This window comes from Sturnira hondurensis, unplaced genomic scaffold, assembly GCF_014824575.4.
Source record: "Sturnira hondurensis isolate 20B ecotype Veracruz unplaced genomic scaffold, ASM1482457v3 Scaffold0022566, whole genome shotgun sequence".
Lineage (NCBI taxonomy): Eukaryota > Metazoa > Chordata > Mammalia > Chiroptera > Phyllostomidae > Sturnira > Sturnira hondurensis.
Window position 1 is genome coordinate 8,576,041 of NW_028095197.1, and position 210,907 is coordinate 8,786,947.

The 210,907-nt window shown below is 47.4% G+C and overlaps 4 protein-coding genes and 1 non-coding gene across 11 annotated transcripts; 2 read left to right on the forward strand and 3 right to left on the reverse strand.

The window, feature by feature from the left end:
- Nucleotides 1–5,974: 5,974 nt before the first annotated feature.
- POLR1E (RNA polymerase I subunit E) lies at nt 5,975–21,841 on the forward strand. Its single transcript, XM_037035943.1, has 12 exons — nt 5,975–6,158; nt 6,771–6,874; nt 8,122–8,198; nt 9,940–10,025; nt 11,582–11,640; nt 12,454–12,598; nt 14,218–14,325; nt 15,421–15,517; nt 17,470–17,603; nt 18,509–18,590; nt 19,298–19,429; nt 21,338–21,841. Exons 1-12 carry the CDS (start codon nt 6,083–6,085, stop codon nt 21,492–21,494), a joined length of 1,257 nt encoding a protein of 418 aa, XP_036891838.1. The 5' UTR covers nt 5,975–6,082; the 3' UTR covers nt 21,495–21,841.
- Nucleotides 21,842–25,186: 3,345 nt separating this feature from the next.
- FBXO10 (F-box protein 10) lies at nt 25,187–63,475 on the reverse strand. Of its 3 annotated transcripts, none has more exons than XM_037035860.1 (11): nt 63,409–63,475; nt 50,134–50,724; nt 45,518–46,351; nt 43,847–43,996; nt 41,699–41,835; nt 37,350–37,420; nt 35,547–35,699; nt 34,263–34,532; nt 31,474–31,787; nt 30,149–30,330; nt 25,187–27,541 (listed from the first exon to the last, which is right to left on the reverse strand). In XM_037035860.1, the coding sequence occupies exons 2-11, from the start codon at nt 50,716–50,718 to the stop codon at nt 27,367–27,369; spliced, it is 2,871 nt and encodes a 956-aa protein (XP_036891755.1). In that variant the 5' UTR covers nt 50,719–50,724; nt 63,409–63,475; the 3' UTR covers nt 25,187–27,366. The 3 variants fall into 3 exon arrangements, with proteins under 3 accessions (XP_036891755.1, XP_036891753.1, XP_036891756.1); XM_037035858.1 differs by lacking the exon at nt 63,409–63,475 and adding an exon at nt 50,893–51,130; XM_037035861.1 differs by lacking the exons at nt 31,474–31,787; nt 63,409–63,475 and adding an exon at nt 50,893–51,131 and having other exon boundaries at nt 27,454–27,541.
- Nucleotides 63,476–69,314: 5,839 nt separating this feature from the next.
- Nucleotides 69,315–73,329, reverse strand: TOMM5 (translocase of outer mitochondrial membrane 5). The gene is made up of 2 exons (XM_037035971.1): nt 73,129–73,329; nt 69,315–69,828 (listed from the first exon to the last, which is right to left on the reverse strand). Exons 1-2 carry the CDS (start codon nt 73,247–73,249, stop codon nt 69,794–69,796), a joined length of 156 nt encoding a protein of 51 aa, XP_036891866.1. The 5' UTR covers nt 73,250–73,329; the 3' UTR covers nt 69,315–69,793.
- Nucleotides 73,330–85,137: 11,808 nt separating this feature from the next.
- FRMPD1 (FERM and PDZ domain containing 1) lies at nt 85,138–207,372 on the forward strand. Of its 5 annotated transcripts, XM_037035759.1 has the most exons (17): nt 153,758–153,768; nt 157,063–157,064; nt 166,687–166,791; nt 175,789–175,946; nt 176,848–176,950; nt 179,731–179,776; nt 185,430–185,537; nt 187,455–187,550; nt 191,767–191,892; nt 193,040–193,159; nt 194,023–194,159; nt 195,290–195,416; nt 195,550–195,645; nt 197,358–197,540; nt 198,313–198,460; nt 200,645–201,418; nt 204,876–207,372. In XM_037035759.1, the coding sequence occupies exons 3-17, from the start codon at nt 166,691–166,693 to the stop codon at nt 207,254–207,256; spliced, it is 4,704 nt and encodes a 1,567-aa protein (XP_036891654.1). In that variant the 5' UTR covers nt 153,758–153,768; nt 157,063–157,064; nt 166,687–166,690; the 3' UTR covers nt 207,257–207,372. The 5 variants fall into 5 exon arrangements, with proteins under 5 accessions (XP_036891653.1, XP_036891652.1, XP_036891650.1 ...); XM_037035758.1 differs by lacking the exons at nt 153,758–153,768; nt 157,063–157,064 and adding an exon at nt 85,138–85,380; XM_037035757.1 differs by lacking the exons at nt 153,758–153,768; nt 157,063–157,064 and adding an exon at nt 130,797–130,905.
- LOC118979910 (U6 spliceosomal RNA) lies at nt 105,790–105,896 on the reverse strand. Its single transcript, XR_005065006.1, has one exon. It is a non-coding gene; the product is annotated as a U6 spliceosomal RNA (small nuclear RNA).
- Nucleotides 207,373–210,907: the final 3,535 nt, after the last annotated feature.

The window sequence follows — 210,907 nt, forward strand, 5'->3', positions numbered from 1 at the left end:
GAGTTCCCATAAGACTGCCAGCTGATTTGTCAAAAGAAACTTTGCAGGCTAGAAGGGACTGGCAAGAAATATTCAAAGTGATAAAAATCAAGGACCTACGACCTAGATTATTCTATGTAGCAAAGCTATCATTAAGAATTGAAGGGCAGATAAAGGATTTCCCAGACAAGGTAAAGGTAAAGGTAAAGGAATTCATCATCACCAAGCCCTCATTATACAAATTGTTAAAAGGACTTATTTAAGAAAAAAATCAAAACTATGAACATTAAAATGGAAACAAATTCACAACTATCAACAACCGAATCTAAAAAAGCAAACCAATCAAACAACCAGACCAGGAACAGAATCACAGAAATGGAGATCACATGGAAGGTTATCAGCTGGGAGGAGGAAGTCAGAGAATGGGGGGAAAGGTGCAGGGATTAAGAAGCATAAATCGCTAAGTACAAAATAGTCAGGGGGATGTTCAGAATAGAATAGGAAATGTGAAGCCAAAGGGTCATACTTATATCTATGACCCATGGACATGAACTAAGGGAGGAGGGATTGCTGGAGGAAATAGGGGTACCGCGTGGAGGGTGGCAAAGGGGGAAGCATTGGGACAACTGTAATAGCATCATCAATAAAATATATTGAAAAAGAAAAAGTTGGCATTTCAAATCAACAGAAGATATATAGAGATTAATTTTTGAGATTGTGAAACTGGGAAGTCTTTTTTAAAATATATTGGGTACCTTATCAAATTTGGTCATTTCTTACCAAAAATTCATTATCAAGTGAATCAAATATTAAAATATTTAAAAATCCAAATGATAAAAGAAGAAAATATGGAATATGCTGTCCATAGAAACCCATTTTAAATATGAAGACTCAAATAGGGTAAAAGTAAGAGACAGAAAAAGATATATCATGCAAATGGCAATGATCCGAAAGCCGGAGTGGCTGTATTAAGAGCAGGCGAGTGGACTTCAGGACAAGATATATTGTGAGAGACCAGGAACAATTCTAGTGATAAAAGGGTTCATTTTTCAAGAAGAGGCAATAAGCTTGAATGACTATGATCCTAGTAACAACAATTCAAAACAAAGATCCGAATCAAGACAATGACATTGACAGCACCGAGAAGTCCTGAAGACTTAAATAACAGTATTCACCCTGAGTGTACTCTTTTCCATTTTTGTGTTCCTCCTCGGAAGTTAATTTTGTAGGCAAGGATCATATATTTTCATTTTTACGTCATTCTTATATTCAAGTGCCTTGGACAGTGTTAGAAGACAAAATGAGAATTTTAATAGATCTAAAAACATTTCATGAAATTTGACAGTATGTAGTAAGTGTTTAAAAATGTTCATGTTCTTTGACTCATTAATTCATATCCTAGGCCTCCAGCCAAAGAAATCCATTTTTTTTAAAAAAAGCCAAGTTTTATGCTTAAAAAGTTGACTGCAATGTTGCTTATAACGGTGAACAAATTGGACACAGGCTGGATGATCAACGACAGGGGTGGACGCGTGAACTCCATGACAGAGCCAATGGGCTAGCATGTGAGATTAAAGAAAACGCTTCCAAGGTGATGTTAACTTTTTTAACAGGAGGATCCAAAGTTCAACACAATACCAATTATCTATCCGTAGGTATGCTCAGAGACACATCTGTCCATCCCTTGCCTTTCGATGGAGAAGGGATCATGGGTTACTATAATTGCATTCTTTATATTTTCTTAATATTGGATATCAAAATTGTATTGGCTTGATAATTTTTTTAAAAAATCGAATAAATGTTGAAAAAATTAAAATATCTGAATAAGCTAAAGGTAACAAAATTAAATTTAACAGGTCTTTGTATAGAGCTCTGAATGTTTTTTTTTAATGCAGAGATGATGTGACTTAGAATCAAAGTCAAAAATTTCTATTAATTAGCTCAACTCAGTTAACTGAATGGTACAGATGCTTAGAAGAAANAAAACGCTTCCAAGGTGATGTTAACTTTTTTAACAGGAGGATCCAAAGTTCAACACAATACCAATTATCTATCCGTAGGTATGCTCAGAGACACATCTGTCCATCCCTTGCCTTTCGATGGAGAAGGGATCATGGGTTACTATAATTGCATTCTTTATATTTTCTTAATATTGGATATCAAAATTGTATTGGCTTGGTAATTTTTTTTAAAAATCGAATAAATGTTGAAAAAATTAAAATATCTGAATAAGCTAAAGGTAACAAAATTAAATTTAACAGGTCTTTGTATAGAGCTCTGAATGTTTTTTTTAAATACAGAGATGATGTGACTTAGAATCAAAGTCAAAAATTTCTATTACTTAGCTCAACTCAGTTAACTGAATGGTGCAGATGCTTAGAAGAAATGCACATGTTGGTTTAATTATGAGAGGCATGGCAGGTAGCACAAGGGAGGTGACAGGTCTTCTGGAGTAGATTCATGTGGGCCCCACCGTTTGAAAACGCTCCTGATATATTGGTGTGTATCCAGCTGTGGTAACCAGGATGTTCCCAGGATGGGAACAGACCTAGAGACTTTGGTGCATGAAAAGGCTGAGTAGCTGGAAAGAGTTGCTAAGGAGAAGAGCAGATAAATGAAAGCATGACCAGAGTAGCCGGGCACTTGAAGGGCTCAGGGCGTAGGAGTTGGCCGTGTTCTGTGTGGCCCTGGAGAGCAGAACTGGAACCACAGGGGGACGCTATAGCAGGCAAATTTAGCTCTATGTAAGGAAAAACCCGACCAAGGTAAAAAACCTGCTTTTTAAGAAATGAGTCGTTCGTGTCTATAGGTATGCAAGTAGAATCCGCGTCAGAAATATAAAAGTAGAGAAAGGGAAAGATAAAAGGGAGAACAAAAAAAAAGAGGGAAAGGAATAGAAGAGTCAGAGGCAGAAGCAAGGAGGAGGAAAGGTGAAACAGACAAAGAAACATTTTTGAGAGTACGCAGTAAGTGGTGGCAAACACTCCACTGTGGGGGTTCTGACCTGCCTTTTCAGGTCTTCATTAGCGGTATCTTGAAATGCCAGCAGATGGAGATATTACCCCAGGAAAGGAGGACTCTGCTCCCAGCCTCCCCGCACCCATTTTTTATTTTCAAAATGTGTCAGGTTTTTCTCTTCTTGAAAAATGATGCTAAGAGACAACTCCAGAAGTCTCTGAATTTCCCAGCTGAATTTATAAACATTTATGGAAAATTCTGCCTGTGACTACCTTGATTCTAATTCAGAAGAGGTCACTATAGCTTTTTGCATTTTGCTCACTGATTGAGTAGGGCTCCATCTTGCCCCGTCCCACTTAAATCTGCATGTACTTATATGTGTATGGTGTATATGTGTTTTGAGTTAAGTAACTAAACAACATAGGGGTACACTACAGTCCCCTTCTGCCATTAACCCTTTCCTTCCCCAGATAGAATCTGTCACTTTGAATTCTTGTCTGTGGTCATTCTGGGAGTCTTTGCTCTTATCCTATATGTGGTGCTCCTCACTCTTCCACCCAGCTATAAAACAACCAATTCTGAGGACTTCACAGACTTCGTCTGACGGGTAAAGTTGTATCGTTAAAAGGAAGCAGTCTTAGACAGGAGTGCTTCCCAATTTTGAAGTGTACACAGATCACCGAAGGATCTTGTTAAAGTGCAGATTCGGGCTGAGAAGGTCTGACAGGGCTGGAGATTCTGTACTGCTTACCAGTTCCCAAGGCATGCTGATGCTCCTGGCCTGAGGACCACACTTACTTCGGGGAACAGGGTCATACAGTGTATCCCTCTATCAGGAGGTGCCAGGACACTTCTCTCAAGAACTACAATTGACTCCGTGCAGGCACTGCTATTCTCTTTGTCACCCCTTAACTTTGATTTAACTGTTCATATTCTCATTGAACCAATCAACATACACAGAGAGTCCACTATGTGTAAACCCAGCGCCAGTTCATTTTGGCCAACATTATTAAGCATCTTTGTGTCCCAGTCCCTCTGCTAGGTGCCTAAGATTAATGGTGATTCAGAAACCAGCTTGATGGGGTTCCCATTGGCCTAATCTGGGAAAATTTAAACATAAAAGTAAGTAATAATACTAACATATTCTAATCTATTGAAAAAAGTAGGAATCTGCAAGTCTACACTGAAATAAATAAATGAATGAACTAGAAATGTGGTGAACAGGATATTTACTTAGCCTCTAAATACCTGCCCACGAAATGCTCGTTAATGACAAACGGAAAAGAATAACATTTCTTTTGGTTGATACCACTTTACTTGAACCTGGTTGAAAACACTTTAATTAAGTGACCAGAAATGAGACAAACTGAAATTGTCCCTGATATGACACAGGGAGAACAGCCTCATATCTGTGATATTCCTACCAAAGATACATAACCTGAAACTAAGCACTTGGAAACATCAGGCAGACCCAGATTAAGGGACAGCCTACAAAAATAACTGGCCTGTAATCTTTTAAATTGTCAAAGTTATGAAAGTCAATATAAGATTGAGGAACTATTCCAAGTTGAAGGAGATGAATGAGCTGTGGCAGCCCAGTGCAACGTGTGATTCCGGACAGGATCTTTTTTTCTATAAAAATATTATTAGGCCCTGGCTGGTGTGGCTCAGTTGGTTGGAACATTGTCCCATAGACCTTTGGTCATGGGTTCAATCCCTGGTCAGGGCACATACCCAAGTTGCAGATCAATCCTTGATAAGAGTGCACATGAGAAGGCAACCAACCGATGTCTCTCTTTCTCTGTCTCTCTCTCCCCCTTTCCTCACTATCTAAAAGCAATAAAAAATGTCCTTGGGTAAGGATAAAAAGTAATTATTAGGACAGTTGGTGAACTTGAAGTATGATGATTATATGGTAATATATCAATATTAATTTTCTGATTTTGATGGCTGAGTGCAGTTATTTAGGGAACATCCCTGTCTGTAGGAAATACTATAGTCTTCGGGGGTGATGAGGCACTGACAACTTACTTTAAAAGGTTCAGGGCAAAGGGGTTATTTGCCCTGATTTGCCATGTTCTGTTTGAGACTGGGAAAAGCAAGACAAGTACTCAAAAGGAGCTCTGGTATAGGGGTTATTTGAAGTATCCGGGGTATTCGCGGGAACGGGATGAGTCTTAAAGGAGATTTGGAATACAGAGTCAACCCGCGTTCTTGTCGTCCAACAGTACCACCTCTTTGACAGGGCACTGCGTCCCTCCATAAAGATTCTGCTTTGGGCCCTTCCCCAGCTTTGATAACTCCTTGTGGAGGTAGGTTTGAATCTGCAAGGACAATGGGACACGCCAATCAGATTGGCTCCCCCACTTCTAGTCCCCCGGAGAATCCCCTCTGCCCAAACATACTTGAGCCTCGAGCCTGTGCCCCCTCCCTCTGCCCCCGTCCATCCTCCCAGGGTTGATGGGGCCACCGATAAACGTCTAGGTCCGAGGAATGACCGTGGCTGAGAGCTATGTACAGCTTTGTGGACGAAGCTTGGACTTAAGGACTGGATGTCCACGTGTATGCACTGAGGCTCTATGGAGTGCAACTGCTATCTGCCAGCTTCCACATTCAGCTGGGCCTCAATTTTCTGTGCCTGCCAGAAAATTCGAAATTTAAACCTGGCCTTCCAGGTCTCGGTAAGATATACTTGTCACCGTAGGAGATATAGATCATACTGTATCTAGACCGCGCTGAGCACGAAGAAACTCCAATGACTGTTTGGCAGAAACCGCAAAACTTGTAGAAGCTTCGGACCCTTGTCCCACAAAACCGTTATCGACGCCGGCGAAGCGCTGGGCCAATCAGCGCCTCGGAGAGGCAGGCCAAGGATGGGGCGTTGCAATGCGTAGAGACCACGCCTGTTAGCAGGGGGCGGGGCGGATGGTGGGCGGGGCAGGGGCAGGGTTGTCGCCGCCTCAGAGTTCTAGGCAAGAGCGCGGAGGGGGCGGTGTCTTGCGGGAGCGGAACCACGCCTACTTGCGCAGGGCGGTGCCCGGCGAGGTCACGCCTCTTCCGGGTCGCTGCGGTGTCTCCACATGTGGATCAACGTACTGGCGGCTGAGACTATCTTAACACTGGGCTTGGCTACTACGGAGGCGAAATGGCGGTGGAGGTGTTGCCGGGTGCGAAGTGGCTGTACTGCGGGGAGCCCGACGAGAGCCAGAGAGCTGTACTAGGTAATGACTGCGGAGCTGGAGCAGAGTTCCCCACCCATAACTACCCCTTCCGTCTCGGTAGCTTTACAGCCGTCCCGCCCCGAGCCGGGCCCCTTTCCTAGCTGGGCCAAGACTACTCGCCCCCCTCACCACCGCCCCCCCGCCCTGCCCAATTTAGTGTCCAGTGTCCACCACCACTAGGGCCTCCGCTAGAGACTCCTCCCTCTGTCGTTCCACCATCTTTTTTTGCTACCTCCCACCTGGATGAGGACATCCCAGTCACCCCCCTCCCCAAAGGATTCACCCAGGATTTTCTCATACCCTCACTCACCAGGTCTTAGACCTGTGCCATTCCCTCTCCTTCTTTAGATCTGAACGATGTCTCCGCAGTTGGACCCATTCCCTTAGTTATTCCCTCCTGTCGTGGCCCCTTCCCAGGACTCCCCTTACCTCCCCATCCCCTTTTCCCAAGTGGGCCAGGATCTCCTTCAGTCCACCTCCCGGTCGGGGACTTGAGCTTCCTTGCCATCCTCATTCCTTCAGTCACTCCTTCCCGTTGACAGTCCAATTCCACTTCACCATACATTGTGATTCTTTCTGATCTCTTCTCATTCCTGGGCTGTGATCTTACAGTTCAGTTCTCCAATGGGAAGCTGCAGAATCCAGGTAACCTGCGCTTTACCTTGTACAAGAGCAACGACTCCACAAATCCCAGAAAGAGGAGTCACCGGATCCTGGTAAGTGCTGTGGTGGCCAATTGCCTGCAGTCTGCAAGCCTCAGTAGACCCCTTGGGTGTGGTGGATGTGGGAGGGAGTGAGAGGAGAAAGGGGAATAGCAAATGAGTCTTTGAAGAACAGTTCTGAGCCCCAGCTGGTCGGAATGTGGGGACAAGGCTCCATTCAGTTTCATACTTTTGATGAAGTGATGGCCTTTCATTCATTAGTTCATTTGACAAGCACTTATTGAGCACCTACTGTGGCCCGGTGGTGTGCGCTGCTGGAGAAAGAGCTAAATCAGACTCGGCCCCACTCTGTGGGAACTTGTACTCTAGAGTGAGGTTTCTCAATCTTGACACTATTGACATTTTGACCTAGATAAATCTTTGTTGTGGGCAGCCCTGTGCGTGCATCACAGGACGGTTAGCAGCTTCCCTGGCCTCTATCTACTATTTACCAGTAGCACCTCCTAGTTGTGACAACCAGGATTTCAGATATTCTCAGTTGCCCCTGGAGGGGGGGTTTCCCTGGGTGAGAACCACTGCTCTCGAGAGTTCTTTGAGATTTTACCCAGTCTCAAACTTACAGAAACATATCATGTATGGTGCAAAGAACTCTACAGAGAGGAAAGAACTAGATGTGAGGGACACTCACACAAATAGACAAAGCTCAGGGCCTGAGGGAGGGAGAGTACCAGGCAGAGTCCAAGTCTCTGCTTGCAAGAATGTCTTCCTGGGGAGGGCATGGAGCTGAATTTTGAAGGATGGAGGAGGGTTTGATAGCTGAGGTGTCATGTTCCAAGTGAGGAGGATAGCAAGGACACATGTAGGGAAGCAGGAAAGTTGGGCCGTAGTTGAGGCAGCTATTTCTGTGGTCCTAAGAGCATATTAGGAGCAGTCATAGGAGAGGTCGGCAAAGAAGTTGAAAAAGGGCTTGGACTTCGGACCCAGGATGTTGCCTGCAGGATCGTTCTGTTGCATATCTGTCAGTGTGGGGAGCCCAGGGCCTCTCTCCCAAGCCCGGTGGTGCAGCTTCTCCAAGAACTTTTTCAGACAAACTATAAGCCAGCAGCTATCCAGGGTTTCCCTTTCTAAAGTCCTCTTGATTTTCCCCCATGAGCACCCCAGATTTACTTAATGGGGCCAGATGGTCTCCGAGAGGCTCTAGAATTCTGGATTCTAAAGATTTTTGCAGATGTGAAAAAAGGAGACAAGATGCTTAATACCTTTAAACATTTGTTGTAATGGAGCTTTTCTCCACATTTTAGGCAGCTGAAACAGACAGACTTTCCTACGTGGGAAACAATTTTGGGACTGGAGCCCTCAAATGCAACACTGTATGCAGGTAGGGACAGGGGAAGGGACAGCTGGAAGGGGAGGGGAGTGGTGGTGGCCCTGGCCCTGCTGTTAGTCTGCAGAGGCAGTGGGGAAACCTAGAGAGGTTTATTACCGAGTCCCTGTGTTCCCAGACCCAGGGGCCTTCACACCAGCATGTGGACATTCTTGAAGAGAAAGTTGACTTACATTTGTTGAATGTCCTAAAAGCCTCATTTATTTGTAGTATTCCTTAAGTTTCTAAAAAATTAAAATATAGCCCTTGGCTGGTGTGGCTGAGTGGATTGAGGGCTGGCCTGAGGATTGAAAGGTTGCTGGATTTCACTCCCAGTCAGGTCACATGCCTGGGTTGTGGGCCAGGTCCCCAGCTGGGGACATGCGAGAGGCAACTGATCAATGTTTCACGTATCAGTGTTTCTCTCCTCTTACTCCTTTCCCCTCTCTCTAAAAATAAATACATAAAACTTAAAAAATAATAAACATATTAAGATATAATCGATATATAACATTATATTAGTTTCAGGAATACAACACAATGATCAGGTACATGTATAATGAAATGGTCACCAGAATAAATGTGGTTAACATCCGTCACCACTCATAGTTACACATTTTTTTCTTGTGAGAACTTTTATGGTTTACTCTCTCAGCAACCTTGAAGCATATATTACAGTATTGTTAACCATAATCATCATATTGTACATTACTTCCCCATGACTTATTTATAATCTTGTTTCCAAAAGGCAGCTGTCTTAATTAATCTGGAATGTATGATTAGCATTCCAAAGCTTGCCAGAAGTTTACTTTAGGACTAACCGTAAGAAAAGGATTTGGCCATGGCTGGTGTAGCTCAGTGGATTGAGCACGGGCCTGTGAACCAAAGAATCACAGTTGGATTCCCAGTCAGGGCACATGCCTGGGTTACAGGCCAGTTCCCAGCAGGGGACGCACGAGAGGCAACCATATGTTGATATATCTCTCCCTCTCTCCTTTCCTTCCCCTCTAAAGATAAATAAATAAAATCTTTTTTTAAAAAAAAAAGAAAGAAAGAAAAGGATTTGGTTGAGTCAGAGGCTCTGGGGATTTCATCCGGCTCCGCTGTCTGTTGGCTGATTTTGGGCAACCTTGCCCTTTACTAATCCCGGGTGTGTCCTGCTGTGTCCCTGCAACCCCCTACCCTCCAATGAAGATTGCCTAGGCTAAACAGTCTGTAACTCTTGGGGGCTGGCATAATGCGCACAGTGTTCCCATGATGGTATCCAACAACAGGGAATCACTAGGCTTTTTTCAGAGCCCCACAGGACCACCCGGATACAAGTCAGATTAATGAGCGTATGCTTAAAACTATTAACGCTGCATCAAAGATCTAGTTCACACTGGTCTTCTCATATTTACCAAGGCTTCCTTGTCCTTGCCTCCATAAAATCTACGTGTGCAGTAAATTCCAGTATAATTCTTCATTTGTACATCCCCAAAGGGTTTTTCCACTGTAGCAGTGAGCCCACATGTGATCAGCTGCCAGAGTCACCTGCAGCTTTATTTTTCAGAACCACGTCACGCACCCTCCCCTCTCTCCATTCCCACCTTTTCCTCCTCCTGCTCAGAATTGCTGCTTCGGGATGATGGTTCCTCCCCAGCAGGTGGTGCATTCCTCGGGTGTAGTGGGGCAGAAAGAACTTCCGAGAGGAAGTTGTATAAACAATACCATTTGAGTAATCCATTGTCACTGGTATTATTTCTTCTTTGTTCAGGCACTTTGTGGGAATTTTGAACAAGACCTCTGGCCAAATGGAAGTGTACGATGCCGAGTTGTTCAACATGCAGCCACTGTTTTCAGGTAGGTCCCACCCAGTCAAGGCTCGCGGAGACGCCCATGCTTTAGGTTTGCTGGGTGAGTTGGTTTGCGTTTCTGATTTGTAAACACATTTTGTAGTTATTTTTAAAAGAGGGCCTTTCTGTCAGTATTTTTTCTTTTTCTTTTTCTTTTTTAAAGGCTTTATTTATTTATTTTTAGAGAGAGGGGAAGGAAGGGAGAAAGAGAGGGAGAGAAAGAAACATCGATTGGTTGCCTCTCACATGCACCCTGACTGGGGACTGACCCCACAACCCACGCATGTGCCCCGACCGGGAATCAAACTGGCAACCCTTTGTTTTGTGGGCACAAGTTAAGAGTCGTGGGTGCAGCAGAACATGGATAGATGCTGTCACCACAGTGTTTACAGACTTGAGATGAGAAACTTGGTTAAAGTGTATTGAGCAGTGATCTGAGCAGAATATTGGAGGGCATATTTGATAACCATTTTGATTGGAGGCCTTCCCTAATTCTTAACTGTTCTACTGGGATAGACGCTTTAGAATCTCTGGTAGGTGCTGGAAGTTGCTTATATGTTAGACACTAATTTTCATGTTGAAAAGCTCCTATATTTTCTAATTTGGGAAAAGATCCATTTTTCCCTAGTCCAGTGGGAGAAGTCGCATCGCTTCTCTGCTTTGACATTTCAGAATGCTCAGGGCCAGAGTGGGAGCTTCCAAAATGATAGATAAGAGGGTCAGGCTTCAGGGGGTCCTGTTCCCTAAATCTTAAATACTGAGACCACGGTGGGGAAGGGTGTTAGGTAAGGAAGTGGTCGTAGGATCATGGCGTATCTGCCTGGTATCTTCTGAGGCATTAGTTCTGACTTGATTCTCTCAGGGTCGTGGTCCCACCTTTTTGAGAATATGATAAGGACTTGGACCTACTTTCTGGAAACAACATAATATACAAAAACATATATAAGATTTAGCATATAATTTTAAAGGGCTCCTGAGTCCCAAAGCCCATCATTGAATTTCCTAGGGGACCACAGTCTCTAGGTTAAGAATTCTTCGCTTTGCAAACAAATGTAAATTTGTTTAGTTTTATTTAAATTAAAATAAATAAAATAAATAAAATTTATTTTATTTATTTGTAAATTTATTTAATTTACAGTTAAATCATCCTCCAAATTCTCTTCCAACTTTCAAGGAAGCAAAGAAAATTATTCATTAATTTGTTGACTAAACACATTTTTTATAAGTAGGAAGTTTGGAAGTATTGCTTTACTATATCCATCACATTGACCTGGGGCGTGTCATTTCACCTGGAGGCGTCATTCGTCCATACTGGTAAAATGAAGAGGTTGGATCAGATGGCACCTCCATTTGACTCCTTAGTTCTCCAAATTCTCTACGTGTGTATTAAAGCTGCATACTAAATGTTCAGTATATACCCGCGTTAAACTCTGGGAAGTCCTGCAGTAAAGAAATCTGTTTTTCTTAGATTAACTCTTAAAGAAATAAATACCAAACACTATTACTGTCTGTAGGAGTTACAACAGTTTGCTTTTCTCCCCCCTGTTTTTGTTGTTTTGATAGATGAATCAATTGAGAGCGAATTGACATTAGAGAGTCAGAGCAAAACTTTCAGAGATAAGGTGAGTGTAATGGAACCAAGATGTGGGACCTTAGGCAAGTTCCTTCTAGGCCTTGGGTAAGGGCCTCGCCATCAGTAAAATAACTGGTTGAACATGTGGTTTCCTGGCTGCTCCCAGCTGGCTTGTTCCGGGGTTGTCTAGACAGTTTCCTCCCTGCGGAAGCCTCATCCGCCTCACAGAGAGCGGTTCACCCATCTGGGGCAGCTCTACACAGCTCCACCCATGTTTCCAGCTGGTTCTCTGGGCTGAGGGAGGTGCAGCGTACACTTGCTTTTAAGGTTTAAGTTTCAGAGAATATGGGTTGTAGCCTAGAAACTTTTATATTAAAACAAAGCAAACTTGAGGATTTTTCAAAGTGGAATGTTCTTACAAAGTTTATCTCACCCCACAATGGCCAATTGATTGCTTCAGTGCGGCCTGGGGCGGTGTGTTGAGGAGGAGTGAGAGGCTGTCTTCCAACCCAGAGGGAAAGAGGGAGTACATTATCAGCAATATCTGTTATGGGTGTAGGGTTGGAAAATGTTAAACTGTGTGCCAAAGATTTACCAACCCTTGGTTATAGTCAAGTCTTTACGTTTTGCAGATGGAGGCACTGCTGATTTGTAAATGGTCCATTACTATTTACAAGGCAGGTTCTTCAGATCTGTTTATATCATTTGATTCTTACAAGCCTGTGAGGGAGATAGGTATAATTCAACCCAGTTGATAGGTGAGGTAATGATGGCTGAGAGAGGTGGCAGTTTTCCCATAGCGGCCCAGCCAGGAGTAGCAGTGCCCAGCCTGACCCCGCAACCAAATTTGTCCCTTGCACAGATGGACTCCTGCATTGAAGCCTTTGGTACGACCAAACAGAAGCGGGCTCTGAACTCCAGGAGAATGAACAGAGTGGGCAATGAGTCTTTGAGTCATGCGGTAGCTAAAGCTGCAGAGAGCATTATTGATACAAAGGGTGTGACCGGTAAGCAGCTGGAAGTTGGAGTAGGAGTCTGCTCACAGAGACAGCTTTCTCTTCTCTTGAGATCTTTTACCGGCCCCATAGATGGTAATGATTGAAGTTCGGGCTGGATTCCTTCCTGCCTCTTGCTGAGGGTCTTTGCGGGAACAGACTCTGGAAGCAGTAGGAAACTTCTGACACAGCCTGCCCTCAGTGAGCTCACAGCCAAGTAGAGGAGGCAGGCAGGGGAATGGGTGTGTGCGCACTGCGTCCTTGGCACCGAGGTTGCAGCCTGCAGGACCCGAGGGGAGAGAAGGCCCCCGGTGTCTGCCTCACGGGGAGGTTTTGGTGCACGGGGCTGGTGTGATGAGGAGGCGCTGAGCCTCTGGAGGCGGTGTGTCGCTTCCGGGGACAGTAGTTCTTTTCTGCTCCTAAACCGGGAAGCTTGAGTACTGAATTTAATACGAATTTTTAAATGTATTTATTGTTAAGACGCATTATAAGAACATAAGAGAAAGTTTATATGAGCAGTTTTTCCCCATTAAAATGGAATTTTTGTAATTTTTAGAAAATCTTTCCATGCTCTATGATATTATAGATATTTTCCTGTATTTTCATTCAGTACTTTTACAATTTTATTTTTACATCTAAATCTTAATGAAGAATTTTTTGGGCATATGCTACAGACCTGATTTTATATTTTTCAAAACTCCATCTTTTCCTTTGTAAAAGGTAATTTAAAAAGTCAGGTTTATCATTTTCCCCCCATTCTTAGCTGTGTTTTGTCCCGTTTTCCCAGCAGGCCTTTGATTATGGTGGCCTCGTCGCCCAGTTTGTTGCCTGATGGGGCAACTTCATCCTCCTCCCGCCTCCTTATTTTTCACAAGGTCTTGGTTACTGTAACATGCTTTTCTTCTGGGCGACCTTAAAAATAATTTTGTCAAGTTCCCTCAAAATACAGTTGGGATTACTGTGGGAAGAATCAACATCTTTATAATGTCGTATTTTCTCATCCAGGAATATAGAAGTATGTCTCTGTTCATTCAGAAACATACATTACCAAGTAAATTTTTGAATTTTTTTTGCTCAGTTAATTCTCAGCTATTAAAGGACATTTCAAAAGAAAAATAATTCATCCATTTTCTCATCATTCTGCCAAACCACTATAATTTTCCTGTTTTCCCCTCTTTGTCTACATGCATATTTAATTCTTACATGGTTATTCCTGTGTGGCAGTTACAGTTTTATAGTTTGTTTTTTTTTCACTTATAGTATGTGGAGAAATTTTCTGGAAGTTAAGACATTAAAGGCTATTTTGAATACCCCTCACTTTTAGTTTCGCTTGTATTGCATTGTAAATATTTATTAGCCAACCTCGCTCCCAACTATACTGCAAGGTACTTGGGGGGAGCCCACGCTGGAGGCACCTTCTCTTGAGCCCGGTTAGGTTTGTGTCCTGAGTGGACACCCGAGTGCTGGAGCCATCCATCAGCCTGATGGGGACTTTGGGCCTCACTGGTGGGAGCATTCAGATTAGGGGTTTCTGGGCTGGTTACGAGATTGGGTGACAGGTTGCAAAGAGTGTAGGGGAACCTGGAGCCAAATGGGGTGATACCCACACTGACTCTGTCTTCCTTGTGAAGCCCTGGTCGATGACGCCATGCTCAGTAATTTGCAAGATGACTCCCTCTACCTCCCTCCCTGCCACGCTGATGCAGCCAAGCCTGAAGACGTGTATAAATTCGAAGACCGTATCCTTCTTGCAGTAGAAATGCTACCTTACTCACAAGTTGGGGTGTGTGCATACAAGTGACACAGCCAGGCTCTCTGGGAGTCGGTGGTCCCGGGACACTCACAGAAGCTACGTCCTGACCATTGCAGTTGCCCAGCGCTGTTGCTGGGAAGACAGCTGGGCTCCCTCACTAGTCAAGGGACCTGCTCCAGCACCAGTGTCTTAGCGTCTGGAATTCAAACCCATTGCTCAGCAAAATGCCACATGTCCACAGCTCCTCCCCGTGGGGGTCACTCTCCGTAAAGAGTCCAAATGTGACCAATGCCTAATGTCTAGGACAGACTGCTTTTGTAAAAGGAAGGGTTGGAATGTAAAATGTCCCTACTTGCGGGTCTGATGAGATGGAAAATGCCTGCAGTGGCTTTGTAATAAAGAGACTGCAGAAAAATCCCAGGTAGGGAACAGGGTCCGGGGTGGGAGTCAGGAGAACCGAATCGCTGAGCGCTGTGTGACCTTCCCGTCAGCCTCAGAGATCCCGTCTCTGAAATGAGGCCACTAGGACGCGATCTGTCTCAGCAGTTTTCCGTCTTTTTCATCTCATGGCACATGTAAGCTAATTACTAAAATTCTGCAGCATACCAAGTGTATATGTTTTGCTGACCTGACAAAAAATAGGTATAATTTTGATTGATAAATAACAATAATTACCTACCCTTTTTGCTCCAAAGTGACTTAAAAAAATCAGATGCCTACTCTTGTGTATAGGAGTTCTGGTACTAAAAATTAACCAATCATAAATGGTAATGGGAAAAATACAATAAAGATTAAAGAAAAAGAACCAGTCAGACTCAGCCTTATGCCATGTGACCTATAAGATGCGGCTCTGTTATATGACCTGTATATTTGTGGTTCCAGACAGACCGTTTACACCAGACAGCTATTGTATTGGCTGATATTTTTACATTTGACATGTAAAGGAAAGCAGTCATTGTCCCTGACTAAATAGTTAGGTGTTGCATGCTTTAAAAATTTCTGTGGCACACTGGTTGAAAATTGCTGATCTAGCTGATTAGATGTTTCCTTTAGTCTGATTGTGTTCTTAACCAGTAACTAGTTCTTTCCCCTGCGGAGTATGAGGCTCTTCAGAGCCCATCTGAAGCCTTCAGGAATGTCACGTCAGAAGAAATACTGAAGATGGTTGAGGAGAACAGGTACCCACTTGGGTGGATGGCGTGTCTGAGGGAGTAACGCTGGGGTGCAGCAGTCATCAGACGTGAAGGTCATCAGACCTTTCCGCCCCCCCTTTGGGGGTCAGTCATTGAGGATTACTGTCCAGCACTTGAACATGAATTAGCCAGTGTTTTCATAAATGCCTGGGCCTCTAGACCTGACATCCCAAAGCTGTGGGTGGCATTCAAGGGGCAGAGTTGGCCTCCGAGCGCATGGCACCTGCGGCTGGGCAGATTGTGGCGAGGCCTTGTGGTGGGCTGGAACTGCAGGTGGGCTGTGCCCCCCAGTGTCATGCCTGATGCTGACCTGCTGTGGGGCCCAGGTGCCGGCCTGAAAGTAGGTGCCAGCTGAACATTTATCTGTGAGGATTTGCTGAGGGGCTTTTCTTTTTAAACATTGAACATTACATATTTTAAATAACTCATACATTATTCCCCTCCTTTTAAAATATTATTATTAATCCTCACTCAAGGATATGTTTATTGATTTTAGAGAGAGAGAAAGAAACTGATGTGGGAGAAAAACATTGATCATTGGCTCATATACGTGCCCTAACCAGGGTTTGAACCTGCAACCTTTTTGTATGTGGGACAGTGTTCCAACCAACTGAGCCACCTGGGCGGGGGAGCCCTGTCTTTTTGGATATTTATTGATTTTAGAGAGAGGAAGTGGTGGGAGAGAGAGAGAAACATTGATGTGAGAGAGAAAGGTTGATGTGTTTCTCACATGCACCCCGACTGGGGATTGAACCCGCAACAACCTAGGTGTGTGCCCTAATTGGGAGTCGAACCCGTAACCCAGGTATGTGCCCTGGGAATCGAAACCCCAACCTTCTGGTGGACAGGAGGACATTCCAACCAAGTGAGCCACAACTGGCCATGGTCCTCCTGCTGCTTTTATTGGCCACTAAAATAGCTTTTCTTTTACAGTGATAGCGGTATTTAAAAAATAATTTTATATTGAAAAAGTAAAAAAATGTCAACCACAGGTTAGTTTCCTGACTTTTATTTGGAAATTTCACTGGTCAGTGAAATCCAAGGCCTTGGAAAATACTTTTTTTTCCTCCAAAGATCCATTTCCCCAAAACAAGCTCAGTACTATTTCTTAGTTGTCTTAATGCGACTGTGGCCCAGAGTGCAGGGACGAGCTCTGGACTGGGAGCCTGGAGAACTGAGTCTTGGAACTCTGCAAATATACCGTGTGATCTTCCCTGATCTGAGACTCAGTTTTTCTGTCTGCGAAATGAGGCAGCTGCAGATGATCTCAGAGAGCCTTTTTATCTCCTCAAGTCCAGGTTCCTGACAGTGGTAGAAAGTGCCTTAGAAACAATAGCTAACGTTGATCGAGCTCTTAGGTGCCAAGCACTGTTCTGAGCACTTGACTTGTATTATCTTTTTTAACTAAAAAAAAAAAAAAACTAAGAGGAGGAGAGTATTATTATTGGCCTCACTTTATGAGTTAAGATGATATACAGGCTGTTCAGAAGTTGCCCAAGCCACCAACTGGCAGAGCGGGAGTTCAGTCCAGGCAGCCTGACTTGAGAGCCTGTGCGTCAGACCACTGCATCTGGGTTGGACAGAACCCGTGGCCCTCCTGCTCCATCTGGCCTGGTGCCCGTGGATGAAGTTTTATTGGAACATGGCCACGGTCATTCATTTTTGTATTGATGGCTACTTTTGCACCACAAAGGCAGATTCGAGCAGTTGCAGCGGAGACCATGTGGCCCATGAAGCCTAAAATACTTACTGTGCTAGCCCCTCACGGCCCCTGCACCAAACCGTGCTCCTTCTGTTAGCAGCGTTGGTGGGTGCCCTCCGCAGCCATCAAGTTCGTGTGAGGCGGGAGGGTTCTCCTGTTCTGACTGTGCCGGGGTGAGTGGCTTCTGGTGAAGTGGTCTTACCGACCCAGTCTTCCCTTTCCCACGCTTGTTTAGCCACTGCTCCTTCGTCATAGAAGCGTTGAAGTCTTTGCCATCAAATGAGGAGAGCCGAGACCACCAGGCCCGATGCATATGGTTTCTGGACACACTCATCAAATTTCGAGCACAGAAAGTGATTAAGCGGAAAAGTAAGTTCATGATAGACATTTGATTCTAGTTATTTCCAGACCATTATTTGCCCATAATTCTTAGCTGTAATGAGAGAAGAAAATGAGTATGTGCAGTCAGGTTTTTATTTTAAACCTTGTAACAGTGAGATTCTCATTGGTACTGCCGACATGCTGAGAGGACTCGCCAGGCTCTTTCCTCATTTGCAGCTGGGGACAGGCAGGATCATGTGATTGTTCAGAGTTAACATTCACCTCTATTCTGCATTGGGCAATGTGCAGTATCCAAGCGAGATGAAAATTGTAAGGGACAAATGTCAGTCATAGAGGAAGAAAAGTTGGCCTTGCTCATGAAGGCTTGTGACTGGTGTGTGTCCAGTCAGCTGGTTTCTGACTGGGAGGGGAGACAGCCAGTTTCTTCTGGTCACCCCAGGGTCGCCTACTGCCAGGCATGGCTGCTAAGTCCATCCACTCAGAGTCAGAAAGCCACTGGGAGAGCCCTGGGGTTTCAGCTGCAAGGTGTGCGCAGTTTTGTACCGTGATTGGGCACCCCCAAGTCTGTGTGCTTTTCAGTACTTGCTTAATTCTTATTTTCATATCCTGATCGCCCCTGCTTTCCCTCTCCCTGGGCTTTCTCCACATTCTGTTTTGCTTTTCTAACATCTTATGAATTCTGTGTCTTTAGTCCTCATTGGAGTCTATTTTTCTTTCTTGTCGCCTCATCATAAATGTCTCAGGCAGTTTCATTTGCAATGAGCATACGTTCATTTAAAGGAGGCCATCTTGTTCCATGGGCCCCTGCTTCTCCTACCACTTGGTTTTGTTTGTAACACCAGCCCAAACGTTGGCCTCTTCTTCCAACTCATGGGTGACACACGGCCTGAGGGCTTTGACGGAAGGTGACCAAACCGAACTTTGTGTTGTAGGTGCCCTGGGGCCTGGAGTCCCACATATCATCAACACCAAACTGCTGAAGCACTTCACCTGCTTGACCTACAACAATGGCAGGTCAGGGCCACGGTTTCTCTGGCTTCTGCTTGTAAAGGAGAAAGCAGGTTGGGAGCGTGGGGAGCGTGGGGAGTGGGAGTGTGGATTGAATGCTGTGCCCAGAGCTGCTGTGCTGAAGGGAGCACTTCCCTTGGGAGTGGTCCAGGGTCAAGTTCAGGAAATGTGACACAGTCCGCACTCTCTTCCCCTTGGGATGTGCAGCAGCAAAGACCCCTCACTTGACTGACTCCTTTTGGGGAACCCTTCCTGATGTGCCCCCACAGAACTGGTGTTCTGTGAAAAGGCAGGTTGTAGGAAAGGGCAGGCACGTGTGGTGATTTGGGGGCAACACCTGGGTTTACTTCTTGCCGTTTGCTTGGAATGTGTTTCCTGCTCTGAGTGTGTTTGGAAGAATGGGCAGCCGCTGAGTGTGGGGTGACTGCTGTCCCGGCATCGCTGCTGAGCAGGCAGGGACAGACTGGAGGGTCCTCACCAGTGCGGGCTTCACCCTCCCATGTAGAGGGAGCCCTGGGATTGGCTCACTTCCTCTGTGTGATGGCGCCGGTGCCCAGAAGGACAGGGAGTCACTTGAATTCCTTTTCCCCTCCCCAAGATGGGAACATGTTGAGTCCCTCTGGGAACAGGTTTGGATGGTTTTTTTTTTTTGCTTTGGAAGAAATCATTTAGAATTTAGTTTTGTGTCTTCTTTATTGCCACTGATTTTGCAGCTTACGCAACTTAATTTCCGGTTCTATGAAGGCGAAGATCATCGCCTATGTGATCATACTCGCCTTGCACATAAATGACTTCCAGATCGACCTGACGGTGTTACAGAGGGACTTGAAGCTCAGTGAGAAAAGGTGAGCACAACAGAATAAAAGCCCCCTTGCTGTATTTCTAGTCCTGCTGGAAAGCAAGAGGCTCCATCAAGAGAACTGGGGACATGTCACAGGGGAAAGGCCTGGGGCCAGCAGACAGCCATCAGTGAGTGAGTGGAGGGATGAGCAGCTGGACATGACGGGCTGCCGGTTCCCTGTGCCAGGCACGGTTTTAACACTGTTGTACTGTTGGGTTGGCCAGAAAGTCCATCTGGTTTTTCCGTAAAGTAATAGACACAGTTTTCATTTTCACCAATAACTTTACTGATTTGGATATTTTGAGCTTGTCAGCTATTTCCCGTATGGTATAACATTGATTGTTCTCAATGAATATCCCAATTTGATCACAATAAAATTTAGCTGGTCTGCTGATGGGCGCAGCGTCCAGTGAGAGATCTCTGGCACGAAACTTCGCAGACCCATTTTTTGACACGTTCAATCAGTCCCAGCACCTGCTCCACACACTGCACAAACCTTTTTTTGTGTTTCAGTTGTGTTTTTACCTTTTTTAAAATTATTTATTTCTTTTTAGAGAGAGGGGAAGGGAGGGAGAAAGAGGGGGAGAGAAACATCAATGTGTGGTTGCCTCCATGCAGTCCCAACCGGGGACCCATCCTACAACCCAGGCATGTGCCCTGACTAGGAATCGAACTGGCAACCCCTTGGTTCACAGGCTGGCATTCAATCCACTGAGCCACACCAGCCAGGGCTTTATCTTTCTTGAAATGATAAAGCATAATATGCTGAAAATGGTGCGTATTATCTTCCATTCTCAGTATTAAAATGGCCGCACAAAAATTCACCAATTTTGATGTTTTTTTAAATGCACACTGATATGACAGTGTCACAATACAGTCTAGCACAGTTGTTTCAAATGAGGTTAAAGACAGCTAAGCAGTACTGGAGCCAGTGCTGCTGGCTACTAAGCTCTAAGTGCTACTGGGAAGAAAACCAAATGAACTTGTTGGCCAACCCAACATCTCAATGATTTCCCTGAAAAACAATGAAAGAATCTACAGTTCAGTGGAGTCACTCACTTTCCCAAGGTCTCACAACCAAGAAGAGGTATAGTTGGGCTTCAGACCCGAGCCTTCCCATAGCAACCTGTCCCTGTGTGACCAGGCAGGCCCCAGTCTCCATGTACCTCCCTCCGGGGAGATTCTCTGGTTCTCAGGGGTGGAACCCAGGGGTAGAGGTCCTAAGAACCCAGTTTCAGCTTAGCGAAAAGACCTTTCCCAGAGTCTGAGGGGAAGGGCTGTCAGATGGTGGGGCTGCTGTTTGGCAGGAATGTCACTTGGGGGCCTCTGACCGGACTGGGAGAGTTGGCAGAGCTGGCCCTTCTGGCCCTTTCCAGCCTCGCCAGAAAGGATTCAGACCGAGTGGGGGCAGAACTTCCCCGCATCCTCAACATTGGTTCCTTTGGCCTTCGTCAGTGATGTAGGGACATCTGGCACCCAAGGACCCTGATGCTCCAGAGAGCCCGTGAAACAGCTGTGTCTGGACTCGCCCACAGGGGTTTCTCCGAGGGCGGGCCCCACATGGCACTCTCGCAGGCAGGGACGCTGTGAGTCAGAGAAGATACTTGGAGCCTGTACTAGCAAACGTCTAGCAAGCGTTCATCCTGGTTATAGGGAGTAAACAGTGTATTAATAGGATCCAGATAGATAACCTGGTTTGTAATAACCTATAAGGGTATTTTTCAGTGGTGGCTCATTAAAATGAAATTGTCCGATGGCTCTATGGGGAATCTTTCCTGCCTTTCTCCTGGTGGCCACTTTGGGGACTCTGTCTTCATGGCCGGGAGCATGACGTGTGCCGCTCCCTCCTGCCAACCCACCCTGAGTGGTGACATTGAGGAGACTCCATTTGTTCCATGTGTTTGTTCCTCAGGATGATGGAGATAGCCAGGGCCATGAGGCTGAAGATCTCCAAAAGAAAGGTGTCCGTGGCAGCCGGCGGGGAGGAGCAGCACAGACTGGGCACCCTGTGCGTCCCGCTGCCTCCAGCCCAGCCGGACCACCAGTCCAAGCGGAGGAGAATGACGTAGAGGTGTGCTTTCCAGACCGAGCAGCTTGGCCACATCGTAGCCACCGCTTCTGTTCATTTCCACTTTCATTTTAAAAAGAGAGGAAAAGCAGCCCTCCTTTGACGCGGGTGTGAAGCCACAGCCAGTATCTCAGTGGTGCTTAAGCAAGAACATCAAATGACTGCCACATTGGACTACGTCTCCGTCCTTCTGTGTTGGGACTATAAATGGCAGCCGCTTCTCGTGTTGGTTCACGTGTGGTGATGGGGGAGGTGGGGCCTGGGAAGCTGGAGCCAAAAGATCTCACAGGCTGAACCCTGGGCCACATCTAACAGATACTGGTTAATAAAGAGAAATGTGAAGTACCATGCTTAGGTCTTGGAGCGCCAGTGGAGTACGTGGTGAGGAGGAGATAGCCCAGTGGGGCTGGAAGAGGAGGCCTCGGGTCACCAGGGTTGTGGAGGTGCCCAAACAGGCGGATTGGGTGGAGGCTGCTGTAACAGGGTGGGGGCCTTGCCTTAGTGGGGGGAAGCAGTTAGCCCAGTTGCTCTGGCTCAGGCCATGTAGGGGTAGGGGTTGGTTCTGAAGCCACAGTTGTGAGGGGGTGAATCAGAATTCATCACAGAAAGCAAGCTGTACTAGATATCCTAAGAAGAAAGGAGTTGAATTCTTGGATAAAATGGAAAGTTGTTGAAGGGCCACAGGGAGGGAAGCGGAAAGTTGCCCCCAAAGTGCCCAGTCCAAGAACACACCGCTGGGGTTGCCATCCAGGCGTCGAGGCCACTTCTGCCCCACAGCTGCTTGAATTCATAAGCTGGTGACAACACTGAGTTCAGCCACCAACGCTTTTAATACCCACATTTACACCCCCTCACCTGTCAGCACAAACCACTGAAAAATCGGGAAGCTGGCTTCCGTCTTGCTACTTTCTTCTGTGAGTAGATGTGCAGGATCTGAATTTGCACCTAGAACCCTAGCAGCAAGGGAGTCTGGGAAAAAGGTTTCAGCTCTTCAATAGGTTTCAGCTCTCCAGCATCTAGTTAGAGGAAGGCATACCTGCAGGAGATGAAATTGGGTACTGACTGCCAATAAACCTAACCTGCCGTGGGGAGATGGAGAAGTCAGGGGTACCGTGAGGAATGGGGATGGGACGCGGAGAAGACGAAGGTGTGTGGCTAACACTCGGATTTTCAGGGCCGCTCTGGGAGCAGCTGAGGTTTTGGGGCTCAGTGCTGGGGAGTGAGGAGCAGTGAAGGGAGATAGAATTCATCTCTGAAAATGGAGGACAGCGTTTGTGCAGCAGCTGGACCATCCATCAGGGAAGATGTGGAAATACATCTCAGATGGCTCACTTGGGTGGCACTTGTGTTTCCTTCTTCGAGAGCGAGGCCATGCCTAAAGTCTATTGTCCATGCGCTCCTCTGGTGTGTCTCATTCGTCTCTCATCCTGGGTAATGGGTGTTTGTAGCCTCTTTTGTCTCCTTCCAGCAGAGGTGTGAGCAGGAAATCTAAACACCTCATTCTTTTTATCTAAGCTGTTGTGAAAATTAAGTATGTGACTCTGCATCAGAAAAAATAATATCCTGATCTGTCTGAGAAGAGAACTAGTGTGCTTATAGGGTAGAATGTGATTTCACGAATGCTTTTTAGGTTCTGATGGGTTTGACTTTGAATTTCCAGGAACAACTGGGTCACGGCAGGGGAGCAGGCCTCTGAACAAACGCAGGCCTGGAGGGGAAGCGGCGAGCGGTATTGATAGGGGAGAGTGGAGGCTGGCCAGTGCTTGTCCTGGGTGATGACCGGTGTACCCCACTAAATGCAGGTGGTGTGCTCCCAGAGGCTGACCGAAAAGCACACTTCTCTGCATCAAGGGGTTTGTGGTTCACGAGGTTCACGAGGGTCCTCGTTCCACTCAAACCAGACTTGTGAAAGCAGCTTGCGCAGCGCCTGACGTGCAAGCAGGCGGTGGATGTCGGATGAGTACGTAGCACGTGCGTGACCTGCACCTTCTTTCCTTGGCAGGGCTGTCAGGAGGTGAACACTGCAGAAAACTGGAACTGTATTTTCTTTATAGCTCCAAAAAGCATTTGTTCACTAATGCATTCGCAGTGAATACCTTGATCTCACCAAGTTCTTTTGCCTTAAGGCCCCCTGCTGTCCTCTCTGAGGAAAGGGGGACCATGGGCTAGAAACTGGCACCCTTGACGAGATTTGCAGTTTGTGGAGGAATCTTAACTCACAGAAGTTGGTTAACTGAAGTCTGTTCCCTGGGGGAGACCTCTGCCTGTGGCCCTCACCTATGGCATCTCGCTAACAGTGATGAGGTCCAGGCCCCCAGCATGGAAACTGCTGATTAGGTAAGATTTGTCAGTGTCTTTTCTACTTGTCAGAGCATCCTGTCCTTTTATTTACAAGCCCTTCAGTGTGTATGCCTTAAGAATAAGGACTTTCTCTTCCGTAACCACAGTACACTTATCAAAAGCAGGAGGGCACAACCCTGTCATCTCGCCCACAGCCAACGCCTGAAGTTTGCCAGTCACACCTCTTCGGTCTCCTTTAATCTGAAACAGTTCCTCAGGCTTTGACTTTCTTTACCTTGATGTTTGGGAGAGTAAAGCTGGTTATTTTGTAGCTCGTCCCTCAGTTTGGGTTTGTCTGGTGTTTCATGATGATTAGATTCAGGCTCTATGTTCTTTGGCAGAAACGTCGCAGACAGGCTGTGTCCGGGTGCATCACAGCAGAGGCACGTGACGCTGGCTTGTCCTACTGTCACCGATGTTAACCTTTATTACTCGGTAAAGGCTGTGTTCGTCCCGCTGTGAAGCTGCTGTTTTTCTTTTCATAATGACCGTTATTTGTGGAGGGGTTACTTGGGGACTCTAAATATCCCGTTCCTCGTGAAACATCCCCCGTGAGTTTTAGTGTCGATTGAGGATTCTGTTGGATCAATTACCCAGATGGGTGCAGAATGGTGATTTTTTAAACTCCATTTGTAAAATACACTTACTGGCATTCTATTATAAGGGGATGCCTCTTCCTTCCCACTAAATGTTTTTGTTCATTTAGTTAGCGGCATGGGCTTGTAGATTATTATTCTGTGAACATTGTTACTGTCGTTTATTTTGATGCCCAGGTGGAATCGCATTTGGACAGTCCGAGTTCACTGAAACTAGCTCCCGTACCCCCATCATTGTGAGGGTGCTGCCTTATTCTCTGGCGCAAGGTATTCCAGCCATCTTGTACCTTTCCTGCTCTGGCCCTGGAATCAACTTTATATCGAAGGAACCCAGACAGATGACGGGAATGATGGGCCGAGACCAAGACATGAAATACCATCCTGAGCATCAGACGGGGTCCCAGCCGCACTCAGACGGAAGTGGGTTCCGAGCAGAGGTGACAGCTGTGTTGTGAGTAGCTCGGACTGCACTGGGGGCTCTCGTGATATTTTAAAGGTTTGTTTTCGTGCATATGAGAAAACGGTAGCTTTTCATTTACAGTAGGGATATCAACATTTCTTTTTAGTTCAGCAAAGTTAAGTTTCCTGGATAGGATCCTGGGATGGAAAAAGGACATTAACTCGCAGGGGGGAACAGCTAAGGGAATCTGAATAAACCATGGCCTTTTAATAATGCATCAGTATTGGTTCATTCAATGTTCCACACTAGTGTAAGGTGTTAGGGAAACCTGGGGGAGGGTAATGTGGGAACTCTGTTCTACCTATCTGCTTGCTTGTTCTGTAAATTTAAAACTCCTGAAAAAAGTCTATTTTAAAAAAGGATTTAAAGAAAGATATTAAGTACTAACTTTCTCCTCTGGTGACACGTGGATACAGCAGAAACTAAGATGCTGACTGATGGAAGTTTGGGGAAATGTGTTCATGGATCTGAGAACCCTCTGTAGACTGTTGGTCATCCACACCAGGGCCTGTCGCTGCTCTTCACAAAGCCCACGGGGCAGGTAGGACTGCAAGTCTGTCCCTGACCAACGCACCAGGAGACAGACCTTGGAACCTGGAACTGGGGCAGGAACAAGATGAACCGACAAGCTGGTCCGGGGACTCCATGTCCTCCAGAGGACGCCATGGGGCCCCCGGAAGGCGGGGGGTGCAGGGCCTGCATGCAGCCACCCGGGAACTCCAGCACACACCCAACGAAGGAAAGTGCCCTCAAAGAGCCTCTTTTAAAATATAGAACTTTATTTTAGTTGCTGAGATTTTCATAAGCACTTGGTTCACAAAAAAAGTCATTTCTTGTAATAAAGGCAGCATTTTTGTACAGCGACTCACATTGGGGCCACCAGAGAAGTGCAAAGGACAGTGGGGACAGGAGAGGCCAGCGTTCTTGTGCCCAAAGTCCTCAAGAAGCCAGTGCTCCCAGCCCCCTGCAGCCCCCTCCCACCCAGCCTGGGAGAGCAGCACCCAGAGCCCAGCAGAAGCATCCTGGGAAGCCATCGCTGAGGTGCAGGACGGCGACCCCAACAGGCTGCTGAAGGCCCTGCATTAAAGGCCGAGTAGGAGGGGGACTGTTCAGGCAGAGGGGTCCTGCATCCAGGCCCCTCCCCGAGCAGCCAGGGCAGGGTGTGAGCCTGCCTGGAACCTTGGACATACACTCACTCTACGGTTCAGTAAAGCCCTTTGGGAACTGGGGGCGCCGCCAGTGAGACGGGGCCCCATGTGGGTGAATGTGACAGGTGAGTGGGACAGGAACGGACCTGGGTGGCTCCAGGGCAGAAAGTGCTCAGTACCTGAGGGGGCAGAAGCAGGGCAGGGGTGGCTCAGAGTGGGAAGAGCATTGTCATCTGCAGGGAGGGAGGGCCCCGTAGGGGTGGCAGTGTCTGAGCTGCATTTGAACGGGCAGAACCTGGACATGGGCAGGTGCAGAGAAGGGCATGCCAGGAAGACGGAGAGTGTGAGCCAAGGCACAGAGTGGACACCACAAGGGTCAGTAAGGGCAGGTGGCTGCCCATGACAGAGCATGGACACAGACAGGGGCCTGGCACCTGCATCTCCACCAGCCTGCTGCCTAGGAGCGGCAGCTGGTGTGGGTGTGCTTGTGGGATGTGAACCCTCCTTGTGTGACAGGCACAGAGCGAACATCCTCCTGAGTCCGGGAGCTCCGTGAAGGTAGAATGCAGTTGTGTGCGTCCCTGCACTGCCCAGCCTGGCTCCTGAGCCACGCAAAGAAGCCTTCTCCACATGCCCCTCCGGTTTTCGACACGTCCCTTGTCATCTCTTGGTCAGCCTTTTAAGAGGGGCTCCCCGTGCCAAGCCCCTTCCTCCCACACAGACCCATATCTAGAACAACTACATCCTTAGGGAAACCAAACTCAACTCCTCCAGCCTCTCCAGGCAGCTGTGGGGGCGGGGTCCCCGAGAAGGGGGCCTAGGAAAGCAGTAAATTCTGGGACAGCTCTTTCCACCTCACTAGAATTACTTCCCTCTCAGAAGTAAATCCCTTCCCTGAGAAGAGCCTGGATTTGGTGTGTAAAACGCAGTTCCCTGTAATGTGAATGGGAAACCCTGACTGAAGCTTCAGTACTGAGTTTCCTCAGTTTTTCACAATCTCTACAAGAGCTTGAGTGACTGGAAACCCACCAATTTCTGTTCCTCTTTCTCCCTAGAAAGCACTTCCATGTGCCTTCCTATGGAGGGTTGTGCAGTTGACGGGTTTTGGAGGTACCCTGTTCTTAGTCCCCAGGAGGCCCAGGGGCCTGTTTGGTGGGGGTGTGGTAAGGAGGACGTGGAGCCTCTCAGGCACTGCTTCTTCCACCCCGAAGGCCTCCCCTCTCAGCTCGGCTGAGCACCGTCAGGGCCTGAGCGTGAGAGCGGGCGTGTGGTTGCCGCTCCCAGTCTTTGGACGGCGCTCCGGTCGCCCTGCCCTGTGGCTTTCCTTCCTTAGAGAATGGTGCAGAAGATGCTGCGGTTGCTGTGGTACCCACCTTCCACACGGGCTGTGATCCTGGTCGCCATGGCTGTCACCTTCTGCCCACTGTGGGCTGCAGAGGAGCCCCGGAGGGAGTTTTCAAGGTGAGGGCGAGCTGGTGGGTTCACCAGCCGCCACGTGTCAGACCTGGAGATGCAAAATGATGATCAGTGGACTGTAAGAGTGTACAACAGTCACTGAACACCCTGTACAATTTGACCTTTGGTTCAAGCTCATTGGATCCAGGTGTTTAAATCTCAGTGGAGCCCCGACTGGTGTGGCTCAGTGGGTTTGCCTCATCCCGCAAAGTGAAGGGTTGCGGGCCAAGCCCCAGGTTGGGGATATGCAAGGGGCAGCCGATGCATGTTTCTTTCACATACTGACATTTCTCTCTCTCTCTTTCTCCCTCCCTTTCCCTTTATCTAAAAATAAATCAATAAAAATCTTAAAAAAAAATCTGGGTGTAGGTTTTGTCTCCCAAGTTACTGATGACCTGAGGAGGAAGGATACATAAAGCTAAGGGGCAGAAGTCCTGCACTGTGGTCCCCGCCACACCTTCAATTCTGCACGTTACCTTGGACAAGTCCACTACAGGAGCCTCAATCCCCTGCCTTATAAGGATCTGGATAAGCTCAGTGGCTTTTTTTTTTCTCTTTCATTTTTCCCTTCTCTCCACCCCAGCTATATGACCATGAAAATGTAGAAAATCTTTATGCACAATCACCCCAAACTAGAAACTGCAGCTGAAGAGTGGGTCCATGGTGTGTGGTGCGCCCACACAACGGACGCCACCCAGCGACAAAAGGAGCAACAGATGTGACACCACGGGCGAGCCTCAGGGGCATTCCGCTGAGTCAAAGAAGCCAGACTCAGATGACTACATTCTGTATGATTCTTTTATATGACACTCTGGAAAGTGCAAATCTATAGGGGAGAGAAGTTGGTGGGTTTCTACTAACTGAAGAACTAGTGGAGATTAGGAAGAACTGGGGGAATCAAATAGCAGCGAAACTCCGCTCAGGGCTTTCCGTCGTCAGAGTTACGAGGAGCCACCTCTCATACACAACAAACCCTAAACTGCCAGATCAGCAACGGAGTCTCCTGCACATTTTCGTGTGGACAGCCCTGCGGTGAGTAGGGCTGCAAAGGTGTGGACAGTGTCAGAGGCTGGCGACCACGGCGTGGGTAAAAAGCCTGGGAGATATGTTCGGAGAACTGCATGCCCTGGAGTCTGGCAGCAGAGAGAGCTCCCGAAGAGGAGTGATGAAAGGGGGCTGGGAAGGAAGATGGGGACCCGCAGGTGCACAGCAGACAGCACCAGGCCGAGCAGCCTGGGCTGGGGTCTGCGAGGGGAAAGAAAGAGCAGATCCCAGGGAGTCCACAGTATGATCTGCTAGGACATTCGAGAAAATATTAGAATTTCTGTTTATTTTTTATTTTATATGTTATGAATATATAAACATACATCTATGAGGAAGTTTTCTCCAAAAATAGTTTTACTGAGAGTGTGTATAATGAAAATAGAGATCATTACTATAGGAACAGGAGATCCAGCAAAGGTTTCTGACCGTAGATATGACATGACCATGGACATGACATGACCACAGCTGACTGAGCAAGACCCCTCTGGCAGGCTGCACAGGGCAGCCCGAAGGGGAACAGCCTGTAGGAGGGTAGGCTGCAGTGGGGAAGCCTAAGGGCAGGGAGACCAGGCAGGAGGCTGCTACCACAGGACAGGGCTATTAACAGTGCAGAAGCGATACCAGCAGTAATAACAGTAATAATCATTTTTTAACATAATCTTTTTTTAAATTTTATTTCTTTTTAGAGAGAGGGGAAGGGAAGGGGAAACAGTGGGAGAGAAACATCAATGTGTGGTTGCCTCTCATGTGCCTCCTACTGGGGACCTGGCCTGCAACCCAGGCATGTACCCTGACTGGGAATCGAACTGGCAACCCTTTGCCTCAGGCCCGCGCTCAATCCACTGAGCTACACCAGCCAGGGCAATAATCATTTTTATAACCAGTAGAGCAAAGCACCAACCAATCAGAACAGAGTCCATCTGTTAACAATGGGAACAGCTGTACTGGTAATAGGGGCCACGGGTCAGGGTGAGAGGTGCCGAGACCTGAACAAGGATGGTGGCGGTTGGGAAGAGGAGGTGCCAGGGACAAGGACATTTTAGAATCGAGAGGATCTGGTAACTGGATGATGTTTGGTGTTAGTGAAAAGGAGGCGGCAAAGGCTTTGCTGTCAGAACAGGGTGGATGGTGATGTCCCTGAGATGGGGAACAGGGAAGGACGGAGAGGTTTGGGGCAGATGAGTGTGGCACACCAAGGCAGAGGTTCTAAAGTGACAACACGGCGGCAGCGATGAACATTTTCTGTAATACCTCAGATATCCTGCTAGGTCACCTGATCTTATTTTACCTTAAATTGGTGCTACAAAGCAGCTATTATTAACTGGATCTTACTAAGGTTCAGAAGTGCTGAGTAACTTGCCATAGGTCACATAGCCAGTAACTGGCAGAGCTGAGATGTGAAACCACATACCCCTTGCTCTCAAAGCTTGTTTCCTCCCAGGGTGTCAGGCACAGGTCTGCAGCCCAGGCCTGACACAAAGCCCATGCATAGACCTTTCTTGACCCAAGCCAAAGCTGGCAGGACTGCAGGGAGCAAGGGCAGCTGCGGCCATGGGGCCTGGCTCCCTTGGTGACCTCACTGTGGTCCTAGAATATTGGTTGAGGCACTTACTTTTTCTTGAAGACCAAGAACTTGTTGTTCTGCATGACACATTCTCGGTTGTTTGAGACCTGCTGAAAGATGGTCTTGTTGGTCTTGCCCTGGAAAATGATGTTCTCCTGTACCAGAGCCTTGGTGCGGCCCCGGACTGCGATGCCATAGGCCCGAAATGAATGGATCCGGTTTTTTATTACCTGGAAGAGGCAGCCAGGGTTTATCATACTTCAGGGACTCCCAGACTGGTGGGGAGCCAGGTAAGCGAATCACGGGTTATAAAACTGAGGGGTAAGAGCATGCTAGGTTGTTGAGCAGTGAGCCATGGGAGCTCAGGGAAGGGATATCGAGACTAGTTGGGGGGAGTGGGAAACCAGAGAGGGCTTCCAGGAGGAGGTGATGGGTAAGCTGTAGAAGTTTATAAGGTGCAGAGCAAGGGAGGGATGGTCCAGGGAGGAGAAAGAATGTGCAAAGGTCTGGCAGAGAGGGAGGTGGTGCCCCATGCCAGGACCACTGCGACCCAACTGAGGAAGAACACGCACTCTGCCTTTCCTTGCCCCCACGGTGCTCAGATGCAAAGCCAAGGAGTTATTTACTCCTTGCCTAAGTCATTAATCATGAAGCCACAGAGCTGAAAAGAGGCTGTGGGATCACAATTTTACAGGGCAGGAGACTGGGTCAGTTTGGTTCAACATTGAAAGCCTAGCACCAAAAGCACTTTGCACAAAAAGGGAGCTCAGAGCTCACTGTCCCATTAGGGAGACAAAAAAGGTAAAGGAACGTTTACAATCCATGGTGGGCAGCATTCTGTGAGGCATAAGCACCTGAGAATACAGGAAAGGGGTGCCTCGACAGCCTGGGGGTGCAGGGAGGGCTTCCTGAAGAAAGTGACAGCCAAACCATAGGATAAGTGACAGCCACTGAGATAGGAAAAGAGGAAGAAGGGTGTCCTGGGTATACAGGGACTAGTGTGTGCAAAGGCCCTGAGGCAAGACTTCGGCCTTCATTAAGCACCTATTGCATAATCTCTTCTGCATGAGATTATTGTTAGCAGAAGGGAGCTGGAATAGCCCTGACCTTGACCTGGAGACCACAAAGATTCCCCAGATGCAGCCCCACCCTGGTCATCTACTGATAACTTTGTTCATCCCTCAGAGCCCAGTCTGTATGTCCCGTTCTGTTTGAAGTCCCATCTTTGCCCTCCAGGCTGGTTTTGGGGCAGGAGGGGTGATGTCCCTCCCAGTGATAGTTGCTTCTCAGCAGAGAAGGCATTCGAGCCCTCCCAGGGCTGTGCCCTGCCTTGGCACCCACTACAAGACACACACACGCGCACACATACGCACCTTAGTGTCAGACCTGGGCAGCAGCTGCAGCCCACTGCCCCGGTTGCCAATGATATCATTTTCAATGACGATGGTGCTGTCACCCTTGGTGATGATGCCATGGCCTCTGTTGTCATAGATACCGTTGCCCCGGAGCTCCACCTTGCACTGGGCCTCGACCTTGACCCCACTCTGGCGGTTGCAGGAGATGCTGTTGTTAGCCACACGGGTGAGCTGGCTGCTCTGGGCCACAGTGATGCCTCTGTCCCCGTTAGCGTGGATCACGTTGGTGACGACATGCAGCGCCTCATTGCTCTGCACGTAGAGTCCGGAGGCTGCAGGTCGGGGGAGGTGGGGGCAGAGAAAGCACAGGGCTGTCCCAGGGTCAGCCATGACACTAGCAGGCCAGAAACGCCTCCCTGGAACTGTGCCCCGGGACAGAGCTGGGGAAGAAGAGGCAGCAACACACAGAACCAGCCCTTGGGAGCCGCAGCTTCCAGGCCAGATGACACGCACTGGGAACATCAGGACGATCCTGTTATTTCCGAACAAAGTCCTCGTTAAACACAGCCAGGGGAACGTGATGCAAGAGGCCTGAGGCTCAGCGGTCCCCGGGCCCAGGCTCTCCCCTGAGCTGAGCCGCCTACCACATCACGGCCCTCCTGCCACATGTGCCTCCTGTGACAGGCGGGTGCTCGTCACCAGCTGCCCTTTCCATCACCAGACAGACCAGCTGGGAAGTCGTTTTGTTTCGTTTTCCTTCCCATACTGACCTGGAATCTGCCTCCGTACCGTTTGGAGAAATTTTATTAAAAGGGAGATTCTGTAATTTTTGAGTAGAAAAATTGACCAAGCTAAGTAATGTGTGTCTGAAATGTGTGACACATTTTGGGAAGGAAGTGCTGTTTAGGGTTGTGTATGCTTAGAGACCCTGTGTGAGGGGAAAAAAGCACAAAGACGGGAGGCTCAGAGCTGCTGATGTGGTCGGGAGAGACAGCATGGCAGGGGGCCCGGGGTGAGGAGGAGGACTCCCCCGTGGTGACATCCACCCAACTCACCACTAGGGCAAGAGGCACTGGGGCCGCGCGGGGAGGAGAGTGTGGGGAGGACGACCAGGGGGTCACGTGGGAGCAGAATGAGCTGGGAGCCTGTGAGTTCAAATGTCTTGATGGTACCTGCCTGTTGCTTAATATAAATGAAGTGTTTATGAATCGATGCAGCTTTGCCTGTCCTACTGGACAGATGGCCACAAAGAGGAAACCCTGAATTGGGAGGGGACAGAATTCATTTTCCAGGTGAGTGGGCTGGGGCTGCTGGCTACAGCTCTGCCTGCCCTCTGGCACTGCCAGAGGAATGAGCTTCCCAGGCCTGGTAACCTCTTCGTAACAAGCCGTCCTCCATTAGCCCCCAGCAGCGATTCCAACAATCGGCCCGGTGTGGCGGTCCCAGAGCTGCATGAACTCCACGGTAAGTGCCCCTCCCCTCCGCCTGCCCCGGCCAATTCAATGAACATCAAATACCACTACCCCTTTTTGGTCAAAGGTAAGAAAATGCAGATTTAAAGCACTGCCTTATTTTCCGTATATCTAAGAAAAAACACTGCCAATTAAACCACGCTATGCCATCAATTGCGAGAAGCATCTCATCAAAGGTGTTAAACCGTGAAAAACGTGTCTCAGAATTGGTTAGAACTGCGTCTGCCAGGTGCGGACTTGGCACTGCCGGGGCAGGGGCACAGCCACGAGTGGGACTCAGGTCTTCGCCCAAGTTCAGAGCNAAGGGGGTCACGTGGGAGCAGAATGAGCTGCGAGCCTGTGAGTTCAAATCTCTTGATGGTACCTGCCTGTTGCTTAATATAAATGAAGTGTTTATGAATCGATGCAGCTTTGCCTGTCCTACTGGACAGATGGCCACAAAGAGGAAACCCTGAACTGGGAGGGGACAGAATTCATTTTCCAGGTGAGTGGGCTGGGGCTGCTGGCTACAGCTCTGCCCGCCCTCTGGCACTGCCAGAGGAATGAGCTTCCCAGGCCTGGTAACCTCTTCGTAACAAGCCGTCCTCCATTAGCCCCCAGCAGCGATTCGGACAATCGGCCCGGTGTGGCGGTCCCAGAGCTGCATGAACTCCACGGTAAGTGCCCCTCCTCCCCGCCTGCCCCGGCCAATTCAATGAACATCAAATACCACTATCCCTTTTTGGTTAAAGGTAAGAAAATGCAGATTTAAAGCACTGCCTTATTTTCCGTATATCTAAGAAAAAACACTGCCAATTAAACCACGCTATGCCATCAGTTGCGAGATGCATCTCATCAAAGGTGTTAAACCGTGAAAAACGTGTCTCAGAATTGGTTAGAACTGCGTCTGCCAGGTGCGGACTTGGCGCTGCCGGGGCAGGGGCACAGCCACGAGTGGGACTCAGGTCTTCGCCCAAGTTCAGAGCTTATCAGCTGATGAAACAGCTACAGAAACAAACACGGTCCCAGGCCCTCTAACAAGTGTCACGGGGGGGAGGGGCAGGGCGGAAAGGATGCGGGGTGCATTCACAGTGGGCTCTGAGGGTCAAGTTGTTCGGGCTGTGTGGATGGGACAAAGGGGGAATGTCAAGCAAAAGAAACAGCATGAGCAAGTGGGGGGCTGGGGGATGAGAAAGAATGGATTCAAGTTCAGGGAACATGAAGTCCAGCGGCCTGGGGTATCGGGTAAGTGGCCCGCAAAGCTAGAGGGCTGGGGGGCCCGTCCGTGAAGGGCCGTTTCGGCAATATGAGCATGGAGGGTTCTGGAGCAGGGCCTGAGGGCGAGGGGACGCTCACCTCCATTGTGGTTGATGCTGTTGGACTCCACGAGAGCTATGGAGACGGGCTGGCGCAGCGGGTCGTCGTCCTTCTCCAGCTCTGTCTCCCAGAGGATGGCGTCCCCATCCTCGCTGAAGTTCTCCTGGGCCCCGTGGCCTCCAGGCAGCTCCCCAGAGCCATCCTTCTGGCTGAACACTGCCACCCCATACAGGCCATTGTAGCTGACGTGGTTGCTGGTGACGTGGGGCAGGCTGGACGACATCATCCACACGCCGCAGCCCTTATTAGCTGGGACAGTGGAAGGAGCTGATCACTGACACTGAGCAAAGGGTGAGGCAGCCCCAGTGTCTCCCCAAGAGGGGAGGCAAAAGAGGCACTGGCCCGGGAGGCAGAGTCCCTGGTTCGCTACGGGCTTGGACAAGTCACTTCATGGCTCTGGCTGCAGGCGCCTCCTTCATACGAGAGGGAAAACAACCCGGACAATCCTTCAACTAGGATCTTTCCCTAGGGAGTGAAAGGCTCTGAGAAAGGTCAAGGCCACACTTCCAGATCAGAAGCACACAAGCCCGTCGTGACAGTGCCAAAGGGGCCTCCAAGGGCATCCAGCCCAGCCCTCCACCAAGATACAGGCAGCCTGGATCGGAATCCCAGTCCTACCCCTTCTGGGCTGTGTGACCTTGAGGAGTTAATGGAACCTCTCTGTGCCTCAGTTTCCTCATCTTTAAAATAGGGTTAATGTCTATATTTACCTCCAAGGGCAGTCACGAGGGTTAAATGCAGTAATGCACATACAGGGCCCGGCAGAGCTGGGCTTGAATACACATCAGCCGCCACCATCACCATCATCAAATACACACTCCAGAAAGGTTAGGGCTTTACCAAAGGCACAGAGCGAGTGAGACACAGTTTTCTTTCTCTGATTATCCTATTTCTCTTGTATTATTTTCAGTTCTCTGGGTCAAAAGAAAGGACACGAGAAGTGAGATGCCTGTGTGTCGGAGCCTAGGGGGCCCTGTCCTTGCCCAACACCTCAGTCCTGCCTTTCGCTGTTTTAAACGGGGATACAGCCCTGCTACGCCGACCCCACAGAGTCCATCTGACCACATGGTGATTACCAGAGGCTCTTGAATTCTGACAGGGCTGTGTGACTGTCACCTGAGATCAGTGCCGTTATGCAGATGAGGCCTCCGAGGCCCAGGGAAAGGCTACGACTTTCTTAGGACACACAAAGGTGGGACCTAGGCTTCCCGCCTCCTAGGCCGGGGCGGACCCCAAACCCCTTCCCTGGGACTCGCTCCTAACCATAGATGGTGTTTCCTTCTATCAGTCCTTTGCCTTCATCTCCCACGACCACACCATCTGAATAGCCAAAGCAGATGAGGTTGCTCCTGAGGACGGGGACCCCTCCGCGGCGGATGTCCACACCTCCCCACTGATTCTCACGAATGACGTTTTCTATGGAGAGAGGCAAGTAAAAAGGGTCAGGACCCAAGGGCTGGCAACGAGGGCCTGGGCAGCTGAGAGGAGGGACAGTCTGGACTGGGATGCCTAGGCCTCTTCCTGTCGGCAGGCAGCGCCCCGAACCTCGTTTGGTCTTTCAGGGCCTTGTTTGCTCTCTCTTTCCCCAAGGGCAAGGTTTGTGACTATCCCGTGATCTCCGATATCCCAGTACCCACTGTACCCAGTGGCCTTGGGGACTGGTGACTAAGAATAAATGGGCATTAGAGCCCCTGGGCCAGGCCAGAGAGTCGGTGTCTTTTCCTGGGGTAGAGGGGCTGTTTCCAGAAGGGTGAGGTTGAACCCAGCCATTCCCCCACAAGCCTGGGAAGGCGCTAGCCGGTCCTTCTCAGCCGCAGCTCTGGACGACCACAGCTTTCCTCTCTGCCTCTCCAGAAATGGCCTGCCAGTCAGAAGGGTGGTCCTGGGACCATCTGCCCCCAGCATTGTGGCAGGGCAGACTCTCAGCCTCCTGGAACTGGAGGGCAATGGCTCACGAGACCCTGTGTGACTGGCCCCTTCCTGCCTCTGTGACCCCTTCTCAAACCCCACCCCTCACTCACCGTACTCTGGTGATCACCCTGCTGCTCAGGCCCACCTGGTCTGTCCCTGCCGGTGGCCCTGCATGCAGTCCCAGTTCTTTTCCTGGGCCCCTCCTCAGTATTCACATTCTGGCTGACACGCCACCTTCTCAGAAAGGCCTGCCCTGACCACCCAAGCTTCCATACCCACCAAGTCCCTCTGCCCCCTCATTCTAACTATCCGTGGAACACTTCTCATGCTCAGATATGACTTTTCTGGATTGCATGTGTAAGCTTTTATTTATTTGCTTCCCCTTCCTGAAACCTCAGCTCCTGAAACGGGGATGGTGTCTGCTTTGTTCACTGCTGTGTCCCCAGCTCCTGCTTTACAGCGTGTGCTCAGTAAATATCTGATGGATGAAGGAGGGCTGGGCTCAGTGAGTGGGATTCACTGGACCAATGCTCTCTGAGTCTCTTTTCTGACCCAGGGAGGGCTGCGCTCTGTGCTGAGGCTACACCGATGTCACAGGCAGACTTGATCCCTACCTTACAGAATTTACCACCTTATAGCCAAGGAGACTGACATCAAACAGATCACTAAGAAATGAAGCAAATCTCTTGGAAAGCAGGCCTCCCAGGTACTCCTGGGTACAGTGAGTATCTATGTGTATAAAGAGAAGTCAGGGGAGGCTTCCCTGAGGAGGTGACGCTCAGCCTGAGACCTGAAGGATAAACAGGAGCTGGCCAAGGACAGGAGACATGGGCATGGGCTTTGAGGGCAGGCAGAAGCCTGTACAAAAGCCAAGAGGAGGAATTCAGACGTTCTGTGTGGCACAGATGTTCCTGACAGTATCACATAGCTACCCAGTGGGACCCCCTGAGCGGTGGGCGCAGTGAAGACCAAACAGTTCTTCCCTGCCAGGCCAGTGATCTTCAGGGCCAGTGCATGGGGTCAGCATCCTGAGTGCTGGCCACTATTCAGCCAGAAGTTAGTCTGCCCAGGTGAAGAACTGCTGGGGCGGGGTGGGTAGGCAGTGAGGGCAAGGCCTGCTACGTGACTGGTGAGGCACCAGCGTCCCGACCCTACCTGTGATGAGGCCTTTGCCATTCTCGTTCACGGCTATGCCGGCTGCACGGCCCTTGAAAATGTGATTTCCGCTAAAATGGAAGGAGAACAAGACAGGTGAGGCCAGACCAATGTCAAGAGTCAAAGACAATGCCCACTCAAGGTGACTGCCTTCTTTTATGGGCTTCCCCGTATGGCTCCAGCCCATGGTGGGATAAAGCCATTCCTGAAGCCCTACAGGCCAGCCAGCCGCACAGCAATCTTCAGTTATCACCAACCAGAGACAGAACCTGCAGCTACATCACAAAAGCACAAGGACATCTGGGCCTCTCTGGCCTCCCTTGACCGTCACCCACACACGAACTGCATTTTAAACGGATGCCACTGTAGTGTGCAGCTCCCAGGCAAAGTCTTGGTCATATGAGAGTTCCAAGGACGCAGTGCTGAGCTTGTTTGGGAGTAAGCGCGTCCAACACCTGATTCAGACTCACTGCCTGAACTGAGCCCACAACCTTCTGCTCACGTCCAACAGCTGCTCTTCATTTTCTGTGAACGTAATCACATGCCCACTGAACACCAACATAAAATAACAACATGCTTTAAGAGAAGAAAACCAGAAGTTGTAAAGGGGACTTTCCAGAATATCAGACCAGGTGGATGTGAAGCCCCAAGAGCTGTGTGAGCCACAAAAACGGGGCAGAGGGAAGCACACACGTGTGTCTCTGAGACAGGCCGGCCCATCAAGGCCTCACGAACAAGTTCCTCAGACAAGGCACTGGCAGACCTGCGTTCCTGCGGGAGGCTCTACAAGGAATCTGTTTGTGTCTTCCCAGCATCTAGAGGCCGCCCATATTTGCTGGCCCGTGACCTCACCACTCCGACCTCTGCATCTGTTGTCACATTTCCTGCTCTCCGACTGTGACCCTCCTGCCTTCCTCTTCCAAGGAGCCTTGTGATCGCACTGGGCCCACCTGGGTAACCAGGATAATCTCCCCATTCCAATTTAAAGATGAAGTCTTTCACTTGATCATATGTGCAAAGTCTCTTTTGCCATGTAAGGTTCAAAGGCTCAGGTCACGGAGGGCCATTAGTCTATGGGGTTGGCCAAAAAGTTTGTTCAGTTTTAAAGTAAAAATATAAGACACATTTTTTCATTTTTACCAATAACTTTATTGAACATCGTATTCACCATTTTATTCCACTACCTTCTGCCATCTTTCAGGCAACTTCGTAATTTCATTTTCCCATAACTTTTTATCTTTTTGAACAAAGAACTGTTCCAGGTGTCTTTTGCAGTCTTCCAGGGAATTGAAATTTTTTCCATTAAGAGAATTTTATAAAGACCAAAATGAATAGAAATACAAACGTGCAGCGTCTGGTGAATACAGCGGATGAATCAGAACTTCCCAGCCAAGTGTAACAGTTTTTGTCTGGTCATGTGGTCTTACGTTGTCCTGAGGGAAGGTTGTGTGTTTTCTGTTGACTAATTCCAGACGCTTTTCAATGGACAGCTGCTTTCAGTTGGTCTAACTGGGAGCAGGACTTGTTGGAATTAATCGTATGGCATTCCGGAAGGAGCTCATAACAGAGGACTCCTATCCAGCAACAACATCACTTTCTTTGGAGGAAGACCAGCCTTTGATGTGTTTGGTGGTGGCTCACTTTGCTTGCCCCACGATCTTTTCAGTGCCCATCACAATTTGCTTTAAAACTGGAATGTTTGCATTATGTTTAGGTAGAGAATTGCATGTGGAAATATGGTCAAGAAGGGTTTTTTGCTTAACTTACGTGGAACCCAAACATTAAAGTGATTAACATAATCAGGCTGGTGCAGATGATTTTCAACGCTTGATTTGGATCTTTTGAGTACGTCAGCTATCTCCCACATGGTAAAACATTGATTGTTCTCAATTAATGTCTTGGTTTGATTGTTACCAACTTCAACTTGTCTCCCCAACCATGGAGCATTGCCCCGTGACAAGTCTCCAGCACGAAACTTTGCAAAACACTTTTGACGTGTTCAATCAGTCACAGCACCTTCTCTGTCACTGCACCAACCTTTTTTTGCATTTCAGTTGAATTTTACCTTTCTTGAAATAATAAAGCATAATATAATGAAAATGTTGCATTTTCTTCCATCTTCAATATTAATTTGGCTACACAAAAATTCACCAAAGTTATTCACCTTTGAGAACTTTTTTAAAATGCATGCTGATGTGACAGCTGTCACACGCAAGCTAACAAAATTGTTTCAAATGAATTTAAAGACAACTAAGCTCTCCTAGAGTCATCGTACGAAAAAAACCAAACAAACTTTTTGGCAATACCCACCACACGGGGCATTCAAGGTCCTCCGTGCACTCGAGCATCAGCCCCCCATGGCAGGCGGATCTACGCAGTCCCCCAAGGCATCTCGTGCTGGGACATACCACTTTCTCTTTTTCACCATTTTCCCAAGACAACCTCACTGCCTCTGGGCCCACAGTGCTTTTCCATGGCCAGGAAGTCCTCTGTATCCTTCCGGCACAACTCAAATGTCAGCTCCCTGTGTCCCTCTCCCTGATTCGTGAAGCTGAAGCCAGGGCTGGGCTCCTCTGGCACCTGCACGAAGACCTACTAAAGCGCTTGTTTTGGTCAGTCTTCCCTCCTGGTTCTGAGTGTGTGTGTCTGTCGCTGGTATGAGGTGGTAAACTGCACGGAACAGACTGCTCTCACATAGTTTTTTATATCACCGACCCGTTACATAGAGTAAATACTTAAGTATGCATTATGTAAACAACATGCATATATACAAACACATGCTCTTAAGGCAACCATGCGCAAGATGGAAAAGAGGTCTATGACTGCTGATTTCAGAACGTGGCCTGTAACAGTAAAAAATAAAGGCCTCATGGGACTGGTTCAAAAATTATGGGATACCAAAACAATGGAGTGTTCCGAAACTTTCCAGAGTGATTAAACATAAAGGCCATGCAACAACATGGAAAAGCATGTGCGGAATAATGCACAGGAAAACCCCTCAGCATGTACCTGCTGCACGTTAATGCCAGTTACCTTCCTAAAGCGCAGACATAACTAGGTGATCCCTGCTCAGACCCTTCAGTGAGTCTCCGTTGTGCGGAGAGAAAACTGCCCTCCCCAGCGGGGTCTGCAGAGAGAAGGCCTTCCTCACCTGACCCAGGGCTTGTGTCCCATCATCTGTTCCCACCATGCTGCAGGCAGAGACGGACTGCCACAGGGATTCAAAAGATCAGGCCGCAGTGCCGATAGCAACCAAGATTTTCTGGGACAATCCCAATTTAAAATATTTTTAAAACTCTGTAAAGAATTTATTTACTTATTTATTTATAGAGAGAAGGGAAGGGAGGGAGAAAGACAAGGAGAGAAACATCAATCAGTTGCCTCTTGTGACCTGGCCACAACCCAAGCACGTGCCCGGACCAGGAATCGAACTGGCGACCTTCCAGTTTGTAGTCCAGTGCTCAACCCACTGAGCCACACCAGCCAGGGCCAGATTTAAAATATTTTATACCAGGGCCACACCTGCTGTGAGACCTCCTCTCAAGCCACAGTGGGCTGTTTGCTCACCCCTGAAACCGCTGTGCCCTGCTCCGCTGCCTTTGCCCAGGTTGTTCCTTTACTAGGAATGTCCACCCCCATCTCCATGACAGTTCAAGTTCCACCCATATTCAAAGTCCAACTCCAACGCCACCTTTTACAGACCTCCCCACACCGCCCCTTTGAGAGCTGTGCCATATGTATACCAGCCACTCACTTGCTGCTACAGCACAAATAGCCAGGTGGTTGTAGCCCGGCCTCTCTCGATACCGCTCGAATGGTGTGTATCACAGTCTGCCCCACACGACTGCGGGGACGGCAGAGCACTGGTCCCAGCAGTGCCACTGCCCCTTCCACCTACAGCTCCCAGCACTGACGGACCTCAGCCTGCTTTCCTGCGGAGGCCAGATGCAGCCCCTGGATCCTACCGCAGCATCTCAGGGGGCCACTAGCAACTGACCGGAGTAGAACTCTCTTCTGGGCACGTATGTCTTCCAGACCAGAGCACGCCCCAAGGAAGCAGAGTCTGCCCCTATCTTTTGTTTTACCTTTGTCATCATAATCAGAAGTGCTCAATAATACTTGCCAACTAGCATACCACGTGGTTGACTGGAAGGGAACACAGAAACGCAACAGTGGTTGTGTGACTGTGGGATTATGGGCGCAGTCTCTTCTCTGCTTATGTCTGTACGGCTGTTTTAGCAAACACAACTGTTTTCAAATGGAGGAAAGACAAGGGGCAGGGACACAGAGATGAGAGAGGAAAGATGGAACCAAGGGCGAGAGGATGGTTTGGGTAGAGTGACACATACCTCACGATGGGGTTTCCGTGGTACAAGATGTATATGCCGGCCTCCTTGTTTGAAAAGATTTGATTGTTCCGGATGATGCCTTTCCCATTGCCAAGGACAACAATGCCAGAGCGAAGGCCGTGGTGGATCTGGTTACACTGTAAGTGAACATGAGACACCACACAAGGCAGATCAGACATGCCAGCAAGCAGCAGGGTGCAAACCGCTGCCCCACAGCAGGGCCAGAGGGATCCAGTGGAGAAGACCATGTCACCAGGACCCCCTAGCACACAACCAAGTGCACGGACCCTGCCCTGCTGCTGCCCTGCACACGTGCGCCTCTCCAAACCTATCAAGGAGAACGTGAAGGTCGGAGTCTTCACTGCCCCGCCCTGAGGGTGCAGTGATGCTGGTCCTCACTGCAGAGGGCACTGGCTCCTCACTGGCGAGGCAGGCTACTAGAAATTTCTGAGCCTGTAGGGAGTCCCCCAAACACACAATCACCTGGCCACGCCATACTGCCCAGGGTCAGGGGAGCCTACATTATGGGGAAGGCAGCACCCCAGTACATGAGGTGTACACCCCGCACATGGCCATGTGCGGTCCCAAGGGGGCCACACCCAGGGAAGAGTGAGCCATTTGGCTTCTAGTCAAGTCTTATTCAGGGGAGGGCTGTGGAAAGGTATGGCTCTGGGGAACTCGGCTGTCCCATGGGGAATGAGGTCACAGGTGTTCGAGCTACAAAGAACTACAGACATATTCATTCTCATACCTCTGTAGAAAAGGGAAACAAGCTCAAGGTCATGTTCATGGCAGAGCCAGATTTGAAAGCTAGTTTTTTTTTGTTCCTAGTCAGTCAGGTGCTTTTGCACAGTGAGAAAATTTTTAGATCATAATCAATATAATAATATCATTTCACAGTGGTTGTTTAGAGCCTCCAATACAACCCAGTATGTTAACCACAAAGTGAGCTACTTCTCTTCCAAACAGATTTCACAGAAAGTTCTAGTTTGCCTTACAGTATTTTATGCTGCAAACTCCTCTTCTGACTCACTTTCCAGATTCTCTCCTGACGGATATGGCTGACCCACCAGGGCCACCACAGCCTAACAGAAGTCCCTCACAGGGCCGAAGAGCTTTGAGAGAGAGGCGCATGCAGCGACGTTTCCACCCACACCCACTCTCGAAGCCAGGACTGATATGCAGCACCCCCTCCCACCTCCACCTGCCAACTGGCCTGCCTCCTCTAAGCCTGGAAAGGCAAACTCTTCTCTCTGGCAACAGTGGTAATAATTTCCTCAGCCACGGCCATGTGTCAAACATCAGCTGCACAGCAGAAAACACAGGGAGAGGGAGAGGAGGAAAGGGGACCTCGGGTAGGCATGTCTAAGTATAGGTAGGACTTTCCTTTCTCTGCATTTTCAAGGGCAATCAGATGTCATGGGTTAAGAGCGTCAACCCTGAGTTGACTGCCCAGAATCAAATCCCTGCTCTGTCCCTAGTTGTGTGATTTGGGCAAAATCCTTACTTGGTCTCTCTGTGTCTCATCTATACAATGGGGATGATAATTCTACCCCAGAGTTGTGTAGGGATTAAACCATAATTAAATATATATGCACACAGTTCCTAGAACAACCTGGCATAGAATAAGCACCACACAGTGTGGATATCATTTTTCCAGGTCCATAAAAAGTCCATCCCATTTCCCAGTTTCTCGGAATCTGTCTCTCGGGGAAGGCCAGGGTGGAAGAGGGGCTGGCCCCGCATGTCACGGGTCTCATAGGCTAGCACTTTAAGTGGCTTCCACACTGGTGTGAAATCCAGCTCACACTCGCCACAGATAATAATCCTCAGAACTAAATATCCTTTTCATAGTAATGAACCAGTGGGTGTTTCATTTCTGATCCATGTGTCTTTTAGGGCAGACATCGTTATCTTTAGTTCTCACCAAGGTCAAAGCCGACCAGAACATACCAGGGCCCTGTGAAATTTCCCTGCGACTGGTCCTCTTCCCTACTGATGGGGACACTGCAGGAAAAGGGGCAGGAACCCCTCGCCAACAGAAGGCAATATAAACCTAAGATGGCGACACTGATTTAAATATCCTCAGAAAGGGTTTCTGAGAAGCAAAAGCCACCCTGAAAAGGGCGCGAAGACGGCGAGAAGTACCAGGATGAGCGGGTTGGACTTTTTCCGGATGTCCACGCCGGCCTCCGCGTTGTGGTAGATGTTGTTGCCCGCGATCAAGCCTCCACCCTCCAAGCGCAGAAAGATGCCCGACGCCCTGCAGCGGTGAATGTCGTTCCTGAGCATGACAATCTAGGCAGAGGAGAGAGAGAGACGCTTGTTTTCTTGTCACAGAGGTTTAAAAAAATCACTTGGGGAACAGCTGAGTCTTTTCCTCAGGGTCTGGTCTGTGCTGCCCAACCCCTTGGCCGAGAGGAGTGCTCAGTGTCCGCACGGCCACCCTCCAAGAGCAGAGCCACCTCCATGCCCCTCCTGGCTTTGCCTTCCTCCCCAGCCTCACACCAGGTCCTTAATGAAGCCTGGAGCCAGTGTGAGGGCAGGAACTGGGAGTAGCTTGCTATTTACCTCTCCGCAGACTGCACTACGAGCTGATGGAGAAAGACTGGAGATGGGACGAGAGATGGGGACAGCCGCCCCCACGGTGGAGGCTTGTGGGGAAGGACAGCAGCCACTGTGGGAAAAACATTAAGCTCCTTCTGGATTTTTCTCTAACTTTCTCATAGAATAAACCTGTCACTCTCCAGAAAGGGAACAGAAAAAAACCCCCAAACAAACCCCAAACCCTTTATCCCTGCGGGTGGTGAGAGGAAACCTTGAGCCCAGATCACTAGAGCCCCTAGTGTCGGGGTGGGGGCAGTACCAACGAGAAGGGCCTACCCTGAGCTTCTTGACCGAAGAACTAGACAGCTAATGATGCACCCACAGCTAATGAGAGAAGCCCCACCCCTAGGCTGGCTGTCGCAGAGCCGCCCACGACAGCAGTGCACCGCTGAGGGCCAACTGTGTGGACAGAGGTCCTCACTGCAGAGAAGGAGCAAAGGGAAGACCTAAGGAGGAGGAAAGCCCACTAGCAAGCCAGCCCAAGGTCATGCTCGAGGAACATGAGGCACACTGAGGGTTATCACAGCCATGACAAAATCTGAAACCAGCCCCAGTCCTGATGAGATCAATCCGAACCGGGGCCCCTGATGGCCTCGATTTACCTGTCTCTACTGTGCTATACGAGCTACTTGACTTTCAACTAAAAATTACAAAATACACAAAGAAGAAGAAAAAAATTAGCCAGTGATACTCCTGGGGATGTCCTAGAGGGCAGACAGGGCGGCTGCCCTTGGCCACTGGATAGAGGCCTTGCTCTTGGGCACAGGGGCCAGCTGAGTAAGCTGTGCGCTCTTGCCCATGCTCCCTGCTTGTACTCAGGCCACTTAGCACATAACTGGACTCATGAGACATCGTGGATGTTTTTCTTTTAGTCAAAAACCTTGAATATCAGTGTTTCAGGTTCCTTTCTAGAGACTCACTGGTGGCACGATTCCTGCCCAAAGTCACCAGAGCCATCGTTCAAGAGGGTAACAACTAGGGCTGTATAAGGTGTCAAATGGGGAAAATAGTCTCTGCCCTCCCCAAATCAGATGACAGACACAAGGCAAGTGTATATTACAAAGTTATGAAAAACGTAATTAAAAAATGCAAAATAATGCCATCAAAGCCTTCCTGTATATAGCCACAGGAGGCTTCTTATCAATCAAAAATCATGTTCCCGGCAACTCGGTGCTGCCGCACGGTTCTGTGGAGCAAGCCTTGTGACAGCACCTTGCTGTTATGTATACACCGCACTGCGTAAGTCAGGTTCCGGAAGACGTTTCCTTCCATCTTGGCTCGGCCATAGGAGCAGACAAAGACACCTCCCTTCCCGTCCCGGAAGAGGCACTTGCGGATGAGGCAGCCCTGCACGGAGCTGGCCAGTGCCATGGCCTCCTTGTCCTTCTGCAGCTCCTGCTGCAGTGAGTTCAGCACTAGGCAGCTGGGCAGCTGAATGGACGCTCCTGGCAGAGGGGGACCCAGAAAGGAGCCCCCCAGCACAGGGCGCGGGCCTTGCACTTGGTAGGAGAGTCTGTATGTGAGCTGGTCCTCATCCTCTTCCTCACCACTGGGGCTCAGACCTCCATCGCTGCTGTCTGGGGTCTGGGCCACCCTTTCCCCATCGCTGCCCACCTCTGCGTCCTGTGAGCCAGCCTTGGAGCCTGGCTTTGGGGAGCTAGAGGCAGGGCTGGTGGGGCTCTGGCTGCCCTCAATGACAATGTCACACGTCCTTGGGCTCCAGGCCTGGTCCCTGCTCTCTAGGTCCAGGAACATTAAAGAGTCAGAGCTCTCTGCAGGGAGCACGCTGGGAGAGGACTTAATGAGCCCTAGTAGATACTTGTAGGCCCAGTTCTTGTCTGCTGACGGGTGGCCCTCAACAGTCACGGAGTTGTTTTCGCTGCCCACAAACTCACAGTTTTCCAGAACACACAGGGGCACGTTGTGCAGGAAGACGTGGGTGTTTTTGAAGGTGCAAAACTTCACTTGGCAGGTGCCTGGGCCATGGACCTGGATGTGCCCATTTTCAAAGTTGCAGTTGTCAAACTGGACATGACCTGATGTTGTCTGGGGAACGAAAAAGAGAAAGTGAAGACAGCAGGGGTCAGATCTGTTTCGCTAGTCAGTACTCCACATGCTCTTCCAGGAGGGCGGGGCATGGAGAGCCGTTTGTCCTGCTGACCGTGTCCCCTGCCCCACTGGGGCAAGTGTCGCTGGCCCCAGGAGGAACCTGGGAGCTGCTCCGCATCAGAGGGAAGATAATTTGGAGTTGCTAGCCCTTACCTCCTTCCACTCCCAAAGAAATGGGGATAAGAGTAGAAATGGATAATGGTGGAAAAGTTCACATTCTGTAGCAGGGCCCTTCCCCAAACCTCAGATCTCAAGTAAACTCTCCTAACACTCAAGAAGTGCCTAGTGAGAACTAAACTTTGTGGGGAGAGAATGGGGAAGGGGAAGATGCTGAAGGATCAGGGAGGATGCTGTGTCCCACAGAATCAGGACATTTTAACATGGGAAGTGAACCAGGAGAGAGTCTCTCCAGGGATGATGGGAAATGGCTGGGGGAGCTCTGAATTTTTACACACCTAGGAAGCAGCTGGGACATGAGCCCAACTTTACCAAGACCTGTGAGGGTGAGGGAGTCCAGACCTAAATCTGGGTTCTATGAAGACTGCATCAAATCACATGGCGTTTCTCTAGGTCTCACCTTTTTAAGCACTTTCATTTGCACCTGTGCTCACCCTGCGGGCTTGTGCCCTCCCACAGCGCACACACCACAGGGCACCAGCTGGTGTCCCAGTTCTGGGCCCAGCCCTGCAGGAGCCTGAGGGCTGACAGAGGCCAGGCCAGGCCAGGAGGGGCTGAACCTGCCTGGGTTCAGGCAGGCAGTGGGGAGGCCCAGCCGCAGGTGCTGGGAAAGAGTCCAGTCTGTGTGGCAACTGGTGCACATTGGACCCAGCAGGAGACAGCCAGCCCTGGAGGGCAGAACGAGCCTGTAGCCATGGGGGCAACGTTGGGCAGCAGTCAAGGGCATAGCTCTAAGCCTGACTGCTTGGGACAGGTCTCAGCTCTGCTTCTTTCGAGGGTGTTACCTTGGACAAATGACGTCACCTCTCTAAGCCTCTGCTTCTTTATCTGCAACATGGGGCTTACTAGTTAACAAAGCACTGTTGGGGACTGCTCTGCCTGGTTTCAGGAATTGTGACCAACCCCTATGGCTAGGGAGGAGTGAGCAACCTCCAGAATGTGAGCCACAGGAGACAAAAGCTTGTCTCTGGTAGTGAATGCTGCCTCAGTTTCCTCCCTGCCCCCAAAGCATGGTTGGAAATTAGAGACGGGTAAGACTCCTCACAGAGAGGGGCAACCTAAGCCAGATTCGATCACTTGGGAGGCCATCATGGAAGGACTTGGGGGGTCTGTAACAAAGAGCGAGCAATAGACCCTTGCCCCTCGGCTATGTGATATAGCCCGAGTCCCCATGTCGTCTGGGAGAAGCTTCCTGGCTCTAACCCACTTAAGCCTGAAAAGCTGATGGGGAGGGGGTGCAGCTCCTTGCCTTGCTAGAGTGGATCCAGGGGAAAAATCTGTCATCACAAAGAATTCCTCAAAATCCTGTGAAACACAGAATTTGCTAAGAGTGCTTTCATTCATATATTAAGGGTCTGAGCAAGAAACCCTGAAGTTTCTGCAAAACCCCCTTCCTGTCAGACTCTGACTCAGACTAAGCCCTCAGATTTCTTGGAAATGTTATCTACTGTTTGATCCTTGCCGCCCTGTATTCCTGCGTATTGCAACCCAATAAAAGCCCCCGGAGGAAGGGGCTCAAGGCCTCTTCTTCCTCGGAGAAACTGGCCACCTCTCCTCCCCAAGCAGATCATGTCTTGGTAGTGTTTACTTTCATCCGTGGTGGACGGGGGGCTTGTGGGAAAAGTTGCCCCCACAAAGCACAAGGCACAGAGTCAGGCACAAAGTTAGCTCACATCATCTGTGGGTGATGGGAAGAGCAGAGGGCCCTTTGGGGAGGGGCAGGGAAGTGCTGAAACGCCACAGCACAGCCCACCTGGGCCCCTTAGCTCTCTGGGCCTGCCTGAGAAGGCCAGCTGCTCTAATTTCTGCAAAAGAACTTTCTGGATTGTGTGCCAAATTCCACCAGATGGCTATGAAGCATAAAGTGAGGGAGTATTTCATGACCTCACGGAGTAATCCAGGCACATCGACCCCTTGAACAATTCTTACATTCTCTAGCAGTCTCCTTCCTTGAGAGCTTGTCCCGGAATTTAATTCGCTATTTCACCTCTCAGTTCTTCCTTATGCCTAACCTAATATTTTTCTTGCTGTAATTTGTTGATTTTGCCTTCCTTTGTCTTCTCTGCAGATACACACCAGCTCAATGGAGACGCAGAGCCACTGCTAAGGTTCTCACCAGAAGTCACTGAATTCACCCTGCAGTGAATTCACCCTGCAGTGAATTCACCCTGGCCTTTACATTTTTTAGGGAAGGTCATCCTAGCTAGCCCCTAGCTCCATTTTCAGTGAAAAAAGACGATGGTGGACTGAGCACTAATACGTGCCAAGCACCAAGCCAGATGGTGGGCGGGGCTACAGAGAAGTCTAAGGCCAGGCCTGCTCCCTTGAGGATCCACAGCCACACTTCTGAGCGGGGAGCAGAGGCTAAAAAGAACATATTACTCTTAGAGTAAGTGTGCGAAATGTCTGCAGACCAGCACGGGAGGAACTCATCAGTCCTTCTGAAACATTCTAGGACTAAAAAGCTGGGAATTCAGCACATTATAAGTTCAAAAGTGCTTAGAATCAGAAGGCCTACAGTTGAGGTCTAACCTCACTATCCACCTGAGAAACTGACTCAGCAGCTCTGAGCTTCGTTGCCCCTTGTCTGCACATGGGGACCCCGCATCTGCTCTGGGGACCACATGAGGCCACAGGTGGGAAGTCACCTGGATTATGAATACAGATGCTGGACCTGAGCTCTGTCCCTTACTAAGTCTGAGACCTGGGCATGTTGCTTAATCCTGCTGAGCCTCTGTCTGCTCATCTACGAAGCAGATGACACAACGCATCTTAGTACTGGCTGCGAAACGGATTTACAATGCACAGTAAGTGCATCGTAAATGAGTGTTGGTATAATCATTGTACACCTGAGAGACAATTTGGTTGCTATTGGTAGTAAAGTGGCAATATAATTTTCATTGACTAGGTGCATAATCCAGGCATTGCAATTAGTTTTTAGGCAATGAAACAGCTGCAGACTGCTCTTGCCGGAGCTACCAACACCTCAGTACACACTTTGCTTTGAACACAACGTCTGTTTCATGTTCCTAGAAGAAATGTGTTGGGCCTGGTAATTCCTGGCCCCTCTCTCCAGTCACCCCACTAAAAATCTGACGTTCCCTGACCTTCCACAAGGTGGGGCTGCTGCACCGATGCCACTGGCCACCCCCCCACCCTCTGGCTCCCTCTCAGGGAACACAGCCACAAGGGTTCTCTACTTTCTGTCACCACGTGGCACCCTCCAGGATCCTGGATTTCCTTACTAGTTGCTCCACCTGTGGCTCCAGTTGACCCAGTTTGGAAGGGAAGAAGTACAAAGAAGTTTTGGTCTCAAGTCTAAGGCTCATTTTTTAATACAGCTTTGCCAGGAATAAAGTAGAATGTTAATCTCTACTGATCCCTGTGCTGGTTTCTCAACTAGTGCAGAACTCAGAGGACTGTGTTACAGCAATGATGATTAAACTCTCAATTCCAACAAAAAAGAGGGTTACAAGCCCACTGTGAAGAGGCCACGCCAGGGTTGGGGCTGGAGTGGCTATCCATCCGATGCGGGTACCCACCTTAAACATGAAGGGCGAGAACCAGGCCGGCATAAAGACGAGGTTGCACAGGCGCGTGGTTGAGCAGTGCTGGTCAATGCTGGCTAGCAGGGCCACTTCGCCCAGCTTCCCGTGGCCCACAATCTCCACAGGCACCTTCAGGATGATTTCACCTTGCTCTTCGTACACGCCGGGGAACAGCACAATTCGGTCATACAGGCTGGCCATGGCCAAGGCGCTGCCCAGGCTGTCAAACTCACGGCCCGGCCCGACACTCAGGGTGCGGCGTTCCCTCCTCCGGCGAAAAAGGGAAAAGCAGACGGAGGACTCCAAGTCCAAGGCATTCTTGGTCCATGTCTTGGAGGCAAGGTAATGCTGCTTGAAGGCCTCCCTCCAGGACTCAGGCTCTACGTCAGGCTGGTTGGGCCAGTTGGGGTGGCGGCACTCGGTACAGCCCAGACACAGCTGCCGCCAGCGCGTGCTGTCCAGGCTGAGGATCAGTTCGTACCAGGCCCTGCACACCAGGCTGCAGCGGCCCAGGTCGGGAAGGTGCAGGTAGGCTAAGATCATGCGCCAGAGCTCCAGGGGGAGCCCACCAGCCTCCATGGTCCCCTGGGAGATGAACACAGAACACAAGAGGCCTTCATTGACCTTGCTTATGTTGCCCTTCTAAGAATACCCCCTGCTTTCTCCTGACCCTGGGGGTGAGCAAGTGGACAAGGCCCAGCCAACCATTGGACTCCATCCCCTCCATCAGAATGCCTCTCTGGGACCTTCTACCTGGAATCAGCAGGGAAGACCCCCTTTTCCCTTAGGTCAGACACTGTACGGGGATGACCCTGGAACTGCTGGCAGCCACATTCCTCACCTTGCAGAGAAGACCTTGCGGAGCAACACAGATAAAAGGAGAGATGGAGGATGAAAATTGAAAAAGGTAAAGAAAAGAAGCGAGCACATGCGTACGTGTTTTGGTGGGATTCCAGATTCCTGCAGATGCCCTGGAATCTTCCACTCCTCTTTCAGTTTTTCGAGGCCCCTCACTGGCCTTCTAATAAAGGCCCTTTGTGCTTAAGCTGGTTTGATCTGGGTTTCTGTGACTGGTAACTAAGAGGCTGGACTAATACTGAGGGAACCCGCTTTTGGGTGTTATAGCCCCAGAGCTCTGGATTCCCTGGACTCCCAGGGAAGGGACCTCTATTTCTCCACACCAGTAGGAATGGGAACTGAGGCAGTGAGTACCCATTTGTCTGTCTCTCCTTGTAACCCGATCAGATAATTACCACTGTTTCCCCTTGTGAGGCAGCCTTAGGATAGACTGCTGCTGGGTCAGGGGCGTTGGGTCTTGGTCGTGGCTCTGCCACTGGTAGTGTACTGATGCTACCCCAGTGTCCCAAACACCCACAGGGCTGGCTGCCCAACCACCGGCCCCCTCGCATTTTTCTGGAAAGCATCTCCCCTTCCCCCAGCAATTCACACCCACAGTTACAGCGTGTGTGTGCAACGACGCCACCCCAGCCCCTTGGCTGCAACTGACTGGACTCTGGATGGCTCCACCAGGGCCCCTGAGACCTCCAGGTGAATATGGGCCATGACTCTCAAACCAGGTTGACTCCCTTGCTGACTAGAGGGTAATGAATCACTTCCTTCCTGAATGGAGGAGAATGAATTGCTTCTTTCCTAACTGCACTCAAGAATAGTTGCCGGCAGACATTTTCTTGATGGAGGCTGCACAAGAAGCTGCTTTAAACAAGAAGGAGGAATCCGACACATAAAAGAGCAGAGAAAGGGCAGAAACAGGGGCATCCCGGCTTCTTTGTAGCACGTCAGGTCCTGGCTGAAGGCTCCTCTCAAAGCTCAGTTTTCTTCCTGCCTTTCGAATTCCATCAGCTATCTCTGCACTCTTATAATAAATCCCCCTTTTTGCTTCAGCTGGCTCCGTCGGGTTTGTTATACATACTTACTCAAAGCCCCCTCATTTACGGGCGTCAGTGCCTCCACCTGAACACAAGGGGACTGTGTCAGAACAAATTCCTAGCGTGAAACCCTGTACAGTGTGTAGACACCTAGAAACGGAGACTCCCAGGAACAGTGCAGACTCCACCACTGACTTGAATCAGGTCATTAACTTCTTCAGGGCCCTGGTTTTCCTCTCAACTCCATGAAAATGATGATCATACTTGTTGGCTCTCTAAGCCCCAAGAAGGCTAGAAGTACAAAAGTATGACTACCTCTGGAAGGCATTCTGAGCATTCTCAGAATTAGTATGGGAGCATGTGTATATGGGCTTTTCTCTAATTGCCCAGTGAAGCTTTACAATGTCCTCAGGGGCACCAGAGGAAAGTGGGTCTCTGGACTGGTGAGCATCATGATACGAGAAAATGGGCTCCCCACAGCTGTCACCGCCCCAGGTGCATGGCAGTCCTCATGGTGGTTTCTGTGACAGTGATGTCTCCTGTTCCTGACTTCATTCCCTTGGCCTCAACACCACTGAACACGTGACTACAAAACCTGAATCTCCAGCCCCGATGCTCTCTCTCAGGCTCCACCCATGAACACCCAATGGCCTGCTGGGAAATTTGACCCAGATATTCCACAGATGCTAAAAGCACAGCACTGTTCCCAAAGCCGAACCTCAACTTCCACTTCAGGCCACAGTGGATTAACTGGAACTGGATTCATAGTCATCCTTCTGCCATAAACAACTACAAAGCTGGACGAACTACACGAGGGCAACTAAATCTATGCTTTCAGGCACTGAAGGGCCAGCTGCACACGCCTGTGATCTTGGAGAGAAGGGAAACAGGCGGTGAACGCACGACTGGCCCAGCTTGCGTCCTGAGGCACCTTCTTACTGTGGTGAGGGAAACGGAGCCCGAGCAGAGTGGGAGGCTCACCGCAGAGGCAGCTCTAAGGCCTGCGCTGCCGGAGCGCTGGGATCTCCGAGGCAAGGGGCCAGAACGGAGCGAGCAGCGCAGATGGGTGGGCAGTTTCCTGGCTGAAAGCTGGGCTGCACTTGCACAGGGCAGGGCTCCATCAGGCCCAGCAGAGATCGTCTGCTGTGCGGTAAACAGCGACCCTGGCGATCACGCAGAGGTGGGAGATGATGGAATTCCAGCCCAGAGCACGGACTGTTCATGCTGAGACACAGAAGGGACATGCCATAGGGATAAATTCAAATCGGAAGAAGAAAAGCAAGCCTGATGGGGTCAAAGGGTTCCACCAGTATCTAACTGCCTTGCTGCAATAAAAACTTAATGCTCCTTTTTTTAAAAAGGCAATATAATTTAGACTCCCTCAACATGTAAGCCACAAAGCTGTGTTGTGTTGGCATAAGAAGAGAGTCCAGACCCTCTCTGAGCTCAGTTGAGGATTTCCTTTCACTGAAACACCACACTCCCTGTTGTTCCATTTGGCTTTATTTACTGTATCTTTACACTAATCCATGGGGATCCATGCAGCAACAGGGATTTCTATAACCAAGTAACACTTAAAAAAAATATCCAAGCCTTGTCCTTGCTTTTGGCAACCGGGGCCTCTGAGCTATGGAAGTAGGAGTAACGAGCGTCCCCGGGGCCTGCACCCCTGGGGTGGGAGGCCCACTAAGGCCTGGACAAGCCAGGGTGGGAACCAGCTTGGGATGGGAGTCTGAGGAATGGCCTTACACTGCCCCTTTAGTTACGTGTTCCTGAGAGTGTGAGAACTCAGGCTTTCTGTATGGCGCCTCCTAACAGCCCACTGGAGGTATCTACATGCCTCCAGGTATCTAACCACCTGGTGTCCCCAGCTGCAGTGGGTGAAGCAGAGGCCACCCTCTCGGGAGGTGAGTCCCATCAGACTTGGCACTCGACAAGCAGGCTCCACTACGTCCCAGCCCAGTGACTCCAGGCAAACCCTTCCACCCCTCTGAGCCGACGTCCTTGCCTGTTGGTGCGCTGAGGAGGGCCGTCCAGCTGCAGCTTGTGAAGATTGTGAGAATTTCCAAAGAAAAAAATCATGTAATCTACAAATATTTGTTAACTGTCCACTATTACACTAGGCACTGTTCCAGGTACTGACAAGCAGTAAATGTGACCAAGTCCCTACCCTCAGAGACAGACAGTAAGTCTTAAACGGAACCTAAATGCTCAGAAGGGAAGTAACGTGAGCTGAGGCCTGTGCGCCCTGGTGCCCGCGTGCACACGCACAGGGGCTGTTTTAGATACGGTTGTTAAGGAAGGTCTCTAAGGAAGTGACATTTAAACAGAGACCTGAATGACATTTAAAGCCATGGGATGGAATGAGATCACTGGAGACAGCAGAGACCAAAGACAGGTAAGTCTGCTGACGAAGTCCTCTCCAGCCTCACGTCTAAAGGGCGTAGACTGAACACGACTTGCTAAGGAGACACTGGGAGTGAATATCCTTAGGACACTGTATGGAGTCTAACCAACATAAGGCCCGGGAAGTAAAGCTCTGCTTTGTTTTGCTATCTAGAGTCCCAATGCTTCTGACGAGGTGGGTTCTAGGGGCCATTTAGTTTGCTGGGCACGATGGGTAGGCAAATCAGGAGTAAAATCTCTAGTGACATCCATCTGGCTCACTTATGCTTTTGTTGGAGGGGATCTGTGGGGTGAGTGAAGGGGGCACGAGGAAGTACCATGTGACAGCACAGGGATGACCCACGCGAAAGGTGAGACAGCACATACGGATGCGGAGTGGCCGGGTGACACTGCCTGAACACCTACTATGAGGAAACCTGCTATGACAATTAGACACATTCTCTGCCCTCTAGGAGCTTATTGTTTTATATATATATATATATACATACCCACAGTGGAAGCTCCTTAATGGCAGAAACTCTGTATCACTGCTTTGGATTATGCCTAGAACTATGCTTGTCCCATAGTAGGTGCTCGGTAGACATTTACTGAATGAATAAATCATCCTCATCGTTATCTGGGGTATTAGTAGAGTTGAGACTATTCAGACCATTAGCTTTAGAATCCCTACAGTCACACAGATCCCCAAGGAATGAAAAAAGAAGTAAATAAAACCCAAGCACGCAGTCAACACTTGCTGTGTGCAAGGCCGTGGTAGGCACTGTTAGGTAGCGAGGAATCAGATAAAGACCCCGCCCCCAAGTCTGGTTGGAGGCAAAGACACCTTTATCAACACTCCCCAAAGACAGAAAACAAAACAACACCCCCCCAAATCCAAAACCACAGTCTAAGGGAATAGTGCTTAGGACCATGAAAGAGGGAAAGCCCTTGTTTAAAGAATAAAGCTGTGACCCCCAGTTAGGGAAATGAGCCAATAACGACAGAAGGCAACAAAGACCGCAGCAGCTACCATTTGCTAAGCAAGGCTATTTGAAGCGCACAAACCATTACGTACGTTTCCTGCCTTATTGCACTTTATCTCTCAACACCTTTCCAAAGCCTTACAACTCAGAACGAGGTTCCCAGGACCTAAGAGCCGGTTAGAAATGCCGACTCCCGGGCACCATCCTCACCTACTGGATCAGAACCGGCATTTCAACGAGATGACCAGGGAATGCACGTGTGCTGCATGTTTGAGAAGCACCGATTTAAAGCGGCCACGTTTTTAGACCATAAGTTGCACCTAGGTTTTAGAGGAAAATAGGAAAAAACATTTGAAGCAAAAAATGTGATAAATATTTAATACCATAAATAACATAGTATTTCACCAATGTAAATGGAAAGCCACATTCAGACTATAAGACGCACCCCCTTTCCTCCCAAATTTGGGGGGAGTACATCTTATAGTGCACACAGTGCATCCCATAAAACACGGGATTATTGTCTTCACGTTACAGATGAAGGAACTAAGCCTGGGGGAACTTAGGTGACAAATGACTTACCCCAAATCACTCTGCTGGAGAGCAGCAGAGCCCTTTCTTGAAGTCAGGCCTGACCCTAGAATCTTGGTTGGTAACCACTGGTGTGTTCAGCCAACCCTCATGGAAGAGCTGGCGCCTGAGTCGGACTCCGAGGCACGAGTAAGAATGGGGCCAGCAAAGGGACGAAAGGGAAGTGGAAGCAGAGGGAAGTGTCAGTAAAAGCCCAGGGTAGGAAACAACTAGCTGAGTTCCAGACAAAGTAAGAGGCTCAGTCTGGCTGTAGCCCCGGAGTCTGAAGGTGTCAGGGAGAAAGGCCAGCTGGATCGGTTTGCACAGTTTTCATTAGTCTGGGGGCGGGGCAAGGGCAGTGGGGAGCAGCACAAAAGGCCCTACTACGTTCGTGCTGACATGACTCAGACAATAGGGGCCCAACAGGCTTCCAGTCGGGGGTCTGCCTGTCCCTCACTGGGCAGTCGGGAGGACAGGGGACATAGCCAGTCTGCTTCATGTCTGTGTGATGAAGAAAATGAGGTAGCTTCCTGCTGAGGGGAGGCCATGTCAGTATCAAAGTGGAAGGAGCTCTGCCTCTAATAAAAAGTCAGTGAGGGGCATTGAGTATCTAGGACAACTCAGCACTCTATTTAGCGCTGACAAAAAGACAAAAAGATATTTTCTCCCCACATTACGAGGCATACAAAGCTCCAGTGGAAATAACTACAAACGGTACTAATTAAGCAACTGTAATGGGTGAATGATTTTATAACTTTCTTCAAATCAAAGTCAATCTCCCTAAAGTTCTGTGGATTTTCATATAAAAATCCACAGAGTAAAAATAGTGTGACGCATGGGAGAGCCCTGTACACACCTGCACCTACACACACACACACACACACGGTGGGAAAGAGACAAAACCCAAAGCTTCGAAGACGATGAAAATCTCAGCTGGGCTTTTCAGCATTTCTTCAAAACTCAGCTCTCTTTGGCCTGAGAAATCATCAGCCGTTTCTTACTTCCAGCTTTGAAATTTGCTGACACGGACCAGAACGCTGTGTTCTGATGTGCACACAGTGCTTTCTGAGCGTGGGCGGGAGCCACGAGGGCCCCTCCTCTCCCCTCCAATGCCCGCTCACTGCGGCTCACCTAGGAGAGTGCACTGGAGTGGGAATCCTGAGACTTGGGTTTTTGTCCTGATTTAACACTAACTGGCTGCGTCAGCTTGAGGAGGCAGGGGAAGGTGTGATGAGGACTTACTAAGTACCAGGCGCTCTGTATTTGTCATCTCAAGGAGCACTTGACAACCCAAGAGGCAGCAGTCTTCACCCCAATTCTAGGACTAAACAGTTACTCCCATTTTTTATTTAGTCAGTCAGCAGCACAGCTGAGGTTCCTAACCTGGACTGAGTTCACAGCCCCTGCACAGGCCCCTGGCGAGCCTAGGAACTGACTGTTCTTGGGTCTGATGTCCATCTCTGGTCCATAAGTTTTGACTTCTACGGGGTAGGGATAGAGTAAGATTTCACAGTGGAGACCATGACTGTCCAGGGCTTTCCCGGCATGAGTTGTGGATGTGGAGGTTTCTCTTTAAAAGGACTGTGGGACTAGCAAGCTCCATGGCTGAGTGTGGAATGTCCTCCACAAGCTAGAGAGCCCTACACTCGCTCTCTCGCCTCTGCTGCTGTGAACCACCATGTCCTCAGCCAACAGAGCCAAGGTGCCCAGCAGTTGGTGAGCAAAGGACCTGTTGGACCAGACTCTTCCCTCCCTTTCAGTGGGCTCGTAAACATATGATGTCCTCCTTTCCTTTTCTAGCACAGGTTTTCCTGACTTCATTCCAGTTGCAACCTCTCCAACCCTGTTCTTTCTTTGTGTCACTCTTCCGGTCGTCACTCCCCAGTGTGGTGGTGGACTGCAGTAGGTATAACTTTTGTCTGCCCGGCACACCTTCCCTCTTCTGGTTCCTTAGAGGAACCCTGCCCCCATTCCACTTGGTCCTGGTGGGGCTGAAACTCAGAGAGCCTCAGGCCTCCAGCATACGGGGTGGATACTTGACCCAAAATAGATAATCAGACATGCCATCCCCCGAGGCCAGGATGGGGACAGCTCAGAAGAGCTCATTTGAAGAAAGAAGCCAACTTAAGAAAAAGCAAGGCTGAGCAACTGGGACAGATGGAAACAGACACACACTCGGAGAGCCCTAAAATAGTTTTTGAGCCCCTGGATCCAGCTATGCAGTTTCATAAGCCAAGAGATTTTCTTCTTAAAGTTAAGAGGGGCTAAGCTCATCACTTGCAGCCAAAACTATGCACATTCTTAGCAAATGTACATAGTTTTCTCAAGCAAGTTCTTTGCATTCTTTTTCCTCCATCACATTTGTTCCATCTGTGGGTCCTTAAATGACCGTAACCAAAGCTGATGCAGAGGATGACACCCGGTCCACCACTAGGCGGGAAGGGGGTGAAAAGAGTTCAGGCGGGCGGATATACATCACCTCTAAGTTTAATTTATCAACTTTGGTTAAATCATAATTTCAGGGGTAACCATTAAAAAAGAGAAAGTGCACATATGCAAACTCGTAGAGGAAACAAAAACCTGAATGATTAAAAATAACCCAAAAGAGCCCTGACTTGTATGGCTTAGTGGGTTGGGCATCATTCCACAAAGTGAAAAGTCACTGCTTTGATTCCTAGTCAGGGCACGTGGCTGGGCTGCAGGTTCAGTCCCCGGTCAAAGTGAGAACAGGAGGCAACTGATCAATGGTTCTCTCTCACAGTGATGTTTCTCTCCCTCTCTTTCTCCCTCCAACCCCGCTCTCTAAAAATAAATAAATGAAATCTTTTAAAAATCACCCCAAAGCAGGAAAGAGTCAAAATGAAATGAAGAGCTGGCAGGGCGAATATGTCAAAAGCATAAAATATGAAGACATTTAAATCTAAATACATCAGTAGTTATAGTAACTAAATAGGGATTAAACATTCATTAAGAGATAAAGACAGGCTATTAAACAATCCTGTAATAGCCCTGGTTGGTGTGGCTCAGCAGATTGAGCCTGGCCTGCAAACGGAAGGGTTGCCAGTGTGATTCTCAGTCAGGGCACAGGCCTGGGTCTCTGGCCAGGTCCCCAGTAGGGGGCACTCAAGAGGCAACCACACAATGATATTTCCCTTTCTCTCTCCCTTCCTTCCTCTCTCTAAAAATGAATAAATAAAATATTTAAAAAAAGAACTCCAACAAATCAATAAGAAAAATAGGTAAAAGCTTGTAGTTCACAAAAAGGGACCATGCAATTGACCAATTAAAAAACTGCTCAACATCAGTAAACAAGGAAGAGAATTAAAACCACAAGAGATATCATAGACTAAGAACAGTTAAAAAATTTTAAACCGACAATACCAGACATTTGCAAGTATGTGAAGCAACTGGAACTCTCATATACCACTGGCCAGAAAGTAAACTGGTACAATCACTTAGAAAACTGGTATTATACAGCAAAGCAACTCCACTCTCACGCAACCTAAAGACACTTGTTCGCATACGTAGTCAAAAATGTCTATGATGTTCTTGGTAGTCGGAAACTATAAGCAACATAGGTGTCCATCAGCTACAGGGCAAATAAACATACTGTGACATATTTGTATCATGAAACACTGTTGGCAGTAAAAATAAGTGTGGTCATCACACGGAGGCAACCCACCAACAAGCTGAGCAAAAAACAGCAAACACACAATGTGCACAATATGATTCTACATGTATAAAGTTTAAAAACTAGTGAAAATAAACCGCGCTGTTTAGGAATATAACTACAGGTGACAAAACTACAAGGAAAAGCAAAGAAGCGATTACCACAGAAGTCAAGACAGTTGTTTCTTCTGGGGAGGAGGTCATGCTTCGGAAGGGGGTGCTATAAGCACTCTAAGTACCGGCGATGCTCTGCTTCTTGACATGGGCGGTGGTTATACGTGTATTTCTTTAGAAATGTTAACCTATATGTTTTGTGATTTTTTTCCTGTAGGCATTCTTACTGGATCTCACACTTTGTAAGGTTTAAAGCAAAGACAGTGAAATAAACATCCTGATGATTGTATGATTCTTAGAAAAGTAGAGGGAACTGAAAATCTTTCACTTTTAAATTAAAATCTTGTCCCCCAAACATCTAAGAGGGGACCTGCCAAGTAAATTTTCAATCATGCCTACTTCTCTTAGGACGATAGGTGAAGACAGAGTCTCCTGGGAACGGATCTTTGCTTCGCCAAGAGTCATCAGAGGACCCCTCTTACACATGAAAAGTAAGGTGAGTAGGCGCCCAAAGCCCTGGGGGAGCTACCTTGTTGAAGGCCGCCATTCGTGAAAATCCTCCACAGGAAGAATCCAAGAGAAGAAAACCAATTTGCCAAAAAACGTCTTGGATTAGGATTAGAAACAAAAAGGGTGGAGCCTCCAAACCCCGATGAAAGGGTTAAAAATGGGGTGATCCTGACGAAGATTGCTAGCGAGAAAGGGCCTCCCGTGTCTCCAAAGAGAACTCATCAGGACACTGGAGAACCAGCCGGTGACAGGCTCCAGACGCAGCCCAGAACTCAGTGCTTCGGGGAGGACGGCTAAGCCCACGGGCACACACTGCAAAAGCGCTAACCTCGGGACCCAAGCCTGGGGCCCCGCGGGCAGGAACCTGCTCCAACAGGGGTGTGAGCAGCAGCGACCACACAGCCTTGCACGGTGCAGGACAGATCTCCAAGCTGATGCCCCGCCACTGTTTCAGAGACAACACTGTGGGTCGGCTGCTCAGACTCTGCAGTTCTCTCCTCGGTGAAGGGAAGAAAGACTGACTTCTTTGGGCCGGTTAAGTCCCCAGGGGGTTTGGAAGTGGGAGACACTGAAATTGCAAACGGGATTGGGAGATTACTTGGAAAAAATAAAGAAATGTGACTGGATTAGAACATAATTGGTGAAATGGGACACACAGGCTCAACATCTGAAATGAGATTTAAAAAATCTAAATTGGATGCCTGCCAGTGTATCTACCTTTATGTACACAGCACCACGCGTACAAGTAGAAAACGAAAAGTGTTACCTTATAACACCAAGATAATAGAAAGAGTAATGAGGGAAATTAGCAGGCATTTCAAACAAAGCCTGTAATAGATGACTCAAGAGAAGGTTCACTCATTAAGACCAGTGGAAGGACAAAATACTTCTTGTGGTACCATCTATTATTACTATGTGACTGAGACAAGTAAAAGGAACTTGTTTCTTTTACATCTTCCCTGAAAAGCATCTCAGTATGTGGTGTCTTCTTTCTTGCCCAGGACACTCTCTCCCCAACCTCTGAGAGCCCCGGCTGACCCCCAACCCACACCTGTCAGAGCCCCACTGCTCTGCCCCTCGCACCTCCCCCAGGACTCCAAGGTCCCTAAGCCGGGGGGGGGGGGGGGGGGTTGTGTGTGTGTGTGTGTGTGTGTGTGTGTGTGTGTGTGTGTGTATCTTTCTACCTATTCCCATTCCTCTTGGCTCTGTCACATACGCATGTTTATTAAAGGAAAGAAAGAAGGAGGGAGGGAGGCAGGGAGGGCTAGTTTGACTGCTCTGTAACTGAAAAAAAACAAACAAACCCAGAGGTCCACCATCAGAAAACAGAAACCCACAGAGAAATCGGGACTGCCTGACGAGGTTATTACTTAACAGCTACTTGTGCTACCATAAAAATACAATTCATCTAATAACCATGGAAACCAAAATGAAGGCAGTATGGGTAAGGGTGGCTTTTTCCAGAAATCTAAAAACAATTAGAGGCTTGAAACCAGAAAGACAAAGAAATCCAACTGCTCCAAGCCAGGAGGAAATCCTCTCCTAAAAGCCCTGACAAAGCAGCATTTTCTCCAGTGTCTGAAATCTAACCAGGCTCCAAGGAGGTCTCTGGGACGGCTGTGATTGATCATGAAACAATTTAAGTCTCTGTGTGTTTCTGTCCCATGGGACCAGCTGCTATGAGGCAAGTTCACTGGGAGCTGAAACTTACTGTTATTATAAAATGTTCTGAGAACCAGCAGAGGGAGGGAGACATATATATATATACACATATGTATTACATATCTATTTCTTCTCCAGCTTCTAGTAAGTGTACAAGCACACAGTAGGTGCTCCAAAAATACTTGTTGGATAAATGAAACATTAGGTCAGACCTGAGGGAGAGCACAGTGTCTGGTAAATAGTGTATGTTCTTTCCATCACACAGTGCCAATATTGTCAGGTCTTGAGAAAATCAAAATCCTGGTCTCTTTCTGGGTCCAGCCTCCCCATGTGCAAAAGGAGAGAGCTGTTTTAGACAGCTTCCCAGGCATCCTCCAGCTCTGACAGTCAATCACCATACTGTGCTTTTTTTGGTGGCAGCATAGGCCTGGCTTTTTTTTTTTTTCCCCCTTTCTCAGAGGGAATCTGATACCCATCTGCTCAAGTACATTTATGTTCCCATCCTGCCTGACTCTCTGAATAGGAACAACAGGTTCACTGGCCAATTGTAAATGAGAACCAAAGGGATCCAGAAAGGGGAAAGAGTCCCACATAGATGCTTTCTTAGGAAACCAAAACAGTACTCTTTTAAGGACTAACTATATAGCAACTTGAAGTGTGATTATTCTAAGCATCCCTTACGTGAAGCTTACTAATGTAATAATTATATGAATAGCACTACCTTTGAGCACTTCTGTGCTTGACACTGGGCTAAACCCTTTAAACTTAATGCTCACAGCAACCTAATGAAGTTAACTAATATTATTACCTGCTTTTAACAAACGAGGATTCTATATGGTTCAAGGTCACACAGCTAGTAAGTGGCAAAACTAGAACTTGAACCCAGAGAGTTCTGGCTCTTCAAATAAATGGCTTTTCATTCTTCACCGTAGTCCCGTGAGGGAGGCCGAGCAGGGGTCATCACCTTTACTTTAAAGATGGAGAAACCGAGTCTCAAAGAGGCTTGCGATTTGCATAACACAGAAGACTTGGAATAAGGTGCCCGGTCCAGACACTCACTCCTGAGTTCTTGGTGAGGGCTCTTCCCATCCCAAAAGCCTGCTTCTTCGACTTCACTTACAACTTGCAAAATCTCAGGGCTGAAGGTAACCGCGGAGGTCCACCTTCCCGGCGCGTGGTTTTACAGGAGTGGAACCCAAGGCTGAGCGTGCAGATGCTTGCAGGGTGCAGAGGCGCGAGGCAGCGAGCGGCCTGCGGGTATCCCTGGCTGGTCCCGCCAGGGCCAGATGCTCAGCCTCTGCAGGGACCCAGCGGCAGGCACCTCCGGGGCCGGTGGCCTCCAGAAGCTCCCCCGGTTTCCCAGGAGTAGACGCCCCCGCCACCCAGAGCCCGAGCCCCTCCCCTGGTCCGCCCCGAGCTCCAGGCCTGGGGCGTCACTGGGATGCAAATGGAATAAGTTCGCCCGCAGCCACCGCAGGCTGACCACCTCTTACCTGGCCGGAGCTCCCTGGGGCGCAGTCCTGGCCGAGGGCACCGGAGCCGCAAAGGAGCCTGGCAGAGTCTGGCTGGAGGACGCGCGGCGAGCCCCGCCCGGGGGGCGGACAGTTGCTGGGCTGGTGCGGGGCGGGCACCATCACGTGACCCTCGAGGCGGGGGATGCTGGGAGCGCGGACCTGCAGCAGGGGCCGGTTCCCAGACCACCAGAGGGGAAAGGAACCGAACCTGGAGGAGTCTCTGCGGAAAGGGACTGAGAGGGACGAGGGAGACACGAGGGGAGACGCGTCGGGCTTCAGGTCCTGCGAAGTCAAGCTTGTGGGAGGACGATTAAGGCTTGTACTGCGTGGCCCCAGGAGGGGCAGAAATAGAATCGGTGGGTGGAAATTGCAGGGGGCCACGCTGGGGTCAGTATAAGGATGATTCTTCCAAGCACCACGGTGGTGTGTGGCTGGGCTGTTTCAGATGGTGGTAAGGTGTGCGCCTAGAGGCTGGGTTCATTCATTCCACAGACCGACCCCTGGCTACTGGGCAGACAGTGCACTGGGAGTGTGTACACCCAGCGCTTAGCCGAGTGCCTGCCACACCGTAAAGGGTAGTTGTTGCTGCCGCTGTTGTTGTTATGGGCATAATATACGGGAGCAAAGCCCTATCTTCTTGAAGTTAATTTTCAAGTGGAGAAGGTGGTCATTAATCAGGTGTCATTTAAATACGTATTTTAAATTATGGTTAAGTGCACTGAAGGAGCTCTGGTTTAAAATTAGGGGGAAGGGAAGGTGGTCAGGGACTTCTCTGAGAAAGGTAAGGGGTTAACCAGATGGCAGAGAGGAGGGAAAGCAAGGGCGAACCCTCGGGTGGGGCGGGGCGGGGCGAAGACTGCTCTTTGGGTAAATGGGAGATGTCCAGTTTGTTAGAAGCTTATTAGGTTACGGAGAGAACAGTCAAGTGAGGCTGGAGAAGTTAGTTGGGAGCTAGATCCTGCAGCGCTTAGTAGGCCATGACCAGGATTTCTACATTGTATGTGAAAGGAAGCCACGGAAGGGATGTATGTGATTTGATACCTTTCTTTTTTTTTTAATGCTGTGCCTGCTACTATGTGGAGAATAGACAGAGTGGAAGCAGGGGACTTGGTTAAGACTTGGACTGGAGTGGCGATAATGAAGCTGGAGAGAGATGGATTAGAGGTCCATTTCTGAGGTAGAGTCAAAGGTGGCTTCCCTTCAAAGGGAAGTTAGGGGGCGGCTCTCAGACTATTAGCTTAACCTACTGACTGGGCCATGGAAGTGCTATTTATTGAAATGGTAACTATTGGAGGGAACATGATTGGAGGGGGAGGGAGATCAAGAACTCAACTCTGCATTTGCTCCATTTAAGATGCCTAGGTCTCATCCAAATGAGGCAATCAAAAAGGCAAGTTGGATGTAGACCTCTAGATTTTAGGAGAGAATGTCAGCTACAGAAATCTAACTTAAGATTGCTGTGGAAAAGAAATTACCGCACCAGGCTGGGCTTTGTGGTGGCTGACCCTTGCCTGTGGTGCCTCTGACCTGCCAGTCCCTGGTTCTACAAACTGTATTCTATAAAAATGCATTCCGTCTATTATTATTCTGAGTGAGGCCAATTACTGTGCAGCTGCTCTTTTATGAATGGGGGAAAACCACCCTAAGCCTAAAGCCAACAGTTTATTTTAAGCAAAGACACAAAGCTGTACACACAGTAGCCAGATACAGCGGGAAGACCTCTCTGACTTAGGTCAGAACAGTTCATGGTGTTACACTGTAGTGGGTTTGATGATTTATCTTTTTATTTGATGATTAAAAAGGTAAATCATCAAAGGTGATTTGATGATTTTATTTGACAGGCAAAGCTATGATGTTCAATCCTTTGAAAAGTACCCTGTTGTGTGAAACCGGCAGTCTAGATGTCTGTCAATAATCAATCAAAAGCCTGAATTTCTGGATCTGTGCCAGCCAACATTATCGTATTGGCGTTGCTATGAAACAGCTAAGCCTTTTAAAGCGGTGCAAGCGCAGGTTTCTACAAGAGCACGCTGCCCCCCTTATTAGCAGGGCATCGCTTGCTGAATGGAAAATGTGATGTTTATATATAAGTACTTGGATAGAAAAACGTCATTGGCGAACTGCAGCTGAGCCCTCTCTTCTTGCTGCCCTCCTCTCCCCTGGGCACGTCTCTACCTCACCACTTGCTGTGGGTTTCCTTCTCCACGAGACAAGGGCCGACCTGCTCATCGTGGCGCCCGGCACTCGGTTGCTATTTGTCGTGAAACAAATGAGGAAACATACATAATTGTCCACTGCCACGGGAACTTGATTTACTTTGCTCAGTGATTTGTCCAGGGTCAACATAATAGACTTTTGTCACCCTTTTTGTCTGCCAGCATCTGAACTTCCTTCCTACATTTGGGAATTCCCCATTTTATAAGCTGGTTGGGAATGAAAGCGAGCCCTTCACCACAGAAGCTGAAATCCAGATACTGTCTCTGCTTCTCCGTGTGACGCTACAAATTAAACATTCCCTGGACACTGAACAGGTAGCCAGAGACACAGTGAAGGACCCACAGAATAATTCTTTGGTGACCACGGCAAAGGCAGCAACATGAAGGTCTTAGAGCAATGCCGGCTGCCATGATAGCCCAGGCTTCTGTGCCTGTGGTTTTAGCAATAAATGGTGGCATCTGAGCCTCAGCAGAGATGATGTCCTCACTGTAGCAGGTTGTGTGGAGTGGCCATGTGACAAAGGGTGACATTCCAGCTGTTTAGTGTCCAAGCCTGATTCTCGAGGCCTCCTGGTGATGCAAAACTACCTATAATTATTTTAAGAAACTCATTTTCTCCTTGAATCTACCTAAGCTAGATTTTGGCGTAAGTAAAAAACTGACTCATATAATCACGTAATAGCAGAGCTGAAGCTCTAACCCAGGACTTTGGACTACTAACTCCAGCGTTCCTTGTCAACATACAGTTCTCTCCTCTCCACAACCCACATTTTCACATTACACGTATCTCTAAATCACCCTTTGTTCGCCAAAGTATGCTTTTAACATTCAGTTGATTAATATTTCGGGCATCCCAGTGGGACATTATTTCAAATGCAGCAATATCGTCTGTGTAGCCGTTTATGTAATATTAACTTTACTTTTGCATATGAAAATACTAAAGTGACTGAGAAAGGAAAATGATCAGACCTGCTGAAGGTGGATCTTGAGCACCAGTAGAATGCTCATTGGACTAAAGCCAGCTGCTTCGCACAAGGGCATTTCATAACTGCAAACATTTTATCAGATATTATTTAAAACACAAAGTGATTCTGTAATGTTTCCACATCTCAATAACAAGTCTGTTCAATTTTTGTAGATCTGATTTCTATATAAACCTTTATGAACGTGTACAAAAATAGGCACAAGGCACCAAGATACGTGTCTGTGATACTGAGTGTGTGCAAAGAGCAGGTAAGTAACAACTGTTCACGTGTCTCTGTGATGGACGTACAGAGTGAGGGAAAGCCCTGATGCTTTATTTCCAATGTATCATTGTAGCCTTTAAAAAGAATAGGTTAAGGTGGTTCTAGTGTAATGAAATCTGGAAATGCAGTTCACACGATAACCAGCAGATGTCAGAAAGGGATCCGTCTCTTCAGACTGAAGTTAGAAGATGGGGCAGGAGTGTCTGCAGGGACTGAAGGTTCTCTTGTGCTCAACTCACTTGAGTCACAATGGCCTTCTCTATTCCTAAAACACTTCTGCTTTTACACTTTTTCAAAGGCTCCTCGCTCTTTTATCAGGCAAATTCCTAGTCACTCAAATCCTACTCTAACGTTACTTCCACAGGGAGCCCTGCCTGCTCCCCTTCAACCCAATAGGTTAGGGCTTCCCTGTGCCATGCTCTTGGTTGCCTGTATTTCACTCTCCTAGCAGATTATGTAATATAATAAAGAAATTACCCATGACATTGTCCTGTCTGACTCCCCTGCTGGACTGTAAGTCTCTTAAAAGTACGTACCATGACTGAATTCTCTGCCGTACCCCCCGTACCTGGCCCTCTGCAGTCCCTGAATGTTTCTGAAAGTGAACACCTCTACCAAACAGATTGCGAATATTTTTCTGAGGTCTGGACAACAGGTAGTATCTGAAGTCAGTATATTTTTCACCTTCAACTCAGCATTCTTTGTACTCAGTCCCTTCTTTGTAAAGACACTACATGGGACCGTAATGTGTAAGATAGTACTTATGTTCGAGTAGTTTTCAGTAACGGGAAAAAGAAATGACAAAACTTCCCCCCAGAGTGGCGATCTCCACTTCAGAGCATCCACGTGCAGATTCTGTAACAGACCCCCTCTACTGGAGGGGAGCGGCTTCCACGGCCCGGTCCACCTTGGTCACGGCAGCTGTGAGCTCAAGGAGGAACCCTCCTTCGCCTTCCGGTCACCCTATCTGCCTTCTGTGACAATTATTCTTTGACACAACAACCCTCTTACTTGTTAAAAACAGCCTTCGGACTCTGACGATAGGCATTCTCAAGACTAAGCACCTTGTATTTTTAAATGACTCCCTAGTGGCATGGTTCCGACTCCTGCAGTACTCTCAGCACCACACTCCACTCTGGCAAGTTGGCTACTGAGGCATCTGTCAGACCGGGAGGCCTTAATATTGTCATTGTATTACTGCAATCTAAAATCGCTTTCACTTGTTAGTTTTATTTGACTCTTATTCTGAAGCTAGTCCAGAAATTCAGAATTGGAAGGGACCTTATAGTTTACTGGTTAACCAAAGCAGATCCTGGGCCAATTAAATTACTTGGACACTTAGAGAAAAAAAAATTCCTGGACTCCATCCAGCACCATTCTGATCTGGTAGGTCTTTTGTTTAATTTTTCCCACATGATTTGGTGTGCAGCTTGTTTTGGAAAGTAGCTCTGAACAAGATGCCTGACACGGCCTTATGCAATAAACGACTGGCGTTCTTTTCCCCATTATACTCGAACCTCACCTGTGGCAGGTAGCCCACTACAGAAAAAACTCAGTGCACAAGAAGCCTTCCAACCATCCCTAGTATGCATGTAATCCCCACATGTGTCCAGCATGGGAGAAGAGGAAAAAGAATTCCCAGGATGATGGTGAAGAGAGATCCCAGAACACAGCCATACATAAAGCATAAAAGACTGTGCGTCTAGACTGGAGCAGGTCAGAAAGCCGCAGGAAAAACGTACTCAGTAAGATGAAACAGCGTATCTAATGGAACTGAATACTGTGAGCAATTTAGACAAATGGCAAAAAAGTTTAATTGACTTAGTGGTAAATTAATAGAAAACTAGGCCTAGGAAAAACAAAAAGATGTATAAGAAATGAAAACAAACAGCACCCAGAGTTCTAATGAAATTAAACTAATAAAAACCACGTAAATAAATACATTGGAAGAAAGAAGAGATGTGGGAATAATGGAAGAAAAGAGACCTAAGTCCTTACAGACGTGGAGAAGCCAATAGGCAATGTCTTAAAACAGAAAAACCATAAAGGAACAATACAGTCATGCTATTCAGAGGCATGAGGTAAACACCAATACGGTTAGCAAAAGAGGCGAATGTATTTGCACTGCCTCTGGGAAGAAGATTAAAGACTGACCCCTTCCCCAACAAACCTGGAGAACTATCTGACATATAAAATGCACTGGTTTTGCCTTTGGTGATATCACATATTTCAGCATCAAACAGAAACGGTGCCTTTCATGGAGGCTGCTTAAGAATAAAACAATGTCACTTCACCAGGATCAGCAAATTCTAAAACAAGATGAACCCAATTTCATGCACTTGTAATAATCACAGGACTATAGTAGTCTCACCAGTGATTGTTGATTTGCAGCAAAAAGCAGGTGAAGGAAAAAAAAACCCAATTTTTCTTAATTGGTACATTTATTAAAAATATAGACGAATGGTCCTGTGCTTAAATGTCATTGCTGCTGTGTGCTGGCTTCCGTAAACATAACTAGTCATGAGGTGTTCTTCAGTGAATGCATTCCAGACAGAGGTAAAAAAGTCAACAGAAATGACTGACAACACAGGGCTACTGCAGACGAAATTCTCTTATATAATTAATACTTGCTAGAAAATGGAATTTGACATTATTTACAATTACAGCAACATTCATGGAAGCTGGATATCACGGGCGTAAGAAATGTCTTTTCATACTTTCCAAATAGTTTTCTATTTTAGCTACGAAGGTCAGTTACCACAACCAAACTTGTTCTTAAGAAGCGGAAGTTTTATGTCCAGGCAGTCAAGAGTCTCTTACATCTTTCTGGGTCTATTCATTTGCAGAGCAGAAATTGTAACCAGTTCTTCGTATCATGCACTCACATGTGATGTCCAATCTTTATATGCTGTCCAATTTCTTTAAGATAAAAGGAGCTGAAAAGAGAATTTGTTTTGATTAGCTCACAAGTGACATTATGAAACTCTAAGATTGGGGATAAAACTTCCAGGTTTAGATCAATACATTTTTTGAAAACAACTCCAAGTGGTGGCCAAGCCTCTGCCTGCACAACCCAGCAAAAGGGACGCAGAGTTCCAGGCGGCCCCCTCCAGTGTCACGCAGCTGTAACCATCAGATTTCACTCATACGTTACACGAAATCTTTTCTCAAAGTAGTTCTCCCTTAGGGTCGCAAAGAGTAAATCCAAACCTCTCCTGAATGATAATCCTTTAGTCTTGTGATTTAACTGTCAAAGGCACAAAACAGGAGAAGACACAAATCATCATTTTTTACCTCTTTTTACCTAAAGAATGCATTTAAAAGGAAGAGGGTAAGTGGGACACAACAATGAACTGGGGAACCAGAAGAGCCAGCACACGTTGCGACCCCCCACAGATTAGCTACATATCACCCGTGCCCTCCAGCTCACACACGGTACAGCTCTACTTCGATTACAGGGGCCTGTTAGGATGGGATAGATAAAGATGGTTAGATAACTAGAAAGTGTTGTCCTAAGTATGGAAAGAAATGATATTATTGTCCTATGTAAAAGTGCTATGGCCAAAATAAGCCCTTGAAATGATGCTCAAGGTCACTTAACATCAGCACAATGCAAATTAAAACTATAAGGAGATATCTACTGGGATGGCTGCTACCAAAAAACCTGGGGGCAAGGACGTGGAAAAATGGGAACCTTTGTGGTCACTGTCTGTGGGAATGTAAAATGGTACAGATGCTATGGAACACAGAATGGTGGTTCCTCAAAAAATGAGAGAGAGAGATGTCTGTACATCGATGTTCACAGCAGCATTACTCACAGAAGTTAAATCTCAGAAGCAACCCAAGTGTCCAAAGATGGCTGAATGGATAAACAAAATATGGTATACAGTGGAATATCATTCAGCCTTAAAAAGAAAATGCTGACACATGCTACAACATGGATGAACCTTAGGACATCATGCTAAGTGAAATAAGCCTGTTACATAAAAGACAAAATTCCAGCCCTGGCTGGTGTAGCTCAGTGGATAGAGCGTGGGCCTGCGAACCACAGGAGCACGGTTCGATTCCCAGTCAGGGCTCATGCCTGGGTTGCAGGCTGGTTCCCTGCAGGCCAACTCCCAGCAGGGAACGCACTAAAGGCAACCATACATTGATGTTTCTCTCCCTCTCTCCTTCCCCTCTAAAGATAAATAAATAAATTTAAAAAAAAGACAAAATTCCACACATATGGGTGCTTAAAGTTCTGAAGATGGATGATGCTAATAGTTGCACAATATTGTAAATATACTTAATAAAAAGTTAAGATAAAAAATTTCATGTGCATTTTACTGTAACTTTAAAAACTGGGGGAAAAAAAGCCAGGACAAAAAAGCTGCCAAAATCTTTTTGTCAACACTTGTACTAAATTAATAAAACATTTTGTTAATACCAAACTGAAGATATTGAGATCTGCCAGAAAATGACAGTTAGCAGCATGTCCAGCCTTTTCTACTATGTCTTTCTTTCTTTTTTTAAAAGATTTTATTTATTTATTTTTAGAGAGGGGATGGGAGGGAGAAACATCCAAGTGTGGCTGCCTCTCAAGCGCCCCCTTCTGGGGACCTGGCCAGCAACCAGGCATGTGCACTGACTGGGAATTGAACCAGTGACCACCTGGTTCACAGGCTGGTGCTCAATCCACTGAGCCACACCAACCAGGGCTCCACTTATTCTTATCATAAAAAAATCAAATAAATGCATAAACAAAATGTGGTATAACCATACAGTGGACTATTATCCAGTAATGACTAGGAAGGAAATAAATACATGCTACAGTATGTATGAACCTTGAAAATATTATGTAAAGTGAAATAAGCTGGACACAAAAGGTTACATATTGCAGATTAGTAGTTGTCAAGGGCTGGGGTGGGGAGAAATGGGGTTTGACAGCTAAGGGCATGAGTTCCTTTTAAAGGGAGAAAATGTTCTAAAATAGATTGTGCTGATGGCTGCACAAAATGACTACTAAGAAACCACTGAATTGTACATTGTAAAATGGGTTAGTGGCACAATGTGTAAATTGTATCTGAAAAAATGAAAATACAAAACAGTATTCTCTATCTTTATTTTTTTAAACCAATTTATATCAAATACAAAGCTCACTGAGAGGCAAATATTTTACTGGCAGCTAAGTCAACAAAACATGGTAAGTGGAGGAAATAGGTTGGGAATTGCTAAAGGCAGTTGAAGAAACAGGATGATTTGGGAGTTTCTGTTTACCAGGGCTCCCTCTTGCAGGAAAACAGTATAATACCACGGGCAGTGAAAGGGGCACCGAATAAGGGAGACCTGCCCTGAGCTCTGGCCTAGGTCCAACATGAGTTTCTACAGGATGAACTTGCTATGGCCTTCATTTACTTAACCATCCCTGCCTCTACATTCAGACCTACCAGCAATACACAACGAGGAGTAATGAAGAGTACTGAACTGAGAAAGAGATGAGGGGCAAGTCACTTCTGTGATTCATATCTAAAACTAGCTCTAATATTCAGTGTGCCTGCAACTCATATCTTACATAAATCCCCTTTGAAGGTCAAGTTCAAATTAACAAATGGGATATACAGAATCTCAGGCCCAGCCCCCATCAAAGGACTATAGTCAAGATCTGGTAATGAAAATAAGTTTCTGCCGAACGTAAAACCAAATAAACCCTCGGGTATCATCATTATACTCCATAGCCGCATACCCTTTTCTCACTTTTCCCCCAAAAGCAATTTTTAGTTTACCCACCGTACAGACATAATTTTTTGGATTACAAAGGTCAGCACTGAAGTAAGGAAACGTGGTATTACGTTAAGAGGCCTGGATTCCAGGTCAAGATCGTGCACTGCACTGCTCAATGACCTTGAGCCAGCCATTCTGGCTGTAGATCTCAGTTTCTGTAGATCTCAGTTTCTGCCTGCAAAACAGGGGAACTGCTCTGGGTCATAACCCTTATGGGTCTGCTTCAAGTGCCCTTAAAGGCAAGGCCAGGCCGGACAGTTAATCACGCAGTCCCCCGCCACCACGTGCAGCCCAGTCTCCCCACTGATCCGCACGCTCGTAGGCGCGCCTGCCCCCCGGTTCCCTGCTATCGCTCAGCTCAGCTCGGCTCAGCTCCACTCAACGGCCCCCAAAGCCCATAGCTCCAGAACTGGGTGGTCGGTGTAGGCAGGCTCCCTGCTGGTCTCCCGGTTACAGCCTGGAAGGACACTCACTGACTCGCAGCAGGGCCACATAGATAAGGAAGTTCCGTATGGAGGAAATCACATCCTCGCGCATCTTTCGTTTCATCTCCTCGGGGTCCAGCTTCGGCGCGAGGCCCTCAATGCGAAACATCGCGGCGCACCCACACCAGCCTCCAACTGCCGCGCTCTGCTTTTCTCAGCCGTACCCTTGCGCCCGGAAGTAGGCTCAACCCCATTTCCGGTTTCCGCCTCCCAATTTTGAGCGCCGCAACAGGAGCTTGCGAGGGACAATCCTCACCCTAACCTAGAGGTTTTCAGGAGAGCTGCCTGAAGGGGGCGGCCACGATCTTAGCAGCGCAGGACAAGGTTCCTCCGGGCTGTGTATTTAACAACCTCCGTGTTGAGCTGGGAGCGCTACGCTGTGAAGTACTTTTATTCCCCGGAGGGGGCGGTGCACTTAGGTGCCACCATAAATAGTGATGATGGCTAACGTTTATTGAGTACTCAGTACAACCCTACCCTATGAATTAGATGTTATAATCTTCATTTCCTAGATGAGTAAATGGAAGCACAGAAATCTTGAAAACGGCAATTTGCTCAAATGTGCTTTAAAATACCTCGGGGAAAAAAAAGTTTGAGGAGGAGAGATGAAATGATATTAGCAAAATATTAAAAACTGCTTAAGCCGCTGCTTAGTACATTATTAAAATTATTTTTCCTTTCTATTTCGAGTGTTCAAAATTTTTCATGAAAAGTTAAATCAAAAAAGTGAAGATAATGAAATTTGCTCAAGATTACACAACTAGTAATTGCAGAGCAGCGTTTTGTATCTTAGTTAAGCCTGTGGGACCCCAAAGGCAAGAGTTTTGTGTGCTTTTTAAAAATTATCCATATAGTTGCTGTAGCTTCATTTATGAAGTTAACTGATCCAGAAGGGGGCGACCACGATCTTAGCAGCGCAGGACTAGGTTCCTCCAGGCTGTGTATTTAACAACCTCCGTGTTGACCTGGGAACGCTATGCTGTGAAGTACTTTTATTCCCCGGAGGGGGCGGTGCAAATATACAAATTATATTTGTCTAGTAATATATATATAAAGCAAGCTCAAATCTGTTCAACTTTTTACGGATGATAAGAGGGGAGGTTCAGAAACCAAGTGCACTGCTTAACGTCATTCTGCTAGTGAGGGGCAGAGGTGGGGTTCTGATGCAGATAATCATAATGTCAAGCTGAAATCTCTTTCCCCTGCACCCTACTGCTCCTCTGTTAGTCTTTACCAGTTAGAACCTGCCAGGAGGGGTACCCCTGGAGTCAGAAGGTGGGAGTTTAATGCAACCAGACTTCCTGTCACAGAATCATCAAAACAGCACTGCCCCAAATTATGCTTGCCAACTAACCATATATAATTCTTAGGCAGGAACCAGGTGATTGAATTGCTCACATAATTCAAAACCAGAATAAGATGTTCCTTTCTTTACTGCATATTGCATAGCAACAATGGATTTGAGAAAAATTAGAATAGTAATTTACCATGGAAGCAACTGATAACTGTAAGAGTTGCCACCCACCTTCCTCATTGACAGAATGTAAGACATGGGGGTAAGAAAGGGAACACGTCTGCGTATTCAAGCTTTAGAAACCTACTGCATCTATAATTCATACGGTGGAATTGCAGAGGCAGCTCTGGAATGGGAGGGGCTGACTGCCAAGAAACGGCCTCCATCCAACCCTTGGAGAGTGTTTAGAAAGCCTGCACCGAGGCTGGAAAGCAGCAGGTGCCTTGGAAAGAACCGGGGCAGGAAGATTGGAGACATGGCCTCTGGATCTGGCACTGCCACTATCTAGCCACGTGACAAGGGACTGCAACTTCGTTTCTTAAGTTGTAAAGGAGGAAGATATGATTAAATGCTCGTAGAGTCCCTTTCCGTTCTAACCAGGAATGCAATTTGAATTCTAGGACATTCTGGTCTGGAGTGTGCAGATAATCAAAATATTATCAAGTGTGGTGAGGTATCAAAACAACCAGTGTGTGTGTTTTCCATGGTAGGAAGAATGTAACAATAAGGCATATCTCATCCATCTGAATAGTGAGGCAAAATGGATTGGCAAGGAATGAGTTGTGGGATTCCAGGAACCTCAATCTCATCTGCTGGCCAAGTTTAGATAAACATTTCTCATGTAGAACTATCAGCTGCCTTTTTTTTTAAAGATTTCATTTATTTATTTTTAGAGAAGGGAAGAGAGGGAGCAAGAGAGAGAAGCATTGATGTGTGGTTGCTTCTCACACACCTCCTATTGGGGGCCTGGCCCACAACCCAGGCACATGCCCTGACTGGGAATTGAACCATTGACCCTTTGGTTTACAGGCCAGCGCTCAATCCGCTGAGCCACATCAGCCAGGGCTCAGTTCTTTTTTTAATTATACTTTATTGATTATGCCATTAGACTTGTCCTGATTTTTCCCCCTTTGCCCTTTTCCACTCAGCACTGCCCCCTCTCTCAGGCAATCTTCCCACCATTATTCATGTCCATGACTCATGTGCATAAATTCTTTGGCTACTCCATTTCCTGTGCTGTACTTTACATCCCCATGGCTGTTCTTTAACTTCCTATTTGTACTTCTTAATCCCCTCACCTCTTCCCACATTCCCCACACCACCTTCCCATCTGGCAACCGTCAAAATGCTCTCTGTATGCATGATTCTGTCTCCATTTTCTTGTCTGCTTAGTTTGTTTTTGAGATTTAATTGTTGATAGATACATAGTTTTGCTATTTTATTGTTCATAATTTTTATCATCTTTTTCTTAAATAAGTCCCTTTAATATTTCATATAGTACTGGTTTGGTAATAATGAACTCCTTTCGTGTTTTCTTGTATGGGGAGCTCTTTCTCTGCCTTTTGATTCTAAATGACAGCTTTGCTGGGTAGAGCAATCTTGGCTGTAGTTCCCTGCTTTTTATGGCTTTGAATATTTCCTGCCATTCCTTTCTAGCCTGCAAAGTTTCATTTGAGAAATCAGCTGATAGTCTTATGAGAACTCCCCTGTAGGTAGCTAACTTCTGTTTTCTTGCTGCTTTCAAGATTCTCTGTTTATCTTTAACCTTTGGCATTTTAATTATGATGTGTCTTGGAGTGAGTCTCTTTCCATTCATCTTGTTTGGGACTCCCTGTGCTTCCTGGACTTGGATGTCTATTTCCATGACCAAATTAGGGAAGTCTTCTTTCATCATTTTTTCAAATAGATTTCCAACTTCTTGCTCTTTCTCTTCTCCTTCTGGCACCCCTATGATGTGAATGTTGGACCTCTTGAAGCTGTCCTAGAGGCTGCTTTTAATATCCTCATTTTTTTTAATCCTTTTTTTTCTTGTTGTTTCTTTTTTGGTTCCTTGTGTTCCAAATCATTGATTTGATTCTCAGCTTCATCCACTCTACTGTTGTTTTCCTATATATTGTTCTTTATTTCAATTAGTGAATCCTTCATTTCTGACTCTCTTTTTAATGCTGTTGAGGTCCTCTATATTCCTTGAGCATCCTTATCATTAGTGTTTTGGACTCTGCATGTGATGGATTGGTTATCTACATTTCATTTGGCTCTTTTTCTGGAGTTTTGATCTGTTCTTTCATTCGGACCATGTTTCTTTGTCTCCTTGTTTTGGCAGCCTCCCTGTGTTTGTTTCTATGTATTAGGTAGAGCTGCTTTGACTCTGTGTCTTGGTAGTGAGGCCTAATGTAGTGGGTGTCCTATAGGGTCCAGTGGCACAACCTCCCCTATCACCTAAGCTGGGTACTCGAAGCGACCCTTTGTGTGAGCTGAGTACATCCTCCTCTTATAGTTGAGTCTTGGTTGCTGTTGGCAGATCAATGGGAGGAATTACCCAGGCCAGTCTGCTGCAAGGATCAGCTATGACCACTAACCACTAACCTTCACTCTCTGTGGAGTATCAGTTGAGTAAGGCAGGGTGGTGGTCCTCTGATGCAGTCTGTAGCTGCCCACTGGGTACACTGGCCCTTGGGTTTCCTGGGTGGTGCAGGGCAAGTTCAGCCCCCACCTGTGTTTTGCCCTGGTCCACCCTGCCTGAACTACAAAGCAATCTGAGATGGCTGCTACTTGTGCTGGGTTTGAAGATTCCCAGGCAAAGCCAAGCTGTGAATTTAGGTTGGTTGCTGCTACTACCAGGCCTGGGGCTCACTGAGGCCAGCTGTTGCTTTTTTGAGAAAATTTAGGAAGTTGTGTGGTATGAGCCAAGACCAGCCATTCATATGGAAAAGCAGCTAGGGTGGGCCTATAGGTTGGGTGGGGCGGAGTCTCTGGGGAATCTCCAAGGTGGGTCAGACAGTGTTAGCTAGGTTGATGGAATCTCAGCCTGCTGGCTCTCTGGCTCTGTGTTGGGAGGGCTCAGAAAAAGAACAATAGCCTCTGTTTGCACAGTGCCAGACACTTCAGTCTCTCCCAGTATGCCACTGGTGTCCTTCAAGCTGCCACCCCAGTGCTAGAGTTCAGAGGAAATGATCCGAATAAGTGAGTCCATGCATGCATTCTCTATGGGGAATTGCTTGTGGCTCAAGCAATTTCTTTCGCTGACTCAATCCCTGCTGGTTTTTGCAGCCAGAAGTTGTGTGGACTTATCTTCCTGGCACTGGAACCCTGGGCTGGAGGGCCTGGTGTGGGGCTGAGACTCCTCACTCCCAAGATATCCCTCTGAATTTATATCTACTGCAGGTGGGTGTGGGGCCTGCCAGGTCCATGTCTGTGCCCCTCTTACCAGTCTGGATGAATGGTGTTTCTTTAGTTCCATAGTTGTCAGACTTCCATTCAAGTCGATTTCTGACAGTTCTGAGTGATGGTGGTTCTATATTTCAGTTACTTTCATTGTGTTTGTTCGAAGAGGTGAGCCATGTCTGCCTGTGCTGCCATTTTGACTGGAAGTCTAGCCATTTTTTTTTCCCTATTAAGATGCTTTTGAGCGACTTACTTGGATTAACAAGAACCAAAGAGGGAGAAATTAGTAAAAAATCATGTTTCTTGGTGAAAAGAATAGATTTTTATCATTTGAATTTTATTCATTCAAGGCTAAGCAGCACCTGTTTAATTGATAGGTGATGTGGTGTCAAATGGCTAGCCTATTAAATGGCAATAGTATTCTCATAGAAAGTTCTGGTGTTTGCCTGACTACCTGTAGAGAGACAGGAAGAAAGTGGGTGGCAATATAGAGCAGCTGTGTCTTGAGAGGAATTGGTTCTGGATACAGTCTAGGAAGGTGAACTCTTCCTGTCTCCGAAATGTTCATCCTTCTTGCATAGCTTCAACAATTAGAGGAAACTCATTAGAAAGAGGTTAGGCTCCTTTCTTTCTCTCTCTCTCTCTCTCTCTCTCTCCCCGCATGTTGGTGGTGGTGTTGTCCAATTATGGTTGATTTAAGTGAGACAAATCGAGAGAAAGTACTTTAGGAAGTTAGCACTGGAATGAGCTATTTCATACTTTGGATCCCTCATTTTTTTTTCTCATTGGAATTAAGAGGAGTTGGGCCTAATCTTTACAATCTCTTATAGCTCTAAAATACTGAACTTATGTATTCCTCTTTCCAGTTCTCTGTAACTTTGCACTAAAGGCTAAAAGCAAAGGATTCCCTGTGATTTCCCATGAAAGGCAAAAATAAAAAGTATGCATAATTTAATATTGATATTTGTATTATTTAGTCTGATCACAAGAAATGGGAGCTGAAGCCATAGCCTGTTTTGTTTTCCACATCAATCCCAAGGGAGATTCAGGAGCCATTTCTTCTGCCTGGACTTCCCAGACAGTACTGCACACTAACATTCAGTGTGCATGACCTGCCCGTTGGAGAATTAAGTGTTTTCATTTTCATCACTGGGGAGGAATTTGTATTTACAATGTCACAGATTGGCAGATAAGTCACAACTGGGAAGTAATTTCAACATACAATCACAGGGACCTGCAGGTTCTAATTTATAGGGAGCTACAAGCTTTGGGGATTGAATATTTCAACCCCTTCATTTCACAGATGAGGACACGGAGGCCCAGAGGAAAGCTAATTAGAGGTAGAGCGAGTGGCACTAGAGCTCCTCCTTCAGTCCTTTTTCCAATCACAACTTGCAGCTTTCAATACTTAACGAATATTTTCATTGATGACCCTCCCCTCAGAGGTGAGGATCAGAAGAATGGGGTGTTCTTCCGCCCCACTGTGGGAGGGACAGGATGAAGGGCGGCTGCTACTTGCCGACAGTCAGCAGGCAGCCCTTCTTTCTGTGTTTCCACACCCACCACTAATAGTTCACCCAGGCTGGGTTGTTTTCTAGCTCCTCCTTCTCTCCTTCCTCATTCCTTCAGGAGATGAACATGGTCAGGAGTTCCCAAGATAAACTTGGCTTTGAAGGCCACTCAGAACTGAAGATGAATGGAACAAAAGTCAGGACAAGAAAAGGACACTTGGGACCTCAGTAAAGATCGTTGTGTGCTAGATGTTCGTTGGAGTCCTCACCTGGCAGACGGGATAACTTGCTTCTAGAAACTGTGGCCCAGGAAAAGGCATTTTCAAGAAGAGGGACTTTTTGAGCCTTTAAGGATGAGTAGTATTTTGATAGCCTTCACCTCACTGGCATTTGCTTGCTATGTTACCTTGTTCTCTGCTCTAATTTTTAGGGCCCTGTTTTCTGGATGATTCGTGAATGTTGGATTTCTTTCCAAGTAGACTGTAAGCACCTTGAGTTCAAGGAACATACATTTTAACCCTCCAAACAACTGAGCATGGGTATTTAAAATGGTAAAACCTCAGAAAGTACTGTCTGAGTGGGTGAATGAATGTCACGTCTGCTAACCTTTAGAATTAAAAAATTGGTAGCTTCCTATATTAGGTTGAACAGAAATTGTCCCCCAAAGAAATTTATTCAAAATTCTGCATAATATTTTTAGGTAGATACTTATTTGTCACTGTTTTTGTACAAGTTGTTTTGTTTGCCTAAATAAAAACTTAATTAATTGATTGATTAAACTTAGTTAATTAATTAATTAAGATTTTATTTATTTCTAGAGAGAAGGGAAGGGAGGGAGAAAGGGGGAGAGAAACATCAAAGTGTGGTTGCCTCTCATGTGGCCCCCGACTGGGGACCTGGCCTGCAACCCAGGCATGTGCCCTGACTGGAAACCAAACTGGCGACCCTTTGCTTTGCAGACCCACATTCAATCCACTGAGCTACACCAGCCAGGGCTAAATAAAAATCATTTCAATAATTTTAATGTATCTTAGGCAAAGTTAAATGATGAACTTTAAAATTTACTTGCTTTATTTAAAGCAATATAATGAAATGATACCCATATTATACTTTTTAAAAGTTTTTTTAAAGTTTTTTTATTTTAGAGAGAAGGTAAGGGAAAGACAAAGAGGGCGAGAAACACTGATGTGAGAGAGAAGCATCGATCGGCTGCCCAACTCGGGAAGGGACCTGTAATCCAGGCATGTGCCCTGACCGGGAATCAAGCCAGTGACTCTTGAGTCTGAGGGACGACGCCCAACCAACTGAGCCACACTGGCTGGGGCACCCATATTACACTTTTAATAACTCTTTTTCCATCAAAATGTAGAATCAAGGGGAAAAAAGGAAATAATTCCTCATAATCCCACAACCAGTATTGACACATTAGTGATATTTCTTTCACCCTTTATTCTTTTGCCATATACATGTATAGTGCCCACATAGGTGTGTATATATGTATATGTCTACATGTATATTATATATGTATATTTTACAAAATGGATCAAATAGTACATGCTATTTGAACTTGTATTTTTTATTTATGTCACATTGACTATCTTCCTATATCTTTAAATATTTTTTAAAATTAATGATAGCTATATAGTATTCCAATATATGAATGTACCATAATTTATCTAACTAAGCCCCTCTACCTTTGGGCACTTAGTTTTCTTCCATATTTTTCCTATAAATAATATTTCAGGGAACATCCTTGTAATACTATCTTCATGCCTATGTGAAAATTTTCCCAATAATAATAATTACATCAAACTCAGAGTTTTCCATTTTCCCAATTACTCTTTTTTTTTTTTAATTTGAGGAAAAAGCGACTGTCTGGCCAGGAGTGTGGGTGTCAGATCTTTAGACCTTTGGGAACTACAAAGGATGGGAAATTTTTCTTTTAGAAGAGGTTTACTCCCTTGTGCTATAAATTATTATTATTTTACAGCACAAAAGGCTTGATTTGCATTGGCATAAGTTAGAGCACATACTAATCCCCAGGCACCTCCCTGCAGGTGTTAGAAAACTGATTTTGCCACTACTGCCATTGCATCCCCATTACACAGAAACATGGGTACGTGCTATGGAAATGCATTTGTCTAGCTGGGTGTAGTTTCTTGCTTTTCAATAAAAATGCAGTGTCTGTAGGTGCTCAATTTATATTTATCAAGTGAAAGAAAGAGAAAGAAATACTTTTTTATTGGTTCAATAACTGCAAGTCCACCTCTATCCTGTTAAACGTGTCCTCTCACCCCTTGTCAGGAGCCCCTCGGAGAAAGCAGGGAGCGAGCATCCTATTTCCTACCTCTACAAGAAATAAAGGGGAGACTACTAGGACCCATTGTCTATACCCGGCCCCCAACATTTTCAGGATGACAGACCTGCCTGATTAATACCCATGAGCATATTTTTGCATCTTAAAAAAAAGTTTCCTAAAGGTAGGCATACACTTTGTTCTTGCATATCAGAGTTGAATTGCTATGCATTGTATAAATCGTGAATGAAGGAACATGCCAATCTTCCCATTACACAATGTTTAAGAATTCATTTAAGCCTTAATGTGTGAAACCTTATCCTAACCATGTTCTCAGTAGGTCTCTCAAAATGTCAGGTCTAATAAAATGGCCTGAAAGGCCACTCAAGCCTTCCCAATGCTTGGCCTCCACCACAAATGTCCCCGGTTCTTTGTGAACATCTCCAGTGACAGGGAGCTGACCCCTTTCCTGAGCAGCTCTGTCTGTCTTTGGAGAGGCGGCTCTTATTGTTAGAGCCACAAGCTGCCCCTCTGCACCATATTCCATGGGTCCCAGTTACATCCTCCAAGATGTCAAAAGCAAGTCTGACCCTTCTTCCCCATGGATGTGTACAAGCAGCTTGGGTCTTCCCTGATGCTTGTTTTCTCCAAGCTAAACATAATTTTTAACAAAACTCTCTTAAAATTTTTGTTTCCCTTACCCCAAACCTAACTTTTCCAGTTAGCCTTGGTGGGCCGATTTATTCTGAGCTGTCTGACCCTACGTCTCCTGCACCTCCCCAGCTCACACCGAAGGGGACATACTGGGTTCCTGGCAGGGACCTCTGGGAATCGAGGCCAGAGTCTCTTTGTTCCTCACTCAGAGACTTCCCTTGAACAAGAATTGTGTGCCTGGGTCATCTCTCTCTTCCCCCGGGTCTCTCGCAGTGCTGGAGGGACTTCCCTGACCACTCAGTTTAGTTCCTGGCTTTTGCCCTGGGAAGTAAGGGCCAACTCTAGGAAGTGTTTGGGAAAGCGGTGTGCTCGCTGCAGAGAGAGCATGGGCTCTGGAGTGAAGGAAGGTGAAGTTTAAATTCCAGCTCCTCCACGAAGTTGTTCTGAGCCCTTGTGCAAGATGTTTAACCTTTCTGGGTTTTTGTTTCTTTGTCTCTGCTGGATCGAACTGATATCCACTTTAAAGTTTTGTTTTATGGGCTGAATAGGATAATATACTTAACGTGCTTGGCTTATGGTGGACTTTCTAGAAATGGTAGCTCCTACTAATCAGAAGAAACAATTTTTTACTAGAAAAATTATAGCTTAGTCATAGTCTAAATGGAAAAATAAAATTTTAACTACCACAGTATCGATACACTTGTTAGTCTCATTTAAGGAATCTCTGGCCTCTTATTAACAGTAAATCTTTTTAAAAGAATGACCCATATCCACAGTCCTCTTGTTCTTATCTCCTATTTATTCTGCAGCCCAAGGACAGATTGACCTGCTGACCCCACATAGTCTCTGAAATGCCTCTTTTAAGGGAAGTCTCTGTTGCCAAATCCAAGGGACCTCCAAGGGCCTCCATCCCGCTGCAGCAATTGACACTGTTGGTCACAGGACCCTTTCAGGAGAGCGCTCCCCTCCCTGAGATGCCACATTCCTCTCCGGATGCTCCAAAGCCTCCTTCTGTCCTCTTCCTAAGGCCCACTCCTCAATGGCAGCATTCTTTAAGACTCTTTCCTGGACCCTCTTCTCCTCTACACTCATGGGCAATCTAATCGGACTTCAACTGCCAGCCTTAGGCTCATGATTTACCACACACAGGGTGGGGGAAAGTAGGTTCACAGCTGTTTGTATGGAAAAGATATAATAATTAATAAATAGTAATATGAGAATAAACTGTTTTGCATACTCACAACTGTAAACCTACTTTTCCTCCCCCCTGTATGTCTCCAGCTCCTATTTCTCCCCAGAAACACAGACCTGTGTTTCCAACCCACCTCCTGACTTCATTGTCTTCTGGCATGTCCCTTGGGTACTTCGCACTCCAGTTGCTCAATGTGGAACCAATTGTCTTCCTCTCCTAATCAATCTTAACTTCCGGGCACTGTTGTCTAGTGACTAACCCGCCATCCAGTTCCTCCAGTTGCAAGAGCCAGAAATCTGGGAGTTGGCCTTGATTCTTTCCTCTCTTTTTGGCGTTCTGATCTAATGAGCCACCAAGTTCTATCAATTCGGGCCCCTTAGTGTCTCTACAATTTACTGTACTCTTTCTGTCTCCTCTGCCACTATTTCTGCTCAGGCCAGCCAACCCTGGTCTTTTTTCTTTTGTCTTATCACTGCTAGTGAATTTTCTACCCTGTGGTCCAAGTGAACGTCCTCAATATAGTTTTTATAATGTTAGTCTGTAGATTAAGAAATGAAAATGCGTTAATTTATTTCCTGTTGCCCCCAGGAAAAAGTACAAATGCCTGTTGAGAAGGTGTTTTATTGATCTGGTTCCTATTTTCCTCACTAACCTCAGCCCGTTCCCCTCCGCTTCCCCTGTCTGGTGCCTCCTGTTCATTCTTCCTCTACCTTCTCCTTCCCCTCCCACACTCCCACCTCCATCCCCGCACACTGCAGCTGGCTGTTTGCCAACTCACCAAACCCTCAGCCCTGGGCCTTTGCATGTGCTTGGCTATCTTTTTCTGATTAAAATTCTCTTTCCTACCTCTTTGTCAGGCTAACCCCTACTGTTATTCGGAAATCACCTTGGCTTTCACCTCCTCCTTTAACTAGTTTAGTTAAAAGGGATATGCCACTGTCGGGCCTTTTGTCGTCACAAGCACGCCACAGTGATACAAGATGTCAACACTGTGGGGACCCGGGGTGAGGGACCCAGGGGAACTCCCTGCACTATTTTTGCAACTTTGCTTAAACTATTCCAAAACAATAAGGTAATCAAAAAAAGAGTCTCCACTAACTCTTCTGTGCCTGCTCAGCTGCTGCTTCTGTGTATCTACAAGACTGACCTGTGCTTCCTACAGTGTGAATGTCAAAGCACTTCGCACGGTGTCTTGCCTTTGCCCAGGTGCCCGTCTCTTCCACTGGAAAACGATAGAATAATTTCTTATGTATTTTTGCACAGTGCCTAGCAAATGGGAACTGTTGAACGAGCATCTCCTAAGTAAATGTTTGTCGTTAGATAAGTTGATTTTGGGCGATAGCACCGGCGCTTTTGCTGTTGAGTGATATGACATTACAGGCCTGGAGGAAAAGAACTTCAAAGTCTCAGGCATCGTGGGTGACTGGTAGCCTCTGCTTGCTTCACAGCAGGATGGATTTGGTGGACATGAAATGATGGATACACCTGAATGTCGCATGTGTCCCTACACGCCGTGTGTGTTTTCAGGAGAGTCACATGACTCCTTCCCCTGCAGGTAAAGAGCTGGGTTAGTTCACCCGGTGAGCCTCCCAGGCTGCCAGCCCGTCCCAGGAGGGTGTGGCCGCGTGGGAGAGCACAGAAGCCAGCCAGGACGGAGCACGCGAACCGGTTGGAAGAAGAGTGATGCCGTGGGGCCATGAGTCCCCGGGTCAGCCGTTCTCATCCCAGCCCTTTCATGAAAGAACCATGTGACCTTGGACAAGTGTCTTCCTCTGAGTAAGGTCCAGTGTCCATATGTGTAAAATGAGGGCGTGGATTGGCTGGTCTCTCAAATCCCGTCTAGGATCGACACTCTGGGATTCTGTGATCAGTGTGAATGAAGACTGTGAACACCAGCAGGAGGAAGAAGGTGAGTGTGTGTGCGAAAAATGTGGCAGCTGGCCACCAGTTCCAGGTCAGCAGCAGCCGAGAGCAGAAAGGAGCCAAGCTGGGACGGAGGCTTGTTTGAGTCACCCTGGGGGACAGGGCCCGTGGGGGCCCAGTAGCTCACCAAGTTCAGGTCTGTCAGAAGAAGCGTTTCCAGGGATTGGAGTTGGGGTCAGTGCGGTGGCAGAGCAGTGGTCACTTTTACCTAACAAAGGGACCACCTTTGGCAAAGATTTTGACGTTTTCTTTGCACTGAAATTATCCAAAATTTGAGCACCGGAAACGATGTAAAGAGTACCCCCTGGTACTCTTGGCTGTGGAAGGAACGCCAGCAAGACAGGGATTTCAAATGGAACTGTTAATTGGGTGAGTTATCTGGAGTTTGAGGCTATGAACTATCAAGTCATGCAAATTCAGAATTGCTCTAGCCAAGTGGAGGAAAGTCCAGTGGACATGGGAGTTCACCTGTCTTGAGTGGGCAGCAGTGGCTGTGATGATTATATGAAGGACAACCTGGGAAGCATGAAGAAAATGATGTTTGTGCCTAATTGAATAAATACATTAAAACTAACTGCTACTAGTTAGAGAATTTAGGGTGAGTAGAGAAGAAAATAACATTATGATTTTTTAAAGCCTGGGAACATTCCTTTTGCTCAGTGCTTACTCATGCCAGAATTTCTGAAAGGTGTGTGGGAACTCCTGCCTTTGTCCCTGAAAGAATGGGAAGGGTGCGGGCGCGAGGTGTGCTTAGGAATTGGGCTTCTGGCTCAGGACGACTCCTTTCATATCTGGTCCTTTCCCTGTATTTTGACCAAGAGTTTCCTCACCTTCTTAGAAAAATACTTACCTGATAATTCACTTGGGTTCAGAGAAGGAAGGTGATGGCTTCACCTCTCGAAGGTATTGGGTTTGAATCCTCGTGAACAAAACACCAGCCAAATGTTAGTGCGGAGAAGTGTCACTTTTGGCCATTAGCGTGGAGGTGGGCCGGGAGAAAAGAAGAGCTACCCACCCAGGCCCCTGAGAGATGAGGGAACCAGCCAGATGCAGAGAGAGTTAAGAGAAATGGGCCAAGCTTCAGGCCCTCAGGAAGAGAAGCCAAAGCACAAAAATAGTAATAGTTGGATTTATGGAGTGTTTCCTCTGTGCCGAGCAGGGTTCTAAATAATAATCATCGCAACCAGAATCATATTAATGATTCTCACACCAGCTCTCGAAGGCATGCTCTCATTTCCTAAATGGGAATATTTTGTAAATGGAAAACTCAGGTACAGAGATGTTAAAGATTCACCCAAGTTGCAGAGCCAGGATACAAGCCCAGGCAATTGGGCTGCAGAGTCATTGCTGTTAACCGCCCAGGCCCTGGTGCATACACAGCCTTTCAGGGCTGCATGTGACTCTTGTTCTCTATCTCCAGCATCCAGCCCGGGGCTGGGAAGATAATGGGCTTTGCTGAGTGTCCCAGAACTGAACAGAAACAAACAGACTCGGCCTGTGCCCAGTGCTGGTACCTGGAGTGTGTGGGAGGCTCTGTTTGGCTCAGTACAGTCCTTCAGCCGTGAGATGCTAGGGAGTCTCTGGGGCTTGGCAGCCGAAGCCCAGTCCAGGGAGCCGACGTGGGATCGCGGGGAGGATTTCCCCTCACTGTACAGAAAGGGGGAGGAAGACCTCAGGAACTCAGGAGTGCAGAGCTGAGGGGTGTGAGGAAGCAGCCTGCTCACTCTTTAGCACACACTGAGAGCTCAGCCCTGTGTTGGGTGCTGGCCATTGCCGATATAGGGTTGCACTGTGCACATTCCTTGCCCCGAAGGAGCCCCCTGGGAGTAGTGGGAAGAGCCGCCTATCTGATAGAACCCTGGAAATTGCCTTAGGACTCCCGTCCTTTTGTTGTAAAGGCAGACAAGGTTAATTATAAACCGTTTCGTCCGTCTTGGTGGAGTTTTAAATATTCAGCTCCACGCCCACTAAGTGGATTCAGGAGACAGGTTGGATAACTTTCAGACCCCTGGATGAACTCTCTGGATCAGTGAGGTGGGGGCTAAGATGATGGCAAGGCTGAGAAGACAGAACTTTCAAAAAGACCCTGCAGTGAATATAGCTGGAGAGAATGCTGGAGAAGAGAAAGGAGAAGGAATGAAAGATAACTGTTCTTACATTCATGGAACACTAGGACCTGTTTATCCCTGCAGAGAGAAGAGGGCATTTATTCTCTCTGTTAGCCATGAAAGCTTCTTTGAGGTCAGGTCTCTTGAGTGACAAGGACACTGCAGTAGGCCAGGGACTCGTTGGGTGTGATGGTGATGTCTAATCTGTCTGTGCCGTCCCCGTTTACGCACAGTGTGCTCATGTCAGCGCTTACATCGCCTTGTTCCTCTCCACAAGGCATCCTGGTCTGGATGACACACATTACCGTCATGCTACCAATGGACAAAACACACCTGCGTTTTGCTGGCGGGCCTGAGTTATGGATTTTAAGGCCAAAGGGATGTTGGGATGTAAACACCACGGACTGGATAGCTTTCTCCTGTTGCGCCTGTGTCTGGTTATGGACAAAAATGCTTTCCTTTCTCCCCTTAGCTTGGCTAGAAAAATAGAAGACTAAAATTTACTTTCAAAATTAATAGAAAACAAAAAAGATCTCTTTTAAAGTAGAAAAACAGACACAGGGTAGAAATCTGTTGAGTTCTTGTCACAGGTCCACTTGGCTGGCTCCGTTTAGAGCTGTCAATTCTTGGGTCTTTCAGCTTGTATCCACCGAGAGTTTTGGGGCACACAGCCAGGAGAGGCTGGGGTGGGGGGCTGGTGAGAACCACAGATGTATGGTGGGGGGGCTCAGCCCCTTCCATGTCCTGCCAGACTAGGGGACCCCGAGTTGTTAGTCCTGGAGGGATCCCCTCCTGGCTCCTGGGGAAGGGAAGGAGAAGAGTTATTTTCTCACGTAGAGCGGCCATTGGAGATCCGCTTGCAGCATAGTCACCGGGAAGGTAGCAGTTATCAGGAACTTGCAAAAGAATCCAGGAGAAGGAAAGAAACGGGTGTTTGATGAAGTTTAATTGGGTATCGCCCTGCGCTTCAGCAGCAATCAGCTCAGTTATGTGACCTCACTCACAAAGGGGAGGAACAAAAAGGATGAGAGGGACAGGGCTTTTCTTTTGTGTCCTCTCCCCTCTCCCCTGTTGCTGGTGCCTCTGCGGGTGTCTGTGTGGCTGCGCTTCTGTCGCCATGCTTCTCAAACAAGGTCTGGGACTGTGTGGGACCCTAACAACCTGTCACAGATGCATTTTGGACTGTTCGAACTGATTCATCGCCTCGTCCCTTTGGGTGCAGATGGGGATGAGGAGGATTATTAATAGGCAATTATTGAGCATCGGACCTGTCATAGATGGTGAAGGGAATTACAGGGTCAAGGATTTATAGTCCAAATCCAAAGAGATGTAAAAGAAATGAGAAACCTCAAATACTGTTTGGGTTTTGATGTTGGAAACTCATTGCTTCAAAGCTCTAGTAGGCTGCATTATAACCACACCAGCTCTTTGTTTCCAGTGTCCCAACATAAAACAGCTAAAAATCACTGAATAAATTAACTACAGAGAGCAAGAGTGTGCTTCTTCATGGAAGTTTACTCTGAGAAGCTTGCTGTGTCAGAGAGACATGGATCATGGCTTTTGTGAATCAGTTGCAAAAGGAGCCAGGTAGGCCTGTGGTCGGCCACGGCGCCTGGAGCTGCCCAAGTGGAGGGCCGTCGGTTCTCCTGCTTCCTTCCACGCACACCTCCCGTGTCACACCGGCAACAGAATGGTCTGGGAAGGTCTTCCCTGCAGCGTGCTCGCTGGTCTTCAGTTTCTTCTGATAAACTGCCTCGTTCTCCTTGTCAAACCCTCTCTGAAACTTGAAATAAATTCTGGGTCAATGAAATAACATACCGATGATTTCAGAAACATGACGTGACCTGCCTATGGAGACTGTTGAACTTGTGCAAAAGCCTTCAAAATGGTAAACTCTCAGGGCCAGGGACCAGCTCTGAAGGCACTGGTATTGCTCAAGACTTTGTCTGCGTTTACAAATCATGCCCCGGGGACTGACAGCAGAAATGACTCATCGATCTTAAAAGCAACCACGCTCATAGCTTCGTAGTAATAGGAACACTGACTGACAGCATTTAAGTTTAATAAAAATAATACTTAAAATGTATGGAGGGCATATTTTGTGCTAAGTTCTGCACTGAGAGCTTTACATGCATTGTCTTGTTGAATCCCCCCAATAAGTATTATTACGTAAACATTATTATATTATTATTTCAAATTCACAGATAAACCTCATTAAAGCCCAAACTGTCTCCAGAATTCCTGACCAGGCATTCAACTGTCTACTCAGCATCTCTCATTGGGTGTTTAATAGGTATCTCAAGCTTAGAATGTCCCAAACTTGGCTCCTAATATTTCCCTTCTCATTCTCCTGCACCCAGTGAACTCGCCTCCCTTCGGTCTCCCTCATCCCAGGTAATGACAACTCCAGCCTCCAGGCTGCTCAGGCCAAAACCCCTGGAGTCAGATTGACTCACCTCTTTCCCTCACATCCCACATTCAATCCGGTCAGCACATTCTATCAGTGCACCTTCAAACTTCAGAGTCTGTCCAGAAGGCATCCAGCCATGAATGTGGAAAATAGAGACGGTTATTGAAGAAGATACAAGATACAAGAAACATTGTACACAGGACAAGGACACCTCAATTCCCTTCAAAGTAGGCAGCTTGGCACCTCACCCAGTTCTCCCAATCGCCATCAGCTGCCTTGTTGTATTTTCCTGCATCTCATTGATGGTCTGAAATTTCTTCCCTAAAACTAAAAGATGATTGTAGTTTGGGGAACACCCAGAAGGGGCAGGGTGCCAAATCCAGGCTGCCGGGTGACTGAGTCACCTGGGTGATTTGATGTTTCACCAAACACTCTGCACGAGACATGATGCATGAGCAGGCATGTTGTCATGATAAAGCTGCCAATCACTAGTTGCCCGTAGCTGTGGCCTTCTGAATCATCCAAATAGTTACCATGGAGGAATGCGCAAGCTTAACGCAAAATTTGACGCACATTTGTTGCTCTACCCACTCAGTCATTTTTTAATGCGATGGCCACACAGTGCACATGCCTGCTCAACGGTGTCTACTGCCCCCACTGACTAGTACAGTGACATTTTCATTGTTCACACATTCACATTCCAGTCCACTCTCCATGGCTGCCAGGTTACATCGGTGTTGTGCAAATTGTTTTCATTGAATTAACAATGGCTGGGATTTTTCAGGACAGACCTCTTGTGTCAGAATCTGACCACCCCTTGCTCCTTTGTACTGCTACCATCCTCTCTCACCTCGAGGGCTGCAGGACACTCCTTCTGCCCTCCCCGCCTTCAAGTCTACCCTCATCACAGGAACCAGAGTGCTCCTGTTAAAACGCAAGTTCAAAACTTTCTGTGGCTTCCCTACTGACTCAGAGTGAAAAATCAAAGCCCTTACAATGGCTACAAAGCTTCATCAGGGGCCAGTTCCTTTTCTGATCTTTACCTTTAGTTCACAGGCCCTGAATTTTATGCAGTCTCTGTGCATGTGTGAATCTGTTCCCTCATCTGGGCAGGGTCCACGTGGCTGTCACCAGGTCCTTGAAGGACTGAAAATCTCCCCCAAACTTAAGAAATGCTGCTTGGAGGAAGGCTGCCACTTGAAAATCCAATTTTGAGAAGGGATTTAAATTCAAATTATAAAATAATTCAAAGAGGGTTCTTTACTTGATGAATGGAATCACTTAGAATGGCTTCTACATTTACAATACAGTGAAATGGATGAAATTAAATACATGCTCTTATTTTAGTGGGCTCTTTGTGACCAAAGTGTATCACTTCTCAGGGGATTCAGGGCAAAGCCTACCACAAGAAAATCTACGTGTAACAAAAAGCTGTTTGAGTCTGTGGCTAACAGTTCTCTTTCAAATGACATCAGAGCTTCATGTGTAGCTTTGGGCCTGTTGGATGTAGAGGGTGCTGTGTTTGGAAACAGCTTTGACATATCTCCATACACACAGCCTAATGCTCGAACGCAGTAAGCCCTCGATGCCTGCCTTCCATATGCCTCTGTCCCTTTCCTCCTCGTCCCAGAACTTGCAGCATTGCGCAGATGTGATTTTAATGAGATTGGACCCAGAGTGATTCTCCGAGCCAAGGAGAGAGACCAGTGGTAACTGTAGGTGGTTCAGCCCGGAGATGGGTTCTCAAGTCAATGAGACCCCGGCACTGCAGTTCTCTCTTCCACTCAGCCCAGCCTGTGTGTGAAACACACCTAAGTCCTTGTCTTCCCTCCTCCTCTGGCCATGAACAGACCTAGAGACCATGGCCTATAGCCCAGGGGTGTTATGTGAATCAACCGGGAAGCCATAATTAACTGCAAAGTAAACATTAATTATTGTCATCACCGTCAGTTCCGGTCTAGGTTTTTGACCTGGAGCAGGAACCTGCTCTCACACTGGCTCTCTCTCTAGAAGTTAAAAGCTCACCACACACCTATCAGGAATGCGTCCCCCTCCACAGTAGTGAATATATTAGGAGAACTTCAGAGTGTATTTCAAAGTACCTGAGTTCATACTGGAGAGGTGTCCTGCTTGTAAGTGACTGCAGGGAACCTGGTCACTGTCCCCAACATCAGAAGGGCTGCCATGGCCCTGACTGGTGTGGCTCAGTTGCATGAGCCTCATCCTGCAAAATGAAAGGTTGTTGGTTCAATTCCCAGTCAGGGCATATGCCTGGGTTGTGGCTCAGTCCCTGGGTGGGACGTGTGAGAGAGGCAACCCCTCAGTGTCCCTCTCACACATCAATGTTTCTCTCCCTCTCTTTCTCTTTCCCCTCTCTCTAAAAATAAATAAATAAAATCTTATTTTTTAAAGAAGAAGAACTGCCATGAACAAAAGATGCGGATTTGTTTTTCATGGGCCTGAAGGGCAGAACTGGAGCCAGCAGGGAGGCAAATGTTAGCCCAAAAGTGGAAAGAACTTCAATGGCTAGAGCGGTTCAAGTACAGAACCAGCTGCCTGACAAAAAGCAGGGCGTTTTTTCTAGCCATGGAAAAGTTCAAGCAGAGCTAGATGACTTGTTACTTTCAAATAATTTATTGATTGATTACCTACCATGTGCAGGGCACTGTTCCGAGTGCTAGAGGAACCCCAGCGTGAACCTGGGAGGGCCAGTGCTCCCAGAGCATTTCTGTTATAGAGGGGGAGATGGAATCCACCCATCCATCCACCCATCCATCCATCCACCTACCCATCCATCCATCCACCTACCCATCCATCCATCCACCCATCCATCCACCCATNTTTTCATGGGCCTGAAGGGCAGAACTGGAGCCAGCAGGGAGGCAAATGTTAGCCCAAAAGTGGAAAGAACTTCAATGGCTAGAGCGGTTCAAGTACAGAACCAGCTGCCTGACAAAAAGCAGGGCGTTTTTTCTAGCCATGGAAAAGTTCAAGCAGAGCTAGATGACTTGTTACTTTCAAATAATTTATTGATTGATTACCTACCATGTGCAGGGCACTGTTCCGAGTGCTAGAGGAACCCCAGAGTGAACCTGGGAGGGCCAGTGCTCCCAGAGCGTTTCTGTTATAGAGGGGGAGATGGAATCCACCCATCCATCCACCCATCCATCCATCCATCCACCCATCCATCCATCCACCTACCCATCCATCCATCCATCTATCCATCCGCCCATCCATCCACCCATCCATCCATCCATCCACCCATCCATCCATCCACCCATCTATCCATCCATCCATCCATCCATCCATCCATCTATCCATCCATCCAACAAGTATAAATTGAGCACCTACTATGTGACAAGCATTATAGCACCAAGGACACAGCAGTGAACAAAACGAAGGTTTTTGTTTTTCACAGGTGGTAGATGAGGCTGGCAATAAGCACAACTAAAGCATAAAGTTAATGTCACCCTGTGAGAATGAAATTAGGAAAATGTGACACAAAACAAATAAAATCCTGCGGCTAGTGGGGATGTCATTACAACTAAGAAAGGTTACGTATAACAAATCCTATTATTCTTTGACAGCTCTGACCACTGCTTGTGTCAGAGGGGTGGTCTGCCTGCAGCTAGGAGACAGGGAGTCAGAGGAAAAATACCTGTGACTTTGTTCCTGGAATCGTCTGAAGACAGACTAGTCGATCAGAGACTGAGGACACCAGGCTGTCGCAGCTCAGTGACACTGGCCAGTGAGATCATTCGACTCATGTTCTTTCGAGCCCCTCCTTTTCTTCTGGCTACCTCCGACTTACCTTTGGGTTTTAACTTACAAGCATCCTCCCTGGAGGAAGCCTCAACTGCATTCTCACGGCGCCTTGTATTTCTCTTTCCTGGCATTTGTCACAGCTGTAATTTGTCATCTCTGCCTTCGCCACTGGCCCGGAAGCTGCATGAGGGTGGAAGCCCCATCAGTCTTGTTCACCACCATACCCCACTGGCTGGCACATTGGGGGGCTCAGTAAATACTTGCTAAACGACTGAATAAATAAATGAAAGGGCTGAATGAACGTGATTTTCCAGGAGTAGTTTTTTTACTACAAGAGAAAAGTGCTCTGAGTAGAAAGATGACTTCCATTTCTGGAAATCTTGGAGACCTCACTCTTACAGCAGGACCCTAACGTAAGACAGAAGGTGTGAGTGACAGGAAATGAGCTCAGAGATGCGATAGCCATGATGGAAGTGGTTAAAGAACAGAGGGCACCGGACCTGCGTCCAAGTCAAAGATGAGACTGGGATTTGACGTGTGCAGCTGAGAGTGGAGGGAAAAGGTTATTCTCACCAGAAATGGACAGCATGAGCAACAATGTCAAGTCTGGAATTCAGACTGTGTGTTGGGGGGAGGGGGCAGTAACGAGATGTAACCCGGGGGAGGCGGCGTGGGATCCCAATGAGACAGGCAGGGTAAAGACTTGGGATGGATTTTCCTGTTGGCAGGTGTTGCCATAGAGGGGACCCATACACTGAATGTGGGGGTGTGGGGGGGAGTCAGTTACTTTTATAGTGTTCCAAAAGAAATGGTGAGTCCATTGCCAAAGACTGGATGAGCCTGGGAGAAGGCCAGTTGGCTGTCTCTCTCTTCACAATGGGATCTCACCACGGTGGTGTACAGGGTCCAGGTTCCAGCCTTTTGCTGCCAGGCTCAGAGACCTGACTTGTCAGCACTCCAGGGAAGATCTAAACTCACAAGGCTACTGTATATAACCAGGATGCTAATTTAGTCATTTACAGGGAAAACTAGGATTGCTAAGAGTATCGAATGCGGATTCTATTTCTGTAAACAGGCCGTGTAAGTAGTCATACTGTAATGAGGCGTCAGTTTATTGCATCACGACGAGCAGTGCAGTTGCCAAAGGATGCCCAGGCCCAATGCCTCGTGTGTTTGTTTGCTGTAAGTGTCTCTACAAGGGAAGTCGAACTAAAATCAGATCGCTGGGTACGCTTGGAGACAGGGCAAGGGGAAAGCATTAAAAGGGTGTTCAGAGACATCTGACTCAGACCTCTACAACAGGAAGACATTGTCACCAGGATCACCTAGGTCACCAGAGCCCCTCTGCCCGGATGGCACGAGATGGGCGGCACCGAGGTCGGCCCCTCTGACCGCATTCCTTGTATTTTCATGGCTAGCCAGGCTCCCTGCTGCCTGCAGCTCTCCTTCTTTCAACCAGATTTCATCCAGTTCTCCTAGGCTGAGAACCATTCTTTTTCTTTAAGATGACTTGGCAAATCTCTGCTGTAATCGGTTGTGTATCGATGTCCTAGTTGAACTCTCAAAGGACAACCTTATTTCCATTTCTTTCAAGATCACTCACTGACAACACTTCCCAGCCTTGAGATTCTAGAGCACCCCAAGTCCGACACGGCTCAAAACAATCTTATTTAACATTGTCAGAATTTTACAAACTAGGTAAAACCTCAACGTAGGACTCTTTCCATTTCATTTGTGTGCTTTGCCATCAAAACACATGTTCAATTCTGCTATTGTATCCCATCATCCTGAAAAATCTTGAGGTAAAGAGGGCGGGGACTGAAGTTGCTCATGGTCACAGTTAATAAGAGACTGAGACAGAGCTCGGACCCCCAGGCCACTTTCTAGTACATCTTGCTGTGCACCGTGTTATTAAACAATAACACTATTGTTTATCTACTTCAAGGTCAAGCACAGAAGTCAGATGCTGGGGCTTAGTGTGAAAGCCTTGATTGAGAATGCTACTATCAGAACCAGGGATTGATTAGCAGCAGAAAAGCCCAGTCTCATCATCCCTACATCAAGAATCAAACCACTTCCCTCTAAGCACTGCTGGACACACAAGGATACATTCTTACTCTGTCTCCCTGCCCCAGACTTCACACAGAGCACCCCTTCTTTATGATAACGACCATTGCTGAGGACCCACGTTGTGCCCGTTTGGGACTAGGTACATGATTTTGCTCATAACAAGCTCGAAGATCGTATTGTCTCCATCCTATACCCCCCCAAATTGTAACCCTTCAAGGTCAAGTAACTTGCCCAAGGTCACTCACTAATGCATGAGAGACATGGGGCTTTAAGGTGCATCTCTTTGCATGTGAAACTCAAGCTTTTCCCACTGTGCCATGCTGACCCTCGTACATTCATGCCTCTGAAGGGGATGCTACAGTTCAGGCCTCTTTCATCCTCCAGTCCTGCTGGACAGAGTGATGTGGATAGAGGGAGGGGAGAGGTGGGAAGGTGTTGCCCTCAGTATGTCCTAGAGCCAGGCTGCTTGGCTTCAAATTCAGGCTCCACCCCCTGCCAGTTGTGTGACCTGGAGCAAGTCTTACCCCTCTGTGCCTGGTTCCTCTCTTGTAAAATATGGATATCAATAGTACTCACTTTATAGGGTTGTTGCGAGGATTAAATATGTTAGTCTAACTATAGTTATTAGAAAAGAAGCTGGCACATAGTAAGTGCTCAGTAAAATTACCCATGATTATCTTTTGAACAGACTGAGGTATTGACCTCAATCCAGTTTGACCCCTTTATTGTACTGGGTAGACACTGTAGCCTCATTCATTCCATGATTCTAAGCCATCTCTTGAAGTGGGTTACTTTGCTGATGGGTCATCTTAACACCTTTAACAAATTATCTTAACTGTTCTAACAGATCCTTACTAAAGCAAATATCAGACCTCATCTAGAATTTCAGAGTCACACCATAGGTGGTCCCTACATGCTGCCTCTGCTATACCCTCTTCCCCCTTTCTCTCAAAATGCCAGCCTAAAGTGACTACGAATTTAATGAAGAGTTGCCTTACTGAGGGTCCCAGCGGCCCCCTGGTCCTCAGTACCTCCCAGAGAGCCCCTTCTTTGCGTATGTTGGAATGAGGCAGGCTCCCCGATGTCTGAGCCACAGGAAAGGGTGGGGCAGTTTCAGTGGACTCCAGGAAGGAAACCGAGTCTGTCCACACAGACAACTGCTGAGCAATTAAACTGGTGCACGAGCTAATTAGGGACTGTGAACGAGATGCCAGTGCTCTGAGGTGCTACATGAAATGCCAGATAACAACAGCCTTGGGCAGGAATCTTCTGTGACCTGGAACTAGGCAACTGAGGCGGCAGGATGAAAACAAAAAGGACAAAAACACCTGCAGGACAAATTATTCTTTCAAATTGGATCTTTAGTACAGCTCTTTAGTGATGAAAATTAGGGCGAGGAACAGTACCGGACATTTCGGGGACACAAGGGGATGGCACCCAGTCCCTGACTCAAGGGTGCACTCCATCTGTACTGCCACTTTTCAGTGGCCCCTCCCACTCCCCTCCCGACTGGTCTTCCCACCTCTTGTCTTTCCTCAGCCGCAATCTGTACAAAACAACTTTGGTCTCCTCACTCTCCCTTCAGAATGGCTTCCCGCTGTCTATACATGGAGTGCAAATATCTCACCACTGTTTAAAGATCCCAAGGACTGGTCCAAATGAGCCTTTGCAGGTTTCTCTCTGACTGCGCTCCTCTCCTCCACCATGTTCCCTGCATGCCAGCCTCATGGCTCTGCTGCCGCTCCCTCCCACACACCTTTTCCCTCCTCTCCACATCTCCCTGCTTCCCCTGACTCGTTACGTGCCACGGCCTGCCTTCACTTCCCCTTCTGACTAGAGAGAGAGAGATCACCTTTCAAGGTTCATCTCCAATGCCACTTCTTCCCTAAAGCATCCCGCGAGGTCACCCCCTTTGTGGGATGTCTCGATCCCCACGTTGTCCTCCATTGCATTGGTCCCTCCTTCTCTCGTGTCACTGAGTTCTCCTCCTGCGAGTTCCCCTGGGGAATTGGTCCTGCAGCTGGGTCTGTCATCTTCCTCTCTCACGGCGTAGCTAGTATGATAGTCATGTGGCGTGACTGATCACACTGAACAGAATGGAGGAGATAAATAAACCCAGCCCGAAGTGACTAATGCAAGCCGAAATACCAGTGGAATTGAATTTGGGTTGGAGAGGGGATGCATAGCTTCCAAACAGAAAAGACTGGGGCCCTGACCAGCAAGGCTCAGCTGGTTGGAGCATCATCCTGTAAACCAATGGGTCACAGGTTTGATTGCTGGTCCGGGCACAGGCCTGGGTTACAGGTTCAGTCCCAGTAGGGGTGTGAGTGAGAGGCAACCCATCAATGTTTCTCTCCTTCTCTCTTGCCCTCCCTCCCCCTCTAAGCATATCCTCAGGGGAGGATTAAAATTTTTTTAAAAAAGGGCTGGGACAGGTTTCGTTTTTTCTTATAAACCTTCCCTGGCAGCGTGTGTTCCTCCCGTACCTGCCCCCACGGTGGCATTCACAACCCAGTACGATAATTCCACGGCTCTACATCTGATTTACCTACTAGCATCGTGATGGAGCGGCTGCCCTGGCCGCACGGAGGGCCGAGCAGAGCTCGTGGCTTCGCCGCTTACAAGGCGCACATCTTCAGACGAGTGCCTTAGTCGCTGAGGCTCGTTTTCCTCACCTACGGAATGGAAATAAATGCCATCTTCTCCGTAGGACTGTTGTGAGAATTAAATAACATGCACCATGAGTAACTTAGTCCAGCATCGGGCACAAAGGAAGCCCCAAGTAAGGGTTAGCTGTTGATCACCACAATTACTTAAAACAACAACAACAAGAACAACAAACACCTATGTGGGGGTAAGGGTTCAAGGGCTTAGCAAAGTAGACGGCTGTCATGTGATATTTCAGAAATCCTGTTAGATGTGTCTATTGTCTGGTGGAGCAGTTAGTTTTAAAGCATGTGGTACTCCTTGAAAACTCTTGATTTTATGTTATCCCATTCACATGCCTGTATTTATGTGCTACACAAAGTGTAGCACAGTTACGTTGCTTCCTTAGCAATATTGCCAGCTTGTCTGCTACTGCCCCAGGCCCGGTGTGCTGGGAGCGCATGGTGACGCGCCTTCTTTACTATAGCATTTTAAAGAGTGTGTGTTTGCAATAGCTTGGCAAGAACTTTGCAGCTTGAATTTTGAAGAACCCAAGTCCAAATAGACAACATGCTATGCTTTGGGTTGAAAAAATCACCATGCTTGTAAGATAATTTGACATCTAATATTTTATTTATTGTAGTTCTTAATGTTTTTTTCAGTTTATTTGTTATCCATCTTGGTACAGAAGGTGGAGGAAACATTTTCTCCCATGTGTCTACAATAACAGCTGGAAATTTGTGGAGAGGGAGGAAGGGACAAAGTAAGAGAATGATTCATTCTTTATCAAAACACTTGACAGTAGGAAGGTGGAGAGTAGAATAAGTGAGGCAGAGAAAGGGAGTAGGGAAGAGGAAAGACCCATGCTAGGTAGATCTTCTACAAGTATTCGTCAAGTCCTGGCTGGTGTGGCTCAGTGGATTGAGCACGGGCCTGCAAACCAAAAGGCCTCTAGTTCGATTCCCAGTCAGGGCACATGCCTGGGTTGCTGGCCAGGGCCCCAGTAGGGGGTGCACAAGAGGCAACCACACATTGATGTTTCTCTCCCTCTCTTTCTCCTTCCCTTTCCCTCTCTCTAAAAATAAATAAATAGAATCTTTTAAAAAATAACAATTGTTCCTCAAATGCATGAACGAAATGTAACAGCATTAGACTGAAAGTTCCCAGGGAGAATCAAGACATAATAGCCATCAGATACATAAAGTCATGGGACAAGCCAGCTGGGAAAACCTACACAATGAATTCAGCAGAGAGGTGGTTGCACGACTCTTGCACTCTCAAGCCACTGTTGGGAGAGAATTTCTTTGGAGGGAGCAGTGAGTGTGCTATGTGGGCATGGGATACCAGCCCCCACCTCATCTCACCAAAGCAGCGCCTCTTGGAGCTTGAGCTGTGTCTCCTGCAGTTGGGACCCCCGGAACTTTAGGGGAAAAGAACAGGACTGGCTAGTGCTTTGGCTTTGGCAGCAGAGCGAAGACGGTTGCTGCTGCTTCTGCACTGGCCAACACTCCCAGGATTAGTTCAGGCAAAGAACGCTCCAAGGAGCAGATATACGCCTCTGCAGCGAGAGCTGCTGTGGGAAGCACCTTAGATCTGTTCGAGAGGGAAAGCTCCAGGTTGAGGAGAAGCCGGATCGGAGCTGCCGTGATTTCTAGGGCTCGGGGTGGAAGCCCCTGTGGAAATAGAATGTTTTTGCTCAACTTAAGGGATCCTGAAGTGAGAGACCACCGTGGGCTGGGGGAGGGGGCAGGTGTCTGAGGCACTCACAATGATTCCACAGAAGAGAAAGTCGGTTTTGGACGACCGCTAGGCCTAGAGTGTATGACATTGTCTTACCACAGCCGCAGTTGAACAAGCGCTTTTTGCCCGCCTTCCATTTTCTCCTCTTACTCTTTCTCCAGGAGGCATCGGGAACCCTATTTAGCAAGATGGGAAGAGAAGATTTACACCCTGGTTCCTTCCTTGCTGAAAGCCCCCTAAACGAGGTTAGCAGTTTCTATTACAACAGGGATTGTGGATATTTTAATTTCCTGAAGGAAACTGTGCTTGAAGTTGTGACTGAAAGTGAAGGTAGGAATTTTACCTCCTCAGGAATGACGATCAAAGCCCAGGGGCACCCTTACATTTATACCTAGTGCCAGAGGAAGATGTCTCCCCATTGCGCCCCCAATAAGTTAAAGGACAGTAAGAGGTTTTATTAAATTCCAGGAGTTTTGGTTGTTCAACTTACTGGCTACAGAATGAATTAATGAACAGATGGGTAAACAAATGAACGAGTGTTGCTGACATTAGGATGCACTGTGATTCAAACTTCTGCCACTTAAAAATTGAATTCCTGTAACATTTTACTACCTTCAGAAGGTATGCTGTTGTAGGTGGCAGATTATTCTGTAGCTTTTAACTATATTAAGATCCTATCTTGTGTTAATACCACTCTGCATGTTTCCTGTTATCTCAAAAGCTGTAGCAAGTGAAGAGTGTTAACAGTGTCTGTTTGCTGGGCCCCTAACCTCCTTTTACTCTCTAACTAAATACTTTGTATAACCTGCTTGAAACCCTAGCCAGCTGTTCTGCTGAGATGATGCTGAGAATGCATTCATACTCAGGTGTAAATCAGTTACAGATGCGGCCATGTGCTTATTTCCACAGGCATTTTTGCTTTAACGGTAAAAGTGTCCAAGTTCAAAAAAGTGATGCTTTCATGGTGGGTTTTGGGCATCTTCCAGAGGTGAAAGTCAATGGAGATTTCTTTGGGAAGGGGCTCCCCAGTTGCTAGAAACCACACTTGGTATGTCCAGAGGGCAGGACACCTGGGGGGCACTTACCATAGCCCAGCTTCACTTGCCTGAGATGGGGAATGTGAGATCATGTTTGAATGATAACGGCACCATGTTCTTGAGTAGCTGCAACTACCCACAACAGACTTGCAAGCTCTTCTTAAAAGGTTAGTTACTCCACTTGTCCTTATCAAATTATCTCCTTATAACTGGAATTTCCTGAGCATCCCAGAGGGCCAGAAGCAATGCTCACACATCCGACAGACAGACTTCCGAAATCAAAGGTGGAGTCCCGCCAGCACCTTTTCTCTTTCTCCTTCTCTGCCTCACCTGTCCAGAAGCATTTTCACTTCAGATGCTATCAGTCCCATCTCACAGCTGAGGCAGAAAGCCCTGCTTGGTCTGAGCTTTTTGTGAGTTAGGGATGATAAGAAACAGCTGTCCTCAGATTAGTGCCATCGTCCCTGTTATGATTCAGCCATTCAGCTTGTGGCAGCAATTGTGTGTTAGATGAATGTCTCTCTAAATTCAATCACCCCAAAATAAATACATTGCAGTGGCCTCATTAAACAAAATCGGATGGGGCTGACTGATAGGAAATGAGGAAGAAGTAGAACATTTGCAAGCCGCATGCATCCACTTGCCCTTCAGAAATCTCTTCTAGGCCCTTGTTCAGCTTTAGCAATTTAGTTGTTGTTTTTTAAAGATGTGTATGTAGGTGTACCACTTTCACTCAAAAGATGTATATTTTGAATAACATATGATAAAGTAATATATATTCACACTGTGATAGGCATACAAAATATGCAGATATGTTTATATGCAGCATCTCACATATAACATCTAGCACACATTATCCATCTTGTTGGGCTGATCATTCAAACTATTTTAAAGTCAAACCACACAGCAGACACCGAGTTAGGTCTGGAGGGGATGTTAAATTGAGTCGGTTCGTGCACCCAGCACATGCTCGCTGAGGCCCGTGCTGTGCGGTGTCCCATGCTCAGACAGCCTCTGGCTGGGAAAGGCGCTGAGCTCGGGGTCCTGGAGGGGCTGGACACAGATAACTCTTCTGAGAGGTTCAGCATGCCATAAAAAAGAGGTGCAAAAGATCCGTGAGAGTTTAGAAGAGAAAGTGGTTATTTATCTGTGTGAGGAAACAGAAGAGCTTCAGGCCACAGGCAACATTTGGGCTGAACCTTAAATCGGTGAACAGTTTCAAAGTGAAGACCCTTCTAGGCTAAGGGAATGGTGTAAACAAAATGAAGATGGCGCATTTTGGTAAGGGGCTGGGGGAAGGGAGCACAGAGGTACATCGGGGAACTGCAGATAACGGGGAGCATGCAGGCAAGAGTCCTCGCGCTGGGCTGAGGACTATGAACTTTATGCCATTGTCACTGGGGCCCATCGCAGGAACGATGTGATCAGAGTTGTGCATCAGACAATTGAATTGGGTAGCAGACTGTGGGTGGAGCTTTGTGTATCAGCCTAGGGATACACAAAGGCCCAAGGGCAGGACTGTGGCAAATAAGGGCCAGGGAAGCAAACGTTCATTTTTAAGGGGAAAAAAATCAGTGAGTTTGTGACTCTGGATGTTTCAGGCTGTGTTCCTCTGGGCATTAGACTTATGTTGACTGGTTAGATAAAGATATCTTTACCTCTCCGGCTACGTGGGAGAGAGGTTTGGATGGGTCAGGTCCCAGGAGGGAACCAGATCTAACTGATGTCGCGCTATTTTCAGAGGTGTGGGTGGGGTTAAGGGAACCCCTAAGGCTGCTGAGGCACTCAGAGAGTAGCCAGAGTGTGGAGCCGTTATCATCCCTACGGGGAAAGGGGAGAAAATAGCGTTGCCAGTTTCCAGTGAGACCCGGAGCCGTGGAGCAGGTGCGGTCTAGGAAGGACGGTCCGGGAGCAGCAAAGAGAGACCTTTGCCTCTCTCTGTTGCTGTCCTTTGGTCTGGCGGTTCCTTTCCTTGGCTACAGTAAACTGAGAAGGTGACTAGGTAATGCAGTTAAGGGGCAGGCCTCTCAGGGTGCAGAGCAGGGGAAAGCCTGGGCAGAAATGTAGGTGGGGGGTAGGAATGGAGAACAACCAAGTACAGCTAAAATGTGCCATATGTTCAACAGTGTTTAGTGCCTTGGAGCTTCTTAAATCCTAGGATTTCAGACAGAGGGGTGTCACCAGGAAGCCCGATTTCGATGTGATAGTTACCACCACTTGATAATAAGATCGAATAGTAAAAGCTAAATGATGGAAGGGGAGGGCCAGGCTTGGGCACGTCACTTAACTGTGGAGTCTCAATTCATCTGCAGAATCAACATATTAATTCCTGCTGTGTCTACTCTGTAAGGTGATTCTGAAAACAAAACTGTAGAACTATTTTAGATTAACTTTTGGCATAAATCTCTAGAAAGCTGTGGAGGACTGTTACTACCACCTGGGGTCATGCCTTTTTAGATCGGGTGCTCTCCACCCCGACTGGCAAAGCGCCCGGCCCAGGGGGTCGCTCAAGCAGCATTTGTGGCATTGAATTACTCCTATTTTGCTGTGGGTAATGTGCACCCACATTTTTGCCCCAAGGTTTCAGGGGAAATTTTTTTCAATTTAATTTTTAAAAGTTTTTTTAAACTTCCCTTGTTCTTTGATTTTATTTATTTACTTATTTTTAGAGACGGGAATGGGAAGGAGAAAGAGGAGAGAAACATCAAGGTGTGGTTGCCTCTCAAGCACCCCCTACTGGGGACATGGCCCGCAGCCCAGGCATGTGTCCTGACTGGGCATTGAACCAGTGACCCTTGGGTTCTCAAGCGAACACTCAATCCACTGAGCCACACAAGCCAGGGCTTGATTTAATTTTTTGATTCAGTTTTTTACTCATTTATATTTAGGTACTTGTTTTTTGTATTATAAAGGAATCCTAGCATTCATGTTTGAACGTATTAGGGTACAAGAAATTTCAGGTACCAAATAATTACAAAACACGAGAATAGACAACAAGGTATTTCAGGTACCACCCTATGTATAATGCACATCCTTATTCTTCCCACGAAAATTTGGGCAAAAAAAGTGCACATTATACACAGCAAAATACGGTAACTTGAATCCTGAACACCTCTACTTTTCCCCCCTTCATTCATGCACAGGATCTTTCAATCAGCTTCGTCACTGCAATCAGCTTCATCACTGTGGGGTTTTTCATCTTCTCCAATGTCCTCCACCCCTCTAATAACTCCTCAGGAAAACGTTAAGACCATTCAGAATTAAAATAATTGGAAACTACTAAACTTCACTTTGTCAAGGGAGAGTTGTTCCTTCATATGTTCCCAGAGTGAGACATTATTAGCAGCTTTGACCAGGAATCCCAGGTCTAGAAGTAAGATTCCTTACTTGCACTCACCAGTTTCCATTCACAGCTTCAAACTGCCACCCACAACTGTGATTTGGAGGAAGTGGCAGTTTGAAATACGAAAAGCCCTTACAGGCTGTACGAAATCTCCAATTCTCATGTGTGAAAAGACTCAGTGCTTGCATTGTAATTGACCTTCTTAGTCTGGCCCTTAGGGATAGGCCCTAAATGAGATGTTAGGCTGATTCCATCTCTAGTACTTATGATTTTGCTTTCCGATCTCTGATTTTGCTGAAGTACTTAGACGAAATGCAGGCAGAGAGAGCTCCCTGCCGGGAAATCATCTGGGGAAAGGTCTGTGCATGGCTGGCTGCAGCAAGCACAGGGAGACCTCTGCGTTCTCAGGAGTGCTCCCCATCGGCTCGTCCCAGACATCAGCATGAGTGAAGATAACTGGGATGGGACGCATGGTGTGGTTTCACCTTGCAGCTGTTTCGGGAACTGAGGGGGCAATCTCCTCCAAAGAGGACCCTTCCTGGTGTCCACAACTCTGCCCTCCAGTCTTGGAGTAGTCCCCTCCACGTTGCTGGGCTGGCCGTGTGACCGGCGCTGCTCAGAGGGTGGTCCTTGGATCAGCAGCAGCAGTGTCCCCATCACCATGGAGCTTGCTCAAAATTCATATTATGGGCCTTGCCCACACCCCTCCGAATCAGAACCTGGTCAGGGAGAGGGACTGAAATCCGTGTTTTAGCCAGGCCCCTAGGGGTTCATGTGCACTGGACGTTCAAGACGCACTGGTTTAGAATACAGACATTGCTTTGCTGAAGAAAGTGAAGATCTTTTTTTTTAATTTTGTTTATTTAACCCTTGTTCAAGTACAGTTTTCTCTCTTATATTCCCAGCCCTGCCCCCCCCAGTGCTCCCCACCTCCCTCCCATCTCCACCCCCCACCTTAGTTATTGTCCATGTGTCCTTTATACTTGTTCATGTGAGTCCTTCCCCTTTTCCCCTGTGATTCTCTCCCCTCTCCCCTCTGGACCCTGTCAGCACGTTCTGTATTTCAGTGTCTTTGGTTACATTTTGCTTGCTTGTTTGTTTTGTTGTTTAGATTACTGTTAAAGGTGATATCATATGGTATTTGTCTTTCACTGCCTGGCTTATTTCACTCAGCATAATGCTTTCCAGTTCCATCCATGATGTTGCAAAGGGTAGGAGCTCCTTCTTCCTTTCTGCAGCATAGAATTCCATTGTGTAAATGTACCGCAGTTTTTTGAAAAATATGGAACGCTTCACGAATTTGCGTGTCATCCTTGCGCAGGGGCCATGCTAATCTTCTCTGTATCGTTCCAATTTTAGTATATGTGCTGCCGAAGCAAGCACAGAAAGTGAAGATCTTGAGAGTAAAATCATATGCAGAGAGGTGGACTGTAAGTGTGCCTTCATTCCCTTTGGGGAACAGAGATGCACACAGAATTGGGCTCTTCTAGGCCACTGTTCCTAATGCACTTTTTCTTACATTTGCCCAGAGTTGTTTGTTTCAATGCTGATGATCCCAAAGAAGCATAGTGCTTTCACTCTCCATTCTTCCAACTCCAGTTTGAATCTGCAGTCTTCAAGGCTGTCTGAATTCCAGTCCAATTTCTTTACCTCAATTCCCCAAGTTATGGAATTTCTCTGGTCTTTCTCCTTCCTGGCTCAAGGGCCATGTTAAATCTCCAAGAGATCCTTTGCTCCCATCGTTTAAGTTTTTCTTTTTATTTATTTAACACTTTTTTCTTAAATATTTTATTTATTTATTTTTAGAGAGAGAGGAGGGAGGGAGAAAGAGAGGGAGAGAAACTGCCCTGGTTGACTTTTGCACACTCCCAACTGGGAACCTGGCCTGCAACTGAGCCAGTTGCCCTGACTGGGAATTGAACCTATGACCTTTTGGTTCCTAGGCCGACAGTCAGTCCACTGAGCCACACCAGCCAGGGCAAGTTTTTCTTTTTTATACTCTACCTTCTTCATTTGGAAAAAAATCACTCTCCTGACAAAATTTTATTTCTTATTCTTTACATTTCTGGAATCTTCCAGCATCACTGTCCACAGGAGTTTTAAGACATATGGTCCTTGCCTTTCATCTCCAGTCATTGTGGGGTTTCCATTTTAAACAACTCAGTTTTCTTCCATCATGCCTTCTCCCAAAGTAGGTTACTTCTAATCTCTTTAGTTTTGCTTCTAATCTCTTTGGTTACTTCTAATCTCCTCCACTGGGTGGAGGAGCATATGTCCTCAGGCACTATGATAGAGTTACCAAATTTTGGTTGGGAAAAATATAGCCTTTTCTGGCTGTAAGTAATGGGAAGAATGGGAGGTCCCTACGAGTGATCGGCAGGGTCCAATGAGGCTTACACTCGGCTCAGCTCAGTGTGTGTTTACTGAGCTCCTGACCACTGAGCAGCCTGTGTGTTAGGTGCTGAGGGATAGGACGGTAATGTATAATGGTACAGTTAAAAGCAGGATAAGGGTCCAACAACAAAAAGAAAAATCCTCTGCTAGCAGACCCCAATTACTAGTTAGCCATGCTCCTTTGCACATAGTAGACCCTTAAGAAAATCTTTGTGAAACTAAGGAAATACCTTTCAGACTAGCACGCCTGTAATTACTCTACATGCCTTTTCGCCCAACTTCTGGGAATGTGGGCTCCGCCAGAGTGCATTTGGTAGTGTTTCGTGTTTCATGGCGGAGTGCTCCCCTGCTCTCGGTCCTGCCTTCCTTCTGCCTCCATGGTGACGGATGGGGCATCAGTGGGACGGAGTTTTACTGGAAAACGTGAAGGAGACGCTTGGACTCAAGACAAAAGGGAATTTGTAAACATGCTAGTCTTTGGGGAAATCTCACTGCAAATTGCTCTGAAGAGTGTATGTAGAGAGAAACAGGACAGACAGAAAGAGAGGGTGAGGAAGGAGAAATCAAGTTTTAAAAGCAAACAGAAATTATAGCTTAGATGGATAGGTTGCTTTCACAAATAAACCTAATGGCCAAGGAGTCTCACTTGATTGTTAGCAACTATATTTAAAATATAAAAGTATAATTAAAATTTTGTAGGTACAAAGTACTTATCAGACCCTTTATTGCTCCTTGCTGGGTTGGCAGCTAATGTGATGACCTGAGGGGAGGCCCTGCGGACCAGCATGGTGAGAAGGGACTTAGGCCCAGGCCCAGCTTTCCCCTGATCAGAGTGTGTGATCCTCGGCAAACCCCCTCCCTTCTTGGTGCCCCAGTTTCTTGTCTGTCAAATGAGTAGCTTAGACTAGGTGGGTGGTTCTAAATGAGTGATCCCTGAACCAGCAACATCAGAGCACATGGGACCTTGCTAGAAACACACATTCCTACTACTTCAGAAGCTCTGGGGTGGAGTCCAGCAATCTGTCTTTTAACAAGCCCTCCAGGGGATTCTGATGCATGCTCAGGTTCAAGACTCACTGGACTGGTCACTGTGTTTCTATAAATGAAGTCTTCGCAGCATATGCAGAGCAGATGTGGAAACTGAGGCAGATGTTGGCACTGTGCTCTAGGCCACCAACTCTCAGATGCTTGGCCCATGAGCTGTCATGGGGCTGCTGTAGACGGAGGGCGCTGAGCCACAGGGCCAGGCGACTGTGTGGACACCATAAGCACACGCCCAGGGCACTAGCAAGATGGGGCCCTCACCATCATGTATCTTTGCATGGGAAAAAATTTGATAACTGGTGTTTCCCCCCAAATATTAAAGTGATTCCTACAGAAAAAAAACAGAACTTTGTTAGACTTCTTTATGTTTAGTTTAGAACCATTTTTTACATTTTAAAATTCTCAGGGCAGGGTATATAAAGTTCTCCATCCTGCCTTGCTCCTTGCCTTTCCTTGAGGTATTTAATAAGTCATTTGCCATACTCCACAGACTCTAAGAAGCACATCTTTTTACCTCTGAGATGACAATAGATGGTGCCTTAGATCCAATGAAACACAGTAAATTGTTGGCACTGCTCATGTTCCTTAGAAGCCATTCACGCCAGGCTTTCTCCCACATCCTTTTCTGAAGTCTGAAACCCTCTGATAACTGCTGTCTAGGGTTCATGGCAGTGTGCTCCATGATGAGGTGTTCTGACAAACCCAAACGGAAGGGATTACTTGGCTCCTCATTGAGCTTCCAAGGTTACGGTGGCCCGTAGGTTGTTCAGTGCTGGGATGAGCCGCTTCCTCTGGGCAGCTTGACTTCTTCCAGGCAATGGTTCATGTTCTAAAAGACAGTGGGGTGGGTGGGTAGACACATTGCTTCCCCTCAAGGAGCTGGACATTCTAGTGGACATAACACAAACATCAACAAACAATAAGAATGTAAAATGGTAAATGCCATCACAGAAGTTAACATAAACCTCTACAGTTGTCTGGGTTTGCTGGGTGTGACTTCACAGAGGAGGTGACATTGCCTGGGTCTTGAAGAATAGGCAGTCCCTAAGTGGAAAGGAGGGCAAGTATAGCACGTTCAAAAGCACTCCAGGTAACTTCCAGTGGGTGAATTTAATGGTATGTACATCATACTTCAACAAAACATTTTTAAAAAATGTTTTAAAGGAAAATGCTTAGAGCCCAAAATGAAAGGTGCATGTGAGAAATGATGAGGAAATCTTTGTGACCAGCAATGACGGCGCTTGTGTGGGTGGTGAGAGGGGAGGCGAGAGGGCGCGCGGCAGTCCGACTGCGGAGCTTCGTCGGCCACCCTGAGGGGTTCAAGTGGTTGGCAGGCTAGGAGAGTGTTGAGCGGAACGCGAATTCAGAAGTTGGCTGGACAGACTGTGAAGCTGTAGGATTTATTGCTATCAGCCAGAAAAATTGGCTGTCACTTAGCACTGAATGTAACTCTGATTTTCTTGCCCAGCCTGGGCAAAAAAAACCAAAACAAAACAAAACAAAAAACTATTGTGAATGAGAGAGCCTTCGTTGACTGGTAAAGGGAAGCATATCAGTTTGTTCAAAGGGACAAATTATTTCCCTAGCTCTAAACTCGAAGGAATTTCTAATGTGCACCTTGATATCAAGGTCTGTAAACAACACAGTTTAAAATAATTTCACAAATTTCCAACTTCTTTATACTAACTCCTGAGTCCATGAGGATGGCAACTATGGGACTCACAACTGTAACTTCAGAAGTCGGGGCTCAATGAGTGCTCATGGAATGTCTGGGTGACTCTCAGGGGCAGGGGAGGCTGGGTGCTCAGGGCCCTGTGCTTCCCAGAGAGGACAGCGGTGCTGTGCTCAGTCACCAAGGTCCCACAGGGCGGCATCACAGTGACAGTGGTGGAGAGATGACCCTGCAATGAACTCATCATGGGACTTTGAATTAGGTTCAGCTGCAAATAACAGAAAATCCAGAATAACAGTGGCACTAACACATAATGGACTAATTTTCTCTCATGTTTTTTCACAAAGTGAGCTCATGCGTGTGACCAGCAACCAGATTAAAAAAAAAACAGAACATTACCCAGAAACCCTCTGGTGCCTCTTTCCAGACTCTAGCCCTACCCAAGGGTCACACTACTCTCTTGACCTCTAACATACAGATTAATTTTGTTTTCGAACTTTGTTAAGTGAAATCATTAGCATGTACTGTTTTTGTCTAGCTTCTGTTTTAACCTTTTTCATGCAAAATCATACAAAAAACAGAACACTATAAACAAATGTATTTTTTAATGATTCTTATAATGGTTATATATAATGAACTCTTGTAACCTAGGTCAAGAAATAGAACTCAGGCCCTGGCTGGTGTGGCTCAGTGGTTGAGTGCAACTGTGAAGCAAAAGGGTTGCAGGTTCGATTCCCAGTTAGGACACATGCCTGGGCTGAAGGCCAGGTCCCCAGTGAGGGGTGTGTGAGAGGCGACCACACACTGATGTTTCTCTCCCTCTCTTTCATTCTCCCTTCCCCTCTCTGAAAATAAATAAATGAAATCTTTAAAACAAGAAAAAGAAGAAAGAGAACTCGGCAAGCCAGCCAAGGGGCCCCATGTTCACAGATGTCATACTGGTAGCTTGAAGTTGGCCATGGTAGGAGTGTTTACCCCATGGAAATTGGCAAATGAGGCAAGTCAGGGCTTCTGGCCCAGAGAGTCAGTTGTTAAACTTTCATAAGCACACGACTGGGTACTGTTCCTGGAAGAAAGGCAGGAGAAATATTTGAATTCTTCCTCTTTACTTACCAGCCTTCAAGGTAATAAACTGTGTCCCTAGCATCCTCCAAAGGTCCCCAAACAGTTCTCTTTACACATCGTTATGAATGCATGGGCTCAAATGTATCGGATGAATTTCAGTCCAGTGTCTTCACTCACATGGAGGCTCCGACTGTCCCATCGTGGGCCAGGGCAGAGATACGACAGCGGGGGCCCTCCCAGCTGTTCACACTCGCCCTTTGTTTCAGTTGGTAGCCACCACCTTCATACTTGTTTTCCATTTGTCTCGTCTGTTTTATAGTCTGTTTCCTATTATTGTTTGCCTTGTTTTGAATTAATCAACTATTTCTTTTTAAAATAATTTTGAAAAAGATTTTATTTATTTTATTTTTTTAAGAGGGGAAGGGAGGGAGAAAGAGAGGGAGAGAAACATCAGTGTGTGGTTGCCTCTCACACACCCCTCACTGGGGACCTGGCCTACAGCCCAGGCATGTGCGCTAGACTGGGAATCGAACCTGCAACCCTTTTGCTTCGCAGTCTGGCACTCAACCACTGAGCCACACCAGCCAGGGCTAATTAACTATTTCTTAGTTCAGTTTACTGGGGTGACATCAGTTCAGAAAACCATACAGGTGTAAAGTGTCCACTAAAATATTACCTGCACACTGCTGATCATTCCACTTTTCCCCCTTTGAACTTAATTATACATTCTTTTACTGTTAGTGGTTTGCTTAGCAATTACAACATACATTCTCGACCTCTTATAGATCCAGTCTGCTTTTCTCTTTTCGTTTCACAGTCATTAGCATAGTTTTCCATCTTCAAGGTCGCCTCATGGTCCCAGAGGCTGCTAGAGTTCCAGCTATCATATCCACACCCCTGGCAACAGGGAGAAGGAAAGAGGAAGAGGCAAAAGGAAGCACCCCATTAAAGAGCTTTCTTGGGAATCTCCCCATGACTTCTTAAATCCTAAGGGGCACCTTTATGTGAATCAGGGCAAGCTAGGGAAGGTCAAGTTTCAGTTAGGCACAATGCCTGGCCTCTGCTACCACAGAGGACGTGCAGAATGCACATGGCTGGATAGGCAATGCACAGTGGCTTCCCTGCTCTTTCTCTTCAGACCGCACCTAAAAAAGCAGGCGGTTGAATGAAATAACACCTAAGGCAATTTAAGGATTCTCTGTAAAGTCAAAAATACTTTCATCTCTCGGCTTCCTTAATAATTTAAAGACAAATAAGCAAATGTTTTTCCTTAATTAAAATTCTGTGTTACCTTTCTGAACATTTCCAAAACTCATTTTTATGCTGTTGAAATCTAGTAGAAAAGTGAACAGTTGAACAAAGCTCTCCATCTCACTCTAGGAGAGAATAATGTCCTGTCCCGTCTCTCTTTATCTCCTCCAATAATCTGTATTTTTGTCATCAAAAAATATTTGAGGCCGGATTCTTTGCATAATTCAGACAAAGACTGTTAGGTATTGTGCAAGCGTCTCAGGAATGTGGCAGTGTCAGGGGGCCACAGCAAGCTGTTGGCAGACAGGGACAGATGGGGCCAGGGCAGGTGCACGGCGTTAGGGGCTGAGGCCTGTAGGGCCCGGAGGGCCCTCCCTTATCATTGTATCAAACCCTTTCATGTCATGGGTAGACCCACTAAAGCCCATTCTAGGAGATATTACTTACAACTTATTTCATGTATGACCTTATTATCATTTACTTCTTAAAAATCGATCTGGCCGCTGTTAACGGGGGTGCCACAAAGATTACAGATGGCTCCGGGAAACCCATCTCAGGCCGCGCTGCCCCAGATCGTGCACCAGGAGAGCTGGTGAGACTGAGCCCCGTCCTCAGAGCGCTGTGCTGGCAGGAAGACCGAGAGAGACGGCGGCCGGCCGCGGATCCTCGCAGGCCGCCCTCTGCACCGCCGCTGTTGCTGCAGGCAGGGCCCCCTTCGGCAGGGCAGACCGGCTCTGGGCCTGGGGGTGGGTTATGATGGTGCTGATGACCAATTGTTGGAGTCACGTGCTTCCTTCTCCAGTGTCTCTAGCAGTCACCGCGTGAGGCAGGCACTGCAGGCGAAGAGGATGTTCATGTTTGGGGGAAGGAGCTACTTTACATGCAGGTCAAATCCCCTTGTTCTACGAGTGTGGGAATGGGCCCGTGAATGTGACTAATGTTCCTGAAATCTTTAAGTTAGCTAGAGGAAAAAAGGCAAAGCCTAGGATCCAAGGTTCCTAGGTTGGTCTCAGAAAAACAGCTGAACTGAAGGGTATAATATGTAAATGCTGTAGATTAAATCCTCTGAGTTTGGTTTAACTCTAATCTCTTAAGAACAAGCAGATTTTCATCCTTTACGTTTCTTAGAGGTATAGTACTCATGTGAGGGAAAAGAACAACAACTCTAATGAAGCTGATGTGTGATGAAATGTTTTTAAAACTTGTTTCTCTGGGGGTTGCTCCGAGCCAGTCTTTTCTGGCCAATGTTAACATTATCTACATCTTGTACTTCAGTCAGTCTGGATGACTGTCTCCAAGTAACACACTGTACTTAAACTCTCAAAGTTTTTAAAAATTAGATGTTCAATGGCAAGTCAAAATAGACATATTCAAAAGAATAAAGGCATAGTTAAGAAATTATTGATATCATTGTAAATGAGATTTGGGATATTTGCCTGATTTGTTAAACTTGTGTCTCGGAGAGTTGAAAGCTCGCTTATCTTTTTGAGCATGGGCAAGCGCTCTGGAATCGTCAGAAACCACTGGGAGGAAGGGTCACTTTCATCTGAAGCACAGCTTCCTCATCTGTGAGATGAAGGCCTTCTGACTTTCTGTTGCTGTGTAACGACCAGCCCAGAACCTAGTGGCTTGGAACAGTAAATATCAGATATTTTGCCTCCAGCTCTGCCACTTGGACTGGGCTCAGCAGGAAAGGCCCATCTGCCCCACGTGACGTCAGCTGGATGAGCCACCTACGTGATGACCTGAGGGCTGGAGGAGCCACCTTCAAGAGAGCTGGCAAGCTGGTGTAGCTGCTGGCTGAGAGCTTAGTCAGGTTAAAGACTAGGGACCCTGGTTCCTCTTCATTGGCCTGAGGCTTCTCACAGCATAGGGGCTGAGTTCCACGCACAAGTGTCCTAAGAGAAAATCAGGTGGGACCCCTGTTGCTTTTTTATGACCTAGCCTTAGAATCACTAGCAGAGTAGAATGCCTACACCTGGCAGACCCGCTGGTCACTGTCTCAGCTTCAGAAGAGGCCCTCTTTCCCTTGGATCCAGAGACAGCTGCCTCCATGAGCATCTGTGGGTGCCATTGGGAGCTCCGTCCACAGATGGGAGGAGGGGAGGAAGGTAGAACAAACCAAACAGGGAGTGTGAGAAAGCACAGGCTCCCGGATCCACAGGCCTAGTTCACACCTTCCATTGGTTCTAGCTCCGTTTCCCAGCCACCTCTCCCCGCTGGTTGTGGCTCTGCCGTGTGTGAGGGGCACAAAACAAAACCAATTTGTCTTGTGCTACATGGGCCTCCAGAGAGTTGAAAACAGTCATCATCTACCCTCGTCTGTCTAATTTCCCCCTCTGAATGATGGTTTCTGCACCAGAGGACTCATGCAGTTGTCTGCTGTAGAATGGAGCGGCCTCCAACCAGTTCCAGATAAAGCTGTCAAGGGATGGTGCTGATGTCGCAAGAGCCCCTGGAGGAGCTGCAGGCCCCAGGAAGGAGAGCCCCAGGCTTTTCTGCTGGGCAGGCTCTCTTTGCTGATTTAGGTTCAGATTTTAAAGTTTCAGGACAGTTCGTGAGCAATCTGAAAGTGCCAACTAAACGCTGGGAGGGTGGCACGCCACGAGCCAGGCAGAAACCTCCACTTGTCTCTCTGGTAATGTGAGGAGCTATATTCGACCACCCCGGACTGCAACTCAGCCTAACCCAGGATACAAAGATAACTTTCCCATCGATGACTCACACTGTATCAGAGCGTGGAAGAAACCTCCGGGATCACCAGGCGGACCCCTCTGTGGGTGAGTGAATGATGCACAGTTGCATCCATTGCTGTTCTGCTGCATCACCTGCTGTAACAGGTCAAGCGGATCAAGAGCCTGCTCTTCTCTCTTCTCACAATAGTTGTTCCCATGGAAAAGAAACGTATAAGCTTGGCTACAAGGCTTGTGCCCTCAGCACCTTGGTTTCCTTACCTGTAAGATGAGGGTGATATCCTCAGGATATCAGGGACCTGTTTCAAGATCCAGGACAAGTGAGGCTAGAGTTGGAGACGGAGCTAGGAAGAGGGGGCAGGCACCCCAACGCTCAGCCCCTCGCCTCCCAGCCTGGTCGCACCCCGACACCCCCCCACATCATTTATTAAATCCTTCCTTGCCTTTTCAGAACCACGTGATGTAATTACTCTGATTAGTACAGAGAGCACTTACTACTCGACATGGGGATTCATTTTCTGTAATGCTGGTAGTCCATATCAGGAGAATTTTCGGCTCAATTAGCCCCATGTACGATAATGGAGGGCAATTGAAAGTCGGTATTTTTTTTAAAGATTTTATTTATTTTTCTTAGAGGGGAAGGGAAGGAGAGAGAGAGAGAGAAATATCAATGTATGGTTGCCTCTCATTCGTCCCCTGCAGGGAACTGGGAACTGGCCTGCAACCTAGGCATGTGCCCTGACTGGGAATCGAACCGCGATCATGTGGTTCACAGGCCCGCGCTCAATCCACTGAGCTACACCAGCCAGGGCGAAGTCTGTATTTTTATTTTTATTTTTAAATATACAAACATTTGTTCAGACACCTTTAGTTTTGTTATGGGAAGCAAGTGCGGGTAAAGGTTTTTATGTAAAATAATATTCATAATCGGAACACTGACTGATTGACTTCGGTTCTGACAGCAATGATATTGGGCGGGCAGGCACTGTATTCAACTCTCCTGAAATCTGAGCAACGTTCAAATAGCAACGCAAACTTAAGCTAATGGTTCATAGGATAAGCATTGTAAATACTGATAAGCACATGAAAACACAGTTAACTTCCCTTGTAATCAAACATATACAAACACATTTTTTAAAGTAATGAGATATATTGATTTGCTCCCTATGAAATGAGCAAAATTCGTTTTGGTGTGTGTGTGGGATAACACCCGGTGCGGCAGAGGTGAGGCACCTGCCCGTGCACATCCAATCGGTGTGCGCATGCTCCTCCCCGAGCGCGGTTCAGCAGTCACGTGAGCTTTGACACAGGAATTCCACTTTTAGAAATTCATTCTAAATCATAATCAAGGAGGCAGATGTTGCTTTATGTGCAGAGATGTCGATCATAACATTATTTAGAGAGAATTGGAAATAAAATGTCTAAAAATAGGTGAATGGTTGAGTCTATTACAGTGCATCCTCAGGACAGAGCATCGGAAGCCTTACCAGTCGTGCTGTTGAAAACAGTAAACATGGGAAAAGGTTAGGCTGTCACGTTCAGACAGAAGAATAGGATACAAACCTGTGTGTCAGACAGTCTATTTCGTGAGAAAATAAATATAAATTGGAAAAATGGCAGTCTATGCTAAGATAAGGGTTTCCTTTTCTAAATGTTTCTGTATTTTCTAAATTTTATGCCATGGATGTATAATATTTTTATAATCAGAAAGAAAATAAGCATTGCGTTTGAAAAGAAAAGAAAGGCCCAAGAAGGGCCGAGGCAACTCCATGCTGGCATCCAGAGGACACGGGCTTGAGAGGACTGGGAGCCCGACCTTGCCTTCCCCAGCAGCTCAAGGACTTCCTTGTACATGACACACAGCCACCGCGGATAAGAAAAGTCCGGTATACGTGAACTCATTTTTAGCCAATTGCAGACTCACCTTGCTCTTCCCCAGAACCACTCGGGGCTGCTGTCCCGGGCGAGGTCCCTCACCACTGAGCCACCGTGCTACTCCACACGTTCTTAAATGCCTCCTGAAATGATGTTTCCGAGCAGGGCCCTCTGTGCTCTAAACCATGCCCTCCGTGCCTCACTCTCAATCCAGATTCTGCTGCAGGTAAAGCACAGCAAGGTCCAGGATGCCAGCACCCCTTTCCAGAAGAAAAGTAAAACACCCAGGCAGCCTTACCTCAGTTGTCCAGAGGCAGGGGCTCCTGAGGGCATGATGTGCTCCTGCCATTGGCTACCGGCCTCCCGCGTCCCCACCCAAGGCAGCAATCCCAGAAGGGAGAAGGTCATAGCAGCAATGCAGGGATGGCAGCCACCCGCTCCACTCTGCGAAAAGCAGGGCTCAGCTTTGGGTGATGCTATTTCCAAGAAATCCCGGGACCTGAGAGGGTCCCAAGGTGGAGACCAGAATGAGGAAGGTCGTCTCTTACACATAACAAGCAGTTTGGGACTCTAGGGAGCTTGGCAGGAAAAGTGAAGACTCAGATTATTCAAATATCTCGAGAGCATCTGGTAGGAGAGGAGTCCAACCTAGTTTACGAGAAACCTTAATGGTGGAACCTGAATCGACAGGCAGAACCCACAGACAGACAGATTTCAACTCAACACAGAAAGTGCCCTGGTTTTGAACATGATGTGTTTAAATATTTTTGTCAGTTAATACTTGCACATGGTCAAACATTCAAAAGATACAAAGGTATATACATGGAAAAGAATGGTGTCTTCCCATGTCTCTCCCCCCCAGTGACTCTGCCCCCCCACCAGCAACCAGTATCAGCAGTTTGTGTATTTTCCCAGAAATAGTGTATGGTTTCCCATAGTCTATACACAGGCTTCTTACAAGCACACGACACAGACTATTCTCTATATAGTCTTTTTTCATTCAAACTGTTTAAGATTATTCTCCATTACTCCATATAGTGCTATCTACTTCTTTTTTCCTATTCTTTTTAATAAATGATGAAACTCTTTATATGACTGTACCATAATTTATTAAACCCTTCCTCATTAGTGAGCATTTAGGTGGCTTCCAATATTTTGCCATTATATAAAACACTGCCATTATATAAAACACTGCAGTGGGTATCTTTGTACTCATGGAGTGTATATATATATATATGCACTTCCATGCAAAGTTAATTCCTAGAGCTGAAATTTGTAGGTTAAAGGATTTTTTCAGCATTAAAATGAAAAAAATTACTATTATTGCGCAGTTCAAAATCCAGAAGACACTAAAGGTATACATGTGAAAAGTCTAGCTTTCACTCCTATTCTTCAACCTTCAAGTTCTAGAACCTGAGTCAGCCAGTTATCAGTTTCATGTGCATTCTTAAAGAACTATTTCCTTCTCTTTTAAAAAATACAAGTGGCAGCATATCGTATTCATAATTCTGTGCCTTGCTTTAAAAAATTAACAATACACAATAACAGGAAAGTTGTTCTCCATCAGTACTACCCACAGAGTTTTCTTTCTCTTTTTTCACGTTTACATGGCCTTGCATTGAGTGGATGTGCCGTAACTGATGTGTTCTTCAATAGTGGACATTCAGGTTGTTTAAAATGCTTTGCTGTTGGCACACATTTAAATTTTTTCATAGATATCATCAAATTTCTCTTCACGGAGATTGTACCAATTTGCACTCCCACCAGTGAAGTGTAAGGGATCCTTTTCCCGCATCCTCGCCTCCACAGTGCCTTGCGCAGCTTCCTGGCCTCTGACACTGGGATGGGAAACACCAGATGCCTCAGTGCTGCCTCCATTTGAATTTCTCTTCGGAATGAGGAGCCACATTTCTGTAGATGTTTAATCACTTTAGCATAAATGGTCTATTCCTACCCTTTGCCTATTTTTCTACTAGTTGTTGGTCTTCTAATAATTGCTTTTTAGAAACTTTATATAGCATTAAAGATATTACCTTCTTGTTTGTTGTATGTATAGCAAAAATTCTTCCTACTTTTTATGTACCTTTTTAAACTATGCTTACAGTGTTTCCCCCTATGAGAGATTTTATTTTTATGTAATAATATCTGTTCATCTTCTATTTCATGCTTATGGCCTTTTGTGCCCCAAGACTAAATCATTTCATATTTTCTTCTAGTACTTTTACGGTTTCACCACATAACTATTTGATTCATTTGGATTTTATTTAGGAATAAAGAATAAGATATAGGAAGTATGATAGGGATTTGGCTCTTTTATTTTTCCAGATGGTCACATACTTCCTTTAAACTTTCAGGGTCATGTGCGACTCACCCCCGTGTTGTCTGTAGCTCTCACTGATGATAACTAGCACTTGGTAAGCACTCGTGAGGGCTAGGACGCTCACATGTCCATGTGCTCAATGACTCCTAAGCCCTTACTCTTCCCGAGATGTGACTCCCCTCATAGCACAGGATCACCTTAGAACCTTTCCCATAGGGCCCCAGTCAGTGTTACTTGAGTGGACGAATACATTGGCGTACACTTCATTTGGGCCGCATCCTGATTCGTAGGAGCAATGAAGAACGATTCATAGAACCCAGTCAGGCCAAGTAGATGCCTCTCCACATCCAGCAGGGGCTTGGGCCATTGTGCTGGGCTCGGCTCCATCCTGCTGTTTACCCCTGACCTCCAAACAAACAGCTGGACTCTTCTGTGCTTCCATTTTCTTCATCTGTGCAATGGAATAATAATACCTAGTTCAGAGGAGTATTGTGAGGGTCAGACGAGAGACTGTCTACACTGGGGCTTTGAAGGACATCAAGGTGGTGTGCCTTACGAGATGATGGTTCAAGGGTGGATAGTGCAGGTGCCGTTAATGACACACCCCAACATCTCTTCTTGGTAGGACTGAGAGAAGAGGGGAAGGCTGAACAGAGGTCAGAGTTGTGGGAGAGGTGGAGGACATAAGCAGCTATTTCTGTTCTTCAAGTGACCATTCTTTGGGCATAAACTAAAATTCTCTCTGGAGCCACGCTAATGGACACATTAGTGTCAGTGGACAAAAGTAACATATGCTCTGAAATGCTCTCCCATTAAGCTTCATGGGAAGTGGCAGGAATTCATAGCCCATTATAGGAAATCTGCCATGATTTTAGCCTCTAGGAAACACACTCCTAGACCTCCTAGGCTTTGGAAGGTTAGGCTGCCCCTTCAATGACATGATGATGCTCAAAACATCACTTACCTTAAGACAGGAAGTCTGTGAAGTCTTTCTGTAAAGTCAGGTTATCCTTATCTGTCACTAGTAGGATCATAAAGGCATCTTTTAAAAAAGGTTTTTTTAATCCTCACCCAAGGATATGTGTATGGACTTTAGAGCAAGAAGAAGGGAGAGAGAGAAAGAGAGAGAGAGGGAGAGAGAGGCATCGATGTCAGAGAGAACCATCTACTAGTTGTCTCCCATACGTGCCCTGACCAGGGATCAAACCCACAACCTACCTATGTGCCCTGACCCCAAATGGAACCCGCAGCCTTTTGGAGCACTGGATGATGTTCCAACTAGTTGAGCCACCTGGCCAGGGCAGCATCCTTTATTTTTGAAAAAATAATATATGCTTTCATCATGGATTATTTTTTCCACTTTGGCTATTTGGTTTCAAACTCATCAGTATGTATAAGTCATTAATCGAGGTTCAGATGAAGAAAAGACATCATTTTTCCAGTTCCATGAGTACGTGATTTTTCATAATTCACCACCTTAAATTTATGGTACCTTCAGCATTCCTTTACAAAATGTATCATCTCTTTTCATGTCAATCCATGTGCATAAAAAAGGAAAAAAACAAAAAAGAAGAAGAAAGACCCAAGCTCCACAAACTGAAAGAAAAGGCAAACTTAGAGTGTCATGGTGTAGGAGTTCCCAAGTGCATAACAATAGCTCCTTTTTTTTCAAGATTTTATTTATTTATTTTTAGAGGGAAAGGGAAGGAGAGAGGGAGAGAAATATCAATGTATTATTGCTTTCCGTGGGTCCCCTGCTGGAAACTGGCCTGCAACCCAGGCATGTGCCCTGACTGGGAATCAAACCTCGATTGTTTGGTTCACAGGTCCGAGCTCAATCCACTGAGCTACACTAGCCAGAACAATAGCTCCTTTTTATGGAAAGTCTATAATGCCCTGATCACACAGTAGGTATCTGTCCTCATTATTTAATTTAATCCTCCCAGCGCTCTTTAAGGTCAGTGTTATCTCTTTGTTGTGATATGAAAACTGGAAGGTTTCACTAGCTGTCCAAGGTCACAAAGCTAGCGAGGGCTAGAGCTGGCATTCAGGCCACGTTGGACGCCACGGCCTGGGTCCTTCCCACAACATCCCTCTGCTTCAAAGACGAGACTAAACACAACATCGCAGTTCACGGCACATAGTAACAAAACATGAATAAAGCCTTGTTTTTAAGAGAATCTAGGTCATTCATCTCTCTCCCTAGCCTCCACTGAAGATGGGAGAGGATGCCTCCAAGACTCTCCCCTGTGCCCAGGGCCTCCCCACGCACTACTGCCCGAATTCGGTGTTGCAAGAGTGTTTTCACTGAAGAGGGTCCAGGCTAGCACCACCCCTCCGCCCTCCAGTTCTCTCCAGTCAGGTTTGCTCTGCCTCTACCGGTCGCCTCTGTCGGGCGTCTGTTTAATGGGATGTGAAATGAATAGAAGACTCCACCGGTCTCCCCTCCACCAAAGTTAGGAAAACACTGATGTACCTTGATTCTCTGTTTTATAGACGAAGACACTAGACCCAGGGAGGGCTTGACCAAAAACACATAGAAAGGCAGGACTGATCCTTTTCTCTTTCTCTTTTTTAAAGATTTTATTTATTCATTTTTAGAGAGAGGTGAAGAGAAGAAAAATGAGAGGGAGAGGATTGCCAATGTGTGGTTGCCTCTCGTGTACCCTGTACCAGGGACTTGTACCAGGGACCTGGCCCACAACCCGGGCATGTGCCCTGGCTGGGAATTGAACTGGTAACCCATTGGTTCGCAGCCCAAACTCAATCCACTGAGCTACACCAGCCAGGGCTGATCCTTTTCTCTTTATGGTTTTGATTGCTAGGTTGCTACAGAGAAACTACTAGGGTGGCAAAGGCAAACACCATGGGAAATATGTTCTAAAAGCCTTTCCAGGCTGTTCATCTAAATGGGGGATGGCGGCTGACCCAGATTTAAATTCTGGCTCCAAACCTGCTTGTTGGATTATGGTGAGCCAGTTACTTGACCTTGCTGAGTGCTTTTATCTGCAAAACGGCCAGCCTGCTACCTGTTTGTTGGAGTTTTGTGGTAGTTAATAGTATATTTTTAAAACCCAGCATATAATAGATGTTCCTTCCCATCCTCAGAACATTCCCAGGGGCTGTTCTCTGCCTGGGAGCTCTATCGTCCTTCCTATTTAGATATAGCTCATGCGTACTTATTCTTTGGTTCCTTTCATTAGGCAGGAAGTTAGCCTTGGTTTCACTGTCTGTAAAATGGTATGCACCAATGGTATGCACCATATTGCATTGTTGAAATGAGAGAACATACACTGCTTAGAACAGTGTCTACCAAATATTCAGTCCCAATAAATTTTAACAAAGGCAGTTTGCGAGGTTTACAGAATAATTATGGAGAGTTCCCTTTCCTTCCCAAGTAAGCTATTCACATTGTCTGGAAGCTTGTAACATCTTCTCTTTATTCTTGGGGGATAGAAATTTCATGAGGAATTTTTTTCCACCAGAAATATCTCCTAAAAACATTGCTAATGTTTTTAGAAATCCATTCTGCCAATCTCGGTCTCTTAATGGGCGTATTAAGACTACTTTAATGGAATTATTGAAATGTTAGGGCTTAAGTCTGGTATTTTATTATTTATTCTTCTCTTTCCTATTTTCTGCCTTTTTCCTGTCGCATACTTGAGCATTTTTCAGAATTCCCATTTGAGTAATCTGGAGTGTTTTGATTACATCCCTGTGCAGTTTCCTAGTTGTTAGTCAAGTACTAAACTATACATCCATAGCTCACTGGTGCTGACGTTTTGTGGCTTCAAGTAAAATGCACACTTAGGTCTCTTTGCCCTTCGTCCTTCTTAATATAATTGCCCTAAATATTACCTCTATATACATTGAGAACACCTAACAATAATATGATTTTGCTTCTACTACCAAATACACCCTTAATACTCAAGAGGAAAATGGTAACATGTTATACTAACCCATATTTTTACCCTTTCTGTTATTCTTTCTTCGTTGCTTATATTCCAAGTTTTCTTCTTTGATTGTTCCCTTTCTGTTTGAAGAATTTCCTCTCAACACCCTCTTAGGGTAGTCCTATTGGTCGCAGCTTCTCGCAGTTGTTCTTCATCTCAGCCTTCCCCTTCGTCCCCGAAGGTATTTTTTACTAGGTATAGAATTCTGGGTTGGCAGTGTTTTCCTTTAAGTGGCTGAAAATGTTGCACCTTTTCCTTCTGGCCTCTGTGATATCCAGTGAGAATTCTGTATCCATTTGAATCGGTTTTCCCTTGTAAGTCATGTACAATTTCTCTCGACTTTGAAGAAATTTCGTCTTTAGATTTCAGAAGTGTAATTATGATGCCTGGCTATGAATTTCCCTGAATGTATCCCCTCTGGAGTTTGTGCAGTTTCTTCGATCTAGGCTTATGTCTTTTGTCAAATTTGGGGAATTTTCGAAAATTATTTCTTCAACTATGTTTTTTGTCTTACATTCCCCTCTTCTCTCTTCCTCTAACTCTGATGTTATAAGTGTCAGCTTATTTCTGCTCCTTTTTTCAGTCTATTTTCTCTCTGTTGTTCAGAATGGACAGTTTCTATTAATCTGCCCTCACTGATTTTATCCCCTCTTATCTCCAATCTACTATTAAATCTATCCAGTGAGTTTTTAGCTTTTTTGTTAGATTTTCTAATACTTTAATGTCCTTTTGGTTATTTTTATAACTTCTCATTCTTTGCTGATATGTCCTATGTTCTCATTTGTTTCAAGAGAGTTCATAGTTGCTTGGGGAAGGACTTTTACAGGGACTGCTTTGCAAGCATGGTCAGAGCATTCTAACATCTGTGGCTTTTCCATTTTGACATTTGTTGATTGTCTTTTTCTCACTCAAGGTGACCTCTTTTTCTCACTCAAGGTGAACTCGGTATAACGAGTGGTTTTTTAAAATTGTACCCCAGAAATGTGGGGTATTATGTTATGAGATTCTGGATCCTACTTGAATTTCCTATTTTAGCAGGCCCCCACTGAAGCTGTCCTGGTGGGAAAGCAAATACTGCCTCATTACCGGTGGGTGGAGATGGGAGTCCAGGCCCCAGCTCAGCTGCTGCTGGCACCACCCTGGTGTGGAGAGGGAGGCGTGTCTTGTTGCCTCAGGGAAGGGGTGGAGGGCTAGTCCCCCACTTACCTTAGCCTCTGCTGATGAGGGGTGGGAGAGTAGGAGTGTCGTTCGTTTGTATGTGGTTTGTTTGTTTGTTTTTTTCCTGTGGTGTAAGGTGGATGTTGTCACAAAGGCTTCGGGTTTGTTAGCCTGCCCTTTCCCATTCCTTTGGCTACAGAGATCAGATTTTCCTTCAGGCATATGTGGTCTATGCCTATTAGCATTTCCTAGTTGTGGGCTTCTCAGGTGCCAAGTCTGGGATATCTGGAGGCTAAAAAGAACCATAGGGAATTCATTGCCTTGTTGTTCCTTGAGTCCTGAGATCCCTAGTTGGCCTGCCTTCTCTCTCCATAATCCACAAGTTTTCTTATGTTTGTTTGATACCTGATATCTAGGGGTTTTAGCAGGAAGATAGGGAGAAATCTACCTCCTGTATCTTGTCCAGCCCTGGAAGTCCTAGGTGTGTGTTCTTAAATTACAACGTGTTGCATTCGATAAAAGTCTTTTCTATCTGAAAATGCGAGTTTCTTAAAGACAATGAGATTTTATTCTATTACTCCTTTATTGTTTTGCTCCCTGCTTATTTTCGCTCCATTTAGTACTTTTATTATTTGCATAGCTTCTACACTGTTTTATCCGTGTTTTTTAACCTTTTCATTCATAATTTCCTTTTATTTGTATTTTTGGTTTGGTAGTATGGGAGTGTTCTCTTTTTTAACCTTTCTGACCATTAAGTCAGTTTTCAGGGGTGTTCGTTCTATTTTTCACTTCCACAACGGAAATGTTTACATTTAGAAATTGTCTTTTTTAACTTCCCCAACCTGTTTTTTCTCACATATCATTTTCCATCTCCACTTGAATCTCCTTAAAATTCTTATTACAAAACTTACTTTTTCATCTTTTAAATCTTCCTTAACATGAGTCCCCTCTTCTAGTCACTCAGTTTTCTTTGTCTCCTTTACTTTTCCCCGCCCTCCGCAGCTGGTAACACACCAGGCAGAGAATCGTCTCCTTTCGTTCTCTCGGCAGCAACTCAGGCTCCGCAGGACGAACATTCTGATCCCCGTACTGCAGGTGAAGACGTGAGACAAACTGGAGAAGGCAAACGATTTGTACAAAAACTGGGATTCAAATTCAGGTTTCTCTGAAGAAAGTGGTGATGGAGAGCAGGCGGCACCTGCCCCTGGGGCTGTGGGCACCAAAACAGTCGTGTGAAGCTGCGATCGCCTGGCAGAGTCACAGCAGAATGGAGCCTATGGGACGCATAGAGCAGACGCAAATGCTAGACCAGGTCTGGGCTGCACAAGACGCCAGCCAACACCTCTGGGCACACTCATGCCATAGGAGCTGATCGCTTAAAAGCTGAACCAACAGAGGGAAAATTAATGTTTAAAAGAGGTGAAAAGGAAAGAGTAGAAGATGCAAAAGCTCCTCCTATATTTTCAAAACCATCCCTCAGAACACTGAAAACCTTATCATCTGAGGAATGAGATCAAAACTTGTCTGATGGGAAACATAATGAGCACATGTATTTTTTTAAATTGTGATAATCATCTCCAAATTTATGCAAATATCCCATCTTTTCCCTCTGCTTCCCAACCAAATCATTAAGTCCATTCCAGTAGGCATTGATTAGAATAGCAGTTTTAGCAAAGAGCAGAGAATGTGATTAGAAACAAGAAAAAAAGTTTAAGCAGACAAGGCTTACATGAAAGTGAAAGAAGCAACCTAGAAAGGAGACATGTTTTTCAAACTTTCACACCCACCCTGCTGCCTGAAAGTAAAAATGGGTTATTTTGGGGAGAAAGACTGTGACCAAACAAGGTTTGGAGAATACAGGGAGACCGGGCTGTCTTCACTGATACGCAGATAATAGACCTTCTAACCCAACTGCCTATTCTTAGTATTTCTCAACTAACCGGACAATTCATTTTTAAGAAGTGAGCAGTGAATGTCTGCTTCTGTGTCTTAGAATAGTGTTCTTATATCACCATTTCTCTCTCTGTAAAGCAACAATTTATTTGTCCTCAAAAAGTAAGATAATCCTTATAATAAGCATCCATTTCTTTTGCAGGCAATATCAGAACCTCTTTTTCCTGATTAGATAATACTTTAGCTTTGTTAATTTCAAAGAATCATTCAGTTTGGAATTCAAGAGAACTTGGTTGTCATAAGGTATTATTTCCTCTTACAGAAGAGTGAACTGTAGCCCACAGAGGTGATGTGATTTTCCCATAGCCACACAGACAGATAGGGACAGGATGTGGTCACAGAACTCTAGGACACTGCTTTTGGACAAGCAGCTCACCAAAGGTTCTGGCATAGATCTCAGATAGGGCTACTCCTAATGGGCTTCCCATAATACTGCAGCGCCCACGAGTCTGAGATCACCAAAGTCTCCGTGAAACTGCCTTCATTATAGACCAGTATTAAGTCAAGCCCGAGTATTAAAAACATGTAATCAGCTTATGGTATAATAACACTCTCTTAACCAAACCATTCCATTCCCCATCCAATCTGAATTTATATTCAAATCACTACACTTCAAAAGGCGTAAGCCTGTGGTAGGCACTCAAGAATGTTGAATGAATGGCCACTTGGGGGCCCACTAAGGAATCATGTCATTTTAGATATGAAGGAGACCTTGAAGTTCATCGTGTTCCCCTCCTTTATTCTGCTGCCCGAAGAGTGGGGGCACTTGGGCACGTGACAGAACAATACTAGAACCCTCTCTCCCCCTGTTTCCCAGACAAAGGCTCTTTTTCCCACCTGCACTTGTCTCATTAATTGGGTATGAAGGCATTAAAACTGCCGATTTACTACTTGTGTTCTGGTATACAAAATAAATGCCTCGAACATCTCATTTAAAAATGCCACTCCATACAAAAATGACAGGGTCAGGGTTATTTTGGGGTTGGGTTTTTTTTTAAGCCAGTGGAATTTGATCATTCTGAGGGAGAGCAGGAGCGTGCCCTAAATCACTGCAGACAGTAAAGCTGAAATTTGAAGCGGTAAACTAGTCTATTTTGGGAACAATAGACATGAAGTCAGAAAGAGTTAGGCATTCTGGGAGGGAAATTGTATAGAAAAGCTAACTATTAAGTCAGCGCTCAGAAATATTTGGATGCAAAGGAGATTAATATGAATAAGGAGAAGGTATGGGCACTTGGCAGATGACAAAAAACACACTCATGCCATTGAGAAAGCAAACTTTTAGCTGCAATGGTACTTATGGGAAATAAATTCAAACCTCAGATGGTTTAGTCAGGAAGTCTCATCAGGATGCAACACAGAGTCTCATTATGGGTTATTACATAGTGTCACTAAAAAAGGAGACGCATCTGAGAGGGCCAAGGCATGACCAAACAGCAATATGAGGAATTTCAGTCTTGCTGTATCTTGCTCTGTATTAATAATGATCATTTGATTATATCTCCTCATCAAAAATGGCTCCAGAGTGACAAAACAGAGGTTAAACGTAATCTATCTTGGAAAGGCAGCTGCTAGGGTAAAACTCTTTTGAGAATCTTATGTATATTTTATTCATTGATTCATTTATTCAACAAATATCTATAGAGTTCTAGGAAGACAAAAATAAACAAGATATTGTCTTTCTCAAGGAAGTCTCAAGAAGACAACCGTGCAAATAACTCATTGTACTGAGCTGTGCTTGGTGCTTTGTTTGAATAACAAACCAAGTACAGCACAGGCACCAAGGAGGGGCTGGGAAAAACCTAGAGGAGAAGACATTTTTGACCAGAATGTCAAGGAGGAAGAAGAGTTTGTCTAGCAGTTTGTGGTAAAGGTGAGGAGACGGGAAAGACTCTCAGAGCAAGGTAAGAGCCTATGCAAAATATTTGGCAGTGTGAGCTTTAGAGTCACACATGAGTCCCAGTGCAGCTACTTGAGCACTCTGGAAATCTAAGTAAATGACTTTACTTCTTGGAGCCTCAGTTTCCCTCTTTGGAACAGGCGCACGGTAAATTTCACTGCATATACTGATGGTAAGCAGGGCTAACGGTGCTGGCCAGCTGGTAATGAACACTGTTCCGTCTCTAGTAACTCTTTTTAAAAAGTTTCTAGGTTGCAGGTGTCCTTATGCTCCCTTTGCAGAGGACAAACTGAGAACTGAGAGGCCATGGAACTTTCCTGACATTACACACGTTATTAACAAGTGGCTGCACTGGGATTTGAACCTGGGCAGTTTGACACAAGCCTAGTTTTTAGTGCTATGCTCTATGCCTTTCATTACATGAAATACTGTGTAAAGCACTGAACACAATGCCTGACACATGAATAAATCATAGCTATTTTCCCTATTGTAAAATATGGTGTGCCCTAGGAACACGAGGCATTTGCTGTACAGGTATGGGGCGACGTGGAGATGGGGCTGCATCCGTGATGGGTCACATCCCGGAGGGCATTTATTCCAACCTCATCAAGAAATGGTGAGGCTCCAGCTAAGGCAAGGGCAGTGGGATGGAGAAGAGAACATGTACATGAGATGTACATGAGATGTAGTAGTGATAGGGATGACTGGGCTTCACGACCTGTAGGATATCGGGAAGAGTCTAGAATGTCCATTGGCTTCTGGTTTAAGTGTCACTACTGGCGAAGTGATGGAAGCAATGCAAAAGGGATAATTTAAAGGAAAGATGTGAGTTGGGTTTGTCTCTGCTGTGGATACGGGGGCACCTGAGGAGCATTCAGATGTTCAGCAGGAAGTTACGTCTCTGGGTTTGGAGAACAGAAGGCAATCTGGGCTGAACTCATGCAGCCAATAGAATCGCTTACTGAGGGTGATGGGAAGGAAGAGACCAAGAGAGGACATGAAGAACCTCAGCATTTAAAAGGAGAAGAGCAATAGAATGGGAATGTAGGCAGAGTGGGGACCCAGGAGCCAAAGGTGAAACTGTTTACCCATGAATACATAAAGCAGCTGAAGAGGCGGATGCTTCTGGCAGGGGCAGCCAGGAGATTGAGAGGGACAGAACAAAATTCCATAAGCAAAATTTGTATGCATCAGACACAAGAGTTTTGACTTTCCTTTCTGCAAGAGTGATTTGGTTATTAATTTTCACCTACAACACAATTTTGAAAATTAAAATTTATATAGAGATAATTGGAGATTCACATGCAGCTGTAACGTACAATGTAGAGAGGTAAGACACAAGTTTTCAGAAGCTTACTTTATTTCCACCATAGCTTCAGAATTTTCTCGTGTTTGTCCGTGTCTCCTAAGGGTGCTTATCCGGGGCAGAACTTCGTACACTACGTCTGGGGTGGAGACAGGTGAGGGAAGCAGACCCTAAGCAGTGAAGGGGTAACTCAGCCCATGGACGTGGGTGGCAGAGTGGCTGGGGGGGGCACTGAGAGAAGGAGCTTTGGGTGCGGGTACCTAGAAGGCCTTTCACAGACAGAGGCTCTCGGGAGAGTTTTTGGATGGAGGCCTGGATTTGGGAATGGAAGCTGCAGAGGCAGTAGGTCCCGGAGTGCCTTTCTGCATCTAGGCCAGGTGGGCACCACTGTGCTGACATCAATGTTGCTTTTTTTTTTTTTGACGAAGGACATACTTGTTAACTCATGTGTGTGCTCCATTCCATCACCAGAATGCTCTCACATGCCCATCTGACGGTGCCCCTTCCCTGCTCAAAACTCCCCTGTGGCCTCTGCCTCTCCTGCTTCAGCTCTCAGCTCCTGCCACTCCAACCCCGAGATCTCTCTCACCCTGGGGTCTTCACTCCTGTGGCCTTGGCCTGGAAAGCTCTCTTCACACTCCACCCTTTCACTGACCATCCCCAATGACCTTTCCAGAAGGCCTTCTTCCCTCCCTCGGCCAGTGCAGGCACCTGCCATGGCCCCGGTGGCATCCTTGGCTCACGCTATTGTTGTAAGAACTGCACTGTATCAACAGTCCGCTAAACAGTACGTTCCATGAGGGGTCGTGCTTCATTCCAGGCTGTATCTCCAGTGTCTCACACAGGACGGGGACCTGGTAGGTGCTGAGTAGATATTTCAGCAAGGAAAACTGTTTGGACAGAGGCGTGCATTTGATGGTTATGGTGGTTAGAGAGCCGGTAGAACTGGCACCAGAGGAGTGGGTGAGATGTCCCCGGGGAGGACTGGGTGCAGAGTCCTAGGGAGCCCCAGCATTGAGGGCTTGCAGGTTTGCAGAGCACTCAGGGAGACCAAGAAGAAATGGTTAGGAAGGCCAGAGGAAAGGCGAGGGAGTCCGGTGTCCCAGCACAGAAAGAGTTTTTAGAGGCAGGGGAAGTGGTCCATAGTGCCAGAAGTGGGTGCACCCCTTCCGTCTCCCCCCAGCCGGAGCACCTGGTGGGGGGGGCAAGCAGGGCTCCTCTGCATCCCCCCGAATCTCACATATTCCAAGGCTCTTCAAAAGGCCTTAGAGTAGGAGAGCCGGGGGCAAGGAGGCATGAGAAGGGGGCTGTTCCTTGGGACTCTTGAGTTTCAGTACTGGCCCCACCGCCGCGGGTTTGGGTGACCTTGGGGAGCCCCGCTTCCTCTCCGACCTCAGTCTCCCTGTAGGTACTCGGCGGACGCTGCGTGCCCAGGCGGGGAGCTGGGGAAAGGTGGCAGAGGCAGGGCCCGGTTGGAGGCGGGACCGCCCACTGCGGCGGGCAGGGACCTCCAGGGCCCAGGGAGGCGGTGCACCGGGCTCCTCCCCCGGGGCGGGGGTCGCAGAGCTGGCAGCTGGCGGCCCGCAGCTGCAGCCTCTGCACCTGCCGCGGCCAGACGGCGCGGGCGCGGCCGGGCCCTACACCCCCGCCTCCGGCTGCAGCCGCGGCGCGGGAGGCGGAGCCCGAGCGGATCCCGAGCCCAGACGCTGCCCAAGCTTTGCCGGCGTCCGAGCCCGCCGCCCCGGGCGGGGCCGTCCCTCGCCAAGAGCGCCAGGTCCCGGTCCGCGCGGGTGGCGCCTCCTCTGCAGGTAAGGGCGAGGTCCCGGCGCCGCAAAGTTTCAGGGGGACTGCCAGTCCCCGCGCCGCGGGCCTGCGAGAGCTGCACACTGCCTGCCGCTGGGCTTCCTCCCGGCCGCCCTCCACCGTGAGCTCTGCTTGCACCACCGGCCCCGGATGACCCGCGACCACCTCCAGTCGTCTTGCCCTGACTCCTGAGTGAGCCTGCGTGCTCGTTCAGGGCCTGCAACGCTTAAGTCTTTATACAGTATCAATGTGTTGCTTAAGTTTTCGAGATCGCAGGGTGTAGTGCAAAGAGCGGCAAACCAGGAGACAGGAGCCCTGGGTTCGGGTGCGGCCAGGGCCAGCGCCAACTTTCTGAGTGACCTCCGACCAGCCTGCCCTGCCGGGTCTCAACGGCCACACCTGGACCGGGAGGGGTTCGCCAGGGACGATCACCAGAAACGCCATGCCTGTGTTGCCAATTTGTGAGTCAAGGGGCACCCCCGAGTGCCTCCGCTCCAGGGTTCCTTGGGGGTGGACAGGAATGTTGGGACCCGCCTAAGTCAACATCAGGGGTCAAGTTGCAAACCCGCAGCAGCTTTGGCTGAGCTTTAAGAGGGGTGTTGAGTCAGCCCCAGGGAATAGTCACTACTCCCAAGGCTGGGAGCTGGTCCCTGGCTCCTGGTGGCTCCTCTGCCATCCAGTGGCTGTGTGTCCTTGGGCGATACCCCCCCTGCTGTTGCAGCCCTAATGAAAGGGGGTGGGAGGAGTGTGCACAAGGTGATCACTGAAGTCCCTTCCCTGTAAATCTGCAGTTAGAGGCAGTTTGGGTAGAGGCAGTATTTTACCCAGAATCCACCCAGCACTTGCAAATGGGTGCTCAGAAAATAAAGGAGGCTTTTGCAGTTTACTTTGGGAGTCCCGAAATAGATAGGGCAAGCACTGGCGAATGCTAGCCTTTCCTCCTTCGGCGTTTTGGGCCATCATAAAATATTCAACGGCGTGATGATTTGTTTTCAAAGTGGCTTATAGATCAGGAAGCGTTTCTGTTGGTGAGTCAGTTATTTTTGTGAAAACCTCAAAATAGTTGTTTGGGGGGGGGAAATAACGCATAGTTTTAGGAGTCCCAACACAGAGGCCAGCATCTACCCGTGTCTAGTCCAAAGCGATGGTTGAGATGTTTTCCAATCAAGCTGATATAAAATCACGCCAGATCAGGCGTTCTTGGGTGGGCGCTCAACCTCTGTGTGCTGGGAGAGACCTCCAATGTTGCAAATGCGTGTTTCGCAGGACAGGTGAATTCTGGAGCAGCCCCAGCAGAACAGGCTCCAGATTTGCTCATCCTAGAAGGTGGACTTTGTTTTTTTGCCCAGTCTCTTTCCCTCCTTGTGTGGCAGCGATCACTTGTTTCCCCAGCGTGCCCGTGAGATCCATTACTATGAAAAGATTCTTATGGAAGTGAGTGTAGCATCTTATTTCTTTCCTTGACTTCTTGGTTTTAAGCTTTATGAAATCGGAGGACTAGTGAGAGTGTGGTTTGTGCTCCGAATGGAGCAGGGAGAAAGCAGAACCGTGGTACATATTCACCTTTCCCGCCCAGTACTCTGTAGTTGGAGCTAATTTGTCCAGAGCCTTTAATCTCTCAGATGCATTCAAATGCCACCCAAATCTTTATCTTCTTCATTCTTCAGTGGTTCAGCAAGCACTTTCTCACCGCTAATTCAGGAAGACGCAAGCAGGGAAAATGCTAATCAGCCGTACCCTCAAGGGGCTCAGATTCTGGGAGAGATGAAGAGGATTAGAGTACAGGTTGTGTTTCGGGAGCTACTAACACCTGGGACCTCTGGGAGCACTGAGCAGTGTGAGTTCGAATGGAGACATGGAGGAAAACTGTACCCTGGAAGGCAGGAGACAGAAGAGGATTTCAGAGAGTGGAAAGGCGATTTCAGGTCAAGGAGAGGGTCTGAGCGAAGCTACAGAGGCAGGAAAGTGTGGGGCCCAGGTGGGAGACAGTGAGTCTGGTGGAAGCACGAAACACTTCAGAGCAGAGGACCATGGATGAAGTTTCAGGAGGCACTGACCCTGGCCTGGAATCCACACTGGCTTTGGGATACTGGGCCTTTGAGCCTTGCTATTCTCACTCATGAAAGGGGAGTAATAGTAATTCCAAACTCACAGGGCTGAATGAGAATGTGCGTGAAAGTGCCTGAGTGTTTGCTTACAAAGGGTGTTCGATGGCAGTTCCCTTCAGTAGCGCGTTGGCGGGCAAGCTCCGTGAATGTCTCTAGACGCCATTGGGGTATCAGATGGTGCTTTTCGTTTCAGCAGGTGTATTGACTTAGAACCTCACCACCAGGGTGGAGTTCCTGCGAGCATGTCCTTTGTATTCAAGGTGTCTCCTGATTCAAGGGGCAGGGGCTTTTTCTCACTTGGAGGGTGCTCAGCTCGGGCGCTAACAGCCACAGCAGCCGGCCTTGTGAGTGCTGTTAAGTGCTGGGAAGCTGCAGAGGGGTCAACTGGAATAGGCAGTTCCTGCCTCCCACAAGCTTATCACTACATGCTCAAGGACCCGAGTGAAGGGATTTGACAGTCAGACACAGTTACAAATATATCAGCATTGTCCACGCATGCTGGGAATGGGGCGCTGGCTCCTACCTGCCTTGGTGTAGCTCACTGGGGATTTGTAATAGCCAAGGAAGGAGACAAGGACAGATGGAAAGGACAACGGGGTGATACCTCGTGACCCCGAGCAGCGTTGTGTAGCGCCCACAATACCACACTTTATTTGTTCATTCAACACCTATTCCTAGAACACCCACTCTGTGCCAGAGAATTATCCCAGGTGCTCTGGGGTACATTGGAACAAAAGGGAAGACCCCTGCCTTGCTGGGTTTACATTCTAGTTGGAGAAACACAGTAAACAAGTAAATACATAAATAATTACAAGTCGTGCTAAGGGCTGGGGAGGAAATAAGCAGGGTAATGTGAGAGAAGGTAAGGGGGGTGGTGCCCCCTTTGAGGCTGGACAGGGAAGGCCCATCTGCTTCACTGAGAGCCGAAGGAGGGCAGGCGCCAGTCGTGACGAGAGTCAGGGAGCACAGCCCAGCTCTGCAAAGGCCAGAGCGGCTTCATGTGCGGGAAGGCAGACCCTGGAGCCACACCACCTGGATGTGAGTACTGGCCCCTCCAGCAACTGGATGTATTCCACCATCAGGTTATTTATTCTTCTGGGCTTCGATTTCTTTCTCTAAATGGGGGATGATAATAACTTGACCTAACAGGGTTGTGAGGATTCAATGAGTTGAGGTATGCAAAGTTCTCGGAATAGGGCCAGGTATGTAGGAAGCACCAATTAAAGTTCAGTTGTGGGGGGTGGAGGGTGGAGAACTGTTCCAGGCAGAGGGAACAGCAAACACGAAGGCCTGGAGGCCTGAAAGGGCTTAGTGTGCTGTTGGGCTAGATGGGCTGTCTGCACTGACATCATCTGTGCTGACATCATCCGCGTGGTTTTGGGGGGTGCTCTAGAGCTTGTTGTCTGCCCCTTCCATACAAAACAACGGTTTGGGAGTTTTGAAAAGAGGAGCACTCAGCCTCGGTGCGCCCACCTGCAAGATCAGGCCCTGAGTGGTGTATGGTGGGCTGCTGCTGCTGCTGCTGCGTTAGGGGCCGTCGACTGTGGACCCTCTTCTTCAGGACCTCTTCCCTCCCTCCCTCCATCTCTCTTTCCCTCTCTAACTCTCCCTCTGTTGCCCCTCCTCCTTTCCTGCCTGTCCCCCCGCCTTTCCTCCCTTTTCCTCATCCTCTTTCTCATCGGCAAGCCCTGAAGAGTAGAGACCCTGGAGGTGCTCATCTGTATGCAAAGGGGAAGCATGGGTAGGGCTGAGCCACCAAAGGCGGCCTTGCCCACTCACAGTGGGGCAGATGGCCGGCGTCCCTCTCCCACTCCTGGGCTGGAATCTCCACAGCAGGGGGCCTAGGCATCTCTGAACTCACCGTCTCTCCAGATCCTGCCTCGCTGACATCTAGTCACTCATCAAGTCATGTCATTTTGACTCCTTAAATCTCTCTCAAGCATGCCCTCACATTTCCATTCTCTCTCTGAACATCAGGCTTCTGTTTTCTTTGAAGTGGGGCCCAGAGAGCTTTACTGGGTCCGTTGTATGAAGGTAATGAAATCCAGAGTCCTCAGCCCGGGAGACATGGTGGGCTGACTCCCACCCTACCCTCAGTCCCCGAGTCCCCTAGTCCCCCTCCTCCCTCATCCACTCCCTCCACCACAGTTAATCCCACCCACTCCCAGGTCTCTAGGCCTTTGCTCCTCCCTTTGGCCCCTCTGCCTAGCATGTGCCTCAGCCCTGGTGGACTTGCTCGCGCCTATAGGCCCAGCTCAAACCCTATCTGCCCTAGGAACTGTCTTCCAGATCCCCTTGTCCCAGGGTTTTCATCTTCTCCTGATCTCCCACCCCACTTAGTACCTCTCACAGAGACCCCATTGTTGTCAATGGTGAAGGGTTTTGTGTGTGGTCACTGGTGCCTGTGGCCATGGCCTTGAGAGTCCCTGGGGGGGGCGGGCACAATGTCCCTTTTACCTTCACCCTACAGCCCAGCCCTAGTGCGTGTGTTTGCTGCACTGGATTGAGAAAAGTGCATGTGTTTCTTTGCCTGTGATCTTCCTGAGATGCAGTTTGGGTCGAGTCAGAAACACGATGCTTGAAGCTCAGGGTTGTCGCTCTCGGCTGAACTCATTCGCGGCACCCAGATGCCTCGCGATGTAGGTCCTTCACCTGAGGAAGGGTTGACGTAACCGCAAAGATGAGCCTGAATTTTGACTTTATCTCTTCCATACAGCCTAGTTTAATAAATATCCTATGTAAAATTTGAACCTTCAAGCTAGGTACACTTGGAAATAATTGTTTATATCATAAAAGGATTCTTCGCTATACCAAAAGGTCTGGTAGTAGAAAGCTTTCCAACACCAAACACGCCTGTGCACTTAACACCATTCAGTACATAAGATTTTGATTCCTGCACAGTTTCGGCAGCTGTATCTTTCCTGTAGTCTAAAGTATACACCAAACTTCATATGCATTCATGGAAGCAGGATAACACAGTCTTCAATTTGTTTTGCTAACTACTGATTACATTCTGCAGCTCTGATAATGAGAGTTAAAAAATTAACTCTCTGCCTGAAGGACAGTGGGAAGCTCAATTTGGGGCTTGGCCAATGGGTGGGAGGGCAGTGAGCCATTATTTGCACTGAAATGCCACTATTTTCAGGGACCCACCCGATGTTTGGAGACTTTTTGCCAGTGATTAGAAATTGTTCGGGTTCCCAGCCTTCTCACAAGCGGCTGCCAAATGGTGTGTGTATGTAACACGGACTCTTTGGGGGGGGGGGCGGGAAGAGAAAGCACTACTTATGGGCTAGAAAAGATATCTAAAGTATGAAAGTATGTGCTTTTGAAATCTCTTGAGAAATTATCTGAGCTCCGCCGCTTCAGTAAGAGTAGCATGGCAAATTTTCAAAATGCTGAGGGGAAAGAGCTTCAGAGGAATTCACCCGGATGCGACAGTGCTTAGTGCTCTGAGATTTTGACTAAAGAGAAGACAGATGTGCAGGCAGACGAGAAATGCTGTGTTTCCTGTTCTCTGAGTATCCAGACTGTCGGGTGTCTGCCAGAGCTTGTTGTGACCATCGATGGCAGTACCATCCCCCCAAAACACAACCTCCCCGAGTTCTACATTGTGAGTGTCAACATAATTGAGCTTCAGAGTTACTGCTCGGTTGTTTCCTTAGTTGCAAACGTAGAATTCAGAAGGATGCAAAAGGAAAAGCAGTTATTCACATAAAGATGAGGGCGCCATTTATTTATTTTAATGAAATTAATTCAATTGGTAGCTGGAGCCTCTGTTCTCTCTGGTTTTCCGTGGAGATGGACATCAAGCCCAGGCTGTCCCTTGCTGCTTGAGACGTGTGCTGTTGGCTCCTGGTCAGGTTAGGGGGTGATGTTTGTATGGAAATGTATGCTCTTCCTCTTTCTTCCTTCCTGGGGGTGGGGGACATTTTGTACATAGGAGCGAGAAGTAATTAGGTCTTTCCTGAGCTCACCCATGGGTAGGTGCAGTACTTAATTCTTTGCAAAAGCTAGGTAATATGTTTCTTAGAGCATTTCCTGTCTATATTCCAAAAACCTAGATTCACGCAGGGTACTTCAGCTGACAGCCAGGACCTTCCGTCAGGGCTGCCAGCTTGGGAGATGATCCAGAGCTGCCTTTGTCTGGTGCAGGAATTCCCCCAGCACAGCCTGCCTCCCTCTGCCCAGACCAGCCAGTCCCTGGGACACAGCTACGCCGTTGTCAGTTGGCTCTGATTATTAGAAAGTTCTTCATTCTGCTAAATCAAACTCTTCCTCCGGGCAGTGGCTGACCCGTTGGTCTTGACTCTGCCCTTAGAAGCCCTGCCCCCAAATCCATTTCTTCTTAGCCCCTTGGACATTCAAAGACAGGGATCAGCTCCCTGAGACTTCAGCAGGATGTCCCAGTTTATCCAGGGCCCTGGAAAGGACAGAGCCAAGGGGTGACACAGCCGGGCAGGTGGGGCCTGGCCAGCCTGGAGGACCGCAACAGCTTCACTTCAGAGTCTGCCCTGTTAGCAGAGCCAGAGGCCCAGTCAGGCTCCCTGTGGTCCCCCTAGAATTTGCTGTTGGCCCCCTTATGGGCTCTTTACCGGCCACTGGGGGACTGCATGCACATTGGTGTCAGAGAGGCCTGGTGGGCTGTGGAGGAGGGTGTCCCTAACCAGTGGCTGGGTGACTCAGCCCCCTCTCTGGGACTCGGATCCCTCAGCAGTCCGATTACGTCTGAGGTGCTGTATTGGTTTCCTGTGGCTGCTGGGACAAATCACCAGCAGAAATTCGTTCTCTCGCAGTTCTGGAGACCAGAAGTCTGAAAGTGTCAGCGTCGGCAGGGCCCACTCTCTCTGGGGGTCCTAGGGGAGCGTCCTTTCTGTGCCTCTTCTGGCTCCTGGCACTTCTTGATTTGTGGACACGTCACTCCAGTCTCTGCCTTCTTGGTCCCATTGCCTCCTTCTCTTCTCTCTATGTCGAATCTCTCCCTACCTCACTCTTGGAAGGACACTTGTCGTGGGATTTAGGGCCCACCTGGATAATCTGGGATAAACGTCTGCCTGAAGATCCTTAACTTAATTACATCTGTAAAGACCCTATTTTCCAAATAAGGTCACATTTACAGGTTCTTGGGGTTGGGGTGTGGGCATACGTTTTAGGGACCACGATTCATGCAGCCTTTGGGTCTCCGCTTTCTCTCCACCTGTGTGACTGTCTTTTCTCTCAGCTGTATTTGAACCCAGCTCTCTGGAGCCACCAGCCTCAGGTCTTCCCTCTGCACGTCTCTTGCCTCTTTTTCCTGCAGCATCGTGGCTGCTGCTGTGAAGATGCCAGGCTGCTGTGTTCATCCCTAATCCACGGCTGTGGCTGGGGCTCAGGAAACAGGCCTTGCTGGTCCCTCCTTTTCCCCAGCGCACTCTAGATAGTCAGTGGAGTTTTTATCAATGGGAAGGAGAAGCTGTGGCTATTAAAATATTCATTACCAGTTCTTAGACTTAGGGGAGATCCCACAGTGAATGTGCTCTAGCCAGAGGAGGGACACATAGAGGAAGACTTAATGTTCTTGTGTTTCCCCTCTAATTTTGTCCAGGATTGGCTCATTCAACTTGAGGGAAATTATTTATATTCTCAGTGCCCAAGTACATATCTCTGTTAAAAAAAAATCAGGAGAAATTCTGCTTTGTAGCCCTGAAAGTGTTCTGTAGTGTGACCTTCTTGCCCTTGAACTAGCCTGTTTTAGAAGACCCAAGTCTGCTGGTGGCTAACGGGCTCTCCAAATGCAATGTACAACAAAATGTGCTTCTCTCCAAAAAGTGTGTGTGCCACTTGGTTTGCAGTTGATATTCCAGAGTGCCCAAAAGGCCTAGGGCCAGCAGGAGCAGGGAGTCTGGAGAAGCTGGCTGTAGAGTGGGGGAGGCATGAGGAAGAGGGACAGTGGCTCGAGAGGGGCTGGCACCAAGCAGCTCCAGACTCTGCTCACGGCTCTCATTACGGCTCCAGAATGGCCAGCTCACACCTCCCAGAGCTTCCTCCTGGACTGCTGCTCGTGCCGTTCAATGTGCTTTGCTAAGAATGGCCTGCAAGCTCTGGCCGGGTGACTCAGTTGGTTGGAGTGTCGTCCTGTACACCAAAAGTCTGCAGGTTTGATCCCTGATTGGGGCATATATGTAGGTTGCAGGTTCATTTCCTGGTTGGGGTGCGTACAGGAGGCAACCAGTCGATGTCTCTCTCTCACATAAATGTCTCTCCCGCTCTTTCTCCTCCACTCCCTCCTTCCTCTAGGATGGAGGTGGGAAGGCACAGGAGGACACAGGTTAATCATTCCCTGCCCTGTCTGCAGCTGGCAGCAAGTCAGAGCAGGGCAGGGTGCTGTGTGTTACAGAGACACATGGGAGCCCAGCAGAGGGTTGGCCATGTCTTAGTGAGACCCGGGAAGGCTTACAGGAGGGACTGGGATTTAAACTGAGCCCTAATGAGTAGTAAGAGAGAGAGAAAGAGGGGAAAGGCCAATAGAGCAGTACCCCTACCCACAGGTACCCTCAGTTGTGTCCCCATCAGGACCCCAGCTTGCCCTCCTGCTGGTCGCCCAGCCAGAGCTGAACTGAAAGAATCTCACTGTTGAAAGGGACCTTAAGGATTAGCTAGTCAGGCAGATATTCCCACTGAACTGCTTGGAGCCCCAAGAAGAAGAAAACAGGAGCAGTTAAGAGCTCTCTGCTTCTCATTTTGCTTCTGGGTTTAAGGAACAGCAATTTTCCATTTGACAAAGCTTGCCTGGTGTAGCCACTGGTAAATATCCCCACGTGAAAATGTTCTGCTTCGTCTGGGAAGTCTTTTCCAGGCCCGGAAGGCTCTCCCATTCCTGCCCCCTCCCTCCCTCCCAGGTAACACTCCCCAGGCCGTGTGGTCGCAGAGTGTTTGTTTCTGTGGAGCCTGCCCCACTTGACTGGGAGCTTCTCTGGGGCAGGAGCTGAGCCCCGCTGCTCACTTAATCCAGCGCCGAGAAGAGGGCTCAGTCCTGGGCCTCATTGCTGACTGATGAGATGAAGGGCTGCCTTTGTGACAACTGCCTTACTTGCATCTGGCTCCCAGCTGCCCTCAGCGCTTTTTACTGTCACCAGTGGTATCCTAGCCAAGTCAGGGGCAAATCTGAGCCACTGTCTCTCTGCCTTCCACCTGCTCCCAAAGTGGGTCTGGCCCATCAGCCTTGCACCAGGGAAGGGTGGTCCCTGCTCTCTCTACTTCCAGAGGATGAGGAGGCCACAGACCTAATGTCCAGTTTCTGGAGCCGCCGCCTGTTGTCCTGGGACATGGCTGAGCCCACCCATGGACTTGGTCATTTGGTCCAGCTGGCTATTCCTTAGTCCCCTGAAGCCTCATGACTAGGGTCAGGGGGCCAGTGGGGTGCAGGAGATGGTGCTGGGCTTTTTACTGAGTCAGGCCCGAGTTTTCTAGCTGCATGGCCCAAGGCACATTACTTACTTGTTTATGTAATTGGTTATCTGTGAATGTTAGAATTACAGAAGACATGAGGAGAATATGATCGCCGTCTTCCACCTACACATGGTAAATATTCAATAAATGTTAATTTCCTTTTTATGTTATCTGAAGGGAGGAGAGAAAAGAGACTAGTTCCATGTGTTAGAGACTCTTCAGACCCAAACGTAGTTCCCTGCCCCCACCCCCTCCGTCATCCTTTCCAAATTCAGTTAAGCCCCTCAGCCTGCTAACCCCTCAGGCATTGCTAACAACTTGGATTTCTTTCTCTCTGCTAATTACCACCGACTCTCTGTGTGCATTTGGACAGGTGGCTTCCCCTGTCTGGGCCTCAGTGTCCTGCCTCTGGACTGGGTTGTTCCTAGGGTCTTTTGTAGCCCTGGCGCTGAATTTAATTCCACAGCAAGGGTTGATCACCCACTATGTGGAGGGTGATGATCTCGGACTCGGGGCACACAGGGGTGGAGCAATAGTCAGCAGCCTTGTAGCGGTCACAGCCCAGTGTGGGGACAAACAAGCAAAGCATTGTGATGAAAGCTATGGTAGGGGCTGAATCCAGAGCTGGAGGAACCCAAAGCAGAATAGGGAGAGATGAAGAGACAAGCCACTTGAGGAATGCACGAGCTCTTTGCCTTCAGGGAAGAGTTGTTTAGAAATGCTTGTTGCCTGTATGAAAGCAGGAAAGCTTGAATGACAGAGACTGGTCCCTCCCAGGCGGCATCAGACTCTTCCCTTTGAATTGGAGTTATCAATATGGAAAATCCCAGCAGAGATGGCAAGCATTAGGGGCCTTGTTTTCTCTCTTCTCCTCCTGACTTCCTGCAAAGAAAAAAATTTCCACATCTCCAGAATACATTGACCTTTACTCACAGAGCCCTTGGGATGTGCAGTGGAGTTTAACAAGGACCGTCTGTGTGCCTGACTGAGGAATGTCTAGGTAGACGCGGAATTACATCCCTAGAGGGAATTAATCTATCTTTTGCCACATTTGTGTTCAAAGCTAATTTTTAAAGCAGTCTCAATTTTCCCCGTTGTCTGAATGATAGTTAGATGCGTACAGACTGTGCACTCTCATCCCTTCTCTCGTATTTATTCTACCCAATTTTATTGGTTAGATTCTATAGGCTTTTATTGATCATCTATTGTAAGGTAGCTCGGTGTTGAGAGGCCAGGGGTGTGAGAGAATGTAGCAGGGTCCAGAAGTTTCTTTTCTAGCTGGACTGATAACATGTCTACCCAGGAGTCAGTGCGCAGAGCGGCCTGTCTGCTGGGGACTGCTGAGTGGGTCGGTGTGAGTGCCAGGGTCCCCGCCCCAGGCAGGGAAGTGTGGAGAGACGGATGGTGAGGATGGTTCTCCACGAGGCTTTTGGAGGAGTCCGCACGGACAAGGGCCGGGGGCTGCGAGCAGGGCCGAGGTGCAGGGAAGAGCAGAGCAGCAGGGGGACTCAGTGGGCGCTGACTTCTCAGTCTCATCTTCAGCCCCTCGCTTTTGTGCCTCATAGCGAAAATGGAACCCAGAACCTTTCAGTGTGTCTCATGGCCTCTGCTCATGCGGCTCCCTTTGCCTGGTCTGCTCTGAGCCCTCACTCACCAGGAAAACTCCAAGCCATCCTTCATTCGAGCCTACTTCTGCTGTTTGGCCCTCGTTAACTCTCCTCTCCAAGCTTTCATCATGTTGTTTATGCGTCTCACTTAGTGTGGTGCCAGGAGCACTGCAGACCCCTGAGAGATGTCAGGCAAATAAAAGGATGCGCGAATAAATGACTGATCACTGGGTCCCGAGTCGGACTGACCGCTGGTGCTGTGAAATGTTAATAGGAACGGAGTGGAGGGCACTGAGGTGAAAACGTGGGTGGCGGGTGCTGAGCGGGGAGACCACTGGGCTGTCTTGGGAGGTGGGGTGAGGGAAATAGCCTTTGGGGAGGGAATGGAATGTCGGCTTTTCTATGAATAGATGCCCGAGTGAGAAAAATGGCTCTGAAAAATACCTTAGGTACCAAACTCACGGGGGGTGGGAAATCTGCCCCCGGTGTAATCAAAGGGCTGCGGGTGAAGGCAGCCACAGGCTCCCAATAACTCCACTCAATGGGGGGTCAGTGAGAGGTTGGGGGGGCACTATCTTTCCCACTGACCAACGGAGTCAGTTCCGGATCTGGAGGGGGACCCGGCCCGGGCTGAAGCCTTACGAACGTGCGCAGTGTCCTCCCCAGAGGTGCATCTCGTCTCTGCGAAGGTGCCCCAAGCCAGCGATTTTCAGCCTGTGGCATCACGTGGCACACAAAAACTAATTACTAAAACTCTGTAGCACAACCAAAAAAGTAGATTGTATTTGTAGTCAGTCTGACGAAAACTAGGTATAATTTTGACCCACTCACACTGGACGTCCATTGTTCTGTGGCTGTTGTCTTTTTTTTTTTTTAATTTGACCATCTCAGGGACCAGAGGTCAGTGTCCCCGACTAAATGGTCAGGTACTGCATGTTTTAAAGATTCTTATGGCACAACAGTAGAAAACCACCACCCTAAGTGAGTAATTAGGGGTATTATGCCAAGGTGTTTATCTCAACATTGTTTGGAATACAGACATTGCTGAAGTAAATCTAATGTGCCCCAGTCGGGCATCAGCTTTACAAATGGCACTCGTACCCATAGGACATGAAAAAGAATCTTGTAGCGTAGGGAAGAGACAGGAAAATTGTTCCACGAGGAAAATCAGGCTATCAACTGATATAGACAAACCCAATTATGTTGAAAATACGCATTTTCACCCAAAAGGTTGAAAGGGTAATTAGCAACTCGTAGGTGATAGTGCGTAACTTTTTATTTTCTTTTTTTTCCAAGAAGAAGACTTTCAAAATTTTCTACCAGGCACATATATTACTTTTATAATCAGAAGGGGAAAATGAGTGTTATGTAAGAGAAAGAGATAAGCCTTCGGAGAGCATTGTCTGAGCTCAGTCGGATTGAGAGCCGTACCGACACATCGTTTATCTTGCAAATCCCAGACAGGTAGTGTTTTCATGAGGAAGAGTGGTCATAGGTCCATTTGTGTGAGTGTATTTATAGAAGTGAAAGCTTTGGGGGAAGGAAATAGATTGATTTTTTTTCCCCTTGAACTTTTGAAATTATTTTTTCCACTCCATTTGTAATTGAGCCCAGAGAGCTATTCTTATTTCTTCCTTTCTTGGGTGCTGCTTTCGACCTGAAACTCTTAACTGCCTTAGAGTGTGGGTTTGGCTAAAATTATTGCCCTTGAAGTCTTCGCTGGGCTCTCAATGCTTAACCAGTGGAGTCCCAAGGAAGACCACCCTCAGAAATCTGTTGTGCTTTGCTCTCCGGTGTGTTTTGCCCCTGCGTCCTGGCACGAACCTGGTTAACCCAGTCGGAAACCACCCCTACTTTGTTGGGGTAGTTTCCTCAGCCACACGTCAGGGACTCAGAAGAAGGCACCTGCTTTGGGTGCTGTCTGTTGGGAAGGTTTATTTAGAGGCCAATCTGGCATCACCTTATCCTGTGAACGTAACATTAGTCTGCAGAAAAAGAGATCAGGGCTGGGTAGAATCTCTTTAAATATTAATTCTAGTGATGCCTTTTGCCACACATCTCCAAAGAGCTCAGAACATTTCACAGACATTACCTCATCATTAATCTTCGCAGTGTTCTGGGGTGAGAAGCTGATGGCAAATATTACGGTCTCCACTGGGGCAAAAGATAACATATATTTTAGATAATTAAAATAAACTGAGGAGTTGAACTGACTAGCTATCCACTAATTAAAAAAGTTGAAACAATGTTTTTGGTGGCTTCTCTCACAGTTGTCCTGTATTTCCTATGAATTAAGTTGTCTTTTTGCATTGTTTTGGCCACCAAAAAAACACTTATGGAGTGCTTACTGTGAACAAGCTACAGGATTAAGACTGTGGCTGGGAGGGAAGTTTAACCTCCTTAGTCCTACACTTAAGACCTTTGATGATATGGCTTCTCCCCAACATTCTGCCACTAAATCTCTTACCCATGCTTCACATACCTGTTGTTCCCCACATCCCTCTTCCTGAGCTTGTCTTCAGGGTAGCCCTGTGCCATCTCCCTTCTGTGTACTTTCTATGCCATTCCCCAGCCACCGTCCCCAGTGCCCTTCTCTCTGCCCCTAGCTCTCACTTTCCTATCCTTCGTAGTTTGGTGGCCTCTTCCACAGGCCTGCTTTGGTATCACCCACCCTACTGTATCCGTAGCTGGATGTGCTCTCCAATCACTTAACCCCCGAGACACTCTACCAGCCTCTCTGCTGTGGTCCTCACTAAATTTTACTTTGTGTTTTCGAGACTTATGTACACTCCTTGATGACATGTCAAGCTTCTTGACTGCAGAGATGGTCCAGTTCATCTGTGTGTCTCTCCCAGTGACTTGCCCATGTTACACGTCCAGGCACTTGTGTAAAGCAATGCGATGGACACAATTTCAGGCCTGAGTTGTGCGGGACCCTTTGGGGTGCAGAGGACAGGGGTCACTGCTAGCACCCTGTTTGGCTTGACCCTTCCTTTGGTGCTAGTCACTGAGGCCACGTGCTGCCTACACACCGGTTCTGTCCCCTTACTGCAACTTCCCGTCTTCCACCTGACAATTCGTATCTTAAAAATCACTCTTCTCTCTTGGCATTCTGGGGGACACAGGAAAAGAGAGGATTGCAGTGGTTTTAAGGGTCACCTTTGTGTTTATTTCTTCTTGCCTTTTTGTGCAAATCATCCATGCTGCATGGGACCCTTACTGAGCACGTTCTCTGTTCACACGAGCTGACACGAGGACTAGGAGTGACGTGTGCTCCACCTGTGGCCGGCTGTTGAGGCCGGCAGGTTATTTAATCTTCCTGTGGCATCGTTTCCCCATCTGTTAAGGGGGGATAATGTGCTTGAGGGTGACCTGCCTCCCTGGGATGCTGTGAGGCTTATCGATTTAATGCCATTGCTATTAACTTGAACCAAAGACGGCTGGACAGAACCGGCTGGAGAACAGGCACAGAATAAATACGACAACCATAAAACAGATGCCTCGTGGGACCTTGGGTGTCGTCTTCTGTGTTGCCCTTGGCACAGTCAGGCCATCGGGCACCTCTGGGGCTGGAAAGGCCCTAACAAGCTTATAGTCCAGCTCCCGGGTGCTCTGTGTGGCTGTGCATTAGTTGGTGGCACCAGGGACGTCATGAAGGTCCCTTCATGACATCATGAAGGTCCCAACTCTCAAGTCTGTGTCTGTGGCCCTTTTCAGGATGGGCCTTTCGGCTCTCTTGACTGATTTGGCATGACTGGTCCCATATTCTTTGTGTGTGTGTGTGGCAAAATACGTAGATCATAAATTTTACCTTTTAAAGACCATTTTAAAGCGCACAGTATAGCGGCATTAAGTGCATTCACAGTGCTGCACTGCCATTAACGCTGCCTGGTTCCTGAGCTTTTCCTCACCCCAACAGGGCGCCCTTCACCCACTACATGGCCACATCCTATTCCCTCCACCCCGAGCCCCTGGCAGCCGCTCATCTGTCTTCTGTCTCTGTACACTCACCTGTTCTGGGTATTTCACATGCATGTAGTCATGCCACATGTGGCCTTGTGTGGCTGGCTGCTTTCACTTAGCATATTGTTTCTGAGGCCTGTCCATGTTATTTTTTTAAAGTTTTTTTAAAAATTTACTTTCAGAGAAAGGAGAAGGGAGAAAGAAAGAGAGGGAGAGAAACATCAATATGTGCTTGCTTCTCATGTGCCCCTCTACTGGGACCTGGCCTGCAACCCAGGCATGTGCCCTGACTGGGAATCAAACCAGCGACCCCTTTGGTTCTCAGGCCAATTCTCAATCCACTGAGCCACACCAGCCAGGGACAGTCCTGTCCATATGTCATAGCATGTGTCAATATTTCATTACTTTTTATGGCTCAATAATATTCTATAGCACAGACACACCCTAATTGGTTTATCCATTCATCCACTAATGGACCTTTAGGTTGTTTCCATCCTTTGGCAGTCGTGCACAGTATCACTATGAATATTCATGTACGAGTGTTTGCTTGAACATCTGCTTTCAACTCTTGAGTGTATACCCAGGAGTGGAATTGCCAGGTCAATGGTCATTCCAGTTTAGCTTGTGGAAGTACCACCACCCTGTTTCCATGCCCTTTCCGGCACCCTCCTTCTCCCCAGGCTCCTCTGGTTGCTCTCAGTCCTCTCTGACCATTTCTTCTCAGGTTCCTTTATGATTCTCTTGGGTCTTCAGCCCCTGAAATGACAGTGCCACCCAGGGGCTCGCTGGGTGATGCCACCCAGGCTCTGTCCATTCCTTCCTTAGTGCTATTCATTCTACCCTAGTGGGGCTCAACCCCAGCTGCACATGCAACTGTAGGGGCTCCTTTAACAAACCTGGCCAAGCCCCACCCCAGACCGGTTAGATGCCCATCTCTGGGCCGGTGGAACTTGGGCCTTGGTGCCATTGAAAGGATCCCCGTGATTTTCACATGCAGCTCCCCTCAGAATAGCCATGCATGATCATGGTTTCCACCTGGTGATGGCCTAGTTTTTCTTTTCAGCTCCAGCTATCTCCTGGATATCTATAAATGTTCCTCGGGTTCCCCAGCTCAGCTGCTCTCAACTAAACTCTCCGCCTTTCCTTGCTAACCTTTCCTCGCTAACCTGCCCCCGCCCAGTGTTTTCTTCGTTGGTGAAAGGGACCACCATCTCCAGCCATCCAAACCCGAGACTTATCCGTGCCTTTCCTCCCTCTGTTATTCCAGTGTCGCCTTTGGTTGAGTCATTTTTCGATAATTCACCGCCCAGTAGTTCATAGTGAGGGCCATTGGAGAGAAATGCAGTCTAGGAATTATGTTAGAAAGACAAAAACACATCGATGAAACAGTTAAGTTACAACATAGACAAGAGGATAACCGGTAATTAACAGCATTACTCTAACTACCCTTACTGAGGACTTTCTTTGTACTATGAGTGCGTTCTGGTAGAACTTTATATAGAGGTCTGTCCAGAAAGAGTCCAGCCATTGTCCACATAATGAGAATGGTTTACATGACATCAATATAACCTGACAGCCAAGGGGAGTGGACTGGAATGTGCATGTGTGAACAATGGTGACTTGACTGCACTAGTCAGTGGGGCCTGTAGACTCTGTTGAGTGAGCATGTGTGCTGTGTGGCCACTGCATTCAGAATGACCGAGTGAGCAGAGCAATGAGTCTGCCTCCAATTTTGTGTTAAGTTTGAATGTTCCTCCATAGAAACTATTTAAATTATTCAGAAGACCGCAGCTGTGAGCAGCTGGTGATTGGTAGCTTCATCATGACAACACACCCACTCACACATCATGTCTCATGCAGTTTTTTGGCAAAACATCAAATCATCCAGGTGACTCAGCCCCACTACAGCCCAGATTTAGTGCCCTGTGACTTCAGGCTTTTCCCAAAGTCACTTTCGAAAGGGAAGAGATTTCAGACCATTGATAAGATTCAGGAAAATACAACAGGGCATCTGATTGTGACTGGGAGGGAGAACTGTGTGAGGTCCCAAGGTGCCTACTTTGACAGGGACTGAGGCATCATTGTCCTATGTACAGTGTTTCTTGTATCTTTTATCTTCTTCAATAAATGTCTCTATTTTTCATATTAATGGCTGGATACCTTCTGGACAGACCGTGTGTGTGTGTGTGTGTGTGTGCATACATATATAAAATCTAATCTACTGTGAGGTTGGTGAAGTCAGCCCACTTCACATGTGACAGTTCTGGCTCAGGGAGGCTGAGGTTCTTGTCCAGGAATGTGTGGTTAGCACATGCTTAGTGAGAGTTAGGATTGGAACCCAGGTCATGTCAAAACCTGTGTCCTTGACATGAGAGGCCACTGGGGAGGAGCTTGTAGCTCAGAAGCACTGTCAAAGCATGCAAGGAGGAGGGTCAGTATGTGACTGCCAGCCGAAATCATCCATGCCCACGAGAGCGCTCTGAAGACTCTAGAGGATGGTGCAAAACCCTTGCGACCTTCGCTCGTGTCTCTCACAGGTCACTTCTTCAAGTCTATGAATTACTAGGTGTTTACAGACTCCTTCAAGGTGAGAACTGCGCTTGCATGTCTCAGTGTCTCCTGCAGCCCCTGTACCTGGCACACTGTTGCTGATCAATGAGCATTTCTTGAATGAAAGCATGGATGTTGGAGTTGACTCAGAGAGGAAGAAAAGGAAACAGGAGCCCTGATGATGTTTGTCCAGGGGTGTGGGTCACAGCTAAGCATGTGACTAGAGGTTTGACATAGAGAACTGGAAAGAAAGAGAGGAGCTCTGGGACCCTCTGAAGATATGAGTGGGAGAACCCATAACACGATCTCAAAGTGAATGAATGAACTTCAGCCTGACCCCTGACCTCCAGTTCAATGGCACTGATAATCTGATTCTCTCTTTTTTATTCCTAGCATTTACCATTTTTCTTACATTCTTAATTAATTTCCTTTATTATGTTTATTGTTTCTTGTTTAGTGAGAGCCTCCGCTAGAATGTAAGCTTCGTGAGGGTAATCAGTTTTGCCTGTTATATTAGTCTCCTCTATCTCTCAATTCCCCCAGCCTAATCAAGCATTGATTACTTTCTGTCACTATAGATTTGCCTATTCTGGACTTCAGATGAATGAAGTCCTACAATACGTGGTCTTTGGTGACTGGTTCCTCATTTAGCAGAATGCTTTCAAGGTTCATTCATGCTTAACCCCCTAACTTTACAGAGAAAAAACTGAGACTCAGAGAGGGAAGGGAAGTGACTTGGGTCCTGTCTCGGGCTGGTGGCAGAACAGGAACCTGATTGCAGGTCTTCTGTCTCCCGATACAGTGCCCTGTTCCTGCCTAGGCTGGACACGAGGGGTGCAACAGCCACAGCTGGCCCAGCAATGTCATTCTGCCATTCACCTTGAGGCTGCTTACGGGGCCCCTTCAAGTATAGCCGTGGGGAGGGGAGACCTTGCAGGTAGCATCACTGTTAGCATCAACCCTTCCCCACATTCTTTCTAGAGCTCACAGTCCATCTAATAAAGTGGGTGGCTTGTGTGATCAGCTTCTAGTCTTCTACTCAGAGTGGCCTCGGGTCCCTGTGCCCTCAGATTAGTAGCCAGAGAAAGGCATGGCCTTGGCCCCATTCGTGCCGACTGTTCCTGCTGCTGCCCTGTAGCTCCCAGAGGGCCTTGCAGAGGCTGTCTGTACTGAGCCACATAAGAGGCTAAGCCCTTCCTAACGGATGTCTAATCCTGTTATGCAGATGTGAAATCTGAGTGGCGTGATGATGCCCCTGAACCCATGTTTCCCAAAGGCTTGTCTTTGTCACGCCTCACCCAAGATGATTTTAGGTGATACGTTTAAATAGTTGTATATTTATTTTAACGTGTATGGGGGGGGGAATTCAGCATGATCAAACCTGTGATTTAATGAATATTACTGTCCAGAGTGAAGCTGAAGTAGGGGGCACCGTACCATAGAATCCACGGGCAGAGACTATGTCTATTACAGGTGTGGTGGTGTGGCAGTTTGCTGACGTGGCCAAAGTCATAAGGGCAGTTTGAGGTCAACTGTCATTTGGGCACTGACACTCTGAGGTAATGGTGATCTTGGGTGCTTTCCCATGAGCCACCGCTTGCAAGTCCTTTTCACCTTGTGCAAGACGAGAGGATGCTGATGGCCCGAGTTCCTTTACCTGATTAAGGGGCTTTGAAAGCCAGGAGAAACGGCTGGGAGACACTGGTTGTCCTTTGGTCCATGACATATCTCCACTCAGGCACTCAACATCCTTTGATTAACAAGGGGGTCCTGTTGCAGACAGAGGCTCAGAGAAGTAAGGAAAGGCAGAGGGGATCAAGGATGGTACACAATGTTCTTCCAAATTGAAAAAGGAAAAACAAACAATTTCATTTAGCCTTTGACTTTTTTAATGACCACAAGTGAAATGGCCCATGGAGTCAGAGTGTCAGAGCCTGGGTCGCAGGGAAGGACCAGGTTGGGGTCCCCGTGTATAGCAGATGGAGCTGAAACTCCTTCATGGGGTCCTGGTTGCAACTACGCTTTGAGAAATAATCGTGTAATATAATATGAATAGATAAGTCCCCCTTTCTTTCTCAGAACTGTCATTTTTTTCTGATAAAGTATCATCTTCATTGGAATTTGTTTTAGAAAATAAATGCAGGTGAGGGGCCCCAGCCCCTTATCTCTCTCTGAGCTCTGGTCACTGTAATGAGCCAGGGCAACCCCAAACGATCAACATTAGTTCCTCTAAAATAGTTTCAAATAACTCTCTCTTTTGGCTTAAGACATTCAAGAATTAAAGCTGCTTACTGTTCTGGTGTTCTGATCTTACCATAGCACTGCAGGTATCCATAACCTGGCACCTTTGATTCAGCAAATGTCAGCAGAGCTCAAGGCATTCTGCTAGACCCTGCAGGGATTGTAAAGAAATGTTGGGGAAAAGGGGACTCTGGTCCACTGTTGGTGGGATTGCAGACTGGTACAACCATTATGGAAAACAGTATGGAATTTTCTCAGAAAACTAAAATTGGACTTGCCTTTTGACCCAGCAATTCCACTGCTGGGATTGTATCCTAAGAACCCTAAAACACCAATCCCAAAGAACCTATGCACCCCAATGTTCATAGCAGCACAATTTACAATAGCCAAGAGTTGGAAGCAACCTAGGTGCCCGTCAGTAAATGAATGGATCAAAAAACTATGGTACATATACACAATGGAATTTTATGCTGCAGAAAGAAAGAAGGAGCTCCTACCTTTTGCAACATCATGGATGGAACTGGAAAGCATTATGCTGAGTGAAATAAGCCAGGTGTTGAAGGACAAATACCATATGATCTCACCTTTAACAGGAAGCTAAACAACAAAACAAACAAGCAAGCAAAATATAACCAAAGACACTGAAATAGAGAACAGGCTGACAGTGACCAGAGGGGAGAGGGGTGGGAATTTCAGGGGAAATAGGGGAGGGATTTAGAGGAACATATATAAAGGATACATGGACAACAACTGAGAAGGGTGGAAATGGGAGGAAGGGGGGAGCACGGGGGGGGGTGGGATGGGATGGGAGTAATAGACAGAAAACTGTACTTGAAAAGTAATTAAATTTTTAAAAATTTGGAAAAAAAAGAAATGGGATACTACTCTCAAGGAGTTTGCGATCTAGGGGGAAGAAAACGATCTGAATCCACGTGAAGTCAGGAAAGCCAAGAACGTAGACCAGGAGGTCCCAGGCTGAATGGAGGAGTGAGGCACAGTGGGACGGTTCTGCATTTTCGGAGCTGCTGGGACCCATCCTGGATGTGCTGGAGCTTGAACTGGCTTGTGGAGGTTAGACAATGTTTGACTACGTCTCCGTGGGGAGATCATGAACAAACACATGAGGAGGGGCCCTCTAGGGCTGTTCGGACGGACAGAAAAGCACGGGAACAGAGAATCATTAGACAGGAGGAAGATGGGAACTTGGGTCCCCTCAGCCACTCCGAAGAAGTTCTTTAACCTCTCCAAGCCTCAGCTTCCTTGTCCTCAAAACGGAGTTATGGAGCCCCACCATGAGGGGTTGTCACGAGGAGTTGGCGACATGTCACAGGTTATGTGTGTGTTCATGTCCCTCCTTTTTCCTGATCAGTGGGGAAAGCAGCAGGGGGTGGGGGTGGAGCCAGACATGTGGGAAGAGGCTGCATTTTAGGGTTGGGGAGCCCCGGAGGACTTGAGAAGGGAAGTGATGAAATAATGTTTGGAATGGGCAGATAGCTGGAGCAACTCAGGGCTAGGATCAGAGACATAGCCAGAGGCTGATGACTATGCATCTAGGCTGAGTGAGAGACAGACCAGGCCCCGGACCCCTAGATCAGTGCTGTTTCTGCACCCTTAAGCTGTTACCTAGAGTCTGCATTTCTAACAAATGCAAATTCTTGGGCCCCACTCTAGACCAGCTGAACCAGAAACTCTGGGGCCCCAGCAATGTGTGCTTTAACCAGCCCTCCAGATGCTTTTAATACTTTTAGGAAACCGGCGTTCTGGGTTTTACTAAGAGAACGGGGGCCGGGGGCGGGGGGGGGGGGGGGGGGGGGGGGGGGGGTGGCGCCGGGGCCCCGGGTGGGAGGAAAGCTGGCTCCTTGCAGGAGCTGGGGTGCTGCCGCAGGGACAGAGGGTGGAGCAGGCGCCAGAGGTAACCTCCTGTTTTAAAACTGTAGACACAAAGTACATACCATAAAATTCACTCTTTCAAAGCCTACAGTTCAGTGTTTTTTACTACATTCACTGTGTTGTGCCACCATCACCACTGTCTCATTTCCCCCTTCCACAAAAAACACCCCTTATCCATTAGCAGTCAGCTCTCACTTCCCCTTCCCCAGAGCCCCTCGGCAACCACTAATCAATTTTCTATCCATATGGATTTGTCTATCGTGGACATTTCTATAACGCAGTATGTGGCCTTCGGGCCTGGCTTCTTTCACTTAGTATAGCGTTTCCAAGGTTCACCCATGTCGTAGCGTGTGTCAGCATTTCTCTCCTTTTTAGGGCAGAAATCAACTTTTTTATTCTCCAAGCTTTTGCCCCAGACAAATTTGGTCATATAACTGAGCCCACATCACTTCAGAAAAAGGTTTCTCTCGGGCACATTTGCATAGAACGTTGCAGTTTTAAATAATTGTCACAATGTGATGGAGCGTGAGCCTTAAACCAACCTTGGAGCAGAGCTGGGCAGGGATCACTGTAATTGTTTTCACAGAGAAGACAAGCTGGGGGGAGCAGGGTTCTGCGCTAGTCCGGAGTACCACCGTGCGCACGCACCGAAGTGTGCGCAGGACGTGATGGGTGGACAGGCAGGGGAAAAGCGTCTTCAGAGGCACGCTGGTGTGAGAATTCAGGGCATGTCTGGGGAACACTAGCTCATTTGCTTCTGCTGGAGTGGACGGTGTGAGGGGCATGAGACAGACAGACAGGCAGGGGCCAGATCACAAAAGGCTTTGACTCCCACCCCAAGGCCCGAGAGAGAGGCAGTGGGAGGGAATGGTCACTCCAGCTCCAGACACCAGCAAGCTAATCTGATTTGAAATTCCCCTTCTGCCACTTCCTCGCCGTGTGCTGGTGGCCAAGATACTTACCTTCTTCATGCCACAGTTTCCCTTTTGTAAATGAGGATTAGAATAAGCATTAAATTAGACAATGCATGTAAATTACTTAGTGCAGTACCTGGCACGTAGGAAATAGCAGTATTGTCAATGTAGTTCTGTTAATAATATTGTGATTCTTGAGCACAGACTTCATCCTAAAGATCAAGGGGAACCACTGTAGGATTTTGCAAATAAAAGTAATATGATTAGAATTGCCCGGTGTATCACTTAGGCAGCCTATGGAGGGTAGATTGATGGGGGGCATGTCTAGAAGCAGAGACACTGGCTAGAAGGTTATTATAGCAATTCAGACAGAATGAAAGTACCCCCAAGAGAGGAGAGGCGGTAAGAGGTTAAGCCAATTGGGAGCACAGTCAGTAGAACTTGGTGGCTGGCTCAGTGTGGAGCATGAAACGGGAGGAAAAGTTAGGACGATTCCCAAATTTTTGACTGGGGAAGTTAGAGAAAGCAGTCTCCTTCAACGCGATGTCCTACCTTGGCGGGGGGATTTGAGGAGTAGAACAATAAAAAGATGATGAATTTCGTTTTAGATAAAACTGGCTCAAGGGCTTACTGCACATCTTGGTAGAAATCTTAAAGAGGCGGTTGGTCCTCAAACTTTGCTGAACGTTGGAATCACTGGGGTCAGGGGTGTCTTTAAATGTCTAACCCACAGATGCAGGAAACAGTGTGGTGATGGCCAGAGGGAAGGGATGGGGGCAGAGTCTAGGTAGAGGTGGAGCAAAGCCAGGGGACGGGATGGGGACATCTGTAATAGTGTCAACAATAAGCACAAACTAAAAGTACATTGAATTGGTCTAGAGTACCACCTGGGACTGTTAAAAGCTTCCCAGGCGATTCTCCCGTGTAGCAAAGTCTGGGAACCCTGGGTGAGGAGTAGACACTGTTTATTTAGATGAGGAGGGAGCGGAGAACCCAAGCCCCAAACTAGATGATGGAGGGAAGAAAGAGAGATCGAGGAGGAGGCTCGGTGGTGCAGCTACGAGACTGAGGATAATGAGGAGACTGGCCTCACAGGAGCCCAGGAGGGGTGGTCAAGAGGTTTTAACACTTTCATTTATGTCACTTTAAGAGAAATGCTAGTTTGGCATTTTCGTTCTCTCACTATTCCAAAAGGCTGGGTATTTGCCATGCATTTTGGTTTCTTGTTAGTGTGTGTTTTCTCTGTGTTGACCGTTGATTTGTGTCCTTGGACCTCGTGCAGGTGGTTTTGGCTCTCGTGTTTCTCTTCTTTCCTTTACTGCCTCAGTTGGTGTTTCTCATTTCTCAGGTAGTGGGACTATTTCCTGACGTCTTTCATGATCACCTCTTGTATCCCCTTTGAAGGATTTATATCCTTAATTGTCATTTGCTTTTAAGATAGCTCTCACTTAGTCTTTTCCATTTGCAAAAAACTGTGAGACTTTGCCTGGCGTATTACTTTCAGATAAGTAGAAGTGCGTTCAGTTTGGCGATCTGCCCTTCGTGAGATTTTGCCAGACTGGTGAGTGCCCCGGAGGAGGGTGACCTAAAGTGATCCTGTTATTTGAAGAACTGTGGAAGGAACAGAGATGGTTATTCTGGGGCAGAGGAGACTTGAAGACAACAAGATGGCTATGTTCAAAATAGGCAAGGGGATCACAAGTGCAGCACAGGGAATATAACCAGTAATATCACGGTGACAGTGCATGGTGCCAGTTGGGGGTTGGAAATATCGAGGGGGACACTATGTACAGTATATGACTGTCTAACCACTAAGCTGTACACCGGAAACCAATACAAAATAACACTGACAGTAAACTGTCATAATAATTTTTTAAAAAAGAGTGCTACATTCAAATCCAGAAAGGCTGATGTGGGAAAGAGGGAGCGGATTTATTCTGGATAGTGGTGGAGTGGGGGTGGGAAGCGCCTCCGTGGAGGACTGAGGTGGCGGAGAGTCGGAATTCAGCTTTCGGTAAAGAAACTTTCTAGCAATGAGACAGGTCCATCCGTCAAGGACAGAATAATTAGAGTCCAGATGACTTCTTGGCAGTGGGATTGTAGAAAAGATTCAAATGTTTGGGGATGATCCGGGCTTCTATTTTCTTCCATTACTTCAGCAACTCAGAGGCTAATACTAAAACCATTAGCAGGTCATTTCCTTGACTTTAAGATTTCCTGCTCAGACCCGCTGAGTCAGGGAGCGTTTTTTAATGGCTTGGTTGATGTAGTTTTTCATTCCAGGGAGCCCTGAGTGAGGGAGCATGCCTACCCACTGGCCAGATACATAATGCAAATTAATTCTTTCAATTGCAGTCATATATGTTCATAGAAATCAATTAGCTAAATTGTACTTGGCAGCCGTTTCCTAACAATCCCCTCTAAGTAATCATTGCAGCCTGGCGACCTTTAAAAGCGACGGAAAGAGAGGCCCTGAGGGTCTGTCTGAGATCCCGGACACTCTGCAGTCACTTGGAGACTGAAACACCGCAGAGGTCGCAGACTTTGTATCTTCAGTGCTGTGGTTACTTCCGGATTGGCAGAAACTCCAGGGGATGTGGGTCTTTGAACTTGGAGACGAAACACAACAAAGTTCTTCTGGCCTGGTTCTTAGCTCTAGTAGAGACCTCCGGTCCCCCGGATGCAAGGAACTGCCAAAGTCGTCTAGTCCCCACATTCCATCTCAGAGTCCCTTCGCCACCACACGGAGGTAGTTTTTCAGCCACCACCTGACAGCCTTCAGTGGCCAGGATCCTGCTGACTCTTGAGAAAACTCATTCCGCCCTTGCCTCCCTGGGAACACTGGAGAGGTCTAGCCTTAACCCAAGCTGAGTCTCCTTCCCTGTCTCCTTACCCCCATTAATCATGGCCTGCACCCCAGAATCATGTGGATGGTGTCTCTACCTGGTGGCCTTTTGGCCGTCTGTGAACCACAATCACACAAGCCTTTGTCAAACAAACATTCTCGGATTTTTCAGAGTTGGCTTTAATCTCCTTACCACCTTAGTCCCCTAAAAAGGTGCCGAACATGTGAGGCTTAGACAAGGCACACTGAGGTAATAGTGCCATCTGAGAATTGCCAGTCGACTCACTCCCTCGAAGGGTCTGACTCGGCGATCGATGTCTGAAAGCAATGTCCTGCAGGCTTTGCTGGGTGGTCATTCTCTACCCTTTGTGGTTAGTCATCATGTTGTCGGGACACGAGAATCTTCATTCTGGACCCTGCATACTAAGTCTCACAGAAATATGATGTCATTTTGTGTCCCTGGGGAAGCGACATTGAATAATTGATATTATAAGAAAGCTTTTACAATAACAAGAAGGTGAACTTTCCAGTAGAAAAATAAGGGAAAACCAGAAACAAAAGTAACAAAAAAGAAATACAAATGGTCATAGCAAATGAAAAATGTTCAGATGATTAGTTGTCAAATACGAGGAGGGACCCATAAAAACCTGGAATTTATTTATAAAAATGTGTGTATTTATTCTTATATGTTTCAACTTGAGTCACCTCAAAACAGTTTTTGAACTGGTTGATTTTGACGCTGTTTAGTGCTTCTGCCATTTTTCATGTTACCTCTTCCATATTGGCTAAGCATTTCCCTTTGAGGACTTTTTTCATCCAGGGAAACAAAAATAAAAACTCACTTGGGGTGAGATTGGGTGAATAGGAAGGGTGGAGCATGGAGGTTATGCCATTTTTAGTCAAAACTGCTGAACACTCAGTGTGGTGTGGGCAGGTGCACTCCTAAATCACCCATCATGAAATGGGCGAATGCACTGAGTCTTCAAAGAAAAAAATTAACTGAAGCTGAATGCAGCCTCTCACAACAACGCCAGCTGGTATACTGATACAGATGCCAGAACGCTCCCTAGCTGGGGAAGCCTGTACTACAAGGGCCCACTCTTCAGAAGATAGTTTTGGGATTTTGGGGGTCCCACCTTGTAATTTCAAAAGTGTTATGAGCTCTAATTTGGAAAGATGTCCATGATATATTCACAGGTTAGAAAATGCAACATATAGACTGCCGAGTACAGCACAATTCTATTTTTCTGGACTATATCTATTTTTTAAAAGACTTTTATTTATTTATTTTTAGGGAGGGGAAGGAAGAGAGAAAGAGAAGGAGAGAAACATCATTGCATGGTTGTCTCATGCACACCCAACTGGGGACCTGGCTTGCAACCCATGCACGTGCCCTAGACTGGGAATTGAACCAGTGACCCTTTGGTTTGCAGGCTGGCACTCAATCCAGTGATCCGCACCAGCAGAGCTGTGGACTGTATATTTCAATATCACGTAATACATTGTAGGTATCAACAGATTTAGGGCAAAGTTAGTGTGACTACCTACCAAACAGTGCTAATCTCTGAGGGACTGGATTAGATCCTGAAATATGATTCTTATTTATATAATTTTTATCTTTTATTTATTTATTTTTAGAAAGAGGAGGAGAGAGGGAGAAAGAGTGGGAGAGAAACATTAATGTGTGGTTGCCTCTCATGCGCACCCAACTGGGGACCTGGCCCGCAACCCAGGCATGTGCCCTGACTGGGAATTGAACCTGCGACCCTTTGGTTCACAGGCTGATGATCAGTCCACTGAGCCACACCAGCCAGGGTTATTTTATATAATTTTTAATGGGCTAAAATTATGTGTGACATTTACCCTATTTTCTATGTCTGCAAAAATGTTTGTATATTTAAACAAATAATTAGACCCTGCTTTTCATCCAATTAGAAGATATTTTGAAAAGATAATATCCAGTGTTTATGAGAATGTGGATGATATTTACACCTTCTACATTTTTCAAAATATAAACATTTAAGTCAATAATTAGGTACTATTTTCCATCATACTAGCAAATTTTTAAAAATGCTAATGTTCAGTGTTTACAAGGGTCTGCCCCGGCAGGAGTACAGGCTGGTACATTCTTGAAAGTAATTTGAGACTTTCCAAATTCTTAAAAATGAACATAAGCTTAAATCCAGTAATTCCACTTCTAGGAATTTATCCTAAGAAAATACTTGGGAAGTAGCCATTTACCATGAATAAGGACGTTCATTATAAAGCTTTTATAATAATGAAAAATTGGAAACAGCACAAATGTCCAGTGATAGATTTATTGAATAAATTATGATATAGTCAAAAAAATAATGCTACATAGCAATTTAAAGTGATGATGTAAAGTGTTTAAATATTAATGTGGGATAATGTTCATGAAGTAAGAGTCACATTTAGTGGGAGAAATGTAATTCTCATTTTAATAAAGATATGAAGCATAAATAAGCACAGAAAAAGAATGAAAAATTAACAGTTGATAACTCAGGGAAGAAGGATTATCTATTTTATTTTCATTGTTTTTCCTGTATGTTTTATGATAAGCATATATTCAATTTTTAAAATTAAATTAAAGTGATAAAAACAGTTAAATAGGTTTTTAAAATAGTATTAAGAGCTTCTAACAAATCAGCCATTCCTGCCTCATTCCTCCTCAGCCTCTAATTTCTTATCTTAGAGGCGACCTCCTTCAACGCTTCTAGCTATTTCCTCCTTGTTTCTCTCCATATTTCTGAGAAATATTCTTGCATTGCTATTTCTTAATTTATGGGTTTTAGGTATTACTTAATGATTGATTATGTAGTGGAGGATTTAATTTTTATACCAACACAGTAGCGACCCTTATCCTCCCAATGTCATTATAGCACTGTTTTTGAGAAACCATTTTTCAATGTTTACATTATTATGGCAATTCAAATGTTGTTAATGCTGAGCTAAGTAGTGAACTGTAATTTTATTTCCATTTTTTACAACTTACTGTTTTTCTTGGACTTCATAACTTCTCATTTTTGATTTGCTTAGTTTTTCATGAATTTGTTGCTGATTCTTTCCATATCCTCCAACAGCCTCTCAGTGAAATATTCTGCCTATCAGATAATCTATCCCTTCTTTTTTTTCCCCTAAAACCTCTGTCTTTATGGACCAGTATGTACAGTCCATAATACAGGCCTCAAACACAGGCGTTATCATAGTAAGTCTCTTTACAGTCATTCTGGGTGCTCCCTTTGCCTCTGGTCTGTATTTAGTACTGACTTTCCTAGATTCCATTTCTGCATTCATTTATTTCCTCGTTTTGCCAGAGCGCATCCTCTAGTAGCATCCTGAGAAAGGATATATGAGAGGTTGATTTTTGAGACCTGAACGTTTGACAATGTCTTCTCTACTTGATTGGCAGTTTGACTGGGTGTAGAATTCTAGACTGAAAATTATTTTCCTTCAGAAAATTGAAGATAAGGCTTCAATGTCTTCAAGCTTCCACTGTTCTTGTTAAGAAGTCTAATGTAATTTTTAGTCTCATTTATTTCTATGTGACCTGTTTTATTGCTGGAAGATTTAAAGATATTCTGTTTCTAGTTTCTAAAATTGTATAGTGTTATATCTTGATGTGGGTCCTTTTTTATTCATTGCGTTGGGCAGTTAGTAGATGTTCTTAATCTAGAAACTTAGGTTTTTTAGGAAAATTGTATTGATTTATTTAACAATTCCCTTATTTCTATTTCCTTTACTCTCTTCAGGCTGGATGAATGTTGGACTGATAACGATGCATTTCTGATTTTTCTATTTTCCCTGTGCTTGGCTTCTTGTAACTCTTTCTATGATATTTCATTGACTACATTTCTCAACCTTTGAACAGCATTTTTATTCCAACCATCTTATTTTTTTAATATTCAAGTGTTTATTCATGTTTTGTGATTTTTTTCCCCAAAAGAAATCCTCTTCTTGTTTCATGGGTGTAAGATGCTATCTTTCTTTTTAAAATATTTTATTTATTTATTTTTAGAGAGAAGGGAAGGGAGGGAGAGAGGGAGAGAAGCATCACTGTGTGGTTGCTTCTCATGTACCCCCTACTGGGGACCTGGCCAGCAACCTAGGCTTGTGGCCTGACTGGAAATGGAACCAGAGACCCTTCGGTTCACAGGTCGGCACTCAATCCACTGAGCTACACCAGCCAGGGCAGGTATTATCTTCCTAAGGATCTAAATTATGGGTTAAATTTTTTCCTTCTGTTTCCTGCATTGTCTCTGTTTCTTCTGAGCTCTGTTTGTTTCCATCTGTTTTTCATTATGCAAGCCGTTCTCAAATGTCCATTCATGTTGATTATGGATAAAGCACTGCAGTTTGACGACTGCACTAAAAACAAGTAATTGGAAGCTTTGCATAATGGGTGGGGCTCATTGACTAATAGATTTTAGTGGTAAGGCACCTAGTTGCCAAAAGTGTCAATATCTGAAGGTCTTTTGTTTTTCTGGTGCCGTTTAGTTCTCCAGAAAAGGATTCTCTAGTCTATTATTTTTTGAAATATAAAGTTCTAGCTGCCAGTATTTTGGGAATGAGGCACAGAAAGGGACTGGAGGTCTTACTAAGTATGGAGAGTTTTACTTAATCCTTCTATTTTCATTCCTGTGCCCTCTGTGGTGCCCAGTCTCCCCAAATCTGAAGCCTCTCTTACTTGATTTCTCCAAATAGTAAGCCTCTTGTTTCCAGTAGAATGGGGCAGAGGTGGTTGCGGACATGGCAAGGTTCCCTAGAGTAGGATGGTGCCTGTGAACTGTTGCTGCTCATAGAGATCTGTTTTCATAGTTTCAGCCCTATGCCTCATCCCTGTTTCCTCCTGCACCTGCTGCCTCCGATTCCTGAGCCATCTTAGGGCAAATCGGCTCATTTTTTCATTCGAACCCCTTTCTCCCATCCAAGTACTAACCAGGCCCGACCCTGCTTAGCTTCCAAGATCAGACGAGATCGGGCGCGTTCAGGGTGGTATGGCCGTAGACTCGAACCCCTTTCTGAAAGCACATAGATTTCTGTTTCCTTTGCTCTGCTCAGCAACCTCTCCTCCAAACAATTTCTGTCTCCCAAACATTGTCAGCGTCTCTCGTCTATTGTCATCTCTCGTTCCCTTTATTCTATGGGTTCATCCCCTTTTTACTTTTTTACTATATTTTATTTTAGGAAAGAGAAGACATAAAGACATTGTTTCAATTCACCATGTTTAACCAGAAATCTACTGTCTCTACTTTTATAATTAAAAAAAAAAAAAAAGCAAGATGCTGCCCCGAGTGGGGTGGCTCAGTGGATTGGGCCTCGTCCTGCAAACCCAAGGTAGCCTGTTTGAATCCTGGTCCGGGCTCATGCCTGGGTTGCGGGCCAGTCTCCAAATGGGCGTATGTGAGATGCAACCGATTGATGTTTACCTTACACGTTAATGTTTCTCTCCTTCTCTTTCTTCCTCCTTTCTCCTCTCTCTAAAAATAAATATATAAACTATTTTTTAAAAGCAAGCTGCCTAGAACTGAAGGCAGTAGTCAGATCTGATGCCCCTCAGTGCAGAAAAAAGCTAGACTGACACATCCCTTGGTCTAAATCGAATTTATTTTTGGTTCCAGCCTATGTTTTTTAACCATTCATTTGCATTTATCTGGCATCTGACTGGAAAATGTGTCTTCAGGTAAAGTGCTGAGCTTGGTGTCCTGCTTTCATTTCTATATGCCCAGGGTAGTGCACTCCTGGTATAGATCCCACCATTACTCTATTGATTGCTGATAGCTTCTATTCACCAGCACTTTATTTAGGACACTTACTTTGATATTCACAAGAGACGTTGTAGTGACAGAGGTCCAAGATGGCGGCAGAGTAGGTAGAAGGAGCTACACTCACCTCCTCCCAGGACCAAACTGGAAGTACAACTGAAATGTAGAGCAATAAACCTGAATAACCCACTGAAGACTAGCCAAAGAGAAGTCTTATAACCAAAGATGTACAGAAGAAGCCACATTGAGACTGGTAGGAAGTGTGGAGACATAAAAAGCTCTGGCCCCGCTCCCATAGGTAGCAACTGAAATTCCAGGGGAATATCTCAGCTGCAAAGGCTCCTCCTGAGAAGCATGGGGTCTCCAGCCCAGTGCACCAGAGCCAGGAGGAGTTGCCCATATAATACCTGGCTGTAAAGATCAGCAGGCATTCTGTTTGCCAAGGAGACTTAGTAATCTTAGAGACAAAAGTGGGCCAACACATAAAATCTCACTTGCAGCTGGCCATCCTGGGCTCCATCAGAGGGAGAATGGAGCAGATGAGAGTCATTGGAGGAGAGGCTGGGGTTTGTGGCTCTGGGAGAGAGCTGAGGGGATGACTGGTGGGACCCCCTGTGCTGAGTCTACTGCACCTTGAGGCTTCCAAACAACATCAGCCTGGGGGAATGCAACACCCCTACCCCTGGTCTCCCTTTGACCCACTCTGGGAAGCTTCCACTCTGTGGAGCTTCCGCCCTGTTAAGGAATCAGCTGCCTGGGCTAGTGTGTAGAGGTCTGGGCAGACTCAGGGTGTGTCAGTGACAGAGTTGTGTAGCTTAGGGGTGGGAGCCATTCCCCCCACTTTCCTGTGAACCTGACCTGTACCTCCTCCTCTGCCAACTCCCAGTCCAGTGCCTGCCCCACCCCCACCACCCCCACTGGGGTCAGGCTCCTGGCAGAACCTGGGACAGACCGAGTTGTGTGGCTCTAAGACAGGGGAAATGTTTTCCTCACACACCTGATCGATACAGAGCCTTCCTATCATGTGGCCAAATCTTGTTCTGTTTGCACCTAATAAACTCTTCTGGGGTCACTCTGATGACCCTTTGAGACCCTGCCCTACCACAGAAGTATGTGAGGACCCAGTAGGTGGCAGCTAGACTTGGCATACCCTAGCACATTTGCTGAGCGGCCTCAGACCCAGCACTGGCACCAAGTTTGAACCTGTATAGATCTGGTTACCACCTCTTGCCCCGACCTGGTGACTCACTGAGAACCTATCACATGCAACTCAAGTACCACCAGAGGCAGCTGGCAGGTAGAGGCGGACCTCGAAGTTCCTAGAGATTTTTGCTGACCTGCCTCTGGACCCAGGAAAAGCCAGCCTTGGTATGCAGCTTGATCCTTCCCATGCACACCCAGACTGAGCAGAGGGAGCCACAAACTGTGGCTCACTTTGTAGTGCCCAACAGGTTGCCTAGGGCCAGTCACAGGCAGCATCTGACATTGGTCTGCTGCAGAGTCTCTCACAAGAGGTTCCAGAAATAACACACCCAGTTGACATCAGAGCAGGATTCAATTAGCTGCACAAGTGGCATATCCAAAGAGAGATCTCAGCAGGCACCAGACCCTGTTGAGGCGAATTCTGCTTTGAGTGGTCAGCTCCTGCACAGCAGCTCATACACTGTGGTCAGGGTTGACCCTCACAGTCAGCCTGCCTGAGGGTCGATGCCACAAATGAATGCATCAGTAGCAACCAAGACTTAATTATAACAGGACAGCATATCCCACACAAGGGACATTCCTGGAGCACGCAGCACAGGTAATCAAAGAGACTGTCATGGAGTCCCACCCGCAGTGCGAAGTCCAGCTAAAGCGCTGTGTTTTCCGTGAAGTGGTCCCAGAGGACTTGGTATCCTAGTTGGTAGCCTTGTAGGAGACCCACTACACAAGGCCATTCTGCCAAGACTGGAAGTCAGAGCAGATCTACAGAAACAAACACAGAGAGGCTGCCAAAGTAGGGATACAGAGAAATATTCCCCAAGTGAACGAACAGGAGAAATCTCCAGAAAAAGAGCTAAATGAAAGGGAGGCATGCAATTTATCAGATACAGAGTTCAAAACATTTGTGATAAGGGTGCTCAAGGAACTTAGGGGAAGAATGAATGAAATCAGTGAGAACTTAAACAAAGAGTTGGTTAACATAATAAAGGGCATATGAACCGTGAAAAAGAACCAGTCAGAAATGAATGCATTATTTGAAATGAAGAATACGCTAGAAGGAATGAACAGGTTGGATGAGGCAGAGGATCAAATCAGCATTTTGGAAGACAAGGTAGAAGAAAACACCCAATCCGAGCAGCAAAAAGAAAAAGGAATTTTAAAAAATGAGGATAATTGACAACATGAAATGTAACAACGTCCATAGAATAGGGGCACCAGAAGGAGAAGAGAGAGCACAAGGGATTGAGAACCTGTTTGAAGAAATTACGGCTGAAGTCTTCCCTAACCTGGTGAAGGAAAAAGACCTACAAGCACAGAGAGTCCCAAACAAGATGGACCCGAAGAGGCCCATACCAAGATACACCATAATTAAAATGGTAAAGGTAAAAGACAAAGAGAGCATCTTAAAAGCAGCAAGAGAAAGACAACTAGTTACCCACAGGGGAGCTCCTGTAAGACTGTCAGCTGATTTCTTTGCAGAAACATTTCAGGCCAGAAGGGATTGGCACAAGAGGGGTTTATGCTGTTTCTGACAGAATTGGTATCAATATTGTAGTGACTGCTTAAAAATAATTTGGAAGCTTTCCTTCTTTATACTCTAGCATCTAAAATAACATTTGGGGAAAAATTAACTAAGTTGGCTAAAAGCAACGTTATCCTGGAGTAGATCCTGGAACATAAAAGGATCATTAGTGGGGGAAAATGATAACATCTGAACAAAGCCTATATTATAGTGAATATTATTGGATCAATGTTAATTTCTTAATTTGGACAAGGGTACAATGATTATGTAAAATAATAACATTAGGGGAAATTTAATGTTTGGGCAGGGGTGGGTGGGTAGCTCTTTAACAACTTTTTCTTCTATGGTAATTGCCTATTTAGATTTTTAAATCTTTTTCAGGGTCATCTGATACCATTCTATATTTTCCTTGAAAACCATCTGTGTCATTAAGGTTTTCAGATATCTTTGTGTATTATTAAGCAACACAATCTCTTATTCTTTTCTTACTTTCTCTGTATCCATGGTTGTTTTCCAATATCTGATCTTATTTTGTGATTATTTATTAAGTTGTAAAATCAATTTGCTGATATGAGACCAGTATTTTAAGAAAGTGAAATAATTTAGAATAGAAAGCTATAAATACAGACTGTTTTATGAAATTGGAATCCTAAGCACATGGATTGTTTTTCTTGGTGACCTGACAACATCTGTCCCTCAAAGCACAAATGCCTATAAGTTTTGACTTAGCAATTCAGTATTTGGGAACTTATCCAGATACAGAATTGCAAGCATGCAGAAATGCTACATTATAGTATTGCTTAAAGTAGCAAAAGACTGGCAGTAACCCCAGCGTCTATCAGTAGAGGGCTACTACTTAAGTTACAATACACTCACGCTTGGGAGTTGTCAAAAAGAAGAAGCCTTCTTTGTACTGATGTGGAAAGACGTGGATATAACATATTTTGAGGAGAAGGAAGTATGGCGCAGGACAATGTGCGTGATGCACTATGTGTATTGTGTTGAAAAGAGGAAATGTAAAGTATGTATTTGTATTTGCTGGTATAGGCATAAAGAAACTCCGGGAAGATAAATCGGGAAGGAGGGCAGTGATTACCATGGGTATGGGCTCCGGGTGGATGAGGCAGGTGAGGATAGAGGGGAGACTTTTCACTGTACTTTTTTAAAAATTGTGGTAAGAACACACTTCACATGAGATCTAACCTCTTAACGAAATTTAGTGTAGTGCCCAATATACTGGCTCTGTATGTATCCTTTTCACAGTCTAGGTTTTAAATTATGTAGACGAATTACTTATTTGGAAACTAGGTATAAAATACTGAGCGAAAGCAGCAGCACTCAGAGCAGGCCCGAGTGTGCAGTTCCCACTGCTGGTAAAACTGAGCTGCGCTGTCCGGGGTGCACACACAGTTGGGGGGACAGTGTCATGCAGGAAGGTGTGTCTGTCACAGTGGGTCACAATCACGGTTCAAGAAACCTTATCTATTTTATTTCCTAAGCCAACCTGCTTGCCACAGGACTGGGGACCCCTCAGCGCAGGGGGCCGCTGAAGCTGCCCGCTCTGTGGGCGCCGAGTACCTGTGCACGTTCACTTCAGGTGCGCGCAGAGCCCTGGCTCTTTGGTTAGCATGTCTTAAAACGGGCAAATACAGGAAGCATCACAGTGATCTGTCGTGTTGCCAAGGTCAAAATACCTTGGCAAGCGTCTTAAGGAAACTCTTCTTGCTTTTAGGTAAATGGAAGAGCTGGAGACCAGTTTATTCCAGACACGGAAAGCACACAGGATAGAGCAAATGGTGGCAAGATGGCTTCGGCGCTCGCGGGACAGCTCGGCCCGGTAAGGCTCCCGGGCTGGCAGAGGTTTCTGTCGGTGAAGGACTGGTGCCCTGTGGGAGGAGGCTCCGCCAGTCTTGGCAGCGCCTGGGGATCACTGTGTCCCGCTTGCTTTGTTCTTACACCAGGGGGTGGGAGAAGTGGAACCAGGTCAGCAGTTTTGCAGAAGTGCCTCCCTCTCCGTCCCTTCCAACCCTCCCCTCTGCCTCCCTCAAACGTGCGCCCGCATACACAAGCACACTCACACAGAACTCACTCTCGCATTTTCAGAGACAAACACATTCATACACCAATACGCTCACACACGCGCGTGCATTTATGCACTCTGGAATACACACACGCTTTTGAACTCACACTCACACATGCTCGGTCACTCTCTCTCTTGCTCTGTCTCACACACACCCCTTGTCTTTGTACTTGACATGAGGGTCAGACAATCTGCTGTTTACACTCTTTCCCTGTCTTCGTTTCAAGCAGCTGTTCCTTCCTTGCAGTCCCCATTTCATTCTAAACAAAATAAAGTGAAATCAAATACAGATCTGATGTGACTGCTACAAGAGAACTTAAAATATGTTCTGTTTCGAAGCCTTCATTTTCCATCTCAGATTTCCCATCTGGCCCTGCCACGCAGATGAAATATCACATGTCAGGTGTTTCTGAGACAGACACACATTCTTCCGAAGAAACTGGAAACAGTTGTTTGGCTGCCGAGAATAAGCCTTGCTCGGGCTGGCCCGGAGCTCTGATCCTCACACACTGCAGTGAGATAAGGCTGCTAGAATTGGACCCATTTCACAGATGGAACAGCCAAGGCTCGCTCAGAGAGTGACTTGTATCGGAGCATTGCCACCCCCCACTCTTCCTGCTCAGAAACCTTTTGATGGGTCTTCATTTCTGAGGGGCCGAATTTAGACATTTTGGGCTTGACATTCAAGGCTCTCCATCATTAACCCCACTGTCCTTTATAGCTATTTGCCTTATTACTCTGCTTCATTCCCATCATATGCCAGCTAAAATCACCTGCTCATTATTCCCTTACCATAAGCACCCCCAGCACCCCTTCCACCCCTTAGGAGACCTGGGCTCCCATCTCCATGTCCAGAACCCACCCGCAGTGCAAAGTCCAGCTAAAGTGCTGTGTTTTCCGTGAAGTGGTCCCTAGCCCACAGCCAGAATTCATTTCTCCCACGGGGCCACACCCAATTGGTAGCACTGGCATTATGCTCCTCCTGGTGTGTTCAACTTATTTGTGTGTATCCCTCTTCTTTAGTCTAAATCGTCAACTCTCTGAGGGCAGGGAAAGCATCAGCCTCATCTCCAGGAGATGACAAGTGGTTAAGTGGTACTTGATGAGCCAATGGGAAAGCGGCTAGCTGCATTGTTTCCGGAGGTGGATTCTGCCAAACCTGGTGGCATGCAGCTCCCTTATGTTCCATGGTCAGAGGTGTCTGGGAAGTGATGCAGCCCATGTCCCTCCCAAGCCCACCCCCCTTGGTGATTCTTGGTGCGTTTTAGCACATTGAAGGCTGTGAGAACTCCTGCAGAAAAGATGTGTATAGCTTTAACTTGATGTTGCCTAAATATTTGATCTTGGAACTCTCTAATATCTAGCTTCTCACACAGAATATAAATAAAAGGTAATACTGACCTCTAGAAAGTTATATATTTACTGTATATATAGAATTGTGCAGCAATCACCACCATCTAATTTTAGAGTTTTTCTTTTAGAATTCTCATTTTCAATACCCCAGAAAGAAACTCTGTACCCACTGACAGTCATTCCTGGTTTGCCATGCCCCCAGCCCCAGCTTTGTACCGTATTTTTCAGACTATAAGACACACTGTCCTCCTCCCCTCAAATTTGGGAGGAATAATGGTTATTAATGCTGCTGTTCAGTTCTGTTTATATTTGCATTGGTGAAATATTATGTTATTTATGTTATTAAATATTTTACCACATTTTGTGCTTCAAAATTTTCTTTCCTATTTTCCTCCTCTGAAACCTAGGTGCAGCTTATGGTTCTGAAAAATACGATACTTTCTGTCTCTATAGTCTCCCATTCTGAGTATCTCCCATTAAGTGGAATCCTATGATATGTGCTCTTTTGTGACTGGCTTCTTTCACTTAGTCTAATGTGTTTAAGGTTCATCCACGTATAGCATGTATCAATATTTTATTCCTTTTTATTACCAAACATCTTTCCATTATGGAATATTTACTTTGTTCATGCATCAGCCAATGCATACTTGAGTTGTTTCCACTTTGGGGCTATTATGAATGACACTGTTATAAACACTTGTGTAGAACTTTGTTTGAACATATGTTTTCATTTCTCTGGGGTAAATGTTTAAGAATGGAATAGCTGGGCCATAGGGCAACTCAATGCGTACCCTTCTCAGGAACTGCCAGGCTGTTTTCCACAGCAGCTGTGCCACTTTACATTTCCGCCAGCGGAGTCTGATGGTTCCAATGTCTCCACATCTTTGCCAGCACTTGGTATTATCTGTGTTTTGGATTGTAGCAATCCTGGTGGGTGTCAAGTGGTGTCTCATTGTGGTTTTGGTCTGCGTTTTCCTGATAGCTAACGATGCTGAGCATCTTTCCATGCATCTAAGGAGTTTTGTTGTCCATGTGCTTGAGAAAGAGAAGAAAAAGGGGGAAAGTTTCCTGGCATTGTCTGTGGAAGACATAATGTCTGTGTTTCTAGGATAAATCACAAGTAGCCTTATTTAAATTGCTTCTCACTTCCAATTCTGCACCTTCGGTACAGGCTGGGTTCTTGGCGTCCTCAGATTGCTTGATGATCAGGAATTGAAAAGCTAAGTTTGGGTGGATCACTGGAGTCGCCCTGGAGTAGAATAAATAGTACCACCTACCACTCTGTTGCTTAATCAAGAAATCTGGGAGTCATCCTGGATTTTTCTCTTTCCTTCACACTCTGCCTCCACCCCACCAGCATCTCCTGTCAGTTCACCTTCGAACGTAGCTCCGATCCCTCCACCTCTCCACCCCCCTTCTCTGCTCCACCCAATTCTCTACCCTGAAGCCATAGTGGAATTTTCAAGGTCCAGACTGCTCCCGTCCCACACGCTTGCCCCCAGTCCCACCCCACCCAAAGCCATTCAGTGCCATTGTGTCACGGGCTGCAAGTCCCTTTATGATCTGGCCCCAGCCTGACTGTCCAACCTCATCTCGTTCCTCCCGCTGCTTTGGCACAGTGGGCCCCTGTGTGTTTCCTCGAGTACTTACCCCCTTGTTGTACTTTATAATAATATATCCATCTGTTACTTGTTCATCGACTCTCTCCTCCATCTGATTATATCGCTCTTTTCCAACCTTCCTGCCACATGCAAGACCAATGACCGTGACTGTTCTGTTTTACAAGTCTCTTCAGCCCAGGAAGAGTATGCAGTCTGTAATAGATGTTCAACAGATGTTTATTGATTAAGAATTTCCACAGCAAGGGACTATAGTACTTATTAAAATATATTTAAATTTTATACTCTTCTTTCTTCCAAAAGGAATTTTTGATGGAATTTTTAATTTTATTTACAGTTTTAAAACATGTAGAAAAATTTCAATAAAGACTAGAAATGCAGAGAAGCCAAAGAACTTGTATGTGCGACCCATGGACATGAACTAAGGGGGAGAGGGGAATGTTGATGAGGGGGTGCAGGGGAATAAAAGGGAGAAAAAATGGGACAACTGTAATAGCATAATCAATAAAACATATTTAAAAAAGAAATCAATTCCTACTAATCATTAAGAACTGTAGCAATTTATTTCATCTGATAAACAGAGGGGTATGAGGATTGAATGCAGGAGGTGGGGGTGGGCAGGTCAGAGGAGAGTAATGAGGGGAAATGGGGGCAATTGTCATTGAAGAACAATAAAAAATTTAATAAGAAAAAAGACTAGAAATGCTATAACTGGATTGTAAACCAATCAGACATAGGGTTTAGCACTAGAATGCAAACTTTGGCTCCTAGTTTCCTGGTAGCCAGGTAAGAAATGAGGAAAGTACATTGAAATGTGTTCTAAAGTCCAGAAAAAGAAGACATGGAAATTCATCTGGAGTCCTCTAAGTCTGCACGTATCTTTTATTAGCAATCCTGTTGTTTTTCTCAGACTGTTAAAAGCTGATCGTTTCAGCTGATTGTACTTTATTTATGAGCCGTTTCCCCCCATAAATGTTAAGCCTTATCTCTGAGTCTGATCAAATCATCTAGGAGCAAATTAGTTAAAAATAACTATTTTCACTTCTAAATTTCACTAAATGAACGGATAACTCTTATAGACCAGGGTTAATGTTGGAGCTTTATAATGCATCTTAAAACGATGCTTTTTCTGGGGAGGACTGTCAGCTTCCAAAGTTGCTTAGACTATAAGTTGATTTTCAGTGAGTGGCTCTTTACAATCATTAGTCAAATCCACATGGCAGTGCTCAGTTTCAGTGAGTGTGCGTGCTTGGGGCGGTGCGTGCCTAGTGATACCAGATGACTCAGGTGTGGTGAAGACGACTCACTGCTCTCTCATCATGTAACTTCTCATTCCAATACAGAAATAACATGTACAACATCAGGGCTCTTCTAGAAGTAGCGACCTACCCAACGGACTCTGTGACATGTGTTGAATTTCTGTATAAATAGTGCAATACAGACCACTTAATATCATATGCTGGTATTTAAGCAGTTTGCTTTGAACTTAATTGCCATCTTCTTAACTGTTCTGTCTAACTGTATGAGTGATGAAATGAGAAAGACTTAGTTTATAGTATACTTGTCTACTTAATTATAACAATTTTTTGTGTCCCACAAAAGTTTTGGGTTTTTTAAAAGATTTTATTTATTTATTTTGAGGGAGAGGGGAAGGGAGGGAAAAAGAGAGGAAGAGAAATATCAGTGCGCAGTTGACTCGCACATGCCCCCTACCTGAGACCTGGCCCACAACCCAGGCATGTGCCCTGACTGGGATTTGAACTGGCAACCCTTTGGTTCACAGGCCAGCACTCAATTCACGGAGCCACACCAACCAGGGCAAAAGTTTTGATTTTTGTGTAGCTAAATGATACTCTCTTGGCAATTTCTTTGATTGCTTCTAAGCTTAGGAAATCCTCACCCAATAATTAAATGAGGTTAATTAATTTTCAATATCATAGTTAAAGTATTCTATATTTAATTCTTTAATATGTAGTTTATTTTAGTATAGGCTATGAGATGAAGATCTCACTTGATTTATTCCAAAGCAGAAAGCAGTTTGCCTTACCACTGACTGTGAGTGATCTTTCTTCACTGATTTACGGTCCCTCCTTCATTATCTATGAAGTCCCGTGTCTGGGAGTGGGAAATTGGACCTCTCTCTGGGCTGGCTAAATCTTAAAAAAAAAACAATTCAGCATAAGTCTTATTGAATGTTCTCACGCTCGGTCTGGCACTGCTGGGTTTACAGAGCACGATGTAAAGAAACAAAGAGCTTAGTGCGCCTCGATGTCTTCTTCTTGGGACTCGGTTTTATCCTCAGGGCCGAGTACGATGATTTCTTTCAACTTATCTTGAATCTCACTAGTAATGAACACACAGGTCTGCACACACGTGCACACACGCAGGTGTGCATGTGCACACACATGCCTCATGGCATCAGAGTGTCAGAGCCCTTGCTCTTGGTTTCCAGATTCATTTGTTCATTACCACCACCGTCTGTTTACTAGTTGTAGGGATGGCCCTGGTTGACCTTTCTGGTACTCCTAGTGATGTAGAAAGACCATTCCCAGTACCAAATTTTTGTTGTGTTTTGACTCGTGGGCCACAGTGGAAAGACCAAGGAGAGCAGGCTGGACGCTCCTGCTCAGCGAGCCCACAGCTGCCGTGGTCTGACTCTCCCTTCCCGAATGTCCTTTTCAAAGTGACAGTGGGACGATTTCCCCTCCTCACAGCTGCAGGCCTTTGCCTTCTCGCCCTGTACTCACGGTTCGTACACTGAGTGGCCCCGAGAAGCTGACACAGCTACCAGCAAAGTCCTCGATCTCTTTCTGGTCTCGGCTGCTACCTCAATTATTGTTTCTTTGGATAAACTTTAGATTAAAAATCCAGCTGATACCAGACTTCAGTTTTTAAAATCACTTACGCTCAACATAATATGATGTTTAAACATAGATTCAGAACAGTTTCTCCACGTCCTGCTGGAACTCAAAGGTGAATTCTTTGTTGTTACAACATAGAGGTAAAGCGTACTTTGTCAGACAGCAGATGAAAAGCCAAAGAATATTTAAAGCACAACCTGGTATTTTTCCTTTTTCATGTCATTGATCAGCTCAGTGTGAAGTGATAGTCCATAAAATAGAGAATTAGCCTACATGAGACTATTTTCATAATAAATTTAACATGTGTTTTTCTGGTTCTACCTTGGGCTCCGTCCGGTTATCGGGCAGGAGTTCCATTAGTGTAGCCGCAGGTCTTACTTCTGTTCCAACGTAAAACCATAGCAACGACTCCAGACTTATGACTCGAAACCATTACAAAGGCAGCAGACACAGGTTTTTGGATTGCCGGCACTCAGTTTGACATTTATAAGATGCATCGGGAGACAATTTGGCTACAGAGATCATTTCCTTCAGCGCTCCGTCAAATATTGAACATTTTTTGTCAGGAGAAGCCATGGTTTGATCATGCTCTTTGGCAATCCCTTTCCAAACAAAAGCTGAAATGTGGCCTTCGGGGAAAATGTCAGATCCAGAGGTCGGGCCAAAGCTCCCGATAGCGTCCAGGGATTAGTCCGCCCAGTGGGGCCTCACTTGTCCGCCCTTGTTGCAGAAGGTACCCTCCCAAACTGCCAAATCAGATAAGCTGCCCATTTGTAAGGCATCAAAATGGATTCTGTTTAACCCTGCGATAAGGTTTGTTCTTTTCCTTCTGTTCTCTAACCATTTTTTCAAGCCTTCCTCTATGCCCAGCTTTGAATTCAGCACATGGTTTCTGCCATACAAACTCTAGTCCAACAGGAGAAAAATATGGGGCAACTGGAACTGAACGACAATAAAAAAAAAACTATAGTCAAACGAGAGACTTCACACTGGTCCTTACAAATGTGGTGTATGATTCAAAAAAAGGATGTACAGTTTCTGTGGGTGTGTTCAGCAGGGGTGTTTCTGCCAAAACCAGAGGGCAGCATAGGAGCCAGGCCGGGGAAGGGCATGGCTGGGTGTGTTGGGGAAATCTGCAGAGAGTGTGTATGTCGGGAGCGGGGCGGATTCTGGGCAGAGGGAAGAACTTGTGCAAAGGCCTGTGGACCGAGGAACTCCAAGGAAACTAGTTTGGAATTACTTGTGCCTTCCTCTATTGTGTTCGCTCATTAAGCCTGCCTACCACCTAGTACACATTCAACTGGTCTGTGTTTAATGGATCATGGAATGCTTTTTGTCGTTGTGATTTAATCCTGCAACTTCGCCAAACTTATTTTTTTTTATTTCCAGCAATTCTCTTTGTTGATTATTTTGTAGGTGTATATCATCATCTGTTTTTTAAAAAGGTGGTATTTTTTTCCATTTCCTCTGCTTATAATGTCTCTGACTGTTTTTGCTCCTGTGAAAACTATTACAAGCATTCCTCGGGCTACGTTAAACAGGAGTAGTGTCTAAGGTATTCTTCCCGTCGCTTTTTTAAAGGAATGTAGGTGTTAATTTTTGGCTTTCAGTGTAGTATGTATTATTTATTTTACTTAGAAAGACCCTTTCCTAGATTTAAGGTTTTCTAAAAATCAGGAATAGCCAGGGGTTTTATTCAGTATAAATGTTCACGGCTTTCTATTTCTTCCCCCTCGTTAGGTCTGTTTGCTAACACTTCTCAGTACTTCCCGTGTGCTTTCCTACGGCAAACCTTCTCTCTGCTTCTAAGCTGCGTGAGTCCTCTGTTCAGACAGCTTCGACCTGCTCTCAGCCAGGGTCTGCGCAGCTTCTTGATGGATGATGTGCAGGGCTTTGTACTTGGACTTGTCACGTGCATTTTGGCTCCATGAGGCTGTTTTTCATAGTTCCTGGTTCTTGTTGAAATTGGAGATCATTGTAAATGACAGAGAGGTGAGCCTCAGATAAGTGAGGTCCTAGCGCATTAGTCAGAGTTCCTGACAGTGTTTGGTAAATGGATGACAATGAATGATAGCCTTTAACTGCAGGGCCCTGAGGGAGCTATTACTTCTCCACATTTCTGGAGTTTATAATGACAATAAACACCTCATCCCGTCACTATTTGACCTTCCCCAAGAAAGAACCAGTGACTCCTCGTGGGAGAAAAATCATTTGCCACAGTCAAGTAAAAAATAGTTTGTGACTCACTTTGTGGTTTTGAGAGATGGAAAATACAGCTTACACCTTGACTGATTTTAGATACATAGAGAATATACATGCTTTTAAAGGATTAACATAGAGAACGCCTTCATTATCTGGGATTTTATATTGAATCCTCACAGACACGAAATTCAAAGGAAAGCAAAATTCATCAGAAAGCAAAAAAGGAAAAAAGAACTACCAGAGACACAGTGAAGTAGGCATCATGGACAGCCAAGCCAAACAGCTCCGCGTTCCTGTCCGCAGTCCACGGTTATCCTCTCTGCACCTCTGCTCAATGGTGCCTTCTGCCTGGAATGCCTGTCCATCTATCCATCCACCCACCCACTCAGCAGCGGCTACTGTGCCAGGATCTGGCCCATGGGGGTGTATATATATACCCTCAACATCTTTCAAACGGCACCTCTTCCAGATAGCAAGTGCTTCCCTGATTCCTTGACCCCCATCCCACAAAGTTAAAACTGCTCCCCCTGCTCTGCACACCGTGGCAGTTCCTGGCGTCTCTCGTAGAACATGTGCTAGTTGGTGCCTTTTCTCCTGGCATTCGTGTCTGTCCAGGAGGGTTGTCTGCTCAGCTCCTCCAGGGTGCCTGGTGCTGACCTCGTTTGTAGCCACCACTTCGAATCCCCCATCTCTCTTTTTACATCCTCCTTCTCTTCCAGGGCTAAAGTCGCTGCAGCTGCTGGGCCCCCTGGAATCCCAGCCCAGACCCTCATCCCTGTGAAACACACAGTAACAATAGACAAAGACGCCCTCCTGCAGGACTATGGATTCCACGTTTCCGAGAGCCTTCCCTTCACCGTGGTGGCCGTGACGGCAGGTAAGGGCCAGCTGGGAGATGGGAAAGGGCTTGGCCTCCTGTGGGGGAGTAGCTGTGGTTCTCTTCCCATCTCTCTGTCCTGTAATGTAATGCAGAAATGGGTGCGCCTGGAAGTTAGAAAGGGCATGTCTAATTCCGATCTAATTCTCTCTTGGGCTTTGCACGTTCATCCTCTGATGCTGGGAGGGAGGGACCCCCAAGTGCACTTGCTGATCTGAACCCCGAGCTCCCACTGGCCTCAGGCAGGGCTCTGCCCACCCGTGGCTTCCTGGCCAGTCTGCGGGCGATGACAGTATTTGGATAAGCCAGTCCCTCTTTGAACCCCGCATGCTCCAAGCTGGGGAGACTTTCTGGTCAGACAGTAATAGAAATTATTGATTTGTTCTCGCTTGAAGCTTTGTAAAATATAGACTATCAAGGAGAAGAGGAGCAGGCTAGAAATGTCTAATGTTTGTTTTCGTACCCCAGCCACATATTGATGTTAGATCTGGGCCTAGTTAAAATCCATTAATTCCAGTGTACACACACACAGTTCTTTAGAAATGAATGTAAGCCCTGGCTGGTGTGGCTCAGTGGACTGAGCACCGGCCTGCAAACCAGAAATGCATGTAGCAGATTCACTGGCCAATTCACTGTGGATTCAGGGAGTTCTGCTACTCATCTTTCCCAGGACAATCTCCTAACGTCCCATGACGGTGATGGATGGTAGGGACAGTATCCATGATTTGTAAACAGTAAATCTGAGGTCCACGTGAGCCCAAGGCCATCTGCAGTGCCGGGTTGGGGGGCGGCGAGCCAGTGCCCTGAGGACTGGATCAGGTCGCCACTCTGGAGTGCCCTGTGACACATGGGGTATGGGCCCTCCTGGGCGAGCACCAGTTACATCTTTTCTGTCCAACAGGAGGCTGTGCTCATGGCAAGCTTTTCCCGGGCGATCAGATCCTCCAAGTGAACAACGAGCCCGCTGAAGAGCTCTCCTATGAACAAGTAGTGGATATTCTGAGGTATGACATTGTCTTCTGTCATCCAGAGGCACACAGATTATCACAGAGCAGAGATGGGTGACAGGGATGATCTCTTTGTGATTCTAGCAGGGTCTGGTGTTCCTGAGAGCAGTAACCGCAGCCTCGTTTTAGAATTCCGTCTTGGTTACTACCTGCTCTCTTTTCACCTGCTGACAGAAGTGATCAGGTGGCACAGGCTGCTGGCTTTATCAAGCCCCACCATGCCCAAGACACTGTGCTAGGCACTGCAGGGAATGTAATGCTGAATAATGAGTAGACCCTACTCTTTCAGGATTTGTAGTGTGGTTGTAACATATGCCAAAGATTGGACTAAGTTGACCCTCAGCCTCTTTGTTCTTTCACCCTTTTGATACCTCTTCTTCAATGCTCTCACAAAGACAGCCTGCTGGCCGTGTATGTAGTTCTAATAATATGGCATCTACCACCTTACACCTGGAGTCATTGCGATTTGTGTAAATGCCTCACATTCTGCTCACACGTGATCTCCCTGAAGCAGGCGCACAGTGGGTACTCAGCTGAGCAAGTGTAAATGGTTGGCACTGACTATCGGTGACCCCCGTTTTAAGGTGGAGGAATGCCAGCGACAGGAGGAAAGAGGATGACCAGTCGTTTTATAGGCGCAATGCAGGCTTTGTCGTTTACGTTTTTCCGCCAACATTGTTTTAAAGACTTTCATGTAAATAAAGAGAAATGAGAAATTGAGTCAGAGGAAAGCCAGCTCGAAGACACAGCAAGGTTTTTTACTTTAGTTTGTGCCTTTTTGTGAGTGGTTGGTGAGGTTTGGGGGTGTTTTTCATTTCTGAGGGCCCATGGCACACACCAAACAACAGGTAACAGTCAAAAACTCAGAGAAAGAGAAAATGGAAACACAGGGTGCAGCCGCACTTCAGGGAAGACAGTCTCACGTGCACGCACAGCTTAAGATTTACAGAGAACCCATCCACGGGCAGAAAATAGAATCCTTCAGCCCAGCCCAGCCTGGCTTTGGGATTGCCCGAGAAAATGCTGAGGGGGTGGGGCAGCGAGGAAAAGACTGGGTGATTTCATTTCTGAAAAATGAAGTATGGTGATGGAAATCATGAAGTTTGCCTCCCCAACTCTTGGAAGCTTTCTCAAAGATGATCGAATCCAGCAAACGAATTTGAGATTTTCGGTGCTACTTATATTTCTGCCAGGCTGGATCAGACTATAACCAAAGAAGAAAAGTGTTTACAGTTTAAAGCGGTACACCAGGGTTCCGTAACCAGGGTTCCGTAACCAGGGTTCCGTAACCAGGGTTCCGTAACCAGCTGGTGGTGCGGAAACGTGTGCAGCCCCTGCTGAGACGGCCGGCAGACATGGCCTCCGGGGAAGCAGCGGAAAGGGACTGTAAATGCTGGAGATTCCTCCAGCTTGTGAGGAAGTTGTGGCTTGACAAAACAGAGGAGAGTCCAGGAAGTATTTCAGCTATGCCTTTAATGCTGGGTAGAATTTGGCCCGCGAAGATGGAGGTGAAGCGTGATCCAAGCAAAGAGATAAATAAGCAGGAGGATTGAGTGGGGAACAGAGGGCGCTGAACGGTTCAGTTTGCCTAAGGTACCGCAGGCCTGGAGAGTAGTTCTGGGAAGTGAGGCCCAGGGGATGGCGGGTCTTGAATGCTGATGGAGCCAGTTCAGGGGCTACTCTCCTCCTGGAAGGGCAAGCCATGGACGACTTCCGAGCAGGGATGTGACTTGATGTGCTCTGTGCATCTGTGTGCTCTGCCATGCTGCCTGTGGGGACCCCAGGCCTGCTGATTTTTTTTAGCTTGATTCCCAAGGTCATTGCCATTTATGTGGGGGGGTGGGAAACAGGCAAAGCAAAATGGCACAACATAACCGACAAAACCTCTTTAATTCTTCCAACTCTTGTGAGGCCAAAATGTCCTTTGGAGAGCACTTGGATATTGGTTTGTTGTGACTTATCTTGGAAAAGGCCTGTTATTATAGGAAACGGAGAAGGGGCAACCCCTAGACACTTAGAAACCTCGGGTTTATCCATTTGAGGAAATAACATTCTAGCAGTGATCGGCCTCGATGTTCACATTGCAAGAAGTCAAACAAAATTATTTTGCAAACTGCTTCTCTAGGTAGTAATAGCAAAGAAAAAGGAAAATAAGAATTGATTTTTCAGTTCTGTTTTCTGATTCAAAGTGCAAGCTTGGCAGTTATCTAGTTGATCTGATGGCTTCGGGAATCTAAGAGATAACAAGACGAAAACGTCTGCTGTCTTGATTACGTGATTGGGCTCATCACACTGACTTCGTGGGCCCAACAATAAACAGGTGGACTTTTGTCTGATAAATGTTATTCACATTCATTCATTCTACTTAGTGAAATGTTTCGTGTAAGACATAGCAACCTAAAATATCCATGTTATTGCTGTGTTTTCTCTTTTAAAAAATTTTTGGACACAAACCTAACTAGTAGTCATAGCAACTGGGTGAATTCCCCGCCATACAGACTAAAGAGAGGCTCCGTGACTTAATTTCGTGGCTGTGGGCTTAGGCTAGATGGTAGAGGCAGGAATCTTCAGATTCCCTTAAGTTAGAAAGGGCACTCGGGGACGTGCCTGCTTTCCTCAACATCCCTCTCAATCTCCCTGAGCCAAAGAGGCTGAGGAGAAAGAAGCTGCTCTGTAATTCTGCCCATCTTTGTGACCCTAACACACACACACACACACACACACACACCCCTCAACATCACCCAGAACAATGAAATGTTTTTGTTTTTATTTTTCAGGGAAGCTGAAGATTCTCTTTCAATAACAGTTGTTCGCTGCACATCGGTAAATGTCTTTCTATGTCCTATGTGTTAGTGTCACCGTTCTCGACCCCAAGGGCCCATCCCCCTGTGGGATGTCCCTCAGAGGATAAACACGGAAGGCAAAGGGCAGAGGGGACAGCTGCCAGGCAGTCAGTGTGGCCTGGAGACCACAATCCACCATATCCATCGGTGTGGAGAAAACCAACGTGGGTCCAGGCATCAGGGACTCACGGTCCAGCTGAGGGGATGGACCTGTAACTATGCAGAGTGGGGTGATGGCCAGGGTGCCACACTCGGGCCCCAAGACCGATTTGAGTGGTATGGCTCTGGGTGAGTGACTTCACTTCAGTTTCCACTTTTGTGAAACCGAAATGGTGGTGGTGATGGCAAGAACTGCCTCGTCTCTCTGCGGATTGTTTCGAGGACGAGACGGGGTGTTGGAAGTGAAAGTATTTTATCAGCTCTGAGTTTCCCCACAAGGCAAAGTGCGGCACAGACAATGCACAGAGAGGACGTGGCAATCCTACCCCCGGGGGCCACGGGCCCTTTATGCATGACACGGGGGAGGACATAACAAATTGTAAGGGAAAGCCACCAAGGAGGAGAAGGCGAAATAAAATTCTCATTCTGAGAAACCATAATACATACCTTTTAACCGTGGCCACATAAAATCAAAAAATAAATAGGGCATAGACAATTTTAATACTGCTTTTAAATAATCTAACGTAATTGACCACGTAGCAGGCTACCAAAAAAAATTCAACAAATTCCCCAAATAAGAAACTGCATAGGTCTCTTTTTCTAGAATACAATAAAATAGAAATTAGTAACTATCAAAACCCAATTAAAACTATCATCCTTTTGGAAATGAAAATGCTGAGTCCTGAGTAAAGATGACATCAAATAAAAAAGCAAAAATACCATTACAGACTAGTTAGAAAATAATTAAAAATCAGATTTCTACTTCTGAAAATTTATGTGTGGCTAAAACTATATCCAGAGTAAAATTAATAGCCTTAAGTGATTTTACTTAAAAAGGAAATAAGTCAAGTAAATATTCAGTGAAAGAAGTTGAAACAAAAAAAAAACAAATAAAATAAACAGAAAGCAGAATAAAGAAAATACTAAAATCTAAATGGTGCTAATATTAAATATTAAATTTATTTAATATTTAAATTTAAATATTAAAATCTAAATGGTGCTTTGGAAAACAGAAGAATGGTAAAGTTGATAAATAAATTCAAGGGCTATTTCTGTAAGGGAAAATAGGAAATCTAAGGGAAAAGAAATATGTGGGTCCTTTGTAGTACTGAACCAGAATAGTACTGAAGGATGTTGAAGAATTTCTGATAAATGGAGATACATGCCATCTTCCTTTATGAGAAGATTATTATTGATACACTGGCTTTTCTCATAATAATGTACTGTACACGGAAAGCTAATCTCTATAAATTTCTGTGCAGGTGTTAAGAAATTCTTTTTATTTAGCTGATTATTATCTCAATGGAGAGCATGTTCATCTTAATTAGGTGGTTATTTGCTTTCTCTATTTCTAAGAAAATAAAGCAAAAAATAACACTTGTTACACAAGGAGAGAGGGAAATGGCAGAGAGTGCATCCTTTAGGGAATGAAACGCACAGAGGGAGGAAGACGTGTTCCTGCACCACCCCTGGGATTCCTGTGGGGTTCCCGAGGAAACAGGGGTGTGGGTGCTCTGTTCCCGTGGTCCTGCAGGGGACACTGAAATCAGCCTCGCCCACGGCCCTCACTCGGCACCCCCCAGAAATGCCCTGAACATTGCCTAGCCCACTCCTGTCCCCCAGCAGAAGTGACATGATGATAAGACAAGTGATCCCAGGTGTCTTGCTTTAGCAAAGAACGCTCATCTCTGCCATAGGAAAATCTTGGAGTTCTCGGATGGCTTGAAATTACTTAGGCACGATGAGATCCCAAGTTGGTTATGTCAACTACTGCGTCACTGAGGCCTAGAATTTTATGGAAAAAATGTTTTGGTTTCATTGTCTAGCTCTACATTTACATTAATTACTTCTATATTATTATAATATTAATACTAATAGTTCATGTGTAGTTTACTTTTTACCAAAAGAAAATCCCACGAGGCAGAAATATTACAGGTGAGGACACAGGGCCCCGCACCCATGGTCTCACATGAAGAACCTGGTGGAGCTGGGTTATTTCCCAGGTAGTTAGGCCCCATAGCCCACACTCATCGGCCGGATGCCCTTCTGCCTCCTGAAACTCTGCTGTCTTCATGAAATGGCATTGGCCAATCCGGGGCCCGGTGGCGGGGTTGCAAAGAGATAAAAAATATTTTCCAACGTGTCCCTTTCAGGTCCCTTGTAAACATTTACTATTAGTTCAGCACAAACATGCAGAGAGAGGGTTTTTTTCTTTACAAGCCCAAGTCTGCTGCTCTTTAAGGAATTCATTTAGAACTGAGGGAGAACTCAGATGTCCTAAAATAATGGATAATGCATAGCCTTTAAATGGCCTCTTTTTAATATCAGGTGGCTCCGGTGGGTGGTGTACAATATGTTTTAGACGCCCAGGTACACAGGTAGCAGAGCTGACCCCGAGGCAGGCCCTGTGGGCGGGGCATTTTCACGGCAGGGAGCGTGTTTTCCCAAAGCAGCTAGTTTCATGGTTGGATGGTTCCACGTGCAAGAGAGGCCCTTCTTCCCTGTGTCTTCCACAACTAGTCCTGGTTCAACCACAAGTCAACCTTGTGTGAAATAGCTCTCCAAAGATTTGCAAGTGTGCCTGGCCCTCTTTGCTCTGTTAATTCTTCCTTAGATGGTATGTTGCTTTGAATTCTCTGATAACTTTCTGGACAGGTTCCAATTTTGTCGTGACCCTCTCAAATGGTGGCACCCAGAAAGGAATATAATTCTACCTCTGGTCAACCTCTTTGGGTACCACAGGGGACAGAGGGTGAAGTACCAACATGTACCAGGAACACTAGCAAAGCCCAAGATTGGGTTAACATCTTAGCAGGCCCAATCATGCTTGTGGCTGACCAACAACCGAACTGCTTTTCAAATGAATAGTTTCTCATCCAGCCCCTCCACCCCCACCGCATCCCATGCTGCGCAATTGATTTTTTTCGATCCTCGGCAGCGCACTTCAATTCATCGCATTGCTTTGGCCCGTGTTCTGGCACCCTGAGATTTTAGTCAGGGAGCTGTGGCTCATTTGTACAGTCATCAGCCACAGTCATTCTCCCTTCCTCTCAAGGAACCGCCTCTTCCCAAGTCTCCTCCCCTTCTCCCATTGTCCAGCCAGTGGGGTTTCTTTAACCTGGTCCAGCTCTGGGTCTAACTCTTCCAGAACTGCTTTCCCTGGGGTGAGAGATAATAGCCGTTGCCTCCACAGATTCCTTTTCTCTCTGCGTCCCCCCTTGTTCTGCCTTTGGTTTCTCATTCCTCAAGTCTTTAGGGTGGCGGTGGTTGTACCTATTGCTTTGACCCTTCACTTACTCTGTTCCCTTCAGGTCTTCACAGCCCTTCTCCCCTGCACCCTCTTATGTGTGTTCTTGGTGGTTGCCTGGCCTCTGACCCGGCTGCCCCTGGTCCTCAGGTTTCCATTACCCCCCTTTTTTTAGAGGGGAAGGGAAGGAGAGAAATATCAATGTATGGTTGCCTCTGGTGTGTCCCCTGCCAGGAACTGGCCTGCAACCCAGGCATGTGCCCTGACTGGGAATTGAACTGCGATCGTGTGGTTCGGCAAGCCCGCACTCAATCCACTGAGCTACACCAGCCAGGGCCCCATTATTCCTTTTTAAGATTCCCAGTCCCTTTACCTTTCCTCCCGTTGTTTTGCTGCCTGAGATCAGATGATAGCTCACAGCTCCATGTCACTCACAGGCTTGTGAAGTCCCGTTTCTCTGACTTCTCCAAAGGCGCTGCTGAACATCGTTGACCAAGACTAAGCCAAAGGGAGTCTGACTTGCTTAGTTAGAAATCAGGACACTTTTGAGTTTAGGTCAGCTAGTTTGGGGTCCACCCAATGGCTCTGCGTCCAGCCTTCTCCACAGGGGCATTACAGGAGGCCTTATCAAATATTTTGCAAGAATGAAGGAGCACTGCTATATCCACAGGACCATGGCCTGCCAGTCTGGGATCCTATCTTCAAAAGAAAAACAGACTCGGTTGGCTCTGACTTGTTTTGGGGAACTCCATGTTGGTTATTGGTGACCGATGTCTGAGAACTCCCTGACCATCTCTTGTCTCAAATTTTGCCGAGAATTAACAACAAGGTTACTAATGTGTGTTTTCTTGAGTCTTCTGTATTCATTTTCTGGGAAACTTGATACTTAACTATATTTGGTCTCTTAATATCTCTTCCATTCTCTGTCTTGTGGGTGATGCCAGCTGATACATATAATAGGTCCAACAGCCCCATACAGTCAAAAGCACGAATACATTCAAAATGGTCTGGTATTCCCACCACTAACTTCAGGTTGGAGTGTTCTCTTGCCTTTATTCCTTCTGTCTCTTCCTCTTGGAAAACCATTCTGTCTGAATAAGAAAGAAAATTGAGGTTAAGTGATGTCTCTAGTTGAGGGTGCACCTCATCCCTAGGAACATTGCCATCACCCCCGCCCCCTTCTACTCAACTTTTTTTTAAAGCAAACTATATATTTGACACCCTGAATCATAGTCATGAACCCTGTCACACCAAGGTTCTAGTTATCGTAAATCATATCCATCTTCTTGCCTTAAAAGTTCGGGCCTTGCATTCATTTCATGTGTGTCACACCACTGGTCTATTGATACCTGAGGCAGTGGACTTAATTCGCAGCTGATTTCCTGCTATTCCACATCTCTTCCCTCAGCTACACAGAATGGGGTCCGGAGTCCTGCCTTGGGACTCTTACACACACAGACATTCTAGAGGCTGTCCTAAAGGGCTTTTCAGACTAAGGAAACAGGATGTCAGACGGGGACAGGGAAATAGCATATCAGGGTTCCACCCAAGAAGACTTCATCGTGTTGGTCTACGTCATGCAAATTGCTATTCATTAAGTGCCACAGTTTAGCCTGATATAGTCAAGGCCAAGGGCTTCACCACATACTCATACCAACCTGTGGTGACTCTTTTACCTCTGGGGAGCAAAGGTCCCACCCAAAAGATGAGCAAAGAGGGGCCAAGGATAAATCCCAGGAGTGAGAGCTTCAGGGAACCCTGGAGGTGGTCTGGTCCAACTGCCCAAGTCCAAGGAGGGTCAGTGACTTGGTTAAAGTCACGCAGAGTTATTTTGTTTTGTTTTACACACACAGGAGTTGCACTCACACCCAACTGGTTTTCTTCCATAAGAGTTTGATTTGAGGCAGTTCTCGCGACTGCTGAGTAGCAGAGCTTGGGCTGAAGCCGAGGTCTCCTGGTTCACAGGCCAGTTCCCTGTGTCTTCATCAGACCATAGCCCTTTCGCCACGGTAGTGAATCTTCGACCGTTCTCAGATGCGTAAGAACATTACGTGTGTTGACCTCTAGGTGTCACAAAGAAATCTTTAATGGGACTTCGTCCTTCTCTGTGGGTGTTCATTGAATCCTGAAAGTTGTCAGAGTTTTTGCTTCTGTTTTTAAGAGTGAGAAGACGTTTGTGGCTTTTATGAAAGTCCCATGTAAAATGTGTCATGTCGGTGTTCTGCAGGGAGTCCCCAAGTCATCCTTCCTGACCGAGGAGAAGAGAGCCAGGCTGAAGACCAACCCCGTGAAGGTGCACTTTGCCGAAGAAGTGCTGGTGGGCACACACAGCCAGGTATGTCACCCGTCAGGGGGCCGAGCCTGACTAGACCCAGGCGGGAGGCTGGTGAGCGGCCTCCTGGCTCGCAGCTCCCTGGGACTCCGGAATCCCAGAGCCCCGAGAGGCTGCAGGGGAAGTGCAGTAGGTTTGCTAGAGGGTCTGTGCACTCGCCCCCCGCACCCTTAAGATGCAAGCCCTCCATGGATGGGGGGCGGGGTGTGTGGGTGTGGGCGGGGCCAGAGGGAAGGGTGGGGCGGGGTGCTGTGGCCCCATTATTCAGTGACTCCATCCTCCTGCCCATGACGTTGCAACAAACTCCAACTTTTAAGTTCTCGTTTTGAAGGTTTCAACTCAGTGTCCCTCTGAAAGTGATATTCCAATGGCAGTGCTGGTGGTGGGAGGGGTGGCTTTTGTGTCTTAAGAGCCTCTATCGTGGGAACCTAAACATCTTGCGTCCACAATCCTCAGCCACCACAATGCCCTGCCAGGGAGGCGTTTTAACAAAAGAGGAAGCAGAGGATTGAGGAGGTTAAGAGCATTAAGGTCTGAGATGACACAGCAGAAAACGATGGAGCCCAGGTCTCTGTGTCCTCCGCCGGCCTTTTGTTCTGCCTGGGGCAGCTCTCTGGTGGGAGGAAGAAGACGTAGCTGTAGAGAAGATATTGGCCAGAGTTCAGTTTTTTAATGTGTGGATGGCTGAATAAAAGGCACATTTATCCATACTTCACACGTTTCCCTCAATGGTCCGTAAGTTTGGCCATTCTGAATTCAGTGATGAGTACTACATTTTGAAACTTTCAGGTCCAAGCTTATCCTTAGCTGGTTTCCTCACCACAGAGACCAGCGAATGGGGGGTCCTGGCCATTTTGGCGAAGGGTCCAGGCCATCTGGTCCGCATCTGCAGAGCCCTATGTGCCACATGCCCTGCCACCTACCAGACCGCACCTTTATTCCACCTGAGAGTGACAGGTGGGTTGTCCAGGAAGGGGCCAGTGGCAGCCTACATGTTAATCAGAAAAGACCTGTGGTCCTTTCGTTCAGCAACATTCGAGTCCACCTTTGTGGAAGTGGATCAAACCTCTTTTAGATTCAACGTGTGCTTTTAAGAGTAGTGCACAGTAATGGGAAGTAAAGGCTAGAACCTGCTCACAAGACGGGTTCTAGTTTGGATCTTGGTGACTCTAGAACCTCCTGCTGGTTCTGGAGGACTCCAGCCCCAGGGGCGTTCTTTTCTTACACTACGCACTCCGAGGTCACTTGTTATGACACTGGCCCTGGGGGGGTTCTCCAAACCCAAAGGGAATGTTTCCCTGCCCTGCTTCGCCTCGGGAATTCTGGCTGGCATGGGGTCACCAAACACAGGCCAGGCCTCTGCCTCCTTCCCCAAAAGCCCTCCAAGAGTGGCAGAGTCCCTCGGGAGGGCCCGTGAGTATATGGGGTGAGTGGAGGCGGAGAACGGCCCTCTGTCCTTTGGTGATGCTTTCCTGCAGGGGACGCAGCCGTAAAATGCCGTGGGGTTTCACTCCAGCCTCGCGGGCACGGTTGGGGACAGTGTATCTGCTTGTCAACTGACTTGCTCACCTGCATCCCCTAAGGATGGCAACCAGCAGGGAGGTATCAGCTGACGATTCTGAGACATACATACAGGCCTGCGCAGGGCTCTCAGGATGTCTGTGCAGGGCCCCTCTTCTCCACCGTCTCCCACGTCTCGCAGTCCTGCTGGCTCTCCCTTGAATAAAGCACGCCTGTCTGTGTGGCCTAGGCCTCGCCCACTGGGGAAATCTCCCCAGGCCGAGAATCAACCTGACGAGGCCCGACGAGGCGTTTAGTGGGGAATCCCGTCCTCCGAACCAGGCAGGGTCAGGAGGCTGAGGATTTGTCACACCCAGGGGCAGGAAGGGCTAGTTTCAGCACCGCCCTTGTGTTTTCCAGGGAAATTCTCTGCTGTGTATGCCCAACGTGCTGAAGGTGTACTTGGAGAATGGACAAACCAAAGCGTTCAAGTTTGAGGCAGACACAACTGTGAAGGTATCAAGAGTAAACTTGAATCTCTTCCGCAGTGAGAATTTGCTGGCTCCTAGGACCCCTGGCATGTAGCCCTGCAGCTGCCTTGGTGGTCTCACAACCACCACAGTCTGAGCACCTCCAATAAGCCAAACGCTGTGCTTTCTTACTTGGTTGCACAGCCATCCCGCAAGATTTTATCAGCATCTTGCAGGGGAGGAAATCAAAGCCCAGAGAGGTGAACTGACTTGCCCAAGGTCATATTACAATTCATAAGCTTTCACCCTTCACCCCAGGACTTCCCTGACCCCCACACCTGCTACCTGAAAGACTAAAGCAGCTGAAAACCCAGGTGAGGGTCAGGGCAGGCCCAGGCCTCTGCATACTCTGTTCAGAAATGACATTAGTTGCACTTAAGTTTTCTCAGACCAGATGCTCTGGGCAGGGGGTGAGGTAGAAAGCTGGGTAAAGGGTGGACACTGTCTTCCAGGGGCTTACAGCCTAGCTGGGGGAGGATGGACATTCCAGGAGCTCCCAGTAGTCCAGTGCAGGATGAAATAGGGCTGTGAAGAGAGGGACAAGGACGTGCTCTGTGTGCAAGGGTACCGTCTATTCCATTCTGTGGACGTCAGAGAAGGCTCCAGAAAGAAGCTGGGTGTCAGCTGAGCTTTGAAGGTGGGAACAGGGCTGTTGGAGGGTTGGAGGGTGCACATCAGTCTCAGGGAGTCACGTGAGCAGAGCAGCGAGCCAGTCAGACGGCCTTGCCCAGGAAGTAGCAAACCATCAGCAGGACTGGAGCTCGGGCCATTTCCTTGTGGGAGGAGTGGGAGGAGCCTCGAACGTCAGGCAGCTGAGCTTGGATTCCGTCCATGGACAATAAGGGGTGGCCTCTAGTTTCTGAGGCAGGGAGTAAATAGTATCAGAGTGAGGCTTCTGGAAAGAAGCAAAAACAAGTTTTTCAAACACCGAAAACTGTCAGAGTGAACACTGAGCCCGGCTCTTCTGGGCCAGGTGCAGGTGGGCCAAGTGGCTATAGGTAATGGGCAGTAGCTAAGACACACACAGACACACGTGCACACACACATGCATGCACATACACAATGCACACAGCCAGTGTCCCTCTCCAGCACCCTCCTTTGCCATTTCTAGAGCTGTTTCAGATGCCCCATCGCATTGTAACCTTAGCGTCACTCAGGAGCAACTGGAAGAAGCCTCTCGAGGAACCTGGGAAGCCCAGGCCCAGAGGAGGGAAGGGAGGGAGGAACAGGTCTGCTCATTGTGAACTACCAGTCTTCGGGTACTTCCTTGTGTACTATCTTATTTAATGCCCCCAGTGACCCTGGGAGGCCATGAATGTTAACCTCACTTTGCAGATGAGAACACAGGCCCAAGAGATCCAAAATTTGTCAAGGTCAGGTAGCTCATAGCTGGCTTCAGATTTGGTCTGTGCCTGAACCCTGGACTGGGGCTGGCCACACTGCCGTTCTGCATAAAAGGGAAGTTTTGTGGATGAATCACACAGGGTTTCTGCTTCTGTCCTCCTTACCCCAAGTGCATTGGAATGGAAGGAATGATTTGTTTACAGTGGGTTCTCCCTTTGGTGGCCAAAATACTTTGATTTATAATAAAAGCACACACCACAGGGGAATTAAACCCGAGAGGATAGATAGAGTTGGGGAAAATGAGCTGGCAATGAGTTGGTATAATACTAGTGAGTCTTACTTACCTTCAGTGGTGAAAACTTTGAAGTGAATCTGTTAGCTCTTTACAGCAGAGAGGGGGGGATATAAACAAACCCTATGGGTTATTTAAAAAAAAAGGATCAGTCTGTTCATCTGTGACTTTTTTCTCTTCTTTGTTCCCTTACCGAAAGAAGCAAAGTTCTTGTGCAAGAAAAATCCTCTTTCTCTGGAAACTAATACAAAATAATACTGAATGTGAACTTTACCTGGAAAAAAATAATAAAAAAGAAGTCAAACAAATTTTAATGTAAAAAAAAAGAAAAGAAAACCCTCTTTCTCTACATTAAGGAAAATAACATGTCATTTGACCCAGCCAACATTTGCTGACACTTTTTGTGTCAGCAAAGTGTTGGAGAGACAGACAAAACTGCCTAGGGTCACACCCTCAAGGAGCCAGACTCCTGGCACAGGGCAGGGCTGAGGGTTAGAGATGAGACCCGGCGATAAGTCACTGTGAACCCCGGGAAAGGTGTGCTCAGGACCATGGCAGGGGGACACGGAACAGTGTTGTTCCGGGAAGAGAGTGCTTCCAGATGGTGGCGAGGAATGAGGCAGGCTTGGAAAAATGGGTGGGCTTTTGACACGAGAGGGGCGTGAAGACAGCATCCCGGGCATGGGCAATGCCACCAGCAGAGACCCAAATATGGGGAAGTTTGGCAAGTGTATGGGGCTTGTGAGCAGGGTGCAGGAGATAGAGTGGGAGACGTGGGCTGGCACCTGATACTTGAGAACCTTGAACATGAAGCCAAGGAGTGTGCATTTGGGGCTGGTCCGCCAGGGGAAGCCACTCAGTGTTCTTGGGCAAGAAAGAGTGTGATCAGGGCAAGGCTTAGACAAGTTCTTCTGTATCAGGGCTCAGCAAACTTTTTCTGTAACGTACCTGATAGTAAATACTATAGGTTTTGCAGGCCACAGGGTCTCTGTCACACTTCCTCAATTCTGCATTGTACCAGATGGGCACGGCTGTGTCCCCATAGAACTTTAATTACAAAAACAAGCGGTGGGCTGGACTTGACCTGCCGGCTGTGGTTTGTCAGCCCCTTGCTACAGGTGCAAGGCAGAGGGTGGATGGGTAGCAGGGGGGTCCTTAGAACTCTACTGTACAAAGCCAGGAGAAGTGTGTGAGCTCAAGCCAAGATGAAGGTGGGAGACTGGAGAGAGGGGACAGGGTGAAGAGACAGGTGCCCGTCATGGCCAGGCCACAGTCGGCACTGAATGACCGTTGCTGAGTTACAGAAGCTGAGAGTTCAGCACTGAGTCACTCGTCACCACGGACGGCGATGGAACAAGTGGAAGGGCACTCTGAACTGGGAGTCATGAGGAGCAGGGAGCTCCTGCTGGTCTGACACGTACTGAATCGGAGGTCCTGGCAGGCTGTCTGCAGTGAGTTTGTGAGGATGATCACTCCTCGGGTGACAGTTCATGAGCACCCCTGCGTGCCAAGCTTTGGGGGTGTGATTGAGCACGAGGCAGGCTAGGCTCGTGTTCTTGGGGAGTTTACCATCTGGTGGGGTGAGAGGCAATAAGCCAAAAAAAGAATCTCAGCAGGTAGCTCGTAGTGACCCCTTGCCATCTGCCAGGTACTGCCCTGGGGGCCTTATATGGGAAATGAACGCACACAAGAACCTGTGAGGTAGGTGTTACTATTATTAGCACTTTACAGATGGAAACAGGGAGGCATAGAGAGGAAGCAGTTTATCCTGGGACTCACAGCTAGTAAGTGGCAGTCCACTCGTGAGACCCATTCACTTCACTTTCCTGTCTCTCACTGAAGAACATAGCTTCTGTTGAAAATAGCATGAAGGAGTGATGAGGGAAATAAACAGGACCCTGGGCCCGGGAATGACGGGGGCCGATCACATTTAGATACAGTGACCAGTGAAGGCCTCTCTCTGAAGACAAAGAAACCACCTTGTGAAGAGTCCTGGGGAAAGAATGCCAGGCACAGGGAACATGTGAACCCCCCGAGGCAGCAAAGACCGTGCGATGACACGGGGCCACCGGAGTGGACCCGGGGAGCGTGGCACAGCAACTGCAGTGGCACGGTCTCAGTCACTCCATCCTGTCGGCAGCTCCAGACAGGCGTCGTTGTCCTCCGTTTCTCAAGAAGAAACCGGTTAATTTCTGACAGTCACATAGTAGGTGGGGGTGGGATTCTATCTGGTGAGCAGTTGAAGATGCGGACTCCAGACAGAGGATGAATCCGGAGACCTTGACAAGAGGCATGAGCCCCCAGAGGGTTGCTCCAGGCTTCCAAGTAAAGCAAGAAAGGAGAGCCGTACAGGAGGCACTGGAGCCCTGAGGAGTGGGTGCAGGGCCTTGAAGGGCCATGACAAGTCCCATGTGTGGCCTGTCAACATTCGGCTGCCTGAGCTGGCAGTGGACCCGAGGGGCACAGGTTTCTCCCCGCAGCTGCCCCAAGAAGCAGAGAAAAGGTCAGGGAGCACGAGGGCCAGTCTGCTCCTCAGGTGACCCACCTGCCTCTCTGTGCCTGACAGGACATCATCCTCACGGTGAAGGAGAAGCTGTCGATCCGAAGTACGGAGTACTTTGCACTGGTCCTGGAAGAGCAGTACAACATCTCTCGGCTGCACCTGCTGCACGAGGAGGAGGTCATCCAGCAGGTACACCGGGCCCTGCTCCAGGCGAGGAGGCCCAGGCCGGGCAAGCTGCATGCCTCAGCCAGGACTCAGGGCAGGGCTCAGTGCATCTGCAGGTTTCATGCACTTCCTTGTGCCAAGAAGGCTCAGAGCTCACTCAGCCTGAGGATGATAGGACTAGAATCAGACCTGATTTCCACAGGAGGTAGGCAGGGCCCCATTTTGCAGATGCAGAGACAGAGGCTTAGAGAGGTAAGGGGACTTACTCAAAGTAACACAGCCAATAGAACCCCATCATTTGCTTCCAGCTCTGATGGTCTTCCCCGAATCTGCTGCCTTTGAGAGGCCAGGGAAACATTTGTTGCTGTGTCTAAGCCCCTTCTGTGAAGCTTACCCCCTGAGCTGGACCCAGAAGGCAGGACGGAACAAACACAGTCAGTCCCTCTGTACCACTCAGTCTTTCGGCCATCAGTGATCCGTTGTACCAGCTCTTTAAAGCCAAACACGGGTCAGTTCAGTGTTTGTGGAGGGCCTTGTGGAGGGCGCACTGATACAAAGATGAGAGGGATTTCCACACTTGAAAAAGGAGAAGGGGCTTTTGAAGCAGGGCGACAGCATGAGCGAGGTGTGACCTCATGGAAGCCTCTGAGCGTTTCTCATGGCAGATGGGTTCTTACCCTCATCACCACCTTCTAACACTGCAGCCTGCAAACATTTTTAAAAAATCACTTCTATCCTATTAGCATTGAAAAAGAAAACCTAAGTCAGTTCCTAAGATCGGTGAAGTGAAAAAAAGGAAGGTACAGAATATGTATAACATATACCATACTGTCATTTGAGGGAAAGAAAGGAATATTCGGTATAGAAGCATATCTGTATACGCATAGACTGTTTCTGGGAGGGTGTGTAAGACACTGGAGATTTCTTTCCAGAAATTTCTTCTGGAAAGGGAAACAGGTTTGATGGAGTCAGTGGGAAAGTTTGCTCTTTTGAACTTTCTACATTTTATACCGATGGGAAAGTCAAATTGGGAGCAAGGGTCTGGCTGTCCTGGGAAGCACTCAAACTGAAATCTCCGGGGACCATCCTTCATTGTCTTGGCTTTGTTTTGTGGAACACCTGCAAGAACGAAGGTCGATAAGACTAATGGCATCCCCCTTACCCATCGCAGGTGGTAGACAGGGAGGAGTCACACGACTGCCGCTGCCTCTTCAGGGTGTGTTTTGTTCCCAAGGACCCTCTGGACCTCCTGAAAGAAGACCCAGTGGCCTTCGAATACCTCTACCTGCAGGTGACTGGGCCTGCGCTTCCTGAAAGAACAGTGGCTGTTCTCAAAGATGACGCGCTGCCTCATTTTGAACAGGAGCTCGGGGCGGGCGGTTAAGCAGCTCCCTGGCAGGGGTCAGCTTTATCCAAAGGAGAGTGGGCCTGAACATCCCCTCAGAGTTCCTTTTCTGTCACGGAGTTGCTAGTTGGGAGATTAGTGATGTGTTAATGAAATTCAGGCTTAGTCCTCGATGTAGATGACACATTTCCTAACACCATTTAAGATCTTTAGAGTTGCAGTTTGCATGGATAAAAGGGGCTTTAGTGCTCCCAGGCTTTAGAAATGATGAAACTGAGTCTTGGCAAGGTCACATGATTTGCCTGGGTCACCCATTTAGTGACAGAGCCAGAAATGGCCACCTTGGTCCCTGCAGCCTGTTGCTCTCCCTCCTTTACCTCTTTAGATGAGAATTCTTATGTCGTTTTCATTTGGGTGAAAAAGGATCGTTGGGAGACATCGACGTCGTCCAGATGCACTGACTCAGATTAGGTGGATTGATTTGCCCCAAGCCTTAGCAAACAAGGACAGCACTGCTTTATATTTGTGTAATAAATACTGTGTCCCTCATACCTGCTTTCATGGGCATTACCTAAGTTAAACCTCACAGATACCATGTGTGGTAGGCCTGACTATGCTCACTGAGCAATGGGAAGAAGAGCGATGCTCAGAGAGTCGCAGTAACTGAGCCAAGGTCATGCAGCCTAGACTCGGCGGAGCCAGGCCTCAAAGCTGAGCTCCTGGCCCTGCTGCCTTTCACTGGAGAGAACGAGGAACACAGTCCATCTGTTGTTTCTGTTTCCCAGTCCCTCTGGTCTGATCTCTTGTAGAGCTGCAGCGATGTGCTCCAGGAGCGCTTTGCCGTGGAAATGAAATGCAGTGCCGCGCTCCGCCTTGCGGCCCTGCACATCCAGGAGCGGATCTACGCATGCGCCCAGCCGCAGAAGATCTCTTTGAAGTACATAGAGTGAGTGGCAGGGGCCTTCTGTGACCCATCAACAGCAGCTGTGCTGCATTGATAATTTGACTGGCCCTTGGCCAGAACGGCCAGATTCCACAGAGGGCTGATACTCACCTCCCTAGATATCGGTCCATCGTCTTTCTGCCCATTTTCCTCTCCACCCTCTCGGACCCAGCAGGGCTTCCCCAGATGCCAAAATCTGGCTGCTCCCTCTGGGGCAGAAGCCAAGTCCAAAGGGAATGACACAGGATCCCTTTGTAAGTTCTCCTTTCCTGGGAGAATGTCTTGGGAAATCGTATAACTTCGGTGACGAGTTCTGATAAGGGCAGGGACGCCTTGGAAATTAGTAACGTTGCATTATATTCCTATTAAGGCGGTTTCAAGTCCTGGGACTCCAACACCACTTGATTCTTAGCTTGAAATTTCACTTTGTTCTTGGTAGCATCACCCTGGTTGGCTAACCCCCCACCAAATCTCAGTTCTGTGTCCTGCCTGGGCATCAAAATGAAAAATACATTTTAAAAAAAGAAGAGAAATAAATAAAAATAAAACAGATCCTGGGCCCTGTCCCTGAGGTACTGCGTCAACTCTCTAGAGAGTGGAACCTGAGAAAGTGTATTGTTCACGTTTGCTGGAGGCTTTGAGGCCCTTAGATGGGCACCATCTGAAGCCTGGCCCTATAAGAGTGTGTCCCACATGTGTGACCGTGATTTGTCATGTATGTTGCAGTAAAAAAGATGGAGGTCTCCTGCTCTGCTGAACAGACTATCACACCACACCAGGAGTGATGAGCTCCTAGGAAGATCGGTGGGGTTGAATTTCTGTATGGCTGTGGGTGTTTTGTGTGTGTTGGGGTGGGGAGAGGAAATATATACAAACATATTTATAAATTTATGTATTATATTTTATATAAATATACCACATATAAAATATAATTAATGTGGTAATATACTTCTATAAAATATATATTTATACACACATATATGTACATATGTATGAACCTTCTGTTGAGAAAGAGGCTCAGCTGCAATATTCTGGGGACACGAAGGACTGAATCCAATGTCATTATGCTCTTCATTAGAGCCACCAAGTACACTGTGAAAAGGGGCCTCCTTGTCTCCAATGTCTCATGGCAGGAAAGACTGGGGAATAGAGAACTTTATATCTCCCACTTTACTCCGAAACATGAAAGGCAAAGACATCAAGAAAGCCATAAGCTTCCACATGAAGCGGAACCAAAACTTGCTGGAACCCCGACAGAAGGTAACGTAGCCACGGCCCAGGCCAACCCCCCCGCCAGCCGTCACCGTGAAACCTCAGAGGCTGCACCCTCAGCCTTGCCTTGAGTTTAGGCAAGTGAATAACTCTAACTTAAGTCTTTTTTTTTCTATTTAAGCAACTTATTTCTGCTGCCCAGCTACGTTTAAATTACCTACAGATCCTCGGGGAACTCAAGATGTATGGTGGGAAAATCTTTAATGCTACTTTAATGGTACGTATGAGGGAACTGTAGAATCCCACTCTTAGAAGGGACTTTAGATGTCCTCTGAAGACCAGTGAATCTTCTACCTGAAGTTCTTGAGAACTCTGTCATGTTCTAGATCTTGTTTGGGAAACTAAATATCACGCCGCTGGGCAGTGTTTACGACGTCCTTGCTTTGTGCTAGCCCTCTGGTGGGTGCTGGCGGGGCAGAGCTCAATAAGACATGACTTCTACCCTCAGAGGAGTGAACAAAGTAGCCAGTCAGACACAGCAGAGCCATGAGAGGTGCAAAGGGCTATTGCTCTGGAGTTTGAAGCAGAGGTACCAGCTTCAGGTCAAGAATGGAAGGGGAAGAGGTTAAGGGAAGGCAAGAAGATTGGATTCGGCCAGATTTCTGCATAGAGGAGAGGCATTTTGAGGGAAGGGTGCTGTAAGCGATTCACTCTGGAGCTTTGGGAATAGGAAGGGGAAGAGGAAAACGTGGAGATCACGAAGGAAAGATAAGACAGTTTGACTGAGTGACAGGCTGGGGCCCTGATGGTTCAGAAGAAGAGTAGAACTGGGAGGCGGGTCTGAGAAGGGAAAAGCGAAGCAAAGGAACCCTCTTCTCCATTCCTCGTGCCTCCTCAGACTTCCTTCTTGGAGCCCCGGCCTAGAGCTCTGTGCTTTCCAGCCATCAGTTATGGGGGGTGTGGCTTAAGGGAACTCTCCCCCGCACTCATCCAGCCCCAGGACTCTCCAGCACAAAGCCAGACAATTACCAATTTACCAGCACAAAGCCAGACAATTTACCAATTACAGATTTTTAAAAAATATTAACAAATCTTCTTTCAGTGGATTTGGTGTGTCTCACAGTCATTGACAGTGATGGGTCAATTTTGGAAAAAGAGAATCAGTGTTTTGAGAGCGAGGGAGGGCAGTCAGATAGTTAAGGGAAAGGAAAACTAGATGGCCTCTTGTGTGCGTAGATGACCGAAAGGTGGAAAAGACCAGATCACAGAAAGGAAGGCTTGGAGGTAGAAGAAATGCTTCCCACTTTCCCCGAGGGCCAATCCTGCCCTCTCCCAGCTGCCCCTGGTCCCCCTGTACCTTTCCTGTCTCAGGAAAGAAGTAGAATGAGAGAAGAAGCCAACCACATCCAACTCGCTCGGGGTGTTTGCTGGGCTCTGGCGTCACAAATGTAGATAAATACAGCCTGTCATCAGGGAACTTGGCAGGCAATATGAGACTTGGATACAAATAATTACAATAAGAAGTCACAGCTCGGTGCTCTGTGAGAGGCACAGAGGAAGTCGTGTGGAAACATCACAGAGGGTAGGACTCTTCTGGTCTGAGAAGATGGAGATGAGGCAGGTATTGTTAGCAGATGTTTGCAGTAGCTTTTGACGGAAGCTTTTAAAGGAGGGTCAGGACTTCAGTAGGCAGTGAAGGCAGGGAAGGGATTTCCAGAGGAGTGAACGAGGCACCTAGGTGTGGAAGTACAGGTTGCGTAGCAGCCTGGTCTGGCTCTCTATCATGAGGGGGTTAAGGGAGATGAATTTACACTTAGTTTAGCTGTAGATGGGGCCAGTCAGGCTACGGCCTAGCTTGGTCGTCTAGGGAGTGGGGAGGGCGACCTGATAGAAGGAGCAGGGAGTGCGCAGGGAGAGGCATCACGTCTCACACGTGCAATGCATTTCCGCTGGTGAAGGGAGACTAACCCCCGCTCTGCCCCTCTGCAGTTACAGGACAGAGAGTCCTACGTTGGCCTTCTGGTCGGAGCCAAGTATGGGATTAGCCAAATCATCAATAGCAAACTCAACATCATGTCCACGTTGGCAGAATTTGCCAGCATCAGCCGCGTTGAGCTGGCGGAAGAGTCTGAGAAAGTGAGCATGGTCAAGGTGTATCTTCAGGACGTCAAGGTAACACGCTGGGAGGAGATCCAAAATCCAGCTCCAGGAATTCGGGGCTAAATGATTTTAGGGTAGTTTATACGAGTTGGGGTATTAACAAGGTCTAATGTCCCACATTTGCTTAAGAAGATGAATTGTCCATTCTGTCCCATCAAAGGGGAAGTGGTAATCCGGGGGCATTTTCCCAGGCAGGCCTGAAAAGGTTTTATTGTATAAACTGAGCCTGCCCATGTCCTTTCGTGATGGGTTCAGAAACTTAATTGGCATGGGGCCAGAAAGGCTGTCCAAGAGTTTTGAGTAGCAGCAATGAAAATGGGTAAATGATGTAGTGTACTTCCTGGGCCTCTCTGGAAGGTCCTGCATTTATCCTGTCTTCCTTTGCTTTAATACCAACATGCTTGAGGAGGGAGCTTTATTCTCATCAACCCTCTCCCTCCTTCTCCATTTGCTCATGCTCTCTATCTAGGTCGTGTCGTAAAGGGGCCCCTTCATATGAGTGAGCATGGGGCAGGTGGTGGGGCTAGGGGGCTAGGGCAGGGGGTAAGGGATGGAGAGGCAGGAGACAGTGTGGACGTTCAGTGGGATGGAACCCACTGTGTGTGTGTGTGCACATGCACACGCTCACTTCGAGTCGTATAGGTGAGAATACAGGACATGAGGCCTGCCTGGGACCATAGCTGGACTTACTGGGCAGCTCTCATGGGCCTCACAGGCCCTATTTTCTGGCTTCAGATTGTCCTGTACTGCTGCATAAGCTCTTAAACTCTCTTTACCTTCAAAGGTTCTGACTTTGCTGCTGGAATCCAACAGTGCAAAAGACCTGGCCTGCCTGATCGCTGGGTACTACAGGCTGTTCGTTGACCCAGTTAACTCCGTTTTCCTCTGGCCAGCGAACAGACAACAGGTGCACCGAGTATCTGCTGAAGAAGGTGAGGCACTGAGGTTTGCCACGGCCAGGACGGGCCCACTTCACTGCCTTGTGGGTAAGGGCAGCCTGAAGGGAGGTGGTGGATGGAGTGGAGCCGAGACTTCTGGTGAAGTCAAAGAGAGCTATTTCTCCACTTATTACCTGGTAAACAGTTGATCTTTCCAAAATCCTAAATAGAGAAGCTTTCTCAGTACCTGAGAGTCCCTAAAACCATAGAATGTCTCTGATTCCCTGCAGAATTCCCTAAAATCATCTCTAAGATCATTGTATTTTGTCTTTATTTGCCAGCAAAAAGAGATCTCAGTTTTGTTCAGTACAGATGACCGGCCCTAGCCAGGCAACTCAGTCGGTTAAAGTTTTGTCCTCATACGCCAAGGTTGTGGGTTTGATCCCTGGTCAGGGCACATAGGAGAAGCAACCAATGAATATATAAATAAGTAGAACAACAAATTAATATTTCTCTCTCTCTCTCCCCCCCGACCCCTCCTCTCTCCCTCTCAAATCCTTTTCTTTTTTAAAGTACAGATGACCTAGTTTCTCACTCCATGCCTATGTACACTTTTGCAATCTCTTGAATTGTAACAGACATTCTCAGCCTTACTGACTTAGAAGGGGGCTCCTCTAAACATGTAGGAGGGACTGGGAACCCATCACCCAAGGACTGGAGTGGCAGAGGCCAGATGAGGTGAACGGTTTTCCAGGCCGACTCCCAGTTTCTATCGGGCTTTCGCTTCAGCACTGCTGATGCAGCATTTCCCCTGCGGTTTTCCCTTAAGTCTTTAACAACTATCTCTGCTGAGGGGGGGCAACAAAAAGGGCCAAGTTAAATAAATAAACGGAACCCTGATTAGAAGCAATGGTCTATTTTCATGGCACAAACACTCCTGCCCCATGGCTAACTTCAAGCTACCAACGTGCTATCGCCAAGTGTGGGGAAGGGGAGAGATGCTCATCACACATCATTATGTCGTGTTTCCTCCACGCGGGCAAAGTAGACATAAGGAATCTCAAGAGCCTAGATGATAGTAAGGTAAAGTGGTCAGGCAGTGATGCATGTTGCGCATCTGTTAAGTTTGTCTTTAACACGGTTGATGAACAAGGGGTGACACCGCCGAGCCCTGTCAGGGAGGTGGGCAGAGGGGTAGCCGTGCTGCCCTGGAGGCCTGATGGCGGGAGGGGCAGCTCCTGCCAGGGCAGGCGGCAGTGGTCCGAGGAGATGCTCAGAGGGGAGGCATTTGAAACAGATCTGGAAGAACGTGCTGGAGGAGGCCAAACAAAGGGGAGGAGAGGTCAGGGGGCGCCGCGGAGGGTTGACACAAAGGGCAAGGGCAGAGAGAAGCGCTCGGTAGTGGCTGGAGCATGGGAAGGCCACAGCAGCGCCCAGGCTCCGAAGGAGGGGGCAGGCCGTCTTAGGAGGCCTTAGCTCTTGTGGGAGAGCTTAGGTTCTTCCCTGTCGGCAGGAGAGGCCTACAGAGGGTTTAAGCAGAGTGTAATGTGGGTCAGAAAGAAGTTTTTAGGAACATCACCCTGCAGGCTTATGGTGGAGGAGAGACTGGAGTCTGGGCTGAGTGCTCCCAACCCTCTCTCCATGGATCCTCCCCGAGTACCCTTAGAACCAGGGGGCCCCCAAGACTGGGCTTCGGAATGGCGCCAGCCTGGGAGCCTCTGGACCTCCCTTAAAGGCGCTAAAATACAGACCCTCAGGCCTCACTGTCTGGATATTTGACTCAGCACATCAGAGGTAGGGTCAAGGAACTGTTTTGTATTTTAAAATGATTCCCCATCTGGTTTTGATCTCAGACAGGACAGGGCTGAGATTTGGTGAGGGGTTTAGAAAGCTGAGTGATACAGCCCAGAGCAAAGTGACATCCAGTTAAATAAATACTCACCATGTTTATGGGGGCAGGTAGTTCTCCATGGAAGTAGGGATGGAGGTGGTCCCGTCTCCATTACTTGGTTCAGACAGATGTGGGGAAGGAGGCTGGATGTTGGGGGAGAGCTTGCAGTTTGGAGTTCCATGGAACCTGCCAGTCACTGTAGCGTGATCTGGGCCAGCCGCCCTCCTGTGCCTCAGTATTCTAATCTGCAAAACTAGAAGGCCAGCAGCATGGCGGCAGGAGGATACCTAGGCATCTGCCAGTCCCCAAAGGCCACTTTGTAACTCTCCGTGTGCCCCGTGTTGCAGGCTACGAGTCTAGAGCCTGCAGTGACTCAGAGGAGTCCTCCGAAGTGGACTGCACACTGGAGCCTCTGCCTGACCAGTGCCTGCCGAAGCTGGGCCCATGCACACCACTCACACGGGAGGAGGAGCCTCTGGGGGACAAGCACACGCCCAACATGGCCAGGCGATGCCCAAGCACCTGCGGGGCCAGCAGCATGACGGACAGTGCCGAGTCTGAGGCATCCGACTCGGCCAATACCGAGAGCCGGGGATGCAGGACCAGCGGCTCCAGCGAATCCATGGACGCCCTGGAGGAGGACGACTTGGACGCCTGCTCCTCCAGCAGGTCCGGCTTCTTCCACTTTGGCTCACCCGGCTTCCCAGAGAGCGTGGATGCTGACGGCCAGGAGGAGAGGGGCAGGACTGAAACCAGTGGCTTCCTCTGTCTCCTGGACCTGGCCCAACGAGCCAGCGCTCAGTCCCAGAAGACGGAGCTTTCTGAGAGTCCCGCTCCTGGGACATTCCTCTGGGCACCAGAGCTGAGCGCTGTCAGGCTGGACCCCAGGCTCTATGAGGGCAGCCAGGCCGACTACTACAGCCTGTGCTCCAGTCTCTCCCCGGCCAGTTACCTGAGCGACAGCTCAGACAGTGCAGCTTCCCGGCAGGGCCAGCCAGGCTGCGCTGAGACCCAGCCCTGCTCCACGCTGGAAGCCCTGGCCCCTGCCTGTGAGGATGGCAGCTCGGAAGAGGAATACTATGATGCAGCTGACAAGCTCACACCCCCAGACACCCTCTCAGGTGAGCCCTCCCCAGCGAGTCTGCAGACTTGGCAGGCAGGGACCAAGCTTGTGGGGAAGACACGTGAGTCAAGCAGGGACATGGTCCTCCTCTGAGGAGGCTGCCCTGGGCTCAGTGGACTAAATTACAAGCATCATGACTTCAAGTCAGAGCTACAAGGGAAGTCCAGAGAACTGTGGGCAAGCAGGGAAGGGAGGCATTCATCTAACAGTGGAAATCAGGGAAGGTTTCCCAGAAGAGGTGGGGAAAGGGCTGAGATTGGTGAGATAGAATTTACACAGAAAGAAAAGGGTTTGACAGGGGTGCCCAGCAGAAGGAAGTAGCTGTGTCATTACTGACCCCCAAAGCTACATTAAATGAGGTCTTCAAGCAAGAAGAACCTACCTGATGGGCCATTGGTGGCCCCATAAGGGACTCTGATGTAGGAAGGCAGTGAAAATCTGTTGGCCATCTTTCAGGTTCCTTTTGCCTCCCTCCACGTACAGTGTGGGAGTCTTTCCACACAGAACGACTTGCCAGCTGACTGCAAAACCTGAAAGCCTTCCAGGATATCCTTCCTCTCTCCCCACCCTCACCCCTCTCTCTCATGCACACACACACACACACACACACACACACTGCACCCTGCAGCTCTTGTAGTTCTCTTTCAGCCTTTCCAGTCAGTTACTCCTGCCCTGCAGCAGTTTCCCATTGCTCATGGGGAAAAGACCAGCTCCTTAGCAGCCCTGGAGGCCCCTGGAGGCCCTGTGTGCCTTGGCCTCTGCCTGGCCCTCCCCTCCTGAGCCGGCTCTCTGCACGCCTGCCACACAGACCTCCCCGCCAGGCTTTAAAAGTGCCGAGCCCTTTCCCAGCCCCAGCCACTGCGCATGCGGCTCTTTCTGCCTGAAATCCTCCTCGCCCTGATCTCTGGCGGCTGATGCCCGCCCATCTCTCAGGCCCCACCTGGAAATTCACATCTCCCAGAAACTTTAACCAGGCCACCAAGAGTAGGGCAGGTCTCCTCGTCTCTGTCACATCTTCCTACCTGGCACTTAGCACAGCCTGTAAGTACGTATTTATTTGTGCGACCTTGTGTTGGTGTCTCTCTCCCTGGACTCCTCTGACCCAGGAGCGATGCAGCTCTCACTCATCCCCATGTCCCTGCATGTAGTGCCTGGCAGTCGTTGCTAAGTGAGTGAGGGAACCCTCCACCATCGACCCTGAGTTCGTTGACTGACTATGCCCCTAGGGAAAGGGGAAACCCGGGGCTGGCTGTGCACTGCTCCCCTAAGAACCCAGCCAACCGCCATCCACACCCCCAGCCTTGCCCTGCTGGGCTCACCTTTGTGCTGGGGGAGAGATGGGGACAAGACAGCCCGTCATTCAAGGTCTTCCTCTAGCCGGCACGTGGGGCCATACTGGACACTCCCTGTTCTTTTCTTTTGTGTGTGTGTGTGTGTTGTTTTTAGTTCGTAGACCATTTTATTTAAATACATGGATGACCAACAGTCTACTGAAATCCAAGTAAACCCCTCGCGTTTAGAACCTTTGTGGGGTATAGTAAGACTGTTGGTCTTTGGCAAGACATAGAGATACAGATGAATGTTTCTGTAGTTAAAGAGCGGAGGCCCAGGAAAAACTCCCCATGCCAAGCTGGGTCCCCAACCCAAAAACTACCATTCGCCCCTGAGAACACCCAAAGACCCACACACTATCGATCACAGGAACAGTTGCACACGGCAAAGCATAAATTCTACGCGTTTCACAGCACAGAAAACCCTCCGTTCGGAGGGCATGCAGGGTGTGGGGGATCGCACCCCCGAGCCCAGTGCTCCTGTGAGGAGCAACCTACGGGCAAACTCTCCGAGTGCTGTAGGCAGGCAAGGACAGTGAGCACATTTGCTGTGGTTCTGTCTATTGGCAATGCCTGCACAGTGTCCGTCTCTGGTTGTTCGTGCCCTCATTCTGGACAGAACTGCGCTTTATTGACTGCACTTCTGAAAAAATGCCAAAGGCATTTCCACACGTGTTAGCTTGCCCGCCACCTCTAGGATATACAAGCACATGTTCTCTCTGCCTTACTGGCTACAGTCTCCTCTTTCTCTGGAGAGGGTTCCCATGATGGTAATGGCAATGGGGGAGGCTGGTGCCAAAGGCACAATCACATTCCTGGGCCGGAAATGTACGGCACGTCTTCAACCTCACTTGAGAAGGCTTGCTCCTTGGGATGGGAGCTGGGTCCCTTCTGGGGAGCGGAGAGTCTTGGCAGGGTGGACACTCCCTTTTTGATGAGAGCCAGGGTGGTCCTGGGGAGACAGGCCAGGACTGGGACTCCTGGCCCAGCTCCCTGTGGGAGCCTGTCCCTCTTCACGCCTCAGAAACACCCTCGGTCAGTGGCTATGGGTGGCCTAAGGCAGCCGCTCCAAAACGTGACTGTGCACCAACATCACCCGAGGGACCTGGTTTAAATGTTATAGATTCTTAGATCCCAGCCTCCAAGATCCTGATTTAAGAGGTCTGAGAAGCAGCCTTTGATAGTTTTGAACAAGGTGCAGCCAGGCTGGAAACGCTGGCTGAGCAGGAGAGCCCTCTGATTCTCGAATGCTGCTGACCTGTGAGCCTCATTCCTCGGGTTCCCAGGACTTGTTCACAACAGCACTTCTCTGCTCAGAAAGATCTTCCCTGGTATGTACAGAACCCTCCATGCCTACGTCTGAGAGTCGTGGCCACTTTTTGTCCAAAGCAAGCTCCTCCAGGATGCTGACACAGGTGGTGACGGTGACGACGATGACAGGAGCAGTGCCCTTGAGTGAACGTACACTAGGGACAGGCCTTGTGCCGGGCGCCTGATCCGCACCAGTTCGTTTTGCCTGCATGGCCGTGCTGCTTGGCGCCGTTGGTACTGAATGACTGAGGCTGGTGTAGCACAAAGACACGAATGTGAGATGGCTTAGGAAACTGCCAGCAAGGGTGAGGAACTGCTTCAGACACAGGCAGCAAGCAGAGCAGGAGGCTGGGCAGCAAGATTCCTCGTCATATTGTCAGGATACTGTGGCTGTTAAGAATGAGCCCTTAAAAAAAATCATTGTGTGTGAGTTTAAAATCATAGGAAATGTGTGTAGCTGACTTTCTGGGCCATACATCTGACCACTGAGTGGGTGTGGGCAGGACCCTGTCATTGACAATTCCAGCAGACTACAACCACTGGGCAGAGGTCAGTCCCCCCCAAAAAAGCTGAAGCACTGTGACCAAAAGACAATGAAACAGATTTTAGGCAACCAAGACTCAAAAAGTGTCTGCCACAGTTACCATCCCCAACATTCAGATGAAGAAATGAAGGTGATCGAGATTTAATGTGCCCCAGGTTACACAGCCCAGGCAGGATTTGAACCCAGGCAATCCAGAGTCCTTAGCCCAAACTCTGTGAGCCTCTTTGTTTTCCTGCTCTTTATATATTTTTTCCTTCCTTGATTCTCAGGGCCTGGAGCTATTTCTGCTGCAGAAGCCAGTGCCACAAGCATGCAGAATAAGGCTAGCTCCTGCAGCCCCGAGGACAGCCTGAAAACTGGACCCGATGGGAGAGAGCCGAGCAGAAGGGGAGGGGTGAAAAAGTACGCCAAGACACTGAGGAAAAGGAGGTCTTTCCTACAGACCGACCACACCTGCCAGGTGTCCTTTCCCCTGGTGCTGGCGGCCTCCCTGGAGGACGTGGACGCCGTGTGCTACTACGACAGGGAGCCCTACCTGGCCCTTGGTGCGCCCTCCCCAACCGTGTCCTCTCTGCAGGACGTGCAGGGTGAGCCCGGCCTCCTGGAGACCAAGGCCCTGGGGCTGCTGGCTCCCTTGAGGGACGCCAAGAGCAAAAACCCGGCCTCCCGGGTCATGGAGATGGAGCCCGAGACCATGGAAACCAAATCGGTCATCGACTCTCGAGTGTCTTCTATTTCCGCCATTCGCCTCCGGATTGACCCCAATCATAAAGAGAACCCTGGGGGTGCCCCTGTGACTGCCACTGTTGCCGGTTCCCTGGCAAGTGCTCCGAACTGTCCCAACCCAGGTTCCTCCGGCCCAGACTCTGCTCAGGCAGAGCCTTCCCACACGGTGTCTGCTTTTGAAGACTCGGAGGGCAGTGCCCCCAAGGAACTCTCCACAGAGCCTGCGGACAGCACCCCCTCCCTCTCCAGTGCTGACCCGAACCCAGACCCCGTCTGCCTGACCGTCCGCCCGGAGCCACAGGCCGTCTCCCAAGCCAACACAGTAGAGCCGGGAGGAGTCCAGCTGGAAACAGGACTGGGATCTTTGTTTATGAATCATAGGCAAGAAACTGCCCTCACGTGCACGGAGCTTTCGTTGCCTCCTCACGATGGGCCTGGAAGTGGCGAGTGTGGAATAAGTTCGGGGGAGAAGATGGCTGCTTTCCCCACGAAGGAGGAGCGACGAGGACAGCTATCCTTGGAACACGATGAGTTAGCTACAGACAGAAACGGCCCCGACTTACTTCACGATGAATCTGGGAAGGATTCGCGTGACGCTGAGGGTGATGCGTCAAACGCGGTCCCACAGACTCCTGGTGTCAGTGCTCCCGATGGTGGGACGGAAGCCTCCCTCCCCTTGGACACCCCTGTAACAGGGACTGAGCCCGCCCCACCACACTCCCCGCTGGAGCTCCAAGGACAAAGCAGAGAAACCCCCAGCCAAGCCTGCCAGGCCCAAGCACAAAAGCTACTGGCGGAGCTGGATTTGGACCCCGATTCCTTGCTTGAGAACCAGACCATTCCGTCAGCCTTCCCTCCGGAGGGGGTCAAAGCAGAGCCACTTAGCCCTGTGACAGGGGAAGACACCGCCTACCGGGACACTCAGCAGGTCGGTTTTCACCCAGGGCCTTCTCTGCTAAGTCCCCTGCCCTGCCCCCAAGAGGGGCCCCACTTAGAAGATTCAAACCAATGTCCGCTGTCAGAAAGCAAAGACAAAAGCCCTAGCATTTGCCCCGCTGCTGAGAAGTCCTTCTTGTGCTTTTCCTCAGAAAGCCATCCTAAAGTTTCTGCCAGTCTCAGGATGGCCGCAGCTTTAGGGTTCGTGGGGGTGAACGAGACAGTGGCCCGCAGGGTTGGGATGGAGCAATGCAGCTGCCAGTTCTCCTATGTCACATGCTTCCGTGGCCTGCAGCCCGAGGCAGAGGAAGAAGACAAGGACCCGGAGACACACCCCACGGGCCCCCTCACCTCACCACCCTCTGCAGGAAGCCGGCTGGCCCTGCCCTGGAGACCCGCACGGGCCCACAGCTGCAGCTCTGAGCCCCTGGCCAGGAACAGCCATGTCTGGCTGGAGTACTGCTCCAGGGCTCTGAGACAGCTGAAAGCGGCCCCCGCCAGCACCCCTGAGGGCTTCGTCCGACTGGCAGAGAGCTTGCAGGAATTACAAGACATTTTAGAAGCTTCCTCGGGGAATGGGAACAAACACCCGCCAGAGAAGTGTACTTGGCACTTTTCTGAAAGCCGGAGCCACCTCTGCATGGGCTCCCAGAAGCTGCTGTCCAGCTGTCAGCATGTGATCAGAATGGACCAGAGCCCCGAAGAGATGCAGGGTGCCGTGCGCAACACCTTCCAGTACCTGGTGCAGCTGGCGGGCCTGTGCCTCCAGCTCACAGACTGCAGCCGCTGCTCCGCCCGGCACAGGGAAGCAGCGGGGAACCTGAGGGACGTGGTGTACACCTACCAACAGTTTGTGGAGGCCGCCAAGCTGACCTGCGAGAGAGGCTACCACGACCTGAGTGTGAAACTTCTGGCCCGTGAGTGCACGGCCCTCACGGCCGCTGTGTTCTGTTTGACCCAGAAGTTCCGGGCATCCACCGCCCTGTGAGCAGGCCGGCTGCCCAGGCCCTCCGCCCTGCCCTGGACACTTCCCTTTCGTTCCTCCACCCACCCTCTCAAATGTTTACTATTTAGAGTATTTAAATAAATTGCTGCTTAATCTTGGCCTGAATAAGGCAAGAGTGCTGATAAGTCTGGACCATGCCCATTCCCTACATTCTCTGAATATTTCCTCTGGGCCGGATCACCAGCTAGGAGCTTGTGATAATTTTAGACAAATAAGACCAGTCCCTCCATGGTCAGGATGCTCACAGATCCCTTGGGGATATGGATAAGTAGTTCACCATCAGTAAAGTGTGTATCCTAAAAAAGTGTACTTGGGGTGTGGAAGCAAGAGGTCACAAACTGTTCTAAGAAGGCGGGAATGAGGGAGGAAGGTGGGGGTCACCAAAAAACACAATCTTCTCATACCACACTTATTTGGCAATAACTTTTGCAAATAGGAGTGAATACACGTGATATCTGATGGATTTCTACCTTCACAAGTTTTGGCTTGAAGCACCTGGACCAGGAGGCCTGGGAATCTTGGCCGCCTCGCTGTGATAAGCATAGGTTGCCACCAGGTGGCAGTAAGTCCCTCAGCCACATGGCTATGCTCTACAGGTGCACTCCGTGCTTCACCTGAAGTTGACTGCACCCCTAAATCTTGCACCGTGTTTCTGTTTTAAATAGTTAAAAGGCAAAAACGAAAGCCCTTAATTAGAGTTCTCTTTTTAAGGATAGTATTAGCACAAAATAAATATATTTAGAACTTTTCTCACCAAGCCCAGTTGAGCCGCTTAATCCCAGGTAATTTTGGTGGGACCTTGGACAAGCTATTTAACCTCGAAGTGCTATTGGTTTTCCCTTCTGTAAATTGGGGACATCAATAGTGCCTGCTCTGTAGGGTACACACCAATCTAGTAAATGCTCAGTAAGTAGTGACCCCCAGCTTTTCGGCTGCCTCTTCCAGTCTGACATTCTTCCCAGCATTTTGCTTTCAGACCCCAGGAAAAGCAATTTCAAACTACCCTTGGGATACTTTTCTCACCCTGGCTTCTCTGTCCAGGCCAAAAGTGGTTTCAACACTCACCTTAGACTGTTAGAGTCCGTTCGAGGGGTCCCTGTGCCCCTCTGGCGCTCCTGATCGGTTGTGAGCTCAGTGCTGCCTCTGTGCTGCCTCTCCTCTGGGGCTCCCTCACTCCTCCCCTTCACGCTGCAAAAGCAGGAGCAGAATGGAGGTGTTCCATCACATACCCCGACATGCGCCAATCAGAGGGACAGCAATCCCTTGGGAGAAGACAAAACATATCCTTCCCACTCCCTGTCACCAGGTTAACTAGGTGACAGGGAGTTAACTGGTTAACTAGGAAACAGTTAACCAGTACTTGTGCCAGGAAAAGATTTATTTTCTTAGAGGCCTGTTTCTTGTCACAGAATACTTTGAATAAAATTTAAGCAAGGCTCTTGAACACAGATTTGAAGTGGTTTCATGGCCATGAAAAATAGGAAAAATAGGACACTGAAATAATGAAAGCTGTATGCTGTTAAAAAGGACCTGAATGCTCGTAGCGGCAGAAAGCTGTGAAGAGCTACATAACTTGTTCCCCTGAACACAATCTGTATGTTTCCAAGTTTAGGGGAGGAGCTCAGGACTTCAACTCAATCAGGGCTTGAACCCTGGCACTGTTGTTATAGGCACTCGTTTGGGTCTCAGGTCCCCCATCTGACAAAAGAAAATACTAGTTTCCCTTTAGTGAGGGCCTACTGTGTGCCAGATGCCCCACGCACACTTTCTTACCAACGTAACACCCAAAAGTAGGGTTTGTTATACAATATACACTCAGCATTACTGTGAGAAACAGACAATTACAGAAGGCAGAAAGAAGACTGTGGAGCCTCCAGCACAAGCACTCAAATGTGCGTTTCCTTCTGCCTTTGCTTCCTCACCTCTCAAATCCATGAACTTCCTTGGGTTGCTACAGTATGAAGCTGGTATTTTGCTCTGCAGTTTCCACAAGGAGTACTAAGCCCCAGAAGCCCTGGGAAACCCCTCCTTGTTGTGGAGACTCTAAAGTACAGGAGCAGTTATCCTGTTTAGCACTTTCTTTGAGATACATGGCCCCCTACATGAGATAGGCAGACCGGGACTGCCTACTTCACCATGCGAGAGTTACTTATTGAATGACTAAGAAACTACTGGACATTTACATCTCTCCTTGCTTTTCCCATCCACATCATATTGGCTGATTCATTTCTTTCTACAAGCATTTATGGTAAACCCATGCCAGGTGATTCTTGATGCAGGATTATGGATGTAAATAATTGGGTGAGAATCCTGTTTTCAAGTACTCTTGGGCCAAGAGATAAGAGGACATGTAGAGGCCCTGGCTGGTGTAGCTCAGTGGATTGAGCATGGGCCTGCAAACCAGATGATTGCGGTTCGATTCCCAGTCAGGGCACATGCTTGGGTTGCAGGCCAGTTCCCAGCAGGGGACTCACTAGAGGCAACCATACATTGATATTTCTCTCCTTCTCTCCTTCCATTCCCCTCTAAAGATAAATAAATAAAATATTAAAAAAAGAGGACATGTAGAGATAGAGACCTATAGCATAAGGCATGGTGTGCTCAGGGCCACCAAGGAGAACAGAGTGTATGAGAGCCCAAAGAAGTCATTGTTGGGTGGGGGCAGAACAGTGATCAGAGAAGGCTCCCTGTAGGAGGCAACATTGATTAGAACTAGTTTGTCAAGAAGTATTTTTGAGTAGCTACTGTGCATCAGGTCCTAGATTTGATAGATAGGAAGGTAGGTTTTGGGTGTGTGAAGAAAGAAGAAATATCACTCATTTCTTTATTCTGTCAACAGATATTTACTCTGTAGTGGCAATGGGAATACAACCATCAACATGATAGATGGCTCCCCTCAAGGAACTTATAGCTAGTAGGAAAGACACCAAAAAAAAAGGATGACTGATAGATGATATTCAAAAAATGAGGAGAGTGCCAAGATGGGGTGAGATGAGCCAGTCTTATCTTGGGTGATCAGTAAAGGCCTCTTTGAAGAAAGAATGTTGAAGCCGAAGCCGAAAGGTTAAGTAGGAGCCAGCCATGGAGAAAGCGAGAGGAAAGGGAAGAGTACCTGCAAAAGTCTTCGGTGTGCTTGAAGCCTTTCAAGAACACAGGTGTGAATGGAACACAGCAAGCTGGAGGAAGAGAGGCAGATGAGGCTGGAGGAGCAGCCAGGGACCAGGCTGTGCAAGGCCTTAGGAAGATTTTACACCCAAGTATGACAGGAAGCCACTGAGGGGGTTACAAACGGGGGGCCGCGCGGGGCTGGACTGGTAGGTGTGGTGGGAGCCGCTGAAGACCATGTGAACCACTTTGCAAGCTCTGCTGAGTGGGAGACCAGGGCCAGCTTCTGAACCAAAAAGGGGTATTAGAACTGGGTTTTAGAAAAAGCCTTCTTGGGGGGCGCAGGGGATAATGTTTAGTTTTCGCATTTAAAAACTGCTCTAGTATCAGATAAAGAATGGATTGGAGCATGGCTTGGGAGCAGGGTGGGAGTTGCTGTGGAAAGAAAGTCCAGAGGGGGCAACAGTGTGGGGCCAAGGAGGGTTCCAACGGGGCTGTGGTTTCTTGGGTGAGAGACATTTTGGGCTC

Excerpts from the sequence above, each read along its gene's own strand:
- FRMPD1 (XM_037035758.1), top strand. The coding sequence starts at position 166,691 with ATGGAAGAGCTGGAGACCAGTTTATTCCAGACACGGAAAGCACACAGG. Across the intron at positions 195,417-195,549 it reads TGCTGGAACCCCGACAGAAG|CAACTTATTTCTGCTGCCCA; the intron begins GTAACGTAGCCA and ends TTTCTATTTAAG. Across the intron at positions 197,541-198,312 it reads TGTATCTTCAGGACGTCAAG|GTTCTGACTTTGCTGCTGGA; the intron begins GTAACACGCTGG and ends TTACCTTCAAAG.
- TOMM5 (XM_037035971.1), bottom strand. The coding sequence starts at position 73,249 with ATGTTTCGCATTGAGGGCCTCGCGCCGAAGCTGGACCCCGAGGAGATG. Across the intron at positions 69,829-73,128 it reads TGTGGCCCTGCTGCGAGTCA|CTCCTTTTATCTTAAAGAAA; the intron begins GTGAGTGTCCTT and ends TTCTCTTTTCAG.
- FBXO10 (XM_037035860.1), bottom strand. The coding sequence starts at position 50,718 with ATGGAGGCTGGTGGGCTCCCCCTGGAGCTCTGGCGCATGATCTTAGCC. Across the intron at positions 35,700-37,349 it reads TGGCAAAGGCCTCATCACAG|AAAACGTCATTCGTGAGAAT; the intron begins GTAGGGTCGGGA and ends CTCTCTCCATAG. Across the intron at positions 27,542-30,148 it reads TTCTTGGTCTTCAAGAAAAA|GTCTGACACGTGGCGGCTGG; the intron begins GTAAGTGCCTCA and ends TTGCATCTCCAG.
- POLR1E (XM_037035943.1), top strand. The coding sequence starts at position 6,083 with ATGGCGGTGGAGGTGTTGCCGGGTGCGAAGTGGCTGTACTGCGGGGAG. Across the intron at positions 6,159-6,770 it reads GAGCCAGAGAGCTGTACTAG|TTCAGTTCTCCAATGGGAAG; the intron begins GTAATGACTGCG and ends GTGATCTTACAG. Across the intron at positions 14,326-15,420 it reads CGTGTATAAATTCGAAGACC|TTCTTTCCCCTGCGGAGTAT; the intron begins GTATCCTTCTTG and ends ACCAGTAACTAG.